Source organism: Balearica regulorum, chromosome 8 (assembly GCF_011004875.1).
Source record: "Balearica regulorum gibbericeps isolate bBalReg1 chromosome 8, bBalReg1.pri, whole genome shotgun sequence".
In the NCBI taxonomy this organism is placed as follows: domain Eukaryota; kingdom Metazoa; phylum Chordata; class Aves; order Gruiformes; family Gruidae; genus Balearica; species Balearica regulorum.
In genome coordinates this window covers 29,625,778-29,903,647 of record NC_046191.1, presented here as the reverse complement: position 1 = coordinate 29,903,647, position 277,870 = coordinate 29,625,778, and the positions used below count along the sequence as shown (strand labels likewise).

At 53.9% G+C, this 277,870-nt stretch overlaps 5 protein-coding genes across 6 annotated transcripts in view; 4 read left to right on the top strand and 1 right to left on the bottom strand.

Annotated features, from left to right (window-relative positions):
• The window catches only part of XPR1 (xenotropic and polytropic retrovirus receptor 1), a 110,651-nt gene extending 36,726 nt beyond the window's left edge, over window positions 1-73,925 (top strand). Inside the window, exons 3-16 of the mRNA XM_075760368.1 lie at window positions 33,105-33,206; window positions 38,305-38,528; window positions 42,352-42,501; window positions 42,914-42,997; window positions 43,505-43,586; window positions 46,503-46,690; window positions 46,923-47,102; window positions 50,952-51,117; window positions 52,864-53,055; window positions 65,066-65,232; window positions 65,512-65,651; window positions 66,455-66,676; window positions 68,314-71,713; window positions 71,745-73,925. Coding sequence (XP_075616483.1) covers window positions 33,105-33,206; window positions 38,305-38,528; window positions 42,352-42,501; window positions 42,914-42,997; window positions 43,505-43,586; window positions 46,503-46,690; window positions 46,923-47,102; window positions 50,952-51,117; window positions 52,864-53,055; window positions 65,066-65,232; window positions 65,512-65,651; window positions 66,455-66,676; window positions 68,314-68,374 — 1,958 coding nt within the window. The 3' untranslated portion in view covers window positions 68,375-71,713; window positions 71,745-73,925. The remainder of the gene's footprint in view (window positions 1-33,104; window positions 33,207-38,304; window positions 38,529-42,351; window positions 42,502-42,913; window positions 42,998-43,504; window positions 43,587-46,502; window positions 46,691-46,922; window positions 47,103-50,951; window positions 51,118-52,863; window positions 53,056-65,065; window positions 65,233-65,511; window positions 65,652-66,454; window positions 66,677-68,313; window positions 71,714-71,744) is intronic.
• Window positions 73,926-76,047: 2,122 nt separating this feature from the next.
• KIAA1614 (KIAA1614 ortholog) lies at window positions 76,048-84,742 on the top strand. Its single transcript, XM_075760366.1, has 10 exons — window positions 76,048-76,088; window positions 76,841-77,476; window positions 78,059-78,122; window positions 79,383-79,532; window positions 80,300-81,558; window positions 81,639-81,771; window positions 82,515-82,719; window positions 83,236-83,348; window positions 83,504-83,688; window positions 83,988-84,742. Exons 2-10 carry the CDS (start codon window positions 76,846-76,848, stop codon window positions 84,179-84,181), a joined length of 2,934 nt encoding a protein of 977 aa, XP_075616481.1. The 5' UTR covers window positions 76,048-76,088; window positions 76,841-76,845; the 3' UTR covers window positions 84,182-84,742.
• Window positions 84,743-85,651: 909 nt separating this feature from the next.
• STX6 (syntaxin 6) lies at window positions 85,652-100,225 on the bottom strand. 2 transcript variants are annotated; one of them, XM_075760392.1, is made up of 8 exons: window positions 100,121-100,225; window positions 97,616-97,796; window positions 96,948-97,031; window positions 95,118-95,180; window positions 92,727-92,849; window positions 91,294-91,400; window positions 89,593-89,687; window positions 85,652-87,972 (listed from the first exon to the last, which is right to left on the bottom strand). In XM_075760392.1, exons 1-8 carry the CDS (start codon window positions 100,156-100,158, stop codon window positions 87,896-87,898), a joined length of 768 nt encoding a protein of 255 aa, XP_075616507.1. In that variant the 5' UTR covers window positions 100,159-100,225; the 3' UTR covers window positions 85,652-87,895. The 2 variants fall into 2 exon arrangements, with proteins under 2 accessions (XP_075616507.1, XP_075616508.1); XM_075760393.1 differs by having other exon boundaries at window positions 96,948-97,042; window positions 97,627-97,796.
• An 8,765-nt stretch (window positions 100,226-108,990) lies between these two features.
• Window positions 108,991-110,022, top strand: IER5 (immediate early response 5). The gene is given in 2 exon segments (XM_075760365.1): window positions 108,991-109,618; window positions 109,620-110,022. Coding segments are annotated over 2 exon segments (768 nt in total). The 5' UTR covers window positions 108,991-109,102; the 3' UTR covers window positions 109,872-110,022.
• A 30,277-nt stretch (window positions 110,023-140,299) lies between these two features.
• On the top strand, window positions 140,300-277,418 carry CACNA1E (calcium voltage-gated channel subunit alpha1 E). Its single transcript, XM_075760364.1, has 49 exons — window positions 140,300-140,359; window positions 165,939-166,383; window positions 183,232-183,498; window positions 191,796-191,901; window positions 192,352-192,491; window positions 202,829-202,932; window positions 203,756-203,908; window positions 204,196-204,377; window positions 218,768-218,871; window positions 231,542-231,657; window positions 232,710-232,763; window positions 233,099-233,233; window positions 233,534-233,743; window positions 235,097-235,209; window positions 235,452-235,564; window positions 235,689-235,820; window positions 236,154-236,226; window positions 236,604-236,721; window positions 237,048-237,115; window positions 238,569-238,666; window positions 241,730-241,786; window positions 243,073-243,681; window positions 243,778-244,052; window positions 244,662-244,821; window positions 245,364-245,493; window positions 246,056-246,115; window positions 246,460-246,566; window positions 252,534-252,630; window positions 253,742-253,902; window positions 254,004-254,141; window positions 254,719-254,920; window positions 255,120-255,284; window positions 255,669-255,779; window positions 256,789-256,872; window positions 256,959-257,084; window positions 257,278-257,343; window positions 259,322-259,413; window positions 259,848-260,013; window positions 260,154-260,281; window positions 262,933-263,029; window positions 269,435-269,540; window positions 270,699-270,806; window positions 271,346-271,446; window positions 271,742-271,848; window positions 272,484-272,592; window positions 273,905-274,033; window positions 275,565-275,745; window positions 275,860-276,053; window positions 276,609-277,418. Exons 2-49 carry the CDS (start codon window positions 165,965-165,967, stop codon window positions 277,146-277,148), a joined length of 7,311 nt encoding a protein of 2,436 aa, XP_075616479.1. The 5' UTR covers window positions 140,300-140,359; window positions 165,939-165,964; the 3' UTR covers window positions 277,149-277,418.
• The last annotated feature ends 452 nt before the right edge of the window (window positions 277,419-277,870 follow it).

Genomic DNA, 277,870 nt, shown 5'->3' with positions numbered 1-277,870 from the left:
GGAGTTGGGCAGAGGTGCGAGTAGCTAACCGCGTTGCCCTTTGCAGCCACAAATGACAAACGCTGTTCAGAGGGGCTGTCTCTTCACCTGAACGCTTGCAGGAACGTGATCCGTTGGGACAGCAATCTTGTTGAGTTGACATTGGAGCAAAAATCTTTTTATCCTTAAAAAGCGTGCTAAGCGTTTGGATGTCCTCTTTTGCCGAGGAAGAATTGAGTTAATGCCTTGGCTTTCTCACTTCTGTTTTTTGCAAGTGAAATGTGAAAGTGTTCCTTATACTGTCCTTAGTATCAGTCCTTAAGGAAGAGGAGGTAGGAAATCTTTTAACAGCAGCTGGATTCCAGGCACAGGTAGATTGTGAGGATGACGTTTGTGTGGGTTGAAGTTGCAGTTTGTTTTTTTTTTTTGATGTGTCTTTTGTTATAGATCTGCTCTCATCTCCCTGGAAACTGAGGAATTAGCACAGCAGGCACAGAAGAGAGGAGCAGGTTTTAGGAAAAGCTTATTGGGGGCTGGGAGAGTTACCTGACTGTATAGCTAGTATACACCTGAAAAGGAATATACTGTATTTACCCTAACCATGCATTAAATACCGCACTTGCCGCTGCATATTTTTATCTCTGAGATGAAAAAAAAAACTTTTTACCTTAGGCTTTCCAGCTAGCTGTTTGCAGAGTTCTGCGTTGCCTCCCACCTGTGCGAGAGCCTGCCTCTGTCTGCCACGTCCTTGAATTCTCCTTGCAGTCTGAATGCACTAGCAACGCTTTACTGAAAGATCCAGGCCTATTGTACTTGAGATGCAAAAATGCGCGTTCGGTGGAGACATTTAATGTTGTGCCGTATTGGTTATTTGAATACATATTTTTTTATTAACAACTCGATGTTGTTCTTTTTGTATGCCAGATGAAGCTGTTTCGGAAAAGACAAGAACTCCACTTGGAAGTATAATGGCAGACCGGGGAGGATGCGACGGCTTTGTAGTGCATAAGCGCTGTTTATTGATGTGCTGAACGTTCAAGATGTGTGTGTATGCGGAGTCTGTGAATAATTAACAAAATCTGTGTGTTTCGTTTTCTTTTGATTGACTAAACATGAGGATTCAAAGTGAGTTCAGCATTCTGTCTGCTTGCTTTGTGTTGATTTATCGCTTTGACTATTAATCTTACTAAGCTGAATTTTATGCAAGTTGTCTCTCGCATCCCCCTGCAAGAACAAAATGTTGCTATAATAACTACCCAACTGTGGAAATTAAGATCATGAAACGATATCAACTTTCTTGCATATTACTTTCACAGTTTTGGCTGATGTTTTATCAAGGACAGCACGCTCAAATGATCGAACGAGACCCCTAGAAACTGATGGTACATGAGGAAGATGGATACCACATAAGTCCCTCTTGGTTTATCTACAGTCTTTTATTTTTTTTGGCTGACAGTATTTTGTATCGTGCTGCTGTGTGCTCCATCTTGAGTGTTTTGTGTTGCGTGTATGAAGGGTGTAGGGTTGCAGTGAAGCGTGGAAATGCTGTGGATGTATCCGAGCTCTGGTGAGGTGCTGGCCTTGAGGCACAAGCCTTTACTTCATACCTGAAGCAGATGGAGCTGGTGTAAAGGTTGGAAAAGTGAGTGTGGGAAGAACTTTATCACGTGCAAGCAAGGTTCCTGGGTAAAGATGCTGCAGCTCTGGTGTTGCTCTTCTTCCCCACCTGCGTATCTGGCTTCAAAAGGCTTATAGCAAAGCTGGAAAGGTGCAAAGGAGGGTGGTAAAGATGAATGAAGGCGTAGAATGGCTTCTGTGTGATTGTGTTCATTAGCACTATTCAGCCTTGAATAAGAGATCTGATAGAGGTCTCTGTGATTTAAAAGATGAAAGGTTTACTCTTTCTTCTGAAACAAGAACTCAGGGACATCAAATGGAAGTAGCAGATGCCAGATGCAAAGCAAAAGGAGGAATAATACCTTCTTGTTACAGGTCTAGAGGATGCTAGGAGTTCATGGGCTTGAAAAATGCAACAAATTCCGTAGGAGACAAATATATTTAAGTTTCAAACACAAAGTCAGAAAGCCCCTTAACAACAAATAGCTCCTTCTGGGAGGTTATTTAGAGGAAGCTTCATTTACGTAGCTGTCTTGTCTTTGCGTTCTTTCCTGGATAACCACTTTTGGATAGTGCTGGGGATGAGCTACCAGACTAATGCACCTTTTTGCCTAACTTGGTATGGCAGTTCTTGTCATACACCTGGCAAAATGGGCATAACTTTTATGGGCAAAGGTGCTTCACTGAAGTTCTTAGGACGTTATAATAGATCTTTAAGTATACCCACTCTGGATTTTTCAGTTAGACAAACTGTTGAACAGAATTGCCTGTGGTTATCCTTTGAGTTTCTCTCTGAAGCCAGCATTCTCCTGGCTTTCTCAAGTCAAAGCCTAATAGTTGTGTGAAAACTTTATTAATTATTGTAAAATGACTTGTAGCAATCTTTGCCGAGCATGTAGTATAATGTTTTGGTTGCTTTATTAGTGTTCCTGTTGCTGTATGAGGGCATGTATGAACAGTAAAATTTGCTTGTTATTAGTGTCCTGGCAATGCAAACCTCTGCAGATGTCCCTTTTTGCAAATTTTAATTCATGTGCAGTCTTTCCTTTACACCTCAAAAAGGGGTTTAGCTGCATTTGTTTGTTCAAAACAAAAAAAAAAGTGTAGTCTGAACTTTTAGAGTTACTGGAAGCTATTAATGAAAAAGGTGAGACTGTTACAACCCCTCTGCTTGCTTTAAATTAAAGAGGAGTATGGTGGGATACGTGTCGGTCCCTGCTGCTATGAATGGTGCATTAAATTTACTCTGTCTTTTGGAAAAGCAACCAAGTAACGTAAAGGCATAGGATCTGTCTGCAGACACAGTGCGGTTTACTATGGGCTAGCTTGTGGTCTGCGTTTAATGGGCCTTCTGAAATCCGAAACTAGAAATAACATCTTTTAAAAGGTATGTTAAATACTGTAGAAATGCTTTGATAAAGGTCACTTGACATGGCAAGCTTCCCTACCTTACGGACATGTGAAACTTGTCATTGTCAGGTGGTTTTGTTTGGGTTTTTTTTCTTCTTCTAGCCCAAGCTGAAATTTCTTTGATAAAATTTTATTTTACCAAGTAATCTTTTTGTACTGGCAATGACCACAGGCAAACAGGGTGCTCCTGTGTTAATAACAATCCATTTGTGTTTCACCTCTGAAGATGTGCTTCCAAACAGAGTTGTGAATTTGCAGGTGAAAATGACTGCTGGGCTGGAAACGTGATGCCGGGCCAAGGATGCTGGTTAGCTGTGAGAAGTGGCAGTGTGTGTGTAGCACCTTACTCCCTTGGTTTTGGATTGACCCAGATTGTGTGTGAAGAAGAAAAAAAAAATGAGGGCACTGTAATGAACCCTGATCCATGCTTTACGACAGCTATTTCTTAAGAAGATTGTATGTCTTTTGTGTCATCTGTAATGAAAAGGATATATCCAAGTGTGGTGGTGTTTCCTGATCTTCATAAATACTCTTCAGAAATCAAAACACACCCATTTCCTCAGGTAAATCCCCGTATTTTAGGAGTTGTTTAATAAGTGCTATCAGAAGTTCTTCGCTTCTGGAGAACGCTGAATTACTTTATTACATCATCTGGTAGGTGAGACGTTGTACATCACTTGAAGCAGCACAGTTGTCCCAGCTGGTTCTCCAGCTCCCTTCCATCCCCAGCGCAGGTCTCGCTAGCCAGCCGTTCCGCACGTCGTCTTAGGCAGACGTTAAACAGCCAAGGGCTGCTCATAGTCTTTGTCTGCTCTGATTACGTACCTCTGATAATACAAAAGCTCTCTCTTAATGCGTTGGGTGAAACCTAGGTGAGATGGCATGCCTGGCTTTAAATATGCAGAAGATGCCCAAGTTAGTCCCTAGCAGCTGTTAGGGCTCTTTATTTTAATGATGTAAGCCTGGGTGCTTCTGGCTTGTCTGATCAGCTGCTTGTTAAAAAGCTGACTGCAGTCAGGGTGGCGGCGGCGGCTGGCTTCGGGGAGCATCTTTCTTGATGCTGACTTGTATGAATTAGGTAGTTATAATTCAGCAGCACTCGCACAGAGAGATTAATGCGTGTTCATGTCTCCTGGCCGGCCCTTCGCAGCTGTTTGCCAGGTGGGAAGCTGCGCTGGGTGAGGATGGTCTCCAGGGCTGCTGTGCACCTGCATGTCGATTGGGATGTTGTCTTAACTGTTTAAAAGCTCATTAAAGTTGCATCTCCTGTTCTTCATTCTTTCCTTAACGCCCTCTGGCTAGCTGTCCAGGCTTTTGTGAACAAACCAGAATTGATCATACCAATTAGCTAAGCCCAAGGGAGATTTTGAAATGTTAACGTATATATTTTCTTTTGCTATTAGGTAGCTCTTTGCTAGTGCTAATGATTTTTGCTTCCTTGCTTTGATGCATTTGTTCTTCTTCCTTTAACAGTCCTCAGTAGACTGTTATTTAGGTAACACAGTAGACTTCCATGTTTGGTTAGCTTTAAATTTCTAACTCGGTATTAAACTGGTGATATTTCCAGCTGCTCTTAGATTCTGCTTGCCTTGTTCCCCCTGAATGGTATGCATCTACACAAAAGATGAATTAAATGTCACTTGCTATGTTCGTAAAAGTTGAATGGATCCAATAAAGACTATATACTTAAAAAAGAAAGAAGTCATTCAACCAAGTAAAACATCACAAACGCTGGAAGTCTGATGGTTGGTGGCTGCGTGAGTCTAGATACTGGGGAAAAAACCTGCAAACCTGAAAACTCCAAGCTGCTCCAAGCTTTTAAAGGAGTTGAGTAGTTTGAGCTGTTTCTTGGTTATAAGTTCCTTACTGTGAAAAAAATCCAATAAAAAAAGGAAAAATGTGTAAAGATTTGGTTAAGAGGCAGTGGGGAACTGTTCAGAGCCTTAAAGCTATGACTGCTATGTATGTCTTACCAAATGCAGTGCATGCTACAGCATGTAGCTTACCTCTTCCTGAAAGTTATTTGTCTTTTTCCTACAGAAGATGCGTTTTGTATCCTTTTCAGTGTTGTGTTTTGACTGATTGCCTCTTTCTTGGCCAAAGTTCAACAATAACCTTGGTCGTGAAGAAATGGAAACTCAACAGAAAGTTGTGGCTTGACAACTGAGAATCTAAACTGATGTGGGTCGTAGGATTGACTCACTTTGGCAGTTCTAATCAAAATAAATGCATCTGACCTTGTGAACTGGATGCTCGCCTTGGAAAGAGGATAGAAGAAATCAAAGCTTTGGTATTCTAGTGTTTAGGATGCAATTGTACAGCACCTAAACAGTGATGCGATTATGTATTCTAACAGTTTCCTCTCTTGAGTATCACGAGTGAGCACATCATCTTTTAGGCTAATCTGAATTTTTCCTCTCAGATTATTAAGTATTAAAGCTCGTACCCGTTGCTGGTGTTGGTAAAGTCCCTACATGCCGTGTATTTAAGCATGTACAAACATCTCGCACCAATATGCTTCTTAGATTATTTTTGTTGTTTTAGAAAAATACCAGTACTGGTATATTCCCAGTTCACACCTATACCATCACGGTGCTCTGTTAGCTACTGTGCTGAACTATTAGATGTGTTTGTAATGTAAGTTTGTGGGTATCCAGGATTTAATCCTTTTTACCTTGATAACTAGATCCTGTTTTACATTTTATGTTTTTATAGCAAAATGTGAAGTAAGGTGTTTCTGCTCTCTCTCAGTATAGAGCTAATTCTGGAATAACTTCTATACCTAGTTATTTGGTGCTCTTTTGGGGGGAGTTGCATCTTTTTGATGTGAGAGCGGATACTTTAACTGGTGAGCTCTTATCTTATTGCTTAGGTCATGGCTTAGGTAGTTGGCTTGCCTAACTTAAATTTTCAAGGCACCCTCAGTCTTGTACTCCTTGCTTCATCCAAACGCGCAAGTAGTGCGCACGGTGCAGCCGATGAGTTGGCCAGGAAAAGACCCTGCCCATGTTGCCCCATGATTCATTCCAAAGCGACGCTGGATTCTGGAGGAAAGGTCTCTCCATGCATGCACACTCATGCCTCCTGCTCCGTTCTCGCTATTAGGCAGACCTCCAGTGTGCCAGCCCTTCTTTAGAGGTTAAAAGAGCAGCAATGCTTAGTAAAACTATCACAGGTTTGTGTAAACTGTTAAAGGCCAAACTGATGGCAGGGGAGGAGGTGGTGGTGACCTTTACGTTCCTAGGAGGACCTAGCCCTTACTTTGCTCCTTGTATCTAAGTGGGGTTTTTTATCTTTTGCCTATCCCCTTCTCTTCACCCCAGATGAATTTTAATTCTTTCTTCTGTTGTGATTCTTAATCTGGTTCGTCCTACTGTTCCAACACGTACATGAATACCAAATTCTATGTTTGCCTATGGGGTGCAGTCTTTGGGAATACCACTTCCTGTGTTGTCACAGCATTAAGACCATAAAAAGGACTCTGAAAGCATCAGAAGCATTCTCCACAATGTATTTAATTAAACCCATAGTTTCCAGTATGTCTCAAACACACAGATAGTTCCAACTCATGACATTGTGATAATAAGATGACAGCTTTAAAATTGGCTAAGCCTTCTCCTTCCCATCTTCCTTTTTTGTTTTAGAGGTTCTTGATGTTACAGCCTTCATATGGCACAGGAATTCTTGGCAGAGTTTGCCATGCTTGCGGTCCAGACCTTTACTGCTGCTCCTCTCACACATTAAAATGTTGGGGAGGGGGTTATATTCAGCTTCTGTAGCCTTGTTGTCCCTTGTTAACCACAAGGGATAAAAGGTTCTTGTTTTACAAATTCTCAAGACTCTAACATAATTTTTGCATTAATACTGCTCGGTTGTGTATCTTTTCTCCTTCAGTGATCTCTGGAGAAGTCCTCTTCACCATGAGTGAGGCCCCCAACTCTGCATCTTCCTCCCCTTCCACATTGCCTTCATGCAGATGGATCCACCCCCCACCCCCCCCACCCCCCCCAAAAAAAAAGTAAAGGTCTCGGTGGTTGAAGGTGCAAAGATGAACTCCAGAAGAGCCTTAATTTTGCTAGCAGAAACACGGAGCTTTTTTTTTTCCTGCTGTAGGGTGCAGATAGAGGTCACAAGGTGGCCGTGAGATGAAAGGGCCCATCTTCTGTGTTAATTAATGAAATTGGCAGTCCACTCTTTGGTTGTGATATTGCAGGTACCAGATGAGTTCGGTGCACTTTCTTCTGCCCCCGAGGCCTCCAGCTCTCAGGATTGGCATTGCATGCCTTGCTGGCCCCGCGCGGTGGGTGCGTGGAGTCTGAACATACCTCCAGCAGAACAGCTCTTCATGGGGGTTAACAGATGCATACAAAATTGCGCAACGTAAGGATTACTTTGGGATTGGCAACTGTCAAGCAACTTGCAGAAGATTAATCAGGGTTGGGACCAATAAGCGTGGAAGTGATTACAGCTTTTTGTAAACTCTGAGGGCTTCTTGGTTTCACCTCCCTTCCATAAGCCACGGGATTAGTTTATCACCAAGCATGTTGCTACTCAAACTTGCTTTTTGCAAAAATGAAAACAAGAGCAGAGACTAAATTTCCTCCCTTTGCTTGTTTCCACCAATCATTTTGTAGCTTGCAAAAATTTTTATTGCCCTCGATGGTAGTTGAACGACCCCCGATGTAGAGTTGGCAGCGTCTTGCCAGTGAAATAGGGCTGCGCCATACATACCTGCCAAAAAGCTGATCTCTGCTTCAAAGCAGAGCTTTGTAAACCTGCAGAGGCGGCAGCTTTGCCTACTTCTACAATGTGAGGAATAGTTGAAGAATCTCTTTTTTTTTTCTCACCATAGGGTAGTGCCGGGCTAAGGGTGAGATGTACTCCTTGTTCCTCTTGGTGGGACCGGAGCTAGAATTTCAGTTAACAAAACAGATTATTCCTAATCAAACTAGTTTTGTAACAGAAAAATAACTTGGAGGAGGAGGTTTCAGATGGAGATGGGTGTGATGTGCTGAGCTGGATCAGAGCTCTTCTCTGCGGCGATGGGTTTATACGCACCCAGGGATTTGCTCTCATCTGTGTAGTGCAGGGACAGGGCTGTAATTTTAGGCTTTGAGAGATGGACATAGGCAGGATTGCCATAGTACTCAGTCTTAAAACAGTACCTATAAATGTAGGCTTAAGTATTATAATGTATTTAATGATCATTCATCTAGATAATTACTTTAAAATATATGGGGGGTTTATTTCTGTAAATTGAAGCAATTAGATTGTGACCTTCTGCTCAGCGTTGCAAATATGCTGGTGAAGCCTGTCCCGCTCCACACACGCTTATTTCAACACCACGTGTGTTATTTCAGTGCCGTGCCGAAGCTTTTCTGGCCTGGAGATCCACGGGTGGTGAGAACTCAGCCTCGCCAGGAGCACGGTGCACTACTCTGCCTTCAGCTCTGGCTGATGCTGCCCATGGATCAAGCGCCGCTAACACTCGTCCTTACGAGAAACTACACTTCCATACAAGGGGGTTTGTTTCAAGTGTTGTGCTGACTTTTTTCTTTATGCCATAGATAAACATTCTTAATCATTAGAGTGATTATGACTTAAACCCCTTGGCTTCGATTTTTGAGCTGCAAGTTTTGATCCTAAATGAACCTGTTTTTCTTCCCCTGTGGTATTCCCTTGTTTGGGTAAGACGCTTTGAAGTCGAGCAAATGCAATTTAACTTTGAAAACAACAATGACGTACTGTTCAGGACTACAGTGGCGCTCCAAATTTGTTTTTGATAAACAGAATGATGTTTATAAAGGTGGTTTGCAGCTTTTCTTTCTGCAGGTACTATGGTATGTAGAGAAGCTACCATGGAGGGGAGATTAGGGAAGAAGAGAAGTATATAGTTTTTCTTCCTGCTTTAAGACCCAAATGATACCTTTTCCTTCTGTTTCATCACACTGAGATAAGTTATAGAGCATGAGGCAGATCTCCTTTTTTTAAAACCTTCTCTGCAGAACAAAACTAGAGTATGAAGCCTATATTCACAGACCATTGCACCTATCAGGTTTCTCTGACGTAACAAAAAAGCCAATGAGCAATCTGTCCAACCTCCAGGAATGATTTGATTTATTTTTTTTAGTTTCATTTTGAGATTTTGCATGTGACATTTCCCATGATGAAAGGTACTCCTTGCAGCTTCATAGAATAATGTACATGAAGAGTCCTCGAGAGGTCTTTGGCCCAAGGTCATGCTCAAAGCGGGTCCAACTAGATCAGGTTGGCGAGGACCTTTTCTAATAGGGTTTTGAATATCTTCAAGAGTGAAGATGCCACTATCTCCCTGGACTCACACTCAGTGTTTGTTGTTGTGGTGAAAACATTTTCTCTAGTTGTGTTTTCCTGTGTTGCAACTGTCTGTTACCGCTTGTCCTTCTACTGTGCACCTCCAAGAAGAGTCTGGCTCGGTCTTCTCTGTACCCTCTGGTTACAAAGCTGCAGACAACAATTAAGACTTAGTCGTTCATCATCTTAATACTGAACAAATCCAATCTTCTTAGTCTTTCTCAGCTTGGTTGTCTTGGACCTTTTTCTAAGAGATGCAGATGATCTAGAGGACTTCTGACCTTTCGGCTGCTTTTCGAAGGGAAAGGAAATATTCACTGGAACAATACCAATTGGTGAAAGACTGCTGAGATTTTCTTGCTTATTCCAGATTACAAGTCTCAACAGCTTTCCTCTGCAGACATTGTATACCTTGTGTCAGACTTGCTTCGTTTGTAAACAAGTCCAACTCAAGAGGAACTCACTGACCTGCCAGGCAGGTAGTTTGTATCCAAATTATTGAATATTGCCAGTCTGTACAGCTGGAAACAGGGTTCTGCTCTAAGAAAAGGGTGTTCCTTGGAAGTTCAGACAGATTTTAAAGACTTTTTTTTAGACTTGTATGGTTTGGCTGTATACTAACATGTCTTTCAGAAGTAAAGGGGGAACGTCGAACAGCTTCTCCAGACAGCGAGGCATGCTTATTTATTTGTTAGGGAACCGCGCGGTCACTGAAGGTGACTCCCATTGCCAGTGTGTGGGTCACTCTTCATGGCAGCTTAAATCCAAGCTCTTGAAGATGCATCGTCCAGTCCGGTACGTTTGCCAAAAGAGAGCCCATTTTTATTGTAAGCACTGGCAGCTGGAGCTGTGGTTTCACGGTACAAAGCAATAGCAACACTGACTTCAGGAAAGCTTTTCCCCCTCTACTCTGCTCCAGTTAGGTTATTCCCACTACTGCTGTGCACTGGTGCAAAGGATTGGATCTGGCTTAAAACCTTAAAAAAGGAAAAAAAAAAAAGTAAAGAAAAAGGCAATAATTCTAGTTTTGAGTTTTTCTCAGCAGGAGCAGAGGAAGAGGAGAAGGAGGAGTGGAAGGGTGGGATGTGCTCACTTTCTTAAAGTTGGGTCAGTCCCCCAATTCAAAGCTCAGCCCTGCAAATTGGCTGAAAGAACAGCAGGGTGGGTGTCGGACTGCAAGGAGGAGGGACCGGGGCAAAGCAAAGACCTGGGATGTAGAGGCAGGAAGGTCAAACCCCTGGTTTTACCAGCTGCTTTGTAATGATTACGTTTTCAGAAATAACCAGTTCAGACTTCTGCCTGCCTAGAGCTCCTTGCCAATTGTCTCGTTAATTATATTTGCTTAAATACAAGTTTATTTGCAAACAAGGGGTGGGAGTTGTAGTATTTGCTCGTGGTATGTTTCCCAGCTCAGAGCACTGTGCCTTTTTTCTTTTTTTTTTTTTAGCTATTTTTTTTAACCTACGTAACATTTTTTGTTATAATACTGCTTTAAGAAAACAAAAACAAAACCCCAGGGCAAGTCTTGTTAAATTTCATAATTGAGTCAATTGGATACCAGTTCTTCATAATTTTTACATTGAGGTACAACACTGCCATGGAAAAGACCCGATCTAGCATAAATTCTTTCTGAAACAAGCATTTCTGTCCCTGTGTCCGTTTTCCTCCATTGTTTAGTATTAAAAAAACTGGCGTTGCTTCCTATGGGGTCCTGGTTTTGCTTCAGACTGTCTCGCGTGCTTTGTTGTTCTTCTTGCAAAAGCATAATAATTGGCTAATCTTCCCATTACGCTCCTATAAGTCGAATGTCCTGGTTTTCTACTGTTTAATGTGCTTAGTAACACCAACGTCGCTTTGAACCTATTAAAACATTGTGTTACTTTTTTTCTAACCTTTTTTTCCCCCTCACTGTGACATTAGTATATGCTCAGTATCCACAGTACTTTCTCATAGTCCTGGTATCTCTCATCTATTCCCCTCCTTGGAGGATTGGTCTAAACTATTCTCAGACTTTTTAGTTAAAAAAAAAAAAAAAGTGATATATGTCTGTACATGTATCTATCTATTTTTAGGAATTTACTCTAAGTGGTCTTTTACTCCCCGTACATTTTCTTGATTGGGATGCTGAAAGGACATTGAGTGGTATTGAAAAGATTATTTGGGTTATTTCGAAGTAAAACCTATTTAACTGAAGAAATGCCTGTTTCCTATGGGACCCTCACTCTTGCATCTATAATTTAAGAGCACAGATATCAAAGATAAAGACAACTGGCTTAAGTGCTTATCTTGAAACATGGATAAGAAGATTGCTGTAGGTTTTTTTTCCCCTCAGTTGTCTGGCAGAAAGAAGTCTGCACATAGTTACTATAGATAAACTGGGCTTTTTAGTCCTATCTGTAGATTTGGTTAGCCAATTTGGATGGCTGAACTAAATTGCAGTATCATCAGTCTGCTTCCTTCCCAGGTTTGAGAATGCATCAGATAAATGCTTCTGATAGCAGAGGAGGCTGTCGCTTCCGTTTTTGAGGTGGTCTGGTATCCCGTGATATGCAGCAAAACGGGATTAGGATGGCACAGGGGATTTTCACCTTTCCAGCCCTTTCCCGATCCCCACTTTCCTTTTCTCCTCTGTCGGTGCCGTGTTTCCAGCTCATGGTAAAACCTAACAGCTTCTCTTTCAGCTTCTGCAGGCGGCTTGAAATGTGAAATTCAGAATCAGATGAGGTCTCTAGACTTAGTACTGAATGTTGTTTCTTTTCTTATCCCTGTAGGTTTAAATTTTTGCCATTAAGTATTTTACAGAATAAACAAATGGTACTGGCCTCATCTGATGTCTTTGGTTTTGTAAAGCTTTGTAGAAGTGACTCTTTGAAGAAAGAACAATTCTGCAATTAGTAGGATTTTTGCTCAGTGTTAAAGGTTGAAAATCTTGCTGGCAAGGGAACTGGGTCTGTGCCAGAACATGCTTTTAAATATCCGTATTCTGATCCTGTTTCCAAAGGCAATACTAAGAAAGCCCAACCCCTTTACTTGGCTGCTGGGAAGAAAGCGTGTGCTGGAAGGAATCCATCTTATCAGCTTGTGCCGTCTTCCTTTGAAGAAGAGCTCTTTGTCCTTTGCCTTTGAGAGCCTCCTGCCTCTCGTAAGAGTGATTTTTCTCGCCTATTGTGTTCTTCTTTGAGCTGCCTTGTTAGCGCAGGGCAGAGACGGCCTTTTTGCAAGGGTGAGCTGCTCTAATAGCTCCCTCCTTCCTCTGGTACATGAAAGCATCCTACTCCTGCCCACTCCCTGTCCTCGTTCTTCACCTTCAGAGCCTTCTCATCCCCAAGGATGGATCATCTTTGCCAAATTGTGCACCAGCCATCGTCATAGGCTTGGAAACTACGTCCCTGGTTTTCCTTTGTCAATCCGGATTCTCCCCAATGATCGTATGTGGGATCACCAGATACAGAGCTGCATGAATTCGTAGCTTTCCCCCGTAGATGTGTATGGTACGTGTAAGTATGTCCAGCCATTGATAGTTTCTCAGAAACAGATGGACATCAAATGGCATCATGGGACTGGAATTTTATTAGTTATCGTTGTTCTTGTGCTTTGGAAAATACATTTAATTTGAGGTAACTAATGAGAAAATGGTAGGGGAGCCTTTCCAGTAGCTCTGCTGCCCGACTCCTGGCTGCGGCTGTGCCTCTGCAATTTGCTGGGCATGTTGGCCTTAATATATCCATTAACATGATCTCCTCTTGGATGGAGCAAGCTGCTGGCTGCCAGTCTGCTCTGTCTACTGCTGTTACTTTCTGGTTTTGAGGAGCACAAACCTGTGAGCCATCACGTCAGTAATAACCATCGTCCTCTTTTTGAATGCTTTTTCCTGGTGAGCAGCCAGTTTTTTCGGCAGACTTAGAGGACAGAAACAACATGGAGGGATTAGCTAGGCTGCTTGCACTTGCAGGAGGTATTTTTTCCTGCTTTGTAGGACAAACGCAAGAATGTGTAGTCTGTACATGTTTATTTTCAGCCATATAGTAGCAATCCTTGCCATGTTTTAAAAGCTGAGTCTGAGTTGATATATATTAAAATATTGATGTCTTTCAAAGAAAGCTTCCAACTTGATCAAAGTAGAGCAAAGAGAAAACATAAGCTTGGAGCATTTGAGTTTGCTGACCTCATTTCCTTCTCTCCAGCACTTAAAATTAAGCTCTGCAGACAACGAACTTCCATTTTACTGAGGCTGAGACCGGTTTTGATAGCACACTACCTTTGTAGTGTCTGCTACCTTCGGCCCTTAGGGCATAAATCATACTGGCATCTTTACCCAAGCCTTCATTAAACCTCCAGATAAGTTGGGGTTTAGTGATAGTTACGCATCCTGACCAGAAGAGCCTTACTTTCGTACCAGTATCGCTGTTTCCCCACGGATTTCTGAGCAGGGAGCAAACGGATCAGCTCATGTCCTTTCGTGTCTCTTTGCCATATGATTTTTTTTTTTTCCATTGTTACCAAGGCAACCCTTCCAACCCACCCACCCCCAGGCGAGGTCTCAATACAATGTAAGTTATTGTCTGGAGCAATTATTAGGCTATTATTAAAGCACCATTGAAATATGTCGGTATCCCGTAGGAATTTTAAACAAGTGGGAGCAAAGACAATAGCGAGCGTTAGAGGACTGCGAACGCATCGTGCTGCTGGTAGCTCGGGGAAGATGCCTGTAGCCCTCCTAAAAACATCTTGTAAAAAGTATGAGTGATGTTCCCAAATTGGCAGAAGACAGGGCTTCCCAGTGTGGAATAAGATTGAAAGGTCAAAGAGGGGAAATCGCTATATCAGTGCTCTTTAGCTGTGTGCTGCTCCTCACGTGGCCGCTGTGCATCCAGAACATCTTTGCCTGAGTGAAGTACAGCCCGCTGGGACATACCATAGCACCGAGAATGGAAATGGTAGTAAAATATTCCCATCCCACGTGGATGGGAGAGTGTTCTTTGTTGGCAAGTCTTCTGCACTCACAATCCTTATTTGCATGTCCCGAGTTTAGAAGGGAGTTATTCATTGTCAGTGAAAGGATGCGCAAGAACTGTGCAGCGAGCAGGTAAAATAAGAGAAGAAAGTGAACCTTAAAATGATATTTATTTCTAAGATCATAGCGTAGTTTTTCTTTTCCAAAAGAAAGCTCTTTTCCTATTTCCCAGCTGTGGGAATTCAGGAGATCTAGGAGCAGGGCTGGCCTTACAGCACGTGTTTCGTGCAGGTGCCACCGGCGTTGTGTTCCTGCAGCCACCGCCACTCCTGCAGCTGTGAGAGTCCAGCCTTTTCCATACCATCCCCTACCCTGGGACTGAATTTTCTGTCGCTTTTGTCTTGCTGGTGCAGCTCTTCTTTTGAGCGATAGCAAAACTGACAGGGTTTTATAGCACCGTATCGATTTCATCCAGGAATTTCCTTCCAAGAACCTGCAGTGTTGTCATGGGTCAAAGATGTCACCAGACTGATTTGGCATTTCATTTCTGAGAGTTGCCAGGAGAGGACTGCAGCTCACCGAGAACATCTTTGTTTAGGGCTGTGCAAATGTTAGGAGCAATTCGTATGCAGAATCATTAATGGATTGTCCATCTGCACTCGCAAGAGGAAAAAAAAAAACAAACCAGCAGTTTGCAAGAACCTTATTTCTTGCTGTTGGAAAGTGAAACTGTTGCTGGATCTTTAGAAACTAATTTTTTTGGAAAGATTAAACTCATGTAAGGATCCACCTCCATGATTTCCCCTTCCCACCTCTTGGGAAAGGTCTTTTCCTCCATCCCAGCCTCACCGCAGGAGTAGAGAGGTTTGCCTCGTTCCTCAGCGCTGTAATGTTTCACGATAGATATTTGGGGATGTGTTTGTAGGACTATTATTTGTTGTTTCTCTTAGACTAGAGCACAATAGCACAAGGCTGTAATGCTTAGCCTGATGTGTCACATATTTCTCAGTTCTCATTTATGGCTTTTCTGCCATTTACTTCTCACGTAGAGATTCTGTGTCCGTGGGTAGCAGCAGTGAGGGATTCCCAGCCTCAGAGACCTGAGAGCATCTGAGTTCTCGTGACCCTCAGGCAAAGCCTGCGGCGGGGTTCAGTTTTACAGCTCCTGAGCTCGCCTCAGCTCCGCTTGCTGTTTTCCTGACCTCTGGTGACACAAGTGACGCGAATTTTGTGAGCTCTGCGGTTACCTGTAGGTTTGTGAACAGCAGCAAAGAAAACGGACGCAAACGCTTCCACTACAGCTGCGTTTCAGTGTGTTTTTGTGGCGTTGGAGGCAGCTCACCGCCGTCTCCTTAATGAAGACTGCGGTGATGTAGAGGTTGTTTGACTGAGAATTTGTTAAAGATTTGGTAAAGGAAGTCAGACTTCAGAGCTGATGGCACCGGATTCTCTATCAGTGTATGTCTTTTGACAGCGTTACAACTTCAGGCTCTGAAAAGGGTATAACTATTTTACTATAATAAAAATAATGATGATTTTCAGGGTGGAATCTAGGGCAGTAGGCTATGGTTCATAAGAAACACTTGCTTTGACAAACATTTTACCACTCAAAAAGCAATTATTTGAAGTTATAAAATCTCTTTTTTACAATGTTACAAGCCTTTTTTTCAGCACCAGCAGCATTCCGTAAAGCTCACCTGAATCCACCATCACCTCTATGGAACATCGTTTAATTCTTGTCAGACTTGCCTACTTGAAACCTTATGTTGTGAATATTCAAAATACATACACGCAGGCTGTTGCTTTTAAGTCGTTGTTATTAGTGGTTGTAGAGGTGGCATGTATTTATACGACATTTGCAGGAAAAGAGTTTATTTTCCGTCCTTCAGGCCTAATGAATCCTTGTGTTTGCTTTTGCATTTTGAAATTAAAACGGTAAAATTCTTTAAAGAAGTTAGCTGCAAAGATACTTTCTCGTAAAATGTCACCTGCTATAAATTTCCTCGATTTGCTCTTGTACAGTAAACGCAAAAGCAAATATATCCATTAGTTCAGCAGCAGCTGCTCCCATTGGTCGTTTCAAGCTTGTTCTTAAAAAGCAAGATTGATTTAACCATCAGCGACTTTTTGTACAGCGGCTGCCTGTGCGTGGTTGTATTTTTGTGCCTTGTGGGTGTTCTCCTGTCCCTCAACCCAGTCCAACGTAACCGATACTGTCAGCTGAGCCGAGCGCTCCACGGCTGCCGCACCAGGGGGGCTGCCGCCAACGCGGGACTTGGCTTGTGGGCTATCTCAATTTAAGGACAGGTACCCATGCAGCCCTTAGAAGGGGAAGGCTATTCCCCCCCCCCCCCAATAAATTATTACAATTCCCTTTAAATGTATTTACATTTTAAGCGTACCTTTTGTCTTTGATACCTTAAATTCTTGTGTTCTCTTGTGGTCATGCGATACAAAGCCCATAGGTCTCCTGAATAACTTTGCTTCGTGGCTTTTGAGGATATTGGCACCAAACGGACCTTTCAGATGATGGAGTGATTGCAGCAAATGTTATTTGGACCCCTGGTCTGTATGAAGACTTGGATTCCATCCCACAGGGGGTTTTTCCAGAGTCGCTTCTGCTATGCCCAGTATTAGGTGTACGTGACAGCCTGTAAGTGCTGTCAGGTGAGCTCCAAATTTGGACTTTTTCCCCAAAATGAACTGTGTGGGCTGAGTGTCTCCGTTCGAGAAAATGCGCTATCTTTGCCTCCGGTGCAGGCTATCTCCTTTGTGTCAGCAGTTCCTCTTCCAACAGTCTCAAAATTCGTGGGGACTTCTTTCCGCATCAGAGAGGTTAAGACGGATACATCCACAGATACTTGGGTAAGTTTGCACCCAAGACCCAGGACACACCTTTGGTCTTAAATCCATTTCTCCTTTATCCAGCTGAATTCGAGATTACAAAGGTAGTAACGATTGTGGAAATCATCACCTCTGGAGAGCAAAGAAACGCCAAAGTTTTTCTTGCAGCAGGTATCAGTATATTTCTTGACAAAGAGTTGTTGGCATCGTTCTGGCAACCCCATCTTGTATTTCTGCTGAATTCTGACTGTTTTGTCATCTGCGTGCTACCTGCCATGTGGCACATTTCATATACTTCTTTGGCAAAAGAAAGGAAAATACATGCATGTTCCGCTTTAAAAATAGCGCAGCCGTCTGTAAGACCAGTTGTGTTGTGTTGTGGGATTGCCGTGATAACGCTGTCTCTTAAGGCAGATTGATAGCTACACAATTGCAGTTTCAGGGTGTGCGTGCGAATCAAGTGATAAAACAGCAAAGAAACCTGAAAATTAATTCATATGTTATATGTGAGTTTGCTTTAATCTTCTGGATTATTTTTTTGCTTAAAAGTTAGTGTTATTTCAGGGGTATGGCAAGAAGCTTCGTGGAAAGCGGAGTTCTAGTGGGTCAAAAGAGGTGGCTGAGAAATCCGGGCAGGTTTAGCAGGAATAGAGGCTGTGGTTCTAATTCAGGGTGATGGAAACCAAACCAGAAGCAAATAGATCTTGTCGGTGGTAGGAACAAATGCAGCATCAGCAGCTTCCCTTTGTATTGGCGCTGAGCGAACGTGGGCATACAAGTGGTATTACTAGCGTGCGTACGTTTTTCTGTATGTTCAAAGCCGTGGTGGTTTAGTGTTGGCAAACTTTAAGGTTTTTTAGTTTGAGAAATTTCTTTGAGGGTAGTTTTCCATATCTCTCCTTCAGGAAGCTCTACGTACATGGACGTGGACATTTTGCTTGTGTCTCCGGCTAAAATTTTTGCTTCATTCATTCCATCCTGTCCCTCCTAACCCATCCCTCTTTTCTTTCATGACTGTAATGAATTAGTGATTTTATGTAAATCTGGTATTTGATGGACTCGGGAGGTGTGCCTTGGGACTTGTTTAAGCTATCACATAGGAAATGCATCATCTGCTTCATGTTTTCTGCAACTGCAGTCAGTTCTATTTTTCCTTTATTCCTTTTCCCTATTTTCTAATTTTTTTTGCTTAAAGCAGTTCTTAAGCATGTTTAGACCATTCGCCTGGGTTAAAGGGTTTAATTCTTTTTTTCCATCCTATCTCCCTGCCCCACCCCCCCTTATTTTCCACCTTAAATAGGAAGAAAAAAAGCAACCATCCCTGCGTTACATACCTGATTGCTATTCAGTTCCCAAGGGAGAGGCACTGAGAGCTAAATGCAGGGGCTGGAGGTCTGGGCTCTCTGGTTAGATTCACTGAATGGCACTAATTAGAGTAGAGTAGCCACTTACATATTTATTCATGTTTCAGAACAGTTGGTGAATCAATTGAGTGAATGAACTAGGGCAGCTTCGATGCTTCTCGTGTGTGAATATGCTTAAAAGAACCCCCAAACCTACTGAAGTTGGTTCCTTGTGGCTTGCTGCTATAGACCAGCATGGCTGTAGCAAAACTTCGTTTCCATGTGACTTTTGGGTGATGCTTTTTCCACTCCCCTTGTCTCCTGCTGTTCAAGAGGAGCTGATTCCATCCTCCAAAAAATTTGCCAAAAAAATACTTCTCTTTTGGTCAGAAGAAAACAGTGTTACCTTTAAGGCCAATCTTCATTCTGTTTGTGGTTAATGGATTAATTTGCCTAAACCTTAAATTAAAATCCTTGTGGGAAATAAAAGCAGGACAACAACTTGTGCTGATGCATTGCTGACAGATACAACAGCACCGAATAACCTTACAGTACACGGTGGGTTGTTGGTTTTTTTTAAATAGAGCAGATTGATTTCCCCCTAAACACCTTGAAGTGTTGCCTTTCACCAAAATCCTGTCTGAATTTAGCTCCTAATTGATAATAGCTCATTTACGTTTTCGGAGCAGGATGGTGACAGCCTCCTGGTCTCCGCTTGCTGGGAGATTTGCATTCCATCTGCTCTGGCTGTTGATTAGCAGCATGCCGGCTACATGAGCAGTGTTTCTGGACGCTACGGTCATCTGTTGCGTTAATTTTTTTTTTTTTTTTTCCTGTGAGGACAAGACCACGAAGCTAAAAACATGGTTAGGGGAGGGAGAATAACTTTTTTTGGGTTTTTCTGTTGTTAGGAGAGTATCTTGTGGGCAGGGTGGCTTGAACTTGCATCCTTGGGTCCAGATTTCCTGGAACGTGGCAAAAGCTTTCAAATATTTGGTGGACAAAGCTCTGAATTCCTCCCTGCTCATGCTACTGCTGTTTTGAGTGCTTACCTCTCTATTCTAGTTCTATCACCCATATTTTAAATAAGGAGCAGTCTTTAATTTAGCAGGTTTTGCAAAGAACAAGGTTTCAAGTCAACCATAGCTTCAAGTGGGCAGTATCTTGTTAACTGCTACTTGGCAAAGTTGCTGTGTACAGCAGAGACAGAAAAAGGACTGGCAGGAGGTTTTTTACAGCGAAGCGTGCTTAATTTTATTTACCCTTAACAGAGAAAGTGCCGCTGTGTAAGGTGATGTATGTTTAGAGATCGGCAAATGTAAAGGTAGGAGGGCGAGGGAAATGGGTCCCTGATATCTGTAATGTATAACTCTCCTCTCTCCCCTGCGTTTTAATGCAAGTACAGTTTTTAATCTAGAACAGCAACACACTAAAATGTTCTAATTTAATTGGATTTTTTTGTTGTTGTTGTTGTGTGGGATACTACAGAGTAAAGCTGAGGTCGGTCACCCTAACCCTGAACTTCTGTGCTGTAACTTGGCTACTTTAGCTGGTTTATAACCTCCATTGCAGAATGTTTTAGTGTGGTGTGTCTCGTATCACTGGAGAGTGTGCCAGTTTGTAGGTAAAGTGGCTTTCTTAGGGGAGTTATCCATAGACAAGTTATTCAAGTTTATTGAAAATATTGTTGTTCTGTCCATTTGCACAGCTGATACTGCAACTGAGACGTGTAATTCAGGCTTTTTGCTACTGTCATGAACAGTAAAATAGAATAAATTGTGGTGGCTCTGTAATGTGTTCTTTGAAATGTAAATAAGAGGTGACTTAGGAAGTTGGGCCATTCAGTTTTTTACCCTCAGCATACTTAGAATTTGTGTTTGGATGCAAAACCTTTCTGTTGGCAGTTACTTCTGCAGTTTGTGTATTCCCTTCCCACCAGGTTTTGTTCTGTAAGCAATAGAAATTACTGAATGGTTCCTTTTGCCTCTTTATTTACCGAGTGCCAGCAGTGCTGTGCATTGAGCCTTGGGGAAATGTAGGGGGGAAATCACATGCCTCCCAATCTTTCTTCTCATTTGGGGTGTAAAAATCCTTTTGAAAAGGATTCCAGTTCCAGTCTGGCAGGGTTGCTCCGAGAGGAGATACCCAGCCCTCGTGGTTCCTGGCTGGGGACTTGCGCCATGCAAGAAGAAAGAGATTAGCTTGGAAGACAGACAAGCAAACGAGCGCAGTCCCGGTCTCTGTTGCATTTTCATCTTAAACTAAAATTACCCCTTGAACACAGTAGCTCTCTTGAAGAGTTGAAGCGGGCATAGACTTTCAAATCAATCCCTTTGAAAGACCATCGTCTCTCCCCATGAAGGAAGGACATTTGAACTAGAGCTTATTCCTTCCATGTACTTAAATCATAGCAAAGCTTCCGATGGCAAAGTGCCGTCGGAGGAATGCTACTTTTACTTGAATTGGATTTAAACAAGCCCTTTAAGCACAGGATTGAGAATAAGGGAAGGCAAGGGACGCTACAGAGAAGCGTTTGTCAATGAAAACAACTCCAAACTTGTGGAGACCTGCACCGGAGAACTTCTGCTTATCTTGAATTTACCGCAGTGTCTCCGGGCATGCTTCAATACTTATTTTTTAATGAGTAGCAGGGTGGGGCTCAGCTGGGTGGCTGTGCTCATGGGTGAGCCAGGAGGAATATAACCTTGGGTAGGCTTTGTAATGCTGTGAGGATCTTACAACATCTGTCGCTGTAATGCTGTCAGAATTAAAACAGAAGAATTACTGCCTTGAATAGATAAGCAGCTACCTTAAGGCTCGCTTACTGGGGTTCGAAGGAGACGGGCATCGTTTACAAAGAAAAACGTTGGTTTAAATTGTGTGAAACGTTTAGGAAGATGCTGATGTAAACACTGGTGAAAATTAAAAAGCTGTTAGGTTTCCTTCTTCCTGGGAAGTCAGAAAGAGCTGAACAAGGGCTGACTGTAAAGATCCCCTGGTAAAATCTCACACAGAGCCACTCTCCAGCTCGGTGTCATTTCTCTGAGATACCTCCGAAACATGTTTTTCTTCATCTGATAATTGCTTGCTTATTATCTTCTTGCTAACTGTTTGCTCTTAATAGCTGGTAAAATAAAAAAGGAAAAATGAATTTGAGTAGCGTTCACTCCCCGGGGGGAAATTAAGCCATCGATAGCACGTAAAGTAGACTTGTCTTTGTACTGCGCGTTCGCTGTCCTCCATATGGGGAGCCTGTAGCTGGTTCTGCACCATTTGTTTTGTCTTTCTGCTTGCTCTTAATATTAATTGAAGTCTTTCCCAAGACACAGTTTCGTTTAATCTTCCTTTTGTCATTTCCCTCCCCCTCCTCCCTGATATCCCCAACAAAAATGGTCTCGTGTGTATGAAAAGAGGTTTAAAAGTAGCATTTATTTTTTTAATGTTGGTGGTCCATTTATTCACCTGTTTGGTTTGGGTTTTTTTTACCATCAGTATTAGTGTTTCTGTTTCTTTGCGTAACTTCTGAATTTTAGATGTGCTGTAATTGTTATAAGGATGCAAATAGTTTCCTGGAGTGATGGGTATAGGTCTCTTATCAGCTCCAATTATGCAAAAATGTTTTCAATTAGCTGTAATTCCCTTTTCTGCTTCCCCCCCAGACAAAGCCAGCCAAGCAGGGCCCTCCTGGGACAGGGGTGTGCTGCACAGGGCCAGGCTCTCCCCGTCTAAATTGTGTCCTGTCCCAGGAGCGTTAGGATCAGAAAGCACGTTCTGCTACTCCTTGTATTTTTAAAAAGTTATAATGTGCTTAATTACACCATTTCCCTAAAGATTTTCACTATCACTGCTGGCAACCTACGGGAGGAGGCAGTAGCTCTGTCTTGAGATTCTCACAATTTTGTCAACAGCGATGGAAACAAATGACTGTCCTGGACTGCGAAGCTTTTTCTTCTTTACTGTGCAAAATCATAGCAGGGTAGTAAAGCGCTTTGTCCAATACCGCTGGCTACCAAAGTGAGATGCTTTCATAGATGGACTGACGGCTAAACGTGAAACGGCAATTTCTGAGGCGGAGAACAGATGCCAGCAACCGAGCAAAATGTCCCTGTAAGCTTTCAGGTGGTTCTGGCTCTGAGGTGACCACCTCCACGTGCAGCAGCAGAAAACAAGGAGAAAGCAGAGGAGTTTCCCGACAGAAATACTTGTCGTATGGAGGCTTTCTCGAAAAAGTTCGAAGCCCCGTGGATGTGGATGATGTTTGCTTAGATGTCGCAGAGAAGAGGTACGTGCCTTCCGCATCATATGGAGAAGATTCCCCTGTTCAAAACAGTGCTGACTCCGGTCTGACAATGTACATTCTGAATTATCTGCGGCAGGATGAAATAACTCTGGGTTTAAGTAGCTTGGTTCTTCAAAAGAAATACTCTGAGGCCCTCTAAACATTACTTCTGTAGCTGGAGCTTACCCTTCTCCCTGTGCTGCCTTAAACCAACCTTGCTGCTTGGTTTAGTCCTTATCTTGGCCCCTCATTCGTATTCCTGCTGCTGTGGCTTTTTTTTTATTTCACAGATGCCTGACAGTCCATCAGGGAACCGAGGAGGGTTGAGAATAAGCTTTATATAATGAATAACTGAGGAGGGTTGAGAATAAGCACATGGCTGTTTGTCTGCACATTGTACCAGAGCAGCCCAGATTGCTGGGCGCAAGGATTGACTCTTAAAAAAGTGCTTGAGTCCAAAGCGAGTTTTTTGTAAAAACTAATTTGGTGCCACTACTTCTGTGTTACTTACCAATCCAGAAGAATTGATGTGGGTCATCCCCAAATCCAACATCCCTTTCTTGGGGAGCGGGCTCTTGGACTGCTGGGCTTGCTGAACTGGGCACGGTTTCAATGCTGAAAGATGGTATTTCCTAAAAGTCCTGGGGTTTGTATGTAACCTCCTAGTGACCACTTGCAAATCCTGATGAAGAGCAGAACTGCTTCAGTTACATGAATCTCAGCTGGGCGAGTGTGGTAAGGGTGCACGGGCTGGCCGTGCAGCAGAGGCGACCTGCTCGTCCAGCTGCATTTGCAGCGATGGCTTTATCCCTGTGAAAATGTTGATAGTTTCTGGGCCTCTTACTTCAGCATAAATTAGCACTTCTCTTGTAGGACTTGCTCATGCACAACCTGATTTTTGCCAGCAATTTAAAAAGAAAAATAAAAAAAATATATATACACTGTAGAAACTGATATTTGGTGAAGGGAGGGAGAAGGTAAGTGGGGGAGAAAGCATTGAAAGAACAAGACTTAAATTACATTTCAAGATGATTCTGCCCTGCATTTATCTTGTTCTTCAGATGAGTGGGTGACAGGTTAAATCTGTCGCATGTATGAACTTTGTTCAACCTTTTCAGTTCTTTTCTGGGGGGAAGATTTTCTTCCCAGTTTGTACATCACCGTCATACCACGCGTCACCTGCACCGTGGCGGCTGTGGACAAAGAAAAATGTCCACGAGGGAACGGATGGATACTTGGACCCATTGCATCGCCAGTCATGTGCAGAGCACCCTCAGTACGGAGAAGACCTGTAAGCACATGGGACCCAGCAGAAGACATCCCTGTAAGGGGACAGGTGGAGGGGATAGTGGCCAGCCACCGTGCCCAAGAGTACTTTGATGAAGGCATTGCCTGTTTCGAAGCTCCCGATAAAGCTTGTGCAGCAAAATGTTGCTGGAGTCACTTGTGTAACACCATGTCGCAGCAAATTCTTACATTACTTTGTTTTCCAACTTCTTTTTAAAGCATTTTTTACACTAAAATAACTATTTTTATTCAGAATAGTTAAAAGTATACTAAAATATCACAAATTTTTTACCATTATTTATGTTGGAGCATGTTGAACTAGACAGTTTGTATGCAAGGTAGGGAAGGCTTTTCCCCATAAATGCATCGTTGCAGAGTTTGAGAAGAAGGGAAGGCTAGAGGCAGGCGTGCTGCTGGAGCGTTGGCAGGAGGTTAGGTGCTGCTGAGAAAAAAGACCAAAGCTTCAACACGTTCAAGTCTGTTTAACTAATAATCGAGACGTTCGCTGTGTTCATATCAAGGGTACGGGCACGTGATTCCAACTCGAGTGAGTTGTGTTGGCTTTCCCAACGTCTCCTTGTCGGCCAAGCCGTGGCGTAAAGCTTTTAGTCATCTCTCAGCACAAGATAGATGTGACCTGGAGGGGAGTGATTCGATATTCCAGTTAAATCAGTCTAACGGGTAGCTGCTGCCGGAGGGGTTATCTCCTTCTCGCTGCCTCCTCCCTACCTGCGAGGAGAGAACTAAGCCACAAGAAACTAGTTTATTGATCAATTAGCTTTTTAATGCTTTTTAGTTCACCGTGGGCTCAGATGAGCAGCAATATCAGGGCAAGGGAAGGGACGTCGGGTGTGTGTCTGGGAGAGGAATAAAGGACAGCCTGAACTGCTTCCAGAATTCCCCATTTGCTCCATCTGCACGTGATTTTCACGGGAAGAAAAAACTTATCTAATAATACAAACTTTAAAAGTGCACTTTTTATTTGCTGTTCCTTTAACTGGCTGTAGTTGCTGAGTTTTTTGTTTTAATTCCTGTCCTGTGTTTTTGGTTATGTCAGATGTTCTGAAGGTTTTTGTGCGGTTTTAATGAGAAGGTAATTGTTATTGCTTCATAAAATTCTGGAAATAAGACTATTAAAACTGGAGGCTCAATAAAAGGAGCATAAACAGTCATTTTATCATGAAGCTTTATGTCTTGACAGAAACCTTTTTTTGCTTGATTAAAATATTCACAAGGTTGAACTTATGTCTTTCTTGATAAATATGAATGCGCATTAAAAAAGACCGGAAAGTTTCCTTTTGCTTCATTGCGTGGAAAGAGAAGTATGACCTTTGCTCAGGAGGTGGGGCAGGGAAAGAGTAGTTGTGGGGTTTAAGGTGAGGGATCTCTTCCATATTCAGCGCTGGAGTATTTGAGTTCCCTTTGATTGCCCCTTGCTGCTGCGTTTCCAGTCCCCTGGTAATTTCTTTCATCACTGATTTGGGGACTGGTCCAAAGGCCCAAATCTATACAACTACGATGATCTTCCCTTTCCTGTTTTGGAGCCTACACATATATTTGTTTAAAAGTCACTTGGCTAAATGGTCAGGAGCTCTAGCACTTGTACTGATAGCGGCAGAGGATTTGCTGAATTCGTTGAGTTTCACGAGGCTGAAGGGAAACGTGGGGTAGGTGAATATTGCTGGTTACTTGTCTACACTGAGCACGCGTGACCATTATGTCTGGATGGGTTCTAGTATGCACCGACTGAGTAACTCAACCCTGGTATTCTCCATTCTTTGTCTTGGAGTCTGGTAGTGGTCAACGTGAAATTTCATTGGGAGTTTTAGCTCTTGTTGACCGTCTTTTCTTGACCCTTAAGCTTGTGGCAGTATTTGTGGTCTAGTTTGTTGGGAAGCCCTTGCAAAAGCCTATAGTGAATCTTTACTTACGTTCCTGAAAAGGTGAAGAATTTAAAGGTTGTTCTTAACCAAGGAAGACAGGTATCGAGAGTCCTGTCACTGTGTGATGTCTCCTGGCACCCAGGTCTGTCAGCCTGTATCAACAATATTTTTCTGGTAGGTTTTGAAATATTATTAGTCGTTTGTGCTGCTTCTCTTAATTATTCTTTCTTTTTTCTGTCACAAGTTTCTGCCTAGCTGTCCTTCAAATCTGAGGTACCACATAGCCTCAGTTTTGTTATTCTGCTGGGAATCTTGATTTTCCTGATGGTGCAGAAGTGAAGCATCATAGAAGTGTTGAAGCATCATGGTCACGTATAAGGACAGAGGACAGAATGGAGGTAGAATCCCAAAGCTGAGATGACGCTGGCAGTTTGCAAATTCAGACAACAGTCTAATAATGGTTGATTTTAACAGCAAAACTGGCATATGAGCTTACAGAGGCTTTGGGGTCTTCTCTGCTCCAAAGCTGTGCCAGCCTAGTTGGGTTTTTTGTACCCCTCTTGCCTCCCCCCAGCCCAGCTATTTGGAACGCAGTTATTTAGATCCTCCTTCAGACACACAGGGTTAAACTGCTCATGCTTTTTATGTGTCTGCTGAAGGGTTAGAATCTTTTTTTTCCTCTGAAATGAGAGAATTTGAAAAAAAAAGTTCAGCTTTGGAGCATCATTGCACAGATGGCTTTGCAGAGCCGTTGTCGCAGTAATGCTCACCTAGCGTTGCTTGTGCCGGGAGAATCCAGTGACAGCACCACCACGCTCTCGCCTTAGTGACTTCCCTGCAATAGCTGACGAAGACCGGTGCCGCCTTCTTTGTTTGCAAAACAAAGCGACGACTTCCGAGTGCTAGGTACTTTTTTAAAGAAGTATAGAACCTATAGAACAGCTGGGCAGCTACCCTGTAGACTGCCAGCCAGCTGGGCAACAGCTGTCTTCTCACATCTGGCTACGGCATTGCCTCTTTTTTCTGCGCCTGAAGTTTGTACCAGGACGCTGTCGTTGGTTTAGAATCTGTGTTTACGAAGTTGCGAATGTAAATAATTTATAGTAGACGCTTGGTTGGATATCTAGCTTCTAGGCGTGTTGTGGAGGTTGCTGCTTTTTTTCCAGCTAAATAAACCACTTGCAAGAACCTGGCTGGTTTCCTTGTAAGATTTCAGTGATACAATCTAAAATTAAGGAAGCAGAGTTTTTACCTACCTGAAAATCATAATTTCTAAAGGTATTTTGAAATAGATTCCATTCATTCTGGGTTACTTGTTAAAAACAACAAAATGGTGAACCAAAACCTGGGAGGACTTGTGTTGGTGACCTGCAGCAGTTCTTGCCTCCTCCTTCCCCTACCCGCACAGAAGCACTGTGTGTGCAGGCAATACCAACCTCATTTGCTACCTGAGTGGTCATTTTTTAAATTACTAGATTTAGGGAAATAATTTAATAACCAAATCTAATTTGGGCTAAAGCATTCATAAAGTGGAGAGCTGACCAGCTCATTCGTGATGGTTTAAAACAGTAGGTATAGCCTGCTATGAATTTTCTTAGGGTTGGTCGTTTTGCTTTTTGTTTGGGGTTTTTTTTTTTTTTAATATTAACTAGTGCATGAAGCTTCTTTCTTTCTGATTTTCTAGTATTTTAATTCGAGGCCCACTTTTTGGTTGATGAAATAAATACCAAGAGACATGCATACCATGGCGTGTGTACGTGCAATTTGCAGCTCAGAAGTTAAGGTGGAATAACGTGAATCCAAATGTTCCTCCTTTGTAAGCAGAGTTGGCTTCCTTCCTCTTCCTATAGCGAGAATACGCCCTAGGAAGAAATTTCTTTATCTGTACTTAAGCACTTAAAACTTTTCTCATATAGAATTTTATTTGCCACAAGATTGGACATGCAAATGCATGGTGAGTAATTAATTTATTGGAAGCTTTCAGTGAGTGATACAATTTGCAGCTGACCCAAGCAAAGCTTTCTGGTGTGAGGAAGGGAGTTGCCTTACGGAAGAACCTTTCCTTTGGAAAAATACCCCAATAAACATGAGGATGATGCATTAGAGGTGTAAAGGGAATCTTCGTCCTTGCATTTATAAGCTACGCAGCTTGATTTATTTGCCTTTTTTTTTTTAGCTGTAAAATTTGTCACTGTGTAAAAGATTGGGAAACTGCACAGAACTGTCAAGGGTATTAGGAAATTGTGATGGTTGAGTAGCCGGATGCAGCTGATGGGGGCTTTGGGAGCAGCTCCACGTTTTCATCATAGTGACCCACTTTTTTAGAATTCTGAGAGTGGTAATAAAAGTGGCCTCTTTTCTTCTTTTCCCTAATGTGCCACTGAGCCTAGAAGTATAAGCGGTTACTGTCTTCATAGACCTGGGAAGAAGAAAACTGTCTTTTAAATCTTGTTATTTTTTCAGAGCGCAGTTGTGGTGTTGTAAACCTCTTTGAGCCCTGTGTATGGGGCGTTTAGTTAGCAAGAGGCTAAGGCCAGGGTATGGAAAATGTTAAAAGTTTAGTGTATTCAAAATAGTGCTGACGTTAAACTTGTGATCACCTGTTTGGTCTGATTTGATGTGTTTGATGCCAATATTGAGTTTGACTTTTTTTTTTTATTTTACTAAAGAGATGGCTGAGTCCTTGTAATAAATAAAATTACCTTCTCTGTAGCTGAAGTGTTGAAACAACCTTAGATAAAACTGGTTTGTGGCAAACAGGAGGTGATTCAGAGAACTACACCTGTGCTGATCTCATAACAAAGCTAACTAATCTTTTTAAATTAAATGTCCCTTAAAATTCAGCATGATAAAGACTGAAGGATTTTATTAATTTTTTAATGATTATTTTTAGAGGGCACTGCTCTAAGCAAACTTTTACTGTCTGCTTTTTGGCACGGAAGCGAGTAAGCAGAGCTGCTCGGGATGCTGATCATTTGTTCATATACTACAGCTACAGAAAATGAGAAATTAAATGAAGAGTTGACAGATGCACTGAGAAATGAATGCTTGGGACAGCCCGGGAATGTAACTTGCATGTTATTTTTTCAACTTCAGGTTCTATTTTAGGTGTGCCAGCGTCTGAACTCTGTGCAATCTAGGAAGCGTGGCGAGAGGGGAGTACACCCAGATTGCTGCTGGTTTATCGCTTGGCTTTGCAAGTAAAAGCAAGAGCCTTTTGGGCTTACTGTGGGGTGGGTTTGGGTTTTTTATTCGCAGCAGGCAATTGCATAGGAAGATGAGGTCGGGAAGCTGCAATATTGATCAGACTATTCTTGGCAACCTTCTTCATGGCAACTTGGTGGAGCTTAGGGTAAATGGAATATTAGGGCTGTAGAATAAGAACAAAAGGAAGGTTAGTGCTGGCCCTTCTTGGCAGCAATAACTGGATGCCTTTTAAAAACAGCTTCTGTTGTCATGGAGCTTCTGAATCCAAGGCTGCTTTCTGGCACTGTGATTTTTCTCATGGCAAAACCCGTTGTCCTGTCCTAGCCTTGGGGTGGGAATAAATAAATAAAGGCAATAGCCTTGGCAGCACTTATCTATTATTGCAGCTAAGTGACTGAACTGCAGTGGGAACGGGACCCAAGGGAAACCTTTTCTTCACAGAGAACTCTGATTTTTAAAGCTGGCAGCCACCGTGGTCTGCAAAATATCTTTTATAAGAAGGTGTTTGACATTTGGAGAAGGATTTTGAATAGTTTATATAGAATTGCTTTCCTCTGAGTCAGCGATGTTTTGAGGTCGAGAAAGAGACCTGAATTCCTAATCTCAAGGTTTTTGGAAGGTCTTCCAGTAGTGGTTTGTTTATGTTTTAAAGCCCATTTTCTTCTTCTAAACTTCAGATGTAGGCAAACAGTTTAACGCACTTACTTATCGTTTCATGAAGTGGTCAGTAATGTACAAAGCAAGATATTTGTTAATTTGTTTGGCCTTGATCATGTTGGTTTAACGCTACGTTGCTTTGCTGAGCTTTGTCCTATCTTAAAAGGTGATCTTTTGATTGCATAGAAATATTCATGCTTGACTTTATGGACAAAAGGTATACTCCACTTCCTGATGAGTTTGGGGGTTTTTTGTTTTGGTTTGGTTTTTTAATTCTTGGATAGTTCCAGTGACTGAAGTTTAAAAACTTGCTCGGTTTTACTTTTGCTTTGTGGACATACTGAAACCCAGAAACAAGTGATGATAGAGGTCATTCGGTGTTTCTGAAGCAGGAAAGCAGTGAGCCTCTGTGTTTTTATTTCTATGTGACTTGTTTTTAAAGGCAGCAAAGGATGATTACCCCATGTCAGAAAGCATCTATAGGTAGGCTCTCCTGCTAGAGATGGGTAAACTCTTTGGGCTGAAGAATTTGCCCTTCAGGTCCTTCCTTTAGAGTCAGCTCTGTTTTGATACTGCCTGGTTACTGTTATTTGAAAAGTTTCGGGCAGCTAGTGAATCAAATCTCTGCATATTAAGTATTGCATAGTAATTTCTATTGCTTCACCCGCCTGTTTGTGTTTTGTCTGCTGTTGGGTCAAGGATTAGGGCTCTGGCAGGCAAGTTCAGATCGGCCTTACTGGTGTAGTGCCCCAGGGAAAGATGTGGCAACTGCTGTGACTCTGCTGTTAGAAATTACCAGCCCCAAAGCAGAGTTATTTTCTGTCCTTCTGGTGTTTTAGGCTGCCCGCAAAGAGGGATCTATGTGTGTCGAGGCACACGCAGTTCCGCAAAGCCCGCGTTGGGCGAGCGACCTCGAGCAGGGGGGGTAATAACACCTCGGGGCTGCTGCGGCTTTTCTTCAGCAAAAGGGAGTTGGAGCCCTGTGATTTTGGGGTTTCTTTGCACAAGGGAGGGAGCCCTCGTCCTTGGGAGTAGCTGCAGATCTGCCAAGTATAATCGTCGGATAAGAAAGGGACCCCAGGAGCCAAAACTTGGAGTTTGGAACAGCCTTCGGAGCCCTTGTGAATTCTTTTCTGCAAACCCTGGGATGGTGGAGTTGTAAACACCAGTCATCTGTACAGGACGGTTTTGGGTTTTGTTTTATTTTTCGCTGTTTTACTCTTTAAAGCATCGTCCAACTCCAAAAGACGACAGACTTCTTCCAACGTTGCCCCTGCAGGCTTGCGTTGTGTTATTTGCTCTTTCTATACGACCCCCCTAAACCATTAATAGAGTGTCTCTAGGTTTATGGTGTTTAATATCAGTGCCACAAACATAAAAATCAGGAAATTCTAAATGTTAAAAGTTTATATTAAATATATATTCAATATACTTTGAGGTTGTTTTCACCTAGAAATTAATGCTAAAAGAAACATTTTTTTATGACAGTCCGGCGTGTTTATCTGCTAGTGAGTGAAACTTTTCTGTAGACACTCGCCATCTCAATTTAATAACATGTATTTCAAAATCTATTTCTTGACCTTATCAAGACACTAATAAAATTTTTATTTTTCCTCTTTGTAGTAACACTAACCTTTTTTAAGTCTGTAAGACTGCGTGAGAACTCAGAAACTGTAACTATGGGGGGGTATGAAGAGTCTGCTTTATTTCAGCATTAGGAATGTTTGGGACAGATGATTGACAGTGCTAAAATTTGTAATTATAGTGTGGCTTCGTTAATTTTTACTCATTAAACTAATTTCTTACTTATTAGAAAATTCATTCTGCCTTTGAAATTCTGTACTTCTGGAGATGCTGTACTATATTCCTTATAACAGCAAATTGACTGAATTGCTGCTTTAATTGCAAAATTTGACTTGAGTTACAGAATTGTACTTCGCTCTTCCAAAAGAGTTAGCATAGTCCCAGAGCAGCAGGGAAGAAGTGTGGCTCTGATCACGATCACCGTAATTTAGGCTTCTTCCTTTAAACTTTGCTTCTGAGAGAGACATTTTATTTTCTGGGAAGGAAGAAGGTAGTTGCCACGCAGTTCCCCGTTCACTCGCTGGGCAGATTTTAGTTTGCTGTGGTGCTGCGTTTGTATTTGAAGGATTATAGGGATGAGAAGGTGGGAACGATGGCTGAAGCCAGCGACTCCTCCTGGAAGGTCAGATGAAGCCTTCAGTTAAAAGCTTGGCACTTTTCTTCTAAATACAACTGTTTGCTAAGCTGGCATGAACATTTTTCATGGTCAGCTTTGTTCTTCAAGAGCCAGACCAGTGCCTGTGGTAGGTTGAGAACGTGTATACCAGTCCCAGCAGAAAGCATGCTGCAGTGGTGGGAGCGCTGGAGAAGCTCTGGGGGAAACGACTGGCAGGAACGACTGGGCATGACATGAACATTCGGCACTGATGGTACTTGGCTTTCTGCCACCCTAAACCCCAGGAAGAAAACCCAAACCTCCATCATAAACCCCGATCTTTGTTAAAGAGGTTTGCTCTCACTGAAGTTTGTCTTGGAGAACTTGCCGGTGCCAGAGACTGGAGAGCGCAACAACTTCTGGGGGGATAAATACGAGAATTTCACCCTGACATAGAGCAATGGCAGCGTGTTGAGGGTGGTTATACTGCTACTTAATCTGCTTTTGTTTCGGTTGGAAGATCTTTCCTTGATGTGGCTCGCCGCCTGGTTGCAGAAGCGATGTGGGAGGGAGGAGGGAGCCATCCCTGCGGCGGCTCTCTGGCTTTGTGCTGGGTTGACGCGGCAGCGGGGAGATGGCTTCAGGCTGCTGGAGGCAGCAGGGTGGGCAGGTAGGGATTGGGTCTTGGGCTTCCCTTTCCACCGGTGTGCAGCTTTAGGGTGGGTGACTTTGTGATGAAAGGTGAGATGCCTTTTAAAAAAAGATTCCTGTAGGTATAAAGAGCAGTCTTGACCCAGGATGGCCCTGCGGGCACAGTCGCACAAGCTGGGTTGGGAAGTGGAAATGAAGCATGTGGGATCTGCAGTAGCACTTGAAGGATCAAAAAAGATGACGGGAACTTTGGTCGAGGTGCAGTTCTGCTTATGTGGGTTTTTCGCCTCTCTGTCTTGGTGCAATTCCTTTGACATCCAAATATGTGTTCCCTCAGAGCCCTTTGGACTTGCTTGTTCTTCTTTCTCTGCATGACAAAGAGGGTGGATTTACTCTGAAGAAGTATTTCCATGGCAGCCACTTAGGAAATTGTCCCTGTGTTCTTCCATTACAACTTTTCTTTTTCTATTTTGTTTTATAGACACAGATGAGGACACAGTGAAAAGGTGTTTTGCCACGTTTGAAGAGAAGTTCTTCCAGACCTGTGAGAAAGAACTTGCCAAAATCAACATTTTCTATTCAGGTAAAGTGCTTATTTGTATATATTTGTGGAAAATACAGCAACACAAAAAGAATCTGAAGCTTCCAAACTTTCAGAATAACCACAGTGGTCATGTAGGTCTACCGTCACGTAATTATAGAGCAGGTTTATACGGGGAAACTCCTCTGGTTTAATCACAGATGTGGAGCTAAACCATGGTATTTGAACGGAGGGAGAATGAAGGGCAGGTGATTTCATTGCTTTGCAGTAGCATCCTGCTGAACTTTTTGAAGATGTTCTTACTCTTAAGTGGTAGCTTACACATAGGGCACAGTTTCTCAGCTTATCCATGGTGACAGTCTCCTGTGTGTGTTTTTGGCATGCTAAGCTCCCCTAGCTGGTGTTTCCTGAGCTTGTGCAGGAATAGCTGTCACGGACTTGCCCGTGTACCGTAACTTGACCATCTTGATGTGTCCAACAAGTTTTTAAACACTCGACTCTTACTTAAACTCTTGCAACTTTCTGCGGTAGATCAGCCAGTAGCAATTTGTCATTGACCATGTATAAAATCCTTGTTTAGTAAATTGAGCAAAAAATGTAATGGTGGTAAGAGTAGGGATTCCTAGGGGTTGTATGTCAAAGTGCTATTGTTTGTTGTTTTCCCTGAGAAAGTTTGCTTTCCCACCCTGTGTTTTGAAAATAAACTTTAGAACGGGATAATCAGAAATTCACCCTATAATATTGCTACAAAAGGCTTAGTCACAGTGTGCTCCAGTTCCACCCACCATTACATTTCAGCTGGTTTTCAGCCTCTTTCGGTAAGGTTTAAAATGGCTTTTCAACTAGAAAAGCATTTAAATATGGATACAATGATGCATTGACTTCTGCTATACTTTCTCATAACATGCTGATTTATTAACGTGGTGCTATAAACAAGCAGCACAATACGGTAGCCTTTTCTATTTCTGATTTTAATCTGGTAACAAAAACAAAGCTGAACTGTGCAAAAAATATTTTAATAACTGTCAGGCGATGACTTTATTGCTAGCAGAATCCGGGTTGTGAACATGGGAAGAGCTGAAAGCATAATAGATGCAATAGCCGTGCACAGCAGCTTGCTTCTCTACAGCTTCCATCTAGGGAAGAAAACCTCTCCTGGGCTGGCTGTGCCTCCCTGGAGGAGCTGGGTTTTGCTCTAGCCAGGGTGGGTGTCAGGACAAGGGGCAATCCATAGGTAGAAGCGATATATTTTATTAAATCGGCTGAGGTTTACACTCTATAGGTGTTTTTCTACGTGCAATTCATATGTACCTAACTCAGAACGGTTGTTCTCAGTTTTGTTTCCCTGTGAGATCTCCTGTTTCTATCCCAGATCTGAGCTTTTTGCGCTCAGAAACTTGTCTTACTTTTCTAGTTATATCAGATCCTGTGTATTACGAGCTAGACTCTATGGAGGAAGCTCTGTCAATTTAGATGCACAATACAGATTATAATTTTCCCTAATGAGGACCTGCTAGCACACGTGCACCCACATAGACGCGCCCATTCCAGCATTGTTTAAAATGGCATTAATAATAGAGGGTAGGGGGGTTTTTTCAACTTGCTGTCATTTCAAAAAGTTATAGGAGAGAATACATGTAATTTGAAAATCTCTTGTGATAAGATTAAAGTCTTTTATTTGCAGAAGAGTGACGTGACTTTAATAGCATGGAAACCCTTTATTAGGGTTATTACTGTTAAACTGCATCAAGAAATGTTCCATCAGCGGTTCCTCTTCTCAATCATGTCAGAAATATGTCACATTGGACCCTATTGTAACTCCAGGCGTGTTTTGGCTTGGATTATGACCTGGTACATCCTGTTTAATATCGGCTTATTATATGACTTATGACACACTTGTCTTTACGACATTAAATATTGTCCACTTGCAAGAAAGCTCAGCTTTCTGTTGATCTCCGCTTAATTTCCTCGTTGCCTTTCCCTTCACTGAGGGATGCTCGGTGAGCGCTGCCGGAGCTTGCCGCAGCATGGACAACCCCATCTCCTGGGGATGGGCTGCTCCCGGACCCCGGAGAGCTCGGGGTTGGAATGCCTGCTGCAAAAAATGCCTTTGCCTTTCGCTGCATGCTCAGTTTGTCGGCTCTCATCAAACACGGCCTTAATTCCCTGGACCATTATCCCAGCTCGGTAGGGAAGGCAAACTGCCATTAACTAAATCTGATTTGATAAACAGTTTGTCATTATTTGGACTACACTTAAGAAAATCTATGCTCAATTGAAAGAAAAAAGAGCAGCAGTACGATTTTCAGATGCTTCCAGTAGAGGAATGCCTGTCCAAGTGCTAAAGTTTTATTTGTGGCCAGTTTTGGTTTATGTTTGAGATTTTCTAGAGAGGAGTTTTGTTATATTTTAAATTAGCATCATCAGCATCTGCTTGGGCTACTGTTTAGCTAGTAACGTTTTTGTGGTTATTATTTGTAGAAAGCCACGGCTTTAACTTGATAAGGGAAATATTGAACATAATACGTACGAGTAGGAAAAGGAAGGAGCGCTAAAAGAGCCTGCCTTAAATGCTCTGAGCCGGGTAGGTCCAGTCTGGTGAAACAGGTTTTAATCCCAACCATGACCATGCAAACTGGATCTTGGGGGGAAATTGTACTAGCTTCTTGGTGTGAGAGGTTGGTGAGGTTTTTTTCATCATCTTGACATGTGAATTTTTCTTTAAACTTGGAAAATATCAAAGCCAACTTGGAATTGCATAGTTGAGGTGATAACTTTAGAGTGTGGGTTTTAGTCAGGATCTAGATGGATTTTTTGGGCACAGCTGCTTCTTTCTTGCAAGCATTGCTGTTGAAGTCTACCTCTGGTCTTGGATTTCTCCTTCGTCTTTGCCATGAGATTTACACTCGAGCTGAGGCCTCAGTGGGCAGCAGGTCACGCAAAATGTTGCAATACAAGAGTGGTCCCAGTTTTGAAGTGCATGTTGATTTTTTTTTTTTTCTAACTCTTGAGTGGCATATGTTTTTAAAAAGTCAGTTTTTGGAGTGCTAAATTAGTGGTAGTGGTGAATGTCTTTTCAAATATTGCAAACAGACAGGAAAATTGCAGCAGCAGGTTTTATAACTATTTCAAAGCATTATCTTTAAATATTGTGGGTTTAGGCTGATGGGTTTTAAGATTTTTCTGGACATAGGGACAATGGAACAGCACTTTCAATTGAAAGATGTAAATTTAAATTCGTTCATATTTAATCATTTGCTCCAAAAGAAAGCTCAGTGTGATGGTTTCGCATAACGTTTTGAATATAGAGTGTGAACCTGGGAGTTTTATTTATATGAAGGCTTTTGATTCTGACAGCCACTCTAACAAGTATCTGTTACTTCTTCCCGTGAGAGTTCCCAAAGCGGGGAGAGATTATTGGTTTTGCAGTCTGACCTTGCGTGTGTTAAATATTACGTGGTTGTAGGCTGTGGGCAGATACTTCTCACTGCGGGCTGCCTTGCTCCTGTTCGGCAGAGTCCTTGCAGCTGTAGAAGTTGTCAGAGTTGTCCTTTCCTGTCTTTTTAAAACCTCTTCCGTTAATAAACTTTATAATTGAGAAAGTTATAGAAAGTTTCAGGGTCTTCTATACTTGATTTTTGTATATTGATTCCCATTATCTGTTCGGAAAGGCATTTTCCTTCTGGAAAAGAGCTCATGCAGAGCACTGTAAAAATATTTATAGAGGAGTTTTGTTCTTAGAATGAACCTGAATTGAGTAAGACTGAGGAAGAGTCATAAGAGTAAATCTTACTTCAGAGAAGTGGGGTGAGCAACTGAGAATTATCATCAAGTTGTTCTATAAGATACTAATGAAGATAATTAAATTGACAGCTAGGAGGCTGTCGGGCAGAGCTTTGGGTTGTGGTTTCTGGTGCGGTGGTCCCAGCCGTCTGCTCCGACACCACGAACCTGCTCGACGTCTTCCTGGCCAACGCCAGCGCCTGTGATCTGCGACTGAAGTTGTAGAGGGCGGAAAAAAAGCCTGGAAGGAACTAGTTGTACAGAACAAAGAGAAAGATAACGGTGTTGCTGATTTTAGCATTAAAAGATTGGTATTTAGCCAAAAAGATTATTTTTCTGAAAGTCCGTAAAGCACCATGTTTAAAGAAACACCTTTTTCATACTTGAGACGTGAGGAAGAGAGACTGACTCATTCCGAAAACACATCCAAATGATATTTAAATTCAAGTCGACTGTCTCTCTAATCAGTAAATAACGAGGCAATGCTTCTAACCCGTGTGAGCCTACGCTGAGGAGAAGAGGGATAAATTATTCCAGCGGATCATGTACAGCAGCGAGTAGTGTTGTAACTCCTGATCAAAGCAGAGGCTGTGTTTGTCTGTCACCGGGAGCTTGGCAGAGGGGTTGCGTTGCTCTCTGAGCTCCAAAATTCAGCGTCACATTTTGAAGTATGGGGTTGTTTTTCTTTGATTTCCTTACTGTCACGTAGAAAGATAGTAAACATGTAGTTGGTAGTGGGTGCGCAGATACGAAAGGTGCTTTGCTTACTAACTGTCAAGTTTCAGAATATTGTCTAACTGGGTTTCTGTAATGCTTTTTGTGCATTTGCTCTGTTTGAGAAAGGAGAGCAGCTTTCGTTTGCGCACAAACTAGATGTGTGGTCACTGCTTTGGTATTTGGATGAGACCCTATCTGCCTGGCTGCGTCCCCGTGCTGGTTTATAGCCCCTCGCTTCGCTGCTTCCATCCCTAACAGGTATTCGTACGGCCCTGGAATGAGCATCCTCTGGAAATCAGATCTGGGTGGAAGTCGAGAAGTCTGCGTTCGTGTTTAATGCTGCTGAAGGGACAGCCCCTTGATTTTGACTGTATTAATTAAGACCTATCTGACATGACGGGGGGTTTTTTTGGTGTTTTTTTTTTGAGAAAGTGTATGTTTTACATAGGAGTCATGAAAACCTTTAACGAGAAGGAGCTTCATAAAAGAGAAATATGCAGAGTTGTTGAATTTAATGCTTAGTGGGGGAACGCTTAGCGTGGTAGTTTATTCAAGGAATAAACTTTTTACAATGCTTTTTACAAGCTCGGTAGGCAAGTTACTATCCCCTCGCCTGACTTTTCCCTTTCCTTGCTAACAGAAAAGCTTGCAGAAGCTCAGCGCAGGTTTACTACTCTTCGGACTGAGTTACAGTCAACTTTGGATGCACAGAAAGAAGCCAGCGGGGCTTCCACGCTGCAGCGGCGCAGAAAGCCGGTCTTCCACCTGTCCCATGAAGAGCGTGTCCAGCATAGGAATATCAAAGATCTGAAATTGGCCTTCAGCGAGCTCTACCTCAGCCTCATCTTACTGCAGAACTATCAGGTACCCGCCAAAGGAGGTGGTTTTACAAAGCCCTGCGTGTAAATGTCTCTCTGCTTTGTGTATCCTTGAGTTGCCTCATTCAAGCCGGTTTTTGATTTCTTTCTTATTTTGGGCTCCCTAAACATTTTTAAAGAAAAGGCAGGTGCCTGGCAGCTGGCAGCGTACGTCTTGTTGCTTTTTGTTGAGCTAGAAGTGCTAAGCTGGCCTGCAGAAGGACCTTCCTCCTCCTCCTCTTCTGGGCTGGCATCCTTGGCCCGGGCATGGCCAGGACACGGAGGCGCTTTGGGGTCTCCTCCTTCTGTAGGGTGTTCTTCTGTGCAGGGCTGGAGCTGGCAAGTTGGGGAAGAAGCTCTTTTATCTAATATTTGTAGTGAAACTTGAAATGCTAATGTGCTGTTTTCTTTTGGCGTTACCATGGCAGTGACTGTGACCTTGCTATATCAGAATTTCTTGTTAAAACATCCATTAAAAAAAAAAAATGTTTTTAATTCTGTAGGATACAGGCTCGTTTGCCTTGAAGTATGAAAAAAACCAAATCTTTAGTTGTACTTGGATTTCAGGAGTGAAAGGGCATGGTAAATATTGCAGACGCTGATTTTGTTCCAAAAATCTTGAAACAAAAATCTGAAACTGTTAAGATCTCTTTTTTGCTGGGCTAGCTCTTTCAGTATTAAATACTCTGAAATACTTTTAAATGCCTTATTGTGGGGGGTTTTAGCTTGTTAAATAAGAAAGTTTGAACATAAATTCACTACATCTGTATTTAGATCTTTACTGACGTTTACTAAACAAAATTCACCATAAGAGTGAATTGAATACCACTCTGCTCTATGGACAAAACGTAATTCTTCCAAAATTCTGAGTGATTGTACCTCTCCAAAAACAATGTTCTGTCCTTGAGCGCATACGCTGCCAACACTTACTCGCTCCAGATGCCTCAAGTGGAATTTCCTTGCTTTAATACTGGGTTTCCGGGTTGGAAAATCTTGGTCCAACTTGTATTAGAACCAGCCCCAGACTGCCGTCAAGGGAAGCTCTCGGGGATGTGTTCAGATCGCCTCTTACGAATGTTATAACTACTTATTTTCACTGGTTGAACAGACACCTCTCTGGGAGTCCTGAACACAGGTTTTATGTTGCAGAAACTATTTCTGGGTTTCTCAATAAAGCCTTTTAACTACTAGAGATAGCTTCTAGTTCAAAATCCTGGGAAAGGTGGAGTATCCTTTACTTTTCAAGTATGGAGCGAAGCAGGATTACCCACTGTCGTTTCTTCACTCTTTTTAAGAAAAGAAAGCTTTTACTCTTGGTTACAAAAATCCCTTCTGAGGCTCGATGAAGAATTTAGAGGATGACATAGGTCATTGCTTTGAAAAATCTTCCTATGCTGCATCAGTGAAGAAAGGCATCTTGCACCCTTATATTTTTGCTTTTTGCTACCACGAGTCCAGGTCCATTGTAAGTATACTAAATATTGATATAAAACCCATCTGGACTTGATAGCTTTTGCAGTTTCCAAAAATTAGTTCAAACTGGTTTTGAAGGGGAGGACAAGGAGTACAAGTACTAGAACAAACATAAAACCAAATCCCAGAATACTACTGTTATTCACGTCTGAGCTTAGGATGTAAGAACTAGGAATATTCAAGTTCTTGCCGTTTGAGAGGGAAAACAGTAACCTGGTTCGAAGATGATCTAGCCAAGGCCTTCGTGTAGGAGATAACGTGAAGTCACCAGTGGCATTAGAAATATCAAACTACGGCTTTGGTGCAATGCTGGAGTCTTGAGTTGGGTTACGAAGAAAGGGAAATCCACGTGAAGCGAATTCCTCAGCCTGTTAGGACTGAAGCAAGAGCAAAAGTTGCATGTGTTCTTTGCTAAGGTGCGCAAACCAAACATCAAGTGAAACTGTAACTTGTCTCCTGGGCGACTGTAACTTGTTTAACTTACCAGTGATTAAACTTCTGATAAAATTAATTTGTTGTTAACGGTGATATATAACTCTAGAGTGTGTACATATATAAATAAATCTATTTATTTCAATTAGAAACAAACAAATCTTGACAAATTAAGTATATAGTACACTTAGAACAAACAAATCTTGATAAATGAAGTATATACTTACATGTACTATATATAATACAGTACACTGATGGGGCAAATAATGGAGGCCTGGAGAAAGCTCCTTGCCAAATAAAAGCATCGCAAATCGCAAGACTAGCGAAACGGCTGACTGCGTAGACGATGTTTGATTGTTTTGTTCCGCCGTTTCAGAAGTACCACCGTAACCCACAGTGGTTTTACCATGCGCTTTGCGCTTGCAGGATGTTAGTGGCCAGAGGGTGAAACACCGCCGGAGAGGTTTTGGGGTGTCTGGTGTAACCACGACTGCCCTCCACACCAGAGTTAGGCTGTGATTGCACACGTGGCAGATAAAGTGATGTTACTTCAGGCTACAGAAAAGTCTCTGACCAAAATGATCATTTCGCTGCATCTTTTTTTCATTTCAAATGTATGAAATAGCGATCTGCTCTCCCTGGGGTGGAATGCTGGCTTTTCTAATAGAAAGTAATTAAAGTCTCTTCTCTGCAATAATGCAGATCGTTAATGCATTGGCTTCCTGCTCCTGTCTCCCTAGCCTCATTTCCCCACCTGTATGGTAGGGGTCTGATATTAAATCACTCTAAGCATAATTAGATTGAAAATAATTTCAGTGAGTAGTTGGTGCCTCTCCCCAGGGCATTGGATTTTGCTGTTTACTCTGTTTTTCTTTCCAAGCTACTTTCTAAGCTTTTTTAGAAGTGAATCTTGCCACAGTCTGTCTGCCTTCCTGCTGTTGCTCGAATGAATCGTTGAGTCTTTCGAGCGGCGTTTTCTGCGTAATGAAATGCAGGATTTCAAATGCATCTCGTCAAGCAGTTGCGCGCGTGATGCAGCGTGGTGAGCTTTGCTTATCTTAGTTACTGTGCGTTAGAGGAGCGTTGGGTCAGGGCTCGCACAGAACTTGGAAATCAGCCATTATTTCTTGTTTTCATGCAGCGCCGTGTGCTCATCTCGACAGACTAGAGTTACATCTCCCACATCTGCAAGCCCAAACTAGTTTTGCAGTCATGGTACAATGTACTCCGTGGAAGAGGATGCTCTTATGGGGATGCACTTGTCTGGGTTTAATCTGCGGCATTTAAAACTTTCATACAAGGATTTCCCTTCTATAACGCTTTTGTCTGGAGAACTTAATTTGAAACCAATGTAAAGTTTAAAGAAGGTAGAAGTCGGTAGCGGTAATGACTGTGGGAGTTGGGACAAACCACAGTCTTTCTGCAGCTCTGTATGTTTAAGAGCTCGTTACAGCTACCGCTAATCCAGAGACCAGTTGCTGTGTTGCGGTACCTGGGACGTACACAGTAAGGTGTACCCAGACAGAAGGGAGCGTGTCTTGAAATAACTTCAGGCCGTACAAGTTTTGAATATGTCCAGAGGTTATTTGTCTTTGGTGAGGGTTCATCAGGAATGTCATCGCTTCCTGTATCGAGGAGGAAAGTGGCGGTGATTTGGCTTTTCAGGGATTATGAGGTTTAGGTAGTTTCCTGCAAATAAGTTACCTCTCTTTATGCCCTTGAGTCCCACGTTTTTTCTGTTATTCCCAAGGGAGAAGTATTACTTCTAATAAAGTAATAACTCAAAACCTCCCTGGCAATAGATGCAATAGTTTTGATTCTTCTTATTAACCACTCTTTTTTGCTAGCACTAGAAATACAACCATTCGACTTTCTTGGGGGCTGAGTGAGGTTAAACACCGGTAACTGTTTTCCTTCGTCTGCAGAACCTGAACTTCACCGGCTTCCGCAAGATCTTAAAGAAGCATGACAAGAACCTGGAGACGACGCGGGGGGCAGAATGGCGGGTGGCCGAGGTGGAGGTGGCACCCTTCTACACCTGCAAGAAGATCAACCAGCTTATCTCCGAAACAGAGGTAAAGATGCTACTCTGGCCACTGCTCCTCTTTTAACTAGAAAACAATGTTTTCTTGTTCGCTACTGATTCCTATAATGTTTTGCTCTTTGTATAGCTTGTATTCACCACCAAGACAATTATTAATTGATTTTTGACATGCCACGGATTTCTGGCACTGCATATATAAATTTGGGTATGTTCTTTTCAGCTGGTAACTTTTCACTCTGAGAAGCTCACGCAGGTTTAGCTTGTATTGTGTAATAACGTGATGCAGTGCGGTGAGCTTTTCGTATCTTTGTTACCGCGTATTAGGAGAATATTGGGCCAGGGCTCAAATGTAACTTGGAAATCATCTGCTTTTTTCTTTTAATGCCTTACCATGTGCTTATCATTTGAATGAACCTCTGTGATGTATATCTTTATCTCCTTAGGAAGTGGTGACCAATGAGTTAGAAGATGGAGACAGACAGAAGGCTATGAAACGTTTGCGTGTTCCACCCTTAGGAGCAGCTCAGGTGAGAGATTGAGTTATGTAGTGAAGCTGCTTCTCCAGCTTCTCAAGGTGCCAAATGAGATTCAACATTTGAACAAAGTAGTGAAAATAATTGATGTGAGCATGCTCCGCAAATTGTGAGGGGGACATGGTCACATAATCTGCTTTAGTTCCGGAAGACTTGGAAATAGCTTGCTTACTATTCCTAATGCATGCAGACAAGGTAATGAAGGGATGAGATAAATTGTAAAAGGAAATTTGTGCTAATAATAACATATGCTTAGTGTTTGTGTGGTCTGGAATATTTTTCAAAGGGCGTTGAGATGCCCAGGCTCTCTTTCAACACAGCAACAACATAGGCAAGAACATTATGCGGCATTTTCAGTTTAAAAAGCCTCCCTTGAAGAGCAAGAGTGCAATCAGAGATGAGAACATTGCACCCTTGATTTTAAGTTTACTCTCCAGATTAATCTGACTTTGCTGACAACCTGTTTACCCCACCTTAATGCCATCGTTGCTTTGTTCACAGCCTGTACCAGCCTGGACTACATTCAGGGTTGGATTGTTCTGTGGGTTGTTCATTGCACTGAACGTCACTGTCATACTTTCAGGTGGGTATCCTCGGCCAGACCCGGCTGCCATGCCTCGGTTTGGATACGTTCTCGTCGTTTGGCGAGGGCCTGGATCGGAATTGGGTCGGTCGGGATGTTCTGGGTTAAATCCGTCTGAGTCAGGTCACGCTGCCGTGAGTTATTAGTTCTGCTCAGTAACAGGCTGCGGGTTTTCTCATGTTATATACACAGACTTTGAACATATTATGGTTTGTTCTCCTGGTTTCCTCCTTACTCTTGGAGGGACATTCTGGTGCAACATCATGTATAAAGACAGATTTCTGTTACTGTTCTGTGAACGCACGGCCCTCGCCTGCCTTGAGAGAGGTGCTCCTAAAACTTTTGTGTGGTACTGGCTCCCTACAGAGAATGAGAGCAGATACCATGCCGCTCAGGACATTTTCACGTAGAAATTTGTAGGATTTCAATGCCTGGTGCCTATTAACAGAATTAATTGAATTTTTCTTGTTGGCAGATTTTGGCAAGGTTGTTGAAAAGCCGCAATAAATTATTGCGTATCTCAGGCCTTGGTTTTATTCTGCTTTGTACCTTCTGAGTTTGGACTCAGATTAGAGTAAAAGCCATGTTAGTACTGCAGATCCAGATACAGCGCTTAATCACAAGCGGCTTTACTAATTGTGTGTGTGATTTCAGCAGGGTTGTAACTTGCTTAAGGAGTACAAAGAAAAAGGCTTAACAAATCAACATACGAGCTCTTGCGTTAGGGAAAGCCCATGTCTGTGTTTTTCACTTAAAAGAATTTTTAATCAGATGTTTCTGTAATTGGATCCAATCATCTCTTGGGATAAAATTTCTCAGAGAAGCTGTTTGCACTGCTTCTCTTTTGGTCTTGCTGCGGTAGAGGCAGAAAGTTGACCTGTCTGTGTGAAGGGTCCATTTAATGTGTAGAAGCTGTTCTTTATTCCTTGTATCTTTTTTTTTTTTTTTTTCCCCTGTAACTTACACATTTGATCTCTGTGTGAGATGCAAATCCGATGGAAGCCAGTTGTGTTTGCATTATCTCTCAGTATTAAGAATGAAAAAGTGGCACGGTTGTGAGAATGAATTCATCAGAATGATTATATCTCTAAAGCAGATGTTACTAACTAGCGCGAGTAATAGGTGTGTTTGTATCAGCAGACATGATCCGATACCTGTGCGTTACTTCAGGTGTTGGGCAAAAACTGTATTCTAACTGCAAAGCGTTTGGGTTTGATTGGATGTTACTTTGCTAACCTCTCTGCTACTTCTGCCAAATTGTTTTTAGGATTTGATTGACTAAGCTAGGTTTTTAGCATTGTATATGCAGAATATGTGCAACAGCTTTAAAACATGACTTCCAGTAGTAAACCGCTTCTGTATCGCCTGACTTTAAAAGTAGAACGACAACATTTTTAGAGATGAGTTCACGATAACTTGGAGTCCGTTAAAGGCTGCTACAGGTGGGTCCCAGGAGAGTGTCACCCTAAGGAGTATGAATTTGGAGGCCGCACTGGTTCTCTGTCAGCTTTCCTAGGTGCCAAGCTGGTCTGTTACTGAGGTTAAACGTTCATGGAAACGGGCACGTGTTTTATTAAGCAGAAACCTGTAAGATTTCACGCAAGGGTTCCACACTGCAGTTATGGTCCTCGACCACCCTGAGAGTCCAGGAATAAGATTAATGGGCATTAGCTATGGAAGTCATATGCTATACTGTGATATTCAACTGCCTTCACCTCGGGATAAACCTTTGCCTGAGTATTCTGTCTTGAGTAGCACACAGCATGTCTGTCCTAGTCTGGTCATTTCTTATTCGATATTTTTGGGGCTACTCTGTCCTGTTTGGAAACACTTCCCTTGGTTTTGTCTGCAGGCATTTCAGATTAAAATTTGAAATGGGTGCTTTTGCAATTCCATATTTAAGATTAATTTCTTTCAGCTTCTTCAGGGTGTCCGTCATTTCTGTCTGAAATTTGACTCTCTTTTGCCTGAATCCCATATTCTCTTTAAGTTTTAAATTCAAAGCAACAGTTCTTGAGTCATTGTTCCTTGCACAATTTTCCTCCATAACTTCACATGATGCTGAACTCATGAAACTTCTTAGAGATATGCTTTCTTTGAATAAAAGTTTGAAAAACTCGGGGCTATAATTTAGACGTATAGCTATAGCATTAGCTGTGATCTGGGGTTTGTGAGAAGAAATTCTCAGCATTGATTCTGGAAAACTGCCTGTTCTTTTTCCCCCTCTTAAAAAGCATATTGGGTGAGCAACTGAAAGTGAGGATTCAAACAACTGTATTTTATTTGTGCTTTTCTCATCAAACCAGGGGATGGTATTTTGCAAAGGGACGTGTGTTAGAGAAAACTGCTTCTGCATAAAGCTGTTCATTGTTTGAAATGAAGCAAATCTGTTTCCAAAACCCTGAAAACCGAACAAAGGCAGCAACAGGCTTTCCAGCATTGCTGCCTTATGTTGGGTTTTCTGTTTGGGTGCGGCTGGAAATTATATTGCTAGTTATGAATATGTATTACATTACAGTTGTATTGAGTTCAGTGATTAGGCGCAGTTTAGCATTGTTTTAAATGCTGCAAATGGTGCCGCTTGGTTTTGCGGGGAGCTGAAGTATTTGTATCTATCTGTTGGGATTTCATCTCCATTAAACCAGAATATTTAAGTGCATGTAGTCACGATTTATGCTAGTGTTGTCCCTCGTGCCTGTTGTGTGAGACAGGGAACTTAAGATGCTGCTACTGACCTGACTAAACCAGCTGGAGAGAGATTTTTTTTTTCCCCAAAAACACTCCTAAATCTCCTGAAAAAAAGTCAGGTTAGGCAAAAAAAATCCCAGAGAGCCGGCATGAAGCAGCGGAGTGCAGCTTTGCTTCGTAACGTGACTTGTGCTATCACTAAGGTCGTTTCATTTTTGTCTTTTCCAGGTGTGGCTTTTATAGATGGACCAAATGTGTGGCCACTAGTGAGAATCTATCGAGGTGGCTTTCTCCTGATAGAATTCCTCTTTCTCTTGGGTATCAACACATACGGCTGGAGACAGGCTGGAGTGAATCACGTCCTCATCTTTGAACTCAATCCCCGCAGCAACTTGTCCCATCAACATCTCTTTGAGGTAAGGAGAAGAGATTGTAGGAGTGGTTGGGCTGTGTGGCGTATCAGGAGGATAAATCCTGCGCCGTTTCCTGGCAAGGAGCTCTAACACAATTAGAGGAGGAAGTTGCTGAAGTCTGATTAGATTACAGGATTGAGCACTGCTCTCCCTTTTCTTATAATGAGAATTCATTGTAGGTTTTGGAGCTATATTTTATTAAGGTATCCATGTGGTTTTTTCTACCTTTCTGTAGATTGCTGGTTTCCTGGGGGTTTTGTGGTGCCTGAGCCTGCTGGCGTGTATATATGGTCAATTCACCTACATCCCTATGCAGGTGAATCCACTCATCTTGTACGGCTTCATGTTGCTTTTTCTCATCAACCCTACCAAAACCTTATATTACAAGTCCCGTTTTTGGCTGCTCAAACTATTGGTAAGTCTCAAACCTGATTTAAATAAATAAAGAAATAAATTTTAAAATAAATGCTGTAGCTGAGCGGTAGCAGTTAAGTAGGCGCAAGAGGGATTCATACACCCCTGTGTATTCGTAGAGCAGACCTGGTAAGGTATTGACTGCAAACAGTTGTTGAGCATGGGTTTATAGAAGCAACTTCTGTTTGTACCAGTCTGTCGTTATCTTTGTATTGCAGGTAGCTACTGGTTAATCTTCCTATAGACAGCTGTATAAATACTTTTGTACGTATAGAAACACTTGGATATCGTTCCTTGTTTGTCCCTTGATGTAGGGAAGCAGTTTGGTTAGGGTTACAGTGCTCTGAGGCAAGGCTGCATGGATGCTCCTCAGCCCAAACCAGAGGAGTGCCAACATCGAGAGGGTTCACTGATGGAGAAGGAACTTTTGCAAAGGTTACTGCTTATGAAATTATGTTCATGGCTGGGTTTTCTTTTTTCCAGCAAATCTTTTTGTGGTCTTAAACAAACTGTTTATTTTAGACCCAGCTCCTGTTTTCCTGGTAAGATAAATCTGGTAAATTGAATGTAAATATGCAAGCTGTTTCAGTTATAGGTGGGATCTCCAAAAGAACAGTTTTCAGACTTGTTGGATGGCTCATAAGCTTCTTCCCAAATGCCTGTTTCACACACATCCCCACCCTGTGTGCCCTTTTCAATTGACTTAAGTTGGTTCCCTCAATACCTTATTCTTGCTGGAACTGCTCTGGGAGCATCAGGCAGAAGAGGGTTTGGCTGGCTGATGTTATTCATAGAATCATTTTAACGCCAATTAAAACAATTAACTTTATCTGGAACATGACAAAGATGAAACGTAGAATCATGCTTCGAGCGCGTCTGTGTGTGTGCAGGTATACACACAGCTAGTTAACCTCTGGTATTTGATTTTTCTAGCTTACTACTAGTTCAGTTTCTTCCTATTTTTGCCTTCCAGCATTCAGCCATCTCTCACAGATGTACCTTTAGTCCCAAGCCTCATTAGTCTTACCGCTGTCCCTTGGTGCTAGGGGAAGCACTGGAAGTGCTCTAACCACGCGAGCAATAGCTGTGCTGATTTATCTTCCTGTCTTAACAGGATAAGATGCTCAGTCTTCACAGAGCTTTTAGTTTCCGGTACCTGATCTATCCCAGCTATCTCCAGACTACGCTGTATCTGCGATACGGACGTATCTTTGAGCAGGCACAGGCCAATACATCCCGAGATCTCCTGGGGGGAAAAAAGCTTCATCAAAATGCAAAATCACCTTAATGGTGGAAAATGACACAGTACGTCTGACTGTGTTACGCGGAAGGGGAGAAAAAAAGGCCAGACAAACCACATAAAGAGTAGCTGTTAGGCTTTTCTAATTTTTATTGCATGTAATTAGCCGGCTGGGTGTATTTTATTTCTCCTCGCAGTCGCCAGCAGCTATCTGGGTGAAAGGAGGTTTAAACAGCACAATTCTTAAAACTGTGCTGTTCACACAAATTTTGGTTTGGTGAGCTTTTTTCTTCGCATACTTGATACGCTTCATTTCCAGCCAAAATTAAGTCTGATATATCGGGTGTAGCCGAGCATTACTGGCACCTTCAATTTTTCTAGAACCGAATCAGGAGCGTAACTTTAGTGTGTTTTAGCATTTCCCGATGGATCTAGGAGGCTTACTACATCCACTTGTGATCATCACCAACTCCTGCTTGGTACTCATGAGTGGGATCTCTCTTGATAATCACTGAGGAACTGCAAGTTGCCCCTGAATTGATCTTCCTTCAAGTGGAAAAAAAAGTTATTTAGCCTGTAGTAAGCTTAATTCCCATGCCTGGCTGCTCTTTCACGCCTGCGTACTTAGGTGAGTGTTCTTTGCCCCTTTGCTGCCGGATGGGAAGCCCACGAGTGCACTTGTGTAGGCTGAGGAGAGCGGCTTGCCGGGAGGAATCGGGTCGGAGCGCAGGGGATGGCACGGCGTCTGCGTGCCCACGCTCTCTGCACGGCACTGAAATGGCGAAACAACTGCAGGGAGCCCGCCTGCGAGAGGTGAAAAGCTAGGAAGCGTTTAGCTCCAGCTCAAATATCTGCGGTCTCAGCACTTAACTGCGGTACTCAGCACCAGGAGGCCTGCGCTTGCGTTGTGGAGCTGTTGATATATCTTTGCAACCGATTACTTGAATCTGAGGTTCAACTCCAGCTTTTGGGTTTTTATGACTTTATTCTTGCGGTCCGTCTTCACTGGAGGATGTTGCAGACGCTTCTCAGCTCTGGGAAGTGAGGAATTGCTGGTGGTACCTGCTGGTAGTAGTAGTTGAGCAGAGGGTAGTTGAGATGCCAGTGCCTTAGCTAGGGCCTGGACATGTCTGCTGACTCCTCATCTGCCGTGACCTTTGCGTGGAAGGCTTCTACTCTCTTAAAAGTTTGATGCTGTCATCTGGCAGTGCCTAAGTGTCTCTCCCTAAATTAAATAACAACATGGATTTTATTAATTTCTTCTTTTTTCAGGGAAATCTATCTGTAAAGCTGTTTTCGCATTTCATTTGTTTTACTTAATCTTTGTTTCTGGAAAAAGATAAAACGATTCGTGATGAAACAGGTAAAGATAGCATCAGGGAGTGTTGGTAGAACGGAGGAAGGACCTTTCGGAAAGGAAGGCTGGCTTCTCTGACCTCCGCAGAAGCTGTTCTGCAGCTGGACTGCTTTGAGGACAGACCTCCCTAATGGCTGGCCCTGCCCGAGCCTTTGTAGTAGGTACGTCCTGCGTGAGCAGAGTGCTTTCTGGGTCAAGATCCATATCTGCTTTATGCCGCTAAGTCTTAATCCCCTATTTGGCTTTGGAATTTAGGACCAGAGCTTTAAATTGGCATGACAGGCTGATGGGAATGTGTCGGTCCTTTCCCGGGTTTCCGTAGCTGTGTAGCCTTTAGGTTAATAAGGAGAGCAGTATAAAAGATCAGTGTTAGCCTGCGCTTTCATTAATTTAAAGGTTCATAAATCTCTGAACTACAGGATGGCGCTGGTGCTGTCTTTTTGAGAAATTGGCTGTTAGTAACCATAGCTAACTGGGCAGAGAGAGGGAGAGAGTTGTAATCAAAGGTAATGGACCATGAAAACTGTCTGGTTTGAAAGTAGCAAAACTTCTGTTAAGGCTTAGAGGGAAAGTGGACCAGGATTGAGGGGGAGTCGAATTGACAGTCAATAGGATTTCCTCTGCCCTTTTTTTAACTCTTTCCCTGCCCGAGGCTTGGGCAGATCCAGCAGTCACAATCGTCACTCTTACAACTTCTAACACCAAAGAACAAGTAATGTGTTAAGTAAACCGAGCCGGGGCCAGACTAATGGCCATGCTGAGGGTCTGTGATCTAACTGGTGTTAAGGGCGTGAGGGAGAAGGTGAGTGTGGAAGATGTCAATAGACAATGACACAAATGCCCGAAAGAAAGCGCTGATCAAAATGAGGAGCAACGGCAGAAACGGAGCTGTGCGGAGCTCTTCCATGGAGACTGGGAGTTTCTGGGAAAGAGCTTGGTTGGAGGAGGCTGGGATCCTCTGACAGTAAAAAAAAAAAACCCAAAAAGGTGGGGCAGGGGGCCACGACATGAGTAGTTGGATACAGGAGGAGGAAAGCAGGAATGTTATTTGTACTAAAAAAATGAGGAGACAGTTATCTCTTTTTTTTTTTGTCAGCAGGAGCAAAAAGTCAGCAATAAATCTTCAAGCATTTCTGTTATTTCCATATTTGTTCAATGCTGTGATGTCCTGCCACTGCTTTTAGATGTCTTTGAACACTATGTCATGAATTATTCTCTTTTTTTTTTTTTTCTTCTTTTTTTTACCCTGACAGTTCCGAGTGTTCACTGCTCCCTTCCACAAGGTAGGCTTCGCAGATTTCTGGCTGGCTGATCAGCTCAACAGCCTGGTCGTGATACTCATGGATCTGGAATACATGATCTGCTTCTACAGCTTTGAGGTTCAGTGGGAGGACAATGCTGGACTTCTGGCAAATACAGGTAACGCCGGCAACCCATGCGAACGTGGTCAAAATGACCTGAAAACCACTGAGCAAGGCAACTTTATAAGCACCTACACGTTTTGAAGAGGGCTGCCAATGAGATAGGAAATTAAATAATTGGTGTTTCTTGTAAACACAGTATTAGAGAGATTCTGCCCTTTCTTACTTCCAGAAATTCTGCCCTTTCTTACTTCCATCCAGAGAAATGGAATTTCACATCTGTGTTCATTTCCTACCCCAGTCATTTGGCCTGATCTATATATTCATCAAAGAATTTAGACACAGCACTTCTTGATTGGCAAGAGAAATCCATTTTCCTGGCATTGCTGTTTTATTTCATAGTGGTTTAACCAGGTATTTGCTTTTCGCCTCTTCCTGTCGCTTCAGCGTGAAAATGAGTTGCGTGAGCTTGTAAACCACAATTTTCCATGCTGTTGCCTGCTGCCTACAGGCTCCATCGCAGTACCCTGAAGCAAGAAAGGATGGAGAAACTTCCTCAGAGCTTGTTAGTGCCACCCCTTATTCAATTGGAGTTGATGGTTGTGCGTGCTCTGCCTCTCCTCTCTTTTCTAGCCAGAATTGCTGCAGAGTTGGCATATGAATTTTGACTTTGGCCTTCCCGGTGGCAAAATAATACCTGTCTCCTCCCGGATCGGGCTGTTGTCTTTCCATTTGAAGCAGCGACTGCTGGCAAATCGTGTTGTCTGATGGTTTTGACACTCGCTAAAAGAATTTGCAGTATGCTTCAATAAGCATCAGTGTTCACTTTGTTCTTCCAATCTGTCTGATCTTTCTCTTCCCTTTGAGACAGTGTTGGAAGTAATTAAATGTTTATTTATTAAAAATAAAATAAATAAAGCAACTGAGTGGATAACAACTTGTCCTCTTGCAATTGAAATAGTGGAATGATAGCACAGTGCTTTGGGATAAATATCGGCTAATAACTTGTCTCTGTGAGTCTGAATAAGAAACAAATGTTTGTTAGTCAGTGGGGTGTCTGTTTTAGATGTGCTGAGCGAGACAGCATAAAAATATGGCATGCTTGGAGAGTTCCAGGCAAAGCTGGGGTTTTCCTGGTTGTTTCCTCAATAAAAAGACAACTTTCAAACATCAGGGGTGTGACACAATGTTGTGTTGGTGTAGTTGTCTCACACCCCAGTGTTTTTGCTTTAAAACAAAACAAAAAACCCAAACAAAAAACCCCTAAACACATACTGAAATATATTTTTCCCTATAACAATATACAAGAAAAATGGGTCAAGGACATCTTAGGCAGAGTTGCTGTTTTGAGCTGTCCTGCAGAGTTTGGAAATGCTCTCCCATTTATGCACAAAAAATCAGTGTCGACGGCCTTTTGTAATTCCATCCTTAATTTGATTATTCACAGTACTGCCAACAGCACAAAATAAATTTAAAAATAGATTATTCCTAGTCTTCTTGCATGTTAATTATACTGGCAGCAGTGAAGGAGTTAGATGACGATCTGTCTGGATGTGTTATTGATGTCATGTCACCTGAATACCTCTGAGGTGGAATAAAGGGCTTCAGGATACTTTCTGGTGATGAGCTGCTCGCTGTTCTGGATGTGTGTGTGTGTGCATTCGTGTGTCCACCTAGGAACGAGACATTGATGGGGAATTGCTCTCATGTCAAGGGATATTACCCTTACAGAAAGGATGACGATAGGGGTTCTTAAACTTATTAACTCTTTGTCCCTGAAACTTTTTTTTTTTTCTTCTTGCAGATAATCAGATTTGTTACAGCTACTCCTACGGAGTGAGAGCGGTTGTCCAGTGCATCCCCGCTTGGTTGCGATTCATCCAGTGCCTGCGCCGTTACCGTGATAACAAACGGGCCTTTCATCTGGTTAATGCTGGAAAATATTCCACCACCTTCTTTGTGGTGACATTTGCAGCCCTCTACAGCACTCACAAAGGTATTGGTTATTTTGGAAAATTCTTTGCAGGTCACGGGATTTGCTTTTTATAAGGGGGAAGCTCAGAATTTGGCATCCCACTGAAGTATGAACTTTTGAAACAACTCAGTGGAAATGCATAGGTGTGCCTAGCTTGCAAAGAGTATTTTAAGATCATCTTTTAGGTATTTTTCACGTACCTGGTCTGCTTAGAACCGCACTTCTGGAGCATGAGAGGGAATTTTCAGGAGAAACTGTAATACCTGTCAGTTTTTGCTGTGAAGGGAGGCTGTATGGGAGATGTATAAGGAAAGGGATAACATAGGAAATACTTCTCCCTTGGCGTTCGCGGATAACTAACCTGGATCATCTAAATAAAGTCGGTCCATCGTTCCTGAATGTGGGCAGATGTGCACAGTGTGGGAAAATTCCCCCTCTGGATTTTCCTGTGTGTTTTTATCCATGTTTTTTCTGCAGCTGATAGGGAGTTGTTTCCAATCCATTTAACTGCAGATTGAGCTCGGATCCCTCAAGTTCCCCATCTCCCTGGAAACGACAATTACTTGATTCTGCTCTTGTTCTGAAGGAAAAAGCTTTTAGTTTCTGCACTTCAGGCAGTCGCCCTGCCTTTCATTGTTCTGACGTCCTAAAAGCTGTATTCTTTTATTTGAAAATATATGCCTTCTATATGTCCAGAAATTAGCAACCGCACACGCTTGTGAGCAATTACTTATCCTGAAATATGATTGTGGCGGGGCAGGGAGAAGTGTTCAAAGCATGCTTCTGGTTAACATGCTGGTTTTTCAGAGGGGTGACAGGGTTATTAAGAAACCTTCCTGTGGCCAAGAAATGGCTGTTTTGACGTCTCAGGGCCTGAAGTCACACCGATAATATTTGTCAAGCCTTGCGTTTTACTGGCGGAGAAGCGCACTGGCACTCCGATGGCTGGGAGTCGGGCGCTCTGTATCCGGAGGTAGATGCAAACCTGGCGTGGGAGCATCAGCGGTGGATGCAGCTCCCGGCCCCCCTGTACGTCTCCCCGCTGCTGTGGCCCCGCAGCTTGTTCCCATTTTTAACTTGTTTGCTTAGTGACATTCTGCAGCTCTTCAGTTCCAGCCCTGCAGTCCAGTTAGTCACCGCCGCTGAACCCTGAGATGAGACACATCCAGATTGCCTGGCTGTAGTCACCGCTTATATGCTTTTATATCCAGTGCCTGCTTCGGGGAGGCTGACTAATGCTTCTCCTTCCCGGGGAGGGGGGGTGCACTCTGGCAGAGCCTTCTGCAGGAAGGTCGGGGTAGGTTTGGAACCAAGAGGAAAATCAGCATCTGTCAAAATGTCCCGTTGAAGAATTTGACCTCTTCCTACTCCTCTTGAAGCTTGCATCGGTGCCAGTACCGCTGACCCTTGTTCTCCTTGCTGCCATACATAACTGTTGTCTGCTCATCGCGGCTGGCAGGAGTGGGTTGTAATGAGGTGTTTACGAGCTATGCATGGGGCTTGTTCCAACTGCTGAGAGATGTTCGTGACTCCCAGCTTTTGTCTGTCCGGTTTTGTTAGTGGGAGTCAATAGCACGTAGTTGTTAGTATCGTAAAAAAAAAAAAAAAAAATTTGGAAGCTTCGTGGCCTTTGGAAATTACACGTTAGCACAGACTTTGTAAATGTCACTGGGCCTGGGCTTGTAGCGATTTTTTCAGAGGGCTGCCTGAAGACCTTGCTGTCTTTTCTCAGCCCTGTAGGTCTATTCCCATCCTGCTGTAAATGCACTTTCTAATATGCTGTACCTGTAAAGAATCCAATTTTATCTATGTGCTTTACATAGATTCCCAGTTCTTTTTGAACTTGGACTCAGATGGTCTATCATCAAGTCGTTATGATGTTACTGTTGAAAATAGATGCACTGCTCGCCCACACCTTCTCTGCGTCTGCCGAAGGATAGCAGAGACGAACACAGATCTCTTACCTACAAAACATCTGTTGGGGGCTAGCTGCTTGCCATTGGGAAAGCAAGCGCTGCCCGAAACAAGTGTCAAATTGGTAAAGATCCTTGCTCCTTAGACCTGCTTTAAATTCCAGTCAGTAACGAACCTGTTAATTGCTGCAGTAACAAGAGTTTTATTTTAAACGGTCTTTCATGCCTGGGTTTGCAAGGCTGTGACTTACGCCTCTGGAATGACAGCTTTCGGCTGCCAGGACGAGAGGGTAATTGGGCGGCCTTTTCTTGGGAGGTCAGGTAATGTACACCAGTGCCCGTTCTCCACTTGGGAGTCCTGGGGATGTCACCACCCTCTGGAAAGGCTTGTCTTCCTCCCTCGGTTTGAGTATTGAATAATTTGTTAGTTGCTCTGTGGGGTTTTTAGCTTGTCTGCCAGCTGTGTGGGGACAGACTGTGGGGCTAGGAGGGTTTGCTGGTATCAAAAGCCAGTTAATTCATACACGTGCTGTGTTTGCCTGTGCTTGTTGGAAAACAACTCGAACTAAAGCAATGCTCAAATGCTACCTTGTTACGTTTAAGTGATGCATCCTGCTTCTGGTCATGTGTGGTACCCCCTTCTCCAAACCTGCTGTGGCGAAGCATCCCCCCAGTAACACAGTGTACTGCGGGCTCTTGTCTAGTATCTCAGTTTCCCCAAAATATCACTCTTTAATAATTCATATTGCTCGGGCAGTGCGTAACTCTGATTCTTTCTCCCCTCAGAGAAGCCATTTCTTTACTTTTCTTTTGATTTAGACGCCGAATGCAATTTTCTTTCCGAATTGCAGTTGGGATGTTAGACTGGGAAGATACCAGAGTAAATTCCGTTAGGTTTTCAATCCCAAACTCGCAATCCTGTTGTCCTGGGACTAGACCAGTGTTACAACATTAACCCCAAGCTATCATCTCCTGAATTAGTGAGAGTAGCTATGCCATAACCTAAGACGGGAGCAGGCAGCGGTTGCGTGGACGAGTTGCCGACTCAAGCTGCCCGCTTCCCTGCGGCTCGGAAACGCAGCCACCTTTCGGGGACGACAGCACCAACCCAAGGGCATCTGTTGCTGAGCTCCCAAAGGAAGAATTCTCAGTATTTTTATGTCGCTCAAAAGGAATGGGAAGCAAAGGCCGTGTTCTGTAAATATAGTCCTGCGGGGTATGTTTGCACAGGCAAATGAGGCATATCTGTAACTCTAAGCTACCTAGCAACTGGAGTGCGTGCCGCCGGTCCCTGCCCGCTCGCAGCGCGGCCGAGCAGAAGCCTCTGCCCCGGCTCCTTCCTACCCTCTCTTGGCACTAAGAAGTTCAGCGCTGGCACTGACTTCCCTGGCAGGGCTGAGTAGCTTTCCCCAGAGCTAGCCTTCTCAATATTATATTGCGTTATTTAATCCCAACGGAAACCTGCGTGGTGCTGGGGAAACAAAGGATTAAGCCTGACTCTGCAGTAGAATATTTATCCCAAGTACAGTGTTATTTTGACACACAACTACTTTTTTTGCAGTGTTTTTCACTCTGCCAAAAGCAGATATACTTTCCACGACAAATGCACCAGTATAGCTGCTTCCAGGTCAGTCCAGCTTGTCGTAGCATTCTGTGGGGATCCCCTCTTGCATGAAGCATACTTGCATTTGAGAGGGTACATTGACATCCCTAGAACAGCCAGCCTTGGTTTCATTCCTCACTCGGACCCGGTTCAGGCTTTATAAGATAGGATTGTTCAGCTCTTATGAGAAACAGTGCAACTGGAGTTGTGCTGTACTATTCTAAGAGTGCCGGTCGCTTTTTAAGCTTTATGCGTCATTTATGCTCCAACTTTATGCTTTGTGACATGAGATGCGTCTTGATTTTACTACTGTCTGTCAATTTTCTCTTACCTTGATGCCTTTTGCTCACAGGGTGTCATCGGAAATATCTGGCTCATATAGAACATAGATTGGTGCTTGAAGAACTGAGCTTCTTGAGTGCTTTGTACTCTTCCATCATTTTCTTGTTTTGTGGGATTTGCTGTTTCAGCGAGAGCATTTCTGTGTTTACTTTGTTTTTTTCAGGAATGTGTTACTGAGCTTAAGCACAAGTACTGGGTTAAAATAGGCTATAGAATCATAGAACCATAGAATGGTTTGGGTGGGATGCAACCTTAAAGCCCATCTAGTCCCACCCCCTGCCATGGGCAGGGACACCCTCCACTAGCCCAGGTTGCCCAAAGCCCCATCCAACCTGGCCTTGAACACTGCCAGGGAGCCAGGGGCAGCCACGGCTTCTCTGGGCAACCTGTTGCAGTGGTGACATGGGATTTTATCCTTTAACTGAAAGGAAAGATGGTTTATGCAAGCTTTCTTTGCCAGTTTGATTTACATACCTTATTCAATGAAATCCTTGTGGTCTGGGTAGTATCCAGCTATTTGTTAACATCTGAATTATTCCAAAGTTACTCCATGTGGCCTGGAAACTTGAGCAAGCGTCTTTTCTTCTGTACTGCTCCCATGCCCTTTCCAGGTACTCCAAATAAGACTGCTGAACGCGAGCCCTCCTCGGCTTGGCAGTGCCATGGAGAGCCTTAGGTCAGTCTAAGATAATGTAACTAACTGCCACACGCTTTCTCATTAAATTTCAGCCTGGAAAATTGCCAGTAATTAAAAATACGGAAGTTAACTAAATAGGGCTGTCTCTAAAGAGTAGTGCTTCCGTCTGCGTTCTCATCATCACTTCAGAAACAGGCTTCTCTGATGAAGAGATGTGCAATTTAGTTTGTTTTTCTTTTTTAAAGCCAGCGTAAGAACTGTGAAACTCCTTGCTTTGCCAAGCAATAGAGACGTGAACTGTCAGGGCAGGAGTCATCCTTCGATTAATGGGATTTTGCAGGAAGGTGTTGGACCATCCCTTACTAATAGAGAGGTTCCACCAGGTCTGACCAGATGAAGATGAATGGGAAATGTGCTGCTTTTTTGAAAATACAGTAGAAGATTCCCAGGTTTCCTAACTGCTGCCTGCTCCTCATTAATCACGATGGCTTCAGCCGTTACCAGCGGTGATACCGGCTGGCGTGGCCAACTTCACGCCGGAACGGATCGCTGGTTCTCCCACGGCCTGTCCCACCCCTGGGGAGGGGTATGACTTCCACGTGAAGGATGGCGATGCACAGCAGGAACGGGGAGAGGACGGTGGTAACGCCGAGCTGTTGCGCTGGGAGCTGTGGGAGGACGCCTGGCTGTACCTTAGCTCCGCCGGCTGAAGTACTGGATCGTGGGTTGTGTCGCTTAGCCCTTAGGGACTGCGGGGTGCAACCCCTGTGCGGTGCGTTTGGTGGCAGGCGGAACAAAATTAACCGCCGTCCTAAACGGTTACAGCAGGAGGGAGCAAGGGGATGTGAGAACTGGGACTAAAATGGCTTTTACAGAGATCAGACGTTGGTGCAGCAGCTTATAATACCTCAGCTGAGAAATGTCACTTTATTTCTGGGGCAAAGCAAAATAAATGGACTTATAGAATACAAGTACAACTGAAACAAGTAGCTTTGAGATCCCGTTCCCTGGTTTATCCCTGGTGTGTCGGCAGAAGATCTCCCACCTCTCCTTCTCTTTCTCAGCACGGGAAGAGCTGTCAGTGCTGCGGCAAGCCCGATCGTTTGATTTAGGTGTCACGAGAGCCTTACAGAGTGCTTGGATTGACCTCTTGAAGCAAAACAAACTTTGTAATGGGATTAACTGGCTTCTTTCTTAATACTTGCTGTTTTCATGGAGCTTGCCTTAGCGCAGTGTACTGGCAACTCCATCAGGATGATTATTCGGAGCCGAAACGTGCAATGTCTGTCACATTGCTGTGAGCTAGATGAATTTTTGTCTGAAACCCTGTCATCCCATGCCCAGGAGGCCTTCAGTAATGAGTTGTGTTCATTAGCCAGTCTTTCTGATCCTTTCCATCAGAGCAGCAGCCGTGTCATTAGCGAAGATTTGGAGGCATTGCCACGGGCAAACATTTCCATCCTGGCCTCTGACCTCCTCCCAGCTTTGACGTGGGTCTCTGTGGCACCCTGAGCGAGCCCGGCTTCTCTGTGCCGGCTTATTAGCTCCTCTAATTGCTCAGGCACCCGTCCCGGTGATGGTGCTTGGGGTCGAGCCGGGAAGGGTGAGGAGCAGCCTGGCAGGGCTGTGGCAGGACCACCCTGGCCGGGGTGGAGGTGCTGGCAGGAGATCGCTCGCCGGCAGCCCGCGGTAAGTGAGCGGGGATGGCGAGAGGAGACGGCGAGCTCGTTGGGGAACCTGGGAGGAGGAGGAGGTGTCGGGCAGAGTAATTTCGGGAACTGCCCCCCCGAACGTCAGCAGAAATGAGGCATAAAAATCCCACAGGGAAATCTTCCCATGCTTTGCCAGGTCTACAGATGTCAAGCGGGACATTCCCCGTGCCGGCAGCCGCGCTGCGGGGGAGAGGTGACCTCGGCACCCTGCTGCTGAATGCTTCATGCGTTCGCTTCTCAAGATTGCAGATGAGAGAGGGAGGGATTTTAATAGCTGGGATTTGGAAAGTGGACTAATAGTACCGTTTGTATCAGTTAATACACTGTAGTGTTAAAGGTGACTGGAGAAGTGGGAACGCTAATGAATAAGGTGTAAGTAAAAAGGATGGCCTACTGATAGCTCATTTCACGGGCACTTAAGAGGGGGAAGCCTGACCTTTTTTTAATGGAACATTTGAAGAAAAACAACTGACTATATCACAAGTGATTTTCCTGTCGAATGTATGCAGGTCTGGAGTTCTCTGGTGCTGCAGAAATCTAGGAGGTGCAATCATCAGACAATTTTTATTTTTTTTTTTTTAATTCTGATTGTTTTGGTTGCTATTATATTTTGAAGGAATCTGTTTTGGGATCTCAAAACACTATAGAGGTAGCAGATGACGTGTCCCAACCCCTGAATTGTCCAGCGAAGGCCTTGATTACCATGCTATTTATTTCTGATCGTGAATCCAGATATTCTTATTAGTGAGACTGCTGGCAAATGGCTAGACTGGAAACCCCATCCGTCTCGAGGTAGCAGTTAAACATCCCCCAAGAACACTTCTCAAATGCTAGAGAAGCCACCAGAAGAAGAATCAGATCAAATCTCAGTCGTGACTGATATGCTTCGTCCTGTTTACAATTAAACCACATTCTTCTGCTTGTGAGATACAAGCAACGAGATCGCTGCGATGTCTTGAAATCAGACACGGTCGTATCATCCTACAAACCCAATGCAAACCCACAGAGTATTTTTTGTAGTCAAAACACGATTTGGGGATTTCCCTACTCTACAAATGTAGCATCTAACTAGTTGAAGAAACGAGATGTTGCCTCCTGACAGTTCTTCACTGTGCTGTATTTTGCTGTTTTGCTTTAAATTGTGCCCGGAGGCTATAGCAGAGGTTTGCAGAATCTAATGGGAAGGTTGTTCGTATGAAGTGGTTGGTATTTGACAAAGCCCATCAGCGCACGATGACGAGCCCTCCGTGTGCTCCTCCGGGTTATTTGCCTTTTTACTGCATTAAGTCCACTGTCATGTCATGGTTCTGGCATCGATCGGTATTAAATAGCAGTACGTGCTAGCGGGGCAGAAAGGCAACGCTGGCGCTGTTCCCTCATTAAGATGTGGATGTATAATTACTGAGGGAGCGGTAATGCTGCACTTCAAGCAGTAAGGTGTTAGGCAAATGCTTTGGGATGCCGTTCTGATGGCAGTTCTTATAGATAAGTCACTCCTGGCTGTCACCCCGCTCGGGTTGTGTGCTGGGATGGAGTTAATGGGCACACATCCTCCCTGGGCTAACCGGGTGGTGGAGAGCGTGCGCTCAGTTCTCTAGGATCTGCCCTTGGCTAGCACGCTGTAAATATATACTTTTTTGTTTTGGTTCCGCTTAAATCTGTGATTGAAAGGCTGGCCGTTGAAGGAGACTGAATTTGGCGTGCCTTGATCAAGAGGGGTTTTGTTTCAATTGATGCTGGGGGCAGAACTGCTCGGGCTGGCTCGGTTTTGTCTCGTAGCGGGGCTTACCTGCCTGTGTTTCCTGATAACCTCGTGCCTCCTACAGCTTGTATCACAGCTTTCACCATCAGCAGAAACCGCAGGCAGCTACAGTGGCTGACACACCGCGAGTGCTTATCGAGGGCCATTGTGCTCTTATCCAGATCTTCAATAATACATGGCATTGATTTTTGCTGTATTGAATACTATAGTGTTTACATTCCCTGGAATAATTCAGCAGGGTAAACAGATAGTATTCTTGGGAAGTAAAGTCATTATTAACAGCGTTCGGATTACTATTTGCTGTCTACCTTTGATGGAAAGCAACCTTTCTCTTGCCTGTGTTTAGAAGGGGCTATAATTTCTGCAGAGTATTATTCTCTCGGAATGCCGGTCAGATACTGCGTCCCCTGGGGCTGGTCTGGGGATCCAAGATGTTGGCTGTCAGCAGTTTTTGCAGGCAGTAAATTGTGCTGCTGCAAGTGCCTTTGGCTGTTTTCTGGCACTGCGGCCGTGCACAGCTTCGGTTCAAAGGTGGAAGCCTTCCATTATTTATCTAGTTGACCTTCTGGAGCAATTTGTAGGCGTATTTGGGCTGTGTGTCTACTGGAATTGCCTTTTATAGGGTAAACTGAGGATGCTAATGGAAATTCTGTGGCGAAGGTTGCAAATGTACCCCTGTGGTACGTTGCTTCCCGTCGACTTTGCAGCAAGCGGAAACAGCAGGGCATTGTGAGCTCGAGTAGCCTCCGACGTAGCTGAACACCTCCAAGTTGCAGACATGCTAATGCGGACGTGTGTTGAAACCTGCCCATCGGCAGGGAGGGTAAAGCTACACCTGCAGATTTACACGCAGAGGTTTTGCGCCGGTGGTGTTTTGTCCTGCACGTGCTGTTTTGAATAACTGTAGCTTAGGAAGTTGCTACGTGGTGGTTCCTCTTTGGAGCATCGAGTAGAAAGGTCTTTCATCCGCCTCTTGCTGGGTGGAGTGGAAGTTGGGCTGCCTTGGGATGTTGAAGGCTTGGTCTTTTTCTTCCCTCTTGGACAGGTTGAGATCTACCAGGTATGCAGAGTGCTCCTCTCATCCTGAGACTATCCCTCTCTGATGGTTTTCTTAAACAAAGAAAAAACACAGGATGAAACAGTTCCTGCTTAAACAGACCGCGACATCCTCATACATATACGCAGTTATGTATTGCTCCTTGAAAAACTGGCGGGCCAGGAGTAGATGGAGCCTCTGGGCAGAATATGAATGCCTTGATTTTTCTAGCCCCCTGAGCAGCAGAGAAGAGGGCCACTAGGACCAGCCAGTGGAGATTGAGATATAATTGCTTGCCTAGAGCAGTAACACATTTCTGCACACCGGCTGAATACCAATGAGGACAGAAGGAAGGAAGGTATCCAACGGAATTGCAGGCAGGAGGAAAAGGAGGAGAAGTGATTAAAGGAAGGGACTCAAAGGCCAAGGCTGAAGACAATAGGCTAGTTCTGATTAGAGCATTTTACCAGGGAGTGATTTAGGGTTTTTAATGAATTTTTTTAGGAGCTGAATGCATTACAGAGCTGGTCGGTGCGAAAGCGAGCAGGGGCGAGCAGCGTGACCCAAGGTGCCACTGAAAAAACCGCTGCAGGGAAAGGGAGCTGAGGCCAGGATAACCTAGCTAGAAGCAAGCACATCCTTTGGAGGCTGATGAGGTTAATGCCACAAGATTTCTTACCTGGGCCTTTATCTTCTCGGTGTTCCTCCTTTTCATAATTGCACACAATACCCTTTCAGGCAATTTAGGTTTAAGCAGTATGAACCTTTGAAATCACCTTCCTATGTAATTGCCAACATAGGATACAGTTTTGTTAGCCCCTTATGGAGTTTGAGACGATAGTCTGGGGCCAGACTGTCCCCACCATGATCGGAGAACTCCAAAGGAGCACCCGGCAAAGCCGCTTCGCTGCCCTCCGCCTTCGCTGCTCATGCCAGGGATGTGGCGGAAGGCATGGCAATGGATGGCGCTGTCTGCGCTGCCTTCTCCACAGCTGCTCCATGAAGATGTTGGAGTAAGACTCTTTTTTTTTGTTTTTGTTGTTGTTGTTTGTTTTCTGTCCTTAAGGAAGGGGGAAAAAAAAAAAGCAGCATGACCTAACCTTCAAACCTGAGTTTGATAGGAAGCATGCAGCCTCACAGGGGAGTTTGGAGCATTTTAGATGCTTGGAAAGCACTTAACCCATTAACTACCTCCGAATTATCATTTAGGATCTGGTAGTGGGAACTAAACGTGAGGATCTAATGAGGTAAAAATAATGTTGGCGAGAACAGGCTTAGTGTCACTGAATGTCAGCATCTGCCTTTTCTTCCTGGAATAATGTAGTGGAGGCTTTGGAGGAGCAGATGGGGGCGAATGAAGTCTTGCAGTTGCAGTAGAGCCCTAATTGCCAAGCGCCAAAAACCTCACCTGTGTCCTCCTTTGTGGGCAGCTGCACTTCAGAAATAGATGGGAGAGGAGGTTTCACTAGATGGGAGAGGAGGTTTCAAAGCAGCAGCATTGAACGTACCTGGGCATCAGAGCCCGTATTCCGCAGGATTTCTCTGCCTGCTCCCGGGTGACGTCACGGCTGGCTGCAGCAACAGCGGCGGGTGATGCGATGCCAGACCTGTCCCTGGTTAAAGCCGAGCCTCGGGAGGATGCGGGGTACTGCTCAAAGGCTTCTAACCCTGCAGGGAAGCTAGTCAAACCTGGGATCTGCCGCAGAGATCTCGCGTCCGATGTGAAGCTTCGCTGCAGATAGGCTTTGCCGCGTACGTGGCTTTAATAGGTTTGGATTAGGGGGTGTGTTTTGAAAGGAGAATGAGTGTGTGTGTCTGACCTATATCCTGCACATCGCGTCCAGGAAGCCTGAAAGGCGAAATGGGAGGACCGTACTCTTACACGATGCCTCTCGTTTTCAGCTCCATTAATTTTGTCGGATTGCTGAGTTAGGTTTATGTAGTAATTCGAAACAAAAAGGGAAGGAGAGAACAAATTGCACTGTTGTTCCCTCTGTGATCAGCTTCGGGGATTCTGTTCTTTTAAAGCCACGTATATGGAAAACAGTGCTGTCACTTAGTGTGGCATCGGGCTCGGGCTGGAAACATTTGGGCTTTTTTGTACTAGAAGTGTTATTGGCTTTGTTAGAAAGAATCAGTGAATGAGCAATTAGAGAGGCTGCACAGAAAGGCAGAAAGACTCCCGACAGCAGGGCGATGCAAAGTGTCTCAGCCTTGCAAAGCATTATAACGTGTCTTATTTTTATTAACTCTATGACTCAGATTTGCTAATTAAAAACAAACAGAATTATCAGATCTGTTTGTTTTTACCCAGCTGACTGATACAGGAAAATTTAGCTGAATTGAGAGAGCAGCATAACTGTTTCAGGGGGGAATGGGAAACAACTTAGTTGCCAAAACATATGCACAAGTGAGCAGATTTAGGCCCTGGAGCTCTGTGCGGGCATTTAAAACTCCATACAGAGCCTTCTTCAGGATTTATACGTACATGTTCGTGTATCACCGCCGCCTTGCTTATTTTCCCCTGCCACCACAACCTCTGAAATGGCTCGTGGAAATTCCTGTAACTGCCCATCCTCTTTCAGGCTTTCGGTGCACTAATTCACAGTTGTTTATATTTAGGCAAACTAAAATATTCTCCTACAAAAGCCTCCTAAGTGAGCACTGCCTCATTGCTTTTTCCTTTGTACAAGCCTGTGTCCTTTGTGAAATATGGCCCTCAGCTTCCACCTGCTGTTCAGAGTTAGGATGACAAGTCTACCGCACGTTTCAAGAAAATAAAAGTGTTGGTGCAAATTGCAATCCCAAGCACAAAACGCTGAACGAGATGAAAGTGGAATTTCAGTGGCAATATAAAGCTGGTCCTGGTAAGGCTTTTGGTTTGGTTCAGATTACCTAGCCTGATTTTCCCAGAACTTGAATAAAAGGGCTGTTATTTCTGCTGATGAAGTCAGCCAATTTGTAGCTGTTTTAAGAAGCAATCTGCTTTAAGTTTTACGGAAGTATGCTGTTCTTCTCTTTTCCAGCTAAAAACCACAGTGACACCCAAGTGTTCTTCTACCTGTGGATTATCTTCTATTTCATCAGCTCTTGCTATACCCTTATTTGGGACCTGAAGATGGACTGGGGTCTCTTTGACAAAAATGCTGGTGAAAATACCTTTCTTCGAGAAGGAATTGTCTACCCACAGAAAGTGCGTATACAGCCTGCTTTTATATTAGAGAAGGCTTTTAATATTTTAACAAAACTTGTTGAGTGGAGACCGTGTTGCGGTTGGCCACTGGTGCTTCCTGAACGCTGCGGGCTGGGGTTTTCTGTCAGTAACGTTTATTTGTTTCAAAGAGATCATTTCATACTGTTCGCTTTTCTGGTGGTTGAGCAGCAAATTCTGTATTTTCCTGAAGGCCTGAAGAGGATCTGTCTTCTGTGTGGAGCATGTACGATGAGCTGTCCTCTTTGTCTTGTTTTTCAGGCATACTACTATTGTGCCATTGTAGAAGACGTGATCCTGCGTTTTGCATGGACCATCCAGATCTCCCTCACTTCCATGCAAATCTTTCCGTACGCTGGAGACATCATTTCTACTGTATTTGCCCCACTTGAGGTATTCCGGTAAGGCTCCGTGACTGAACACTTCATTTCTCTTTTCCACTTTTATTACTTGTGTAACATCAGCACGGTGGGAAGCGCCTCGCTCCATGGACATGGAAGGTACTGGTCCTTGAAACGGAAGACTAGGTCTAACAGGAACGTTTAATCCGTAACAGGGGCTGGGTGAAGGAAGCTGTAGAAAGCTCTGCAGCAATGTGGGGTGCGTCCTTCATGCCGCCTTTGCGGTTTCCTCTGAACCTAGGCCTAAGCTTGGGGGTTTGTTTTTATTAAATTTCTCCTTAAAATTACCTTGTTGCCATTCCCAGATGAAATTTCACTCAATTCTCAGATTTACAATTATTCTCAAATCTCTGTTGCTTTCTCAAACGCTAATTTGGATTCTGCATCGTCGCTTTGGATCCTGCAAGGTTTCAGAGCTCTTTACACACTTGTACTCTAGCTGGAGACCTACTCCCAGAGCTTCTCAGGACAAGTAAAAGCCCTTGAAGCTGAACCTCACTCATGTAGATGGCAGAGGTTGCGTTTCGCTTGTCATCCCTGCTGCCTGCCCGCTGTCCGGGCTAGGGCTGTCATCGTTAGGACAATGAATGAGCCTGACAGATCTGTTGGTCTCCAGAGAGTTGGGAAGATGTTGTAGCAGGTGCTGTTGTTAGTCATTGATGGTTTCTCCGTACTCCCAGAGGCACTTTGATCAGTGAGAACAGTCACTGGTATCCAGATGCACGTACCAGTGCTTCGCCAAATGCGGGCAATGCCTGTAAAAATGGAACTGAATTGGTCGTTTTTACTTTTTCTCCATCCAGGCGGTTTGTGTGGAACTTTTTCCGTCTGGAGAACGAGCACCTGAACAACTGCGGCGAGTTCCGTGCCGTGAGGGACATCTCCGTGGCACCGCTCAACGCCGATGACCTGACGCTCTTGGATCAGATGATGGACCAGGAAGATGGTGTACGAAACCGCCGCAAGAACAAACAGTGGAAGCGCAGCCAGAGCGTGTCCTTGCGCAGACCTCGACTTGCTTCACAGTATGTTTTTGCCTTTCCTCTAGCGCAACAAACCAAATCGCGTGTTAGAGCCGTTGTTAATGCTTGGCAGACATTCATGGACGGGGTAATCATGCGAAGATCTCGGCCAAAATAGTCATTCAAAGGGAGGACAGGTCCAATTAGTAAATGAATATTTCTCTGCTGGAGGGTTGATCCATCCTGTACTTCATCTTGGGGTTCTGGTAAACCACCGGAAAAGGGAGTTCCCTTTACAAAACTCCCCTCCTGCAGAAAATAGCCGGTAGCAGTTAGCAGAGATTGTAAATCCAAACCTGGAAGAGAGGTTCCTATCAACCGGCCATTTCTAGGCTTCAGACCACCCCAAGGTTTCAGTTACCGTTTGGTTGAGATTTCCCATGTGACATCTCAGACCCCTTTCTCTCCCAAACCTAAATCCATGCCATTTTTCTTTCCACCTCTCCTCCTTACAGCCTAGACGTTTCCCCACCTAGCACCCCAGCCCCTCACAACCTGTTGACTGCGTATCTTCGCCGCAGTGCCTGTGCTCCGAGCATCGCAGGGTGCTCCAGTATCCAGGCATCGCTTCTGCCCCGGCAGCCCTGCTGCGGAGCTCTGCCCTTCGGCCAGGAGATGAGCTTGGGCTCTCCGGGGATGCTGAAGCACAGTGTGTGCTTCAAGCTAGACAAGCCCTGAACTATTGGAGTCCTGCATGAGGTTCCCCAAGTCGTATGTGATTTACCCAACAAACTTGAAGACCCCTGTGGCTCCAGCACAGAATAGAATTTGCCATCTCATAAACAACACAAGGAGGGAAATTTAAAAAAAAAATGTTTTTTTACTCTGTCCAGTTCTGGGCTGTCCAGTTCAAGAAAGACAGGGAACTACTGGAGAGAGTCCAGTGAAGGGCTATGAGGATGGTGAGGGGACTGGAGCACCTCTCGTATGACAAAAGGCTGAGGGAGCTGGGTCTCTTTAGCCTGGAGAAGACTGAGAGGGGATCTCATCAATGCTTATCAATATCTAAAGGGCGAGCGTCAAGTGGAAGGGGCCAAACTCTTCTCTGTGGTGCCCAGTGACAGGACAAGGGGCAATGGGCACAAACTGGAACACAGGAAGTTCCATCTCAATATGAGGAAAAACATCGTCACTCTGAGAGTGACCGAGCCCTGGGACAGGCTGCCCAGAGAGGTTGTGGAGTCTCCTTCTCTGGAGAGATTGGGAACCCGCCTGGACATCGTCCTGTGTCACCTGCTCTGGGTGATCCTGCTCTAGCAGGGGGGTTGGACCAGATGATTTCCAGAGGTCCCTTCCAACCCTTCCCGTTCTGTGATGTCAGGAGTGTTGTGCAATCGCTGTAGCACATCCCCCTGCTCCTCCATCCCTGCACAGGAGACGCGGATGGGAGGAAAAGGAGGCCGTGGGTGTCGCACAAAGGGTGTGCTCGGCCCGAGCCGCAGCCCCCAGGCCCTTGTCTCACGTCCCTGTTGGCTCAGAGTACACGGGTGTGACCGACACCAACAGTCTTCGTGTGGCCGCCAGACAGATCGAGCAGGCATGCTCCTTTGGATTTGCACTGCGGTTTTATTGTCTGCACGTGGTAATGGGAATTTTTTCTCCTCAGTGAGTGTTTTCTGTTTGTTTTTTTTTTTTTCCAGGTCCAAGGCTTGTGACACTAAGGTTTTGATAGAGGACCTAGCGAACGAAGCGAACACATGAGATGGCCACGGTCTCTTATTCCGCATCCTTTGTTTTCTCGTTCTGTTTCCCTCCTCCCCAAGTAACCCAATCTCTGGTACAGTTCCAGCTGAAAACAGGAGAAGACACTGAACACGTTTTTCCGAGCTCTTCCAGACCAGATCCTATGGACTCCAACAAGCTCACTGTGTTTCGTTTCTTTTCTTCTGGGTTAATTTTAATGTTCTATTTTAAAAAAAACAAACAAACAAACAAATAAAATATTTTACTTTGTTTTGCCAATAAAGAGGACAGTTCAGGAAAGAAGGATTGTTTACAGTCTCAACAAGGACATACAAACCTATCTGGATAACGAAGCATCATAGGGACTCCCTCATGGGACAGTGCCGAGAGCACGCTCGGTTTCTGCTTGGCCCGGTTTTGACTGGTTGAAACCGGACTTAAGTTTTTAAATCTGATTTTTTTTGGGGGGGGTTTGGTTTGTTGTTTTTTTTTTTTTCTTCATATCCAGCGCTGAGGCACTGGCCGCACTTGCAGGGAAAGTGCACTTAGAGCAGTATCTTCATTCATGAAGCTACTTTTTAATTTGATGTAACTTTTCTTATAATTTTTTTGGAAATATGATGTATCTGTTGCATATAGTTTTCACATTATTTATGAAACTTAACAACCATATGAGAGTGATTTTTGAGTCCTGTGCAATGAAGGTTGTAACAGTAAAACAAAGCTGGGAATGTAGATCTCGATCTCCAGGGTTGTGGGTTTACGCCCTGCAAATACCCCTCTCGTGAGACAACTTGCACCTCTGTTTACCTTTTCTCTCTCTCTTTCTTTTCAATTTTATTTTAAACCAAAGTTTCTCTTTCTGAATTTTTTTTTTTTTTTAGTTGCTGCTACTGCTTCTGGGCATGTCTCTTGTGCCGGTTGAACCCCGACTTTCCGTGCAGCCGTGTGAAAGTAGTGCAGGTGATCTTAAGGCGAACAAAGGCTTCAGAACTTCATTCTCCAGATAAAAAAGTATTTTTCAAAGCCTTAATAATCCCTAGATGGTGTGAGGGCATCCCATACCAAGCAGGGAGCTTTTCTGGTGTTCTCCTGCAGCCCGGCGTGGCAGAAGTGAAGTGGGACGAGGCGAGGAGGTGATGGTTCCCGTGGGAGTTTAGCTGGGGGTCAGGAGCGGTTCTGCGTTGGGGAGCGCGGGAAGGACTGCGTTGTGCCCACCCGATGGGGAAGGTGAAATTGAAAACGAGTTTTCTCGTGGTTTTTTGGTGGTGGTGGGTTTTGGTTTTTTTTTCCTGGTTTGGCACAAAGTCTCTGTCGGGCGTTATCCTGGTATGCTGTCCTACGGCTTGGCTCTTGCGCGTGCCCCTTGCCCCATCTTGCCAACGCAGTTTGGGAAGCACGGACTTGGGTAAAGGGCAGCCGTATTGCCGAGCAAATTATGTCGGAAGAAGGATGCTAACTTGGTGGTCTCTCCTCCCGTAGGGAAGGGAACGGGGGGCCCGCAGAGTCCTGCTGTCCTGCCCCTGGCACGCCGCTGGGCGAGGGGGGCTGGAGCTCGTGGGCAGCCGTGGGGCACAGCTAGGGCTGCAAGGGAAGGACGAAACTCTTGAAGCGGGACCCTCGCGTGATGTCTGTCCGGTGACTCGCCTCTAGTTTGGGCGATGGAATTGTAGGATTCTCTGTTCGGTTGCTCTTTGGTGGTTATTTTTTGTTAATTAGCTACTAGCATGGTTTCTCACACAACCGGTACGTTGTATTTTCTGTTTGCTTGCTGTGCCTCTTGCCCAGAGGAACTGAAGAAGGAAACTTAGTTCTCTTTATTTAATTGGAAATAGATTAAAATTCAGTGGCGGTGAACCCGTGCCAGGCTAAGGGCAACACTGCAAACCTGTGACTGCCTACGCTTCTCTGATGGGCTCTCAGCTTGCAAAGAAACTCTGAGGGACCTGCTGGGAGACGCCTCTGGTCTGCGCGTGGTGGCGTAGCTGGTGTGTCTGTCGTGGTGCTGCTCCTCGCGTCTCCTGCCGCCGCGGTCTGCTCCGGCTGGACTAGCCGGGGTTGTGGTGGTCGTCCCTTTGGTGGCCGGGAGCCTCTTCTCCCATATTTAACTCCCTTAGGTCTGTTGTTCGTACTTAAACGGAGGGTTCCTGTTCGTATGGAAGCGGAGTCCGTGATAGAAAGCCCCTTGAAATATTTCAGTTTCCGAATTTGCATTGCAGCGGTTGTTGCCGTGTCCAAACCTTGCGTAGGTGTTGCCAACGAGAGCGGTGGGAGCCGCGTGAAGCCGTACCTACCCAGGGGTGTTTTGTGCCGGGGAAGGGGGCGGCGATCCAAAATAAACCAGTTGGTATTACTTAAGCAAGTGGTTCTTTATAAAAAGAAACAGAATTTACTGGTAATTCTTCCTTTCGGAGGGAAGGAAAAAGAGAGAGAGACGTTCTGAAGTGATGCTAACGCCCTGGGAGCGCTCTGCCTTCCTCAGCTGGGCTGGGGAGCGCGAGGCAATGCCGGGTGGATGCGTCCCGCTTGCTGCTGCGCCGTCCTGCCGGCCGCTTTCCAACCCGGCGGGGAGGGTCAGGTTGCAAGTAATAAAATTCTTATTCTGTAGTTTGCCCAAATCCATACGGGAAGCAAGAATTCAGTCTGTCCATCTGCTCTGCTCTTTCCCTTCCCTTTTTCTCTGTCTTTGCTGGCTTGGCAGGACAAATAAGAAAAAAAAAGGGGATGTGGCGTGCTACAGCTAGCAAACATTATCTCCTAAAATAAAACATCGTCTGTTTTGGCAGTGAAGCTGTTCTCTCGGGGGAAAATAGCCCGAATTCCCAGAGACGCAGCTTTTAAAGGCTCCCAGCTCCCCAGCGCTGTGTCTGCCTGTTCCCTCCTTCCCAGAGATTTTTGAGACCTCGGACATGCAGATTCCTCCCGAGAGCGAGCGCTAAAGCCGGGATGGCTCCGTGTCTACGAGAACATCTGGCCAATAAAGGCAGACCTAACGAAGCCGAGCAGATGGTGAGAGAAAATTGCCCCATGGCTCCTTCTCAGCAGCCCGCGCAACGGGAGCGGGGACGGTCCCGGGGCGGCTTAATTTCGTGAGCGAGCTTTGCTCTAACGGGTGCTTGGGCACGCTCCAGGGTGACAATCTAGAAGCACAGAGAGCAGAGATAAAAAGGAGATTTTTTTTTTTCTTTTTTTTTTTTTTTTTTAATTCGGTGCTTTAGGTGTTGGGATGTATCTGGATGGAAAGTGGAAGGTGAGACAGGTGTGGGCTCTGGCCGCCCTGAAGCGGCGCTGGGTTTTGAAAGTTGAGCTCTCCCTCTCCTTGCGATTCGGTGCACTGGAGGTTTGTCAGAGGCGGTGGTTGCGTGCGACTCCGAGGATGGCGTGGAAGGATGCGTGCGGCTCCGAGGATGGCTTTTTTGGCTGGAACCCTCGCGGATGGTCCCGTCTTGAGGGGAGGAGGTGCCACACTGTGGCCGGTGACTTTTGGAGATTCCATTTGAACTCGCTTCTCCATGTCGATTCCCTGCTGCTTTCCATCCTTCCTGCTCTTTCAGGGATTTTCGCGTTGCCGGGGGTTCGGATTCGCTGGAGTTCCCCGCTCGGCTTTGGGACCGTGTCCCCAGAAACGCCAGGTCGCCCTGCCTGGGGAAGGCGATGCCGCGTGCTGTGGGTGCGTGTTCCTGAAGGAGCGGCGGGGCAGGTTCGGGCTTTATGGGCTTGGCGAGCGGGAGCTGCTCCGTCAACGGGAACCCATGCTGTCCCGCCACGTTTTAAAAGAAATGCATTTGCAGCGCTCGTGGCTGCAGCCTGTATGTGTCAAATAAGCTCCTACCTCTCAAATCCAGGCGCGTTCCCAAAGTCAGCCACTGCCCATCCTGCGCCTTTCCGTGCTCTGCTCCCGGCCTTTCCCGTCCTGTCGGTGCCTTTGCCGTTTGTCCGAAGCCAAAGGCGCGGGGGGAATGAAAACCTTGGGAGGGGGAAAATCTCTCGTGGAGCAGCGTTAGACCCTGCTGCCCTCCCTTCCCTAAAAACTTCTTGTGCTGTCGCTTGTGCTTCCTTGCCAGCGCTCGGCCGCCGCAGCCGCGTGGGAGGCAGGGAGGGAAAGCACGGTCCCGGCTCAGGAGATAACAATCCCTGGGGATTTTACTGCGGATCCTCCAAGGAGCAAGGGAGCCGGCACAAAGCCTTCCAGCTTTGCCTGTGTTTTGAACAGCGGAGGGAATTCGGCCTTATCCTGCAAGGACGCCGCTGCACGTTGCTTGCGGTGACTCCGGCGTGCGCCCCAGGCTTTTGGGGGGTTTGTGACCCCGACGTCGGTCTGTCGCGCTGGATCGTGCCCAGGGACTGGGGCATGGCTCGGCTCCCCTCGGGAACACGAAAGCCGTTTTGCTCGCGCGCTGCGTCCCGGCCCCGTGTCCTCCCTCCTCTGTTCCACTTTGCCCTCGCAGGGGGAAGGTGATCTTCTGCCTTAAGCATTTTTTTTTTTTTTTTAAATTTACATTTTTATTCCAGAAAGCGATCAGATTGTTTTGTCGCCTTGGAAAAGAGGGGCTGGGGCTCCTCGGGGGGAAGCGTGGAAAATCCCTACGGTAACTCTGCGGCAGTCTCGGTCGGGCTCGGTGGCTGTCACCTCATCAAACCTCGCCTCCCTTACGCGATGCCATCCCAAATACCTCGCCTTGGGATGAGCTCTCGACCTGCCACCGCTGTGGGGTTAATCTGGCGTGTCGGCATCCCTCGGGGGCTTCGGTCCCTGCCGCAGCACCCTGGCTCCGAGAGAAATACAGGTTTTGCAGGGGGAGGAGAGGAAAGGGCCGGTGGGACTGGGTGTGCGTGGATGCTGATGTCCCAACCCTGTTCCCGGCGGGAACAGCGGTGCCGCCGTGGGCGAGAGTCGCCGACCCTGCCGGGGAAGATGCCCCTTGGCCTGACAGTCCCTCAAGCTCTAGAAACCAAATTGCAAACTCTTCGCTCCAGAGGAGAAATTGGGCAGCCTGGTAGAACTTGTGATGACCTCTCCGTCCCGTAGGTCCTCCTGGCGAAGGATCGGCGTTTCGGAAGGGGCCCGGGGTGGAAATGCCAAAGTTCCCCCCCCGGTCCCGCTGCCGCCTTCCTCTCCCCCTCCCCGCTGTGTTGGTCTAAATGATCTTTCTATGAAGCCCTGTAGATGTCAAAAGTAATTATGGAGTGTGATTAGTCCTCTGTGGGTGCTTTCTTTCTTTCCTCCTCCTTTCTCTTTTGCTATCCCCTTCTCCACTCTTCTTTTTTGGCTAAGTGGAAAAGGTGAGGACAAAGAATTGCCGCTTGCTTGGACTCATGATGTATCTGTGACTGCGCTATTAGCTGTCTCCTCTTTCCTCCCCAAATGGATATAATTTTTGAAGTGTGGAATACCCTTCTTGATAAGTAGGTTTAAAAAAAAAAAAAAATGCACAATGTGATACTGTTTCATAGTTTCTAGGTGGTTGTATAAAGCAAAGTTACTGTGATTGTGTTTTTCAAAGGAAAAAGTGATTGGTTACGAAATCTGTCCTTTTTTCATTATTACAAGCTCTTTGTTTTCCAATGATCTGATGGCTCTTTTGTCCCCGGTCTGTGTGTCTTTCTTTGTGTCCCACCCCTGGTGCTGCATCCACCCACCAAGCGTTTGCTTCTGCCACTCTGTAAAGATGCCGCTCTCGCACCCGTGGGAGCTGTGGGCTGTCACCGGTGGCCGGCGGTGGGGGACATCTGTGTCCCGGGAGGAGGTGGAGGTGCTTGGAGGAGGGAGATGTTGGAGGAGGGGTTGGAGGTGGGCAGGAGGGGTTCACGGGAAGGCGCCCAGGGCTCAAACCCAACGTGCCAGGGGGTGATGCTGGAGGAAACCACCTGCCCAGACAGCGCCGTACCGGCTAAAGGCTCTTGGTCCTTCTGGGAGCCTTTGGTTGCCTCTCTCCAGCTCGTCTCTGGTCCAACGTGTTGTCCTGCCTGCACGGCGGGTGACCGGGGGCTGAGCAGCCCAGCTCCGGGTTGTCTGGGGTCTGTGCTTTCATTTTGCTCTCTTAAATCTCTCCATCGTCTCTCGCAATCAATCTTCCTCCAGAAGAGAGCCGGCGCCTTGAAATCTCTCTGAGCCTGTTGCTGCTCACGCCAGCCGCTTCCCCGAGGTTTAATCCTGGCCGGAGCTCCCTGCCCGGACGGCGGCAGGAGCCCGGCTGCCCTCGCTTTGGCACCTCACCGGGCGATTTGTCCCCAGCCTGATGGGGACAGCATCTCCCCGGTGCATTTCACCTCCCCAGCCCGAGCAGAGGAGCCGGGATCCCTCTCCGGGATGGCGCGGAGGTAAGGATGGGTCCCGGCATCGCAGGGGAGGTCAGACCCCCCGGGGCTTGGGGTACGGCGCAAGGAGGGTCTCTGTACCCCGGGCTCTTCCAGCCAAACCTGCTGGCAGTCCCCTCCTGCCTGGGAGCAGCCGGGGGAGGATGCTCGGTCTGTCCCCTGTGGAGCAAGGAGTCAGCCCCGCTGCGAGCACGGCCGGTGCCCGCGGGGAAGGAAGCCCTGGGGCTCGGTTTTGGCCACGATGGGGGGGCCCCGGGGCCTCCGGGGTGGTGGGGGACGTTTTGAGAAGATCAAAGTGATCTCTTGCTGCTCGTGCTGGAGGGGGCCGGTGCGGCCGGAGCAGGGAGGATTAAAACAATTTTATAATCCTGGTGATTTCCTTTTGATCGGGATTATGAAACCAATCACGAATATCAAAAGCTGTGGCTTAAAGCGGCAGCCGGAGCGGGGCTGGGATGTCCATGGCCCCGGCGGCATCCCTCCTGCCCCCCGGGGACGGAAACCCCCGCGCGTCCAGGTAAGCGGTGCCCACCCGGGCCCTTCATCCCGCGCAATGAGTTTTGTGGGGTCTCGGGGGCAGGGGGAGCGGGTGGCTCCGCAGGGCACGTTGCACGCTGAGTTTAGGGGTGATGATGTGCGGATGCACCGAGGTCGGCTCCCACCATCCTCCTGCCTGAAGGAGCACCGTGGGCTCTGGGCAGGATTTGGCCTCTGGGAAAGCAGGAAAATTTAGCGTGTCTGCAAAGGCGTGATGCTCGCGGGAGGGTGCCTAAACCCGGCGGACTCTGCTGCCAGTCTGAAGGCTGTTGGAGAAAACACCCCCGCCCCGGCGGGACCACCCTCTCCAGCCTTTTTGGGCCTCCTGAAGCCCCAACCACTGGTGCGGGGTGACCCCCTCCGGCACCCCGGCGTGGGGTGCTCCCCCCGGCAGGCTGGGGCGGTGGGCTGGCTTCGCTCCCCGCTCGCCTCCCAAACCCGCAGCCCAGACAAAGGACATTCCTGAGAGCCGGCCAAGGCAGCCGGGCGTCCCTCCGTCCCGGCACGGGATGTTGGGTTCCCCCCTCCCGCGGGGTCCCCACCGTCCCCCCACGCGGTGCGTGGCCGCGGTGGTGTCGCCCTTGGGGGCCAGCCGGCTTTGGGGCTGGGGCAGGGTTTGGCCGGGTGCCCCGGCGTGGGGTGCGCGCTTCGGGGGCGCGCGGAGGAGGAGGAGGAGGAGGCCCAGGCGGGAGGCAGGGCTGGCCACGGCCCCACAGCCCAGCCAAGTGGCTGAGCTCGGGCTCGGCTGAAGGGGCTGGGATTTGCTGGTTTGTTCTTTTTTTTTTTTTTTTTAATTTTTTTTTTCCCTCCCCTGCTTCCTTCCCTTCTTCCGCCTTCTTCTCCTTCTTCCCAGCCCTCTCCCGATGCTGCTCCGGGGGTAAGGTCAGCCCTCGCCTCCCGCCCACGGCCTGGTCCTGCCACCCCGGGGTAGCGAGGGGCTGCGGTGAGCTGGGGGGGGCGATGGGGTCCGGGTGGGTGTCCCAGGGATGCTCCTGCAGCCCCGGCCACGGGGGAGGCTCCTCCAGGGGTACCAGTGGGGCCGGGATGCTCCCGGCAGGGTGCAGAGGTGCAGCGGTACCCGGGTGCCACCAGGACCACGAGGCCGGTGCAGGACGGGTGACACGTGTGACCGTGGGGGCCGGGGTGGAGCGGGGGGCCGGTGTCTGTCTGGTGGCACCTTCCGTGAGGGATTTCTGTTCTGGGGAGTTTTGGGGCACTGATTTGGCTCAGAAAGTGCTGATTCCCTCCGGGGCATCTTGCTGGGTGCCCTGGGGCACCCAAATCAGCACGGGCAGACACCCACGCTCCTGCTCAGCCCCTGGCCGCCCGTTTCGGGGAACTACGGCTCCCCGTTCCCCCTGCTCCAGAGCGGTGCCGGTACAGGGTGGGTGGGTGGCCTCATGCCATGCCACACCACGTCCCTGTCCCCGTCGCCGCCGGGCTGTGCGCCGCAGTGGCATCGCCTGCGTTTATTTGTCCCCCTGGGCACGGTATGTCTGCTGCCTGCAGAGCCTCGGGCAGGCAGGGGCCGTGCCGTTTGCAGGAGGCACCGAGGTGGGTGCCGAGGAGGAGGAGGGCGATGGCAGCGCGGGGGGCTCACCCACCCTCCCCCGGGTTTTCTCCCCGCAGGGCGCATGGAGGGGGGGTCTCCCGCTGAGACCTGGCGGGTGCCGCGGCCCCCCAAGCAGCACAGCCCCAGCAGAAGCCAAACCCCTGCCCCGCTGGAGCGCCCCGAGGCCGCCCGTGGCCCCCACGCCATCCTGGAGAGCAAGGTGAAGGCGCTGAAGGAGAAGCGGGGGGGCGGCCGGCCGGGGACCCCCGCAGCCACCCCCGAGCGCCTCTCGTCCAAGAAGCCCCGTTCCCGTCGGGGGAAGCCGGGGCCGGACGTGGCGGCGGCGGAGCCGCGGGCTCAGCTCCGCACCTACCTGACGGATGGGCTGCTGGATGGCGGGGAGCCTGTGGCCGGCGGCCCCCCAGCTCCGGCCCCCCACGCTGGCACCCCGGGGCTCTGGCGGGTGCCGGCACCCAAGGAAGGTGTTCCGGGAGGCACCGAGCTCCCCCGGGATGAGGGCAGCGGGTCCTGGGGCTCTGCCTCCCCCCATGAGACACCTCCCCTGGAAGAAGAGGCGCGAACCCCGCTGCGGGACCAGGGGGGTCCCTCTGTGTCCCCCACCGCGGCGGAGGGCTGGGAGAGGCTCTCGCTGGCCGAGCGGGTGGAGAGGAACCGGCGGCTGCTGCAGGAGGTGCTGGGCCTCGCCGCACCCGGTGCGTATTTCGGGCAGTTTCGGTAGAGCCGGGGGCGGCGGGAAGGAAAAGCTTTGGGGCGAAGGGGGGTCCTCGGTGCAGCGGGCGCAGCTCCGTGCTGGTTCACACCCCGGGGCTGTGCCCGGTCCCCCGTGGGGGCTGCACCCCCTTCCCCGGCAGCCGTATGGATGCCCACAAACAAAACGGGGTGCTGCTTCACGGGGATGCTCCGGGCGCTGCTGATCCCTGCCGGCGTCCTGGTGAGGAATTTCACCGCTAAGAGCAAGAGCAAGAGACTCGCTGTCGAGGTCTGCGGGCATCGTCTTCCCTTTGCAAGCTGCCACCAGAAAAGGGAATGAATTTCTCCTTCGAAAGCATCTGCCCTGATGACCCCACGGTCCCCGTCCCCGCGGGTGCGCCCCGTGCCAGGGGTGTTGCCCCCCGTGTCCCGCTCCTCTGGGGTCTCTCGGGAGCCGAGCAGCCGGGATGCCCTGTAGGGCATCAGCCCCGAAAAGGGTGTTTGTTAGGATGGGCTGAGCTGTGGGGCCGGGGGATACTGAGGGGGGCCCGTCGTGCTGACACCTCTCCCCTCCCGCATTTTAGAGGTGCCGGCGAGTGATGGGGACTGGGACTCGGGGGTCTCGCTGCAGGACACCGAGGGCTGCAGGTAGGTGGGTGCCAGCGTGGTCATGGGGGGGAACGTTTTCCTCCTCCCTCCTCCTGGGTCTTGTATTTTCAATGCACCCCGCAAATTAGTGCTGGGGCTCGGCAGGCTCCGGGGAAGGGCTGCGGGGCAGCCCCCCATCTGGTGATACTTCGGGGCGAGTCGGGCAGGAGGGTCGGGCTGAGCTGGGTGTCCGCGGGGTGTTTGGGCACTGGGCGGGGGGTGTCCTCGCTGGGACCCCGGGTGGGAAAGGAGCTGGGGAAGAAGACGGGACAGAAATTTACTCCAGGTGCTTAAGAGGATGGAGGCGGCAGGCGTGCGTAATCTCGTTGGCCTAATGATAAACCTCAGAGGTACAGACTAAAAACACGGAGGCGGGGTGGGCAGGTGAGCTGGGCGGCCGCGCACGGGCTGTGGAGCAGGGCTGGGGGCTGCGCGGGGGAAGCAAGTGAGTGGGGAAGACACACACACCCCCCCCCCCATATTGTGGTTACTGGTTCTGCTCCGCTCCAGCAGCTGGGGTTGGTCGGTGTCGGCCGGATCCAAGGCTGAGCACCCGGCACGCCACGGTCCCTGCGAGTGAGGGCAGCCGAAACCTGGGGGGGGCCTGGACCCCCCCGTGGCGCTGTACGGGGTCCCTTCCCAGGGGCCGGCGTGCGCCCACCCTCCTGCCACGAAGAGGTTAAGGCCAGGCTCCCCGAAGTGACTGCCCGAGCTGATTATTGTAATCAGGGGGATTAGGGCCACGGCCAACGGGGAAGGCAGCGCTGGAGCGGGGCTGTGCCCTCCCGCAGCCCACGGGTGCCCCCCCTCACAGCCGGGGGGTGCGGGGGAAGACCCCCTGCAAGGAAGGGAAGGCAGCTGGGCTCGGGGGGTCGTCCCAAACCTACCTGTGTTTACATCGCCGTAGGATTTACACCGGCAGGGATCGCAGGCAGTGCCTGCCTCAGTTTCCCCATCCACCTCTGGGTGCCCGTGGCACAAAGCGCTGCCTCGGCTGAGCCGGTCCCTGAGCTGCGCGGGTGCTGAGCCTCCCCCCAAAGCATCAACGGTGCGGGGTGCGACCCCCCCCTCCTCCTCCCACCTGGCAGGGGGGGTCCGGGGGCTCCCGCGCAGCCGTCCCCCGGCACAGCAGCCAGCCTGCCCGTGAACGGAGGCCGGGCCCCGCTTTCTCTGGGCAGAGCAGCCTCGTCGTCACTGTTAAACCGCGTCTAATCCCTGTGTTATTTTTTCCTAATCCCCCTCCCCGCTGCGGGGCCGCAGGGCCTTTGTCCCTGGGCAGGAGCTCGAGCTGAGCCCGCGGCACGAGCAGGCCAAGCAGCTGCTGCAGCGCGCCCGCATGAAGGCTCGGACGAACCCGCTGCGCGCCAGCCACGACATCCTCCTCCTCCCCGCCGCCGCCCCGCGCCCCAGGTCAGTGCCAGCCCCGCGGGCCCCATCCTGCCTCCCCCCCTCCCCGTTCCCCGCTGCTACGGCGATCTCGGGTGCGTGCAAAGCACGCGAGCGCGTGTGCGGAGCGTGCGTGTGTGTGTGCAAAAGCACGCAAGTGTGTGTGCGGAGCGTGCGTGTGCGTGCAGGCACGTGTACAGAGCGTGCACCCGTGTGTGCAGAGCCAGGGTCTGACCCGCAGCCTGCGCGCAGCCTCGTACCCTTGCGTGAGCAGCCCTCTGCCCGCAGGAGCATCCCCCCTGCCCGGGCACGCGTGAAGTCCTTGCACCCTAATATTTGGGGGGGGTTTAATTGTGTTTTATGGCAATGCGGAGGCATTAACGGGGTGCTCCCGGCTGGCTGGGAGGATTGTGTTTCCCAGCTGATGGGGAACGCTTCCCCGGGGGAGGCTCGGTGCCGGAAGGTGCTGTACCAAAGCCACGGCTCGCCGTGCGTGCCGGGTCATGTGCGATTCGGTGTTCCCGGACTGATTAACCAGGCGCTGCGGTGCAGGGGAAAGGCGATGGAGGTTGGGCTGTGGCAGCGGGGCATCGCCGCAGCCTCTCCCGAGTTCAGCTTCAGGCAGCCCGGGCGGAGGGCTGGAGGGGAGCGGGGCTGTGCGCTGCGGTGGAGCATTGGGTGGGCTTTCCTCCTGCCCCATCTCCTGCGCCGGGTTTTCCTGGAGGGAGCCAGGCAGCCCTTGCAGCTCGTCCGTGTCTGTCCGTCCGTCCGTCTGTCTGTCCCCACGGCAGGGAGCCCAGCGGGAGGCCGAGCGTCACCCCGCGGGACGGCGGGAGCCTGAGCGACTCGTCGAGCGGGGAGTCGAGCTGCGGGCAGCCGCGGCGGCCGCGAGGACCCTCCCCATCCCGCGTCCGCTTCGAGGACGAGTCGGCCCGCGACGCCGAGGTGCGGTACCTGGAGCGGCTGCAGCTGCGGCACCGACGGGCGCTGGGCTCGGTGCTGTCCTCGCTGGAGCCGGCCGGTGGCGGGCAGCCGTGGGACGGGTCCAGCCGGCCCAAAGCCCGGAGTGGTGACCTCGTGGCCGGGGGCAAGTGCAGTGCCTGCGGCTCCTTCCTCGGTGCTGCTGCCAGCCGGGGCATGGACATGCCAGCAGGCACCGACGTGGCCGAAAGCAGCCCTGTGGCACGAGGAAGCATCCCAGGGGATAGCGGGGGGCCAAGTGCTGCCCGACCGGAGCCCAAGACCAGGCCTCTGGGCCCCCGGGGGTCCCCGCTGTGGATCCTCCCCTCCCGGCAGCGCATCCACACCGAGAAGATCAAGGAGACCTACATCGGGGACGTCACCTACATCGATGAGGTGGACTCTGCCCTGGAGAGCACCGACACCTCCGATGGCTGCCGGACAGACAGCGAGGAGGCAGGACCCCGCAGCCCCCACCCACGGGGGCACCGGGACCCCCGGCCTCGCGGGCACAAGCCCCTCCGTGTCCCCACGCAGCCGGAGGCGAGGGCTGGGAAGGGGACGTGTGTGGCCAGCGGTGGCCCCCGCACTGGGGACGGGGGCTTGGTAGGCACCGCAAGCCAGCCAGGGGCCGTTTGCCCCCCGCCACCGGTGAGAGCCAGCAGCCGGGAGGAGGGGGACCCCCTCCAGCATCCAGGAGGGAGCGAAGGGGTGGGAAGCACCGCTCACCCCCCGCAGCAGCCTGGTGAGCCCCCGGATACCTCCTCGCAGCGCGGGGCTGGCACCCCAGTGCCGGGCACCCACCTCCCCGCTCCCCCCCCCACGAAGAAGGCCTGCTCCCAGGTGCCTTGCAGGAAAGCCCTCTTCTCTGGCGGCAGCCGCCGGGCGTCCGGCCAAGGAGCGCGGGGCCCGGAGCCCGATGGTGGGAGCTCTGTGCCCCCCCAGCCCGGGGGCACGGCAGGGCCGGGGGAACAGCGGGGTCCCTGCAGCCCCAGGTGGCTCCCGGGGAGCCCCCTCCGTGCCTTGTCCACCAACAACTGCAACAACACCCGCGGGCAGGACGGGCAGGACGCCCCAGGGACGGGCGGAGGTAAGAGACCCGTGTCCGGGGGTGCCGGGGCAGGGGGGGCCCAACGAGGCGGGGACGTGACTGTCTCACTGCGGTTACAGGGACACCGTCACAGCCTGCTGCCAGCACCATCGTCCCCACGTCCCAGGAGGCCGCTCATCCCCCTGAGGAGGCAGCCGGGATGCCCGGAGCGCAGCAGCAGCGGCGGCACCCGGCCGGGAGCGCGGCACACGGGTGAGCGAGGGGCCTCCGGCACCCTGCACTGCGTGGCGGGTGCTGCATCCCTGAGCATCCCTTCTCGGAGCAGCAGGATGCTGCTGGGCTGAGCCCCCCGAGGATTCCCAGTGGGATTCTCGTTTTCGGCACCAAAAACATCCCAGAAACCACAATATGGGCACGATAATTTTGCATGTGTGTTCAAGCGGGTTTCGGGGAGCTGCGTTTCACCCCCCATCTGGTTCCGCAGGGGGTGTCGCAGCAAACGCCATGGTGGGTGACTTTGGAGGTGCTTAGCTCAGTGTTGGGTTCTTCCCTTTTGGGGAAAAAAATCAGCTGCTAAATACTGCCGGGGGAGCCCTGGGGCTCACCAAAGGCCATCCTCCCGGACCTGTGCCCGGGCACAGCGTGTCTCAGCCTGGCAGGAGGGTTCGGAGGCAGCGCTGGGTCTTTGGAGGCCCTGGGTAGGATGCAATCCCTTCGGGCGGAGAGCAGGGGAGGTCTGAAAGGTCTCCAACGCCTGAAATTATGGGGAAAATGGGTAGGGAGCCCTTCAGGTCTCTGGCTCGTCAAGCCATGCCTTGTGTGTATGCTGGGTTACTGCTGCGGGGAGATGGCTGCACCCCGATTTCACTGTGCTGCAGCGCTCGAAGCTGCGAAGGCGGGTGCAGGATGCACCCCCAGCCCCCAGGCAGCTGCTGGTCCTGCTCCCCCCCCCCCCAGGCGCACGGTGGATGACCCTCGTCCCTCTCTCCATCCAGGGAGCCGGGGCGGGTGGCGAGCCGCAAGGGCAGCAGCGCTTCGGCACTGGGGCTGAAGAAGCTCCTGTGCAGCCTGAGCCAGAGCACCAAGCAGCGCCTGGGCCGCTTCCGCTGCTACAGCATGGAGCAGCTCCCGGCCCCCGGTGACACCCCCCGGGACGGCCCCGGCATGAAGAAGTCACCTTCCCTGCAGTCCCTGCGGCTGGTGAGCTGAAATGTACCCCCGGGGGCTGGGGGGGTCCTGCAGGAGGAGGGGTGCTGTGCCGGGATGAAGCTTTCCTGAGCATCGATTTATGGCCCCGGAGGTGCTGGGGTGGGGGGGGGCATGTGCCATCCCAAACCTGCTGGGTTTGAAAAGCCTGGAGCCAAAGGGGGGTGGGAAGGGGAAGGAGGGAGTGAGGAAGGGGGTGGCAGAGCAGATTTGGGGAGGGGAGATGGGGTAATTGGCTCTGGGGCCACGGCTTGTGTGTCCCAGCCAGCTGAGCAGCAAGATGTCTCCCCAAGAAACCCGGCTCCTGGGGGGGTGTCCTGGCCCAGAGGGGTGGGACAACACCCGACACCACCAGTTTATCCCTCTTCAGCACTGGTTTGGGGAGGGCTCTGGTGGGGGGACAGGGGGTGTGGGATGCTCCTCACTCCCTGCGCACATCAGTGGGTGAAGGGCTGCAGTGCTGCACGGTGTTCCTGGTTGTCCCCATCTCAACTGGATCCTTTTCCCCAGGTGTCACCCTTCTGCCAGCCCCAAAAAGCCACCTCTGTCCAGAGCCTGCACCCCCTCCTGGGTAAGGGACCCCGTGCCAGCGCCTACCTCCTGCCCCAGACCACGACCGACAGGTAGGACAGAGCCTGGCATGCCCCCACCGCGCCCGGGAAATCTGTTTTGGGGAGCTCAGCCACGTGTAGTGGCTTGGTGCAACTGGGGACCCCCATCACCTGGTCCCCAGCAGCTTCTGGGGTCCCCACTCGCCCCATCTCCCCTCTCCCCGCAGGAAAGGGGGCTCGGGGCCGCGGCGCTCGCTGAGCGTGGAGGACATCGGGGCACCCGGCCGGCTGCGTGCGGTGGGACGCGTGGTGGAGGTCTTCCCCGACGGCACCAGCCAGCTGGAGCTGCAGCGGCCCCCCCATGGCGCCTTCGGATTTTGTGTCACCTCCGGGCACGGCCGGCCTGACACAGGTACGGCGGGGTCGTCCCTAAGCGTCACACAAACCTCAGGGGAGGCACAGCCCGGGTGGAGGGCACTGCCGTCCCTGCTGAGCCCCAGAGGGGTGCCGGTGGATGGGGGGATGCTGCCGGGTGGCTTTGGCCACACACGGTCCCACGTGTCCATCAGCATTTGGCTTGGGACGCGCAGCCCGTCCCAAAGGCTGCTTACAGTGAATTTGTTAGCGCGTGCTGGGCCAGCGTGCAGCCCCGGGCACCCCGGCGTGCAGGATTGGGGGGGGGGGCTCACCCAGCCCTCTCCCTCTCCACAGGTGTCTACGTGCAGGAGATGGCGGACGCGGGCACGGCCAAGCTGTACGCGGGGCTCCTGGGCGTGGGGGACGAGATCCTGCAGGTCAACGGGGCGGCCGTCTCGGGGCTGGGGCTGGCCCGCATCCGCGAGCTGCTGCTCCAGTCGGACACCCTGTCCCTCCGCGTGCTCAGGCACCGCCCGGCACCCCGGTAGCCCTGGCACGGCTCCCGGGAAGTCTGGCGCGAGGAGGATGACATCCAGCCGACATCCCGGGATGCTGCCTGACGGCACGGCATGGACCAAGCTGCCCCGCGGCGACCTGCCCTGCTCGGGTGCCATACTTGGCTCCTTGCTGCGGTGGAGGCAGGTGCGTTTCCCGGCCCCCCCCGGGAGGCAGAGCGGGACCAAGGACCCCCTCCAGACAGTGTCCAGCATCTCCAGGAGCTGCCCCAGACGTGGGGACAGCCCAGCCCTGCCGTTGAGCCAAGGTGGGTCTGTCCTGCTGGGTGCTGGGGTGGCCAGCGTGGGGGACACCCCATCCCGGCATCCCCGGGAGCTGCAGGGTTCCCTGCCACCGCTGGAAAACCTGCACCTGCAGGCTGGTGGGGTTCTTTTAAATTATTTCAAACTGGGAAAAAAAAATATATCTATATATGTATGTATATGTAATCACAAAATGTGGTGCCCTTCGCTTGCGGGTGGCACAGAGGTGCTGAGGGGTGACACTGGGCCAGGGGGCTGGATGTGCCCCAGCACTGTGGGGCTGCTGGTGGGTGCAGGGGACAGCTCTGGGTGCTGGGGAGCGTGCGGGTGCCTTCACGTGAGGTGAGCCCCCCCCCCCCGCCCCCCCACCAGTGTAACCAGAGTTGGGGGGGGCCCTGTCCAGGGCACCAAATGCATGTCCTGGCTGTGGGGTGGCAGGGGGGGCACAGTGGGCAGCCCCAGGACAGGCAGAGCTGATGTCTAAGGGCAGGAGGAGCTTTTCAGGGCCCAAGGGGCCATTTGGTCTGTGGGGTGGGGGGTCCTGGGGGACAGTGCTCCCCAGAGCGCTGTGCTGGGGGAGTGGGGTTGCTCACCCCATTGCCACCCCCAAGCAGCCTGTTTGGGGGGTGGTGGTAGTGGTGGTGGTGTCTGTCTGTCTGGGCTGAGGCTCTCTGCTGCCTGCTTTCCCATGGCCCAGCCGCTCTAACAGCCACCTCCTGACGGTGCTGGGGGGGCCCTGCGCAGGCAGGCTGGGGGGGGACAGGGGGCTCAGCCACCTGCGGTACTCCTCTAAGAGCAGAACCCCTCTTCCCTGCTCCAGTAAGCAGCGCGGTGGGCTGGCGGGGGAGCGCAGGGTGACGGGGCTGCAAGTATCCGTCACTAATCACAGAGGGGTCTGCGCTCCTGCTGCTGGTTTGGGGGTTTTCTTTTTTCCAGCCCCGGAAGGGGAAGCTTGTGCCGTGGCACCGCAGCAAGCCTCTCCGGCAGGCGCAAGGGGAGGAGGCACAGCAGCCGCAGCTGCCCTCTGCCTGCAGCATCCCCTACGTCTGGGCAACAGCTGCTCGCAGCACAGAGGGGACCCCAGAAACTGCAGCTGCCCCCGATGCCTTAAAAGCCAGGAGCTCTTCCTGCCACCCAGCGTCGGGAGAAACCCCCCCCCGCCGCTTGTCCCCGAGCAAGGGTCACTGTGAGAATGACCGGTGATTTGTGCTGCGCCACGCTGGGCAGCAGCAATACATTTATTTAGTGTTAAAGGGAGGGGCATCACCAACAACAGAAAAAGCAAACATACACGGGAAAAGGGACCAAAGACAGTTTTGGTGGCTTGCGGTGATGCCAGCAGCTGGGCCGCCCGCCGGCAGTACGCCGGAATAACGAAGGAGCGATCCCGCACAGAGCGTCAGGGATCATTCCTGGAGGATGCACACAACCATGCCGAAAATAACGCGGGGATCGGAGGTGTGCAAATACCAGCCAAGGGCGAGCCCTGGTCGGACTCGCGCTCCCAGGAACCTGCTCCTGGAGAGGTATTAAGCCCAAGGAGCCGCGCAGACACCGCGATAGCCAGCCTCGGAAAGGAGACACCACGTATTTTTTTGTAGCATAACCAAAAGAAACAAGGCGCTCTGCAAGGATAAAGAACTACTGCTGAAATAATTAGTGCGGGTTGGCACTAAGGGCACGTGTGCGTTAACGACAAGAGCGCCTGTCCAAGTGTGGCAGGGCAGCTCAGCCTCCCCCCCCCCCCAAATCTGGCACCCGGCTGCAGAAGGCACGATGCCGCCGGCTGTCAGAGCCCGGCGCCTGTGGGGGGGAGGGATGGCGGGGGTCACACAGCTGCTTGAAGGGAGCCACAAACCCGGTGGGGAGGAGTGTTCAGTCTGGGCTAAGCATCCCGGAGGTAAAGTCGTCTGGTGGTGAGCTTCCCACTTGGGGAGGATGATTTTTGGGGGTGATTTGCCATTTCAGCAGAAGTCTTCACATCAGCACCAATTAACTTCCTCCCCCGGCCCCATCTGAGACCCAGATGGGAGGCGTAAGCCAGCCTGTCCCGACTCTTTTGGTGTTTGCAACTTAAAATACGGGAGCAGGCTTCAGCAAGAACTCGTTTCTGCTTTCCTGGAGAGTCACCCCGTATCCTGCAATCGGTGTTTGCGGCACGAACCCCCGCCGTCTGCGTTTTCTCCCCGGTGATACTGCCAGGGTGAGCTTTCTTCACCACGTTTTGGTATCGATCGCCTGGCTAACTCCTAATTCACTGTACGAGGGAGACAACTAGGCTATCCGACGCTGCTGAGACAAACTCGAGTGATGAACAACTCCAAGGTAACAAAAGGACTGAGAAGTAATACAGAAATGTGACTTAGCTTTGAATCTCCTGCCTTTTGGTTGCTTACAACGGAGGTGTCCAAAAAACAGCCGTTGGGAAAAAATTAAGACATCCTATTTACAAGTTCATATGCACTTAAAATACATAATTAGGCCCAATCCCTCTGATAATGCGTGTCGTGCACCTGCAGAGAGAATGTGGCCTGAATGGTCATCAAAAAAATCTTTAAAGTTTTTTTTTTTCCTTAAAAAAAATAAGTTATTTTAGACCTGACAAATCACTTGCCAATGGGAAGCAGCTGTTAAACAGAAGCAGTTACTCAGTTATACAAGGGCAAAGAAAGCGTCAGTCAATGAGCTTTAGAGGCTTGTATAACGAAGGAGGCGATTTTAAAAGCTTTAAGAAACTCACTCTCTGGCTAACGGTCATTTGCCAGCTTTCAGCGCCCATAAACCCGAGTTTAAAGCTCTGGGGTTCCTAACCGCGCCCGGCTGGCCGACGGCAGGGTGGTACGCCCAAGGGGTGGTGGGTGCGAACGCCCTGCCGCAGACTCGTGGCGGTGAGGCGGCGGCACGCAGCCGGCCAGCGGGAGGAAGGCAGCGTGGGGCAGGGGGAGTCAGACACCCCTCCCTCGCCATGAGTGTGCAGCGTTTCACACCGCTGCTCCTCCTGGTAATGCTTTTGGCTGGCGATGTGGTTTGTAATGCTCACTGAATTAATTAATTCCTCTCCTCCCACCCCCCAGTCCCATCCTCCCCAGGGCTCACTGCTCTGTGTCCACATCCCAACCGCAGGTGGCTCGGGACCGCTGCAACCGGCTCCTACCTGCACGGGGTGGAAGTGCGGGGCTCAAATCCCCCTCTGGCTGCCTAGTCCAGACCTGGAGCCCAGGTCTACCGGGGAAAGAGGCAGCTCCAGTCCTTCACACCCCCTCCCCAGGGCCAGGTGAGACGCCGGCAGAGCCAAACTGCGGTCCTCGGAAGAGAATGGTGAGAGCTGGGTGTGGGTTTTCTTGCTGGGGATCTCTGTGGGCGGACGGAAACGGCGAGAGTTTCGTTTCCCTGTGCTACAGGGGCGAGGGGGCGGGGAGGGGGCGTCCGAGGAAGTTCAGTCCATCACAGGACGAAAAACAGGATGAGCACCACCAGCAAGATGACGAAGAGGACAATAATTGCACACCACTGCCGTCGATCTGGAAGAAAAAGGAGGTGTCAGTCTTCCTGCTTTAACAGAGAAGGAAAATTGGAGAGAGCTTTTCTTCACTGCACTGCTAGGAGCCCAATTTAGGCTTAAAGAAGCCATAAAAAGCCAAAGCAGCAGCTCCTTTGGCAGCATGCCCCACTTCAGTCCACAAAGCAACAGCACTTCTCCTCCAGGATACATCTGTTTTTGGGGACAGCTGTGGGAATTTTGAGGCTTCTCCCCAGCCAAGTTCAAACAGATTAGATAAACTGGTTCAAAAGCAATCGGGAGGAACAAGCAGAAAGCTGTGTGCTGCCGTTCATTCGTGGAATAACCCGTTTGCTAGAGAAACGAGAAGGGGGCCTGGTGAAAGCTGCCCAAAAGAGCTCTACCAGGAAGAGCACGTGGCAGGAATGAGGTTTCCCCTGGATGTCTTTACCCCTTGCTGGCCCCGTGCATGCTCTGCAGAAGCTCAACGCTGCGCAGCTTCTGAGAGCTGCTATCTGTCTGTGGCCATGCTTGCGATGGCAGTGAGAAAGCCCCTGCGAGGCGATAGTGCAGCAGTGGGGACAGGGCTGCTGGCACCCCAAAACCTCTGGGCACAGCAGCTACCCCAGGAAGAGCCCTCCTGGTCGGCCCCAGCCCGGGTGATGCCAGGGACAGCAGAAATGCTCATTCATGACTATCAGAAGCACCCTGCAATGATCAAAGTGTTTTTCCCACAGGAAAGGGGAGATACGCAAGGTTTGCCGGTGGTCGTGCTGCCCGCTTGGTGACCCAAAAAGTGCACACTCAGCACTCCAAACGGCCATATTTCCATAACCTCATAAATCCCCTCGCCAGCATAATCCTGCAGAGCAGGAACACTTCTCCTGACTCAAGCTGCACGAGCACCCACGGGAGAGGGGTTAACGGAGGAGGAGACCGCTGGGCGCACCGCCAGCGCTCAGAGAGGCAAGCTGGCGGTGGGGGACTTCCCGGCAGGCATGCCGGGCTTCCTGTTTGCTCTGCCCGCGGCGCCCCGCCAGCCCACCGGCTTCAGGCACAGCCTTATAAGGACTTTTCTCATGGGCTCAGCCTCCCCCCCCCCGCCCCCGCCCAAAAATTGCCTCTTTCCTCCACCAGCTGAGAGATATATCTGACCGACAACAGGCCTGCGGACCGGCAGGCGCCAGCAACCCCAGGGCAGGTGGGATTTGAGAAGGGGCTTGCCACAGGCGAGTGTTTTGTGCGGGGGAATCCATGCACGGGTGGCGAGTGTTTTATGGCACCTTGAAAGCTTTTACTCCGCAGGCAACCTGGGGAACTGCAGCAGAGCCGGAGGCTGCAGAGCTTCGCCTCCTACCTACCATCTAGAGGGGGATTTTCCCACTGCAGCAGTAGCAGCATAAATAAAAAAGCATCCGTAACTAAAACAAAGGCAAAGGACAGGCTGCAGAGCAGTGTCTGGGCAGGAGCAGCTGCAGGGCTTGGAAGTCTTCCCCCTCTTTCAAGCAAGGAGAGCTGCTCCCTCCCCTCTGCTCAGGTCTGGGATGGCTGTCAGTGGGTGGGAGCACACAGCATCCCAGCCCCAAGATCCAAGGGCTTGTCTCTCCCTTTCCAGACCTGGATCCCACTTCCCAGGACCTACCGCTCGTCATGTGAGACACTTTGGCGAGCTTCTTCATGACGTTATCAAGCCGTGACTGAGTGCTGTCTAACTCGTGGGAGAAGTCGTCCAGCATCCTGGGGACAGAGAAGCAAGGCACTTGTCAGCAAGTGGCATGTCCCTTCGGGATTTCTCAGCACACTCATGCACGCTAATCAAAACAGTGATGTGATTGGTGTATCACACCTTGGCAGAGAAAATGAACATGGCCTGATCTCCTGAAAGCACCCACGGAGGGGAAGAAACCTGCTGAAGCAGCAGCTCTGCTTTAGTGGAAAGTGGGAAGTCATTTGGGACTCCTGTCAGACTGATCCCCCCCTACGTGTTCGTGGCTGAGCTCTACCTACCCTGCAAGGTGAGGAGTGGGGGTTTCCCTCCTTTTAAGAGGACATATCTAGGTGCCAGCTTGCACTTTAATCTCTTTTTTTTTTTGTTCAGGGCTTGCAGCTGAAGCTTAAATGTTGTTCCAGGCATGTATCAAGCAGGAATAAGATTTGCAATTGCTTTTAAGGTGCTTTTTAAGCTCTGCATGGAAGTTACCCCTCTACTTCCTCCACACAGCGACTGTAATGGATCTGAAAGCCTTCCTGAAGCCGTGCTTTGTCAGTGCCAAGAGCCCATTTGAAGAGAAACAAGTACATCCAGAATCAAGGTACCAATCCAATTGTCTCCAGCCAGTGGGACTTTGAAGCCTAACATGTTTCAAAGGACAGCTAGAGGTCTAGGGCACTTGTTAAACCTTCACTGAGTAGGGAAAGAGTTGTAAAAAAAAAAAAAAAACAAACCCAAAACAAAACCAACTCATTGCAGTAGTCATCTGCTACTGTCTAGCAAGCACTCATGGCTTCTTACATGATGATCTAGAAACGGACACACCACGCTAATCTCCTTCTGTGAGAGCAGAAGAATCTCACGCTGCAAGACTTTCATACAGGAGGCGGGTTTAAAGATCCTCCTTTCCATCAAAGAAGACATCACTTCACGAGGGACACAGCTCTCCAGCCTTTATCGGCCAAGGAGGGTTTTTAGGCATGAACCCTTCAAGTCTCTCTGGAAGTGTTAGCTGTTAGCCTGCATAACTGGAAACTTTAGGCACTTGTTTGCAAAGGACAAGCACTGGGAAGGAAATCTAATTTATATGTAAATGGGTGGATGCAAATTACTTTGTGAGCTACCCTTTAACCCTTTGCGTGGGTGAGGGATATTTTTAGCTTTAACTGTGAATAGTAGCTCTGTGTTGTGTGTTTCAGAGCAGCAAGGCAGAGCTGAGAGGTCTTGGGTCAAGCAGTTATCCAGGGGCAGCACAAAACCTCGTGGACGGGAAAGCACTCAGTATCCCCATTACACAGCACCTCCCTCCCACATCTGCTCAGTACTGCTGGCTGCCTGAAGCCAAGGAGCTAACTGTGTGCCTCGGGGGGAGCGCATAAAAAGGAGAGAGAAGGGAAGGTAAACTGGCAGCTAAGCTGCAGGCTTTCAAACAAATGAGAGTGCGGTTGGATACTCGCAGGCTGCAGTAAGAAATGCTTTCCACTGCCTAAAATCAAAGGCCGGCTAGCAGAGGCTGCCTGAGGGACTAGTAAATTCAAAGCCCTAACAGAGGAAGAGATATGTGTGCGAGGACCTCCAGCTGTGTTGCAGCCAGCCCCATACCGGGTTTTCGGCGCCACGTCTCACACTTACACTGCTTGCTCCTCCAGCTCCCCGCCAATGCGCTGGGACATGTTCTTCAGCACCCCGATGCTGCCAGAGACCAGCTCCAACTGCTCATCTTGCTGCTCCACAATCAACTGGGGCCAAAGAGAAGGGAAATGGGCAATTACGGGTCTGCTGCCTCCCGCAGCTGGGTCAGAGCCAGCCGATCCGGTGGACAGACACTTGCTGCTTGGTCAACATCACCTGCAGGGCCTGGGCACAGACCTAAGCCACCAGGAATGAGGACCGTGTTCCTAAAAAACGCTGGAGAAGTGACAGCCGCAGGAAAGCCTCCCTGGCATGGCATCCCTGGGGGACAGCAGGCTGCAGTCTCTCCCGTATTCCTTGCAAATCCAGCCTCAGCTCAGTCGTGCCCCCTCCCTTCCCTGCTGCGCCCATCGCTAAGGCAACTCTTGAAAGCCACAAGGGCCTGTCATCAAAACCTCCACAAGGCCCCCTGCCCGCAGCAGGTATGGCAGCGGGCACCAGGGTGCCACCCTGATGCTGTGCCTGGGAAATGCAACCTGGAACATGCTGCAGCTAACAAGGGGTTAAGGCAAGTAAAAGGCTGTTGCAGCTTCAACAGCTAAAAATAGCAAGCCTGGCTCTGAATGTGCCAAAGGAATAGGTCTGCTGATGTTTTAAGTCATTTTCAGGGCACAGTCACGCTAAGGATTAGATTTACCCTAGTTACCTACTTCTGAATCTATTTATCTTCCTAGAGTCACTAGGTAAAACTCATCTGAAAGCCAGGGCGATGTCACGGGTCAGGAGCTTTAGCAGTTTGCCACCTCCAAGAAGCTGCCTGTTTAAAGGCCCCTGTTTGGGTGGGCTGCTGCACGGGGGTCTGCGCGCTGCTCGGGAACTTCTCCAGACAGACTCCCCTGGCAGCGGGGAAGCACCTCGCCAGGGGTTCTCGCAAGAACCTTGTGCGGGCTTTCTCACGAGTCTCATGTTGACAAAGGCAGGAAAAGGAAGCGGGCACGTGCTCCTGCTCCTAGCCTGTTCTGATGAAGATGCACACAAACAACAGCAAACAACAGCTCATTTTTTAACCAGAGGAAGCTGTGTAAGAGAAATGGGCTCTCTTCTCTTTGCAACGTTTCTAGTCTTCCAAGGATTTCAGCAATCCTTATAGTATTAAAGCTTAGCATGCTAGAGCTTTCAGATCATGTTTGCCTTCTGTACAGAGCAGAAGACCCAAGCCTCAAGGGTTAAAATCTCAGCTCCAAGATGCATCCAAAGCTGTGCTGTACAGGGAACACATGCACAGATATATGCTGCAAGCGAAGAGAAGGGCTCCTGAATCCAGATAAGCAAAGGACTGGATTTTTTGGGGGCTTTCACAGCCCATACCTTATCTCCCCAGGACCCATTTAGCAAGCAAAGCTATTTAGTCGGCATGGCGCCAGCTGCCTTACCTGTTGTTGAGCTTGCTGCTCCTCAATGAAGTGTGAATTTGCTAATTGCAGCTCCCGGTCCAGGCGGCTGTATTTGTCAGGTCCAGAGCTCCAACTCTGACTCCCGCTTTCTCCCAGGAGCGCCTAAACAGATGCAGAGAGCCCTTAGCAACACCCTTGTGTCTGCTCACAGCTTGTCTACAGGGTGCAGTGGGAAGGTGGATGAGGCAATATTCCAGTACACATGCATACAGCATCCTTTTCCTCCTGCTCCACTGCTACTCAGAGCACTGCTATGAACTAAACCAACACAATGCCAAAATGCCAGCCTGGGAAGTCTCTGCAGCCTGAAATTGCAGATACACCTCTGGAGTATGACCAACAGACGGTGTAAGCAGGTGGTCTGCACAGCACAAAAGTCTGCTCAAGAGGCAGCACTGCATGCTAGGACATGTAGGCTGGGAAGTATCCGGATATATTGCATTAACAGATGTATAGCTCAAACTGAACACTGTGCTACTAACGACAGGGGCTTAAGAGGGTCTGGATAAGGCACTTAACCAGCTGAGCTGACAGTAAAATAGTGCAATATATAACTACAGGAGTGTTGTATGCTCGTGTTCTTTGATCCAGGCTACCTGTCCCTCTGGCATGCCATTCAGTTGCCAGCATCCAAGATTACATTTGCTACCTGCTCTACAACCTGGAGGGAGGAGCTTGTGCAAAGGCAGCAGAGAGGTGGCTTTCCAGCTGAGTAAATCTGGTCCCTGGAAGGGGTGTAAGATGAGGGACAGATGCTGGAGAATGAACATGGCCCACAGGTGAGGAGCTGCACCCTGCAGTGCTACGAATGGGTTAGGGAGCTCTGCCCACCAGCGTGGAGGAAAGACTGACTCCTAATAAGACCCTCTTGCAGCTTCTGGTCGTGGGCAGGAGGGGACGACTGAGTATTTGTGAGGAGCAGCAAGATAATGACCAGGCTGCTCTGGCAGGCTGAAAACAAGATGGTCTCTACGGCTCACCTACACTACAAGGTTCAAGGAGGGGTGAGGAAAGCCGACGGATCGACCGTGCAGGAAGCCCGCAGGACATCTGGCTTTGTCTGCCCCCAGACACTGAGCAAGCTCCTGGTTCTCTCCAGTTCATGGCAAGCGCAGCCACAGCTTATTTAATGTGGTGTGCTAGTTTTGCTGCAGATGCAATAGGAAGGCCTCTGCTTGCCAGCCTGAGCCTGTGAGGGTCAGGTCGCCACTAGCCAGCCTCTCCAACAGAGGCATGCTGGAAAAGCTGCTGCAGCCCAGCACGAGCCTCGTGGTCTGGAAGGAAGGCGAGAGGCTGGGGAAGGGAGAGGAAGACGGCAAGGGGAAGTCAGTTTTCCTGACCAGATGTCGCCGCGTGAGCTGGGCCATATGGTCTCCCGCAGCTAGCAGGAACTTTGTGCAAAAAAAAAAAAAAAAAGCAGCAGCAAAACGCAGAGACGGCTAGAGACTTGTTTGAGCAAGGGTGTAAGGGACTTTGCTTCTTCAAGTGTTTGCCAAGCACATCCATTAACTTCGTAACAAGCTCAGGAATGAGCTCTGTGCTTCTCAGTAGCCTGTTGCAGTTGGTCATTCTTGCCACAAGTGGTAAGACTGATGCAGCCAGATAAGTTAATTGCACAAAGTGCACACCAACTTTTACTGAGGCAGCTCTGGAAGTCAGCTTTGAGATCTCCTTACAGCATCCCCGTCAGCTGGGGAGAAGCACAAGCTTCTATTCAGTCTATTTCTATCCCTTAGATTACAAGCGCAGACAACCTGAGACTCCTTGAGCTTCTTCCATCTTCTTACATGGCTAACTATTACAAGAGGCAGCTCTGTGAAAGGATATTGCAGCATCTTGGCTCCTAAATACAGCAGAGCACAGGATTACATTCACTGACATGGATTCTGAGTCTGTTCCCCCTGAAGAGGAGGAGGGAGATTCCCCTTTCTGTGGGATGATGCAACACAGACAGTTGTACACAACCAGATCTGAAGAGACAGATGGCGAGTGCTGACTTACTGCTTTGAGAGAAAGGCTTGGAAGAGGGTGGCAGCAACGTGCCTGCGAGAACCAGCTCTTTCAGGTCAGCAAAACAGACAGAGTTCAAACAGACAGCTTCGCTGCAGTATGCAAGCTCCTTCCCAGAACAAAGGTTTTTAAGGGGATGAACTACAGACAGGATATATATTGTGATTACAACTCTTACACAGTTTTGATCAACGCTATACGCTCTACCTTATGATGTGGGGCTGCGGAATAAGTGAAAATGGAAGTTTCACCTAACACATACCTTAAGACAGCAGCTACTAGAGCTGATAAATCCTCCTTGCTCCTTAAAGTACCAAACAGCCACTGCATTCACTTAACTTGCCTGTTTCTGGTTCTCACCTGTCTGTTTTTTCTTTCAGCCAGTGCTTGCATGGAGGAGTTTGACATCTGATCCTTCATTTCCTGTTTGTTCAACAAAAGAAGAAGTATGTGAGCATTGGACTTGAGGTGACAGGCAGTTTCAGGGTGCTACAGGGCTGTCTATACCCAGCAAGGCTTTTTCAGGGGGAGTGAGGGAAGGGAGATTTTCTTTGAAAATGTGCAGTTTTGAAGAGTCTGAAAGGATGTTGTAGAAAGCTTCATTGCAGTTCATCCTTCTACTAATAACTAGAATCAATGGCAATGGGATATTTTAAAAATATCCCTTATTTACTACTCATTTTGCTCCACTACAGCCAGAAACACTTTGATTTGTATAATATTAAACTAACATTCCCATTGATAGACTGTAAGGAAGAGTCATGTCCTTCAAGGTCTTGGAAGCCTGTAACCCCCTGCACTTTATTCCCAGTTGCATCTGGTTTTATATTGCATAGGATGAGATAGATTTCCTGTCCTGTGGCCATCCTCTCTGACTGTGCCGACATTTGCTCTTTTATCAATTAAGTTTTGCTGTCGAGTTTCTGTAGAAGATTGCTAGCCATGGAGGGCTCCCCATCACAACACAATCTAGTTTTTATAGGGTAGATTAGCAAGCAGTCGATACAATCTAGCAGAGGCTGATGCACCAGCACGCTTCAGGTGTCACCAGAACATTTAGAGATGTGCAATACATCACCTAAGAGCACCAGATTCGACTCTTTTACTTCTCACTGGCTAACACACACACTGCTGTGCATCACAAATTCCTAGTCAGCTGCATAATGCCACTAACGAATTTCATTTAACGATAAGAGACGCTGCTCCAAAACCCATTAGCCAGCAGTTTTCAGCCAGGAAGAGAGGACCACAGAGCGGGCTTGTCTGATCCTGCCCGTTTGGGAGTGGACTATACCGAGGGCAAGGTGTAGTCCGTGCCTGTCACCCCGGGCGAGCGTGGTTTCAGCATCATTTTTTAGGCAGCAAGCCTTAGGAACTGCATCCAGACCACAGGACTGCAGGTAGGGTAACAAGCTTGCTGCCAGCCACAGCAATGCATTTCGTGAAGCAGGAACATCAGAGTCACGAGGGGCAGCAGAAATTAAGCTATGCTCAGTGAAGCTATTAATAGGGAGAAAACTTCCTAACTAGCAGCTTGTTACCAGGCAGTGAAGCTTTTGGGAAGATGTTTATTCTCTATTTATTACCACCAAGTTGTTAAAATTATCCTTTTGCTTCTTAAGTGTGAGCTTAAACTTAAAAAAAAAAAAAATCTTCCCTGCGTTAAAAATAAATCTAGTGGTTGTTTGGATTATTTTGTAGCGGTAGGAAGTTGAAGTCACCATGTCAATAATGCTGGGCTTTAACCATCTGTCAGTGTTCAAAGTGGTGTCTGTTTTTGAAATCTAGCGCTAGAAAAGCACAGGACAGTCGCGATTTCCTTCAACTCCGAAGGGAGGCTCTAGCCTCCCAAGCGTTGCAGTGGGGTCTTTTACTCTTCCTCCCCAGTTACTACAGGTTCCCAGGCTCGCTGTTGCAAAAGAGGTGAGAAGACATAAAGGGGCAGCAGCAGCAAACGAGGGTGTGCCACAGGCCACCTGCACCCCTGCAGCCCCAAACCCATCTGGGCAGCCCCAGGAGGGAGCACAGGGGGAAGAGGAGGAAGCAGGTAGCAGGTTTATTCTCTGCTCTCTAGTTCAGCACAGAAATGGTAGTTCAGCATGGAAATGGCCACAAGCTTCCCTTTTTTTTAACCACCTAATCGCTCCCCCTGCCTTCCCCACGCTCCCACCCCGAGCCCACGTTCCTTACCCTGACCACCTGCCGCGTGCTCGTGATGAAGGCTTTCCTGATACCCAGCTCCGTCGCATCGAGGTTGAATTTCCGTGGGTTTGCCTCAACAATGCGTAGGGAGCGAGTCAAGGAGTGGTTAGCGGTTTTGGGTACACACACAGACACACAAACCCCGAGAGTGCCTCAGCAGGGCTCTACCAAGTGGCCATTACGCTGTGACTTTTCCCAAAATTTGCTGAGTAAAGTACAAAACGCTGGAGGAAAAAAACAGTGCAGTACACACAACAGCGTGAGGATTCTCTCTTGCCTTTTTTTTTTTTTTTGTTCTCCGATGCTGCGCAGTACTTCCAGGAGTGTTCAGATAAACACAAGGGAAAAGGAGTATTTCTGGAAGCCAGCCTAAAGTAGGACTGACTACACAGAAATCCAAATTCATACAACACAATAGGCTTTGCAGAACAAAGCATCTTAGAATATACCTTGTCAAAAGGAAAACAAAGAGGCAAAAGGAAAATCCTTTTGCTGAACACATTTGCCTCAATTTCTCATTTGCAGTTTGAGAAAAGCCGATGTAAATGCAAAATTCAATCCCAAATAGTCCTGTTTTCTGCAAAAAGTAACAAGTACCAGTACTTGGCTATTTAGTACAGCTAAGGAACCGGATGCCCCTACCTCCAAAGAACTACAGAAAGGATATTAATCGTTTCATCCAAGTCTTCCAGGTCCCACTCGATGCTCCGTAGGTTATTCCTGAGCTCATTAGTGGTCCAGTCGATTTCTTCTCTTGTGGCGATGGAGGGATCTTGCAGGAGCTCTGTCCACCTCTGGAAGAGCCCCTGGGCGGTGTTCACAGCTTTCTGCACCTCCCTGCAGCCGGGGTGGTTAAAGAGGAGCAAAGGGATTACCATCAGTTGCTCTGCAGCAGTCACGGCAGGACAGCCCCATGTCCAGCTCAGCAGGGGAGCACAGCTTTCTCCCAAACATTTCTCCTTCAACAAATTTTTAGTTTATTTTGTAAAATAAGGATCTGCCCTACCTGCTGGACAATCCTGTCTCTTGTTGCAGCATGAAGTGCTGAGCGACAACAAGTTCCAAGTCAGCTGTTAACGAAGGGACCTATTTCTTTAGGGGAGGTTTCTGCTGAGTGTCACACAGGCAGGGCGGAGTGTCTGAACAAGGCTGCTCTCTGGCAATTAATGCTTTGCATTCCTCTCACCAGCTTTCCTCTAAAGACTCTTGACTACCTAGGTAAGATACCCCAAGGGCACACAGAAGTACAGGAACTGTCCCCACAATACAACCAGGCAGACTGTTGAGTCCAGCCTCTACTATGCTGGCTTAGGGAACATAAGTCTTTTCTGCTGCTCTAAGCTTTTTGGAGACGAGTGCATTCACAACACGGGAAGGCAGGCTTTGCTGACAGCACTGAATGCTGCTTTGATGGTTTGGGGCAAGCGGGTCTCCAAGTTTGGGCCACAGTCCATCAGTGTGGCTATGTATTTACAAACTCTGAGGTCCTGAGCTGTGAACCGCTCCCGCAAGTTCACGGGCAGCCAGGACGAGGGACGCAGACGAGACCGGATGTTGCTGGTGCGAAAGCATGAGCCCAAGAGCTTGCACACAGCATTCACGTAAGATGCAGGTGTTTATCCCCAGTGAAGGAAAGCAGGTTATCGGTGGGGGAAGCCCAGGACAGTTGAACTGAGCCCACACTCTGCAGGCGTGCCAAGACTGCAGCTCTTTTTTTCTTATATCACGGCCTGAAGTACTCAACTTTGCTAAGCTGCAGTCTCTCGGCACCCTGATGCATGTCCCTCCTTGCACGCCTACAACTCCGAGTCTGCCACATCTAGTGCCCTAGAGTCAGCAGCCCGTGCTGAGGATCTGGCAAGCTTTGTTCTCTGTGCTACTTGCTAGTAGAAGTTTTGGGTTGTTTTGTTGGTTTTTTTAATCTAAGCATACTTTGGGAAATACCCACAAGCAGGAATTTAAAGCAGAGCTGGATGTCCTCCGATGGGAGGAGTTAAAAACACCAGGAAAGCAAGCTAAATGCAACGCTGGTGGCTCCACCACTACCAGCCCCTTCCACCCTGACCTGCTGGGTAATAATTAACGCTGGGAGTGGCAGCACATCCCTTCTCCGCTCCCTGCATGGCACGGGAACCTCTCCGGAAAGTTTGACAGGACGTTTGGTTCCCCACCCACGGCAACCTGTATTTTTTTCCCCTTAGCACCAGTTCAGCCTGGCAGAGTGATTCCGTTTCCCTGGCTGCACCAGCATCCCCTCTCACAGGGCTTCCCCCACCGCTCCCCTACGAGCACCTCCGCTACTCCTGAGTGCTGTTTCACTGCCATGCGGGGAAGGCGACCGGCCTGCAGCTGATGCTGGTGGTTTTTAGAGACTAAGGTGCTTTCACTGTATTAATTACAATTTGCCTTTCTTCCTGCCTCGACCACCTTTGGCTTGTGTTCGCCTTTGTTCAGGCTCGTCTCCGCTTGCTTCCGCTCATGGCCACCGTCCGTGCTGCAGTTTCTTTCCCCGGCTCGGTCCCTGCTCCTCTCCATCCTTCCGCCTGCACGCCACGGCCCTGGCCTCTCGGGGAAGCCACCCACGACCCAGCCAGCCCTGCTACGCCTGCTGCAAGGCGACGCTTCCCAAGCCGCTGCCGCCTCGCTCCGACGGCGGGGACATCCGGGCAGGTTTGTCCCCAAGCTGGGCCAGCCTGCTGGGAGCCGCACCTGCGGCCGAGGCAGCGCTGCACCTCCCGCTTCCCGCCCGCCCCTCTACCCCGGGGATGCGACTAGGCAGCCGGCTCCGGGGGGGTTTCCTTGGCCCGGGAGCGCTTCGTGCGGGGAGGCCCGGCACCTGCCCGGCACAGCGCCTCGCCCCGGGGCCTTCCACGCCCGGCCTTCGACGCCGGGCACCCCAACGGGACCCGGGCTGGGCGCGGGGCCGCTCCAGTCCCGTCCCCCCCCCACCCCGCCATCCACAGGACGGGAAGATGGGGGCGCCATTTTCCCCCTCCCCGGTCGCTTCCAGAGACCCCCGACCGCCGCGCAGCCCCCGGGCCTCCCTCGCTGAGGAAGGCGGCCGTGTCCAGCCCCCGCCCAGCGCCCGAGGACGCCCCCCGGGTCCTTCCCCCCCCCCCCCCCCCCCATCCCCCGGGGTGCCTCCGAGGGGCGCCGCTCACCCCTTCACCACGAAGAAGGGGTCCTCCATCGACGACATGGCGCTGCCGCCGCGCGCGCCCAAGCCGCCGCGCCCCGCCCCCTCCCGTCGCCGCGCTCCGCCCCTTCGCCCCGCCCCTCGCCGTCACGCGCCGCGCGCCTGCGCACAGCGCCGGTTGCGGGGGTGGGGGGAGGCGGGGGGGTGGGGGGCTGGAGTGGCGCCGCACTCGCCGCCTGAGGCGCGAGCTGCCCTGGTGGCCGGCTGAGGGAGCGGGGTCTGCCCGGCTGGGGGGGTGGCGGCGGGTGATCCCCGGCCGCTGCAGGGTGGGGAGCGCCCCCCAGAAGGGAAGCGGGACCGTTTTCCAAGCCCGGGGAAGCTCCGGCTCGCTGGGCAGCCCGGCAGTGCTCGGAGGCACAACGTCTCTGTCGGCCTTTCGCCGCCGCGTTTTCCTGTCAGGGTGTGTGGCGGGAGCGGCTCGGCCAGGCTGCGTTCGCACCCGGTGCGGGAGGAAGGAGAGAGGGTCTGCTCCGCTCCCCGCCCCGAGAACGAACAGGCACCGCTTCTTTCCGCCTCCCTCTGCGGGGCGAGAACAGCCCTCGGCCTCTGGGCCATCCCGGCCTGAGGGCCCCCTGTGCCCTCACTCCCCTCTCCTAAATCTCGGGGCTCTGTAGTAGCTTCTGTCAGCTGCAAGCACAGATAGCCCCGGGCTTACCAAAGCTGGTAAGGAATGGTGCCGGTGCAGCCCTGGGGGGTGTTCCCATATACCCATGGCTGAACTCGCTCCGCGCAGCGCCCTGGCTTGCCCAGGAGTAATCCCCAAATCTTTGCCCTCTTGACTGCGTGTCCCTCCCTGCCCTTTCCGAAGGTGGCTGCAGTCCAGCATCCCTAAGCAAAGGCAGCGCTGGTTCGCAGAGGGAACGGCAGAGATGCTTCCTCAGCATGTGAACTGGGTACCTCGCTTTTGCAATCGCAGCAGCTTGACTCACGGAGTGTGGGGTGGGAAGGCTGTGGCACATGTAAAACCGGTTTCCACAGTTTGCGGGGTGAGAAAGCCTCCTCTCCTTCTGTCCGGCCCCCACGCCTGGGAAGCTGCAGCTTGCTTAGGTGTGGTGCAACAGGCAACAGCTTTAGGGCTTGTGTTTGTCGGCCATTCCTTGCTGGGCCTTGGATGGCTTGTTTCCCACACCGGCAGGTTTCGGGGGGGGGGGGTCCCTGCCAAATGCGCGGGGAATTCTCTCCGGGGAAAAAACAGTCCTGAGAAGACACCGGGCCGGTTACATCTGTCCCCGTCCCCCAAAGACCTTGTACTCCCCAAACCCCCACAATCCTCTTAGTTACTAGCTAGGGATTTCAGAAATCCTTTAATAAATTATATGAACGCTTTTATTCACTTAATTGAAAATGGGGTTTTTTTTACACGTTTGCAAAAAAGTGTAAAGCTTTGCAAGAGCTGATGAGGGCTGAAAATAAGGAGGCGCTACCAAAATGTAGGGAAGTTGCAAACTTTACAGGAGTAAATAAGACAGCTCTTTCTTTGATGCTGGAAATTAATTTACGTGCTGTAGTAAATGATTTTGATTTTCACATGAAAGCCACTCCAACTGCGCTGCTGTGTATTTTTTTTTTTAGAACAGGGTCATTTTTTTGCTGTTTCTTGTGGAAAGCTCTGGGGTTTGGTTTGGAAGCGGCGGGGAGCGTTTCGGTGGTTTTTCGGCATGCTCGGCTAACCGATTCCTCCCTGGGAGAGGAGTGCTCCGTGCGTGGCGCACAGCTGCAGAACTGGTCAGGAAAGATCTGATTAAACACTTCTGCACTGAAAAATGCCAACTCGTCAAAATCCCAACCATCTGCAGGAAAGAACTGGGTTCACTGAAACTTTTATCAGGAAAATTTTTGCGGCGTGTGTGTACACGCACCGGGGGGTGTGTGTGATCCCATACTAGCTTGGTGCAAAAAATGCGTATTCGGTGTGGAGGACATGGCTTTTCCTCTTGGGGGAAAAGCTGGGTTGGTTTGAATTTGGATTTGTAAAAGCACAGGGGATTTTTTTTCTCAAGGAAAGGTTTTACAGCTAAAGGAAGAAGTGATAAAGCGAATAGGTTTCAGATGCTTTGGTGTTTTTCCTTCTTGTTTGCATTTTTAGTGAAAGTTGTAGATTTTCAATGGTGGTTGTAAGAGGAGGATTAAGGCGGTGGTAACTTGATACGAAACACTGGTCTGTAGCTAAATATTCAGTGTTGCGGTGAGCAGCGAGGGTTTCCATCAAATCCCAAGGGTTTCCATCAAATCCTACCCACTCGTGGCCCCTCGGCATTTGTCACGAGGTTTCCTGAGCCTCATTTTTACAGATCTGCGGGGGCTTCGCTGCAAAGCGCAAAGGGGCCGGATGACCTCGACCGTGTGATGGTGTGGTCCCCCGACTTTGGCATTAAAAGAAAAAGGTGCCGAGAGGCAACTGCTCCTTACCAAGAAGGAGGTTTGGGTGTTGGATGCTCCTGGTCCCAGGTGATGGAGATGATGGAGCGGGTTTCCTTGGGCTTGCAGTTGTCTGGGAAGGAGTGAAGCCTGACCGAAGCTTCTCTGGTTGTGGCTTTCCTCCTGTTGCCGTCTCTTGTGGGCTCTGGTTGTCTTACCAGAGCTGGTTTCGTGCCGTAGCCGTACCCTTGCGTGGGTTCGTAACGGTGCAAGGCCTGTGTGCGGCAGAGACTGCAATCCCTGACTGGGCAACCGGACAAAAATGGTAAAAATGCCATCAAGTATGGAATAAATGAGCAAACGTGAGGTGGTAATTCATGGTAGGATGTGGGATGACTATTCAGAGTCAGGGTTATTTTGGAGAAAATTAATTTTCCTGTTTCTGCATGAGCAATCGGTTATTTAATGAAGATGTAAGTGGGAAAAGAAATGGAGCTAAGGCGGCATTACTTTCTGCAGGGTGAACCTCCGGGACTGCTGACCACAGGATGCCAGGGATGCTGAGAGCTTACCTGGATCCAAAAAGAGTTTAAATTACACGAGTAGCGAGGTGCTGGACTGCCAGAATCCTCATTACTTTTTTTAGTGGGTGAAATTAGAAGGAACTTTTCCCTGGCAGCCTTTCCCCGTAACCTTTCCTCGTTATCCTCGTGTCCACGGACAGCTTCGCCGGGGCTCTGGCACGTAGTCAGCCCCACAAACCAGGTGAGGGTCGAGGTGGCCGAAGGAAGGTCCTGAGGAGAGGGAAGGGGCACAGATCGGGGGAATCAGTGCCTGCTGGCATGCACAGATGGTTTATTTTGCCGTTTCCCTTGAAGGTGGGAGGAGGGATCCGGCACGGAGAGGTTCAGGAGCGGAACAGGTTGGCGGCTCCGTGAGTCGGGAGTGTTGTTGTACAACCTCCCTGTCACACCTAAGAGGGACGCGGTTGCACAGAGGACACATCTGCACTCTGGGATGTGCAGAGGGCTCCAGTCGTCGTTTGCCCACCAGCTAAAAGGAAGGTGACATTGAGATACAGGGAGAGGGGGGAAAAAAAAAATAATTAGGCTGAGACTCCTTTGGGCAGGTGATCTACCCTGTGGTTTGCTGAACTGTGACTTCGGTTGGTTCCGTGTGGAGTTTGCACAATTAATTTGAGATTTTACCATGTTTAACCCTGTGCTGGGCTGCAGGTGAATGCCACCGAGGCTGCCTTCTTTTTTAGCAAAGAATTTGCTGGGGAGCAAATCGCTCCAGAGAAAAACACGGGCTTTTTGCTGGGCAGCTGGATGGTCGTCTGCTGGGCTGCATCCCAGGGCTGTCCTGCTTTTCTCCCGGGACACAAGGCAGCCTCCGTCTTTGGAAATGGCACAGGACCCATTGCAGGCGTATCAGAGAGGGGAAAAAAACCCCAAACGTACAGGAAGGTGGACTACAATAGAAGGGTTGTCTGATAGGAAACCCCGGACAAATAAATGCTTTTTTTTTTCCCCAGGAAACCCAAACCAGTTCCATAAAACACTGAAAGATATGGGGCCACATTTTCCAAGGGAAATGGCTGCCTGAAGAAGCTGATAGCTGGGAGTGGGGTTTCCCCCCTGCACCTTTGTGTTTGGAGAGGCTGCTGGAGGAGTAGCAGGATTTCTGATGGGCAGGGGGTCTGGGTCACAGGTCTCCAGGGCTGGGAAGGGAAATCCCAAGCTTAGAGTAAGAGAAAGGAAATTTTAAATCATTTGTGCAGGGGGGAAAAGGGGGAATCTGAGGTCACCGGTGAAAAAGAAGACAGGTAGGAGGGAGTCCTGCCTGCCTGGGGTATCTACACTATCATCTCTGCCGATGGGAAGGGGGTTTTTAACCCTGGAAAACCCCTTTGCTTTCTAGTACACGGTTGTGCTGCATTCTCACACCCCGCTGTGGTTTGAGGGGCGGGTGTTCTCGGCGCTCTCAGAAGCCGAGGGAGTTGCTTCCTCTCCTTTGGGTTTAGGTTTGTATTGATTTGTTTGTATTTGTTTCGCTCGCCCCTGTTGTGTTTGGTTTTCATTCCGCGGCGATTAGCGGTTAGGGCTCTTGGCTGTGTTTTGGGATGTTTCCCAGTTCTTCTGACCTTATCTCCCAGCACAGACACACCAGGGCAGTTGGGAACCCTGGGGGATTAGTTACCGATATCCAATTGTGGCAGGTCCGGACCACATCCATGTGAATCATCGATTTTTCTTAAAAAAAAAAAAAAAAAAAAACCACCAACCAACAAAAAAAAACCCAAACAAACCCAACCTGCAAAAAAACCAACCAACAACCAACCCCAAACAAGCCTCCTCCTCCTCCTGAGCCCTGCGTGGGTCCCTCACAGTTCAGATGTGGGTTATTCCCATCTAGAAATGAACTCGGGCTGGGGCTGCAGATGAATCCGCATTTGGAAACGTTCCTCCCTGTCCTGTTTCTCTCCCGTCAGCAGTCCCGGGGGATGCGCCTGGATCTCCCCAGGGGTCTGGCTGTCCTGAAGCTCTGTTGTTGCTGCAGGCAGCTGTTGGGGTGAAGATTTTGCCCCAACCTCACTGGCGGTGAGGGAGGTCTGGCTGGTTTATTCCCATCTCCTTCCCAGGAAGGGTCTAACTCATGAATCCTGGTCCAAATCGGAGAGAGGGGACGATGCACCGCAGCGGTGCTGGGACAGCCAGGAGAAGTGATGGATGACTCCAGCCTGCGCTTTGCAAAGATCCTAATTTTACCGTCTGTCCCACCCGGAGGGTTTTCCGCCTCTTTGCCGCAGCTGGCTTCCCCCCGGGGCCTGGCGCCCAGGTTTGGTGACAGCGAGGGGCTGGCGGGGAGGTGGGGGTGGGGATGGGGACAGGCACCGCTGCTGAAACAGGATCTTGCAAACCACATCCTCAGCTCCGCTGCCGCGGGTTGGGGCGGCCACGCCGCGCGCCAGATGGCTGTGCCGGTACGGCTCCTCGCCACGCCGCCGCCACGTGGGCTGCAGCCAGGGGGGACGGGGAGGACCCCGGCCAGGGTTTTGGTGCCGTAGCCGGGGATGCAGGCAGCCGGCACGCAGCCCCCAGCAGCCCACGCCGCTCCCGGCCAAGATGCAGCGGTGCAAATCCCCGACGAGCTTCCCGGCGCCGACCTCCTCTACCCGCCGTCGAAGGCGGATTTAAACGCCTCCAAAAAACCCGGTGGTGTGCGCAGCCCTCTGCAATTATTATTTGTACCACAAGCTGCTTCCTGCCCCGAGCTGCTTTTATCTCGCATTGTTTTCTTTTCCAGGTGGGGCTGCGGGCTCCCCGCTGCTCGGCCTCCGGGGCTGCCTCCTCCGCCGGCTTGCCGGCCGTGCCGCCGGCTGCAGCTTGCTGGCGGAGAGGCCACCTTTGTCTGCCAGCCTGTCCGCCCTCCTCCTGCCAGAGCTATTTTGGGAAACGGCAGCTGAGCCGGAGGATTGTTAATTGTTCCTCAAACCCCTTCCAGCCTGGTTAGATCACATGCGAAGATTAGAGCCACCCGTCGTCGCACCCTTTCCTCCGCCTCCTTTTCCTATATCCCCCCCCCCCCGCCCCAACCCGCGGGGATGGGGGGCAATGCCCCTTCTGTGGGCATGTCCGACTGTCTGGGATGCCGTCCCCACCGAGGCGACAGCTCCCATGCCGAGCCGTGGGTATCCCGGAGATGCCCTGCTCGGAGGGCAATCCCAGCAGGGATGCCCACGGACCGGGATCAGCTCCGGGTGCAGGCAGGAGCCCAGGACAGGCAGGCAGGCAGGCAGACAGACAACAAAGCCACCCCAGGCGCTGACCTCAGAAGCTGCCATGTGACTCTGCCTCAAACTTACTAAAGCATGACATCAGCCTGGGAGGGAAAGGCAGGGCTGCCACCAAAATACTGCCTGGCTTAAACGGGCTGCCTGTGCGCTGCCGGGATGGCCTCTGCCTGCACTGCTGCCTGTCCTCTCCTCCTGCCTTCCTCTTGCACGCCCCCCCCGTCTGCCCCCCCCGCCCGGCAAAGCAAACCCCCACCCCATCTCTTTGCAAAGAGCACGCAGCGCGGGCAGGGGCAGGGCGGATGTCAGGGCAGGGCTTTGGCGCCCTGGGAATAACACGTGCCGACGGTTGTTGCCTGACACCAAGGCGCGGTGTTGGTGGGTGAAACCGGTGGTAGCGGGTAGTAGCTCCGGCACCGGACGGCATGCACCTCTGCTCCTCCTTGCCTGCTCTCCAAACCTCCTGTCTGAGCACTAGTAGGGACGAGGGACCGCTCGGTTCCCACCCCTGTGGCACGTATCCCTGGCCAGGGCAGGGGAGAGGCTGCTGGCCCAACCGCTCCTAGGCAGGGTAGGTGGCCAAAATGCAGCTGGAGAGAAATGGTGCCTCATGCCATCGGGGTGAGGCGGTGAGCGGCAGAACAGGTCGGTCCGCTCGGATCCAGGCATCTTTACCCAGCAGAGCTCTCACACTTTGCCTTCTCCACCCGCGTTCGGCTTTTTCCAGCCGGTGGGGTGGCTTTGCGCCGCTGCTCTTCATCCGCATCCAAGTTGGGAATATACCCAGCCGAGATGTATCAAACCTGGCTTTATCCTTCTAACCCGGGGTCATCTCTGCTGAGGATGCCGGTGCCTGGATCCTGCAAACAGCAGTCCCAGAAAAACACGCCTGGCGATGCACACCTTTCGCTGGGCCACAACCGACCGCCGTGCCGCGGCGGGGGCAGCCGTGGCGGGCAGACATGCCGGCTGCGGGCGAGGAGACGTGACTGCAGTCCCAAACATCCGAGCCTAGACCTGCCCTGGCTGGTTAGACTGACCCGAGGGCTTAGGCCAGGGTGTTGCCGGCCCTCCGAGGCACCGGGGAGCAGGTTCGGCGGGTCTGGAAACCCTCGGTTCCCACTGCTGGGACTCGCGTCCCTCCGGCCTCCCACGCCGGGTGTGGGGGGGGACAGCCCTGCTCTCTGCAGCCGGGTGAGGCAGGGGGAAAGCCGGGACCGGCTGTTTTGGCAGGTTTTTTTGGCTGCGTGGTTGAGCATGCTCCGGAGTCTGGTTGTTTAAGATGGAGTGTCATGGCAGGTTTTGCAAGAGGAGGTGGACATTTTGAGATGTCAGCCCCCAGGTTGATGTGCTGTTGTGTTCAACACCCAGAGGTTTTGGGCATTTGAGGTTTTCCAGCTGTGCTTGAGCAGGAGGGAAAAATGCATTTGGTCTGAGTGTGTGTGTGGGGGAAGGCTCCTGCTGTGTCAACTCGTCTCGATGTGGCTGAATCTTCACCTGGTTTTTGTTACCGCCGTGACCAGCCACCCCCTTGTCCTTCCAGCATACCAGGAGGTGGTGGCAGATCCTGCCCATAAAGCATCACGACAGGCTGCACCTCTCCTTTTGGGGAGGAAAAAAGGGGATGGAAGTGAGTTGTTGTGTGTCAGCTGGGAAGGAAAACTGATACTCCGGGGCAGGACGTTGAACTTCCTTAATTTTGGGCCCTTTCACTTCTTGCCTCTTTGCAGACTGTGGTTGCTCCTCGGTGGACGGGTCCTCGCTCTGCGCCCCGAAACACCCTCTGCCTTGCCCAGAATGGGACCTGCGTGGAGCTTTCTCGGAGGCTTCCCTGGTGCCTAGACCTGCTTCAGGAGGTGGTGGGCTGTACCCCGTGGCCACCAGCCCCCAGCCTGGCCCTGCCACCGGCTTTCACAGCTACAGCAGAGCGAGGTTTCACTTCTCACAGTGCTCCAGGCTGCTGTGGTCCCCATCACCGCTGGCGATGCTGCTGGCCTGTTGTCCTCCCCCATCCTCCCTTACAGCCCTTCCCGTTGTGCATCTTCCCCTTTTATCCTGGGCTTTCTGCGAGCTTCACCGCCGGACCCCTGGAGCAGATCTCCGCCGGGCAGGGATGCCTTGCTGCTCAACGCCAGGGCGGATTTTCCTTCAAGTACTCAAAGGTGTACTTCCCCCCCCCCCAGCCACCACCAGTTCTTTCTCTAACACTACCAGATGTCAGAGACAGATGCAGAAATTGGGGGAAGTGTTTCTAACCTGCACAAAACAGGGGTTGCTCTTGGTTTGGGGTTGGTTTTTTTATCCCCCAGAAATTATTCAATTGTTTTGACCAAAATTCCCACTGCTGTCTGTCGGTCTGATCAAGCCAACGTAGGGTGCAGTGAAGCTGGGGTGCAGCAAAACCTGGGGTGCTGCAGATCCTGGGGTGCTGCAGAGCCCCGGGTGCTGTCCCTCGGCTGTTGCCGGCGGGAGGGCCCCACCAGCACCCGTGTGCTGGAGTTGCCTTTTTAAGAGCCAACTCCGCGGGGCGAGCGTTCGAACCCGCTCCTCTGCTTCGCCATTGGCCGGCGCGGGCGCGCGGGGGCCAGCCGGCGGTTGGAGCGGCCGGCGGGGCGCCCTGATTGGCCGGGGCGGGGGCGGTATAAAAGGCGGCAGGGCGCGTGGGCTCACCTCAGTCGGCGGCGCGAAGGAGCGGTGTGCGGAGCTGGGTTGCTGGCGGCAGGCACGGCACGGCACGGCTCGGCTCGGCTCCCCCGCGGCCCGGCGCCCCCCCCCCCCTCGCCGCCGTCCCCCATGGAGTTCAAGCTGGAGGCGCACCGCATCGTCAGCATCTCCCTGGGCAAGATCTACAGCGCCCGGGGTCAGCGCGGCGGCCTCAAGCTCCACAAGAACCTCCTGGTGTCGCTGGTGCTGCGTAGCGCCCGGCAAGTCTACCTGAGCGAACCGGGCTGCCCACCCGAGCCGCCCCCCGCCGCCTGCGGCCCCCCCGAAGAGGAGTCACCGCCCTGCACCACCGCCTGGGCGGCCGGCGAGCCGCCGCCCCCGCAGGACGAGACGGCTAGAGGCGGCCCGCGGCTGCCCGGCGCGGACTGCGAGAGCCCCCGGTCGCGGCGCTGTTGCTGCGGTTGTAGCTGCTGCTGCGCGGCGGCGGGCGGCGAGGCGAACCGCGCGGACTGCGCCACCGCCGGGGCCGTGGCCCCCCCGCCGCCCCACTGTCCCCGGAAGCGAAGCGCCGGAGAGCGGGGCCAGGCGGGCTCCCCGGTGAAGAAGCCCCGCCGCGAGGAGGAGGAGGAGCCGCCGCCGCCGCCCCCCCCCGCCGCCGGGCGAGCAGGAGGACATGGAGACGGGCAACGTGGCCAGCCTCATCAGCATCTTCGGCTCCAGCTTCTCGGGACTGCTCAGCAAGGAGCCCAAGGGCCGGCGGCGGACGCCCCTTGACGGCAACGAGGCGGCGACGACGACGACGCCCGCCGAGGCGGCGACCGAGCCGGGACAGATCTGCTGCGACGAGCCGGTGCTGCGGACCCTCAACCCCTGGAGCACGGCCATCGTGGCCTTCTGACGAGCCGGCCGTGGGCCGCAGAGACTCACCCTCCGCCGCGGGGAGGGGGGGCCCGGCCGACGGACGGGCAGCCGGACCGAGAGGTGACACCCCCCGCTCCCCGCCCCCGCCCCTTCCGCACCCCCGGCCCGGCGGAGGAGGGCGCCCGCCGCGACGGACTGCGCGGGCAGCGCCGCGGGGATCTGGCGCCGGCGAGTCCCGGCACCCTGCCCCGCCGCACGGGAAGGACCGTAGGGCGGCAGCAGCACTTCCCCCTTCCCCGCCGGCACCCCGGGTCCCGTCTGCCGGCACCCGCCCTGGGAGCGTCCCCGGCCCGGCCCTCCCGGAATTCCCCTGCCCGGCCGGGCCGCCGCCCTCCCCGGCGCCTGGGGGAGGAGGCTTCTTTCTCGGCTGCCGCTGACCCCGCGGGCTCTCCCACTGGGTAATATTTTAAGCTTGGAAAGTATTAAGTTTATTAAATAAAGTCTCTATTTTGGAAAGGTTTAGGTCAGAACTACGACATGGTGCTTTTTAAAAGTGTTTATGGAGAGAAACGAAGTTTACAGACGCTCTGGTGGAAGGTCTTTGAGCCTGTTTGTTAGGCTTGGTAACTCCCGGTCTTTGTTGTATAAAGGCTTGGGGCTCCCGTAAGGTTTTTTGTACAGTAATCTCCTTCAGTGATGTATCTCGTTTTGTATAAAATGTAATTCTACGTGTACAACACGTATTAAATATTTTCAACTGTACAAGCCTAGTCCCTGTTTGTGCCCCCGCTTGGCTGGAGGGGGAGGAGGAGGGCTGCAGGCAGCAGCCGGGGTGTGGTTGCTGCGTGTCTGTGGCTGGATCCACCCTGCCTCGCCAGAGGCTTGGGGTGGGTTGGAGTCCAGCTCGGCTGGGAAGAAAGGGAACTTCTGTCAGGGCAGCTGGAGTCCCTCCCAGGATCTTCCAGGTACTCCTGCTGCTCCTCTGCCTGCAGCCTCTTCCCAGGGCCGGAGCTGCCGTGGCATTTGAGGTCTTAACTCGGAAAGTACCTAATGTGCAAAGTCACTCTGTGGGTGGAAAGCGGTTGCTAAATCCTGGGAGAGCAGCTGCGCCCAGTCCTGGCCTGGCAGAGAGCTCAAAGGTCCGGGCTGGGGGTGTGTGAGTGGGTCCTGCCTGCACGCAGGCTGTGCTCACGGCCAGCTGCTGCTCTGCCAGAGGTGTTTTTCGGTGCTGCCTCTTTGCTGTTATTTGCAGAATAGTTAAAATGATTAATATCAAGGCACTTTTTTTTTTCCTTTCATTATCAGTAAAACTGTAACTGGGTTAAAGTTCCTGCTCTTAGGGGTGGGGAGAGAAGTTTGGCCTCCGCTTCACAGCGACTGCAGTGCCCCGAGGCGTTGTAATTAGACTGAATTGTGGGGGAATTTTTTTTCCCTGCTTCTTGCTGGGAGATTCACTAGAGGCTTCTCTGCTCCTAATTAATGAACTCCTCAACTGAGAATTGCATCTCTGGCGAGTCAAGGAAGATGTTTGTGTGCTGCGAAACGCAGCCTGGGATATCTGGCCAAACCTCAGGGGCTCGGGTGGTAGAGCTGGGGAGCGGCGTGGGAGATGGGCGATGACCAACGTGAAGCTTTCTGTTTTCTCGTGTCGTGGTTGGAGCAGGCCCCGTGGCAGGAGGCAGTGCTGTTGCTTACAGGCTGGCGTTTTTTAGATCTTGTTTTTGTGAGAACAGGAGGTGTCGGGCTTGGTGCTCCTGAAGCACTAGGAAAGCAAGGAGGGGAGGACAGTGGCTTAGAGGGAGCTCTACTGGTTTTTGTACAAGTTAGTAGCTCCTTAGTCCCACATAAAAGCGAAAGTCCTCCCATCTTAATTTTCTTGCTAATTGCACTTAGTGGGGACATACAGTTTTAGTCTGGTAGACAACACCAAGGAAGTGGTGTGTGATGAGACATTTCTTTCCACGTGATGACCTTTGGGAGGTGACAGGGCCTGTCCCTTCTTCACTTGTACAAGTGCTCTCTGGGAGAACCCTACAGTCGGATGGTGTGGCTGTGGGATGGGAGGGGAAGTCACCTCGGGGCCTCTCCAGTAAGAGGAGAGCAGCGGGAGGAAGAGGATGGCTACGGAGGCCTTTCTCCCCAGCTCTCCTGCTCCCTTGCAGAAGAGTCACCCTGCTCTGAGGGCACAGGTGGCTCTCGCAGGTCAGAAGCTGGGCTGGGGGATGGAAACAACCTCCTGCTCCTGTACAAGCATGGCTTCCTTCCCACAGGGAAGTGGGTTTCATCCTGTTCCTTGGCTGCCAACGGCGCCTCGGTGGAAGTGGATGGTTTTGCCCAGGGCTTGCAGTCAGGTCCCGAGTGCTGAAATGGGATGGGGACCCTCCTGCTCTTGGCTGTCAGGGAGTTGATCAGGAGCAGCAGTGTGTCTAAAGGTTTCCTGGGCACCCAACAGCTGGAAGAACATCTGGTTTGGTTGGTTCGCGTGGTCCTGGTGTCCCTGTGCAGACGAGACCCAACCTCCCTTTGGCACAGATCACCAGCAGCACTTGTATCTATTCTGTCTTCCAGAGAGGAGTTGTGCAACAGCTTAATTGCTGCTGGCCTCTGAAAGTACAGCAAAGACTTCCCAGAGATGCCACCGCAGCTCCCTCTGGCTGGTGTGACCTCTCTGCAGAGCCATCTGAAGGGAGCAAGTTCTCACTTACCAGCTGAGGACCACGGTGCCGTGTCCCCAAAAGACCCGGGCTAGCTCCATCGACTGTCAGAGCTGTGCCAACGTGTACCTTCGCTTGTTCCCGTGGCTGTGTTTATATAAAAACCCACAGGTTTGCTCCCTGGGACGTGTGTGTCCCCGGGGAGCCACACGCTGCTGCTGAGGGGGCTGGAAAAAACCGAGACGAGGTAGCTGCCGGTGAGTTTTGGCTCGTTACAGAGGGGCCTGCACCGCCACTGGAAAATGAGTCTCAAATCAAAAACCACCCGTAATCACGATGCTGTGTTACTTTTGGAATCAACTTTTCTGCTCTTTGGGTTTTTTTTCCTCCACTAGTGTCTTTTTTTTTTTATTCCTATAATCACTTTTACTTAAATAGGGTCTGTTTTCCTTAATTCATCTGTTCCATCATGCTGCTTCGATCCGTGGACTTTTCTTCCTGCTGGTGGTGCAGAGGTGAGAGTGAGGGCATGGGACAGCTGAGCGAGGAAAGGCGACTAAGCTCGAGGAGAGGCTCAGGACCCAATGCCAACAGAGGGGAAAAGAAGCGCATAAGTAAGCTGGATAAAAATAAAAACTTCCATCGCTTGAAGAGAGTGTGACTCCTATGGAAACTACCTCATGGGGTCGAGGAGGATATGACTTAATGGCAAAATGGCAGGATCCTCACCTTCCTATAATAGCACCGAGCTGTGAGGAGCACTCACCCGGGCTGCTGTGACCCCCTCCCCAGCTCAGATGAGGTTCCCCTGGGAGAGGTGCTGGGAAAATCCCTTAGGGCAGCCTGAGGGTGGGATAGATGTCGTTGGAGGGAGCCGGGAATGTGGCGGTCGGGCTGCCCTGCCCGGGTGATGCTCGGGGAGGAGGGCGAGCAGCCGGCTTTCACTCTTCTCCTGCTATAATCAAGGAGCGATTGTCGGTTGCTTCACTGGGCAGATGAGTTGCGGCTCTCACGAGGGATACCTTCTGGAGAGAGGGAATTATGTATAAACCGGCTCTTGCCAGCAAGGGAGTGTTAATGGTGTGAATCATCTCAGCCTTTGAAGAGACGGACGGACGTCTGGCCTGGGACAGGCGCCAGCCGGAGGAAGCCTGCGGGGCTGGGAGGCGATGGGCAGCGGGGGGCCGGGGCTCGCAGGAGGCTCCCGGTTTCACTCCGGATGCTCTTGCTCCCTCCTGGCCTGATGCGACCCGGCTTTACCCGCCCGTCCCTCCTCTCCTGGGGCAGGGGAAGGGGAGGAAGGAGCTGCACACTCATTGCTGCAGCATCCTGTGTCAGCGCTCAGGAATCCGGTGAGCTGCTGGGAGGCAGGCAGGGCTGCGCGCCTGCTGGGGCCTCTCCCCGCCTGGGGAGCTGGGGGGTACCGGAGCAGCCCTGGAGGGAGGGGGGCTGCCTTGCTGAGGGTTAAACCCCAGGGCAGGGTTTTTGTGGGGAAGGGAGGGGTGGAGAAGCACTGTGGCACAGTGCTTCTTGCTTAAATGATGCCTCAAAAGGCTGCTTAGAGGCACATCTGGATCCCCCCCAGCCCTCGCGATGCTGCAGGGCTTGCATCTGTCTCCCACGTACTGTGTTTGCCGGCGATGCTCTGCCAATATATATTTAGGATGGGTGGAGGGAGCTTCCCCCCTGGTCCCCAGTGGGCTGGGCAAGGCGAGGGCCGTGTGGGGTGCTTGCAGGGAGCGGGGCTCGTCCTCGCCCCTCTCCCCAGGTGTTTGCTGGGGTTTCTGGGAGAGCTGTGCAGGGGGAGAGAGAAGGCAGCAAAGCTTGCTGGTAGGGCTGAGCCCGCTGGTGAGGCTCCCAGAAAACCCCGGGGCTTCTTCCAGGGAACATCCAAGTGGAGAGAGAAGGGTTGGCACTGAGAGGGGGTGGTTGGTGGTGGGGAGAAGCCGACTGGAAGGTGCCCGGAGCTGCCTTGGCATGGCAGGACCCCAACGGAGGAGAGCTGTTCCAGGCCAGCACGGGTCCCGGAGGCAGGGTCAGGGCCAGGCGAGTGCTGAGATGCGGTGACAAACACAAGCAACTCTGTTCTCCTGCTCTTCTGGTTGTGATTTCTGCTCCTGACATGCAAACCCTGCAGGGCCCCCCCCTCCCCTCCTTCTCCCCAGCTGGGCGAGGGCTGGCCTGGCCGTGGTAATGAAATGCAGAGCTGCTTGGGGGGGGGGAAGCTCTGTTTGAGGTTTTGTGCCTCTGGTTTCCTCTGGCCCTCTCTCCCAGCGGGGTGATTTATTGGTGATGGAGCCTGGGGAGAGGGGAAGGGAACGGCTTGGAGCTGCAGACAAATAGTCATCATGTATTTCCCAAGCACTCACGCGAGGTAGAGGAGAAAACAGGACGAGAGGAAGGTAAAGTGCCTGGGCAGGGGCTGTAGAGCATTATTTACTGAAGCTGAGCTCTCCTGAGCTTGTCCCAGTTGCTCCGAGGCGGCATTGAGTGCTTTGCACACCAAAGGACTGGCTTTGTGGTGGATGCGCCCTCCCTCCCTCCCGCTCTCCCTCCATCCCGGCTCTCTGCGGGACGGGCAGCGGGGTGCTGAGACCTGCCCGCAGGCAGCTGCTCCGGATCGGCTCCTCTGGCCCAGCCCAGCCCGCAGGGCTTGCTTCTGCAGTCCAGGCGAGGGGGACGGTTCATCTTTTTTCCCTTTCCTGCAGCCACAGCCGGTGGAAAAGCAGAGGTACTGGGTGCCGCTGACCTGTTTTCGGACGCAGCTGGAGGCACTGCCAGGCTGCAACCTGCCCGGCTGCAGATGCATTTGCTGCCTGCAGCTACCCCAGCTCAGCCCAGCCTTTCCCTTAAGCCAGGCTTTAGGCTCCGCTGTGTCGCTTCGGCACCACCAGCAGCGAGCTGTCCCGCGGGATGCTCCGGTGTGCTGCCGCGTTGCAGGGTGACCTCCTGCTCGGGCGAAGCAGGCAGGGCTGCCTGTTTTTCATGCTCGCTGCTCTGGTTGGGAACGTGTGTGGTTTCCTAGGGGGAAGGTCTCCTCCTTCTCCTCCTCCTCCTCCTCCTCCTCCTCGCCTCTGCTGACAGCGTCTGACCTCAGCTGTCGTCCCCGGTGGTGCAGGGGATTAATCTGAGCCTCGGGACAGGTTGAGGCATGTCCAAGGCGGAGGAGAGCTTCATGCGTACAGACACAGAGGAAGGAACAAAAACAATTCCCAGGGAAATATTTTCCTGCCGCTTTTCCTGGCAGCGAGCAGAGCGGGAGAAAAAAGACCTCGCTATAAATTGCTTGCAGGAGACTCGAGTCCTGGCTCTGCTTTCCCTTGGCCTCCAGCTCCCCGTGAAGCTCAGCACCCCGTGAAGCTCAGCTCCCCGCCCTCAGACCCACGCTGGGAAAACCACAAAGGGTTCTCGCTCCCCAGCCTGGTGCTCAGCGTCCCCGGGCTCCGCTCAGCCGAGGCATCGCCTCCGACACCCGCTGCCCGCCAAGCTCCGGGGTGCACGGAGCCAATTCGGAGCATTTTAAAAAACAAGGAGAACCTCCCCACCCCAGAGCAGCAAGGCAGGGTCTGCCAGTGGACTCTGCCCTTTGCCTGCTCCGGCCTCGGCCGCCCTCCTCCTCCTCCTCCTCCTCCTCCTCCTCCTCCTCCTGCTGTTTGCTTTGGCAAGCCCCGGGGTTCACCCTGCCAGCCCTGCGGCCCCGGCAGCGCGGGAGGGGAAGCCGGAGGCGCAGGGCAGGAAGGGTGCTGGCGGGAAAAGGAGAACAGGGAGGGAAATGGAGAAGTAGATGGCCGACCGGGTGGATGGGGCACACCGGCCCTGCCACCGAGGGCAGGAAGGACGTGGCTCGCTCGGAAATCTGGAGGGTGGGCTGGGAAAGGCAGGAAGGGGGAGCGAGGGCAGGAAGGAGGGAGTGTGTCCGGAGTGGGGAGCAGAGGTGGGAGCCCCAGTGCTGCACCAGGTTTGGTCTGTGGGAGTCCCACGGGTGCCTGCTTCCCTCGCCCCTGGGCTGGGGGGTCTGGCACGCCGTGGTGCCCTGCTCCCCTTCCCGAGCAAACAGAAGGATGCGGGCAGCATGGCACAGGCAGCCAGGCGGCAGCGGCTCCCCCCACGACATCCCTCGTGGAGCAGGGGTCCCAGCCAGAGCGTGGCTGGAGCATCACTAGAAAAGTGGAGGAAGCAGCAGCTGTTTCGGCAGCAGGAGGCAAAGAAATCCCCGCTGGCCGTGTCCTGCTCAGTTCCCCAGGTTTCCTCCTGCAAACCTGGGCACTGAGCACCACAGGCGGGTGGGCTTTGCCAGCGCACACGGTCCTCCATCCCAGCTCCCTCCATCCCGTGGTGTGCCAGGGGTGGTGGGAGCGTGAGGTGATGGAAGCGCCAAGCCCGGAGCCGGGGCAGGAGGCAGGTTTATCCCCGTGGCACAGCGATGGGGGGTACCAAGCATCTCTGCCTTGCCACGGCTGGGTGAAGGGGGGCTGCAGGAGCAGCGTGGTGTTATGTCTCCATGGCAATGGGGCTGCTGTTTTTCAAGGCGAGAGGAATTTATGTGTTTTTTCACCCAGCACCGGCCCAGGGCAGCGTTTTATGGGAGTCGGAATGCAACATCAACAAGCAGGGGATGGGGGACGAGGGACGTGTGAGGGGCAATGGGGCACCCTCTGGGGCGAGGGTGGAACCCCCAGACCCCAATCTCACCCCCGACCCAGGGCTGAGCACGTTGGCAGCCCCCAGGGCAAGAGCGCGGAGCGGGCGGGGGGGGCAGAGCCCACTCGGGCAGCTGGGTGCTGCCCGTTTGCAGCCCCGCTTGCTCTGGGGCGAATATTTGACCCCGGGGGCCCTTGGCACAGCGGAGACACTGGGAGGAGTCGCTTCCGGAGGAAGGCACGGCTCCCATGGGAAGGCAGAAGGGATGGGGCTGCGGCTTTTCTTCCCTCCTCTCCATCGCCGGGGAGAGTTGCAAAATGCTTGCTGGTGTTTTCAAGCTGGGATTTACCCTGGCGGGGCCGCGCTCCCCTTCCCGGCTCTGGCACTCGGCGAGGGCCGACGGCAGCACCCGTCAGCGAACGCCCCGTGCCACTGGCTTAATTGCCATGGGCGGCGAGTGGCCTTGCCCTGTGGCTTTTGTATTAATGGCAAGCAAATGTCGGAGAGATGTACGCACTGGCTGGAGGGCCGCGGGTGAAAGCCCCACTGGATAGTCACAGCATCGCTCTCCCATCCGTCTCCAAAGGGTAGTGCTGGACAGCCCGTTGCAGGGGCGAATTTCTCCCCACTTTATCCTTGCTGAGGTTTCCCAGGTCGAATTGATGCATTTCGTGCTAAAAAGCCGACTTGCGCGGAGGTGGCCGGGGCCGTGCGTGCCTCCCGCTCGACCTTGTCCCCCTTTGGCCTGGGCAGTGCCCTGTGTGCGCTGGGCTTGCTGAAATTCCCTCCCCGGAAAGGGCAACGGAGCGAGCGTTTGCCTTCAGCTCAGGAGAGCGTGACGTGATGTCCCTGGTGGGTGGCCAGGCGGGGAGGGACCGGCCGCCCGGGGTTGGGAGAGGTGACACGGGGCTGATCGGTGCAGGGAGAGCACCAGGACGCGCTTTCCTGGGGGAAGGCATATCTGAGCAGAAGGGAGGGCTGTTAAAAATAAACAGGGTGACAAGTGGCAGGAAGAAGGAGCCACCTCTCCTGTCCCCACAGCGCTCCCTGGGGAAGGGGCAGTGGCTGGAAGTCCCCGTGAGCTGAGCACGGAGCTGGGCTCTGATCCCAGCCCCGCTGTAGCGGTGAGCTCGGCTCCTGTCCCAGGGCACCCCAGCGCTCGCACCCCTGGTCGCAGCCTGCTCCTTCCCTCTCAGCTCGCGGTGGGAGCCCGGCGGCCCCGGTGATGGATGTGTGCTGGAAAAATATCGCCGTCAAAGGCTGGCAAAAACAAAGGAGGAAAACTGTTACTGTTTTCAAGGCACCTCCTGGCTTTTCCTGGCACAGAGGTGTGCTTGGGGAGTGCGGGCGATGCCACGGCAGAGCCTGGTGCCATCCCAGTGGCTGGGACCCCGCAGTCACACTTGCTGGATGGGGACGCTGCACTTTCCCACGCCCCACGTTGGGACACGGTGGTCACCTCCTGCCAGACGGCGTTGGTGAGGGGCACCAGGTTGGCTGCCGGCAGAGGGTGGGCAAATACGAGCCCAGTCCGCGCCGCAGAGCAGGCACACGCTGCCGGAGGTGAGGTGTCAGGCAGTGGGGCGGTTTGGGTCCCCCCATGCCACCGCCGCTGGCTTGGAGACTGGTGGCAGGGCAGCTCGACTCCCTGGGGGACCTGCTCCGGGAGCCAGCACTGTTCTGCACCCCGGGGCAGCGTGACCCCCCCCCATCTCTGGAGCTGCAGAGTCCTGGTGCCGCGGCCAGAGCTGGCCGTGTCCCGTCCCTGCTGAGCTTTCCGGGTGGGGAGAAGCTCCCGAGCGCCGGGAGGAGGTGGGGAGGGTGGCTGTGCGCTCAGCCGTGGCTCGCTCCGGCGCTCTTTTCGGAGCGCAGCCGGCAGGGAAAGCAGCCGGCGTGCAAAGGCAGCCACCGCGTCCCCCCGCGGCTCCCTGCCCGCCCGGCCGCGTGTCGCTTCGTGTTAGATCAGGGGCGTAGGAGGCTGGAAGTGACCTTGGGAGATCGTGTGCTGCTCCGGCCCTCAAGTCAGCCTGGAGATCGCCTGGCGAGGGACGGGCCAGGCTTCGCCCTCATGGGACTCAAACCCCAGGAGATTAAGGGGCTGCCCTAGCCCGAACCCCGCTGCGTTGGGGACGTGGTTGGCGTTCAGGGACCTGCTCCTGGGAGGTCTCCAGGTAAGGTGGTGCTACCCAAAACCAGCCGCATCGATGCGTCTGGTCAGCTAAGGGGTTTTGTGTCTGTTAGGGCTGGTGAGAGGACACGCTCGGGGCTGGCCAGGCGAGGTGCAACGTGCTGCTATCACCTGCCAGAGCTGATGGCCTCTGACTTGTCCCCACAAGTACCTACACCATGATTCACGTCTCCTCCTAAAGACCAGCATGAGCGTGCATGAAAATCGGGGTGAATTCCTTCAGTTGTGCCAGAGGCAGAAGATTCATCCCCGTCTCTCCGGCTCCTCCTCTGCCCTGCGAGTTCCCACGGTGGCAATGCCACAGGCACTTATCTCTGGGGACACGTGTGTGGGAACGAGGGCGCTGCCCCATCCTTCACCAGAGTGCTTGGATCTGATGGGAGGAATTGCGGGTGACAGCCCTGTGCCTCCCCAAATGCGGTAGCCGGCTCGTTTTGGAAGCGGGTGGGTTAATGCCCAAGGCTGCATCCGTGATTTGGGGCCGGGTTTGGTGCCAGAGTCCCCCGGGAAAGCTGTGCTCAGCCCCCTCCCACCCATGGCCAGCACCCTGCGATGCACCTCACCCGGGAAAATAAAAAACGTGAGTATTTCCAATGGTGTCACTAACACACGCGCATCATCAGAGCCTTTGGGTGTCATCCTTGGTGACTGTGGCCGGCTGCTGCCTGCTAAGCCCTGGGTGGGAAGATGTGGGGGAAAGACCCGGCCTAGCGAGCAGCAGGCTGTTAAGCGGAGCTCCTCTGACTTGGGTTCCTTGTGCAGCAAAGCCCTCTCGTGGAGGTCGGCAGTAGCTTGCCAGAGAAATGCTGGCTGCTGCCATACGCTGCTTCTTCCCAGGGACACCCCGCACTGTCCCCTGGGGTCCCGCGGGCAGTTATTGGGAGGGGTGCCCCACGGCCCCAGCCTGAGAGCACACGGGGACGGACCCAAACGTGCCATCGCACCCCTGAAGCGCCCATCTGCACGTCAGCTTGGCGCGGCCGTGTTTCATCTTGTGGGGAGTCTCGGGTTTTTCCAGGGAGCTGCTGGATGAACCTGCTCTCCTGGCTCCGTTAGGAGATGCTCAGCACCCGCTGGGGTGGCTCGGTCCCTCAATGTGTGCCTTAGAAAACGGGAATGGTTGCAACTTTGGCTTTCCTTATGGGCCACCGCTTTTAAGGACACCACAAGATACCCCCAGTCTGTAGCATCTGTCACTGGGATCTGTGACACTGGGTGGGACAACACTGTCCCCAGGGCTGGTGCCGCCTGGGTCTGCTCCAGAGCCCGTGCACATCACTACATCCTTGGCACAGATAATTCCCTGGGGCCAGCAGTGGATGGTGACAACCTGCTTTCCTTCTGGAGGTGCCAGGCTCCCTGAGAGAGCTGCCACAGCAGTGAGCAGCTTTGTGTTACTCTGCGTGCCCTGGCAGGGCCCCCATCCTGTCCTCCGGCCCTGGCCGCTGAGCCATCGCTAGCCCAAGGTGACACCTGAGCCATATCTTGCTTTGCCTGGGACCATCACGGTTACCAGTGGCTTGTGTCTGTCCCATGGGCATCTCCACTCCTTCCCCCAGCCCAGGTCACCTGCTTGCAAGGAAGCTATCTTCTTATACAGCCTGTTTGGCTCGTTAAATCCGGCAGAGACGAGCCTTTGCTTCACCTGCAGAGCTGGCTAGCTGATGGCCGGGTCCTAAATGGCCTCACCTGGGCTTTCCACCCCACCCCCTGTGCCAAAGGCTGTATTTAAGCTCAGCCCAGGGTTCTCACTTTTTAGCTGGGTATCTAGGTGCTCTTGGGTTGTCCTGCTCATCTGGGGGGGCTTCCTTGGCCCTATCTGCAGCCCAGCACTTGAAGGTGGGGAGCACAGTTGGACTGAAGCAGCATCTCCTGCCCTGCTTACAGCTGAGGATGAGGAATTCAGGTAAGGTTTGAACCTGCAGAGTGTAGGATATGGAGCTGGTGGGTTGTGTGCTGAGCTCTGGGGGTCTTTCCCATGTGCTGTGCTGCTGGAGCTGTGGTCCTGTAACTGCTGTAGCACGTGGCGCTGACTGCAGAGCAGTGTCCTTTGCCCAGCTATGTATAGTGTTTAAGTGTCTGGAACAGCAAACAGGTAGCTCTGAGGGATTATTTGCCTTTTATTTTCAGGCACCATTTGGTGGTCACCTTGCACGTATTGCTCCTTTGTGAGCCCCCAAGCCCTGGTTTAATTCCAGGCCGAGTAACTGCTGCTGTAACATTCCTCTCGCTGCCATAGCCCCCCCCCCTTGCTCCCCTGTGGCCCCCAGTAAAGGGGGTATTTTCCACCTGAGAACCCCCTTAGTGCTGCTGGCAGCAGCTGGGTGCCCTTCCACCCCGATCCTGCCTCCGTTATGGTGGTGGGCGAGGGGTGCCCTCCTGCTTCGGGGGCACTGATACCTTGTGACCGCTAAACCCCGTTGAATCCCCAGGAGCTGGGCTTTTTCTTTGCACTGCCCAAGCACTCGATTCCCTTTGTCCTGACTGAGTTTAATTCCAAACGTTGGGTATGTTTAAGTAATTTTCTCGCACTTTTAGTTACACAAAAATTGTTATGCCGGTTGCATTTAAATTGTACAGTTGCCACCTCCTCGCCTGGGGGCTGATGGCAGGCTGTGTAAATATTTAGTGTTTCTGCTCAACTGACATCAGCCCTTTGGTTCCTCCAGCCCACCTTCTCTGCTGGCGCTTTGCACGCCGTGGCCGCGAGCGGGGTGGCAGCAGGGGCTTGTTCCTCGATCTCTGGGGGGGCTGACTTACACCCCGTTGGGGGCGATGGGTAAAATATCGCTAGCGCATCTGGGTGAAGACGGGGCGCTTTTGTGCGAGGGGCAACGCAAGGCACGGTCTTGCTGCAATAGGGATCGAGAGCGGGTGATTTTTTTTTTTTTGCAGGTGGGTCGTTGGGTCAGAGTTTGGTGGTCTGGTGAGGCTGGTTTCTGGTGGGCTGCGGGCTTGTTTCCTCTGCAGCATCCCCTGGACCCCCTGCAGGCATTTTTTTTTTTTTTTTTTTTGCTGGGAGCCAGCGGGTCCCACAGCAGCGCTGGCCCCCGGTGCTGTGTGCCTGGCCGTGTCCCCTCACCCCGCGGAGCTGGCTGCGTGTCCTCCGTGGCCAAGCCGGCAGGTGGGGCTCCTGCCCACGGTGAGCTGCTCCGGAGGAGCCCGGAGAGCTGGGCATCCCTGGGCAGGCAGCGCTGGTGGTGACCCAGGGATGCTCGCTGGCCCCAGTCCCTCCTAAAGGATTTTTGGTCCGTTGCACAGGCTTTTTTTTTTTTTTTTTTTTTGCCTCCTAATTGTCTCACAACAGCTGAACTCCACGTTTCCTCGAGGCTTTCCTTGCAGTGCTGAGCCTGGTCATGCGTGGTCACTTGGGGTGAAGGGGTCCTCAACCTCTGCTCAATGTCACCTCCTGTTGCCTGGCCCAAACCCCACCTCTGAGCTGCTCCTAGCCAGGCAGCATCTGGGGTGAGGGGGTGTCGGGGGGTCCCTTCCCCTTTGAGGGGGTCCCTCATGGTGGAGTTGTGCTGTGTAGGATTTATGCAATGAGTTGTCAGGTCTCGGTGCCCCTGGGGGGATGTCTCCACCCTTGGCAGTGGTGTTGGCTGGGCTCTGGGGAGGACCAGGTTAGAGGAGAGGCACGCTGCTCCGTTGGCTCCCGGGCAGGCTCTGCTCTGCCAGCGCTGGAACATGGGTTTGCTATCTGGTTGGCATCTTCTCCTCAACCTTTTTCAAACTAAAACCAGTCTGCAGCCGGGTGCTTGTGGTGGACCAGTGTGAGGTTGCTCTGTTGAACACTTTAGGCCAGGACCCTGTGGCTGAAGGCTCGTGCCCCACGATGTCCCCTCTGCTCCTGCTGTGTGAGTACGCTCGTGCCTCTCTCCTGCCTGTGGCCGTATGGGATGTCCCACTGGCAGCAGCTACCCAGCTGCTTGCCTGCCACCGGTGTACCCAAAGCCATGTCCTGGCACTGTGCTCTCAGACCGGTCTCTTTGCAGTCCAGGAGCTCGTTTGCTCTGGGGTGTCCCTGCTCCTCTCCCCTGCCGGACCCTGTCACCCTCCCACCCCTCACCAGCTGTCCCTCTGCGAGCACCCAGATGCAGCGTTCATTTTAATTGTTCAGCAACATCTCCTTTGATGGATAAATTACCCTCTGCCATCTCCAAAGTAATAAAATAAAAACCTCATGGGCATAGAATGAGTTGATTGAAATTAATGACTTTCCCTTCGTCTTGCTTGAGCTGTAAAGCAGCCTCTTCCAGCCACTGTCACTCCTGGCTCCTCGCTGTTTTTGTCCTGCTCTGCAGCTCCCTGGGGACATCTCTGCTCCGAGGGACTTGGTGTCTTGAGGAACAGCCTGGGGCATTTGGGTTAGGGACCTGGGGCCACCAGACAGCTAGGACATGGTTGCTTGCATCATTAGCTGCTGTGCTGTCTGGAAAGAGCTGCTGAGCTCAGTTGTCCTCTTGGAGGGGGGGGGATCAGGGGTGCTATATGCCCCATCTTACACACCTCTTGGGGGGTGGAGGAGGCTAGGGGCAGGTCTCCTCACCAGGTCCTCTCCCCCCTGGGCCATGCTACTACAGATTCCTCCTGGGAATCCTGCTGGGCACTTTCTGGAGTGGGGGCAGAGGGAGGTCTGGGGGGTGGCTGAGGCTGATTTGCTATAAAATCACCAGTGACCCAGAGAGGGGTGTGGGAATTACTTGGGTTTGGACTCTGATGTGAGATCTATGAGACTTCAGCTGGAAGCAGCAGGGTGCAGATACACAAGCTGTGTGGAGTGGCGGTAAGTAGGGGGACTCCTTGCTGCAGGGTGCTGTGGATGCTTTAAAAAAAAAAAATTGAGCTTGAGGTGTGGTGAAAGAGTCTGGAAAGGAAAGACCATGGAAGGCAAATAAGAATGACCCCCTGCTGAACCTGGGAGAGCATTTTGGGGAAGCATCGCTGCATGCTTGCCCTGTTCTCTTCCACTTCTCTGAGCGTGCTGGCCGCAGCAGGAGGTGGGGTGGTGGGTTAGATTTGATCTGCACAGCCCAGATCCCTTCTGGGGCTGAGGATGTAGGGCTTTCTGGCCATGCTGCTGGCATTGGGTTTGGGCTGGGCAGGAGCTTGTCTGTGCTCTGCCACAACGTTTGCAGGCTCTGAGAGCTGGGGGGGGGTCATCGGAGGTGGTGGCGTCACCCTGCGTTGGGCTGAGGGCTGTCTGCTGATCCTGCAAGTAAGGAGCAGCTCATTGCTTTCATTAGCTAGACACAGGTTAAAGGCTCCTGGTGATGACACGGCGTGGGATTGGATATTAGAAGAGGCTTGTGCCTTTCTGTAGCACAGGGGTGGGATGCAGAGAGAGCTGGGTTCTGGGATGTGGTGGGTCACTAGCCCATCTGTGTTTTCATCCTGAGCGTTTCTCCTCGCTGGCAGCAGTTGCAGTGGATTTGAGCAGCCACTTTTCCCAGCTGCTGGGGATGACACACACTGTGTGACCCCCTCCAAAAATATCTGGGAAGGTCTGCCTTCCTCATCCCTGGCAGTGCTCAGGGTCTGAGCTGGGACACGCTGCTCACGGAGCTCCGCAGGGATGCCGAGTCGGGGCAGGTTTGGGGTTTGCCTGATGATCCCCCTGCAAACAAAGGGGAGCTGAGCGGATCCAACTCCCAAATGAGGGTCTGTGGGAAGGGGATCTGTGCAATGTATCTCCCTGCTCTCGAGCTCCTGTTAGTTATGCTCTGCGATGGCCGGTGCGGTGCGGCCAGGTATGTAAACCAGCAGCAGTAGGCCTTACCCAGGAAAGGCAGCCCCCAGCTCCTGATGCCAGCCCCACGAAGAAAGGCTGCATTTAGCAGTTTCCTTCCCTCCCTCTGGGCTCCCCAGCTGTAAGTGAGCAGAAGGCTGCTGGAGCAGGAACCAGGTTTCTCCATGAGGGCAGTTTTAGGTACTTTGTTCTGATGTTGCTTTTTTTTTTAAATGCGTGGCTATTCAGAGTTCCTGCCCAAGTACTTGCCAGGGTGGCATCCCAGCCCACCAGTCCTCTGGAGAGCAGCCCGGCACGAGGCACGGTCTCTGGCAGCGAGGGAAATGGCACGTGCATGCACTGGGAAGACTGGTTTTGGACTGGGAACCAGTGCGCTGAGAGCAGGCTGCTCATCTGGGAGGCACTGGCTGTTTTGGGATGCAGAGCTCCTGCTCGTAGGTATGATAAGGTCTGCTTGCACTGCAGGCTGGTGGAAGCGGTCTCCAAATGAGTGTAGGTGTAAAGAAAGGCTGAAGTAAAGAGCAAGGCTTGGTCTTTCCTTGTCCCAGAGCGACCCATGTGCTATAAGTGGACATCATTACGTGCCCTGGCTGGGAGGGACCTTGCTCCGAGGCTTGTCCCTGTGTGACACCTGGGCTGTGCCTGCTCACAGCCCTGCTCTCGGGGTGACTCATGACACCAGGTGCAGTTATTGGAGCACAGAAGAGTTGCCACATCTCCTGGGTTTCTGACAAAACAGCCCCCAGCCCGTGCCCTTGGCAAGGATACCCGAGTCCCTGGGCGGCAGCTCTCTGGTGGACACCCCTGTGGAAAGCCACCAGGGAGAACCACCCCGGGGGATGTCTTCCCACCCCTGGTCAGCATGGATGCTCTGCACTGTGCATGTCACTTGTTTTGTTTGCAGCTCCCTCGAGTCCTTGCTCTCAATTAGCTGTGTGGTGATGAGTCCCGCAGGTTAATTGCATATTGTATCTAAAAAACAAAAGAGAAGTTCTGCCTATTGTTCAAAACTCATTGTGCTTTGGTATGAATTCAGGGCTGTTGTTTTTGTTGGCTTTTGTTGCAATGGAGACAGCAGAACCACTCTGAGCTCCCTACCTCCTCTCATGCCAGTATTGCTCCCTCTGTGTCCTGCTCTCTTCAGTCTCACCACGGCTGGGAGCTCTGCAGTCACCTCTTGGCCTGGTGCCCTGGATCTGCTCCTCCCTGTCCCCCACGGAGCTGGGATGAGCGGTGTGCCAGTCCTACCTAAAGCTGAGGCTTCCCCAAGCACCAGTTGATCCCACGGCAGCATCTCCCACCCAGCAGCGTGCAGAGCCCAGCGCTGTGTTCTTGCTGCGTGCTGCTCCAGGGACCTCTGCAGCACTTCTGGTGATGACATTCAGGTCTCCATCATCTCTCCAAGCAGCTGCAATACATGTCGTGCCCGGCAACATGTGTGTGAATTGGTTACTGCCTTGCCAGAGGATGTTGTCCTCTGTCAACAAGAGATGTCATCTGCTCTTACACTGCTCACAGACCTGGTGTGGGCTCTGTGGTTCCCCTCCAGCCACACCTCTGGGCTCCTAATGCCACCAGGTGCTTGGGCTGGTCCCCAGTGCTGAATTTTGGGTGTGTTTGAATGTCTGGTCACTTCTTACTCTTATTTTTGTCCTAGACGTCCTTGTCGGTTTCTGATGGATGAATTCTGCTTATGGCTTAGGAGTTTGCTGATTTCATTTTCTTAACCTCTTGTTGAGGCAGTTTTGGGCTGAAGCACTTGAAAAATTCAGATAAATTGCAATATTCTGTCTCTTTCTTGGAATTCTTGCTGTAAACTACTTGCAGCTTGGAGAAACACTTCCAATGCAAAAGACCTTCTGGTATCTCTCTGTGGGTTCTTGTAAGGACTTGTCAACTCCTGCTTTTATGATTAAATCTGCTTTCATCACTGTAACAAAACTGTCCATTCTGCGGTTACTTAGACCTTTCTTAAAGGTAGAGGTGATGCCTGCTATGACATGATCTTCTGGTGCCATGGTGTGAACCCCAAGAAGTTGGACGTTGTTTTGATATAGCTGTCTATGGAGCAGGGCAGAAACTGTTTTGCTTGGTGCCTGCGGCATGGGAAGCCTGGAGACTGCCTCGTGATGGGCACGGGAGGAGCTGGGGGAGCACACGTTCAGGGGAGGTGGATGAAAATTCAGGTTGCATCAATTTAGTCTTCCTTGAGCTGACAAAACAGTTTTACCTATTAGAAAATTGCAGTGCTTCAGCACTCAGCTGTCTCCAATGGCAAATAAAAGGTGATTATTCAGTATAGAAATTTTGAGTTGTGTTTTTGGAGTGTTCCCAGGGTTGAAATCCTCGTACTCTCGGATGCATCGAGGTGACCTGAAACGCTGGATCTGAGCGAACGTGGCTCGGAGGTGCACCTCCCCCGGCAGCACCGTTGGTGTGAGGGAGGTTTGGCTGGTGGCTGGTCCCTGCTCTCTGCCTGGGTGATGCTGTGGCAGGGAAATGCGGCTTCGTTTGCTATTAAATGAACTTTGCTCCCCTCCTAGGTCTGTGCTAAAGACCTGCAGGCAGTAATTAAATATGGCCCTGGGGGGACCTGAGGCAGTATCTGCTGTTAAGAGCAGGAGGGGTCTGTCTGTCCTGGGCTCCTGTACCCTTGGAGGTGTTTTGGTCCCTAATAACCCAGAAGGGCTCTAACCTTGATGCTTCCTGTTGCCACCAGAGCCTGGCCTAGGGCTTTTGCAAGCTCTGGCTTGCTCTGTGTCCTTTCCCTTGGCAGGAGAGTGAGGAGGAACAGCCCAGGAGTCCCATAGCAGGAGAAAAAGCTGATGCCAAAGCCTTTCCCAGCGCTGCTACATCTCCAGTCTGTGGGCAGAGGCTTTTAATGGGATTTTGGGTGGTGATGGCTGCATCCATCTGCCTTTCAGCTGTAGCTTTTGCTGTCTGTGCCTGCCGGGCTTTCTGCTGCTTTGGGGTGTCCTGCTTGGCTCATTTCTCTGGCAGCATCTCCTCGCAGGGAGTAATTAGCTCTATGCTGGAGCAGTCGATGTTGCAGCTGAGGTAAATGGAGGGGAGCCAGGGGAGGGGACCGTGATGCTGCCATGTGCCATTGGGGACAGGGATGAGACTCCCCGGGGGCTGGCCAAGCTAATTCTCTCTGCTGGTCGTAATTACAGGCTGGCCTGGCAGGAGACCCTGTGGGCAGGATTGTTCCAAGGGTGGAGGAGATGGCAGGAGAGCCACGGCTTTCTCTGCACACAAACCACCTCAGGGCTCTGAAGATGATGTCCTTTGCTGTGCTGGTCCCAGGCTGGGGCGGGGGGGAGCTGGCCATTTTGGACTGGAAAGCTATTTTTCCCAAAGCAATGGGCTGTCTGATGCCCTTGGAGGCTCGTGGCAGCCGGAGTGGCTGTGCCCAGCCTCGTCCAGGGTGTGCTGAGAGGCCTTGGGGTGCCCGTGCACCCCCTCTCCAGGAGCACGGGGATGGAAGGCCGCGTGTAGAGCGTGAGCTACGCGTGACAGATGGGGAGAGCCCCAGGCGGCAGCGAGGGGCAGGGTGAGCGCTGGGTCTGGGCTGTACCTGCCTCGTGGGAGCTGGGGGGGGGCTCTGGCTCCTGCTCAAGCCACCCGAGGGGGTTCGCTTTGCCAGGTGATGGAGAAATGGTCTCGGGAGCATCGGCACAGCTCTGTTGCTGTCAGCTGAAAACGAGGAGAGAAAAAGTACCCCCCTCGGTGTTCATTGCAGAGCGGGGAGGGGAAAAGGATGAATGTTATCCCTGGGCTTTTTCTAAGGGGACAAGAGAAACAACAGGAGCAGGAAAAGCCAGGAGAGGAAGTGATTCATACGTTTAATTTGCCCTCCAGTTCCTATTATCACTTTTTATTTGTGCTGCACAGCAGTGTTCAGAGGCCCCAGCTGAGATCAGTGCCCCACATGTGCAGGCATTGTTTAGCCTGGAGTGGGAGGCACAGCGAGGAGGGTGGTGAGCATCCTTCATCTGCAGGGAAACCAAGTCATGGCGTGGGGAAACAGCTCTGCTGGCTGGGTAGGGGCTGCACGGAGATTTCCTCCCTGTTTCTTTCAGGAAATGGGCAGTGAAGAAGGGAGGGAAGGTGATTCCCTGGGGGACATGATATCAATTGCCTTGGTATAAATCGCTCTCCATCCCTGGACACTTCTGCTATATGTGGGGGCAAACCTTGGCTCTTTCCATCACATCTGTTGGGCCCATGACAAACACCTGGGTCACCTGCTGCCCTAAACCTCGAAGGTTTGTATTTCAGAGCTTGAGCAGCTGTAGCAAAGTTCCCCCCTGCCCCGGCTGGCTAGCTGGGAGCTTGCCTGGGACCCCAACTCTGTAACTGCAGGCTTCAGAAGAAGAGAAATGAATGATGTGCTCTTCATAACTCCAATATCTGGCACTGGGGAAAGGGATGGAGCTCAAAAAAAAACAAACCCAAACCCTCAAGGCAATGCCTTGTGGGGCAAATGTTCGTTTAACCATCTGCTGTCTGTGCTGAACTAGTTTCCACTGAGCAGAGCTGGCAAGAAATGAAAGGCAGTTGTCTCCTGTGGACAGCAAGCGATGGCCTTCTGTGGCGACAGCCTGGAGATGGGTTGTGCCGGGGTTTGGGGGCAGAACCCCCCCACGTGTGGGGCTGAAGCCCTGGGGATGTCCTCACGTGGGGTGGCTGTAATGCTTTGGAGCTGGTGGGGCTCCCCAGGCAGTTTTACAGTAGGAGGGGGTGTGCGTGCATATAATGAAATGGAAGTTTTGAGATTTATCTTATGCAAAACATGTATAATATAGTGTTTTCATCAAGACAGCACAAGGAGAGGTGTGTTTTTTAATGTAGGAAGCAGTATTTCCTTTTAAAGGAGCTTGTAACTGCCTCCCAGATACCTGTGTCGTGCTTAGCCCGGGTTGCTGTATGTCCCTCGGCAAGGCTGGGGCCAGCCAGCAGAATCCCCGAGGGCTGCGGTGCAGACAGGTATTGCGCTCTCACTCAGAGGAGTAAAACTTGTTACAGGCTCTAACGCCTTCCTAGGGGCAGGTAGGAGAAATGTGGGTGCTTACAAGGTAATGATTTTGTCTCTGGTCTGTAGAATAACAAAGAACGATGTTACAGAGGTTACTGGTGGCAATGAACCGTGCTGTCCCCAAGGACAGGGCTCATGGCTGAGCCCTGCATCCAGTGCATCCACCCTGGAGAACAGCTGGAAAGGAGAAGCTGGTCCAGGCTCCTGCAGCTCAAGGGGGGGTGCAAACACAACCCAGCACCAGAGCGGTTCCAGGGGAAGCCACCTCCGTGTGGGCCCAGCAAAACCTTTAGTGGGATCCAGTGGACTGTGATATCAATTCCTGTTTGCTTAGCAGCCGTGCTGTTCTGATTAGCATCAGCATTGTATAGTCCTTTCTAAACAAGGGTCTAATTTGCAGCTACCTAGGCTGGGATGAAGTGGATGATCTGCCCGAATAGGGGGACCGATGGGATCACCAAGTGGCTGATGCTCTTGGTGAGGTACCAGCCTGGGTACCGTCAGCCCTGTGTCTGGAGGTGCCTCCTCTAGCCAGGGTTTTGGAGCAGTTTCCCAGCAACAGTTTCCTCAGCTCCTTGCTGCCTTCAGCTGCAACTGCCCAAGCGAGAGCTGCAAGGAAGGTGTGGGGGGAGAAACAGGCAGTGGGAGCAAACTGGTTGAATCTTCTGAAATCCTGGGATTAAAAGCTGAAGCATCTCACTGCCTTCCTCAGAGCAAAGCCATCAGCTCTTTCCTTTTTTTTTTTGGTGACAGCTCTTCAAATCTGATGATTATTTTCTGCTGTTTCTTTGGCTACCAGCTTCTCCCTCTGCGTGCCCTCATTACCCATGGGAGTGCTGTGATACGAGGTGGTGCAGGTGGCCCTGGGCATCTCCTCTAAGGTGAGACCCAAGGGAAATACGGAGCAGCTTTCTGAAGTCCTGCCCAGGTGAGGTGGGTCAGGGTCTTGCAGCCCAGGTGGCTGAGGAAGGCAGAAAGGGAGGCGAGAGCAGAGAGAGACCCAGCTGGGCTCAGCTCTTGAGAGTAATTTCCTTTTCCTCTTGTTCCATTGCTCAATCCAGACCTGAATTTCTAGAATTTAAAAATAGTACAGCAGCTGGGTAACAAGCACTCTTCTGTGGCGTGCTTTCACCTAGCTCCCCTGTGCCCTGCCGATACCCTGCCGTTGGAAGTCGCGGTTGGCCCTGGGCTTGTCCCGATAGCACATCCCGGCATCCTGCTGGCCACCGGGAAATGCTCGGGACCTGGCCTGGTGTACCGGCCACCAGCTGAGGGATGTTGTGGTGCCTTTTCATGTGCCATTACAGGCTGATGGTTTTTCTCAGTGGTTACCAGCTTCCCCTGGACTTAGCTGAATGGTCTGGATACAAAGTTCCTCAAAGCCCCCTTGAAATATCATTTCTACCGATAGACACACTGGGAGAACTATATTAAACCCGATAAGAGCTGGCTCAGAGATCCCAGCTTTCATAAATACAGTAGCTGACAGCCGCTTCTGTAATGCTTTAACACCCGTTGTAAATAGCTCCAGCAAGCAGAAGGATAAGAGCGATGTATAATAGCTGTGGTTTAGGATACGTGCCGGTTTCATGCGAGCAGCTTGGGGATTAGATGGAAGTGCTGGGAACAACAGGCTCCGGCTCCGCAGGCAGCTCTGGGAGTGCTGCCTGCTTAGTGCTGCAGCCTCCTCGCCCATCCCTCCCCGCTCCTGTCCCCTGGGAGACCAAACCCCCCCTCTGCTCCAGCACCCTGGTCCCTGGGTGCTGCCTCATGCCTAGGACAGATGCGGCATGCAGGATTTGTGTGTTTGTGGAGCTTGTGTTTCATTTGCCTAAAGTTTGGGGTCCTTGGGGCTAAAATGTGAATTTTTCTCTGGGCAGGGGTGGGAATATAGTGGAGGCTTTGTGAGATACCTCTCTGAGGTAGTATGTGAACGTGCATCCACAAAAGCCCTGACTGTGGTACCAGGAGTGCAATGGGGAGACAAAAAGGTCTGTTGGGTGTAGAGGAGGGACTGCTCGGTGACTGGGATTGGGACGAGCCGCATCAGGAGGAGCGAGATGCCGAAAAGAGCTATTCAGCATCATAAGCTATTTCCCTCTTGCTCGTGTGTGTCTGGGTGCCTCCCGCAGCGAGAAGCCCTCCCTGCCTGCTGGCAGGAGGATCCCATTTGGATCTGTTTAGACATTATTTCACTAATATTGTTGTTTATCATGTGTTGGAGCTGTGCCTCAAAGCCTGAGCAGTGCTGGGGGGGGGTGTGCCGGCTGCCTGGCGCGGTGCGTATCTCGGTGCTCCCCGGGCAGGATCGGGACCCACCGCAGCATCGCTGGGGCTCCCTGGGTGGGGAGAGCCATCGCCTGCTCTCGGCTTTGCTCAGGGGGTCTTTAGCTTTCTCGGTGTCTTCACATAAAGCTGGGGCAGGCTGGCAGCGTGGGGGTTATCTAAGGATCTGGTGCCATGGGTGTGTAGTCACCCCCACTGCAGTGTTAAGGTCATTTTGGAGCCACATGGCTACAAAGACATGGGCAACGACGGGGGCTGGAGTCCGCTGGGTGAGCCAGTGTCTCTTGGCAAATCCCTTGGTGAAAGGCTTGGAAAATAAAATCCAGTTTGTTTCTGGACATCAAAGCGGGTGAAGAAGATGCTGTATGCTAAACGTGTCCTGATCAAAGCAGGTGAATTAGGCTTGAGCTGCCAAGCCCCGGGACGTCCCCAATGAGTGGATTGGGCACAGCCTGTGACAAATCCTGGGGCTGCTGAGCTTTGGGCGTTTGGGTGGATGTACTGGGGACAGGGGCATTGTGCGGCTTTTGAGCTGCTTGTGGTGCCCTGATCTGGAAGTTGGGGTGAGGATCAGACCGTGCCTGGCTGCTGCTTCTGCCCAGGCCAGGGCTGGATAAAACGGAGGGATGAAGGCAGATTGGGCAACCTGCAGCATCCACTGTCCTGCTCTTGCTATGGGCTGGGTGCTGCCATGGCCCCAAAATGCCCCATTCATCTTCTGCTACCCTACAAACTTAGTTCAGAGAAAGCAGAATTGTTAGATGTTGACATTTTGGAGATAAACCCAGACTCGGTTCATGACAGATTATGACAAACTTGCTGCTTACTGCAACTGAAGAAGATACGGAACCCCCCTTCATTTGCTGAAGGTAAATGGGTATTTCTGAGGGCAGATACACACAATGTTGAGTCAGGAATTTCAGCGGGATTGGCTGTGAGGGCTCCTGCTGTGGCTAACACCCCAAATTTTGGGGACAGTGAGGATTGCGATGCTTGCCGTGTACACCAGGTGACCGGGGCGTGTTGACCTCTCACCATCTGAACCTGGTTGAAGACACACTGACCGGCTGAGTCTCACCTTGCCCGTGCACTGAGGGAAGGTGTACCTGGCTTCAACAGGCCATAGCAAATGGGTCAGAACGAGCTAACTTGGTGTGGCTCATAACATAGCAAAGATAATGCTGAAAAGCGATGATTTGGGGGTTATCCTTGTCTCGAACAGGAATGATATTAGAGGAAGTTGAAGTGGGTAAAAAGTTTTCTGGTCCACTTTACTGTAGGTGGAGAAGCATTAAAAGGTGTTTGTTTCTGGAGGCATCTCACACCCAGCCCTAAGCTGTGCTCGTTAACACTATTTTCAGTAATGTGAAAGACAAGAAAGCTGTTGGTGGAGGTCTGCAGCTGATGGAGTAGCAGTATGTAACGATAGAGGACAGGAGACCAAAATGCTGCTGCTGAGTGTTTGGTAACCCAGAGCCCTTTCTGTGCGGCACTGGGGTGGGGAAGCAGTGGTCTGGAGAAGAATAGGGGCTGCTTTGGAAAAACCCACCAAATCCTGGCTGAAACCTCACCTGGGTGAGCCCTGGGGTTGGGGAGGAGCAGCCAGTGGGTGTTGAGGGACGTTGCTGTTGCTTTTATTTAGTGTCTTGGAATAACATGCCCTGTTCTGGTCTGCAATCAGGGGGATGCTGAGAAGTTAGCTTGGAGTGAATTCAAAAGCATGATTAAAGGTTTGTTGGGAAAAGTGCCGCACAGCCAGGGACCTGGTATATTTGGACTGCTACGGGGAGGTGACTTGATCTCTGCCTCTGAAATGCCTGCAGCAGCCCTAGGGTGAGGGCTTGCCCATCCCGCCCGAGCACGAGGAGGCTGGCATCCTTTTTGGAGGAGATGGGAAGATGCCATCCAAACGATGGACCCAGGGGCGGCGCTGCTGGGCTGCCCGCCCGGGGACTCTGGCCCTGTCGCGGTGTTCTCCAAACCCTCCTCATCAGCCGCGGCTTTTGGGGATGGAGCGGGGCTGGAACCGGGGAGGTACCTTGGCTGGGGTGCCGCTGTAGGCATGAGCGGTGGGAGCAGGCGAGGAGGTAACTGGGCAGTGCAGCAGGAGCATCCTTGGTTTGGTGCAGCAATGACACCCCGGGGTGCTTGTTCGGGTCGGCTTTTGCCCATGCGTGGACACCAAAGAGCTCTGCAAAACACCAGGCTGTCGCAAGGAGCTAATTGACTTTCCGTCGTATCCTCGGGTCTTTTTGTGAGTGAAATGACTAAAAACGCAGCCGCAGGCTTCCCAGTAAACAATGAGCAGTTGGTTTCACATGGCTCCCTGTCAAAAATCCCAAACTGGAAAGGCAGGAAAACAAACAATCAGATCAGAAAGAAATGGGTTTTTGGCACCAGTTCCCTCCGTGTTGACTGGGCTGTGAGACAGACCCTGAGAAATGGCTCAGATTTTAGTCAAACTGCTCAGACACGAGTAAGGAAGGGTGGGGGGGGGATGGATAAAAATGTTTGGGTGCTTAAATCCAGGTGCCTGCACTGGGAGAGGAGCAGAGCAAGGGTATGGGTCTCTGCGTGCTTTCCAGATGGCAGATACATTTTAAACACAAGAGGCGTAGTTATACCCTGGGTACTGAAGCAGAACAAGTGCTAGGAAAATATATGCTTCAGTTAAAAGATGGGAATTTGGAAATGGAGAGCAGCACTTGTTTTGTAACCAGAAAATAAACCGCGGGGCTGAGGTGGAGCAGCAGGCAGGGCATCTCTGCGGGCTCAGCTCTCCCAGGGACAGTTGGGTCTGCTGCCTCTCTGCTCGTTAACCTAATTGACAAAAACTGGCTAGAGCATCCTGGGGGGGAATTTGCTCATATTTTTTTTTTCCTTGCAGACTGCAATACTTGATGGGTGAATGAGACTCTTTACATTTGTCTTCTGATAAAAAAAAAAATGTTTCTTGATTATCCCATTCAGAGCGCAGCTTCCTTGTGATTCAGCTGGCCAGAAGCATGGTCCCGAAAGGAAGAGGTCCCTGCTTCTGTCTGCCTCACTGCACTCATTTTTCTTTTTCTTTTTTTTGCAGCACAGTCTCAGAAGTTTCTGTTACTGAAAAGTGTTTTGTTTAGGTTTTTCCCCCCCCAGTAAGGATTGTTTGGTTTGGAAAAGTTCCCATTTTGGGAAAGTTTAGTCTCCTTTTACATAAACACCCTAAGATTCAGGCCATTTTTTCCCTTTCAGTCCTTGTTACAGTGCTCATATTATTGTGAGAGAGTGAATATCATTAAAGATGTTTCAAGTTTTATGGGCTTCCCTGCTGTTAAACAGAAATGTGTATTTTGGCATATGTGGGCCCTGGGGAACAAACCTTAATGGAGACACTGGGAGGGGATAGCATTTGGCATTTGCTGGAAGGTGCCTTTTATTTTTCACCCCGAGGCAGTTTCACAGGTTTCTGGGAGTTTACCAGCCATGGAAGTCATGCAACAGCCCTTACCCAATTTCTCTTCCCGGTGGCAATTGCAATCTCCTCTTTCCAGCAGAGCACCGCTTGCTCACCACGGAGGTCCATGGCTTTCTGGTGGGGCTCTCCAGCTCTCACCACATGATGGGACCAGCAGACAACTTGGCAGCTCACATATGTGCAGCACCTGTCCTCTGCTGGGTTGGAGGTTTTGCTAAATATATGTGGCTCCTTTGTTTTGTTTTTTTTTTTTCAAAAGATCCTTTTAGCTGGCCTGTGCTTCATGTCCTCTTGGTTTTTTAGCTCTGTTTAAAATAGTCCCATGCCTATCTAGCAGGAGAATACACAGCTCAACTTGGAAGCGATTCTGAGCATCAAACTTGAGAAACGAGGCACGTGCCTAACAAAACAAGGAGCTGCACTTTCTGACCCAGGCTGGTCAACTTACCTGATGACCCCGAGGGAGCGTGGAGTTGTACCACACCGTTAATCCCTCCTGGGCAGTGGAGGGTGGGTGATGCTCGCCTGCGAGGGGAGGTGGTACCTGATGTGCTGTGGGCCCTAAGCGTGGGACAGACTGATGTGGGACAGAAGCTGGGTGTTCTCTTGCTCTGGCACAGCCCTGAGCCTGGGAACGCGGGCTGAGATGCTGTGTTACCTGCAACACCACAGACATTGTAGAAGGTGAAGGTGGAATAACGTCAGTGGGGGGCATGGTGGAGGGCTGGGCATGGTGGTGTCTGCATCACCCCCAAAAACGCTGCTGCTCCCCTCCTGCTTGGCAGAAACCAAAGCTAGTTTGAACCAGCCACTGAGTGCTAAAAACCCAGAGCAGGAGCGTACCTTGCAAGGGGGTCCCTTTCCCTGTCTCAAAATAGGAGCTGCCTTACCCACACCACCTTGTCAGTGTTTGTCTGACCCGCTCTCAAATCCCAGCAGCTCCCCAGCTATCTGTCCCGAAGCTTAAATAATCTTTTCTACTAAGTTGTGGGTATTTTTTTCCTAGTGTCTAATCTACAATTTACAGCCCATTACTTCTTGTCCTGTTCCCCGTGGGGATGCAGCTCAATTTATTCCCGCACCCTTTGTAGCAACCTTTTACATAATTGAAGACTGCTATCATGTCTCTTCTGCCTTCTGATTTCCAGACTAGACAAATCCAGTTCTTTGGGCTTTTTTTTTCCCCCAACAGGTTATGTTTTGCTGCCCTTTGTACGTTCTCTTTAGTGCCCTCCAAACTGTCTCCAATTAGTCCACATTTGAAGTGTTTGTGGCTGTACATGCGGGAAGGAGGAGAAGAAAAGCTAGTTAGGCTTTTGTGCTGCGTGGAAGGAAAGCAATATTAAAAAGCTAGAGGTCCTCAGGGTTACTCTACACGGGGCTGCTATAGGGGAATAAAAGGTGAGCGAGCAGTGAAAATAGATCATAAAGTCCAGGTAGTGTCTGTAACTGAAGTGGTGCTGGCTTTGGGCAACAGGCTCGGGTGTCTCCGGACGCTTCCACGAAGCTCAGGGTTGAGCAAAGTTGGATGCTCCTGGATGTACAAGATGCTCGTTTCTGTTTAGCTGGGCTTTGCAGGTCTGCATTTTTTTTGGCTCTTTTTCCAGCCAGCACCTGGAGCTGCTAACCTGCACACCTTGCCTTCGCAGGCTTGCGCGGCCGAGGGATGCTCCTGTGAGCGAGCTCGTGGGGAGAGCCGGCGGCGGGTGGGCGCCGCTGCCTCTGCTGCTCGCTCCCCCGAGACGACAACAGCTCGGTGCTGGGATGTCGGCGCTGCTCCTGACGCCGTCTCTCCATATTTCATTCTCTGTCTAGCTGGGTGGTGGGAGGAGATGCTTGGCTTCGTCTCCGCGCCGATCAGGATTGTCTTTTTCTTTCGGGATGGGGAAGCTGATCTGCATTCGTGTCTAATCATCCGCGGAGCTGACAAAATTACTCACATAACGAGTTCTCGGGGAGAGCCTCGCTTCTCCTCCCCCTCCTGCCGCACTAGCGGGGAGCAGCCTTGCCTTGGTGCTTGCCTGGGAGGGCAGGAGGGCTGCGTGGAGCCGTGGGGATGGGGAGAGGGAGACAGGCGATGAACAGTGAACCCCCAGAGTTCAATTACCCCCAGCTCCCACCATGAGCAGGTAACCATGGAGACATCTGAATCCAAGGCATCACCAGTCCCCAAGTAACAGCATGTATGTATTTATTTAAATAAAGACCCTGGGCTTGTCACCGTGAAAGCTGTCTCGGTGTGTTCGGGCTGGCTGCCGCGCTGGGGTCGCCTGAGTCGCAGGGAGGCTGCGCGGGGCAGGGTTTGGGGGCACTGCGTGCGCAGAGCTGGGTGTGAGAGGGTGTCAAAACCGCTCCTCTGGGGGGGGGGGGCAGAGGGATGCGCTCTTACAGGGTGCATTTGCATCCCTACCAGTGCCAGCTTGTAGCAACATGGGAGAAATGGTGAGAAATGGGGTTGCTGGTGTGCGTGGGCCCCCTGGCAGCACGTATTCTCTTCTGCACGTGCCAGGATGGCCTTGCTTGGGCTGGATTTGGGATTCTGGTGTGCAGTGTCCTGCCTGAGGGATTTCTGTGCATCCCAAAGAGGAGGGGTATTGGCAGGTTTCCTCTGTGCCTCCTCCCCGAGGTGCTGGCAGACGTGTGCTGGGGCAGGAGCGCAGTCACCGAGCATGTGAATGAACAGGAGCGCTGGAAGAGACGTTTAAATGAAGCACTCATCTCTAGGATTTTCTTCCTTTAGCTTCATTCAGATTTAGGGATGAAGGTTTTAAAGAGACAGCGCCCAGGCTGGTGGCACAAGCAGGCATCCCTGCAAGGGGGTGGCTGGGCACCTACCTCTGCTCATCCAGCCCCGGGGGTGCCAGCAAGGCTCTGAAGAGCTATGCGATAAAGCAAAAGTAACACAACCTGTCCCCAAACGGTCTGGTGCCCCAGCTCTCTGGGGTGATGCCACTCGTGGCCACCCCATGCGGGTGAGGTACGTGCCGGGGCAGGGGTTGTGCACCATGCAAGGGCTCAGTGCAAGCACGAGGATGGAGGCAGCTCTGGAATAGCGTTAGCAACGCTGCCAGCGTCTGGCCCTGGAAGCTTCTGAAGTCAGAGCGCTCCTGGGCACTGCCAAGCTGCACGGGTTTGCTGGGATGCTTTGTGGTGTGGTGGAGGGAAAGGGAGGAGCTGGAGGGGCTTTGGGGTGTGGAGGCATCTTGCCTACCCAAACAACCCCCTGGCTAAGGCTGCGGTGGGCTGTCTGGCAGAGAAGCCAGCAATGACAAGCTTTTGGGGACTCCTGTGCAAACCAGCTGGGCTCGTGCTGAGCCGTGCCGTGCTAGGACTTCTTCCTGCACGTGCGCAGGGGAATATAAGAAGAGCTGTGTGCTGTCTTAATCCAGCAGCCTCTTGGCAGCTGTGACAGTGCTGTGGGTCTCCTCAAACGAAATGCAGACAGCCTGTGTCACCTCTAGCTTGTCTGCCCTGCACCTTCAGGGCTGGTTCTCCAAAGGTGCTGCCCAGGGTGCCTGGGAAAACAAAATGGAGCCAAGGCAGAAGCTCTGGGGATGCAACTTTGCGAACTGGGCTGCAAACGTGATTTAAGAAGAGGCCTTGAATGCAACCCCTTCCCACTGGTAGCCCTCAGATGCTGTGGGGTAAATCTCTGGCTGATCTGGAGGGCCATATACCTCCATGTCCCTTGTCCCCACAGCTGCCTTTGCTTTGGCTGCTGGTTAAGGGGAGGCCTCGTAGGGGAGAAGAGCAGGGAGTGCAGGGTTACATTTTGCGTGGATGTGTGGTGGCTGGAAAACTCATGCTTGCTTTGTGTGGGAAGAGCTGTGGAGGTCCCTGTGCCCGGAGAGCAAGGTGTGTGCAGAAAGGGGGACACCCAGGCTGTAAAGGAGGGGTTGGGGAGCACCAACACCGGCTGGCGGGGCAACGTGGGGGTCCTTTGCCCCCAGCCCCAGCGTGGGACTGAGCTGATCCGAGGCTGCAGAAGCAGCTGGGGTGCACTGCTGGGTGGGCGGCTGACCCCGGGGTGGCAGGGATGTGGCTGTTCGCTGGGCTGTGCACCCCGTCCTTACCCCCGGGGTGTGTGTGCAAGGGGTGTGTGTGTGGGGGGGGGTGTGTGTGCACGGGGGGTGTGCCCGGACAGTTCCTGCTCCGTTTCGGCGGAGCTCGGCTCCTTCCCTCCTTTGTTATCCTCCGTCTGCCCCCTCTGGTATATGTGCGAGTTCCCTTTCTCCGATTGTCAGAAATTTCTTTTCCACTGTGTGGGCAGGAGACAGATTTTAACCGTCTCTATTTTCTCCCTTTTTTTTTTTGTATTTCGTTTTGTCCCCCCCTCCCCCTTTCCTCTCGCATTCCTTCCTTCCCTGCTCCTCTTGTCTCTCCCTCCCTCCTTCCCCTCCCCTCCCTCCCTCTCCCCGGTTCTTTTTCTCCCTTTCTATTACAAATAATGCCTCTGGAATAATATCCCGACCTCGCCCAGCTCTCCTGCAGGAGCCATGCCTCTCTCTCCAGGTAAGCGGTGGCTGGCTAGCTGCTGGCGGGGATGGTGGCCCTGCGGAGCTCCCGCTCGCTCTCCCAAAGTAGCCAGCGCTGTCGCCGTGGGGACATCACGTCCCTCCCGCTCGCTGCTACCTGTTGGGGACGGCCGGGAGACGGCAGTCCCTGCCAGCTGGGACTGTCTCCATCCTCCTTCTCCTCCTCTTTCTCTCCTCGAGCGATTTGGTTTCGGTGGGCATCTCCTCCCCTCCCTCCTCCGGCGGCTTTTGTCTCATCCTGGCCGCCGGGGATGCGCTGAGCTCCGGGCGCATGTCGCACCGTCGCTTCGGGGAAGGAGGACGGGGGAAGGAGCCGGTCTGCGGCCAGCGGAAAGAGGTGGGCTATAGCCCCGGGGGGAACTGTGTGTGTGGGGGGCTCTCCTCCCCGCACGGGAGGATGGAGCTGTGCTTTGGGAGGGCACCCCAAGTTTTGAAGCTCGACTCCCCGTTTTGCTCCTTCCCGAGGGTTTCTCAGCGGCTGGGGCTCGGCCGTGCCTGGGAAAGCAGCTCTGCTCTGACAAAGTTTTTATTAAGGTAGCCTAGGAGCGGGCGGGAGCCCCGGCGCTCCGCTTAAGGTGGCTCCCCGGCCGAGGGAGGGGGGCCGGGGGCGGCCGTCGGGGCCCCGGGCGGCAGCGGGCAGCGTGGCCGTGCTGAGGCTCCGGCACCGGGGGCGGCTGGTGGGGCTGGGGGTCCCGCTGCCCTCGGGAACCGGCTGTGCGTGGGGGTGTCTGTGCCTGGGGGCTGCCCGGCCTCCCGCCCCGGGTGGGTGAAGCCCGGTTGGGGGTGTAAGCCCCCTCTCGTGCCCTGCCTGGGGTACCCGGCAGCTCTGAGCGCCCTGGAGAGCCCTTGCTCGGGTGCAGGGGCTGTGGTGGGGTCCGGCGGTGGGCTGGTTCAGCTCCAGTCCTCTGCTAGCCCAAGGCCTCCCAAACGTGCAGGGTCTCCTCTCTTCCCCCGGAGCGCTCGGGCTGCACGGGTGCCCTCAGCAGCCTCCCCTGGGCACCCGGTGTCTCGTGTTGTCTCATGTTGTCTCCCTGCACCTAATCCCCACTTTCTGTGGGTCCGGGAGCCATTCCTAAGTTTGATCCCTGCCTGGGTGTCACTGATGGCAGTGATGGATGAGCGGTCCCCCAAATCAGGGTTTGTTCGTCTTGTTCCTGCAGCTCTCCCGGCTGCTCTCGCATTGCGGAGCGTGTGTTTCGGTGCTCGTGGCTCCTGCTGGCTCTCTGCACGGCTGGAGGGGGGCCAGGGATAACACCCCCCCATGATCCTGAACAGACAGGTGCTACTTGTACCCTGAACCACCCTGTCTTCCCCCATGGGCTGCATCCCCCCGGGTGGGTGATCTCATCCTGCTCTTGGTGCTGACGTGAGGCCGGACTTGGTCCGTGCTGCAGATGGGGAGGTCTGGGCTCAGGATGCTGTGGGATGTGGTGACACTTTGGGCTGGTCCAGATCCACGGCTGGGGTTGTTTGGCAGATGAGGCACAGCGTCACGGAAGGCGCTGTCAGTGAGATGAGACACGCGTTCACAGCCTCGGCTGGTGCCGCTGGCATCTTTGGCAAGACTGGGGCATCGCTTCTACCCCTTGAATAATTGGAAACTGAATGCCATCCGAATGGGAGTGTCTTTTAGTGGGGGTCCCCTCAGGTCCCTCTTCCCGAAATGTTTGTGCAGCGTTGCTGGTGCGTGGCAGCAGTGGGGTGCCAGGGAATCAAGGTCTGGGGTCCCTCCAGTCAGCTTTTGTGGGGGTCTCTCCAACGTGGCTCTCCAGCGGTGCGGCATGGCAGAGCCACAGGGCAGGTCTCGGCACTGGTGTGGCAGGAGGTCTGTGTCCCGCTGGATGTGGGAGGAGGAGATGGCTGTGGCTGCGGGCTGTCCCCTGGCACTGAGCTTGCCTCTGGTCTCTGCTTCTGCCTGGCTGGGTTTCCTCGCTCCTTGGTGATCCTGGAGTACTTGGAGTAGTTTGGGATGCATGTGCATCCCTCGAGTGCCTGGGGGTTTCCTCTTCCTCTGCTATCACACAGGGCAGTGTAAGCCTTTCCCGAGTGAGAGCGTGACCCATCCCTGTTGCGTGTTGGCACCTATTTTGGACAGGCTGAGGTGCAGGGTCTCCCTCGGGTTCGCCTGTGCTGCTGAGGGCACTGATGATCTGTGCGTGTGTGGGGATCTCCCGGCCAGTGGTCCCGAACAGGACCGTCCCCGTGGCCGTGCGAGGCTGCAGCCCTCCACACCCCGTCCCCGGCGTTGAGTCAATGCACCCACCCACTGCATCCAGTGCGTGAGTCACAGGCTTTTCATACACTGGTGTGAATCACTCACAGCCACACTGATGACTTTAGTGACAGCTGAAAAGAGAAAACAATCCCCTCCACCTCCCCCCCCATCCCCACTACTGCTGCCACTGGGCTCCTTGCCCACAGTGACCCCAGGAAACTTGAGTGGTACCGTGGTGACAGCAGCTGGAGTTCCTGCTAACTTTGTGTCCTGTGTTTGGGTTGATCCATGGATGCCACCAAGGATGCTCACGGCTGAAATGGATGGGTGGACACCGGGGTGACACAGACTGGAGGATGGAGCTTCTGCCATGGCGCTAAGCGGGCTCTGCTTGCTAGGTTGGGGTGAGTCTGGCGATGTGCTGAGCCATCCCCCAGCTCTTCCACCCCAGAGCGGGGGGTATTTTGGGCCGGCTCTGCCAAGGCTGTTCCACTTTCCACCTCTGTCTCTCTGGGGACCATCCAGGTGTCCTGCTCTTCCCTCTTCCCCCAGCGCCCTGGGGTGCAGCAGGACTGTCTCGGCCCCAGGACGAGCGGCTGGCGATGAGCAAGAGCTGTCAGGAAAAAACCCCAGATCTCCCCCCCATGGCTTCGGCTGCTCCTCTCCCCGGGGCTGCTGGCTGGCAGATGGTTGTGGCCGGCAGCTCGGCTGGTGGCTGGGATGCTCTTTGCTCCTCTGCCAGAGGCTGGGGCTGCATCTCCGTCTCGGCTGGCCCCCCTGGAGCCGGAGGTGACTGTTTTAACGCAGGGAAGATGCTCGTTAATTAACCTCCCCGGGGATCCCCGGCTGTTGCCTTCCTGGCTCTGCTGGAGAGAGCCCAAAGCTGGAGGGGGCTGGGGGCACTGCCTTCTGCCTGCCCAGGCAGGGGACCGGGGCAATCCTGCATCCCTCGCCACCGGGTAAATGCTTACTACGAATTAGTGGGGCATCCTGGTGTCCCCACTCAAGCATTGCAATTGGGGAGAGTGGGGGATATTAAATAAATCCGGCACCTTGCCCCTCTGCAGAGCTCCAGGGAAGGCGCAGGTGAGGAGCGGATCAGACAGGCTTCCTGGGCGCTCCCCCCCCCCCCCCCCCCCCCGGTCCCAAGCCGCCCCTCGGCCATCTCCTGCATCTTTTCCATGCTGCTTTGCTCTATCGCTGCCTGTTGCTTTTGCAAAAGCTCTTCCTGCCCCTCCCTCCTGGTGCCGGCTCCCCACCAGCATGTCCCCTCCTTCCTTCCTGCTCCCCGCGGCTGAAATGAAGTGCTGGAGTATTTCAGGGATGTCAAAACATACCATTAGTCACAGCCGTGAGGCCTTGTGCCCGGGGAGAGGCTGCCGAGCTCTCTGTCAGGCTGAGAAATGAGCAGGGCAGGCGGGAGCCGGGGGGATCGGGGGGCGAAGGCTTGGGGGTTTCTCCCTTTCCGATATCTCTGGCATCGCTGTGACTTAGCTTTGAGCAGCGGGGTGGATCAGAGGTTCCCCGGTGTGAATTATTCTGCAATTCCTCTGTGATGTTGAGGATGTGGCATCTGCAAAATGAGGGGTTAGGTTCCTCCTGCTTTGCTGGAGGGTTCTTCCCCAAAAATACCATGCCAAGGGGATCCTCCAACCATGTCCAGCTCCTGTGTTAGGTATTGGCGCAGAAGGAATGTTTTTCTCCTCTTCAGCACGGAGAGGTGTTATCTTCAGCGCTTTCCGTGCCTCCTGCCTCAGAGCCCACCCTGTGTGGATTTAAATCAAATATTGGGTTTCCCAGGCAGTTGTTTAAACAAGGCAGCGTGGGCACCGAAACACCCGCTCCCCTTGTGAGCACAGAGCCCTGCTGCCCTGCTCGCATTTGTGCGAGCATCGATGCTTCCCAGCCTGGGTTTGTTGTTCTTCTGTTTCTATTTGGTACCAAAATACTCTATTTCCTTTCATTTAACAAGCAGGGGATGGGAGATCCTGTTAAAAACATACTGAGCTCCTACTGTAAAGCCCCTGTCTGATGGCACGGATGAGATGCTAGAGATGCCGGAGCCCGATTTCTGCTCCCTCTGGTGCTGCTCCCCTCTCCCCTCTCCTAGCTAGGCTGCAGGAAGCTCAAACTTGTCAAGCTCCCTGTGGAAGGGGTTGAGCTTCATCTTTTCCTGCGATTCTCTGAGGACTGCTGCCTATAAATAAGCACCAAACCAGCCAGAAAGGTGCCTTACGGCACGGAGGTGTAGGCAGGCCTGGGTGATGACGAGCCTTACCCCTGCCATCCCCGGAGAGGACCAATTAAGCTGTGGCTAATATTTTTTACGAAGCTTTCTAGTTCAGCAAAGCATTTGCATTTCCCCTGCCTTGTTTTTCCAGGCTGCAGGCAGAAGGTGGGTTTTAACCCCTTGTTACCCTGGGTGCAGCGAGGGGTCCGTCTGCTTCGTGCCCTCCAACTGGGACCAGCGTAGGTGCTTCTAGGAAACTGGTTCACACTGGGCAGCTTGTTTGGTATTGACCCGTGCTCGACGGGTGCTGAAGGGTGAAGGGGTCCCTAAAGAGCCCTGCAGAGCTTGCCTCTTCCCGCGGGCAGAGCGAGCTTGCTCCCCAAAAGCAGGGCAGCGTGCAGGCAGGCTTGCCGGGAGCGGGGGTTCGTGCGGCGGTGGGAGCGCGCGGGCACAGCTCCAGAGAGAAACCCCAGCTCTGGTCTGCGCTCGGGGTATGGATCCAATCCCTGTGGCGGGTGGGGAAAATGCAAGCCTCTCCCCTACGGCATCTGTTCTTCAAAGCCGGCAAGGCATTTGCTGAGGCTTCCCAAGGAGGGCTGGGAAATAAGACCCCAGTTTAAAATTAATTAAACTGGGTCCTTCAAGGAAAGGAGCACCTCTTCTGCATGCTTCCGTGTCCTGGATGAGCCCTGTGGTGGGCCAGGGTGGCTGCTTCCAAGTTGGCCGTGTGGTGAGTTTTAATTGAAATCTCGTGCGCTGACTGTGCCTGAGAAAAATCAGGCTGTAACTAATGGGAGTCACTCAAGACGGTGGCTAATTACCATGATTAACTGAGCAACAGTTTGGGTGACTCTTCCTCCCGCCAATCATCCCAGCCCCCAGGGAGCGGCTGCAGCAGCGGGGGCAGGATGGCACCCCGCTTGCCCAGGGGTGCGGGGAGCAGGGTGGGAGATGCTGTGCAGCCCCCCCCCTCCGGCAGTGGGGTGATCTGCCTGGCCGTCCCTGCTGCTTCCTGTATAAACGGGGGTTTTGCTCTCTGGAGGCAGCTGGAGAGGGAGCATCAGTGTGGGTGGGCACGGCTGGAGCTGGGACCCTTCCTGGGGGGGGGGATACGGGGTGAGAAACTCCATTTTAAAAGCGTGAGTTGAGGCATGAGGGAAGTGCTGGGTAAACGGGGTCCAGCCCTTGAGTTTTCCCCATCCCATCTTCCTCCGTGGGATTTTTCCCTTTCGTTGGGTCCCCCCTTCATTTCTGCCGCATCAGACAACAGCTTTGGTTGTTTGATCAGCAGCTTACTAAGCAACCTTAAAAAAAACCTGTTTACAAAACACATCTCCGCTGATGCTAAGTGAGTCTGGTTCTGTGGGCTGCTGCTCGCCAGCTTTGCTCAAAATGTGTCGCTTGCACCGATGGATATTTTTAGAGCCGAGGTTTGCAAAACGCAAAGGCTGGGCAGGTTTTTCCAGGGTGCCAGATTCCTTGGGAGGGTGATCTCTCGCTCCGTGCCGGTGCGTGGCGGCTGTTGCTTTCACCGGCGTCCTCTGGCGAGACGATGCTCACGTGGCTTTTCCCGTCTGCATGGGGATTTATAAATCCTTTATGTGCCTTTCTCCTGATCCTCTTTGCTTTTGTGTTCAGTGATATTCCTGCCTCGCTGCTCCATCTTCGGTGTCTAGTGTTTCTCTGGAGGCTGCTCCAGGTCCCCGGTCTCTGCCAGGGCTTGCTGCCGCGCAGCCCTGCCTGTCCTGCCGACCCCTCTCCTTGCCTGTACCTCCCGTGTTTCTGCTCCAGGAGCTGAGGACCCTGCCTGCTGCTGCCTGTTCCGCTGGAGGTGCGAGCTCGGGCTGCGCCAGGGCAGACGTTTGGGCGCAAACAGCCTGGGAGGCAGCGGGAAGGGGTTGGAGGAGTTGGGGAACGCAGCCCCTCTGCTCCCTGTGGCGGCCGGGCTGTCTCCGAGTTCGGTGTCGGGATAGAAGGGCGGCAGGAACGGGCTGGGTGTTGGCCCTGCTCCCTCCCCAGCCGCTCTGGGGCCGGATGGGCGCAGTGACCATGTGCTTATGGAGCCTGGAAGCTGGTCCTGGCAGGGGAGCGTTGCTTTATCCGTGTTCACCTTCATACCTACCTGTGCATCTCCTCTACCCCCCTCCCACCTGCTGCTGCCCCAGGCTGGAAGGGCATGGGTCTTGCACCCTGTACCCTAACCCCAGCCTGCTGCCCAGCCTCTCCTAACCCTCTCCTGCTCGCTTTCTCGGCTCGTTGCAGCTGGGTGCTGAGCTCCAGTGGCTGCTTCCCCTTCTGACCTGGCCTGTGCCAGAGCTGTCACCCCCAGGACCATCCCCTCCGTGGCCCCTGGGGCGGGAGCCGGAGCAGGACTGGGCTGAGCACACCCCTGAGCCCCTCTCCAAAAACCCTACAGGGTCTTGGAGCGCTTTGCGATCAGAGAGCAGTGGCACGGGGGATGAGGGGTGCTCTCGAACGCCTTCTCGTGTGTTGGGGTGACGCTGAGCAAGGAAAGGAGGAAAACAGCTCCTCTTGGTGCAGTGTCGTGGCTTGGGGAGTCCACGGGCATCCCGCGTGTTGGACCAGAGCTTTGCAGTGCAGTCTGGTGGCCACGTACAGGAGTTCCCTGGCCTCGGAGACAGCAGTTTGGTTGAAGTTCAGATGCTTCTGTGGAGTGAAGCTGGTTTGCACCAGGGAAATTAATGAGGAGAGGGTAGAAGTTTTGAAAACACCTGAATTTGATGTTGCATGTTGGAATAGGAAGTTGAAGGTTTGAAGGCTTTAGGTTTGAAAGCCATTTTTCAAATCTGGTGGTGTTTTTCTTCTGATGGATGTGATATAAAAAGCAAAATTGAAACCAAGTGTGTCTGCCGTGTTGGAGTAGACGGTTTCTACCAGCTACAAATGACTTTCCCCCACTCCCTGTCTCTTGGCACTTTTTTTCCCCAGCAACTTCTGGAGCTGATGCTTTTTTTTGCTCAGCAGGTTTCTCCTGCCCGGTGCACAGCTTCCCCCCGCACCCTGGGCTGGCAGCACTCGTATGTGTTATTAAAGGCCCGGGAGGGAGAATTTCTCGCTCCGCTGCAGGATTTTACCCTTCTCCCAGTGATTTATAGCAATGCACAAATAATAGCCTTAGTCTTTGCTTTTGTGTAGGACCTTTGGAGAAGTTTTGCTCTTCTCCCAGCGCGGCACGGCCGGGTTACAGCTGGCCATGGAGCTGGGCAGCGGGGATGCTGCAGCTGGCTCTGCCTGCTTTGCTTTTCCAGTGCCTGTTTCCAGCCAACTGCCAAAACTTACTCAGTCGTTCTCATGTCTCACTCGACTTACTTGTGACTGTCGTGACTTTATTTTAGTCACTTTATCTGTTTTGCTCATGCAGAAAGCTGTTAGTGTTGCTGGGAGGGTTTATTAGCCTCAAAGCTGTCACCTGTTTCCTACTTGTTATTCCAGGTAGTTAATTTTCTTTCTGCTCCTTGAGAGCTGGAGCTTGTTTTTCTCCCTCTGATTCCCTCTGGAGGAAGGTGGTTTTCCAGCCTTTGTGCCCCAGAGAGGGCTGCTGGGGTGATGGAGAGGGCTTTGGTGTGCCTGGGGACGGGGCTGCGGCTTGGAGCTGGGCTCAGACCCACCGCTATCCGTCGCTGGGATTTTTGGGTGACTCGAGCTCGCTCAGAGCAAAAGCTGCAATCTGAATTAATGTTTTAATTATCTTGGCCTCTTCCCCAAAGGCTGTTCTCTTTGTTTTTAATTTTGGAAAGCTCTCATATGCTATTTCTCTCTTCTCCTGCTCCCATCATCTGTACGGCGCAGCTCGCCCCAGGAAGCGAGCTGAAGGCACGGATGCCTTCCCTGGCACGAAACCCAAACTGCTGCCGGGGGCTGCGGAGCGGATCCTGGAGAGCGGGCGGGTGGCTCGGACACGGATCCTGCCGGGGCTCCCGCTGCAGCCTCCGCACGCCAAAACAGGCGAGTTTCTTAACCCAGGCTTTCGGAAGAGGCGCTGGGTAGTGAGATGGGGAGCTCCTAAAGCGGCGTCTCCCAGGGGTGCAGGTGATGGAGAAGAGCGTGACGCTTTAACCTGAGCATCTTGAAGGTGTCGCCAGCTGCTTTTGTCAAGGTGGACCTTTGTGTGCATTCGATCTGTAACCACGAGGGGTGCGGGTGCTGCTGGGGGGCTCCGTGCCCTGGGAAATGGCATGCAGGGTGCAAGGGACGGGGGGCAATTCCCGGGGCTGAGGAGCACTGTCACTTCCGCACCAAAGCGAGGAGGGGAGGTCAGTTCTCAGCGGCGCTGTGCTGCTCCTGCCCGTGGGACACGTGGACCGGGGAGGGGGCTTCGTGCCTGGAAAAAGGGGTGTGCACGTGGACGTGTGATACTTGAGCCCTGTCCTCTTCAGAGGAGTATCCTACGCGCAGTGCCAGTGCGGGAGAACTGGGGCGAGGCCATCAGAGGAAAGGTTGCATCTGCTCTATTGGATCAAATATGTATTTTATTAATAAAAGGCTTATGCTGCGATTGGAGCGCTCTGCAGCAGGAGCAGCGTCGTGTCATAGTGAGGCCTTAAATGCTTTGAAATATCAAGTTGGACAGATATGAGAGAGCAACTTACGGCATTTTCATCTTGCTCAGTTATTCATCACTTCCCTTAACATTCAGGGTTTGATTTATTTTTTTTTTTTCCATATTAGAGGAGACCAGACGAGGCAAATAAGTGAAATGTGGCTCCTGGAGCTGCAGAGTAGGTACTGAGGCTTGACAGCTCTCCCTTCCAGGTGAGATTGGATTCTTGCTATTAGAAAACACGAGTACCCAGCACCAGGAACCGATCACCCCATCTTGTGCTCTTGTAGCACGTCAGTATTAACTTTGCTTTACAGGATTGCATTGGGAAATGCTTATATCTGATCAGGTGAAGCTGTTCTGCTGTGGTGGGCTAAATTAGACTGGGGTGGGAAGGACCCTTGGCTCAGAAGCAAGAGGTCCCATCTGGATGGTGATATTTGAGGGTGTAAAATGAGGATTGAAGGAGATCTTTGAGCGCTGACCTTCCCAACCCCTACCTCGACGTGGGGCTCCTCTAACTGAGGCTGGACCGAGTCAAGAGAAATAGGCGCTGCCTGCGTGATGCTGGTGGCTTCGCGCACGTCCTGCACCGCTGCCGTTAAATCACCCGGGCTGCCGGCGCCTGTTGCTGTGCATCACCGGGAGGAGAAGACAAATAACCTCCCTCGGGCCGTGTGCGGTTCCCAGCACAATATATAAAAGCTGTCTCAGAGTGTTTAATGTGTTTCCAAAGGGCTGGGGAGTATGGGTGGCTTGAAATGTCTCCTGGCATGTTGGTTGCATTAGATGTCTTTGGTTGGATTTTAACCCCCCTTTTCTCACCCTTTTTTTTTTTTTTGGGTGGATTCAAGGGTTGAAGGCTGCAGGCTGCTGTATCCTGCTGCTTCCTCCAGCCAAGGAGATGCAAACATTGCATTGGGATACAGAAACATGTGAAAATCGTGATTTTTTTCAGCTCATTTCTTTGGAGCACAAAGCATTAGCGCTGCTTGTATTCACGTTTTCAGGTCTGTCTCTGCCTTCTGAAGCTTTGGGGCCAAAGAGGGAGCGGAGGGAGGGCTGGAAGGGACTTGGGGTCTGGTCGTGTTCTGGCTGGGGAGCAGTTTATTCTGGTGGCCTCTCAGTGATGCTTGGTGTAGTTGAGGATGCTGTTGCCTCTGTTTCCTCTTGTTGATACCAAACCACTGCGCTTCTTCCTGCCGTTCCTCCAAACTCATGCTTTTCCAAATCGTGCTTGTTTTTCCGGACTCTTCAATAAATCAGCATCTTCCTTGGTGTGGGTTTTTTTTGCTTTTATATTTGTTTTTTCCCTGAGGCCTCAGTGGCTGGGGTTGCTTTGGGGTTTGTCAGACACCACTGGCTCATCTAGCGCTGAGCCAGGATTGCATCCCCGTAGTGGGATACGTGGGCTGGGCCAGCCCTTCCTCTTGAGTGAGCTGAGGTTTTTTCCCCCTAATTTCCTGCCTCCAGCTCCTCAGGGTTTTCAGAAATTACCAAAACCTCATTAGATTTGCAGGATGCCTCAGGCACACAGAGGTGGATTGGGGTGGCAGCCTGTCCCCAGCTCCGCAGGGGGACCTGGGGGCTGAGCTTCGGTTGGAGCATCCCTGCGGTGCTGTGCCCTGCACCGGGGCTGGACCGGCTTGGATCCCGCAGCCGGGTGACACCACCGCGACCTTCTCCCAGCCCGGGATGGTGCACGCCGGCGCGGTGGGCGAGACGCACGGAGAAACCCTGCGAGGAAGAGGAGGGAGAGCTCGCTCCAGCCGAAACGCTGCGGCTCGGCCGCCTACTCGTGCCTGCCTGTGCTGCCGGGGGCCGTCTCCCTCCCCGGCACGGGACGGGGTGTTAGTCACACGCCGCTGGCGTTAGTCACATCGGGAAGCGCGCTGGGGCCAAGGTGATGACGCCTGTGCGAGCTGGGAGAGTCATAGGTAGAGCCTGTTTTTACCGAGGATTAATTGGGATCCGGAGGGGATTAATTGGTGCTGGTGCAAGGTCCCAGGATGCCACGATGGTCGGGTGAGCCGTGGCAGGAGCTGCGGGAGACACGGGGGGCGTAGCCCGGGGTGAGCACCCACGGGCTTTCCCCTCCTGCACCCCGTGAGTGTGCCGGGGCCGTGCCACTGCCTGAGGATTTCCTGGATGGAAAACTTATGGCTGGGTCAGAGCTGGCCCTGGGGATGCTGAGGACCATCAGTAGGTCCATGCGGGCTTGGCTGGTGCCGAGCGCCTCTCCCTCGTCCGCTTGGCGTGGGAGCGGGTCTGAGCCCTGCGCGTCGCCCGGGGGAGTGTGGTGGTCCCCGGGGTAAAGCGCAGGATGGGTGAAAGCAGGCCAGGTCCTACGGGGTTTAGGATGAGCCCTTGTCCCTTCTGCCAGCCTTGGGTGAGTCCCTTTAGGTGACAGCAGGGCGGCAGCGCTCTCGCACGAGCAATGTGGGGCCAGCCCGTGCTCCCGTGCCCCGCTTCGGAGCCAAGGGCGGAGGTGTGGGGTTTACTGCTTAGGTAACAAGCTGCTGAAGTGGATGCTGAATATGAAAGCAGCAGCGAGGGACTGTGGTTAGTGTTGTCCTTTTGAGAGGAAACACAATACCAATCTGTTATGGATTTTTTTTTTTTTCCCCTTCTTCCTTTCGACTTAATAATTTGGCATTCGCAGCACAGGGAGTTTCTGGGAGATGGCATGAGGCTTCCACTATGTGGCTGGGTTGGTTTTTTTTTCCTTGCTACAGTAGCTTTAGAAATTTATCATTGCTGCTCTGGTTTTGGGCTCTTTTTTTTTTTTTCCCCCTCCCCAGCATATGGAAGTAGCAAGCTTGGAATAAATGCGATCCGTTAGCCGTTTCAAGCAGGCTGTACTTACACGGTGTTCCACGACTCGTGGCACACTGGGATTTTCAGAAACGCTCTGTGTTGGCCTCGTGTTAAAGCTCCTGTGCGCTGCAGAGAGCACCCGAGCCTCTTTAGAGGGCACGTTGCTTGGTGTGTAGCATCCTTGGCCAAAACCTGCTTGGGGGGAGGGTGTTAGGCTGTGCGGTGGGGTCCGTGCCCATAGCACTGCTTCGTGGCCTCCAGATGTGCTGGGCCACATCTGGACCGAGCAGCGCACTACAGCTGTGTGCTTAGTGCTGTGGCTCTCATTCAGATCCCTTGGTTTGATGTTCAAACGGGATGGGAAAGCCCGTAGGCGAAAGGATTTTGACCCAGAGACGTTGGCTCAGCTCCCGGCTGTTTGCTGGGGTGGCATGGGAGACCATCGCCTCGGCTGGAGACCCGAGGCGGCTGGAAAGAGCCTAAAACCACTGTGGGCTATCCTTGCCTCTGAGAAGTTTCTCCAGAGGGGTACCTTGGGTGCTGAGGCTGCGTCGAGCCCCGTGTCTGAAGTCCCTCGGTGGCTGCGCGCGATCCGCAGCCAGCCGTGCCTCCCCCACGCCGCGGGGATGCTGACTGCTTGGAAAGTTCTTCGCGGACGGCTTGACGACTTCTTTGTGTGCTTGCTGGTGTTAACGAGCTTCGCTGCTGAATTTTTGAGGCCAGGTTTTCTGTGCAAAGTAAAAACAAGCGTGGTGGAAGCGACCCACAAGTGTGAGCGGGTGCTCCGGCAGCCCGACCCGCGCTCGCTGTTGGGTGATACGGGGTGACTCGGGAGGCGCAGGAGGGGCGAACGCTGGGAGCGCTGCAGATGCATATCCCCAGCGAGCGGCTCGTCTCGCGCGGAGCGAGATGCCGTCTGCGTGTGCAACGCCAGCGGTGGATGGGGAGATGGCCCAAGGGGGTGCGGGAGGTGGCTGCGACGTGGGGTGTCTGCTCTGGTCTGTGCTTGGCTGACAAAGGGGGTGGCCGGTGTGTAGGAGTAGCTTTGGCTTGAAGGTGTTCAGCACTTTGGCTCAAGGGTGGTTTTTGGAGGAAAGATGGGACAGGTTTATGTTTTGGTGTTCGATGGGTGCTTCCTTGATGAGGGATTGTGTCTGAGAAAGGGAAGGGCAAGGGAAGAGGGCACAGCAAAAGGCTGGACACAAAGCCTTCTCCCCCCTCGTCGGGATGGAAAGCTGGAGAGGGACTGTTTGAAGGGCATGGAGTGATGGTTCTGGGAGGCCAGAAGCTTTGTCCCAGGAGCTGGTGCTTTAGGGCGAGCCTGGGTTTTGCCGGAGAGCCAGTCCCGGCTGCAGTGCCGACCCCACGGAGCCTGGGCTGGGTGCTCTCAGACTGACACCCCAGCTGGGTGCTTGCAGGCTTTAAGCATCTTCTGTTTTCAGCTGGGGACTGTAACAAATCGCTGACCTGTTTTTTTTGTAGGGGATGTCTGGCCCGTTGTGGGCAGAGGGAAGAGTATAAAACCCAAAGAAGGACCCGGTTGTATTCCCAGCCGGCGATTCTTCGCTCGTGTGTAGCGTGATGGGGTTTTAATGCAGCCCCAGACGGATTAATGGGCTGGAGGAAGGCTGGAGCCCTCACAACCGGCTCTGTTGGTAGCTAACACACAAGGCTTAAACCCAGAAGACGACCTGGTTTAAACCCTAAGCCTTGAATGGGAGTTGTGTGTCAGCTCCAGCCTGGGAAGGGTGGATGTCAGCGTGGTGCCCTCCTGGGAGGGACCGATTCTGGCCCTGCCGCTGGGAGGGATGGAGGTGGGGGGCTGGGGACCATTAAGGGTAATTTCTTGGATCACCCCAGCTTGCTCGAACATCTTGCTGGTGCTCTGAAGCCTGCTGGCAGGCGGTGGATGGCTGGCATGGGAAAAATCAATGGTGTTAAACTAGTTAGGAAGGAGCAAGCAGGCAAGAGGGGAGAGGGGGAGCGATACCGCCAGAAATAGCGTTGCCCGTTTCTGAGTTGCCGAGGCTCCGACAGCAAACGGTCTCTGCCGGTGTCCAGCACGAGCGGGCACGAGGGAGTGGTGGGAACGGGGGGGGGGAGGCAGAGCCGGGCGGCTGTGCCGTGCCGTGCCGGAGGAGAAACCCCCGGGCGACTGCAGGCTGAGTGACGTACGCCGGCAGTCTCGCGCTGCCGGTCCTCAGCCATCCTCGAGATGTCTAAAAATTACAGATGGCAGTTTCCTCGTGTAAAGAGCTGCGTGCTGCCCGTGGAAGTGCCTCGTCTGCCGCCTTGGAGACAGAGAAGGATGGATGGTGGAGGGCCAACAATTAGCAGCCGCTTCCACGCTCCGCAACATGATTACCGATGTTTGCAAATACGGGAAAGTCCAAGCTCCAAGCACACGGCGCTGCTGTAAAAGGGCCAATTTCGTGGTAGTGTTGTGAGCTAATTCAGCCGTCGGGCATCATTTCAGTAGTAGGGAGATGGGGCTGACGAGTGAAGCAGTCGGCTTGGGTCAGAGCAACGCTCCTCCTAGCTCCATACCTCGTCTGGCTGCTCAGCCAGGACTGCGGAGGACGCCGGGCTGGTTCGTGTCTTAAGAAATGTAAGGAATAGTGTAAGAAATAGGACGTACGTTGCTCTTTCCCTGCTGGGTCTTCCCAGGCGCTGGCTATCGGCAGCGCAGAGCTCGGCGATTGCGGCTAGGCTGTTATTCCTGGCTGCGCCTGCCCTCCTCTCCTCCAGGAATTACTCTCATCCTTATTTTTGAACTCATTTGCACCGCGCTTAAACGTCCCGCAAAGCAGCTATCTGGCAGCGAGGTTGCTTTGGTATAAATTATTCCGAGTAACGTGCTTCAGAGGGATGAAATAATGCCGCAAATAAAGAGGAGAAGGGAGGCAGCCGTGGTATTAACAGCTCGATGCCAGCAATTGTGGCAAACGGATGAATGAAGGGAAAGAGGAGCTGGATGAGCTTTTGCTGAAAGAAGAAATGTTTTGAGGAGGAGAGGGAGCCCGACGATAAGGCGGTGGCTTTGATCCCAAAGGGAGGTGCTGGAATTGCCGGCGCTAACGAAGCGAGGCAGGCAGCGGGCGATAAGCGCTCTTGGTTGCTGGGGTTTGGAAGGGGAATTAGCATCAGGGCTGGGGGCACCTAAAAATGCCGTGCTCTGTGCCCGTCCTCTGGCCCGGATGGTTTCCAGAAGCGCTGACCTTTCACTTGGCACCTCGGCGAAGCGGCTGGGCTCGTGTCCGGGCTGGCTTAGCTCACGGCTCCGCGTGGGGTCCGGGAGCGTGGCTGCCGTGAGGAGCCATTGGGAAGCAGCCAGGCTTTCCCGCGGGATTTGGTGGTGTTCCCCGGAGGAGGAGAAGGGGCCCTTGGGGTTTGCCGGGTGGGAGGTGAGCGCTGGGCGCTTGCCAAGCCAGGTTACTCGTCCTGGTGGAAAAAGCAGGAGGGCTGAAATGTTCTTTTTAGGTCCCCACAAATATTTATCAGTTTTCCTCCCGTAATGTAGGAGACTGGGCAGAAACTGGGCTCAGGGGATGAGCTCTGTGCGTGCGTGCGGCGGTTTGGAGCGGCTGAGGGTGGCGGGGATGGGCGGTGATGAGGATGGAGGAGGAAGGGCAGGGACTGGTCCAGGCTTTTTCTCCTGAGCAGCCAAGTGTCCTGGGACACGCTCTCCTACCGTGATGCAGTGCACGCTATCTCCTAGTCTTCAGCATGGCAGGACAGACTTATTCCCCATCCCCTTCCCTCCTTCACCGTGCAATTTGTGCGAGAGACTTTTTTTTTTTTGCACAAACAATAAGACCTTTTAGTGAGTCTTTGTACATAATGAGAACAAAAGTCAAAGAAGAATAAAGCCTGCCGTCGCTCACCTTTAAAGCATCCCTTTGTTTTAACATCTCAGGGGTGCTGTGACTCCTTGTGCCGGGAATCTGATGTTTGCATGATCGTGTAATTGCCTTTGCAGGTCTATTAAGTAATGACACACATTGTGGTTTGTGAGTCACCTCAGTAAAGGCACCGTTGGAAACGAGAACTTTTTATCCCTGGCTTTGCTAGGTTAAACAAGAATTTTGTTGTTATTTTCGTGAAGTTTCCCGGCCGCAGGGAAGAAGGGTCGTCTGAAAGAGCTGCCGCCGAGCCCGGTGGGGGTGAAATACAAGGCGGGAACCCCGAAGGCCGGCCTGGGAGGTGGCTGTGGGATGCTGTAGCCTGAGCCGTGCGTGCGGCCGTCCTGCCCCCTCCCAGCAGGCGGTTCCTGGCTGAGCCAGATGGCTTTGGAGAAGCCGTAAGCCGTAGTGTGAAGGCAGAACCAGGGCACGTGCTGGCAGTTCCTGGGACGCACAGGGTGCCATCCAGACCCACGACCACCCTCTGGGGAGCCCCGGCAGAGCAGCTCCCCACGCTCACCGTCCATCTTGGGACCGTGTGTGCTCAGCCTGCCTCGGCACGCCGGAACAAACTTTTCCTGGGGTGGTGCTCAAGAGGCCTGAATGCTTCATGGCTCCCGATTTATTTTTTTTTTCCTTCTTGATTTACTTCAAATCCTTTGCGTCCATGGTTTCCGGTTGGCCTGGGTTTCCGATCGCCTACGTTGAAGGCAATGCTGTGTCCTCAGCCCTTTTCCATGGGCTGCCTTGATTCAGGCGCTCCGGAGCGAGGGCTGAGCTGCCTTCTGCCAGCACTGTTTCCCAGAAACCCGTCTATTTATTTTTTTTAAAGCCTTTTCTTTCTCTGTTGCACAGCAACTTCTAACACACCCTGGCTCGCGCTGGCAGCTCCTGCTCCTCTCTGTACCTTGGCAATTCTTGCAGCTGCTTTTGGGCTGAGAGTGATGGGGACCGATGCTGAACCCTGATGACATTTGGGGTCGCTTGTCCTCTTTAAAATGAGCTGTCTGAGGCCGAGTTACCGGGCTCGGCGGCACTGCTTCCCACATCCCCGGGTGCAGGAGCAGCCGAGGTGCGATGTGCAGAGCCAGTTCTGCTGCTGTGTGCTAATTAAAGCATAAATTCAGGCTGTCCTCGGGGACGGCAGTGCTCTGTCCGTGATTTACCTGTGTGCACTGGCTCTGGGCTCACCAAATATCTCGGGAATGGTGGGCTGGGATGTGGAGATGGGATGGGCTGGGATGTGGAGATGCTGCTGTCCCCGTGCCTGGGCAAGGGGCAGGTTTTGGGGTCCACGAGCTCAGGGCTTTTTCCATACGCGCACTTGATAGCGGTGTTGGCTGCCTGCCCTGCGTTGCAGGAATGACGGGCAGCCTGGGAGGATCATTGCGCCTTTCCGAGGAAAACACCCTCGCTGTGGGAGCCGGAGGGAGGAGGGCAGCGTGGCCCCAGAGGGGTGACAGCCTGCACTCTCGTGCAGGAGCAGAGTTGTTATACTCCTGGAGGGTGGCCCAGTGATTACAGCTGGAAATTATCTTAAGTCGTCCTGGCTCTGCCCTTCTTTGGAAAGCAAACTCCTAAGGGCATGTTCTCTGGCTACATGTGCATATAGCTCTGAGCACCGCCGGTTTCTAGACGCTGCTGTTGCACAGATCGCCGCTTGCTTTCCCATCCCTGATTATTTCTGTCGCCAGGCTCGGTCCCGCGCTGTTTGCAGCGCAGCGGTGCTGTTAGGCGAGCCCAAGTCCAACACGTGCCTGCCGGAGCCATACCTGTCCCCTTGGCCCTGCTGGGGGCAAGAGCTTGTACAAGGAAGGGGAACACCGAGCTGTGCCGGGCGTCATCCCGTGTTCCGTCTCTGCCCGTGGCTGATGGCACGCGTGCTCTCAGGTTTGCCCGTGCGCGTTTCCTCTGCCTTCCTGGGGGGCTGGTGGGGGTGGTATTGGGGTGGTGGGTTGCAGGTGTGATGTGTGTGTGTGTGGGGGGGTACCTTGTCTTGAAGTGCAGAAACCTCTGCCTGTCTAGCACAGAGGGGCACGGGAAGAGGCGAAGAGGTGAGGTGGTCTCAAAGGTGATGCTGGAAGAAATTTGGGCGTGGGGTTGTTGGTCAGGATGGGCATTCTCAAGCGCTGGGATACCAGACTGGCCATGCCTGGTGCTACCTCATCGCTGAAATCCCTATGTCAGGCCAGCCAGAGGCCCGTCTCTCACTGCCGCCCCAGCAGCATCGTGCTTGCCCCTCGCTGTGCCCTGGAAGCATCCTTGGGGCTGGGGCTCGCTGCCTGCAGGGACTTCCACTCCCCTGGCAGTCTCCAGCGCTCTCTCCTCTCTGCGCTGGAGATGGAGAGCTGATTTCTTTGACGTACATTTGTATAAATAATAGCGGGGTTGTTTAACAGTTGCTCTTAAAGGAAAGATGAGATAATTTCATGTTTTGATGTTCTTAAAGCTGATTCCCCTGGGAGTGGTGCTCTGTGGGAGGGCTGTGCTACCTGGGGCTGTGCTACCCCACCACCGGTGTGGGCAGAGCCCTCGGACCTGCCATGGACTCGCTGGCCTCTGAGATGCCTCCTAACTGGGACGGGGTCTGAGCAGCAGCCTGGCCCCATCCAGGCTCGGTGCGGCTCTTCCCGGGAAGTGGAGCAGTGCTCAGCCCCAAGGAACAGGCTGTGCCGCTGGAGCATCACACCGGCTGTGAAAACCCTGGCACGGCAGAACAAAAGCCGTTTCCCAGACAAAAGGTTGTCTGACACGTGGTGCCTGAGCATCCCCTGGCCTGAAGCAGCCCCTGGCTGTTTGGAGCTGTGCTCTTTGCTCCATCTGATCTTTGCAGTTATTCCGGGGGTCTTTGTTGTAATCTCTCAGTGCTGTGAAGGCCCAAAAAAATAGTTTATTCTATGTGAATGGGTGATGAGAAATGACTGTTCCTTGAGAAACGAGCCAAGCGGCCCTGCTTTGATTGCACCGCGTGTGTCTGCCCCAAACACGCTGGCATGTGCCGTGCTGCCTTCCCCAGCTCTGCTGTACCGGGATGTTTGACCCAGCCTCTGCACCTTCTGCTGAGTGTAGGAATAGGTCTGTGCAAGGAGTCTTTGCCTGTAGATGTCTCATTTTCTGTTTGGTTTTTTTTCCCCCCTACCTTGCTTAAGTGTCTCTGGTACTGGCGTTGTACAAAGCTCCAAGCACGGGATGATGCAGCTCTGGGTACCAGGGATGCTGCGAGCAGCTCTTCCCAGCAGAGCTGCTGCAAACCTGCCGGTGGTGGGGGCTCCGGGGGGTGGATTTAATCCAACAAACCTTTCCCCACTTACAAATGACTTGACTAAAAATAGCTCACCCTCGCCAGCTGGCTCCCACAGCCACCGTGCCACGCGGACCCAGCCGCTGCATTCGGTGCAAGACGGAGGAACCCGGGGGGGACCGGGAAGGTCCAGAGCTGGCCCGAGCGGTGCTCACCCACCACGGCACCCGTGCCGCTGCGAGGGGAAGTGCACGTGGCGGGAAAGGAAAAGGCCACGAGGATGAATCAGTCGCTTTCACAGCCCATCTGTCTCTCTTCAGAGGGGCCCCGCACTGAATTTCTTCCTAGCGCTCTGAGGTTTAGTGCTCTGCTTAGCCGTGCTGCGTGAGCTCTCCTCCTCCCCTTGAGCAGGGACTAATCGTTAGCGGCTCTGGGTAAGCACGGCTCAGCGGAGAGAGGCGGATGGCCTTGGATTGTCCCGAAAACCAAGCGACCTGGGAGAGGCAGGTTAGCGAGCTGGAGAAAAGGGGCAGCCGGGGGTGGATTTGGAGCATTCCCTGCGCCCCAGGAAGGATGGAGCGGGGCACAGGAGGTCCCAGCGTGACTGGCCAAGCTTGGGGAAGAGACGTTCCCTGCGGGCTGGTGGAGTGGAGAAACCCTGTCTGGCCTGGATGCTTAGAGGCAGCATCCTAGATGCTCTCATATAGATAAATATAAGTATATATCTCTCTGTCTCCTGGTGGGGTTTGCTCTTGTCCCTGTTGTGCTCTCTCCTTGCTCGCTTGGGAGAGAGGAGGGACACTTGTTGACAAGGGGAAGCAGCAGCATCAGAGCAGCTTCTTGCTCTCAGCAGGTGTTGAAATCATTCCCCAAATCCCTGGGGAAGGCTGCTGGACCACGGTCGGAGCACTCCGGCAGCTTTTGCTTGTTGCGTACAACACAGCCGGGGTTTGTCCGGCCCGGGCTCGAGGCCACGTGTCCTCTCCAAGAAGGGGTGTCCGACCCCGCTCACCCAGGGCTCGGGGCAGCGCTGGAGCTCAGCGCTGCGGTGCTGGACCCTCGTGCTGCCGGGGGGACGCTCAGCCCCCGCGGGCCAGCGCAGCATCAGGCCTTTCTGCTTTAACTCGGGGGGTTTGGTGAAGGTTGTTTAGATAATGGAAGCAAAGAGCTCGCCCAGCGGCTTAAGTGCTGAGTGTAGTTATTATGGTAATACCTAGTTACTTGGCTAAAGACTTGATTGCTGCCATTGTAACACAAACACATACACAGAAAAAAACCCTAAAAGGAATTTCCTCTTTGTAGGTCAGCCCTGCTGCTGGGAACCTGCTTCTCACTGCACCTCTGCATTTTTTTTTTTCCTTTTAGCAGCTGATTAACTAATAAAGTGTGGTGGGAGAGGCCAGGGTCTCCTGCCTGCTGCGGGGGCTGTGTTCCTTGGCCGCGGCGTGCGGTGTGGGCTGATAGCTCGGGCAAGGGGGCCGAGGCCCCTGGCAGTGCCAGGACGCTGGAGAAGGACCCGTGTGTGTCGTCTTCCATCGCTTGTCCTCTGGTGCCGAGGTCTCGACAAGGCTGTCCTGGGTGGTTTCTGGGGTGGGATGCTGCCCTGGGTTGTGTCCCATTTCAGTCCATGTTTGATGTACAGACCAAGGGGCAGGAGATGCTTTGGGCAAGCTGGGCTAGTGGAGGGTGTCCCTGCCCATGGCACGAGGGTGGGACTGGATGGGCTTTAGGGTCCCTTCCCACCCAAACCACTCTGGGATTCTATGGTTCAATGCCGTCCCTCTTTGGCTGTGACAATCCCGGTGCGGGAGGGGCTGGCTGGCTGCTGGGTGCGATGTCTCTAACGAGATCCCTGTTAGACGGGGTGAGCTCTGGCTGCGCATCGTCACTGCCGGGTGGTCCGTGTCCTCAGGTGTCCCCTGGCTTGTGCTGGGAGCATCGTGCTGCTCCCCACCACCGTGCAGGTGAAAGCACAAGCGCCCGTGCTTTCACAGCTGAATATCCACTCTCTAATTCAGTTTGCTCCCAGTGCCCCGTGGCTGTGGTTTTATCTAGATGACTGCTCTGCTTCAGGAGCAAACAGTAAATTTCCTGACTCTCGTTACTTTTAGAAATTGGGAGATAGGAGACTCTAGAAACGTCATTTTCTGGCGTTGAAAGCCTGCTGTGTGTCACAACGGCCGCTGTTCCTCGGCTCTTGTGCATGAAACGCAGCGAAATGCCCTGTTTCTGTGCGGTGATGCCCTCTGCTTTCGGTGCAGTCGGGTGATCGGGGGGCAGGAGGGGCTGCCTGGAGCCACGCGCGGCTCTGCGCCACGTCCCAGCCGTGCAACCGGGGATACACGTGGGAAACCACACGTGGTACTGGGTGGGGGGTGTTGGATAGCTGGATACGCTCTTTTCTTTTGCCTTTTTAATTATTGTTATTAATGGAGCTGCAAACCCATCGTCCTCCCAGCAGGCCAGGCAGTTTTTTCCCACGCAAAGGCTGGTTTGCAGCTGGAAGGGTTTGGAGGCAGAGTTGTGTGCCCAAGTTCTAGGTAGTTAAGCGAACCCAACGTGGATGTAGGGCTGCTGCGTGGTCCCGGCACACACCGAGCCGTGGGTTTCCACCAACGGGATCAGAAGACAAATCCACATTTTCAAAACCAGCCACGTCTTGGCCTGCCAGAGGTTTCCCTTTTGGAAAAATCACCATACCAGGAGCAAACCAGGCAGGGCTGGCGTTTAAACAGCAGAAGCTGAATTACAGGAACAAATGTGGTGTTTTTCCCACTAATTCAGATTTTGTGTAAAAATAAAGTGGGTTTGTTTTTGATGTAAGGTGGGGGGGGGACCAAAGGCGAGAAGATGCCCCAGTGTCAGATGCTTCGTATGCGGCGCGTGGCAACCCATGAGCACCCTCGTTAGCGCGTAGCCTCATCAGCTTTCCTTAACAAAATGTTCTGGCATCCTCCCTTCTCTGCTTGTCACTTCACCGGAGGGAACGTGGCTTGTTCTGCTGGCAGCGTGAGCCCTGTTTGCTTGGGCGGAGGCAGAGCTAATTATTTCTATTTATTTCTTCAAACTTTCTCAGTGTTTCATTTGAGGGCTCTGCTTGAGTTTTTTCGCTTGTCTCCAAGCCTGGGAGTCACCAGCGTCCCTGGAGCAAGGCTGGTGGGAGACGCGTTGGTAGGCGTCGGGAGAGCCGGGGTCCGCGTGGGTGCTGGACCTGCCCTCTGGATGTGTCCTCCTTTGCTCTTAATTATCCTCGTGGCTCTGCTGCAGCCACGTCGGGGCTGAAACCTTGCTTGGTATGGGAAAGGCTCAGGGAAAGAAACAGGGCTGCAGAATCTTTATTTATTAATTTAAAAAAAAAAAAAAAACCACAAAACCCCCCCCCCCCCCCCCCCCCCCCAAAAAAACCCCAACCAAACAAAATAAACAAAACCCCACCACCCACAAAAAACAACACACAGAACACAAGTGCCCCAAAATCCCAAAGAAAACCTGGTGTGGCTGAGCGAGGAGTTAAACTTTAGCAGGGGAAGGGTGAAGATGAGCAAAGCAATAAGAAAAGGAAAGGCAGAAGTTAGGAAAAATGAGATACTATAAAGGTACTTGGAACTGACTTGGAAAAGTAATTGATGCCCTTAAAAAATTTTTTTAAAAAAAGTCACATGGGTAAGCAAAGTAGTGAAGTGAAGAATCTGTTTATAGCTTTCAGTGGGAGCAGCCAAACTCTTCGTATCGATGTGCTAATTAATTTGCTGAGGCTCTTACTGGCGGTTGCCTTTTTCTTTCTGGAGAGCTTGCCAAGGGGTGAGTATCCCTTGGGTCGGGCAGATTTAACACTGGGGGCAACTGTAGACGCTTCATATTCGCAGCGCGGCACCGCAGACCCGAGGGAGATGGGACCCTTCCCTGGCTGTGCGTGTACCCCTTCCCTGTGGAGTGGGGATGTCAGGCTTATTTTGGCTGGCATGTTTTGTCGTCTTAGGTGCTCTTGGGTTTTTTTCCTATATTTATTTTAATTTTGCTCCTGGTATGGTGATTTTTCCAGCCTTTCTCCTAAACACCGTGCTCAGCTGCTCCCGCCTCCCCCTTTGCTCTGGAGGACGAGTTTGAGTGTTGCCAACCAACACCCTGGGAAGGGCTTAAATGACTGATGTGCTCAATTTCATAGAATGGTTGGGCTTGGAAGGGACCCTAAAGCCCATCTAGTCCCACCCCCCTGTCATGGGCAGGGACACCCTCCACTAGCCCAGGTTGCCCAAAGCCCCATCCAACCTGGCCTTGAACACTGCCAGGGAGCCAGGGGCAGCCACGGCTTCTCTGGGCAACCTGTGCCAGGGCCTCAGCACCCTCACAGGGAAGGATTTCTGCCTCAGATCTAATCTCAAATCTCCCCTCCTGCAGCTTCAGGCCATTCCCCTTGGCCTGTCACTCCCTGCCCTTGTCACCAGTCCCTCTCCAGCTTTCCTGGAGCCCCTTTAGGGACTGGAAGGTGCTCTAAGGTCTCCCTGGAGCCTTCTCTTCCCCAGGTTGAACAACTCCACCTCTCTCAGCCTGTCTCCATAGGGGAGGTGCTCCAGCCCTCTGAGCATCTTCATGGCCTCCTCTGGACTCACTCCATGTCCTTCTAGTCCTGGGGACCCCAGAGCTGGACACAATACTGCAGGGGGGTCTCACCAGAGTGGAGCAGAGGGTCACCCCCCCCTTGACCTGCTGGTCATGCTGCTGGTGATGCAGCTGGTCATGCTCCTGGTGAGGCTTTCTGGGCTGCAAGCGCACATTGCTGGGTCACGTTGAGCTTCTCACCCACTAACACCCCCGAGTCCTTCTCCTCAGGACTGCTCTCCATCCATTCTCTGCCCAGCCTGGAGTTGTGCTTGGGATTGCCCTGACCCATGTGCAGAACCTTGCACTTGTTCCTGCTGAACTTCATGTGGTTCGCACGGGCCCACCTCTCCAGCCTGTGCAGGTCCCTCTGGACGGCATCCCTTCCCTCCAGCGTGTCAACTGCACCACACAGCTTGGTGTGGTCAGCAAACTTGCTGAGGGTGCACTCGATCCCACTGTCCGTGCCGCTGACAAAGATGTTAAACGGCGCCCTGAGGAACGCCACTTGTCACTGGTCTCCACTGAGACATTGAGCTGTTGCCCACAACTCTTTGAGTGTGACCATCCAGCCAATTCCTTATCCACCCGAGCGGTCCATCTGTCAAATCCACGTCTCTCCAATTTAGAGACAGGGATGTCACGTGGGACAGCGTCAAATGCTTTGCACAGGTCCAGGTCGATGATGTCAGTTGCTCTTCCTTTATCCACCAACGCTGTAGCCCTGTCGCAGAAGGCCATCACACTTTTCAGGCACGATTTGCCCCCGGTGAAGCCATGTTGGCTGTCACCGACCACCTCCTTATTTTCCTTGTGCCTTGGTATAGATTCCAGGAGGATCTTCTCCATGCTCTTGCTGGGCACAGAGGTGAGTTAACTTGCTGCGTTAACGCTACATTTGGGGTGTGTGTGTAATTCCTCCTTCAGTTGTTTCCCCCCTGTGTCGGGGATGTAGTTAGGAGGGGGGGTGAGAAGTGCGTGCTGCCTTGCTGCTCTTCTGTCCTCCTCTTTCACCTCCATCATGGGCAAGTGCTGGGGGGGTGCGTGTGGAATTTCAGGGGCTGCCAGAGCAAAGCCCCTCCTGCAGCAGGAACATGCTGAACAGAGGGTCCCCCCTTCTCCAGCGTGAGAATAAAACGTTTCCCCACGACAAGACTTTGGGCGCGTTAGACACGAGCATCTCCTGCCTATAGAGCATCGTCTATTTTGCTTAGCCAAGGAGGCGTTGCTCGGCTGAGTGTTTCTGGCCGCGTTCCCGTGCCTTTTGCTCCGATGTGCGGCTCCCGAGTCAAAGCCACGCTGATATTTCCCCATCCAGCCTCCTAAGCTGCTGCCTGCCTCTGCCAGGCTGCCTGGCCCTCGTCCTGCTTTGGACGTGGATGCTTTGGCCAGGGATGCTCCAGGGCCGTGCCCACCCGGGAGACGGCGTGCGAGGGCACTGCACCATCTGCCGGCACGCGTGTCGCTTGCACGGCCCCTGCCTGTGCGGGCAGCTGAACGCAGGCAGCGCTTGGCAGCGTCCGGGTTTTTGGCGAATGCAGGGCTGCCTGCTGGGCTGGATGGGGAGAGCTGTGCTGGGAGTTACTGGGTTGTGCTCCCAGCTGAGCTCTGCTGTGCCAGCAGCGCCTTTTCTTCCTCCCAAACCTCTCCTGAGTCTCTTCTTTTCCCATCCGTGAGACAGCACGAGGGCTCATCACGCCGTGGTCCGGCTGCGGGGAGCTGTGCTGCTGGCTGCGGGGTCAGAGAGCCGCGGGTTCGAGAGGTGCGGGGGTGCCCAGGTTGGGAAGGGGGACACAAGCGGCGAGGCAGGAGGCGTTAGCGCTTCCAGCCTTGGGGGTCCAGCGTTGTGAGCCCGGTGTCTGGGTTGAGAGCTCTGGCTCAGCACACCCAGGAGAAACGGGACCTCCAGTTGGTGCGGGAGGGAGGGAGGGAAGCGGGGGGCAAATGGAGCAAAGCCCTGAGCCTCCGCTCTCTGTCTTGTGCCCCTCCAGAGTGATGAGCTACAACAGCACCAAAGATGCTGGGATTCGGCACGTGCTCCGTCAGCGTCCCGGCGCCGGGCAGGGGGGCTGAGCTGGAGGCTGCCTCCCCCCGCTACGTCCTGGCCCTACCCGAGGAGGAGACGTGGCGCAAGCACCGGCTCGGCCTGATGCAAACCACCCAGTCCTGCAACCTGCTGGAGCCCGAGAGCCTGGCCGAGGCGCTGGTCTCTCGCGCCGCCAGCTTCGATGCCCTCTACGAGCCCCGGCCCCGGGATGCCGACGCCGGCACGGAGACGGGCAGCGCCTTGGACATGGGGCTTGGCCAGTACGTCCCGGTGAGCCCGGACGTTATCAAGCGCCGGCGGGGAGGGCTGATCGAGCAGAGGGATATTATCAAGGCGCACGAGGCACACAAGATGCAGAGCACGCCGCAGGCACGGAGGAAAGAGTGGGAGTAAGTACCGGCGAGTCCCCCAGCCCAGGTGGGCAGCCGGGGGGGAGCGGGAGCATTCCCAGTCCTCCATGGGGCTGGCAGGGGGGGTCTGGGGTGTCGTGTTGGTGTCACGTTGGCGTCGCCCTATGGAGCAGCCAACTCTGGGTGTGCTTGATCTCCTGGTATGACTGGGCTGGGCTGCTTTTCCCCATCGCCTTTGTGTTTCAGGGAGGATTTTTAAAGGCAAGGATCAACTTGTAACGGCATGAGATACTTTGGGGTGTTTTTCCTTACTCTGCTAAAGCTTTTCTGGATGCTTTCCCCTCCCTGCGCACTTAACACTGATGGGATGCGTGGTCCTGCCTCCAGCAGCTGGGATTTTGTGCAGCACCTGTCATGCCCTGCCCTGGGGCTCAGCACATCCCGCAGGTCCTGCAGCGCTTGCGCTGGTCTGAGCCAGCTGGACCACGGTATTTTTTTTTTGTGGGGTGCGTGCGAGAGATGGAGAGAGGTACCTGTGTGCCATGAATGGGGGGCTTGCATTTTGTCAGCCAAAGCGGTCGGAGATGCTCCTCGGCTCTGAGCTGGAGGGGTGGCATCTGATGGGAACGGTGCAAAGGGGCCTCGGGGGATGAGGGGGTTCCCCGAATCGTGGGGCGGTTGGTGGGATGGAAAGCCTGGTGAAAAGGAACTCGGAAGTTCTCAAGACAGTTTCCCTTGGCTGCGGCAGAGCTTTTGGATGCGTTTGGGGTCATCGCTTTCTGCTTTTACTGTGGTTTGAGCCCTGCTGTGAGGGAATTTGTATTTAATCCTAAGAAGTGGTGAAGCCCCCCTAAATCAGAGCAATCTGGAGATATTAACAAACCTGGGCGCATGGAAGAGAAGTGCTTGGCAGAGCTAGAACCCGCTTATTTTACTTATTATTTTCCCTCGATTAGTTTCTACCCATAGTTTGTCTTGGTGCTGCACAAGAAGCCCAGCTCCAGGTCCTGGATTATTCTCCCTCGCCCAGCATTCGCTGCACAAACTGCATTTCAATTATAAGGTTTCCCTTCCTTGCGTCTACTCAGCAAAATTGCCTGGGATAAGCTGCTGCAGAACATCCTGCTCCGGTATCGCCGATCCGGAGCAGCTCCCTGCCTTGGGCACTTTAATTGGAGAATAATCAATGTATTGCGAAACACCGGGGCGGTGAAGGACGTGGGAGCCTCTCTGTTAATTAGACGTGGCACGTTGTTTCGGTGAGATCCAGGGTCGGTGCTCTGCTCGTTTGAAGCAAGTGGGATTTCTTTGGGATGCTTTGCATGATAAAATTGATTGGGATAATACTGAGGCTGCTCCTGCCTCTTTTTTTTCTTTTTTTTTTTTATTTTTTTGGAGGGCAGCCCATCAGCGAGGCGGGCTCTCCCCGGCCCTTTCGGTTCTGTGCTCATCCCTTTGCGCCTGGGGAACCTCCTGGCCGGTGACTCAGGAAGCCCCGTGCAGGGGAAATAAATTGACATATGGACTCGGCAAGCGCTCGGTGCCTTGTTATCTTCTGTGACCCACCGGGGATGCCAGATGAATAAATCATGGCCGGGCAGGAAGCAGAGGGATGGCCTCGTTAATTGTCGGCTGGCGGAGTGAGTTCCTAGAACGGCTGCTCGCTAATTAACTGCCTGGATGACTACAGCTCTATTTTGTGGCAGGGAGATGAATCCGGAGCCCTTCCTGCTCGTACCGTGTGGGACGTGCCCCTTTTGCCACCCTCGGCTTCTCTGTCTAGCAGTAGCTCAAACACAAAGCCCAATATTTCTGTCTTTAACGCAATGGGAATGTGCAGGCGGCTGCCATCCCAACCTCTCCCTGTTTAACCGGGTGTTTTCCCAGGCTGGTGGGATCCAATCTTTGTGTTTCCCAGCTCTTGGATGCTTGGGTTTGGTGTTTCTTTACAATGGCTTTGTGGGTGATCATGGGAAGTCACGTCTAAGGCTGGCATCCTTGAGATTTGGGATGGGCTGTCCTCCCTTCACCAGCCCGGGCTCATTGCTGTCGGGGTCTGGCCATGGGATGTTCTCCTTGCAGATGCCCAAGCCCACAGGCTGGTACCACACCGTGGGAGGTGGAGATGCTGGCGCTCCACAGAAGCGCCCGGTGCTGGGGGGATGCTGGGCTCTGGCACTGTCAGCAGTCCTCGGGCTTCGTGGAGCTCGTGTCCCCCTGAGGACCGGAGATCCCCGCTGCCCGTCCTGGCCAGGAACCTTCCCAGGGAGCTGGTGATCTCGGTGCGGCAGGCTGAGCCCCAGAAGGCTGGATCTGTGCTTCTCCCGGAGTTAGGTGTCCTGATATCCCTTCCGCCTGCAAAAACCACGTGCCAGAGGCTCCTGCTCGAACATCAGACTCATAAACCTGTGATGTTTCCCCAGAAACTTCGCCAAAGTCCAGGCCGGTGTGCAGAGCCAGTAAGCCCGATGCCGTGGATGCTCTCTGGGACTAGACAGATAGCATGGGGCGGGGGGGAGCAAATTAAATTCCTTATCTATAATTTTATTAGTAACAATGCCATTTCCCTGTGATTTAATTTTCAGAAGGGTCCATCTTGCGGTCGGCCATGGGTTGACTCACCCTAGGGGCTGTTGCCTGGGGGCTCTGGTGCTAACGCTCCCGGTGAGCACCACCGAGCACAGAGCTCGGCTCTCACTGGGGGTGGTATTCTCCCGCAGCCCCAATGTGGTGGTGGGTATCAGACGGAACGTGGGCAACCAGGAAAATGGCTTCTCTGCTCGGCTTTGAGCTGTGGCGGACCCAGGGGGATGGCTGGCTTGCCCCTGGGGTGTCTCTGCTGCACAAGAGACCTCTGCTCCCCCGGGGTAGCTTTGTTTTTGGAGATGTGGCGTTCCCGGTGTGCAGCCAGATGTTGGTGTGCAGCCAGATGTTGGTGTGCAGCCGCTCTTGTGCTGGCTTGCAATGAGGGAAGAGAAGTGACGGCTTTCTCTTAGCGGCGTTAGCATCAGCAGGTCTGATCCCTTCCTTCTCTGTTGCCTTTTGCCAGTGAAAAACCCACAAGTGAAATGTCTCCCTTAAGATGGAATAAGAATAGGAGGGGAAAAATGCTCTTTTCCCTATTTTTTCATGGGAAAGCTGAGGCAGAGAGCAGAAGACAGTCTACCAGGTGCTGCTCAAGCCCGTGCGTGGCAATGGCTCTGTAGGAGGCTTAACTTTATGGTGATGGGTTCATGTACCAGCCCACCTTGTTCTTGTGTAGGGGACTTAAGCCCCAGGCAGACACTAAGCCCCGTATTCCAGCATCCCAGCCTGACGCCCTGCCCTCCATCCCCACGGAGCGGTGTGGTTGACCGGTGTCTCCGCTGTGTATGCGTGGCAGCATCGTTTGGACTGTGTCTGGCTGAGAGAGAGCTTAAAAGAAAAGCTCCTTGTCAAAATCAGTGAACCGGGAACCTCCTGTGGTTTCTCCAGGCTGAGCGGCTGCTTCCTTAGCTGATGGGAAGGACAGGCAGAGCCAGCCGGGGAACATCCCGGGAAAGCCTCAAGCTGAGTTTGCAGCGGACAGGACCCAAACCTGCCTTGCATGGCTTAAAACCACGTGTGCACGGGTATTTGTGGAGTTTAGCTTGTGCAATTTGGGGAATGCAAGCTGTGCCTTCATTTTGGCATGATATCTGCAGCAAGGATGCATGGAAAAGCCCGATTCCTAGGGGTCGGGAAGGAAGCGTGGGAGATGGGGAGAGCGGAGGGAAAGCAGCTGGGTCGTGATGCAGTTTGGAGGTGGTGGGATGCTGTAATTCAGTGTTAAGGTACCTGGGGCTCAGGGGTGGCGGGTGCAGGTTTCAGTCCTGTGGGAAGCGATGCACTCTGCCTGTGGTACAGGACGGTGCTCCCAAAGGATAAGGGTGTTAAAAGTGATCTCCTGTCTTGTAGCACCTTAGAGATAATGGCTTTGATGGTAGGTCTGCCTTGTGCGGTACGGTCCACAGTGAGATTCCCCGTAGCCCACGGGGGAGCCTGCGGTCCGCGGAGCGGCAGGGCGGGAAGAGCTTTCTGCTGCTCGCTCGGATCCTTCCCTGCAACGCAGCTCGTGGGGAGCCTGTTGGGCTGGAGCGTAACGTCGCTGCAGCTCTGCCTCCGTGCGTTTTTATTGGGAGAAGACAGAGAACAGAAGAAACTGTGAAAATGCACAGGGTGTTGCTAACAGATCTCAGGGGCTCTTTACGACTTGGCAGTCTCTGTCTGGTTACGTGCACGCTCTGCATCCCAGATTACAAATGAAGGCGACTTTTTTTTAATCCCCCTTTTTTTTTTTCCCCTCCTTGGTGCTGAACGAGACAAAGGGCCCCCTTGGCGTATGCTAGGCTGCCAGCTCCATCGCTGCTTCCCAGCATATTCCCCAGCGCGTCGCACCATCTGGGTTTAATTGGCTGCAGTGATGGAGAGGGCAGGAGCGCGCACGGGGCGGCACTGCCGCTTGCTCCTCCGTGCTGGCGAGGGAAATGCCCCGGGCTGGGGCTGCTTTGGCAGCAGCGTGGCCCTAGCTGGAGCAGCACCCATCATCCTGGCTCTCCTCGGATCTGCAGGGAAGGGACAAGCCCCAGGGTGGCTCCGAGTTGCCGTCACTGATGTTGGTAGCTCTGCGGCACGGTTTTGGGAGAGGTGTTGGATGCGTAGTGGGTGTTGCTGCCGTGCTGGAAGCAGCAGCCCCGCTCCCAACTCTCTGCAGTGGTTCCTGTCCACCCGTGCGGGCTCTGTGGGGGGCTGCTTGGTGCTGTCCTGCCGCGGTGAGGGGCTGGGGGTGAGGGGCTGGAGGAGGGCACTGGCTCTTGGCTGCAGCATCAACACTGGGAGGGACCCGTGAAAAGGCAGCCCTTGCTCCCCTGTGGGTGCTGCTGGGGAAGGGAGAAGGTGCCCCAGCATCCCCTCCTGGTCTTGGCTCTGCCACCAGTGTCCAGTGCCCATCACCCTTCCTCGTGCCTCCCTGCCCTGGGACGTAGATGACTTTCCTCCTCCAGCACCTCTGCAGCGGCGATTGCTGTCAGAGACAGCTCAGCCACGTCCTTTTCCACCGCGGGCTCCTCTTCAGGTGTCTGCTGCTGCGTGCCCGGGGGCTCGGGGAGCTGGGCAGGAAGGTCTTGGCAGGGCAGGCAGCTGGCAGGAGCTGTGGGGGCTCTGCGGGCGAAAGCCCCGAAATGTCGGTGTCTGGCAAAGCCAGGCTCCTGTACCTGGGAGCATCCTTCATGGAGATACGTGCGTGTCTCTTATGCAAGTCCCCTGCAACCCAGGGCAAAGCAATTAACCCCTCTGAGAGCCTAACGAGCATCTCTCGGTTAAGATGACCCTCCTTGCTTCTGGTTTGCCCTGCAAGAGGTGGTGGAAAGGGCCGTGGATGCGCTAAACCTGCGGGCAATGAAATATGGCTTTTATTATGGTAACTTGGCCTTGAGCAGCAGAGGAGCATCTCTCCCAGAGGTATCCACCCCAGACCTCCCTGTGGTCTCCTCGTTTTCCTTTAGTGCAGACCGAGGTTTTGATGCATGGAGAGGAGATTGTTTTCTGACCCAGGATGAACTCCAGTTCCGCTGAACGTCCTGGCAACAGCATAGAAACAGCAGCATCTTTCCCTGAGCTGCCTCCAAGTCTGGGTTTCTGGCACACCCTGGAGGAGGAAGAATTCTTTTTCTGAGTTAATTCAAGTGACTTGGCAAAAGGCTGCCGGGAGGGTGGGCAATTACGGTCTGTCCCAGCCTTTCTGCATGGCTGGGGCCACTCTGCCAGGGAGCTGGGCTAGTCAGGAGCCGGTTGCTGAACGCGGAGGACGAGGCGGCTACCGGCAGATGCCTCTGCTCAGGAGCTCCTGCCTCCCATCTTGTCACCGCATCCTGGCACGTCTCGTTCCTGCTTCCTTCGCTGGAGTCTCAGCAGCCGGTGTCGGAAAGCTTTGTTAGCACATCTCGGGGTCGCGTTGAAGCCGTGCACTGTGCTGGGGTTGGTTGTGCTTCCCAGGAGCCAGCCTTCAGAGAGAACTTCCCCCTTGGCCTGGGGCTGGCCAGGGCTCAGAAGTAAAGAATTGCTAGGAGGTGATGGGGGGGGAAGGGACCTCTGGATGTCACCTGGTCCGTCGCCCTGCTCAAGCAGGGTCACCTAGAGCAGGCTGCCCAGGACTGTGTCCAGGCAGGTTTTGAGTATCTCCAAGGATGAAGTCTCCGTAACCTCTCTGGGCAGCCTGGGCTAAATACTCAGTCCCTCTCACAGTCAAAAAGTTTATTCCTGGGTATAAATGGAGTTTCTTTTATCGCAGTTTGTGCCCATTTGCATCTTGTCTTGTCTGTGGGTCCCACAAAGAAGAGCCTGGCTCTGCCTTTACACCCCATATCAGGTATTCCTATGTGTTGATGAGACCTCCCCTGAGCCTCTTCCAACCAGGCTGAGCCACCCCAGCTCTCCCAGTCTCTCTTTGTAGGGCAGATGCTCCATTCCTTTGGTCACCTTTGCTGGAGTAGCTCCAGTAAGTCCATGTCTCTCCTGTGGTGGGGAGCCCAGCACTGGGCACAGCACTCTGGATGAGTCCCACCAGGGCTGAGCAGAGGGGAAGGGTCATCAGCTCGACCTCCTGGCCATGCTTTGCCTAATGCAGCCCGGGAAGCTGTTGGCCTTCTTTGCTGCAAGACTACACTGCTGGGTCATGGTCAACTTGGTGTCCACCAGGTCCATCGGGGCTTTCTCCACCAAGCTGCTTCCCAGCCGGCATGTACTGGGTTGTTCCTCCCCATCCCTCGGCTGAACTTCATGCTGTTCTTCTGCCTGTTTCTCCAGCCTGCCGAAGTCCCTCTGGATGGCAGCACAACCCTCTGCTTTATCAGTCCCGGTTTTATAGCATCTCCCTGCGCCGAGCTCTGCAGGCATGATTCAGTGCAGCACACACGCGATGAAACTTCTGGTATTTGATACCCTCGTCCTTTCCCTCCCCTGGAATAACCCAACCTGTTCCCCTCTCCCAGGCAGGTCCCCCCATCCCTAAGTGATTCTGATGGGGGTGTTGTCTGCTGGCCAGGAGACGTTTGTGGGAGAGGTGCTTTCCAGCCTCTCAGGTGCGTACGGTTCGCATTATTTTCTATTCACAGTTTCTAAGATGTAGTACATCCACCCTCCTCCCATGTATGTTTAAGAGATGACAGGGTAATAAGGTAATTTAGGGTGGAGGGGACCTCAGGAGATATCTAGTCCTGTCAGACAATAACTTTTAATTTAACTCTGTTTTACATTTTAAAATATGTCTTGAGCACGTTTTACATTTTAAAGCATAGATGACTTCTTGTTGCGCACTCCCAAAATGGCCTTTTCTTCACTTCAATCCAGACAGTTTTCAAACTTGGAAAAGATTTTTCAAAGTTTGGTGAAAACCCAGCTGGGAGCATTAGTTACTAGATGATCTCTAAGGTCCCTTCCGACCCAAACCGTTCTATGGTTTTATGATTCTATGATTAGCACAGAACCTGTCCCATGGAAATGGCACTTCCACCTAACCGTGCACGAACAAATGCCATGGATGGTGAAGTTTCCAGCCCGCGTGCGTGTGGGACACGATCTCAGTTCAGCTACCTCTGAGGGGGTTACGGCCTTTTCTTCTGCACTTGCCAGTCGGCCCTCTCTAGTTCAAAAGGCGTTGGCTGTGTTTGTGCATGACAAACATTAATCCCTGGCTTGGACCGCTTGTGCTACGTGAGAGCTGAAAAAAATCGATGTGAAGAGTCAGGAAGGTCCCTGAAGTTGTACTAGAGCAGCTTTCAAATGTGGCTTTTGATTTCCCAAGGTGGCCATCGAGAGATCTTTCTCAGAAAAGCAGACAGGAGAGATGCATTTCTTGTCTCCGCTTACCTTTTGCAATGCTCGACGGCAAAGCCGGCTGTGATCCTTCAGCGCAGGGTTACGGGTGCGTGGGTCGCCCAAAACGCGTTAACGTTTCTGTTCCTTGGCTGGTTTTGGGCTGGTGCTATGCATACCAGCAAGGCTCTCGCTCTCTCACTGGGAGAAACACGCTGGCGCTCGTCCCCAGCCATGGGGGGACCACGGTGCCGGAGGAGATCAGCGTGGCATCGTCCTTCCCGAAACACACCCGAAAGAGCCGGTGGTGTGGCTGATCTTCCATGGATGATGCTCACCAGCTGCGAGCTGGTTGCTTGATGGGACGCAGCTTTCCTGTGGGCTTTGGAGCACACCACCGTGGCGGATGATGCCGTAACGTGTCATCTTTGTGAGCTCTGATACAAACCGCGAGTCCTTTTTTTTTTTTGTCATCAGGGGGTCATCTTTTCCCCCCGCTGCAGCTCGTGAGATGGTAAGCCAGTAGCTAACATGCTGTAACTGTCCTCTCCATGTGTTTACTCGGGTGGAAATAAGCCTAAAAATTCTTCAATGAACTTTTTCCCATTGAGGAATCGCGCTCAGCTGCGCTTTCCCGAGGACGGGCGAGGGTGTTTGCCTTCGCAGAGGCTGTCGAGCTGACGACTGCCTGTCGCTGCGGCAAGGGGGACGTATTTTTCGCACCTCCCAGCACTGAGTAGCTTTCGGAGAGAGGTTTTGCTCTTTGGCCTTTTCTCTTTCACAGGTTTGGAAGATGGAAGCAGCATCTCCTTCCTGGCTGTGTGCCAGGGATGGGGCTCCTCTGACTGTCTTGAGCATCAGATGCTCAGCGTAAGTTCAGACTTGCTGGAAAAATTTTTCAACAGCTCCATCTTCTCCTGGCTCTTGTCCTGACAATGTAATTTTATTGAAGGCACCCTGTTTGCTGGCAGGTTGCTTCTGAGAAAGCTGAGCCTGTGAGTCTGGCTTCATTAGATTGGGGATGGAGATGGTGGGATTCTGGTCCAGCTTTCTTCTGATTGCCGGGGATATTTGCAGGAGGCTCCTCTGTCATCCCACTTGCTGGTCCCGTGGCTGCTGTGCTTGTCTGACTTGAGCCTTGCAGGGCAGGCAGAGGATCAGAGAAAGCACAGGATGGTCCTCGGGCATGGACCTGCCTCTTGTGGGGGCGAAGAGGAGATCTAAGGAGGAGAAAATCTTCCGCTGGCTTTGGCAGGAGATGATGCTGCTGCGCCAGAGGGGTCTCGAGGATGCTGATGGATTTCTTCTGCTTTGGGTAGTGCAGAGGTTGAAAAAATGCTTTTAAAAGTTCCCTCCCCAACCCTTTGGCGGGCTAGAAATAAGCTTTCTTCTGTTGACTGTCTATGGCTGGCCCCGGGGTTGTCTTTTTTGAGCTTGATCCCCTCGTTCCCACGCAGGCATAAAGCTTGGCGGCTCGGTGTTGTGGTGCTTGGCTGTGGCAGGATCTGCCCCCTCGAGCTTGACTGAGTTCAGGCAGCGTCTGGATAACGCTCTCAGTCACATGCCCTGATTCGGCTGGTCCCGTGTGGAGCCAGGAGTTGGACACGATGATCCTTATGGGTCCCTTCCAACACAGGACCTTCTAGGATTCTATGAGCCCTCTGCTTACAGGGCTTTGGTGGCAAGAAGGGAAATATCCCTCCCCAGGTCTGTGCTCCTTCCCTCCCTCCTCTCCTTGGTCTCCTCTTATCCATGCTGCCCAGCCCCATTTCTTCTGGCAGGGTCATTCTCCAAATATTCCTGGTTTTTTTCCCATTGGATCCTCTCGAATCAGCCTCTCTGGAAGTGCAATGCCCAAAACTGGACCCGTCAGAGACAAGGGAGGATGGAGAGGTTCTATCTCCCCTGCTGCCACCTCAGTTTGTGTGGGGCCGGGATGCTTAGCCGAGGGGAGAGGTTGTGCGGAGGGGTTGCGGGGATGGAAATTTGCTTTAATCCGATGGAAAAGCAGGGGCAAGCAGTTAGATGTTCTCCGAGAGTTGGGATTGCTGCGTGCCTGCCCGGAGCAGCCGGGATGCGGCTGTGCATGCTAATTAGAGCCCGACTCGCGAGGCTAAATAAAGCAGCAGGGCACTCCAGGCAATTTATTAATGGGTGATTATTTCAGGCCTCTTCAGCTGAGCTGCGAAGCCTCCCAGCCTAAGGCAGAGAGAGTTAGCCCAAGGAGGGCTGCGGTCCTTGGAAAGGCTCAGCGTGGGGTGTTTCAGTAGGAAATAGGAGAGCGGACGGCGGCAGGCCGGGGGATGCTTCCCTCCTGCCTGGCGTCGCTGCGGCCGGCACCGGGGCGAAGCGATGCTGCCCCTTGGCTGCGATGGTTTGGGGGTGACGGGGTCTCGCCCACCTCTGCTTGAGCTGTCAGCAAACCCCTTGTGCTTGTTCGGTGGTGTACGCGGCTGCAGAGGGGGCCCTCGGCTCTGGTTTGGGCTTTTTGGAGAGCGCCAAGACCTGCGCAGCCCGCGGGGAGGTGGGTGAGTGCAGGCACTGAGCTTCGCAGCGGCAGAGTGAGCCCAACACCAACTCCCGCGGGTTTTGCAGGGCTGGATGCACAGCCCAGCTGCGTCCCCGTAAACACACAGGACCGGAGATTTCTCGGCTGTCCTTTAAACCTCTCCGAGCTCTTTCAGCGCGCGATCGTTTGGCTGCTAAATCCCTCTTTGATTCAAGATGCAACATCCTTCTATTCTGTCAGTGGCTCAGATGTACGAGCCGCTCCAGTCCCTCAGCGCTGCAGTGTGGGGCAACACCCGGCTTCAAGGCTCTGAGGTGCATTTGGGCACTTTTGGTGGCTTCAGGAGGTACTTGAGGAGTTTAGCTTCGGGGTGCTTGTGACCTCAGGGTGCCGTGGGTGGTGGCGAGCCCCGGGACTCGGGCCACCCAAACAGGACCTGGTGCTGGGCCGCGGCGCCCGCATCTCGGCACGCCTGGCCCGCGCTGAAGAGCGCTTGGTGCACAAGCAGCAGGTTATACACAGCACCCGATCCCCGTTCTGACATCCTGCCTGACTTGCGGAGACACCTTTAGCGTGTCTCTCCTTTGCTCGCACAGGTGGATGGCACAACAGACCAGGCACTGGGAAGCATCTGCATGCACGCAGCGAGGGGAGGAGGAAGAGGGATGAAGGCTCATGGGTTTTCCTCCAGGCTCTGCCTGGAGCTCCCTGAAAAAACGTGGCTAATGCATGCAATCAGCTCTGGCATCTCACCCCGAGAGAAGCTGGGGACTGGTGGGCCCCGCTGGGGTGTGGTGGGACGTTGTAGGTTTGGGAACCTTGAGTGGGACCCGCTGGGAACTACACTCGTGTTTGTGTGGCATTTTGCTTCAGGTTTGTGTTGCATTTTGCTCGATAGCTGAGAACTGGCAGGGCTTTTAAAAAATGGGGCCAAAGATGCTCCGGGCTGGATTGTCTTAGGCAAACATATGCAGAGAGGTTGGGAAAAGGGATCTCTGGGGTGGGAACGCAAGGTGGGCTGCATCTCGTGTCTTGGGAGGGGGCTGCAGCGGGGAAGGTTGGGTGAGAGCTCCTACGGCACTGCTCCTTCTGCATCTCCATCACCTGTGCTCCTGCTGGTGAGAGATTGTTGGGAGATACAGCGACCAAAATCCTCGTTCCTGGAGGGGCTATTCCTCCATCCCAGGAAAGAGAGCTTTATAAGATTGACTGGATGTTGTACTCGTGGGTCTTGGTAGTTAAAACCGGCGGTATTTGTGAATACGGGTATGTTTGGCAGCGTACAGCAAAAATTACCCTTTCAGCTTAAAGCAGTTTCAAGTTTTTCTGCTGCCGCTGCTGCGTGACACCTGGTGTGGCTGCTGCAGCTGAATCACCAGGAGGGCTTTGGTGGAGTAGTGGCGGTTTCTTAAATCTGAATGCATCGTTTATAGCTCGGTGTGAAATTTGCTGGCTTTCACTAGTCTTCCAGCCATTTAATTTCTCAGTGAATAAATTACGGTGCTGACCCTGAGAAGTCAGCCCGTCAGGTCTGTGTTTGGGGATGTGTCCAGGCAGTTTTGGAAGAAGATGATGCTTCTCTCTGTATTTAGTGCTAAGGAAGGCATGTCCCGGTGAGGCAGGCAGCTTGGGGCGAGCAGGCACGGGAAGCACAGAGTTGGGCAAGGCTGCTACCAAGAAAAGTGAGCAGATGGCGGAGAGGAAACGCTTGCCCTGGCTTGAGTGAGAGTTGCCTTGCTGCAAGGCAGTGCAGAGTCTCTGCAGCGTGGCCGAGGCCGTCGTGCCTGGCCCGGAGCTTTGTTGGCAGGAGAGATGCCAAGGGGGCTGTCGTGGCCCGTGCCACAGCTGCTAACATCTGCACAGATGAACATCAGGCAGAGATGTGGTGGTACCCTCCTCTGGAGATGCCATCCTGGAGCGGCTTGGACCTTACCCACCCGCATCCCGGGTGTCCATGGGTGAGCTGTGCCAGACCGGGGGTTCTGCCTCCCTGCTCCGGAGGTGCTGGGCTTGGCAGGGCTTCCCCTTCGCAAACGGGGAAAACATCTCTTCCTGATCCGGCAGGTAATGAATTTGTTCCTGAAAAAAACCCCCTTCCATTCCTGCATGGTTATAAACATGTTTCTGAGTCACAGCTACCCAGTCCCAATCTGAAATTTGGCCAGAGCACTGTAGATGATTCTCATTTGATCTTTTTTTTTTTTGTAATTTCTTTTTTTCCTCTCAGCATGGCTAAAGCCTTATTTAAAAAGTAAAATCAAATCAGGCTGCCAAGAGCCACTTTCTAAGATGAGTGCGGCCCATCGGAGCTCCTGGGACTATCAGACACCGAAGCGGAGCCTGTCCCCCCTTTCCCGACCCTGCTTGGGCTGCGTCAGGGATCCGTCCCCTGCGGGATGCTGTCCCTGAGCATCCAGCTTTCTGAGCAACCCGGCGCTCGACAGAGGATGCTTTTAACAATAATTCCTGTACCCAGCGATGCGTAGGCGGGAGATTTTGGGTTGGCTGGGGTGAGCCGGACGCCGCTCCAGTGCCAGGAGAGCCGTGGGAAGGGATGCAATAGCCGGGCGAGGGGCTTTGTGCATCCCCTTCCAAGCACCCCGCGGGAAGGGCAGGCGAAGGGGCGGGGGGGGAAGAGGGGGGAGGAGAATCCGAGCCCCGTTGCCTGCTGCCGGAGGGTGGGATTGGGGGGGGGGGGGGGGGGGGGGGCTGCAGGGAGGGGGCGCTGGCCGCTAGATGGCAATGCCGGAGCGGCGGCGGCAGCCCCGGGGCACCGGCCCGCGTCCCTGCGGCGGGGGGGGGGGGGGATGATGGGGGGGGGCTTGGTCCTCCCCGGGGAAGGGGCAGCCCAGCGTCTCCGGTGATGCCCGGGGGGGTGGTGGCAAGGCTGGGGGTGAGGGGGGAAAAAAAAAAAGAAAAGCAAGCAAGGAGGAGGGTTGGATGGTAATGTCAGAGCGAGGAGGAGGGGAGTTAGCCGGTTTCTGTAAAACCCAGCGCATCCCAAGAGCCTTCCTGTCCCGGCACCTGCTGTTGCTCTGTCTTCTTGGATTTCCTTCATTCACAAAAAAATCCAAACCCCACAACCCCACATAGCTGGCTCTGAATCTCTATGCCATGTTGAATCATGCGGGCATCAGCCACGCTTCTCCCTGACTCACCGATCCCAGCGTGCTGGGGTGAGGGTCAAGACGAGAACGGCAATAAACATCCTGGGAAACCGAGCCTGCATCTCTTGGCATAGCCAGGGACTCTTTTTTTTTTTTTTTTTTTTCCCTCCTTGCTTTCAATCTTCTTTTAAGGAGCTGCTTTCTCATAAATATCCCATCCTTTAGCACCGTCTGAGCAGGAGAGAGGCTCCCAGCGGGGTCATCCTGCGCTCTGCTCTGCAGCAGCGAATATAGAGTAGAACCGAGAGCGAACCCCCCGGGCGCAGGGGCTAGCCTGCTGTCCCAGCAGAGGTGTCCAGGTAAGGTGTGCATCCCTGCTTCGAGGGGGGCAGGAGGAACGATGCCTTCCTCCTCCTCAGCCCCTTACACCGAGCGGTGAGGCAGGCACGGTACAGGGGGAGCGCTGGGTCCAGCCTTCCCCATCCTCCTTGGCCTCCGGGGACCAGCCAGAGCCTGAGGATTTAGGCTGGGTGGAGGCATTCCTGCAGGCTCAGGGGGATGGGAGAAGGCTGGGGGGGGGGGGGCCAGGGGGAGCCGAGGTGGGAGCTCTGCAGGGCTGAGGATCTGCTCCTGGCAATCGGCCCAGCCTCGGGCTTAATTAACAGCGGCTTAAGGGGTTCAAAGGTGGGAAGAGTGGCATCGCTCCTGATGCCGCGCTGGTGGTGGGGAGGAGGATGCAAAGGGGATGAGCCACAAATCCCAACTGATTCGTTTAGGGCAGCGTCTTGCCTGGAATGAATCGAAGGGGCTGTAATTAGTCGGTAGCCCGCGTGGCCTCCTTATCGCCTGGTCGTTAGTGGAACGAAAGCCCAGGGTCGCTCTGGTTTGCGCCAGGGCTGGCTGGTGGTCTGGGAAGCATTTTGGGGGAGGGATCTGCCCACTCCGGCTCCACTCCGTGCTGCAGTGTGGTGGGGATATAGCTGGGGGGCTTGCTGAAATCCCCCAATTACACCCACCTCTGTTATAAGGCTAATTGGAGGAGTAAAGTCGAGTAGGGATGCAGCAGATGGGCGTTGTGGTGAGCTGGTGGGCTCTCAGTGTCTGGCTGAGGTTGGGGGAATGCTCCCACAACCTTTTTTGCAAACACTCCTCTGTTATCTTGCTGAGGAGGGCCTGATCCTTCCTCTTCCTCATCCAGGCAGCCCAAGGGCTCCTGTCAACGCACCCGTGAGAACCTGGCCCAAAAAGCCAGTCCCAGGGCTGTTCCGTCACAGTAGTGCCTGCAAGGTGGGGAAGTCTGTGGTGAGGTGCTGCTCAGGCACGAGTTAACGATTTGTGTGATCAAGGGCTTGATTTTTTTTTTTTTAATTTCCTTTTTTTTTTTTTTTGGTTTTTGTTTTTGCTGAGCTGCCCCAAGGGTTCCTGCCTGCCCCACAGCAGATGTGGGGGACAGGGCAGCAGCCGCTGTGCTTGCAGAGCAGGTTGCTGGTGGTGGGGTTGCCGGGGGAAGAGCATCACGGGGATGCAGGATGTCTTGTGATGCCAGCTGGAGCTGCGGGTGGTCTCCCTGCGGAAAGGGCAGGTAGCTGGTGCTGAAGGCCCTGGGGAGCCCTTCAGACGCGGGGCTGAATGGGAGGGGTGGGGGATCCTGTGTGTGAGCAGCTTGCAGGGTGTGTGGGTGTGCTGAGCGGTGAGGCTGGTGCCCTGCCCGTTGGGTAGGGAGGACACTGGGGGGACATCCCTGGGGAGCCACGAGTCCCCTGTGTGTGCCAGGAGGGCAGGGTGGGTTCCCCAAAAGGTGGGTGGGCAGGCAGCCCCCCCACCAGGGCACAGCCCAGCCCAGGGCGCCCTGAGCATCCCTGGGTGACCTTGGCACCCACATGGCTGCAGAGGGTGCAGGATGGGATGGCCGGGGGGGAGCGGGGTCGGAGCCTGGACTCACCCCGGGGTCAGCCACCCGCCGTGGCAAGTGCTGCAGGGACACATCCAGACCGGGTTTACACCTCTCCAATGAGCTGCTGCATCTTCTGGCCAACATCGTGTCAAAAAGAAAATACCGAGGTGGGGGGGGGGGGGGATGTGGGGGTGCTAAGGAGGCTGATCTGTGTGCGAGTGAGCAGGAGGGCTCTCCCCGGGCAGCGGCTGGCATCGGGGCGGCTCTGGCGGGGAGCCGGGAGCCTCAAAGTTTCCCGGGGATGGGGGGGACGGTGCGTGTGGCCGCAGAGATGCTCGGTGGGGACTGAGATGGGGTGAGCCTCTCGCCTCCCCTGCAGGCAGGGGGGAGGCAGAGCCCCCCTTTGCCCCCCCTGCCCCCCAATTTAGCCACTCACCTAGGAGTACCCATGTGCTGGGAAGCCCTCTGCAGCCGGGGCGGTGGCGGCGGCGGGGCTTCTTGCAGGGTGGGGGCTCCCCCATTGCCTTTGTTCCCTTCAGACCCTCCCCTCGCCTCTGATTTTTCCTTTGCGGCAGCTCCCGTGCTTGCCAAAAGAATGCACTGGATGGAGCGAGGGAGCGAGCCGGGCGTGCGTGCGTGTGTGCGCGCTTGTGTGCGCGTGTGTTGCCACTGACTTCATTAAAGCAAGCTGTCCCCGAGCTGCAGAGGCGCGGCAGCCTTTAATTTCGTGGCCCGGTTCCTGCGGGGAAACCGGCGTCGCCTTTGCGCGCTCCTGCCCTGGCAGCGAAGGGCTGAGCATCCCTGCCGCCGCAGGTGCCTGCCCGGAGGGGGGGGCTCTGCCCGCTGCCCCGGGGAGCCAGCGGATGGGTGGCCGGGCTCCCGCAGGCTGCTGAAGATGGAGTCGGGAGGAGGGAGTTGGACACTTGGCTCCAACTAGGCTGGACCACGCTGCAACCTGTTTCCCCGGCCTCCCCTCCGCTGCGCTGGGTGCTGTACCAAATTGCGTCTTCCTTTGCGACGGGGCGGATGGAAGGACTTGGATCCCAGCCCTTTCCCTGCCTGATCTCTGCCGGCAGGCAGTCCCCGGGCTCGCCTTGCTGGTGGGGGGGGGAGGTTAAAAGGGGCAGGTTTGGACTTGCAGGCAGAGCGGTGGGAAGGATGCGGCTGGGTTTAACCCCTTGCTTCGTGGCGGAAGGTGCTTAGGGATCCAGCTGCTGCGGCCTCCGCCGAGCACGCAGGACGGCTCCCTGCCCTCCCCGCTGCCCGGGCTACCCGTGTGGCTGTCGGGGAGGGGGGGCCGGAGGCAGCCGGCTGCCCACCATGCCGTGCCGCTGAGCCGGTGCTGCGCGTTGCCGCCTCTCCTTCTTCCACGCGGGTCCCCGTTCCCCTGGAGGGACGGAGGAGAGACGGAGCTGAGCATCACCTGGCGAGGAGGAGGGGGCTGTGGTTGGGACTGCACCCCGCAACCCCCCCTCCCTCTTCTCCCCCCACCCCCCTCCCGCCGCCTCGGTGGTGCTGCTTCGGCTCACCTGTGTGTTTTCTTCCAGGATGGCTCGCTTTGGGGAGGCGGTGGCCGGCAGGCTGGGCTCTGGAGACGGGGGCTCCGACCAGAACCGGAGCCGGCAAGGACCTCCTGCCCCTGCGGGAGGGACCCCGGGAGCCTTCAAGCAAACCAAAGCCCAGAGAGCCCGGACTATGGCTCTGTACAACCCCATCCCTGTCCGGCAGAACTGCTTCACCGTCAACAGATCGCTCTTCCTCTTTGGGGAAGAGAACATAGTCAGGAAATACGCCAAGAAGCTCATTGACTGGCCATATCCTTTCTGCGCCCCCTGCGAGCCCCCCCCTTGCTCCCAGGATTTGCCTCGGTGGCCGCCCAGGACACGTGCGTGTGGCACTGGCTGCCAGGTAAGCACCTGCCTTCTGCTCTCCTTCGGCGTGCGGAGAGGGGTGCCCCGTCCCCCGGGGATGCTCTCTTCACCCTGTTGCTGCTTCCCCTCCCGTGCTCCGCTCGGCGCCTGGCAGGGAGCTGAACCCTTCTCCCCATGGGGAGCCCCCCCGGCCCCTCCTCAGGCTTGGATTTGGAAGCCCCCTAAGCTGGCGAGGAGGGGGGCTCTGATCCCGGTTTAACCCTGCGTGCTTTGGGGTGCTCTGTGCATGTGCGGGGGCGAGGGGGGGTCATGGCATTTCCTCTGTGCCTCGATGTCTCGCCTGAGTTTTGCCACCCCACCTAGAGCCACCCATCCCGCTGGGGACGGACCCCTGTGAGCCCATGAATCTCCAGTCCCTGCTGGGTGGTGGCTTTGTCCCTTCCCGCGCCTGCCTGCGTGTGCCCCCTTTGCTCACACCTGGCAGGGCACGGCCATCCTTGCCCTGCGGCCCCCGGCCCCCCCCCTCCTCCCCCGGCAGCCCTGGGAACTGGCTGCCCCTTCCCTGCGGCAGAGGGGAAGATGCTGAAAACCTCTGGCTGTGCCCCCCGGCCCCCTGGGAGGCTGGCGCAGGGGGCCGTGGTTTATCCCAGGGACCCACCTCCTAGGGCCGGGTGGAGGGTGCAGATCCCCCTGCTCCTCCATCCTTTCATACACCCCCACGCGCTTCTCTCCCCTCCCACCCTCCCTGCGGGTGCTCCCCGGGCGCCCTGGCCGGTGCCCAGCACCGCAGCACGCAGCTCCCCATCAGCCTGCGCTCGGTGCCCGGCTGCCCCCCCGAGAGCCCTCCTGGGCTGCGCCCCCACCGAGGACCCGAGGCTGAAAACTTCAGCGTGGCCACGCTTTGGTTTCAGGACCCTCCCTGTGCCGTTTTCTGCAGTGGTGATTACGTGCAGCTCTTGCTGCTGCTGCTTTTCTCTCCCTGCAACTTGTTGGTTAACTTGCCGGCTCCTCCGGCGGGCGCGGGAGAGCTTGCCCCGGTGCCAAGCAGCGATGCCTTGGTCCTGGTGCAACAGGTACCTCGGGGAAACCCTCTGGCGAGGCACGGGGACGCAGGACGGGTCGCCCACCCTGCTGACCGTCACCGGGGAAATAGTCCCTTTGCAGCTCCAATGCATCAGGTCGAGCCTCTGCCAGGCAGGAGCTGGGGAGCAGCAAAGCCCCCAGGCTTGGGGCGGGGGGGTGACCTAGGGGTGAAGGGGCAGCTCACGGCGGGGGCTGAATTCCCCGGGGCATCCCTAAATCTGCCCCTGCCAGCAGCGGTGGGTGGCCGTGGGAGCATCTGTGCGGGAACGGGGACGCAGCAGCTCAGCCTGGAGCCCCGCAGGGCAGCGGCCGGGCCGGCCCGCCTGCTTTTCCAGAATACGCCAAATTATTCACGTGCTTTTTCAGCGCGGTGTGGGAGGGCCCTCGCCCCTTCGGCTTTCATTTAAAGCAAGAAGGAGCCGGGGTGCTGCCGCTGGCCCAGCGCTCCCCGCGTGGGCTGGGGTCCCGTGCCAGTGCGGTGTGATGTCTCATCTCCAGGCAGCCGCTGTCTCCTAGAGACTAGAGCTTCACCACCGCGCAGTTAAAACCCCTCAGTGTTATTCTTTCCTGGAATTTGCAATGCATGAGGGAGATGGGCTCATTTTATATTTTTTTTTTTCCAGGAGTAAGTGACATATTCCCATGCGAGCGTTGGGCACGGGCGGGCTCCAGGCGCGGGAGCCGAGCATCCCCGGCCATCCCCCGCCTAGCTGCCATCTCTTTCCAAGAAACTCATCCACCCTAGAGCTCCTCCGCATCGCTTGAGCTCTCGAGGGCTTGGGGATGGACGAGGCTTTTTGGTGATGAGTTTGGTGAGGTTGGCCAGGCAAGTTGTTCTCATCCTCGTAGTTGTAGCCTGGCACCAAGCAGCTGGTGCCTTTTCGGTAGGACTAGGGACAACGTGTGAACATCTCAGCTGCCTGGCCCAGAGCCCATGGCATCGCTCCTGGGCAAGGGCGGTTTGGGGAGGTTGAGCGTTGGATCTTGGCCACAGTCAATGAGAGCTGCTGGCCTCGGCAGGGAGATGGGCCGGTCCTGGAGCTGCGGGTCGGAGCGGGCACGGCACCGAGGAAAGCCAAGGGGTCTGGGGTGGAGCGCGGGGAGGAGTGGAGGCTCTTCTTCATCCAGTTGACTAGGTAATAGGGCTAAAAATAACTGGTGATTCAGGCCTGTATATCTGCTGGGTAACTGTATAATTATAACCAGCAGCCTCTGCAGTTTGGCTTCCTAGTGTAAATAGGGATGATGCATGGAGGGGAAGGAGGAGAAATACGAGAAACTGGGATTGGGATGCAGCTCCATGGGGAGACGAGTCTTTGCCGAGTTCCTCGCTGGAAAGCCCAGTGCGTTACCTCTGCTGGAGCTGCTCTTTTTACTGGTCCTGCTCAAAATGTGAGGCAGCTGCTGTTTTGGCTGTAGGAACATCTACTCCTCTTCTCCTTTGGAAACAAAGCCTCGTCCTGCCTGCTCTCCTCCTGCTGATGGCCAGGCCTTTAGCCCTGATTTCATTTGTTTGGCTGCCTGGAGAGCTGCAATTCAGTTAGCACATGAGATGGGCTGCAGCTCATCTATATCTGCTCCGTTCTTCATCCGCTTAATCACATTTGACCTGGATAAGATCCCTCTCCCGCCCCAGAAAGGCTAGATGACATTGTGTGGCTCTGGCTATGTCCCCAAGGACAGCCTCTGGCTGCAGGCACGCGTCGGCCGCTGGTCCTGTCCCCTTGGTTTGGCAGGGGAGGGGGATGTCCATCAGTCCTCTGGGGACCTTGCTGTTCCCTGCAGCGAGGGCTTCCTCCCGTCTCAGCACCTTCGAGGACCAAATCTGGTGTCGGGCTGGCCAAGAGCAGCAGGGGTGTCTGCAGAACCCTGGTGCACATCCCTGGTGCAGCACTTGTGGGGATCTTGCTCCGTGGGATGCACACCCACGTGTGCCTGAACCATTTTGCTCCTGACGACTCCCATTTTGACCTGGGCATCTCTGATGCTGTGTGGGCACTGCCCTTCGGGGACCCCAGCAGTGTTATGCCACACCTGAACGAGCATCTTCTGCACCTTTGCTTTTGCCCAGCCGAGATTTCGGCAGGTCTCGCCTTCCGGCGGGAAGAGCTGCACCATGTCGTGCTGTCCTTGGGCAGCTCCCTCCTCGCGTTACCCAAGAACATCTCTCTCTTTTTTCTTTTTTTTTTTTTTTCTTTTCCTCCAAGGCTGTTTTCTGTGCCCTTCATTCATCAGATTTTTAAAATGTTTTTTTTTTGGGGAGGGGCGAGTAGGTGTAATGGCAGGTCCATCTTTTTGACAGCCGGGGAGAGCGAGGCTGCCTGTCAGATGGTGAATTTAAACAGAGGCAGCTGTTGTCATGGTGACGCCAAGTTGCATCCTGTTGCTGTGGCAACCAAAGTTAAAAAACTGATGTTAAGGCAGGAGAATCACATGATGTGGTTCTTTTTTGTTTAGGGGGAAAAAAAAAAAAGGAGGAGGAGAGAGATTTGATTTCCAGTTTTTAAGCGCAGGGTGAGGTGGGGGAGAAGGAGACACTTCTCCACGGAGCTGTTTGCACGTGGCAGGCAGGCGCCCCGTGCCCGCGTCCCTACGGGAGTGGCAGCAGCGGGGACAGCTCTGCCCCGACCAGCTCCTGGCTGGCACTGCCTTTGGTTTAGCCCCTGATGGAGACCAGACCACCACATTTTGGAGTCATAAGCAACAACATCTATGGCTGTAGATAGCGAGCAGAGTCTCCCCAGTTGAGGCATGTCCATCCAGGGAGGTTCAGGCAGGCTGAGCACCTTGCCTGGGTGCTCCCCGTGAGCTGTGCCAAGACACAAGCGGAGCCCCGAGCCCACGCTCCCTCTCCTGAGCCTGTTTTGCTGTGTGTAACGGGCACGTAGGAGCTGGCTCGCGTTCAGAGCTTGGCCGGAGGATTTGGGTTCTGTTGGCTCCTTGTCCCTCTGGACATCGCTTTCAGTCAACCCCAGCAAAGCAGGGATGAGCTGGGAGAGCTGCTTGGGGATGGGGACAGCTACGAGGGGCCGTGGCTCTACGGCTGTTTGAAGGGCACTGGGTAGGCTTATCTGCTGGGGGAAGATCACCCGTGTCCTTGGGGACAAGCCAGGCAGGTTGCCAGGGCTGGGGAAACCTGGAGTTGAATTAGGACTGCTCCCGGTCTTTGCTCCGCTTGGCATTTTGGGTTTCTCTTGGAAAACAGCCTTGGAGAGGAGGCGCTTGCTTTCCTGCCGTGTGATGCAGGCAGGGCGAGGGGTTAAATCATTCCTGCCCTTCTCGCTGGCCCTGAGGCGGGCTTCTCCAAGAGCCCTTTTGGAGATGCTTGCGTGGCCTCACTCCTCTGGTGGTTCTGCTCCTTCCCCACCTGCCTGCCCAGGAGCAGGGAGAAGGCACGGCCACTGAAGTAGGGAGGTGGAGGGGGGCTCTCCGCAGCCCTCAGCCCTAGCCTGCATCCAGGGAGGGATTTATCTTGCACGCAGCCTCTTGGGGAGGTTATATCGATGTGCCATCAGCACCATAAATCCATCTTCAGGATCTGGAGCTGGGCACACTCCCTGCGTTAGTAGTATAGATGTTCTGGGTGGGCTGGTTTTGGCACCTGCCTGGGGAGGGAGGTGAAGAGGAGGGTCAGAGGTAGAAGCAGGGATCCACTGGTGGCTGGACACCTCCATTCTGCTCCCTGCCAGCTCCCGCCAGACCCACCAAAGAGCTCCAGGCATGGGGGTAGCCCGCAGCGCCTGCTCCGAGTGGGCTGGAGCACGGGTCTGGGGGGGTCCACATGGCCTGAGGACACCTTCCCCACCTCAAAGGCATGGAGGTGCAGGTGTGGCGTGCGCTGGGATCGGCCAAGTTGCTAAGGAAACAAGTCAACGGTGCAGGGGAGAGACCGTTGGGTAAAGGAGATAAATCAATAAGAAAACCTATTTTTATCGGCTCCCTAATGATCCTCCAGGAGAAGCCAGACGAAGGAGGAGGAGAAGGCTGGAGGGAGGTGGGCTTTCATTATCGGGCTCGGAGGGAGGCAAGTGCTACTCTGCGTTTTGGGTGGCTCCAAGGTTGTGTAATTAGACACTTAATGAGAGAGGAAATGAAGGAGTGATAGAGCATCGTCCGGTGGGCTCCAGCCCTGATCTGGGAGGATGCTTGCTTGGCAGAGGTGGAGCGTGTGGATAAAGTTTCCCCCTGGTTTAGCCAGATGTTCCTGCCCTCCCTTGGGGAGGGTTTTCTTACCCTTGGACTCTCAAAACCTGGCACAGCTGGAGCTATAGGGGCTTATTTCTGCAGGGTCCCTGCCTTGCAGGTCTCGCCTAGCTCCAGGTGTGATAACCCAGGCTCGGGTCCTCGGAAAACTGAACCGGTGGGGTTTGGAGAGTCGCTTTTGACAGCGACCTCGTGCTCAGGTCGCTCTGTAGGGCAGCGATTGCCCTGTTTCCCTTACATTTGATATTTGCTGACCTGCCTGCCGGAGGTGGAGTGGGGATGCGGTCCTGTGCCGGGGCTGTGACAGATGTGTGCTGTCCTCGTGCTGTTGAGCCAGATGTTGGAGCCAGGAAGGAAAGTTAGGGGCGAGCTGAGCCATTAGAGGTTGTCCTGAGCCCCCCAGCCACTGCCGGGCAGGGCTTCCATGCAGCTGGCTTTGGAAAACTTGGGATTTTCCCACCTGGGTGTTTTCCCCATGGGACTTAGCGGCCGCAGGAGGGAGGAGGCGGTGGTAGATGCTCAGCGGGGTTAGCCGCGCTGGGACGGACAGACGGACTCGCCGTGCCGTTCCCACACTTCTCATCTAGGCAAATGTGCCTAGTGCCTGGGGAGCTGGCTGCGCCGCCCCGCTAACGCACTGTTTTCTTTTCAGCCCGTGCTAATTGCTCACAGACTTTCAGGAAAATGAAACAAAAGACCCCAAAGAGGCCGGTGGCTCGGGGCCAGGCGCTGCGGTCTGTCTGTTAGCTGAAGCGTGCGGCCAGAGGTGGGAAGCAGGGAAAGTACGTGGCTTTTGCAGGAGCCGTGCAATGAAATCCTCGCTTGTATGAAGTCTCGGAGGAAAACTTTTGGGGTCTGGCCTCCCCCCAAGCACGGGGAGCTGCTCGCGATTCGTGCCCGGCTGGCACCGAGGTCCGAGCCCGCAGCAGCGAGCGCTGCAGCGGTCTCTCTTTTGGTTTGTCTTTAACTTAGCAACCATTAATTTCGCTGAGTGGCCTTTTAAATGCCTTGGCTGAATCTTTCCTGGCTCTTCTCCCTCCCAGGCTAAATACATCCCCGCTCCTGCAGGCTCTCCTTGGCTGCCCCCCCGGCCGCCGGCTCTCCGGGGACCTGCTCCTACCTTGCCCGTGTGCCGCAGCGTGCACGGGGTCGCTGCTGCTGGGGTTAATTCCTGGTTTCCAGTTTCCCATGCTGGTGGCCAGCACTGCGATGTCTTCTTTTGCCCATGGGCTCAGGGCCAGTGGTTTAAAGCATCTCGCTGTAGTCAGAGGCTTTGGTGGCCAAAAGCCAAGGTTGCAAAAGAGAAAATCCCTTTTCCCGAGGGTGGTGGCACGGGTGTTTGGCACCTCCTGACCTGAGCGGAGCGAACCTGAAGCCGCCGGGTCTGGAGAAGCCTGGTGTGGTGGGGAAGGGCTCAGCTCCCGGCTTGGGATGGTAGGAGCATGGATGACTTCTTTATGGGCAAATCCATCCCAGGTGGGGTCACAGCCCCTTTCCACAGACACGAGCCTTGGGAGGGTGGCAGTCCCCTCCTGGAGCGGCCGCTGACGCCAGTGCGACAGTAATACAGCTGTGGGGTTTTTGGCATGGAGCGAGCGGAGGGAAAGGGGGGTGCTGCCGATGGATCTCGCCTTGTTTTCTTATTGAGGACAACAAGGCTTTTATTGGAAAGGTGGATGGGAAGTCAGAAAGATGTGGCCGTCCTGTCGCTTGGAAGTGCTTTTGTTATCGGGGCTTGGCGGTAGGCCAGGCAGGAGGAGGATGCTCCGTGCCCTCGCCTCGCTCCCGGAGGCCCCTGCAAATCAAAAAGCAGGAGGGAGCTGAGGTTGGGGTGCTTTCCTGGGCGTCAGCCTGCTCTTTCCTCCGCCTCCCCTCCCCGTTCCCTCAGGTCCTCAGATGCCAGCATCTGCTGCCGCTTGTCCTGGTGTGGGCTTGCTCCCAGAGAAGGGTGTGTAAGCCCTGGACATGGCTGTAGGATTTAGGACGCTTGTAAGGATCCAGCCAGATCCCGCTGATAAGGTGCCACTACCCCTTGGGGTCTCGCTGAAGCGTGGCTGAGCTGGGATGTCTCCATGGGGAGTTTCTGTCCTGCCTGAACTGGAGCTCAGACCTAGCTATCATCAGTGTCTTGAGTTGTAAATGCTCAGCCTGGTGCTCTGCAGCTCCCAGTGCTGCCTGGGCTCACCCTGCCACCCGCAGGGTGCTTGGCAGGGGACCCTCGGTTCCCAGGACATGTCCACCTTGCCATTGTGGGGCACAGGGTGGGCTGATCCAGGTTGGGTCCCCAGGACCTGCCAGGGAAGGCCTGTCCTCCTCCGCCCGTGCAGATAGTCCCTCCCACAGGGATGCTTTAGGAGTGGTGCTGCTGATAGCCTGTGACACCTCCCCTCACAAGTCTCCTCTCCTGCTGCTTCGTGATGGAAGAGAGAAGGCAAGCAGCAGGACCATGGCGGGCAGGGACGTGCCAGCCCTGGCCACTAGCATGTCATGCCAGGGAGACCCTCCCTGACGCTGCCTGGGACCATGCTAAGCCCCTTTCCAGATGAAGCCCAGCCTGGTCGGAGCCTGGTTCTCCACCTTCATGCTTGTGTCTGTCTTCTGGGCTCCCACCACAAGCAGCATCTCTCCCCCAAGAGACGCATAGGCCGTTGGTTAAACGAATGTCCCCTTGCCTTGGGAAGGAGGTGATGAGGCTCAGCAGGTCTCTGGTGAGGAAGGTCCTGGGGACTCTCGGTTCTCTTGTCACCCCTCTCATTTCCAAACAGCACTAAGGTGGCTTCGCCCTCCTGCTCGGGAGCAGCGGGAGGTGAAAGCTGGGCTGTGAGTGCACGTGTTCCTGCGGGGAAAGCAGTGGTGGCGGCTAACGAGCAGGTGAAACGAGGGGGGGGAGCAGGGGCAGGCTGGCGGGTTGGGGACAACATCCACCTCTTCTCTGCTCCTTAACTCCCCTCCACTCCCTTCGAGTACATGATCCTGGCGACCATCATTGCCAACTGCATTGTGCTGGCCCTTGAGCAGCACCTCCCCGAGGATGACAAGACGCCCATGTCACGGAGATTAGTAAGTAATCCGTGTCCATCCCTCTCCGCCCTGCGTTGGGGGGTCGGGTGGGCGAGCGGGGGTACCAGCTGAAGGGAACAACCCCATCTACCAGCCCATTCCTGATGGTTTCAGGGTGGTAGGGTAGAAGGTTTCCTCCAGGACTGGTCCCTCCAGCCTTCCTGTAGCTGCTGTCACGTACTGCTCCTCCATGAAAAGGGCTCAGGAAGGTTTAAGGCCCTTAAAAAGGGGGGTAGGGAAGGGGGACTGGGCAACTTGGGTGGGTTATAGCCACCCTCTTTTTTTATTTCCAGGGCTGATGCTGGCTGAGGAAGGGCTGGGAATGCTCCCAAAGGGGAGGATGGAGCTGGGGAAGGTGGGAGGGGACACGAGTTGGGTCAATGTGAAATGGCTGGTGCTGCGTTTGCCCCATCTTCCCCTCTTACCGTGTCACTGGTTCCCCTCTGGCAGGAGAAGACGGAGCCCTACTTCATCGGGATTTTCTGCTTCGAGGCTGGAATTAAGATCGTGGCTCTCGGGTTCGTTTTCCACAAGGGCTCGTACCTACGCAACGGCTGGAACGTCATGGACTTCATCGTGGTTCTCAGCGGGTGAGTTGGTGGTGCAGGGCCGTTGGCGGGTTTGGGCAGTTGGGCACAGGGGCTCATTCTGGTGGGAACATGAGCTCCAGGACATGGTTTGCTGCTGTTGTTGTTGGTCCTTCATCCCAATGAGAGAGGAGAGGATGGTTCCCCGTGCTGGAGGCTCCTGTGTTGGCTTTGTTGTGTGTAGCTGATGGAAGGACAAGGTTCCCCGTTGGGTAAGGAGGGCTGGTGCTGAGGGCATCACATTGAGCTTTCCTCAGCTGGTCCCTGTGTCTGTCACCCATCTGGAAATGGGGTGAGGTAGGGATGGGGTGAGAGTACAGACTGACGAGCAACAGGACATGGTTTGGAAGAGGTCTTGGTCTAAGCTCCCAAGGGGAGGGAAAAAAATCTCTTCTCCTCTTGCCTTTACAAGTGCTTTCCAGCCTTGGCCCAGTGCTGGGGGTTTGGGAAGGAGGTCTGGGAGGGCACGTGTTCCCAGGTGATGCTCGCTCAGCGTTCCAGCATGCAGCAGCGATGCTGGGGGTGGTAGCGCACAGAGCTTCACGGGTGCTGGTTGTCTCACTGGTGGTGTCACCTGCCGGGGACGTGGCCCAGATTTGCGTCCTGCTTGCGGTGCGATGGGCTGCGCTGGTGACATAGAAACGAACGGGGATATTTGGGCTTGTGCTAGCCAATGGTGGCAGTCAGCTGGAGCAAAAGCCTCCCCGGCCCCTCGCTGTGTGGAGGGCAGGTGGGTGCCTGCAGCCACCGAGGGGCCCTGGGAAGAAGGTGCTTGGATTGTGGCCGTTGCTTTTTGTGTGCCGACGGAAACACCATGTTCAGAGGAGCTGGTTTGATGCCTACAAACAGATGGTGGCTGTGGATCTCTGAGCGCTTCATGAGCTCTGTTGGGTGCAGAGCAGTTGTAGGGCTGGCTGGGAAACTGAGGCACAGGAGCCAGGCAAGATACCTGGGGTCTCTCCTGAGCTGCTTGCTGCACAGTCACGTCTCTTGGCTTGCAGCCTTCTCCTGGGTGGTGGCACCGTGTGGGACACGTCACCCATTGAGCGTTCAGAGGAGGAAGGGGGATGCTGAGCCTGGTGCTACCAGGGAGGTGGCGATGGGCACTGGTGAAGTGCAGGTTGGGACTGTGCTTGAGAGAGGGCTTGAGAACGGCACGACCGGGAACGTTTTGACTCCCTTGATCCAATGCGGACCTGCGCGGCCTCGCTGGGGAGTAGGACCATCGCTGCCTGTGAAGGCAGGATGTCTCAGCGTGCCTGGTGGTGGGGTGCTGCTTCTCGGTGGGCAGCAGACGTGCTGCCTGCGGACAGTGCAGCCATCGCACAGGATGCTGCTGGCTCTTCCGTATCCGCAAAGTGACTCTCGGGGGAGGGCTCCGTGGCCAGGCGGGCTCGGTGCTGCGGGGAGAGCAGCCGGGCGCAGCTCCTGGGCTGGGTAAAGGGCGTCACACCTCTGGGGACAGCGTGGGACGTGTGTCACCCCTGGCAGCTACACGAGGGGCTGTCTCAGCCTGGCTGCCGTGCAGGGCCGAGCGTGCAGATGGTGGCCGGGTGGCTGGGAAATGCCCATCGGCCGCCTCCTGGCCCGGGCATCCTTTGGGGCTTGGGCCAAGGGGAAGCACTGGGCTGGGAGGTGGCGGGGGGGGATTCTCCGCAGACCTCTCCCTGCCCTCCCCGCAGCTCCAGGCGAGCTGACTGTAACCGAGCCGGTGCTGAGTCAGCGCTCGGCAATTACTCACTCGCGAAAGCCGAAAGCCTCGCCAGCGCCGTGCTGCGCCGGGCCCCGTGCCAGGGAATCAATTGTCCGTGAAGGGCTGTTAGTGCCACGCCGGTCGCCCTGCCGGGAGGTGCCCAGGTCCCCCTGACACCGCCGGTTGCGGGGTACAGCCCTCTGGGGTCTGCTTCACCACCACCATCTCCCCCTTGCGTCCTGGCGTTTGCTCCAGCGGGACAAAAGCCTCTCCAAGAAATGCCCGGGCACCCGTCGGCTTTGCCCCAGCGATTCCGGCACCCACTGGCATGGGCTCACCAGGCTTTTTGGGGTGAATTCTGTTGTTTGATGGGTGGAGGAGACAACCTGCAAATTTTCATCCTGGACCAGTTTTGGGGAGGATGGGATCACTGGGGGATCAGCTGGACCAGGTCATGGGCTCCTCTGTGCCGTTCAGCTTTTTGCTTTTGCCGTGCGGTGCTGACAAAGCTGCTGTTCTTCGGCGCCGTGGTGGAGCCTCCCTAGCAAGGAACTCTTGCCTGTTCGATCTGCTGAATTATTGGCAAATTTCTTCAGCAAATAATCCTCGGCTGGCAAATGACTTGCAAGCAGCTTGCGGGAGAGGGTTTGCACTTGGTGGTTTGCGCTGTGTCGGTTGCACAAGGCGGGCGGTGAAGTCTGCACGGGGGATGTGTGCGGGCGACCTGCGGGTTCAGGATCGTCTTTGCGGACTAAAACTTTACACTTGATTAATACATGAGTGTGTGGATGGAGACAATCGACCTCAGGGGAATTAATGGTTGTTGGGATCTTTTTGTGAGTTAGCAAGAGACGGTGGCTGTGGTGGAGGGGATGTGGCGAGCATCGGAGGTGTAGGACAGCGCTTGCCTCGGGATGGGCTGGCTGGTTTGGGATGCTGATGCATCCATCCCATGGTGACGGACCAGAGGGGATACCCAGGATCCATCCCCCGCAGCATCACGCTCACTGGTCCCTGTCCCTCCAAGGGTGACACAGGGTATTGCTCTTCCTCTCTGGACTTATTTTTTGCCACGTGTCCGCTGGGAGAGGTGGCATCACGGCCCCAGACACCACCTTGGGGTTTTGGTGAGCAGCGGGATTTCCCGGGCGCGCTCTCCCTGGTGTAAATTAGCCTAACGAGGGGCTACTGCCGTGAGCGGCCTCCTGGGACCCTGTGCAGGAATGGATGGCACTGACTTGGGTTCAACTGGTGTTTGCTTCTTGTGTCAATAAATCCAGATATTTCATCTCAGTGGAAATCAACGCCCACCTAAAACTCCCTGATGCTAAAGCTTCCACTGGGGAACTAATAGTCACATTTGTAAACCTGCTCTGTTTATAACCTGTGGTTTCCAAATCATCATTTCTGCCTGAAAAAAACAGCCCATTCTTCCTCAGCTAAAAATATTTTTCTCCAAAAACATGCATAAAATACCTTCGCTCGTTGTGAGGCAGAGCCGAGGAGGGAGAACGTCTGTGTGTCCCCTGGGGCTTGGGGATGCTCGCCTTGCCCGTGCGTGACCCAGAGCTGGCTGGGTGCTGAAGCTGGGTTTGTGACCGGCTCGATGCAGCGTGTCCTGGACCAAAAAGTAGAAAATTGCTCAGAAATGATCAGAAAAGGGCGGTGGGAGCTTGGTGACTTCTTAATCGGTGGGCAGATAGGATGAGGTTGAAGGAGCCATCGGCAACTTCTTCCCGGGTGTCGTGAGTGTAACGAATAGAGAACGAGGACCCTACACCAGCCTGCCTTGTCCTACGCCGTATCGGAAGGCGCTCATGGATAAAGAAGGGTTAAACTCCCTCTGCAAATATCCAGGTGGGTGTGCGCTTCACACACTCCAATGCCTGAGCATCATAGCACCGCGCTGGCTTTTTTTATAGCGGTTGCAGCGGTAATACAATAACATGTTACGTGAGAGGTGAAGGGGTGGGGGAACACTTCTAACAACGGGGGGGGGGGAATCAAAATGGAAATCAAAAGGCCCTTGTGAAGTTGTGCTGCTCAGGAGCCGGGGAAGCAGCCGCTGTAAAAACCGGGATAAATACAGTGGCGTCACTAAAAGGAAGAGCTGGCGTCAGGGTTTTTCGGAGGGTTTAATAACAGCCGCTACACCTAGATGCCTTTTGTGAAGCCCTTGGGCACTGTGGTTTTCATTAAGTGATTTTGTGGGGCAGAGCGTGGCCGAGGGAAGGCAGGAATGAACGATTGCCTGCCGTGCCTGCCCTGCCGACCGGCCGGTCGCCAGCCCATGGCGGTGGAGGAAAGCCCGGCTCTCCGAGCCCTGACGGCTGGCCTGAGAACCAAAGTCCTCTCCCCGCAAAGGCGAGCGGCAGCCACGAGCCCTGCCTCTCCCTCTGACCTCCTGGTGAAATGCCGCGCACGCCCCTGCCCGGATTTTCAGCCATGGCTGGGGCGAAGGAGGGGAGAGCGGGTCCTGGGAGGCTGCATTCCTCTCCGCTGCGTGGCTGCAACGTGAGCACGAGGATGAGGAGGGCAGGTCGTCGCTCACTCTAGCGCTGCCTGGATTTTGGGATGACTGTCCTGGAGAGTGCCCGGTGCCCTTTTTGCCATTCCCCTGGGCTCCCCCATGGCAGAGACGAGGACGCTTTGCCCCCTGGTATTTAGTGCACCTTGTGCAATCCCAGCTCTGTGTGTCTTAGCTGGTCTTTCTGCTCTTGGAGGTCCAGAGATGAAGGGGGAAAGGAGGGAGCACAAGTGTAGCATCCTGACATGATTATTCTGCTGGAGCCTGTACTGTTGCAAGGAGTGTTGTATCCTATAGGATAAACCAGTAAGGAGACAACCCCGAGTCCAAAAGTGGAGCAATGCTTTGATCACACCAGACAAGGTGTTTTTTCCCTCTTCCCTTCTTTTCCTTTCATGAACGGCACTGGTCTCCAACCTGATGCCTGCCCCATCTCCCACCCCCTTCCCAGCTCTTTCCTTCCAGGACAATTAGTAAAGTGTTTGGTCTTTCGTTTGGATGAATAATTAATTCCCCAGCTTTGTGAATGATTCATGTGCCATATGCCACGGCGATGGGACGTGCCTGACATCGGCACCTTGTACAAAGGGCAGCGCCGTTTCTGCGGTGAGAGGATGGGATGGGTGAGGGAAAAGGCTCTGTGCTGCAGAGGACAGGTCGGGGGGGGGGCACACGGGGTGACCCCTGGGCAGGCAGACCCACGGCTCTGGTTGTGGGGAAGACGAGCATCCTGCCGTCCTCCGGCGCAGGATTCGGCCCACGTGCCGCTCGTGTGCTGCGTCCCGTCCCTCCCGGCTCCCGGAGTGAGTCAGTCCTTCCCACTCCCAGGCGGCTGCTGGTCCCCGGGAGCATCGCCTCCCCCCGACACCCTTGCAGAGCTCCGGGGCTGAGGGGAAGCCCTCGTCCTCCCGGGGGGTAAAAGCCTGGGGCCAAGCCGCAAAGTCCCCACGTGCCGTTTCTTTGCACTGCCCTGGACCTCGCTCCGGGAGAGGAGTTGCAGGGTAGAAGTCTGAGGGAGGGGGAAAGGTGCTATTTTCCTCCACATCCTCCCACGGGGGGAGATGGTATCACCCAGGCTTGGGTGGATATCCCTGGGGTCTCAGACCTCTCCTTTGGTATGAATATAGACAGTTCCTGTCATGGTACATGGTCACCTGTGCTGCTTTTGTCTGTGCGGGACCAGCTCTCCAACCTCCTGGCAATGACTTTAGGTTTCCACCAGGTCCAGCATCTCCTCCCCCTGACGGATCCCGCATCCGCTGAGAGGTGTCGCGGGGGCCGGAGGCAGGAGGGAGGCGCGGGGTTCGGTCAGCTCGCAGGGTGCAGAGGGGATGCTCCCTCAGGCACCAGATCCTGGGGGCTTCTCCAGGAGGAAATGGCCTGGGAGATCATTTTGTTCCCCCTAGATTGAAGGCTGGTGAAGGCAGGTTTTGTGTTCACCCTCATCACAGCTTGCAGGGAGTCACCAGTGCCAGTTCAGGGCTCTCAGAGCTGCCAGGAGAGATGGGATCAGCAGCTTTGCAGCAGAGCAATCCACTTGTGTCATGGCCCCGAAACCTAGAAAGACCAAGTGAAGATGATGGAGGCTTTGAGGTTGCTCTGAACTATGCCGAGGGTAGGACTTGGACCTGGTTTGTGTCCCTGTCCCTTGGCATCCCAAAAGCAGGAGCACTGCGCTCTGCTGGGGCATCCTTGGGGTGGGTGACCCGATCCCACTGGTCCTGCCTCGAGCGGGGTTTGGACCCAAGAGCCTACAGGACATCCTGCTCCTCGTGACATGTCTGCAGAGAGGGTAGGGATTCACCAGCAGAAAAGGGCAAGAATGGGGTAAATTCATCAGGTAACTTACTTTCCATGAGCCGTTTGACCAGTGTATTAATTATGAACTAGTCTCCCTCGTAGAGTCAGGTGGCAGTGCAGGCCCTCAGGGGCCTTTCCACTTAATTATAAATATTAATTTGCACGTCAGCCAGCCAGCCAGCACCCTCCCTGCCCCAGATTTTGAGCTGAGATTAGCCTGTCTCGGCCGATCCCTTCCTCCACCCAGAGCCCGGGAGCTGCCCTTTCCTGGGACGGCTTGTCTGCACGCGCCTCCGCAGCGGTCCCCGATGGAAATGGTGGAGGGGATGCTCACTTTGGGGTGGGGGCGATGAATTGAGGGTGACCCTTTGGGTGTTCAGCCTTTGCTTGGGGTCCCCAACGCGACGCCCGTTGCAGCACGTCCCGGGGCTGCGTGTGCTGTCCCCAAGAGCTGAGGCTTCGGGGCTGCGGGTGCCGCTCCCGATGGGGTGACAGGGACGGGAGCGACGCGCAGCCCCTGGCACGGGGCAGCGGAAGCACGCTGGGCGCTGTAGTGTGCGATAGTGCCTGAATTCGGTGCTGGCTCTGTGCTAGTGAAAGGGCTTTGTGTAGGCAGGGTCATCAAGCGTTGCTCATGCTTTATTCTGCCAAGTCCCAAAGAGCAGAGAGTCATTTTAAATGTGATTATTCTTTTTTTTTTCCTTTTTTTTTTTTTCTCCTCCCCCCCCCACACCCCTGGGAAAAGAAATCCATAGGTGCAGGTCTTCAACTGGAGGCGAGGGCGTGCGCTTTGCTCAGCTGCTGCGAGCTGGAGCGGTGCCCGAGGGCTGAGCATCGCTCTGCCGGCAGCCAGCCCCAGAGCCTGCAGGTGCGGCGGGCCCAGCAGGAGCTCGCCCTTCGCTCCGCAGCCTGTAAATAAATAAAATAAAATAATCATCCTGGTTGCAAACACAAAGCACTGGATTTTTTTTTTTTCCCCCCCCGAAAGCATGTTTTTGTCTGCCGGTGATTGCTCACTATTCAATTATACTTTGGGGATTAGCATATATTTCCCATCCTGCCTCCTCTCTCATTTGCATTCTTCCAATAGCTCCTCTCTGCTCTTTTCTTCACCTGAAGTCTCTTCCCCCTTTCCTCTGAAGAAGTAAAACTAACCCCTTTGCCTGGGTGACCTATAAAAACGCCTTCACTTTTTTTTTTCCCCTTCTTTTTTTTTTCTCCAGTACATATGATGAAAAGCATGAGATCATTGGGATTTTTATAGCCCAATCTGGCAGCTTTTTCAAATAACTTGGATGGTGAGATGTAATTTTAGTTTGGGTCCTTGCCTAAAAATAAAGAATAATTATTAGCACATCAGACGTGGATATTGTAAGGGTTCGAAAAGGGTTTAAATTGTTCTACAGATACCGGAGCTGCCGCCCCATGTTAGCACAAAGGTCTGTCACAGCCTGAGTCCCATCTCTGCGCCGTTCATCCCGAGGAGCTGTAAGAAACCTTAATGTGTGTCGATAAATAAATCAGAAATTGGTCGTGATGGGTGATGTGGGTGGCTCTCAGAAAAAAAAATAATAAAACGGCACGCGTAGAAGGTTAATAAGCAATTAACAGGTGAGATGCTGAAGTCCAAAGCAGGAGGGTGTGTTTTGAGTGTTGTATTTATTATTAGCAGTGAAGTGGTGGTGGTGTCTGTGCGTACCAGCGAAGCCCGGCTCTTGGGGAGAGGTGATGTCTCTTAATTTAGAGCCACTGAAGGGCTTGGGAAAGGCAGACAGGAGCCATCCTTGCACGCCTGGAAGCTTGCTTGGCTTTTTCCAGCCACCTCGATTGATCCTAAGGGTGGTCCGAGGCTGCTCAGACCCTGCTCAGGGGCTCTGGGCTGGATGGGTTTGCCAGGAGCAGCTCCAGCAGCGTGTGCTCCCGGTGCGTCCGCCCTCGCCGGGGGCCGCGGCTGTGCCCGCAGAAGGATGCGCAGGCGCCTGTTTCGTAGCGGTGGGTCATCATTCTATCACGGGTCGGGAGACACCTCGGCAGCGCAACCACCTCGCTCCGGTGATCTGTCCAAACCTCCTTCCAAAAGAGCTTGTGATGTCCCTCGTCCCCCAGCGAGGACAAGGAGCATGTCACCTTGCCACAGAGGAGTCCCATTCTTAGCAGCTAATTTAGAGCGCTGGGAAGTAGTGCCCTGAAATCGCCCAAACCTTGCCTGAAGGCTCGGCGCGACGGCTCCTGAGCCCTTCAAACAAATCTGGGTTAGCGGAGAATTTTGCAGCCGGGGAGCTCTGCTCCTCTCCGCTGCGACGGGCAGCCGGCGACGGTCCTGCCCCGGGGAGGAGATGTGCGGTGGGGCTGGGAGCAACGACGGCTCCACCTCCATCGCTCTGCCTGGCTCCCTAGGACCACGGCTCATGCTGCTCCGTGGTGGTAGGAGAGAGCTGTCGATGCCACTCTGCTGCCAGGACTCTGCCAAGTTGGGCTTTTCACAGCACGGGACGTGCGTCGGCGAGTCCTCAGGAGAAGGGCTGGAGCTTGCATCCAGCCCGGGAGCATCCCTGGTCTCCTGGAGATGCTCGACCCCAGCTGGAGTCAGCACAGGGACTGCAAATAAATGCCTTTCCCCTGTTGTCTTTGGGAGGCTGGTTGGACACCAGGCATTGGGATGTGAGGAGCAAAAGCTGAAGGAGGGTCTCGGGATCTCCAGCGCGACGTTGAGCACAGTGTGTCCTCTACGCCAGCGTTTTGGGGAGCGCTGGGTTACCCTGCTCTCGCTGGCAGGTTGCGTGAAAGAGATGAAAGCGCCCGTGCCCTTCTCTCTCCCACGTGCTGCCGAGCGGCTGTGCTTTATCACACTTATTGATTTTGATCTTACAACCAATTTAACAACGCAGCTCTGGGTGCTCCTGACTTAATTAAGTCCCTTTTCTGCTCTCCCGTCAGCCCCGTGGGTAGCAGGGGCTGGTCAAGGGCTGGGGCATGGGCACTGTGCCCAAGGGGGATGGGAGAAAGGGAAAGTGCCATCGCGGGTAAAAGACACCCGTATATATCGGGGATAAGCGGCCTGATATGCGGGGAGTTGTGGGTGACGCCGGGGCGACGCATCCCAACCGCGGCTGGGGCCAGGCTTTGCAGCTGACCCCCTGCGCCGAGGCAGGGAGGAAGAGGAGGCTAGGAAAAGGAGTCGAAACAACCTGGTTTGCTGACGCGAGAGCATTTCTGCTGCCGGGGTATCCTAGGAAACCCAGCCGCCTTTCTGGAGGGGCAGGTTGGTACCTGCGTACCTCGGGGAGAGGGGGAGAGAAAGAGTGCTAATTGCTCAGCGCACCAGAGAGCTGCTCTGGCCTGTAATTAGATGAATTAGTGGAACAATGACCCAATTTCCCTCGGTTTTTGGATTGCTGCAAACAGCCCTGAGGTTGCTGCCTCCCTCTGTCCCACTCTCCTCCCCGTCCCCTCCTCTCCCATCCCCTGCTCCTCTACTGCAGCCCTCCCTCCTTCTCTTCGCCCGGCACCTGGGGCCCGAGCCCGGACGGGAGAGGAGGCCACGAGCTCCGGCACCATCCTCCGGCTCTGCCGGCATCCCCGAGCCGTACCGTTCCCGTCCCCCCGGCGGGTTCTGAAGCCCTGAGTATTTCTACTGCTGGACTCCATGTGCACCAGCTCCCTTCTGCCCCAGTTTGTTTTCCAGAGATGAGCTTGAAAAAAAATCTTTGTGTTTTAAAAGAAAACCTCTGGAGTCCTTCCTGTGCCTGCTGGTTGCCTTCCAAGGTCATCAAACTTTTATTACTATAGATTTTTGAATGCATGTGAGGTTCTCGGCTCGTTCTCAGTGGTCCCAGAGGTGGGACTCTAAGGCAGCTTCACGCATGGAAAAAGCCAGAGCAGCTGATGGCATGAGGTGCTGCCAGGGGAGCCTGGGTGACCATCACGGGAGTGACCCCCAGCTCTGAGGCACCATCTCTGGTCCACGTGCCACCTGCCTGGGAGGGACTTTAAACCCACGCAGCTGTGACGAGCACTACCTCTGCAGCGTCGACTGCACGGCGTGGGTGATGACCAGCACTGCGGTGTGAGGCTGTCCCTAGCCGTCCTGGCGCGTGCAGGGCATTGATGGGGGGCTGCTAGGGTTTTGGTGGCCCCCGGGTGGCTTTGGCTGGCCAGAGCGGCCCATGATGTTCGATGCCAGCGTCAAACGGGGCTGGCTGGCACGTGAGTTTTGGGATGCGTGGAATCTCTGTACCTGCCCTCGTGGCTCCCCACGGCCTGGCGTGAGAACGTGGCTCCTGCCCGGGGTAACTCTGCTCTCTCCCTGTCTGCCCACAGCATCCTCGCCACTGCTGGGACGCACTTCAACACCCACGTGGACCTGCGGACGCTGCGGGCCGTGCGTGTGCTCAGACCTCTGAAGCTCGTCTCGGGCATTCCCAGTAAGTTGGATGAATGCTCCTGGTCCTCCTCCTGGGGCGTCTGCATCCGTCCCTGGTGTCCTTCAGAGTGAGAGAGGTCCTCGTGCCACCTCGGAGATGTAGGATGCAATCAGGGAAGAGAGGGATGAACCTCCCTATGTAGAGGGGATCGTACATGCCATCTTCCCACCCCCCCTTGGGTAGCCCGCAGGGGAGGGCACTGTAGGATGGCAGTGTTTGGTGTCCCCGGGTGGCATTTCCCCCCGTCCAGCCCGCTCTGTGCCAGCACCAGGCTGGGATCGCTGGCTCGCCAGGACCTGCCGGCAGCTCCGCTTCCCTGGCCAGAAGGCGGTGGGTGGATCCTTTCAGGACTGAGGTTTATTTGGGGGAGATTTTGGTTTTTTGCAAGATTTATCTGCCGGTACAGGGATAAATAAAGAAACTAGGCTGGTGCCAACACTGGTCCTCCCGTCCCTCCTGCCCTGGGCGCAGGCTGGGCTGGATCCGTGCCTTGGGGGACAGAGCTGTGTGGGCCATGTCCCACCAAGCCCAGGTGGGACAGGGACAGGCAGGACACCAGAGCGGGGACCAGTGCCAGAAATCAGCTCTCCTGGAGCCTTGCTCTGCAGCCTGGCCCTCCCTGCTCCCCCTGGGACCGTGCTTTCCTCCGTGGTCCTCACCTGCCTAAAGGGATGCTCCAGGCTGTGCTGGCCTCTTGAGTCTGTCTGGTGACTGTCCGTCCTCTCTGCTCACCGTCCTGCTCTTGCTAGGGGCGGGATGGATGTGCCCGGAGCAGGGGATTTGCATCCCCGTGCTGAGCTGTGCTCTCTCTTTCCCCTCCCAGGCCTGCAGATTGTGCTGAAATCCATCATGAAGGCCATGGTGCCTCTCCTCCAGATCGGCTTGCTGCTCTTTTTCGCTATCCTCATGTTTGCCATCATCGGCCTGGAGTTCTACAGCGGGAAGCTGCACCGAGCCTGCTACACAAACAATTCAGGTGGGGAGAAGGGCTCTGCACCCACGCTGTATCCCACGGGCAGAAAACAGCTGGGGCAAGTGCACGCTGCTATTGCGGGAAGCCCAGGGCTGGGAAGATCCTGCATTTTACTTCGTGCACGCCAGGCATCACCCGGCTGTGTTCGGGATGTCCCGATTTCTTACGGGCGTAGTTTGCGTGCAGCCAGGGCTAGTCTCAGTGGGGTCCCCTGCTTTGTCCCAAGCCCGTCTGCATTCAGGCTTTTGCCTGTCCCCTGCCTCTCTCTTACCTCTGCTCTCTGCTCGCAGGTGAACTAGAGGAGCTGGACCCCCCCCATCCCTGCGGGGTGCAGGGTTGCCCCTCAGGCTATGAGTGCCGGGAGTGGATCGGTCCCAACGATGGGATCACGCAGTTCGACAACATCCTCTTTGCTGTGTTGACCGTCTTCCAGTGCATCACCATGGAAGGGTGGACCACAGTCCTGTACAATGTGAGTAGCGCTGCTTTGGGGTCTCTCTGGGGAGCCGAGCATGGGGATAGGGAGCCAGAGAAGGTATTTCCGTGTCCTGGAAGCCTGTGAGATGCTGAATTTCCTTTGTGATGGGGATGGGATCAGTCCTTCCTATTTGGGCGGGAGACGGGGAATAGAGGCATGTGCTCCACGTCTCTGGGCAAAGGGGGGGCTCTAAGAGCTTGGCCCCCATCTCTGGGCTTGTTGTGCAACCAGAGAGCAAAACCTTGTGGGCATGGGCTGCAGCAAGCCTCCCGCTCGAGGGCTGTCCCTGGGGACGCATCCTTCCTTCCTTCCCTGCTCTGCCTCCTGCGCTCCCCGGGGCAGCTCCGTAAGAGGGGCCGTGGTTTCTGGGCACTGCTCGACTGCTCTCCCTGCGGACCAGGCGGTGGATGTGCCTGCATCCCTGCGGTGGCCTTGGGAAGCCCCGGAGCTGGGTTCGGACCCCCTCCCTGGGACAGGGGAAGCATTTTGGTGTCCGACAGGGAGCCGAGATCTTTGGTATTTGTGCTGCAAACGTCTGTTGGTGCTGAGGGAGCAGGGAATGGCCGGACTGGGTTCCTGTGGTTTGCAGCTGCTTGAAGCTGCCGATGCCCGAGCCCTTGGGGTATGCAGGGAGCGATTTGGGGGCAAAGCTGGAAGCAGGAAAATAAAAAAGCTACAGGCGATCACAAAGTGCGATGTTGTTGTGGGTGATTTGCTGTATATGTACATTTTAGTTTATGGGCTAGAAGCAACTATGCCAGTTCTGTTCCCAGCCTAATTTCAGCATCGATTTCGGCGTCATTGCACCGGGAATGTTTTTATACCCTGGTTCCCATAATGCCTGGAGATTTGCAGAGCGGCATTGCTCTGTGGGAGGCAAATTAGATGGCTTGTGATGGGGAAACATGCTTCGATAGCTATTTTGTCATGAGCAGAAAGGCTGGTTTTTAACCCCGGGGAAAGGCACTGCGCTGCCAGTGTTGGGGTCCTCCTCCTGCTCCATCCATCCCAGGGTCCTTCTGGGGGTGCAGGATGATGTTTGTGGGTAAACTGACCACGAAACCCAGACTGGGGTAGAAAGGAAAGAGTTCACGGCAAGGGCTTGGTTAGCCTCTTCCTAAAGGCGATGGCGGTGTCAGGATCTTGCTGCTTTGGTGGGACAATTAGGCAGGATTGAACCACCTGGGACTGAAAAAAAAGAACATTTCTTGGCTGTTTCTGGTGTATCAATGGGATTAGAGACTTAACTACAGCGCTTATTGCCCAGGCATAATTGAATATAGTGGGAAAGGTGATTTTTCCTGCCCGGCCGCGTGGTTCCCCTGCCTTTAACGTGGCTAGGCAGCTGCTGCCTGCGCACATCGCCGTGCGGCAGTCCGTGCGTGCCCAGCGCTGCCTGCGGCAGGCACCAGCGACCTGCCCTGCGCCTTTTTTCTTGTATTAATGACCGGCTTTCTGCAAAACCCAGGGGCTGCTTCCCTTCTCGCCGTCCTTCGGTGCCTGCAGCGATCAGCTGCGGCGGTCCCCGTGCTAGAGCTCCGGTTGTGGTGTGCGAGGAGCCAGGGTGCAATGTGGACGGGGAATTTATGGTCTGATCGACCTCAAGGGTTTGTGTCACTGGTTCCTGAGAAAGTCTGGTGTCCTGCTGTTTGGGATGTCTGTGCTGGGAAGGCTGGAGCTGATCCGTTCAGTGGCTGGGATTTGCTGATCTGCCGTCTGGATCTTACTGGGGAGATGGGGAATACTGCTGGGAGCGCAGAAAACCACGCTCCGCAGGACCCGCTCTGCGGGATCCCCTGTTTACCACTGCAGCTGCTAAACTGGGGACTCTCCAGGTCTCCTGGGGAGCCACAGCCCCGGTATCCGAATGCTCTTCCCAGCAGCGGTCGCAATGCCGGGCAGACGCGCTCTGTCACGGTGTCCCCAACGGCCGGGATCGTAAGGTGCCTCCCTTTCCCGCTCCTCCGCAAAGAACCAGCTATTACTTACTTATAATGGAAAGGATTAAGGACCTTCCTTGGCTTTTAATTGAATGAGGATCGGGGCCTCGGTAGTAAAATGCTGCTGATTCACTTTGGGAGGTGGGAAGGGATGGATGCTGTTCCCAGCACCGTCGGGCTGCGCCTCCCGCCCTCCCCAGGGACACCGGCAGTCTCACAGGGTGCCCCTAGGTTACAAATGTTATGGGTGCTCAGGCCGTTTGCTGCTTGGAGGCAGCAAAATGGGCTTGTACCTTTTCTTTTTTTTTTTTTTTTTGTTTTTTTGGGGGGTTTTTTGTGGTTTTTTTTTTTTTAAACAGAAAAATGAGGCGTGCAACATGGGGGATGTGGTCCCTGGGTGATGCTGGAGGAGAGTTGGGCAGGGGTGGAAAACCACTGGGATGCTCTTCCATCACCTTCACCACGTGGAGCAGCAAACCAGGCCAGGCTGCTCTCCAGCGTAGACCTTGCCCAGCGCATGGCCCAGGTTTGGGGGGATCAGTGGGGGACACTCTGTTTGCCCACCGGAGTAGAGCGATGGGAGGCTGCAGCCTTGCAGGTTAACACTGCAGCCTTGCAGAGGAGAGGGAGATCGCAGGAAAGCCACTTTAACGATCTCTCAAAGAAATTGCTTACTATGGTATTCCCCTGTGTAACTGTATCGTGATTTAAGAGCCATTTTTTTTCCACAATTTTGCCGGGACTAGAAGCGTGGCTCCTGGAATTTGTAGATGGCATCACAAAAAACTAATTGGCCCCATGGTACTTTCCACGTGTGTTATTGCAGTTGGATGTGTTTGCCTTTTGCATTGTTTTCATCAGCCTTGCCTGTGTGAAATGCTGTCTTGCTAGGTAGGGATCACAGTGTGGGTGAAAAAAAAAAGGGGGAAAAAAAAAAGGGGGGGGGGGAAAGGGGGGGTGTGAAGAAGAAAAGAAAAAAAAAAAAGACAAAGCCTTAAACTGTAGGATGTTATGGCTTTTCCAGCTCCCGTCCCTGGGAGTCTGAAGAACTTTAATTTCTTTCAGAGAGGAGTTTTGGCTTTGTGGTCCTCTGGCTGTCTCTGCAGTCCAAAACAGGGGCTAAGGAGAATTTAATTTTTCTTCTTACACTGGAGCAGATGCCCCGTCCCTGGGCTGGCTCGAGACCAAACCTGATTTCTGTAGAGACCAGAGGGAAAAATAACGCTGGCAAAGAGGCTCGCTGTCCTACTTCTCCACCTCTGCTGGCATGACTGCGCAGGGCAGGGGCCGGGTCGCGGTTTTGTCATTAAACAGCGATGCTGGGATGCGGGAAGGGGTGGCGGGGCTGGTGAGGGGCTGCCGGTGCGTGCCGCGGGGCTGGCCGGGCACGGCACGGGTGTTCGGCGGTGCCGGTGGCTTTGGGTGCTCGGCTCGGCTCCCCCGGTCCTGGAGAGCAAACAGGAGAGGAGTTTGAAATGGCGATTTCCTCCGAAACGCCGACTCGAGGGGCCGTATTTATTCACTGCGATTTGTTGGTGTGCTTTCCCGTTCGGAAGCGCTCGGCCGCTGTGCTTGCAGGTAGCGAGGAGGAGCCTGGCGTGTGGGGAGCTGCCACTCTCCTCTTCCCCCCCCCCCCCCCCAAAACGCTGCCGGGGCCTGAGATGGGAAGAAAACCACCCGTGGCAGGCACGTGGGGGGCTCTGCAGGGAGAGCGGTCAGTCCTGCCTGCTCTGGCCGGGTGCTTTGCCCGGAGCGGTGCTCTGGTGCGTGTCTCTCTCCTTCACGGGGCCGGAGGCTGCCGCGGTTGCTGAGGTTGCACGCGGTTGCAGAGGGCCACGGGTACGGGCGCGGGCAAATGCCCAGCCGTGGCCGCGGGCACCCTCTGCTCGTGCTGGGAGATGCTCCCTGCGCTTCACCAACGCAGCACAGCCGGTGCAGAGGAGCAGAGCCTGCTGGGCAGGGAAAGCCTGTTTCCCTGCGTGGATCCGGCCGTCAGGTTGAACTCCTGATCCTGTAAAGTCCCGAGAGTCGGAGCAACGTGCAGACAGGCGGGAGTGCCTGCGTGGCAGCGGTAACCGAGCTGCAGCTGGGTCACGCAAAGAGCCAACTTTGCACAGGACCGCGGCTGTTTGCAACGATGGGTAAAAATATTTTCCTGCTACGCACGTGCATTAAAGCAGCACTGGAAGAGCAGCCGCGCCGCTAATTAAAAATGCATGGCAAAGCCTAACGGGAGCTAGCCGGCCGCGGTTGCTTGCTATAAACCTAACAGGTCTCTCGTAGCACAAGCGATCGGGTCTGTAGGGAAGCAGGAGGGCGAAAAGGTACGGGGAGCCTTAGGAGATGCCAGGGCTGAGCCTGGGAGCCTTCTGGGTGCTTTTGCAGCAGGAGGAGAGCGTTTGCTGGGGAAAAGAGAATCGAGTTCTTGGCAGCTTCCGTAATACCTGCCAAAACGCAGGGGTTGTGGGCAGATCTGCGCGCCATAGCCTCGGGGGAGATGGGGCGCTCGGGTCTTGCATCCCTGTGCAAAGCTGAACGGCCGCCCGCAAACAGCCGGGCGGTTGCAGAAGCGCTCGCTGGGCGCGAAGCGTGAGCCGTGCGTGCAGAGCCCGGCTGCAGACACTCCGCAAAGAGCGGCTGTTAAAACACGAGCTGCTGCTGCAAGGAAGGGGGTTTGCAGCAAGCGTGACTCAACCACCACGTGCTTCCAGCACGCCCGAGGCGCCGCGGCCAGGAGGGTGTAAGGGGAGGACACCCTGCGGGAACGCTGGAGCCCGGCATCATCCCCGTGTTTTGGGATCTTCTCTAAACGTGGGCTGCAAAAGGATGAACCTCACCGCGCGCGCGGGTCGGGGGTTCGAGCTGCCGAGCGCGGGGCTGGGTTTTCAAAAGTTGCCTCGAGCTGGTTTTGATCGTGAAACGCCAAACCCGAGATCTTCTGCCTGAGCCTGGTTTTCAAACGTGGTGAAACATCCATCCTTTTTGAGATGGGGACTGTTCAGGCAGCCCTGATTTGGGGCGCTGGGAAAGGGAGGTGTGTTCGCTCACTGGCCGTGCTGGAGCATGCGGATTGGAGATGGGTGCGAGGTTCGGCTGTCCTGCTCCCTGCCAGGTCCCTGCTTGCACTAGTTGAGTGGCCTTGGAGGGGCTCACGGGAGGAATCTGTTGCAAAGCAGTTATTTTTCCGTGCGTGCCCGTGTGTGCAAAATTGCTCATTGCTTGTTGGCGTAAATTCCCGGGGCGTCACAGTCGTCCCTGGGGATGCTCAGCAGCTCTCCCTGAAGCACCTACGTGTGAACAGCGTGAGTGGGACCTGAGCATCGTGTCGGTCGGGGTGTGTTTCTCCTCTTGCCTTTTGGAAAACGAAGGCAGTGCCTGGCTTTACGTGGGGCAGCCAGGGGCCAGCAAAATTAATCACTTGACCAGAGAGGAGTTTCCTCCTGTTGGGGTTTGCATGGACCTGGAGCAAGGTCTCTGCGGTGAGGGCTGGAGGTGCAAAGGCCCCCGTTCAACAGCACCTGCCCTGACGCTGCGGTGATGGGCAGAGCACTGGAGGAGCTCAGTACAGCAGTGGTCCCATGGCCGGGGGCCGAACCTGCCCTGCTGCTCCTTTGGGCAGAAGCTGGGAGTGTGATGGGCGACGGTGGCTCCTGGCAAGGAGGTGATCTCTGGGGAGAGGAGGAGGGAGAGAGGCTGGAGAGCAAAGGAGATGGGGGAGACAGCGAAAGGGGGAAAACGACTTGTTTTTTTAGCTCTCTGTGCCCTGGGGACGCTGCCAGGGTCTCAAGCTGGAATGCTTGCAAAGGGAAAAGGAGTCCCTTCTTGTATGTTTTAAATTAAAACGCAACACAAAAAATATCATGTCAGGGAGGTATGAAAATTTAATCAACACCCAGTGCTCTTAGCAGCTCGGTAGCAAGCACAGATCTTAATGCCTCTGCAGCTATTCCTGGCGGCTCCCAGCCATGCGGGTGAAGCGGGGCGTGCTGGGTGCTGGGGGGGACGACACGGGGGCTGCCAAAAAGTCCCCGTCCCTCGTGGCACCGTGGGACAGAGCCCCTTCCTGCTTCTTCCTCCAAAACATTAAACGCTGAGTGTTTTAAATGCGGTTAAGTTAGCGGGGACTTCACCGAGGAGATTTCAAGTTCCACCCTGAAGGTGTAAAACCTTCCTAACTTTTAAGGAAATGAGCTGCTTTTCCCCACATGGCTCCTGTGGGTGCTCGAGCCGGCAGCTCGCACGCTGCCAGCCGTGGGTGCTGGAGCCCATTCCCGACGGGCACGTGTGCGGCAGCCGGCCTGCTTTACCCTCTTCTCCCTTTGGAAGAAACGACTTTTTCTCCGCACTCAGCAAAGCCAGACCCTCGCCAGCTTTTGCCAAATGTTCCTGCCTTCCCCCCCCCCCCCCTTTTTTTTTTTTCCTCCCGTTTCCCTCTGTGTGTGTCTGTGTGTGCTGAAATGACACAGCAAGAAACAAACTGTGTCTGCTGGATCCCCAGCTTTGCAGGCATGTTCTTGTCAAAAGCTCCCTGCCCACACCCTCCTCCCTGCCCGCGCGGGAAAGTCTCGCTCCTAGACCGTCTGCCGACAGGATCGGGGATGGTGAAGGCACCGATGCTCAGGCTTTGCCCAAAAAGTCCGGGCTTAAGAAGGAGAGGTGGCTGGGGGTCTCGGTGCTGCCTGGCTCCCGTCGCTCGTCTTTGTTAAGGCCAGGGTCTGTAATTTTGTGAGCAGGTTTGGTGGCGGAAACTGTGCCGACGAGGCTTTGCAAAGCTGTTTCCGCGCCTCTGCGTTGGTGCACGTGCTGCTGTGCGTGGGGGCTGGATTGTGGGAGGGGGTTTGGGCGAGTTGGGGTCCTCGAGCGAGGTCGCGTGTGGGTCTGTTGCCCCAGAGCATCACAGCTGGAGCTGGGGATGTTTCTGCATGTAGGAAACATCTCATGGGGCCTGAGCTGACTCTCTGGCCTTGCAGAGTGCTCGAAACAAAGCAGGGATCCAGCCTGGCAGTCACCAAGTCCCATTAGAAAATCAGCCTCAAGGCTGGTCCCACCAAAACCATACCCCGCTGCAGCACAGCGGCTCCGGGTCCAGCCACCAAGACAGCAGCGCTGGCACGTGTCCGAGCCCGATGCCGAGGATCTGCACCGGGAACGCCGGCGCTGCCTTAGCCAAGCGCTGGGTGTAACGAAGGCTGCGGAGCTTTGCAAATGCTCCATCAGGAAAAGTTCATCCTGCCTGCGGGGGCAGCTGGGGAGGTGCCCTCATCCAGGGCTGGGCAAGGCACGGGAGGGATCCGGGCACGGGGAAGGTGGGGGTTCGGGAGCAGAGGTGGGGGCAGCCGATGGGTCACAGCGAGGGGTGGCTAGGGGGAGAGGAGGAGGGGGCACGCGTGGGGACGGGGTCTGCGGATGGGTGCTGGGGCGCCTGGGTGCAATTTCTCGGTGGCTCAGAGAACAGAACAAAAATTGGTCTCCACGCCTATTGCAAATGTTTTGAAAACACTTGATTTTTAGTAACGCTTCTAGCAATGCATTTTTTGCATTCCATTTAGAGAACAGAAAAATGAAATATATTGAGTTTTTTCCCATCTCCTCACTCCTTCCCCTTCCCTGCACGGACGCAAGCGTGCCCACGCGCTGCGGCCTTCGCCAAGCTTCGTGCGCCTCTCTGCCGGGACTCCTGCCTCTGCCGCTTACCCCCGGCACCCCAGAGCACCCCAGGGCCAGGGAAAGGCAGCGCTGCAGGCAGGGAATCGGGCAGGAGGTGCCCATCCCGCCTGGATACCCCGACACGTTGCCGTGGCAGGATGCATCCTGCCGCGGGCCAGCCCTGGCCCTGCAAAGGAAATGTTCCAATTTCCTCATTAACCTGATTTGGAAAAGCAAAACATTTTCATTCAGATCTTGTCGAGCGCCGGGGTCACTGATGGATACCAGGCAGGGCTGGTGGGGAGTGAAGCATGGTCCTGCATGCGGGAGATCAAATTACTGCTATTAAAGGGAAGCAAGAGATCTGTTACTGCGCCGGGGAGAGCAGCAACGGGTGTCGAGGTCTTGAGGGAACTGGTTAGGCCAGGGAATCTGCTGTAAGGTTTTGGGTTTTTTTACTTTTTTCCCCCCTTTTTGCTGGGGTATGGAGGTTTGGAGGCTGTTCCTGCTGGCCTGGGTGTGTTTCTCGGCTGGATGCAGCTGTGGTTTGCAGGGAGGAGCAAGCGGGTCAGGGTTTTGCAGGAGGTGATGCTGGAGGGATGGCATCAGCCACGGTGGGGGCATGGTGCGTGTCACCACCAGACAAAGCCCATCGGGGGGTTCCAAGACAAGGATCTGGTGTACAAATCATGGGAACTGTGGAGTCTTCACACCCGCTGTCCCGGCAGGGCTGCTCTGCACCTGTGCTGGGCAGCAAGCCCCTGGGAAGTGCTGGGGAAGGCAGGCACCGTGTCCAGGGCAAAGCCTCCTGAGATCCTGGCTTTCCCCATCATTCCCAACCCCCTTGGCTAGGATTGCAGCCAGGGGACAGGCAGACCTCTCCTGCCTGGCTGCGGTGGTTGGAACTGTTTGGTCCCCTCCTCCCTGCCTGCTAAAGCCTGCCTGCGGTGCAGGCAAAGCCCTGGGTCCCTGCGGGACCTCTCCGTGGGGTGGGAGATCGCTGGCAGAGGACCACAGCGAGAGCAGGAGGGGGCCACCCGTGCTGCTGGAGGTCTCGTGAAGTGGGAGCCCAGCCCTGTTACTAGACACTGGAGAGTCAACAAGGGTCGATCGCTGTCTGAATGAAATCCAACTGCTCCCTGCGTCCTGCTGCTCCCCAAATGAGTTGAGTGCCCACAGCCCTGGTCCCCAGTCCCCCTCCCCAAGCTGGTGGGCAATGAGTGACCATTAAAGATGCCCTGCACAGGCAGAACATGCTCTCTGTTTATTTTTAGGTAGGACAGACAGAATTTCGGGGGTTTTTGGTTTGGTCCCCCCCCCCCCCTTCCCCTATAGCAAAGAAATCCTAAAGTTTCCCATGTGAGCGCAGCCCGAGGGAGGGTACGTGTGGGCTGCGAGCTTGTGCTTTGCATTCGACTCGGGTATATATTTAGATTTCTTTAGATTTCTGGCCCCCTGAGTGAGACCTGCTTTTGCAGCTCCCTGCGCCTTTTCCCGCCCTTTGGGGAAAAAAAAAAAAAAAAAAAAAGGGAAAAAACCCACAACACAATAGCTGCTGAAACAATAACCTCGTGCTGGGGGTTGAGAAGCAGGAGCCGGCGGGGGGCTCTTTTGCTGGGTGGGGACCCGCCGTGTTGGCTCCGTTACCCCACGGGGGTCCTGTTCCCACGCCTTGGTGGTGTCATTTATAGGCTCGATGGCTTCGCCAGCAGCGGGACGGGTTGTGTCCACGGCAGAGATGAGAGTCCGGTGGTTCAGCTCCTGCCAGGGTACGGCTGGGGCTCTCCACCGATGCCTTGGTGTGAGAAGCACCCTTGGGTGCGGAGTCCCTTGGGGAAGCTGTGGCTCCTTAGACTTCACCATCGAGCTCACACCGGTTGTGTTGGTGTCTCGGGTGTGCCTGGAGGCAGCAGCAAACACATTTCTTGGTCTGAAGGCCGTGGGAGAGCTTAGGTGGTGGTGGTTTAGGCTGGTGGGGGGTGCATGTCGAAAAGGTGGTTGTCTTAAAGGGAAGAAGCAGCACAGATCAGCTGTCAGGCAGCTCCTCCGTTTCTCAAAGGGCTTGGCTGAGCGATGGGACCTGGTCTGCTGCACAGGGAGCCGGGGCAGGAGCCAGGGATGTCTTCATTAACGAAGTTACAGTGTTTGTGTTATTTGGGGATTAAGCTCCCTGTGTCTACCCTGACCTCTGCACATGATGACCTGCTGGTACCTTCAGCAAAAGGGGGAAAAAAACCCAGTGGGAAGGCACAGTGGACCAAGGCGATGAACCACTGCCTATGGAGGGATATTAAGAACAAACAATCCCCCAAAGGGATGGGAAAAGGGGATGCTCAGTCAAGACAACTACATCCTGGCACCAAAGAAGTTGGGAAGTGCTACGGGAGCTGCTAAAAGTCACACCGACACGGACCTCGTGAAGGATGCTCAAAGGGGTTGCGAGCGGTTCCCCCACCTCTGCAGATCGAAGCAAGGCCTGGTGAAGCGACAGCTGGGGAGATTTGGGCACAGATGGATATTTCACCCTGGCTTTTGGTCAACACCATGACAGAGTCAACAAAAAGGGATGGATAGTGAGAATGAGAACATGGGCATGAGTACAGCCCATGTGGAAGCCAAGCGCCAAGATCATCGCACCCATCAGACCGGCACTCAGGATGGCTTCCCCCCCTCGCCGTGCTTGGAGGGAGCTGGCACATGAAATGGCAGGTCTGGTAACAAGTATTTTTAACAACTCCATCGAGTTGGGGGAGGCACCATCTGACTGGAGAATAGCGAATGCGATGCCTATATTTAAAAGCGGGGGGAGGAGGGGAAAAAAAGTAAGGCAGGCAGGAATAGGACTGTAAGCCTGACCTCGATCGCATGCCATTTCGGAACAGATTTGGAAGGCAAAAGAGGAAAATGAATCATGGGTTTGCCAAAGGTAGGTCACTCCAGGCTAACCTGGCATCGGAGACCTGGAAACGTGTAGAGCTGCTCTTTGTAGTAAAGCTCTTGCTATGGGGAAGTGTTAATGAAGTGGAGAAGAGGGGAAGGAGAAGAGGAGCTCTGCGAGGCTGGCAGGGAGGCGAGCAGCGTCGGGATGGCGCTGGGTGGTGTTGAGGGGACGTAGTGGCTGGTGGTGACCGGCGGGGCTCCTCGGGGATGAGTCATGGGCTTTCCTGCTTCCAGCTTAGGCTGGCTTCCCGGAGCCGGGGGGATGGAGGCTGCCACCCCGGGCTGAAGGAGTTTGGGGGCTGGAGGAAGAGATGTGGGATGCAGTGAGAAACGGAAAGCTGTGTGCTTGTTGAGGAAAGGTAAGGATATCTCCTAGGAACCCAAGTCTTGCTGATTGGGAAGCAACAGTGTGGAGGAGGATGGGATGAGCGAGTGAGCGCAGGGTGACCGCAGGCCAGCGGTGCACTGGAAGAGCAGGGAGGTTTGCACGCAGGATGGCAAAGTCTCAGTAGCATCATTCAGAGATGGAGTGGGACCCATCAGAATCGTTCCCTCAGGTCTCCTGCGTCCAGGGACCATGAGATGAGCCTGGACTGGAGCGGGGAAGGGGCTACTAGCTAAAGCAGGGAGGAAGAGCCTGTCACGCAAGAGAGAACTGGAGGAACCTTGCTTTGGCTAGCAAAGCAGAGGCTGGGGATGGCCGCGATCGCGATGTATAAATACATTGGGATGGGAAATGGGAAGAAGAGCTGGTTCAGCCAAAGGCCAGTGCTGACAAAAGAATGGCACGGTATATAAAATGACCACAAAGAAATTCAGGCTGAAAATTAGAGCAGCCGTTAAGAGTATCTGCTTGAGGAGCCTTCCAGCAGGAATAGTGAGATTTTAAGGTAGAGTTAACAAAATCTGGGGGAGATTGTGTGACACGAGGGGGTCTGTACTCAGCAACTCTGTGAGACCCTGGCAGTCCGTGTCCTCCCTCCAGGCAAACCCGCTGGCCTCCAGCTGGGGAGCACGGTGTGTGTCAGAGCATTGGGGTTGACAGGACACACGGCCAGGCATGGCGGTTCCTTCGGTTCCCTGGGCAGACGTGCTTCAGCTTTGGAAGTGGAGAGATGGGAATGTGTCCACTTCTCTGTGTGTGTGTGTGTGTGTATGCACACACGCTGTTCTGTGTGCTGGTGTCCTGCTGCACTGGACGCTTTGTGGTCATGTTCTCCACCTGTGGGCTAGAGAAGCAGTGGAAGATGCAGAACCTGTGAAAGGCCAAGCCCCCCTCGTGTTTCCCAAACAAGCCCCCTTGTCCCACCCAGCTGGGACCTCTGCAGTCTGGGTGCTGCAAAGGTACTGGAGCAACTCTAACAGCTCCTTGGGGAATAAGTGGGCAAATTTTGGCAGTTGGAGCGGCTGGGCAGGTACCAGATGACAGGCTGGAGCCACTGGCTCCTGGTTTTGTAGGGAGTGTTGGGATGTGGCCTGGGAAATTTTATCTTGGGGCTGTTTGATCCCAGCAAAGCTGGCACCAGCCGGGGGGACCCATGTGGCTGCTCAGGGCAGTACTGTTCCTGGGGCTGCTGGCATCGGCCTGGGTGGCTGGGACCGTTCCCTGGGTGCATGGGGTCCATCCTCTCTGCTGCCCCAGCAGTGCCCCTCATGGAGCTGCTGGCTGTCAGTGGTACTGGGCATTGTAACCCCCAAAACCCCCTAAAATCTCTCTAGTCCCCTTTACCTCCACCCCCATGGGATCTGGGTACCCAAATGCACGTGGAGGTTGGGATCGCAGATCCCATCCCATCGGGGTGCTGCCAAGCCCCTGCCTCAGCTTTCCTGGCTGCAGGTCCTCAGTGCCACTAGCTTTGCCATGCCCGGAAAATGGAGTGGGAAGAGGTGGTCTGGGCACTGCTGGTGGTAGCGCAGGCTGATAACCCTGGGGAAATTGCCCTCTGCTCCATCATCTCATCCCTGTATCCCCCTCCATCTCCTGCTCAGCGTTGCTGGAGAGGAGAAGGCCGAAGGAGGGGTGGCGATGGCCCAGCCCTGGGGAAAGGTGTCTCGTTCACCTGTAGGAAAGGAGCTCATCTGTTTTGCATCCCCTGTGCCAAGGACCTTGGGGAAAGCCCGTGGTTTTTGGGCAGGAGCCAGTTTCAAAGGCGAGCAATCCTGACACGGGTGGCGGGTACCCAATAGCATCTTGGCAGGGAGCTGAAGCCCAGCCAAGCTTGGGCTGAGAGGTGCGCGATGCCTTGAGGACTAATGTCGTGGCAAACGGTGCTGTGAGAGCAGAGCACGGTGGTCTGGGTGTCTCTGGAGGGCGGTGAGGAGCGTTGGCTGTGTGCGATTCCCATGCACCATTCCCAGCTCCCTGCGCTTGCTTCTCCCACGGCCCCGAGGAAAGGGGCTGGTGGTGGTCTGGGGCTCTTGAAAGGTGCAAGACCTTGAGAAGACGCGTGTCTTCTGGTTTCCCTGGTGCGGAAGGAGGAGGGTGATGAGTCTTTCCAGATGCTTTCCCCAACCTCAAAGTTGTGATTGCTGCTGTGTGCCAGGGGCTCCTCGGCGCTGGGGTCTCTGCCCACGGCATCCCCCTCCCGGTGCTGTGGTCAGTGCTTGCAGTGGGATGTGCTGGCATCACCCTTCCCGCCTTGGGCTCGGTGTCAGGGTGGTGGGGGACGCCTGGCTGAGGTTCCCGCCGGCTCCTCGGTCACCCGAGGAAGACTCCAGCGCGGTGGTTTTCTCTCCCCCTCGGAGATGTGCTTCTCCCCTTGCAGAGCCTTGTCTTGGCTCCTGCACTGGCTGACCGGGAGACGTGGTGCTAATGACTCAGACGAAGATGAGGGCTTAATTAGCATGGGGAGAGGGGGGAAGAGAGAGAAAAGAGAAAGAGTCTTTCATTGCAACAAGATTGATACCACCTCCCCCAGACAGTCACGTTCTGCCGCATCACCCTCCAGCCCGGCATCGTGTGTGCTGTGCCTGACACCGGAGGACAAATGGGGCTTAGGAAGCGGCTGTGAGGTACAGAGGGGCACTGCTTTATTAAAAGCCTCGGTGAATAAATGTCTGGAGGTATCGAGCAGGGCTTGCCGGCAGCCTTTTTAGCTGTCAGGCTTTGCCCTGCCGTTAGAGCTCCTCTCCGTTCTCAGCTCCTCGGGGTTGGGGTAACACACCCGGGGCGGGAGGCTGTCTGCAAGATATTAGCGATGATGCCGTCAGCAAAATGCCCATTTGAAGGTGTGGGGCTTGTCCACACCAGCCCCTTTCCCACCGTGCATGGAAGGACAAGCATTGGCTGCCTCTTCTTTATCGTCACCAGCTTCCCTGTCCCTAAGGCACCCTATAAATCTTTCCCCCTTCACCTGTGCTCGACAGGCACCGCTCCTGCGCGGCTGCTTTGCCCTGCCTCGGTGGGATGTGTAGGGGAGCACCGAATCAAGCTGCTGGGGGGCGCACGCTCGGGGTGGCCCTCGTGCCCTCAGCACCCCCATTTTGGGCGGCAGGGCCCCGCACCTCTGACTATACCACTGTCTTACAACCTCTGTGTCCATGCGGTGCTGGTAGGAGGAGGCAGAGGAGAGCGGTCCTGCCTGCTGAGGGCTGGAGACCACAGAGGAGAGCTTGGCTGGGGCAGGATGCCAAGGAGGGGCATCAGGGCACCGCGGGACGGGAGCTCCCCTGCAGGCATGCCTGCACAGGCAGCGCCCGGTGCCCACCAGGGTCTGGGCATGGCTACATCACCCTGAGGAGCCCGGTGTGGTCAGCCTGGAGAGACAATTGCCACCGCGCCGAAGCTACACATCCTCCCTCTGGCCCGGGTGCTGGTGTTGAAGATAACGTCACACGTGTTTTTTCTTTCCCCTCCAGACCAATGATGCCTTAGGAGCCACCTGGAACTGGCTGTACTTCATCCCCCTCATCATCATTGGATCCTTCTTTGTCCTCAACCTTGTCCTGGGAGTGCTGTCGGGGTAAGCGAGATGCCGTCCTTCCCCTCCAGGCCATGCCTGTCGCATGTCTCCAAGCCTTGAGGTTGGCCCCTGGTACTGCCGTGCCCCTGTCGTCGTCCCCCTCCAAACCCCATTAGCTGGTTCCCCCCATCCCCTCCACACCTGCCTGCCCCACAGCAAGGGATTGCTCCGTGGCTCTGCTTAGCTCCTTCCCTCCCTGGGGAGCCAGGAAAGGGGCAGCCTTGAAGATGCTTTCTTGTTGTTTCGCCTCGTTGAAGAGCTCATGGTTTTTGGTCACCTGCAAGAAATGGTCAGTGTTGATCTTCTGGCTGCTTGGGACCTGCTGGAGGGGAGAGCCATGGCGGGGGGGGGGGGGGTGTTATGAAATGTGATTGAGTGCGGGATGTGTTTGTAGTGGGGTGCGCGTTTGCTGGCTGATGGAGCGTGGTGGGCACGGGTTGGGATGGGTTCGGGGCACGCGTGGGAGTGGTGCGAGGAACCTCCGTGCTGGGGGGGCTGTGGCCGGGAGGACATGCCCGGCACCGCGGGGGATGCGCACTGGCGAGGGTAGGGGATGCACGTGGGCAAGGGGGAGATGTGGGGACAACGCAGCTGTCCCTGTTCTGCTCTGCCCAGGGGAAAGGAGGTTTTAATCCAAGCCATTAAGCTGGGTGTGTAGAGAAAAAGGCTTCTCGTCTCCATGACAATAAACCGCGGTTGCATCAGCCCATCCTCAACCGCTGGCAGGAGTTGGCGCATGGGGAGAGCATGCCCTCTCCTGCGCTGGGAGGGGGATGTGGGGTCCTCTGCCCTTGCCGCAGGTGGCAGCGGGGACCCTGTGCCCAGCAGCAGGTCGTTTTTTTTCCTAACTGCCCATCATGGGAACAACAACAAAAAAAAGCCACCATGCTGGAAAGCCCTTAGAAGCAGGGATCAATGTGGAGACTGGCCCTGGCCATCTCTGTCACTGACCAAAGTGTCCCGGTGTGTTCAGGTGTGACGGTGGTGGTTTCAGGAGCACTTCTGGACCGGCAGGCTGGGCTTCAGGGTCTGTTTGCGGGAAGAATTTCCCCAGCGCTCTCTCAGTCTGGGCTCAGGGCACAGGCTGCAGGAAGGGCTTCACGCCGCCTCGCAGGCAGGGAGCTCTTACCAAGGATGAAGATGTCCAAGCAGTGTTGGGTGGCTTTTTAATTTCTTATGCCCCATCTATTTTGGGGGTTTTGAACAAAGTCCAACTGGGTGTCAGTGTCAAGCAGAAACTTTCCTACAAAAGCCCGGAGAAGGAAAGTTAGGAAGCTTGGAGCTAGGCAGCTGGAAAAGCCCCTTACTGCAGTGCTGAATCGTGCTAACGTAGCGTGGTGTGCAGACATTGGGGCTTTTGGCGCTGGTGCGATGCTGAGAGCAGCCTGGGGACACAGCAAGGTAGCACTGCTCTGGCCCGCGAGCCAGCCACTGGCGAGAGGACCGCAGAGTGGCTGGTGGGACGCCCGGCCCGAGCCCTGGTCCGTGCTCGGTGCTTGCCTGCACCGGGACTGTGCGAGGAGAGCTGTTCCTGCGCCCGCCAAATTGGATGGAATTGTCTAGGGCTCTTCCCAGGCGCCGGCTGGCATTTCGACTGTTTGTTTATCGCTAATAGGGTTTGTATTGGGGAAGGATGCAAGTGGGTGGGTGGCCTAATTGGCAATGGAGATGCTCTCGTGGCGTGCCAGATACCTAGGGAAAAGCGTGACTGCTCAGCTCCCTGGAGGGCTGAGCGAGGTGAGTGGAGGCAGCGAGCTGGGCTCTGCCACCCGACGGCAAGGCCACCGCGCGTGCCCTCCTGCCCGGCCACGGCCGCAGGCGTCCTCTGTGGCTCGGTGGATGCAGTCCCTCGGCGGTGGTGAAGCATCCTCTTGCCCAACTGCTGTTGGGAGTCACAGAGTGGTGCGACGCGAGACAGGAGAAGGTCCTTCAGCGCTCAAACAATGCATGTCCTTGAGTGCGACGAGAAGGGTTTTGTTCCTCGCTTTGCTTGCTTAGTTTTTATTGTTTTTAACCGTTCTTGAAACCTTCTTGTGCCGGAAAAGAGCACTTGGCTCTGCTGTGGAAGGGGAAGGGTGACCCTTCCATCCCCCAGCCTCCGAGCTGGATGAGCGGGCAGGGTCTGGCTGGATCCCCCTGCACACCCTGCGCCTGGGCTGAGCTGGGAGGAGAAGGTCGCTTTGGGGATGAGCTCCACGGAAACACCTCCACGTGAAGGAAAGCTTTCCCCGGCGTTACAGCGGTGCTTTGTGGGAAGGCACGTGGCCGTTGCCGGCTAGCTGAAATCTCGGTTGCTCTGTTAAGTCAGGGCACAGTGGTGAGCAGCGATTCCCGGTAGCGCGCTTGTGGAAACCTGGACGCACGTTGCTTGCAAACTGCACCATCTGCACTGGCGAATAACGAGGTCCGCTCGGGATTTCCAGCCTTCTTCTCGAAGTTCAGGCTCACGAGCCGCCACAGAGCTGCCTCTCTGCTCTCATCTCGGCAGAGGTTTTCCTTGGGGAAACAATCCAACACCCAGGCCAGGTCCTGAATGCGAAGAGGCTGCAGAAGGACATTTGTTATGTTTAACTCGCCACCATTAGAAGTTTGCCAGAGCCCAGATTTAGCAATCTTCTGGTTGTGATGCGCATCTCTCCCAACAGTCGGTTCCCCAACTGTTAAGCTGAGGCATGACCTCCGTGATGTAAACAGCCTGGATCCATCTGCTCCTAAGCACAAAGTATGTGGGAGAGGAAAAGAAATTATTTCCATCATCCCTAGGCTCCTCGATTTTTCTCTCTAAATACTAACACGCACACACGCACTGGAATTGCATGCGACGCTATTAAGAGGAGATGGAGTCGCTCCAGGTAGGGGCTTTGGAGAGTCAGTTCTTCTGGGGCTTTGGCATTTATTACTGCGTCTATTAACTTTCCCCCTCTACGGGTGCAATTATGGATCAATTAATTCTAACTGAAAGCAGGAGAGGAAAAAAAAAAAAATTGGCCCTGTTCCTCTTTGAGAGCAGGTATGAAGCCCAAGGAGATGTGACTGCTCAGCTTTTAAAGCTACACAAGCTACTGAAATAATCCTGGCAGAAGAGAGTCAGTGGGAGCGAGCGAGGATGGAGCATCAGCTGAAACGCCCTGTTTTCTGCCGCGTGGCAGCCGGCGGATTTGGGAGCTCGGGAAGATGCCGAGACTCTTGCCAAGCATTGCCTGCTGCCGTCCCGTGGCCTGAGGTTGGTGTCACCCAGCCACCCTGCTGCGGTGGGGCAGGACGCACCTCCAGCTCTGCACCTCTTCCCAGGGAGAACCGCTGTAGCGCCGAGAGAGAACGGAGTGTTGCAGCCATCTCTGCCGTGGGATGGGCAGGAGGGGTGGAGGGGACCTGCTCCTGCCCTGCGGCCGTCGGCCCCTTGCAGGCAGTGCCCCACCGTCCGTCGGCTCTGCGTCGGGGGGGATGCAGAAGTTGCACGTGCCCCTGTGCTGGAGATTTGCAAAGGTCTGCTCTCCCTTCTTTGTGAGATGGTTTGATTGTTGATTTTTTTTTTAATTTTTTTTTGCTCAGCTGTTTCTCATGTAAAACAATATGGATGTGTGTGTTCGTGCTGCATCTCCAGAGCAGCAGACCCAGGAAGAGCCGTGCTGGCTGCTCCCTGTGGCACGTGCGGTGCTGCCGCAGCAGGAATGCCATCCCAGTAACGACGAGAGCTCACCACTGGCCCTTGTCTAAGCTACTGCAGAGGTCCTGCCTGTTTCGCCTCTCCTGACGACGAGATGTCTTATGTGTAGCTTATCACTGGGAGCAAGAAGATGAAAGAGTGAAGAGAAAAAAATAAGCCGTGCTTGGAGGAATAACGTTGAGGACTCTTGCAGAGTTTCCGAGACCAGACAGGCTGTGTTTTGAGTCTTTTCCATCTCCCTTTCCCCAGCCCCTGCAGAGAAAAATCTGGTTTGCAATCCCCCTCCTCCATTCATTGCAGCTGTTGAGGGCTGGTGGATTCCTTTCCCATACCCAGTCTCATACTTCCAGCCTCTTTCCAGGGTGACAAAGCTGCTACAATCACCGGTATTGGTGGTCCGCAGCACCAGCTGAATGGGTGCGGAGTGGGAGGGGATGCTGCCTGGCCTGGGAAGGCTGGGTCCTCGGGTCTGCCAAGGAGAAGACCTTGGTAGCTGATGGCGGAGCAAGAAGTTGAGCACGATGGCAAGAAAAATGAAATCCATCTGCCTTGTACCAAACAAGAGAGTAATTTAAATCCTCCTAATTGCTTCCACTCATCCTGGTGATGTTAAGTCTTTTCTCCCTTTAAGTCTTTTCTGCCCCCCACCCCCAGCTCTTGCACTAAGCCTTTGAAAGAAACGACTAATGTTATAATTAAAGGATCAATTTGGCAAGATTTCTTTGTCTTAAGATCTTCTTTCTTTCAGGTTGGGTTAGTGCTGCGTTCCCAGTCTCCGGAGAGTTTTCTTCAGCTCCTTCAGGAGCCTTCTGTACCATCTCTGAAATCTTTTCACTTCACTTAATTTGAATTTTTCTCCCATCCAATTTTGAGGCATAACAAACGATGAATAAAATTAAGTTTTATAGCAATTAATAATGAGGGCATTGAAGGAACAAGTGTACATTTTCAAAGGAGGCAGGGTTTTTTTTGCTGGCTCTACATAAAACCTGGGCCCTGTGCGTTTGAGCCAGATCGAGTGGTTTTAAGCCAAAAACGCTGGGAAGAGGATTAATGTCTCGGAGGTAGGCGGTTTGTGGAGGGGAAAGCGGGGAGACATGTCACCGCAATACAGGAAGGCTTGTGGGGAGATCTTGAGTTGATAGCAAGATGCCAACAAACATGCCTGAGAAATATTGCGTCAGAAGCAGGAAGGTTTGGAAGCATCGAGGTTTGGGGTTTTTTTTGCTATAATGGTTGTAGCATCTCAGGAAGTGGCTCGGATGAGATGTAAAATGTCTGTGTCTGTTGTGTGTTTGGGGATTCACTAGTTGGATCTGCTTTTGAATGGAAGCGTGGGTATAATGAGGAGGGGGGCTGTGATACCTCCCAGCAGGTCCCCCAGCACCATCATGGGATGCACGTTGGTCAGGCCACGTTTGGCAAGAAATGGCCACGCTTGTCACTTTGTTCTGAGGAAGCTCTTGTGTCATCAACGTGGCATTTGAACATGAGTGAAGCAAAGGAGCCTTTGAGATCTTCATCTATATTCAGCAGCCAGGTGGGCATCCATATTCAATGAGTGCCTCTCTGCCTTGCTCTGCCGTACCACCTTTCTGCGGAGGGCCTCCAAGCCCTGTGCAAACAAGCTGCCTGACAAGAGCCACGCGTGTCTGGCGTGCCGTATCCCCCGGTGTTACAGCGAATAATGACTCCTCTTACAGCCAGCCGGACAGGATTAAAAAAAAAATAAAAAAATCCACAACAAAGCGACAACTCGGTGACTTTCCCCTTTTGATTTCTCTTTGCAAATTATTTGCCAGCATGTCTCAGCTGCTTCAGATTTGCTCTTATTTCTGCCTCCTTGCAAATCTGCTCTGTGGACTGCCCGTTGTCTGAGGACTGTGGGTGAAGCGGTTCATTTTTGATCTCTCGACAAAGCATTCGGCAGATAGTTCTTGCTTAGAGATTGCTTTTGGAGTTGTTTGTTCCAGATCGTCATAATTTCCGTCATCCTGGTCAATGACAGCAATCGCGTGGCCGTGGCTGCAGCTCTTTGACTTGGCGGATGGCTTTGGAGATGCCCAGTTTCCTCCATGACAACCCCCATCCTTGCAAGGGGGTGCTGGGCACTCCTGTTGGGTGAAGCAGACAGGATGCCCCAAATGAATCACGTAGCGTTATCAGTTCTTCGTACACCGTAGGTGGATGTTTGTTTGTTTTGCAGTGGCGGAGTGACATATCTAGCAGTTGCATTGTGGGTTTCGCACTTGATGGTTGGTTCTGAATTCATTGTATTTGTGTCATTGAAGGCGTCAATTAGAGTGCTTGGAAGTTCCTGGGAAGTTAACGTGATGAAATGTTGAAAACTGGTGATTTTTTTTTTTCCCCCCACACTGTAACTCACCTGCAGTACTGGCCATACACCTTTCATCTGCAGATCGCTCTCACTTGCAAAGGGGGGACTGTAAAACTGTTCTCCGCTTACAGAGGATAAAAACTGGAGCATAGGAGGGAAGGGGAGGAGTGACATTTTCCCAGCGCTGCATGAGCCAGTGGGAGTGATTGCGAACAAAGCCCGGGGCTCTTGAAGCAGTGAAGCTGCGCTGCTCACACGAGCCCTGCCTGATAAGAGCAAAATAAAATCCCAGAGCTTCCATCTCTGCTTCTTGCTACCAGACCCTCCGCCGCCTTCCTGTAGCTCTCTTGCAGCATGGGTTGGCCATGCTGTCGCTGCCTTTGGTGCAACGTTGCAAACAACAGACCTCCCTGAGCAGTGGCGACCGAGATGCAAATCTCAGCGTTGTTACCCTTGGAAAAAATGTTGAAACTGAGACTCTACAACTGGAATGTCGGTGTGTCCCTTTTCCCAGTGATGTTTGTCCTCTTTGTCGTTTGTTTTTCTCTACTTCAAAACAATAAGCTCTCCAAACTGTTAGCTGCTCTGAGCCCAATCCAAGTGCTGTGGAAAACCTGGTTTGGTTTTTTTTTAAAGGTCACAGCAGGGTTGAGCTGAACACAAAGCAACCATCCACGTGTGCTTTTCTCGCTTTGATCATGGAGTACTACTTATTCTTGGAGAGCATGCATGAAGTGTGTGGAGAGGGGCTGATCCCACCCTGAAATGCAGAGGCTGGACTGGGCACCTGCTTCTCAGCTGGGATCCGTTGGTGAGGAACAGGCTTTGCAGCAAGGTACGGCTGATGCCCAACCATGTTCCCAAGCGATGGGTGAACTTGCTTTTGGGTGAATCAGAGCCTGTTGACTGAAGCTAACTGTAGACAAGAAACAGGGATTACTGGAGAGAAGGGAGGTGTTTAAAGTCCTTGCTGTTCAGTGGGCTGTGTTCCCCATCAGCAGATGCAAAGTCTGAGTTCTCTTGTGTTTCTCACTGCTTTGAGTCATTCAGTGTCTCCATCGCTGTTCTGGCTCTCCATCAAATACCAATCATTTGAACTCTTGAACTTCATCTTCAAAGCTGTCCAAAGCCTGCACCCAGGAGATCCCATTACACAGCCGGTCAACAGCAACCCTGTCCCTGCTGCTTTGGGACCTACATGGAGCTACGATGGCCCATATCTCTTTGAGGGACTGGCTTATAAAAGGAGCTCTTTAGTGCTGGGAGTCTTGACTTTGTTTCTGGTGGCTCCTCAGCTGGAGCCCCTCTGTCCTCTCCCCGTTTGTGGAGACAGTTTCCCATTCGGGCTGCCTTCTCCCTGTGTCTTCATGTTGTCATTGCCTTTCCCTTCTGCCTCTATTTTTGTTCACTTCTCTTAGCGTGGGGTGTCAACGCAAACTAGCGTGACGAGGTCTTTCTGAATTGTTCATTGCTTGGTAGAGATCCTGTCTAATTACAAGCCCCTTTAGGACCTGGTAGCGGTGAGAGACATCAGCGAGTACGTATAATAAAATCTGATTTAAATCACAAGCTTTCTCCAAGGTAGAAGGTAACCATCAGTATCTCCCCTTTCTTAAATGGGACAGTGATGTAATGGGTAATCTCAGGGCTGGTATCTCCCAGCTCCTTCCCATTTTACCATTCGATGTCGCCAACAGCTTGTCAGCTTTTCATTTCCCAACTCGTGTGTCTGCCGGCGCTCTAGAAATGTGCTCTCTTTAGCATCGTCAGCTGTGAGCTCCGTTTCTCGCTGCAGCTTTGTCACAACGCGGCGATCGTGTAACTCTCACCGAAGTACGCTGGGATGATCGAAAGCTAATGGCCACTGCTAAAAAGGGAATACAAGAAATAGGATGTTCCTGTTTTCCTTTTTTTTAAAAAAGTCTTTTCACCACTTAGTGTTTCATGGGAAGGCTTTCTCGAGGCAATCCAGCTTTGTTAAGGAATCATAGAACCATAGAATAGTTTGGGTTGGAAGGGACCATTAAAGGTCATCTACTCCAACCCCCCTGCAACGAACAGGGACATCTTCAACTAGATCGGGTTGCTCAGAGCCCCGTCCAACCTGACTTTGAGTCTTCTCTGACTTCTTCTGGCAGTTCAAGTGAACTTAAATCAAGCAATTACCCTTATCCAAAAAAAACCCCCTTGTTGCCTCCTTCAAAGCAGACCTATGAAGCGCATCTTCCCTCCGCTGAGATTTTTTGTACTTTTTGGACTCCCCGCCTTTGCTGTCGGTTCAGTGCAGTAATCCCGGTCTGCAACGCCAGTTCTGCTGTGCCTGCTTGCCACCGTCTGTTTAAGTTGAAGCACCAGGTTACAGACTGCACAGTTAGTTCAACACTCTTTCTTTAGTTCCTTTACACCTCCTGGGTAAATACCATCTGATCCCCCCTGGTTTGCAACTGTCTCATCCGTGTTTTCCAAACCGTCTGTTGTCAGTTCTGTCCCATAACCTTCCCTGACACCTTCCTGGAGTCAAAGGCGGTTTTTCTTCAAATTGTGGTGCTCAAAACTGGGTTGGAGCCATGAGCTCAGACCTCAGGAGTGCTGAGGAGAGCAGCAGTATTACCTGATGTCTTACAGATGGTGGTGTTATACATCCCCTTATATATGCTTTTTTCACAGCAGCATGGTACTGCTACCTCATCCTCAGCGTGTAATCTAGCATTTCTCCTCTTCCCACCCCATCCTTTCGGCTGCCTCATATTGCTTTAAGACCCATTTGGTAACTGGTTTGTTGGAGGCGTCTTTAACGGTGGCAAAAGGCGATGAATTGATGGGTTTGAAGGTGCTTGGCTTGTTGTTTCAAAGCGTGGAAGCCACAATATTAACATGACCAGTGCTATATACCCGCTCTGGACTCAAAGAAGCTCCAAAAAGGAGAAAAGTCGGTTGCAGTTTCTGTGATTTTTTTTTTTTTTTTCTTAACTGCTTTTTGGTTGTCGGTTTTCTTGTGGTTGGGGGGTTTGTGTGTTTGTGTGTGTGGGTTTTTTTCTCTTTGCTTGTTTTGTTTCAAAAAAAGGAGACCCGGGCTCTCCAATCCTTTTTGCAGAGCGCAATGGTGTAGTAGAAGCATCACTGCCCTGGTGCGAGTGAGGGTGCGGGACCCAGGGAGGAAGGTGGCCAAGCGCCGTGGTGTCCCCCAAGATCTCCTGCCAGGAGCAGAGATGCTCTCGGGCTGCGTGAAGGGAATGCCAAGGCTGTAGAGGAGAATTTGCCGGCAGAGGAGGAGCGAACCATCTGTGCTCCAATTGCCCCAGCAGGCTGGGCACGGCGTGCGGATGGACGGTGCCCTGGCGTGCAGAAGGACAGATGGCACGCTGCTCCCCAGCTCCCACCATGACCTTCAGCGCTCGCCTCCATTGCTTCCTGCGTGTCTTCGGCTTTACAAGGCTGGACGTGGAAGAGCTGCAACGACACAGGGTCGGCACGAGTGGAACTTGGCTGTTGTGGGTGGATGTTTTCATGCTGGAGGCATCGGAATTTGGGGCCAGGAGACCCAGGTGGACAAGCAGAGGTGTTGCCGGTGGGGACCGTGCTATGTGCTGGGGTCCTCTGAGCCCCCTTGCAGGGATCCCGTGGGGCAGCACAGCCCTGGGCTCTTTGCAAGGCAAAATTCGGCCATGCCTGGCGATATAACCCAAACGCCCCGGGGAGCAGAGCCCTTCGATGGGAGGCAGGTGCCCGGCTCGCTCGGCAATGCAATGCCGCCCTGCCTGCAACTTGGAGCCTTCCCAAGCGGCTGTCAGTCACCGTCGCTGGCCCTGTTCTCACTCACATACAGTATTATCTCTACCCGCTGCTGCAAATTGGCTCTGAGCAATCCTTGATCTGTCAGCATCGCCTACCCACTCTCAGATGTCACCAGCCCCCGCTGCTGCCCTGCTCGGTAACGTGTCTCTATGAAATGTAATAATTCATTAAGTTGAGCTTAATTTTTTTTTTTCCCCCTCTCGGCCACCCCTTCCTCCTTCTAATGGACAAAAGCAATTAAGCTCCATTAGGGATCAAGCGTGTGGGAAGTGTCTCCCTCGGAGACGCTGCCGCAGCTGCACAGACCTTGTCCCTGGATGCATGTGGCACCAGTTTCTTACAAATTGAGGCTCTGTGAACAAACCAGTTGGGTAGGGACAAATGGTGCTCAGTGGAGGGGGTGCTGGAAAAGATGCTCCCGTTCCCTCCTCTGGGAAAAGGTGATTCGAGGCTCAGCTGGTCCTTCTGGCTGGGTTTCATCGTGGACACATGATGATGGCTTCTCTTGCCATGCAGCAAAATGAGACGCTGACCTCAGCAGAGGAGGAGCTGGAAGACAGAGGGATGGGCAAGCAGGAGGTGGCAAAGAGGGGCCAGATTCCCAGCTGGTGTAAATCAGGTGAAGCTTTCCAGGTGCTCCCAGTTGCAGAATATATCTGCGAGGTCCAGCTGGTAAAACTTCTGCCAAGGAGCTGGCTGGCATGGGGTTATGGCCCGTGGGGCAGAGGTTCAGCACGTGGCAGGGCCAGTGGACCAAACCAGGGGGAGAGCGGCAACTTCCCCGGTAACTCCAGCTGCAAATGGCACCTCCTCATTTGTTGACATCCTTAATTTGCTAATGAGCAAAGGCCGGTGGGGGATGATGGCAGAGCCAAAATGGTCCTGCCTTTCCTCCAGCTAGGGCAAGGAGGGGTTTTGGCATGGCATGCCCAAAATTGAGAGTGCATTTCACTGTTGGCTGTGGGAGGTCCTTCCTTCTCCCCCGTCTCCTCCCGCCCTCCTTCCCTCCGCTTAGGCTGCTTTTCTCTTCCTTGCCTTTTGTTCTCTCCCCCTTCCCTGCCCTAGGAAGAAAGTCTCATTTCGGTCTGAAAGCCAGCGATGGAGCAGGAGAGTCATTTGATGCTTAATACCAGAGCGGCAGGAAACTTCACCTTCCTGGGGTGGAATTAAAAACACTTGAATTGTCTGGGGATCTTAAACAAGAGATGCAGGGAACATTCAGGGCTTTTCACACAAACACACACACACATGCGAAAGCCCACACAGCATTAAGGGTGTAATAGCTCAGCTGGGGTAATGCACTTGAACTCTCTCTGCAGTAGACAGACCAATTCTTTCAGTTCTTTTGAATATTATTTTTTTTTTGAAGCTAGAGATTGCTGCTAGTCTCTGGGGAGAGAGACATTCGTCTTGCAGAGAGAACGGTGCCATTTGTTCTTTGCAATTACGCTTCCCTCGGAGCAGCCTGGGACCGGGAGGGGGCTGAGGACACGGGCTGGGTTCCTCCGTGCAGCTGGGGCTTGGGGACGGGGAGCTGCAGCCAGCAGACTGCATCCCCCTGACGCTGTTGCAAGGAAGCAAGGGTGTGCCGGGGGGGGTGTCTGGTGTGAGGGATGCTCCTCGTGTGCAAATGTGGTCGTCAGTAGAGGTATAATGTGCGGGTCGAGATGCCCCAGGTATGCGGTGTGTGTGAGCACGGGGTGTGGGACCTCCTAGAAGTAGGTCTGGCGGTGTCGTCTCACGTCTAACCCGTGGCATGGGTGGCAGGTTGTCTACGTTGCCACCCCTGTGATTCCTGCCAAATATTTCCGTTTATGGATTTCTCTGTGTGTGTGTGTGATGGCCTTTGCATACATGCTTAGGGCTTTGGGTGCTTCTTCATGTATAGGGTGGGTGAAAACCCCTGCCCTCAGGAGGGCAGCCCCCGTGGGCCTTCTGCGTACGGCCACGAGTGCGTGCATACCAGAAAGCAGACTGCACTTACCAGCGTGGTCCTGTGTTTTAACCGCCCGTGAGAAGGTGTATATAGCCCTGGCTGTGTACGGGTGTCTTTGCACAGCTCCGGGCCAGGCTATCGGGGTACTGAGGAGCATGTTTATGATTGTGCCTAGGAGTGCGTGTGAGCACGTGGATGCTAGTGCATCCGTGCACCGTGTGTGTTACAGGCTGCATGAGCAGCGGGCACGGCGTTACCTCTGGCCAGTGTTGCTCAGCGTTTGACGTGCCCTTGCCTGCGCAGAGCCCGTGTAGCGCTGCCTGTCCTCCTCCCTGAGGGGGTGACAAGCTGTTGTCCTTCTCTGGACTGGTCATAGTGCCTGGACAGTTCACGTGAGGCACTGAAGTCCAGAGAAGGACAACAGGGATGTCTCAAGCCCTGGCAAAACCCTTCGAGGAGAGGCTGGGAAGAGAAAGATTCAGAGGAAGAGGTGGTGAAGGCAGGGGACAGGACCTGCCGTTCTCCATCCCCTTGCTGCCTCCTCACGGTGCCCAGTTTTTACTCCCTGTAGGGACACACGGAAGGAAGCTAGGCTGGTTCTGGAGTCGGGTGGCACTGGGAGCATCCTCCCCAAACAGCAGCAGCTCCCAGCCAGGGCATGTGAGGCTGAGCGACCGGGCAGGGTGTTTGCTCATGTGCATGTGTGCTTTTCCTCCTGCAAAGAAGCCTCTCCTCCTCTCCGATCGTTCACCCATCCCTTGGCCGTGCTTTGGCTGGGCATGGCCATGCATTGCCCCAAGATGCTCCAGCAGCACTTGGCTTGTGCTCGCCCTTGGTGCCTGCCTCCCCTCCCAGCCCTGAGGTGCCTCCAGCCCCATGTGCACCCCGCTGCCCCCCGGCCATGCTCTCACCGCACCCCTCTGTCCTTCCCCAGGGAGTTTGCCAAAGAGCGTGAGCGAGTGGAGAACCGACGAGCCTTCATGAAGCTGCGGCGCCAGCAGCAGATTGAGCGGGAGCTCAACGGCTACCGGGCCTGGATAGACAAAGCGGGTAAAGGCTGGTGGGCCGGGGGGACTTGGGGGGGGGGCAGCAGGCACGACAGGCTGCTGGTCATGCACAGTGGTGGGGATGGAAAGGAATCCCTGGGCATCGTCCAGGGCAACCCTAAAGTTGCCCAGAGTTTCCCAGGTGTTTGCATGGTGGCATTGGGTGCAGGGGTGAGCTTGGCCCCAGATGCTCCAGCAGCTCTCCAGCCAGGCTGAGAGCACGGACGTGGCCAACAGCTGATGAAACATCACATTCTGTGGCATGAAACTGTCATATTTTGGACACGAGGCACATTACTTTTCCAGGGGAGGCTGTGAGCATCACGGCTGTGAGCTTTGCTCGGAGATGGTTTCCTTTCTCTTGATGTTTGCTGGATTCTCCTGCAGTGGTGGGCAGGAGGAAAGTAAAGCAGTGAAGGGTGACTGGTTTTCCATCCAAACCTGTTCCTGGAGCAGTCTGGAGGAGATATGCTCGCTGGTTCCCAGCTCAGGGCTTCCACTTGGACCTGGGTGAGGGCTGGGAATGGTGGAGGGTTCCAGGCTTCCTGCTGACACCCAGCCAGGTGTGGCAGCCTGTGGGTGCTGGTCCCCAAACTGCCACAGCCCCTGTCCTTACTTGCTCCCCATGGGGATCAGTTCAGTGCATTCAGCTCTGGGAAAGGAAGACTTACACCTTCATCTAGTGTTCAGACTTGAAAAAAGATGGTAACTTGAAACAAGGCCTGAGCCCCAGCCCTCTGCTTTGGTCCTGGGTTGGGATGTTGAGCCCCAGACCTGTCTACAATGTTCAACTTCTTTGGTGGGGTTAATTACAGTGGAGGAAGAACGGTTGACCGGAAGTAATTTTTCTTTCTGATGCAAAGTGTGGTCGGTGCCACTTGCCACCCACTAGAATTTGCTTTTGGACACTTAACCAATACTTGACAAGAGTTTGCAACCTAGAGTGACCGCCTTGAGGCTGGGCAAAGTGCTTAGGTGCAAGGCAGTGAGGTCTGATGTGCTCAGCCAACGGTGTCTTGTCTCGTCTCCTGATGCTGAACTGTGTGTTTTGCGTAGAGGAAGTCATGCTGGCTGAAGAGAACAAAAATGCTGGGACCTCAGCCTTAGAAGGTAAGACAAGCAATGCCCTGCCTAAAAATCTGCCTGCAGCTGGAGGTCGAAACCCTCCAGCTGTGATGGGAGGTGGGAGGTCTGGGGATGCCCCAGTGGGGTCTGCAGCCCAAGAGAGGGATGTGGGGAGGTGGCTTGACAGCGTAACCCCTGAGAGAGCGTGGAGGCCAGATGTCTGGTCCTACACAAGAGCTAGCTCTGGACTAGGGTTAGCTGGGTGTCTCCGTCCTGTTACCAGACCCAGGTTAGCCAAGTACTGATCACCAGGTCCTGGTCCAATGAGCTGGCTACTGGCAGAGTTGGACCACCAACACCCATTCCTCTTCCCTTCCCAGTGCTCAGGCGAGCCACTATCAAAAGGAACCGGACAGATGCCATGAACCGTGACTCAAGCGACGAGCACTGCGTTGATATCTCCTCCGTGGGCGAGCGGAGGCTGGCACAGAGAAGACCTCTTCATCCAACCTTGGGTCAGTGCATTTTGGAGCTTGCTTCCCCAAAACCTCTGGAGTTACTGAGTTGCGAGGGTCACACCTATCACGTGGAGATTGTCACAGCTCAGCCATCTCTGCTAGTTTGGCACCAAAGGGGGCAAACCTCCTGCTGCCCCCTGTGCCACGTAAAAACTGTCTGGATAAGTTGTGCACCATAAGAGCGGTGTCTGTGAGCTGTCTGTCCTGTCTCATGTTGTAGGGAAGGGTGGAGCACCCAACTCCTTCTCTCACCCTGACTGGAGCACCCAACTCCTTCTCCCCCCTCTTTTCCCGTAGGTAACCCCTTGAGTCACTCTGGCCTCAAAGGTGCCAGAGTGGACGGTGCCTCCTACTTACGGCACAAGGAGCGACTCCTGCGCATCTCCGTTCGCCACATGGTGAAATCCCAGGTCTTCTACTGGATCGTCTTGAGCCTGGTGGCTCTCAACACTGCCTGCGTGGCCATCGTCCATCACAACCAGCCAGCCTGGCTCACCCACTTCCTCTGTGAGTCCCTGGGCTTTGTGTAGGTGTGAGAGCACTGCATGGGCAGGCAAAATCTCCTGCAACCTTCTTATCTCCAGCGGCCAGAGGTTGCAGCACGCCCTCGCTCCCTGCCCCAGGGCACGTGGGGATAAATCCCACCAGAGTCATGCTGATACGGAGCTGGGTGGGGGATAACTTGAATTACATTCACTGTTGATTAAAAAAGGGATCGTGTACAACCATTTAATTCAGCTTTGCCCTAGGACGTGTGGCCACTGGTGGCTGTCTCAGCCCTGTGGGCAAATGTGGAGGAGTTTTACTGGCCCCATGCATTTCAGTGCATGTGTTTGTCAAGAGGGAGAAACAGACTGCAGGTCTCAGTTGGGTTCATCCTAAAAATGTGAACAGTGATGATGGAAAGCTTTCTGGAGATCCATCTTTGAATGCCTACAAACAATTGCTGGAAAGGTGTGAGTTTGCAGGGATGAGACTGGTCGTGGGAGAACCCCCTGGTTAAAGTTTTGGTGCAGAGCATGGCATGGAGATCCCAAGTTTGAAACCAGTTACTGGAGCATCTCCCAGCCCACCATGGGCCATAGTACAAGGTCAGGTCTCGGAGACAGTGCACCCATGTCTGTTCTAGCATGGTGTTAATTGCAGAGCAGTGTGGTCAACCCCACGGCAGCTGTGTGTTGCTCCTCAGCTGCTGCAGTAGGGACAGAGCTGTTTTCTCAGCCGTGTTACTCTTACTCACCTTGAAAATGTCCCCGTTGAGCACTAGGTCTGCCCAAATTTGCGTTAGCATGCTCAGGCCTGCCGGGATGCCAGCACGCCACAGTGTGGTATGGCAGCTGGTCGTGGTGAGAAGCATCTTTTGGACAAGATGAAGAGCCAGACTCTTGCCTGCTAACGTTCGTGAAATAGCTGGAGAAGCTTTTCACTGGCTCTTGGCTGTTTGGCTCAGTTACCCTGGCCAAGTTCCAGCTGTGCAATGATTTAAATCCAGGTTGCTAATATTCCCCTACAGTGTCATGCGGTTAATGTCTTTGCAGACATCCCAACCACCATTGTATAATGCTAAAGAGCTGCTCTGCTCCGTGCCGGCCAACTCTGGTCTTCTCAAACCCCTGGGACACCAGTGCACCTACCCTGAGAGATGATCTTGAGTTGGTGCTCTGTTATGTACAATTGAGGTCTTCTCAGACAAGCTTCCCTCATCCCATACCCCATGGCCTGAGAGAGCTGGGGGAAGCAGCATGGTCCTCAACATGTCCACATCTCCGATGTGCTATGTGGGCTATGGATGGATGCACACAGGATGCTCCTCGCAGCTTGGGCCCCCCGAGGGTAACACGTCTGGGTTTTCTCTTTCAGACTATGCAGAGTTTCTGTTTCTTGGGCTCTTCCTCCTGGAGATGTCCTTAAAGATGTACGGGATGGGGCCACGCCTTTACTTCCATTCTTCCTTCAACTGCTTTGACTGTGGGGTAAGCGGCCCCAGAGATGCTGTGGGTGCTGGGGGGAGATGTTTGGCAGGTGTCTGCAGCACAAGGCACCCAGGGGGAGAAGAATGGGGTGGCCCTCACAGTGGGCAGGGTAGCCCTTTCTGCCGGGACGTGCCAGACCGAGACACCAGGTCTTGGGCAGGGTGGTGGGTCCCTTATCTTCAGGCACATGAAAGTTTCCTACAACAGCCTGTCTTTGACTCATAGCTGTGTCTGCTTCTCAGGTCACAGTGGGAAGCATCTTTGAAGTAGTTTGGGCTATCTTCAGACCAGGAACCTCTTTTGGGATCAGTGTCCTACGAGCCCTTCGTCTCCTGCGAATATTTAAAATAACCAAGTATGTACCAACCGTCCGTGCCTGTCACCCTTCATCTCGGACTGTGGCTGCAGCCCTGAGCCAGTTGCTCCTGCTCTCCTGTTAGCATCACTGCAAGTACTCCAGCACTGTCTCTGTTTTCTAGGTACTGGGCATCCCTGAGGAATTTGGTGGTCTCGTTGATGAGCTCCATGAAGTCTATTATCAGTCTGCTCTTCCTCCTCTTCCTCTTCATTGTAGTCTTTGCCCTGCTGGGAATGCAGTTGTTTGGAGGCAGGTAGGTTGTTTCGCATCTGGGGAAAAGGAACTTCTTGGTGTTAAAGCCAAGCGATGAGACCATTGTAGGTGCCTAGGAAGACCGTAGCCTTGCCCCTCAGCCTGCTGCTGAGGTACCTCAGCCATACAAAAGTCCCTGCTCGGGGAGTGCCTCTAGGCTGCGTGGGTCCTTCTGGCCAGGAGACCTTTTGGGTTCTGGCACCAAATGCTCAGGAGACCTTCCTTAGAGCAGAGAAAGATCCTCCTAAGCACAAGATGGCTGACAGCACAGCAGTCGGTGGTTTGATGACCTTGGTACTCCAGCCCGTTTATGTTCTCCCCGTTCCACTTCCAGGTTTAACTTCATTGATGGGACGCCATCGGCCAACTTTGACACTTTCCCCGCAGCCATCATGACGGTGTTCCAGGTAGGAGCTGGGCTGCAAGGGTACACAGCCAAAGAGATGTGGGACTCTCTGCTCACTCCCCACTGGCTGGAAGAGGCTCTTTAAACCAAACACGTTCCCCTCTGTCAGCTGTTAGGATATAACTTGCTTCCTCCCTCTCCTCCTGTATAATAAAGTGGATGGCAAGGGATAGAAACTCTTTCACCTCTGTTATGCAAGGTGGAAGAGTTTCAAAACTCTTCTGAGGAGGCCTAAATCCTCAGCAGTGTCCAACATCTTCTCCCTCACTGCACAGAGTCTCTGTACTCAGCTCCTGCGGGTTGGTGGGATAGATTGAGGAGGCTGTCCAGGTGACGAGAAGGTGTGGGTGACAGAGCTGCTGGCTTGTTTTCCTGCAGATCCTGACGGGTGAGGACTGGAACGAGGTGATGTACAACGGCATCCGCTCCCAGGGAGGTGTTCGCTCAGGCATGTGGTCCTCCATCTACTTCATCGTCCTCACCTTGTTCGGAAACTGTATCCACCTGGCTGCTGTGCTTTTAGCGGAGACAATCCCATCTCATCACCCTCTCTGGGGGCATCCCCCTCCCCACCCGCTGCTCCTCCTTCGTCTCCCAACTGAGGGAGACCCATCACACGTGCAGCAGCCCCAGATATCCCAAACGCAGAGAAGGAGCTGTCTGGAGGTGCACTGAGGGCTGTATATATGGGATGAGTGAGGACTTTGTCCCCTTGGCTGCTCCTCACTGAGCTGGTGAGGAGCCATCAGGACCACCCTGTCTTGGTGGCTGCAGACACACATGTCCTTAACACATGGCTTGTGCATCCTTAGCTGCTCGCAGATACTCTGCTGAATGTGTTCTTGGCCATTGCGGTGGACAACCTGGCCAACGCTCAGGAGCTCACTAAGGTACGTTCCTGTTTCTCCTTTTTCTTCTCTTGTGAAGAGAGAGCAAAGGAGGCGGCCAGCAGGAAAGGCACCGGGAGCAGTGCCTGTGACTGTTCTCACTCTAGAGCCGGGGCCACCAAGTCCCTTAGCTCAGCCTTGAAAAGAGGTTGGGTCAAACTGGAAGTGGAGGCTCTTCCCCCCGGGAAGGCACGCAGGGTGCTCCCCTGAAACACAAACCCATATCGCTGGGCAAAGCCATTTAGACTTTGATTTAGGAAAGTGCTTAAACCTGCTGGTCTCTCCAGGAACACCCACATTTCCCATCAAGCGTGGCTTAATTATTTTTCCATTTAAGCTCCCTAGTTTTGTTTGCCTCCGGTCACGTTGAGATAACCCTCATCCGCCTGGTGGGATCTGATGCAGGGACTCGGGTTATTTGCCCGAGCACTCTGGAGACGCACGGTGGGAAGTGCTTTCCAATGGCGTCAATATTTATTCCCCATCTGCGCGCAGGGCAGCTGATGTGATTTAGGATGCAATTTAGGATGGTGCTTGAGAAGGTTATTGGGCTTAGCTGTTTTTAAGACCATGCTGGGAAATATTTGGGGAATGCTGAAATGTTGGGGCACCATCTGGATAACGATGAGTAGGCGAGAGCTGCAAGGGTCGTTGCTGCTCTTTGGAGGGAACCAGCGATTCCACGGTGCCCCCCCCCCCCCCTTTTTTTTTTTTCTTTTTTTTGCAGAGCCCATGTCTGTTACTCAGGTCACTGTGGCTCACTGAGAGATTTCCACGCCGGTGTAAATCTGACCCCTTAGCAGCAAACGAAACGGGGCATGGTGCTTGTTTGCCTGAGGGGCGCGTGCAGGGGTCCCTGTCCTCCCGTGGCGGGTGCAGGTGGCACTTCCAGGGGCTGCTGGATGCTGCTGGGGTGAGAGGGGTGGGAGAGCCCCGCAGCGTACCAGCAGCAACAATTAAGGGAGCGCTGAGTTTTTGAAAAGGCTGAATGCGTGCTAATGACTTCTAATGACATTTTTTGCTCTGGAGACACAACCATACTCATTAAAGCGATACGGTCTCTGCCGGGGTCATTCATGGATGCCTTGCCTCCCACTCCATCGTGGAGTGGGGGGGATGCCCATCTCGCCCCTGTGGCTGTGAAGAAGGGAGGGCTGAGCTGGTCTACGCCGTCTGGGGCTGTTCTGGCGTGCACAGCCTGGCTCTTGCCTGGAGTGGGCTGGGTTCACTTATTTAAGTAGCGCTGACGCCTTCAGTAAGATCTGCCGTAGTGGGGAAGTTGAGTCCCCATCATAACATAAAGGCTGTCTCTGGAAATACAGGTGCCTGCTCCCCTTTCCTCCCACACACACTGGCATCTAAGGTAACCCCGTGCATCCCTCGCTGCCTCCCGTGGCTGCACCGTCCCTTGAAACCCCAGCATCCCACTAAGCAACCCCCCCTCTTTCCTCCGCAGGATGAGCAGGAGGAAGAGGAGGCCTTTAACCAGAAGCACGCTCTTCAGAAAGCCAAAGAAGTCAGCCCCATGTCTGCCCCAAACATGCCTGCTATCGAGTGAGTGACATCCCCCCTGCCCCAAAACTGCTACCCCGGTGCCCCCCCCTCCCCCGAACCCAGTGGGGCTTCTCAGCAGGGTGGAGAGCTGAAGCAGAGCCTGGCACGGCTGTCTGGGGGGGCTGCCACAAGAAAAAGGGGGTCCCCGCAAGGGGTGATTCCCTCTTCGGGTGTCTTCCTGAGGATGGATGGAGATCGAGCAGCAGTGCCTTCAGAGAGGTCTTGGAGAAGGGACCAGGTCACCTTGCAGGACCTGGGGTCGCCCACCCCTGCCCCAAGCAGCAGCCTCGGCACTCAGGCATGGCAGAAATCCGCTAAAAGAGGCTTTCTGCCCCAAATGTACAGCTCAAACAATCAGGGCTGCTGCTAGGGGTGGGGAAAAAGGCTGGGGAGGAGGAAGGTATCTCTGTTTTTTCCTGAGGAGGGGGGATGTTTGTTCCCAGGGAGCGTTTTTTTTTTGTGGCAGACCTGTGGGATTGCAGCCAGGGCTGGGGGAGAAGGGAGCGGTGGTGTCACAAATCTCCCCCGGGCTCCTTCCCTGGGTACCAAATGCAGTTATGAGAGATGGAGCAGGTATTTGAAACTGCGTTTGATTCTACAGAAATTTGATTTGGGCAAGAAAAAAAAGCCCCAAACCACATAAACCCCCAGCTTGGTGTTAGGGAGCCTCGTCTCTGTGTTTCAGCAGAAGAAAATTCTGTTTTTTCCTTTCTAGACGCCTTTTTTCCCTTTATTTTGCAGTGTCATATGGTCTAAATCACATAAAACTTTCAAAGTCAACATTGGAACGAGGCGTTTTGATTTGTTTCCCAAAACAGTACACTTCAGTACGGCTGAAAGGAATTTTTTTTCTTTTTTTTTTTTTTCCCCCCCTTTTTTTATAGAATCCCTTCCCAGGGAATTTTAGGTTTCGTTATGCTTTGAAACCCAGCCAAGCTCATACACGGCAGAATCTCTTGCAGATTTGCCGAGAGAAACCGCTGTCTTCAGGCAAACACTGATCTGGGGGGGTCGGAGGCAGTGTTGGGAACAGCCCTCTCCCTGGCTCAGCAGCGGTGGGATGTGATGGTCCCCCAGCCTGCATGCATCACCCGTGGTTTTGGGGGCAGAAGGAACCGGGGGGGTCCTCATAAGCCCTGCCTGGTCTCCCAGCACCCACAGATATCACCTTGATTTGAGGGTGATGGGATGTTCATAATAAATCTGTGCCTGGCTGAGTATTGCGGGGGGTTTACGGGAGAGATGGCAGAGTCCGTGTGTCATGACCGTCTCTGGCAACCGGTGGGAACATGTCGGAGAAAGCGAGGGAATAGAGAGATTCAGGCTGCAGAAGAGGCTGAAGAACGAACAGACAGGAGAGAGGAAGAGGGGGAGATGGAATATATTAGGGCACCAAAGGATTTGCCCACACCGCACATCCCTGCTGGAGTTTTCCAGCCGTTGTCAGATGTAGCTGGTTAGGAAAACTGATCTCTTTAACCTTTTGGTGTTGTCGTAGTGGCATTGAAATGGGAGGTACTGATATCGGCAGATCTTTTTTTCCAGCTCTTCCCCCTCATCAGGATGGATAGTGTCAGGGGCAGGGAAGGGAGTGGATGCCGTGGGGGCGACCGTCGCCAGCATCAGGTCTGATGTGCTTTTGGTGGTGCTACGCTGATGCCAGCAGCCGGGGAGGGACGGTGGGGACGTCACAGCAAGGGACAAGCCAGAGCAGAGCCGGTACCGAAGGGCTGTCGGGAAGTCAGAGCGGTGAAGCCGAGCCGGTCTCTGTGTTTGGGTGTGCGCAGACACAGATGGCTTCATTGCTACGTGGGTACCCAGCGCAGGCAGGTTCGGTACACGCGTTCCTGCCTGCAGAGAGGTCCGGTGGAGCTCGGGGATGAGTGCTCCCACGTGGCCAGGTTGGCGTGGGCGGCTGCGGTGCCGATCGGAGTATTGTATTTGTACATGGGCGCCGTTGGTGCAGATGGCTCGGGGCTGTTTGACGAGTGGGTGGCCAGATGGACGCATGCGGATGCTGTCATGTGTTGGTGCCTAACGCGGTGCGTGGATGAGTTTGAAGGCTCGGCCACTTGCTGCGGGGACGGTGGCGGGCGCCTGCGGCTCGCTCTCTGCCTTGAGCGCGGCACCGGGCTGATCCCGTGCGCGAGGCCGTAAGGAGGCAATCACCAGCGTGACTCACCCGGGGGCTGAGGGTATCGTTGCACTCGCAGGACGGCAGCGAGGTGCGCCCCGTCTCGCCCGCGTGAGCTCTGCGCGCACGCGGGTGCTTGGTCCCGTGTGGTTGGAGTATATTTGCTTGCATATCCTGCACACACACATGGCATTTGCAAAAAGCAAAAACCTATAAATCACTGCGTGAACATTTGCATACGCTCGTGGTTGGTTGCTTGGCGCTGCGCGTATCTGAATCTTTTCCGATACAAAGGATAAAGCCTTGAATTTCCCCAGCTGCCTGAAGTCAGTGGGGGTGAAGGGCGCTGACAGCCCTGGCTAAGCTTCTCTGTGTTGGGGCTGCCCAGGTGACAGGGGCTCTGTCTCAGCCCTGGGCTCGTGCCTTGCCTTCGCTGGGGAGCTTCATGTTCCCCGCCGCGGTCTCAGGGCACCATCGACCCACGGTGACGGCTCTGAGCAGCTCGGGGCTGGCCTGTGCGCAGCTCTTCCTCTCTCAAATTGCCACGTGTTGCTTGGGAGAAGTGAATTTGGAGCAGTTTGAAAGAGCTGTTAAATATCCAAGGACGTACCGGGGCATCTGAGGGGCCGCAGCCTGCACCGCTCTCCCTGCGCCGCTGCTGCATAGCTGGCCGGTGCGAGGAAGGCTCTGTGGCCCCCAGGAGATGGATCTCAGCGTGGCGGGGTGAGTGCAGGCAGGTCGCTGCAGGTGTGCAAATGCGTACGTGCAGGGGGTTCGCTGCTGGCTGCTGTGCTCCGGCATCCCAGCAGCCGATAGGCAAAGAGATGCCGGCTGTCCGGGGTGGGGGGGACGCCTCTCTGCGTTACCCCCATGAGTCGAAGGAGGGGTGAAACGGGGGGGGATTGAATCCGTTTGTTTTTCCTCCCCAGAAGAGACAGGCGAAGGAGACACCACATGTCGATGTGGGAGCCACGCAGCAGCCACCTGTATGTGGGCCGCGGGGGCGCGTGTCGTCTGTGGCTCCTGTGCTTTCTGTGCGTCCGTGGGGCCGGGGCACGCGCCGCTCCCCTCCGGCCTCCTCGGCGGCTGGGGGGCCGTGCGTGTGTGCGCCTGTGCCTGTATTCAGTGTACTCCTTCGCACCCCATCTGTGTGTGCGCGCGCGTGTGCATTTGTGGATGTGTGCGTGCGCTCGTGGTTTTGTGTGTGCCCAACCTCCCCGTGTGCGCGCCCCGTGCAGTACGTGTGTGTTGGTGTGCGTCGCTACCCGTGGATGTGCAGTCTTGCGTGCTCCGGGGGTGAGCAGCGTATGTACTTGTGTGCACTCGTGGGTGTTTCCGTGTGCCTCGGTGTGTTGGGGAGGGCACGTCTGTCTTCTCCAGGATGTTTGTGTGTGTGTTTATGGCATTGCAAAGGTTTCGTGGCGTAGCCCAGTCCTCCCTAGAGCACACCTGCGGGGACACAGAGAAGCCCAGTACAGCTCCTTCCCCTGCAGACAGCCAAAACCGCTGCTCCCCAAATCCTCGGGACGGGCTTCCTGCCCGGGATGTGCCGGGCGAGAGGCTGTCCCGGCAGAGCGTAGCCGAGCACGGGGAGGGAGGGGGCCTCCTGCGCCCCGTGACGTTCTCCGTTGCAAACGTCTCGGAGGGCCATCTCTCACTGCGAAAGGCAGGACTTGTACCTGGTGTCTTTCCCCCTCTTACCCACCGTCCCCACCCCATCAGGACTGCTGCCCTTGCTGGCAAGCTGGCTCTCGTGTCGGAGTCCCCCGCGCTGTCATTTGTACTGGTAGGGCAGTGCTGCTCCGAAAAGGAGCCCAGCTCCGAGGAGCTGGTGACGCAAAGACATCCCCAGTGCAAGGAGGGATCCCCGGCTGCAGGGAGGGGGCATTGCCCGTATTTAAGAAAGGTGTCCCCAGGCAGCCACGCAAGAGGAAGGTGGTCATCGCCTGGCTGGGATGGGGCGAGCTGGGGTGCTGGCTGCTCCCAGCAAGTTGGGCGTGCTGCCCAAAGCGTCAGGACAGCTGTGAGGCTGCTGGGGCTGGTCCTCCATCAGCCCGGTGCCTTCGGAAGGGGCAGAAACACACTCTCAGCCCCGTTTCCAGCCCTCGCCGGCACCAGAGGGTTGCTGGAGTTCTGGGGACGAAGCAGGAGCCTAGCCCATAGCCCTGGGGGTGGCGTTTCCTTGTCCCTGGGCTTCCCAAATTAAATCCAGGGTGGGTGCTTCACCAGGGGGGCAGCCGGGACGCTGACTCCTCGCTGACCCCCGTTGCAGGCGGGAGCGTCGCCGGCGGCACCACATGTCGGTGTGGGAGCAGCGCACCAGCCAGCTGCGCCGGCACATGCAGATGTCCAGCCAGGAGGGCATCAACAAGGACGAGCCGCCCCTCATCAACCCCCACGCCAGCATCTTCCGCAGGAAGAAACCAGGGGATGGCGTCACCCTGGAGAAATGCGCCGAGGAGCAGGGCGGCAAGGGCGAGCGGCCGCCGGCCGAGGGACCCGAGCAGCCGGCCCCGGGAGCCAACCCCGGCGGTGGTGAGGACAGGAGGAGCCCATCGCCCCGGGCCAAGCGAGACAAGGAGCCGTGGCACCAGAAATCGTGCCACGGGAACTGCGAGCCAGGCGAGCAGGACGGGGCAGGAGGCGTCACCGAAGATAGGGCCAGGATGAGGCAGAGCCAGCGGCGCAGCCGGCACCGCAGAGCCCGGATGGAGGGGAAGGAGCCGGCCGGCGCCCTTGGGAGCCGCTCGGCCAGCCAGGAGATGGGTCTGGAGGAGGCCAGCCCCACGGAGGGGGCACAGGATGGGGACCAGCGCGGGGACACGGCCGCAACAGAGGCGCTGATTCAGGGGCAGCTGGAGGCGAGCGGGGAGCCAGACAGGTTGGTACCCAGGGAGGGCACCTTGCAGTTCCCGCAGCATTTTGTCCTCTCCCCTTATCTACTCGCGCCTCTTTTTCTCCCACGTCCCTCCTGCAGGACAAATGGGGTCCCTGCCAGTGATGCCGAGCTGGTCGGGACCACCGAAGAGGGGAGCGCCCCGCAAGCGGCCCCCGAGCCCCCCCGGGGGAAGATAGGCAGCCTGACGGAGCAGGACTGCAGCAGCCTGGACACAAGTGAGCAAGCGCTGCTGGAGGCCAGCCGCACCGTCAGCCGGAGCGAGCCTGACCTCTCCTCCATCACCCCCAACACCGAGAAGGCGACGGAGAGCACCACCATCACGATCGATGTCCCCGACTCCGCTGTGGTACAGAGTGAGGACCCGTCTCTCTTTCCTGAGCCCTTCTCCCAGCCCTCAGGGACCCTGCGGGGATGGAAAGCTGCTTGTGCGGCTTTTCCTATCTGCATCCATCAACTGGCGGGGCGGGGGGGCTTTCCTTGCTGCTCCTTGCAGCACCCCAGTTTTGCAGGGGACTCTGGACATGATGCTGATGTGCCACCATCCCCTGGGGAGCTTCTCCTGTTCTCACCTGCTTCCCACTCGCTCCTTTGCCTGATCCCTCCTTCTCCCTTCCTCTCCCCTGGGCAAAACACTCGCATCCCCTGTTTTTCCTAACACATCTGCAGCCTCCGCCCAGCTCGCTGCCGCTCAAATCCCCTCGCAGCATCCTCGCTGTCAAGGTGAGCCGCTTTAAACGGTGTTATTAATTAAACAGCACCGCAAAAGCTGGCCTCGTTAAAACCCCTTTCGTCTGCTTTGTCCCAGCAGCTTGTGTCTTTTCTTCCCTTCTGGTCCCTCTCCTTGTGGTGGCACGGGGATGCAGAGCAGAAACTGGGGGGGGGTTACATGTGGCTGGGTGGCAGGGACACCCCAGGGTGCTGTCTGGGTGCAAGGCCAGGCAAAGGCTCTCACTTTTCTGCAGTTAGCAACAAGACAGACGGTGAAGCCAGCCCCTTAAAGGAGGCCGAGACCAAAGAGGACGAGGATGAGATGGAGAAGAAGAAGAGGAAGAAGGAGAAAAGCGAGACTGGCAAAGCAATGGTGCCGCACAGCTCCATGTTCATCTTCAGCACCACCAACCCGTGAGATGTTTTTTGGGCTGTAGGAGCCAGGGGCTGGGGAGGGCTGCAAGGGGAAGGACCCCTAGATGTCACTGAAAACAGGGGATCCCCTTGGGAAGGGGGCTGAGTATCTCCCAAAGAGCCTGGCTAAGCAGCCACAGCGTTCCCCAGCCCTGGGAGCGCTCTGCCTCTGAGCCAGCCATGTTCATGGCTTTCTCTCCTGACTGCTGATTGCTAGCTGTGATTTTTATTCAATGCTTGTTGCACACCTCTGCAGTTCTTTGCTCCCCTGGAGCTTGCCCAGCTCCAGCAGCCTGGAAGAATAAGCGCCCCAGTTTCTCAGGGACTCTCCCTGGCTGGCCATGGGGTGTCGAGGGGGCTGGGACAGCTGAGCAGAGGGGTCAGCAAGCCCAAACCACCCTTGGGCTCCCTCAGTTTGCTCCTCAGGCTTTGCTGCTCATCTTTCTGCTCTGGAGGCTGGTGATGTGGGGTGGGTTTTGCACATGGGCCATGCCTGGGGTGTACCGGGGGCTCAGGTTGGGGTGCGGTCTGTCTCCCTGCAGGGTGCGGAGGGCTTGTCACTACATCGTGAACCTGCGCTACTTTGAGATGTGCATCCTCCTCGTGATCGCTGCCAGCAGCATCGCCCTCGCGGCAGAGGATCCCGTCCTCACCAACTCTGACCGTAACAAAGTGATTGCAAACCTCCCCTCCTCCCCCCATCCCGGAGACAATGCAGGCAGAGGTCCTGTAGGATGTGAGCTTCCATGGTGGGGCACGTGCGGGACATGGATCAGGGCAGCCGGTGGCAGCACCTGTACCGCGCCGTGGGGTCTGACTTCTTCCCCCATCACCTATTTTTATAAACCCTGGAAATCCCTCTCAGCCTCCTACATGTGGAGTTTAGAACATGGGGAGCAGACCAGGACACCTTGTTGGTAGTAAAGTAGCTTAAACTGGGAGATGCCGATGTGTGCGGGGACCCATGTGGGGGAGCGTGATTCCGGCTCGCAGCGTGATTTCAGAGCCGCTTGCATCGTGCATGGGAGATGTTTTTCTCCTGCCTACGCAGCCTGAGTTTATGGCTGTCCTAAACTCTTAGGGAACAGGCTGGGTTTGGGACAAGCAAACCAACCCTCTGTCTGCACCTGAGCCAGGCCAGCCCCGGTGCAGGGTGGTAACGGGGTCTGGGTGAACACCGGCGAGCCCGTTTGCTTGGCAGCGGCTGCAGAGCGCCCGTGCCCTCTCTCTGCAGGTCCTGAGGTATTTCGACTATGTCTTCACTGGCGTCTTCACCTTCGAGATGGTTATCAAGGTAGGAGACCTTGCGAGCTGGCTGCGCTGGGGATGCTGTGTCCCGCAGCGTCCTTGCAGCGGGTGGGAAATAGCTCAGTTTTATGGTTCTGGTCCTAAGCTTGGATGATGGAGACTTTAAAGCCTGGTTCTTAGTGGTGGGAGTTGAGAATGCTCAGCACTGCTTTTATCAGTCTCCAGGCTCTCAAAATATGATTATCCTTTAAATATACCTGGGGCACAGGGACAGGTCCGCTGCTCCCTAGCAATGTCCCTGTCCCCAGCACATCCCGCCTGCGGCTGCTTCCACTTGATGGCCGAGCTGCTCATTCCCTGCCTGTTTTTCTCGCCGTTTCCCCTCTGCAGATGATCGATCAGGGCTTGATCCTGCAGGACGGTTCCTACTTCCGAGATCTCTGGAACATCCTGGATTTTATCGTAGTGGTGGGAGCGCTGGTGGCTTTCGCCTTGGCGTAAGTGGCCATCGTCTTTGTCAACTCTTTGTATTCCCTTGGTCAGGGTGGGAGGAGGGTGCAACTGTGTGTTATGGTCACTAGACCCTGATTTATTTATTTTTTATTTCTTTGCACCCTTCTGCTCTGCTTCTGGGATGGCTCCTGGCAGCGGTGTGCAGCTGCTCCAGAGATGTATTTCTCCTTGTTTGTCAAATGCTGGTGAGCAAGCAGGCAGAGGGCAAGGCAAGGCAAACTGGAGATGTTAGGAAGAGGCTGGTGGTGAAAGTAGACTTGCAAGATGGCAGGAGGGGCTGTTAGAGAGGGAAAAAGACCTAGGGATGGCACAACTGGAGTTATACACCTGCTATGCATCCTAGGGTGCACAGAGACAGCAAAAGCATCAGCGTGCCAGGTGGAGCTGCCCTCTGAACATGTTTGTGCTGGAAATGGTACCCCTGGCCAGTGGCTTTTCCTCTGCTCCACGGGGGAACGTTGCCCTGGAGCCCTGCAGGGATGGGGATGCTGCCAGTAGGGTTTGCACCGCATCCTCTGCGGCGACACGCCGAGGGCAGGGTGGTGCGTGTTCGCTCTGCAGCATGTTCCTGCTGAGCGTTGCCTTGCACTTGGGCTCTGGTATGGAGCTTGTGGCACCTGCAGGTGGGTCCTCCTCCGCAGAGCGGCTTGATATCTGTGCTGACCGTGCCATGGAGGGGAGAAGCATCTAGGGATGGCTTCTGTGCTGCTCTGTCCTCCTCCGTGCTGCCGTTTGGGGCAGGTGGTGCAGTGTGAATGTGGGGAGGGATGCGCTGGCACCCAAAGAGCGGGCAAGGGGCACCCCCTGGTCCCCGGGGCCGTGGTGACCTGTCAGTGCCCAAGGAGGGAGAAGAGAGGAGATGCTGTGGGTTTGTCATGCTGCTGTTCTCTCTTTGTGCCTTTGACACCGGCGGCAGTGGCGTTAGTGCTGGTGAGAGGGGAGGGCCTGCAGCCCCGCAGACTGAAGCCCTGTCCTTGTCCACAGCTCAGGTACCGTGCGAGGCTCTGGGGGTGGCTGGGTCCGAGCCCCGAGGTCACTCGATGGATTACAGGCTGTAATCCATCCCTCCCATCTCACCCCTGGCCGGGCGGCAGCTCCTTCCCCTCACTCTCACCTGCTTGCACGCTCCCTGGCTTGGTGCTTTTGTCTTCCTCACCCCCTTCCTCGCCCGGTGCTTTCATCTGCTGCTCTCTCCTCGGGAAGAGCCCGGGAGAATTCAGCTCGCTGGGCACAGGGGTGACCCAGCCCCTGGGCAGGGCAGGGGGCTGACCGCAGGTTTGGGCATGGGGAAGGGCCATGGGGTAGGTCTGCTGGCCGAGGACATTGCTCTGAGCCCCCGGGAGGCCACCCAGGCCGCCATGAGGATGGATCGAGCATCTCTGGAGTCTGGCTGATCCCCCCCCTCTGCCTGGGTAGCCCCTCAGAGCATGTCTAGAGGGGGATCTCAAGGGCAGCAGCAGCCTGAAGGTGCGCTGGGTTATTTAAGGGGCTTTAGGAGGATGAGAGAACCTTTTCCTTCTAAGTCATGTTTCATCAAGACTTTTTGATGGCTGAAGGGGGGTACGTTGATGGCTCAGCCTGCTTCTGGGTGGATGGATGTCCTCACCGCCACTAGCAGTACTGTAATCCATGTTTACTGTGCTTACTGTCCCCTTGCCCCCACCCCACAAAGGTGGTGTGGTTCCTGGGGTGGCTCTTGGAAATGGCGGGGTCCCCACGTGCCAGCTCCGAGCACGTGGAGAAGCTGCCGTGCCCTTTCCAACCCCGCTTGCCACCTGCCTGCCTCCACCCAGCCTCCCGAGGGAAGGACAGGTCCCTTTGGGCACAGGACAGCTGAATTCTTCAGGGTGAGCACCCCATCAGCTGCGGCACCGAACCCCGTCCCACGGAGAAGGCCTTTGCATCTCCATGCACGTTTGCAGCAAGCATCTGTGTCACCTGCCCGCTCTTGTAGCTGTGGCTGTGTAGATACTGAGTTGCTTGTGTCGTGGACAAGGGCTCTTTAGAATGTAAACCTGCAGGATCGGACCTCTCACCCACGTCCGACGGTGGCTTCTGCTGGAGTAGATGATCTCATGGCTTTGGGGGTGAGGGGAACAAAGGAACCGCAGTGATTTCTGATGGGTTTATACATTATAAAGCATTTAGAAGAACCCCTGCCTCTCTCATTGGCAGCCTGTCACCTCCGCGGCCCCCGGGAACCGCAGGATGTTTGCCAGCTATACGTGCCCCAACCTGCCATCCTCCCTCCCTCCTTCCTGGTCTCAAGAGGAAAACTCTGGCCGTGATGTTTAAATCCCTCTCCTTTTCTTCTCCCTCCATGAGCTCCTTGATGTGGGGCCGGGGGTTTGACGTGTCCTCTCTCTCCCCCTCCTTGCCTCCACGGTGCTGGGTGGGCAAAGCGATGCCTGCAGAGCGGCTGCAGCGATTATGTGGCTGAGAGCAGCTGGTGGCTGGGTCCAGCACTTCTCAGTTGAAGAAGTGCTGGGATATACCGTGCCATTCGGGTTTTCTGCCTTTTTTGCCTCCTCTCTGGATTTCGGTTTACCCACGGGTGTCCTGGGCAGCCGTGGGTGCAGCAGGAGGTCTCTGAGCTGGTCCAGTGGTGCTACCATCATCCGCCGGCCGTCAGTGCCACATTGAAATCGCCAATAAGCAAATGTCCACCCATAAAACCATCTCCATGTGTGCTGTCGTGGCTTGTCCACTGCCCCCTCAGAGCCCGAGCGAGAGGTCAGCTCGGCTCGTCCGTAGCTCTCCGCGTGGAAAGCTAATACGTCAATCCATACGCAGCCTAAATAAAAAGCCCAATATAAAACCGTAAATCTCCAAAGACTTCAAATTAAATTAGCTGAAATAACCAGAACCATAACTAAAGGCCCTGTTCGCTTTTCCCTCCCGTGGCACCCTCCGAGGAGGCATCGTGCAGAGGAGCAGCGCTCGCTTGCGGCTTTGCAGAGCTGCCGGGAGGCGATGATGCCTGCGCCTGCCTGCGGGCTTGTAGCAGCAGGAAGGGTTGAGTGGTCAGTGCATAGTCCTCGTCATCTTACCTGGTGAGCAAGGGCGGGAGTTTCTCCACCCAGAGGTACCGAGCAAAGCTGCCTCTGTCTTTGCAAGCAGCATCTCCTTGTGCCTGTCGGTACCCGAGTCTGGAGGGAGGGACCGCTGCGTGCTGCAAAATAACCTGGTGTGAGGCTGGTCGGGATGGAGGTCTGATAGCACGGAAGTGCTGCAGAGTAAAGCTCTCACCTTTCCAACACACCTTCCACCTGTTTTGCTAACATACAGCCAGGGTCTGGGGTTATTTTTATGGTTTTTTATGGTTTTTAAGAAATGTTTTACTTTGTAAGCTTGCCCCCAGTGCTGAGCCCTCTGTGGGCACGTGGCTGGGACTGAGCTGGATCGGGGATGGAGGTTTGGTTACAACTGTGCTGCAGCTCAGCCTCTTAATCAGTGGATTTCTTGATGGAGGTGATTTACTAAAGTTAGCCTGTCTGGATGGGAGCTGTGGCCTTGCAGGTAGGTTCCCTCAGAGGCACCTGCCTTTGGCTGGTTGGGGCTGAGCCTTGGGGTCCCTCCCCAACTCATGGCCAAGGAGGACCATGCACCCGCTCGGTGTCACCCACCGTCCCGCTCTCCGCAGGTTTCTGTTGCAGCAGGGGTTTCACTGCACATCCCCCTCCCAAAACCTCCAGTACGGAGGGCAGGGGCTCCCAGCTTGCTGGACGAGTGTCTCCCTGGAGATAAGCCCCATCCTGGAGGACATAACGCAGTCTACTCATCGTACCTTCCCACCCAGGCGCGGGGTGGTGGAGGGCTGCCACAGGGTCCCTGCTGCCCGAGAGGCTGCGGTCGTCCCCATGCAGCTCCCCCGCTGCTTTTCTTACCTTCTTCCTCTCTTCTCTCTTTTTCCCTCTCTCCGTTGGTGCTGTTTGGTGGCTGCTGGGCTGGACCGCCGACAGGAATGCTTTGGGGTAACTATGCCATTCGGGTTGCCGTGGGATGCCCCTCTGGGGAGTGCGGGGGGGACAGGCACAGGCGGGTGTCTGTCTGTCCGACACGTGTGCTGACCCTCAGCTGCATTTGCAGAGCCCAGAGTATGCCGCTCTGCGGGCACCCCGTATGGCCCCGGGATGCAGGAAAGGTGGTGTGCTCCAGGAACCTGCAGGCGGGATTGTCTTGGCAAGCAATGCAATTCCTTGCTTTTGCAAGAGAGCGCTTTCATCGTGGATCTCAGTGTCTGCACGATACCCCGAGATGGTGTGAAGCACGCCCAGGGGAGCAGGGCATGGGGAAAGCGGTGTCTGCTGCAGAGCTCGACGCTCTGCACCGGCGGGGGCTTTGCCTGCACTGAAGCGCTGCAGGGACTTCAGCCCTGATGTCCTCCAAGGGCATGGGATGTGGTTCATGCCAAGCTCAGGGGGCTGGGGAGAGCTCAGCCTCGGCCACAGACACAGCAAGGCCAGGCTTTCTCCAGCCATTATCCAGCCCTAGATCCACGTTGGATCCAAAGCAAATCCTCAGATCTGCAGAGGTCCCTCAGCAGATGTAAACCACTGCAGCTGAGTTGCCCTTGGTGGCTGCTTGTACCAGCTGAGCAGTGCCCTCAAATCCTCACCCCAGCCCCAAGTCGGATGCCCCAGCTGCTTACCCAGGCCCTGACACCGAGCAAAGCGGGAGACAGGAGGTTCTTAGTGAGTCCCAGGGCTGTTTGTACAATTTCTCCCTATGCATTTGTGGGGCTGTGCTCCTAGGGAGGACTATTAATTACTGGCTTTGTTTATGTCTCTCAATGATTAAGCCCATTATTGTGCTCCCTGTTGCATTAACCCTCGCAAAGGAGCTGTGCAATTTTGAGTGTCTGTTGTTGTAACTCATTTCCTTGATATTTTTCGAGGGTGCCCAGTGGATACAAACTGTGCCACCCTCACCAGGACCTCTCTGCTCCATCCTCGGGTCCAGCCCGTGGGCTTTAGTTAACAGACAAGAAAAAAACCCCTCATATTGTGGTTCAGATTAATCCCCATACTCAAGAAATGAGGGTCAAGAAGTGTCTTAGTGCTGCTTTTCTAAGTAATTCTAATAGTAAGCTCTGCCTCCCTCAGCTGACTTGGGGCGGAGGTAAGCGCAGCCCTGATCTGGAGAGGGAAGAGAGGGCTGAGATGTTGTGAGATGGAAGACTAGGCTGACCAAGTTGGGTAGCACTGATGGAATAAGGCAGAAAGCTGTAAGAGACAGCATTCATGCAAAGAAACCAAGCACGGAGCTAGGGCTTCCCTAGGTGAACGTAAAGACCAGGTATCTTCTGTTTAAACCAGGATGGAAACCCCTTGGTGAGACCTGCACATAGACCCCATTGAGTGCATCTCCCACGTTTTGTTGTGAATTCCTTGCAGTCAGTAGCAGTGGAAGAAAACAATTCGCAGTGGTGGGGGCCTTTTGCAAGCCCTGTCTGCAAGTGGCACATGCCTGCAGTGGGGATGCCAACCTGCTGGCCATGTCGAGCAGTGTGGCTTGGGGACACGGGGGAGGGCAGCATGCCACAGCGACCTTCGGGCAGCTCTCCTTGCTTGGCGAGAGCGTTGAGTCCCCTGCCCCAGCCCTGGCATCTCGTTGCTTCCCACAACGAAGGGATTTGTTAAGGTCGCTGCTCCCCAGCGAAGGGGAAAGGTGGGAATCCCGAGGAGGAGAGGATTCCTTTAGTTCTCATCTCCAGCTGTCAGCGTGTGTGTTGGAGGGGACTCGTTTAGGTGGGCTGAGCGCTCAGCAGTCACACGTTTGTGATCGCTGGCCCCCACGATGGCACGTGGCCCTTCCGTTCCCGTCCTCACGCGTGCTGGGGGGGTGGGTTGTCAGCCGTTGAAAAGCCCCTGAGCATCCAGCCCGGGTCTGCAAGGTTATTGTCTCTCTGTTTCAATTCTTGGTCTGCGTGCCTCTCTCCGATGCGGTAGGACCAACAAGGGCCGGGATATCAAGACCATCAAGTCTCTCCGTGTGCTACGGGTCTTGAGGCCCCTGAAAACCATCAAGCGACTGCCCAAGCTGAAGGTAAGGATTCCCATCTCCTGCCTTACTTCTGTCTTCTCCAGCATGGACCACTTGGTGCATGGACCACGTGCATCGATTTACTCACGAGCGACGAACAAGTAGTTTTCAAAGCATTTGTTGTGTTTCAGGAGCTCTGTTTTCAAACACAACGCCCTTCAGGCTGCTTCACATCTGGAGGTGCAATGAGTTATTAAAAGCAAACCTGTCAGGGTTAGGTACCAGAGAAACTGGGGCTGGAGTGGACACGAGGCAGCACAGCCCAGATGCTCTCCTGATAAAAGCCCCGGCTTTGGGAGAGCTCAGATCTCTTTCCAAAGTTCATGATCGTTCCCACCAGAGCAGCTTGTAAACAGCTCAGGATTTTGTGTGCTGTGCTGTCATGGTATTGCACCGGAGGGGGATTTCCCATCTCAATAGAGGGATTATTTGTGCAGCACAGGTAGGATTATGGATTTCCCTGCCATAGATGATGGGGTATAGAGCCAGAAAGGAGTAAGAGACCAAGGAAGCCCTGTTTTTTTCTTACAAGGGGTTATTTGGCTGATGGATAAGACCCAGGGTGGCACCCCAGACACACAGATTTTGACCCTAACTTTTCTTCCTGATCAGCGGATGGATTCAGCCCATGTCAGTTAATTTCTGGACACCTCTGTCTCCACTGTGCAGCAGAGAAAAGGACGTTTCTCTCTTTCTTAAAGTGCTGTGAGAACTAGGGCTGAGACCACAGCCTGGGGAGGTGCTTCTGTTGCAGGCAGAGGTATTTGCTATTCGGGGTGATGCGAAACAATGAAGTGTTTACTAATTGGTCTGGAGTGCTGCTAATTGCATCACTGGGGTGGTCCCCTGTCTGCTGCTCTGGCTGCAGAGAACATTGAGGGTATAGATATCCATCCACTGATTCAGGGGCCACTTGGTGTCTATGTGTGTGCTGGGGGCTACTCCAGGTGTTACACTTGTTCATAAAGTAGCTCTTTGCCTGGGAGAATGCCCAACTCTTTCCTCCCTTCCCCATCAGGAGTGGGAAATGTCTTTCCACATGGCAGTCTGGTTTTGGTCCTGCCCTTTGCCAAGGCTGTGGGTTCCCCAAGGTGAGCTATGCCCTCTCCTGCAGGCCGTCTTTGACTGCGTCGTGACTTCCCTCAAGAACGTCTTCAACATCCTCATAGTCTACAAGCTCTTCATGTTCATCTTTGCTGTCATTGCCGTCCAGCTCTTCAAGGGGAAGTTTTTCTACTGCACTGACAGCTCTAAGGACACGGAGAAGGACTGCATGTAGGTGCCCTGTTCAGTAGGTCTGATGCTGCTGACACCTCTGGCAAGGGCAGGGTGCTGGGTAACATCTTCAAGGTCACTGCTTTCTCCCAACCTTGCAGAGGGAACTACGTGGACCATGAGAAGAACAAGATGGAGGTGAAGTGCCGCGAGTGGAAACGCCATGAGTTTCACTATGACAATATCATCTGGGCTTTGCTGACCCTGTTCACAGTCTCCACTGGCGAGGGTTGGCCCCAGTGAGTATTCTGCTTCGTCCCCTCCCTTGAATGGGAGTGGGCATATCCCCATTGGGGTGGTCAGGTCAATAACTGGCTACACCCAGGCGGGACTGAGAGAGAAACTGCTGGACAGGGAGGAGGAGAAGGCGGCCAAGACATTGTGTCAGGACAAAAGAGCTTTTAGCCCCCATATGAGGCTGGAACCATGGCTGGGCTTAGCTTCTTCCTTAGGGAGTGAATGATGGATAACCCTTTCTCCTGCGTGGCCCTGAGGTATATCTTAGCTCAAGCTGAGAGATGACCACAGGACTAGCCCTTTCTTCATGCTCATGTGAGCTTGGGCAGTTTTTTTCTCTGTATGAGGGGCACTGGAAAATCTATTTTCCATCAGGGCCACAGGCAAAACACTGTACAACAGGCTGCAGCCACTTAGAAAGGTCGTCCTGTAAAGCAGGTTAAGACAGAGGTTTATCTTATCATTGTTACAAGCGTGGACAGAGCTGGCTGTACGAAGCGGGTCCCTTGAGAAGTGCCGCGTGGTGGCAGTCCTGATGGGCATATCTCTGGTTGCTTTTCTCCACCTGTCTGCCCACAGGGTGCTGCAGCATTCGGTGGACGTGACGGAGGAGGACCGTGGGCCCAGTCGGAGCAACCGCATGGAGATGTCCATTTTTTATGTCGTCTATTTTGTGGTCTTCCCTTTCTTCTTCGTCAACATTTTTGTGGCTCTCATCATCATTACGTTCCAAGAGCAAGGAGACAAAATGATGGAGGAGTGCAGTCTGGAGAAGAACGAGGTATGGTCTGGGGCAGGGGGAAAGAGGATTTTTCCACGGGTTTTCTGCAGTTTGGGAGCTTGGAGCTCCCTAGATGTTGAAAAGGTGTAAGAAACCTGTGAGCCACCTGCCTGCCCAGCTCATGAAGGAAAGAAGCGTGGCAGCCACTGTCCCCCATGTTACCATCAGCCAAGGTCTGATGCACGTTGTTTTATTCCAGAGAGCCTGTATTGACTTTGCCATCAGCGCCAAGCCCCTCACGCGGTACATGCCCCAGAACCGGCACACCTTCCAGTACCGGGTCTGGCACTTTGTGGTCTCCCCATCCTTCGAGTACACCATCATGGCCATGATAGCATTGAACACTGTGGTGCTGATGATGAAGGTGAGCCGGTCAGGGTGGGCCTGTCCTGTTTGGGTTGGTGGGGAGAAGGAGGATTGATCAGGATGGGACCAGAGGGTATTTTGGTTGTTTCTAGGAGGTGCTTTGAGACAGAGTCTGAACATGTATTCCCTTGGCATAGTCACTTGAGACACCCCATGCCCCAAACTGGAGGCAAGATCTTCCCTAAATCAAATGACCCAAATGATCTGGACCTCTTAACTACTGCAGAAACATCTGCATTTACTCTGTGCTTCCTCCTTAGAAGCAGCAGGAGCTGTCCTGGGAGAGGGGTGGAGAGGGGAAGGAGGCATGGGCCACTGCAGGACTTCCCTGGGACAGTCATCAGCCCCCTCCTGGCTAGAGATGTGTTTCTCTTTCCATCAGTACTACTCTGCTCCGTACACCTATGAGCTGGCCCTGAAGTACCTGAACATCGCGTTCACCATGGTGTTCTCCTTGGAGTGCGTCCTCAAGATCATCGCTTTCGGCTTCCTGGTGAGTGGCTGCTCCTGTTCTTGATGAGGGTGTTAATTTGGACTTTGGCAGCACACAGATTACAGAGGGAAGGTGTTAATAATGTGAGGTTGTTGCTATTTATTTTGAGTCCCAGTCTGAGAGCTGCTTTTTAGGTTGGAATTGCTCCTTTGGTTCTCATTAAACTTCCCACTGCTGGATGCTGGTGGGGGAAGCCACACCGTTGCTTCACTTTTTGCCTTGTTTCTGTGGTCCTTTGGTGCCTGCACCATGTATGCGCTGTGCAGCTGCTCTGCTAAAGCCAACTGCTGCTGCGATCGTGAAGGCAGCTCCAGTCCCTTGTCCCCGGGAGCCACAAGATGCTGGTGCGTTGCTGTCCTTGGCCTGTATCTGTTGGACCAGACCTGACCAGCAGTGAGACCTCCCTGCCTAATTCACAGTCCTCAAGTCCCCAGCCGCTCATTTCAGATTTGAAGCCATGGACTGCCTTTTCTTCAGCCACTCTTTGCTGCTTATCAGCAACTGTTGGATTTGGTCTTTTAGAGTTTTTCCTGTTTCTAACCCATACTGGGAGTTGAGGTCCACTAGCAGGAGGGTTCCTAGCCACCCTCCCTGCTCCCAGCGGTGCCAGCCGTGGTTAAGTCTGGTCTTGCACCAGCTGTTGCACAAACAGCAGGAGCTGAGGTGGGTCTGGGTGCCCACGAAGAGGAGGACAAAGCAGCCTCCTGGCTTTGAGGGTTGGTGTGATGAGCTGTTGCAGCCTGACCAGGACTGGCTGTGGCTGCTTGTCCCGCTCCCGTTCACCAGGGTGGCCTGTTGGATATGTGAGTTGTCTCCCGGGAGAAGCTGCTCCTTGCAGACACGCTCAGGTCTGCCACCATCTCAGACACAGGATGATGCTCTAGACCGTGGCTGCATACAAATGGGCAGCAAGGTCTCTGCTGCCACCGCCGTTGTCCGTGAGCATCCTTGGCCCACACCTGCCATCCCTGAGCTCAAATCCATGTTCCCTCTCTCCTTCCCTTTGCAGAATTATTTTCGGGACACCTGGAACATCTTTGACTTCATCACCGTCATCGGCAGCATTACGGAGATCATCCTGACAGATACCAAGGTGAAGCAGGGGCTGGGACTAGCGGGGTGAACTTGCTGCGGGGTGGGGGGCTCCCGCCTCCCTCTGACTCTCTCATCTCCTCCCAGCTGGTGAACACCAGCAGCTTCAACATGAGCTTCCTGAAGCTCTTCCGGGCTGCTCGGCTCATCAAGCTGCTGCGCCAGGGTTACACCATCCGCATCCTGCTCTGGACGTTCGTGCAGTCCTTCAAGGCAAGTCACATGTGCCCTGGTCTCCTCCCAGGCCACAGTGCTGGGGTGCTGCTCCCAAATGCAGGCTGTTCCCAAGGTCTTGTTGGCTTGTGGGAGAGACGGATCAGCAGAGCTTACCTGCTCGCTGTGCTTTTTGTACTCCTTTGGAGCTGGCCCTGTGCTAAATGAGATGACTCATCTGCTTCTCTTGCAGGCTCTCCCCTACGTCTGCCTCTTGATTGCCATGCTTTTCTTCATCTACGCGATCATTGGGATGCAGGTGAGCACAGACATCTCAGCGTGCATCCCTCTGGCCCGGACAGGCTGGACCAGCATGTCCTCAGCATTATGCGCAGCAGCCAGCCTTGTGCCTGCCTGTCATTGCTTCACTCGGTCACGGTGTCTGGGAAGGTCCCTGGGGTGGAAGAGCTTGTTTGGAAGCTGCAGAGCTGCATGCCCTGGGGGAGCTGCCACAAGCTTGTTCAGTCGAGCTCCACAGCTGCCTTCCCTACTTGTACCTGTGGAGATGTGACCTTGGGGACTCAGCTGGGCATCCCATGCTGTGGCTGCTTTCAAATCACCACCCCTTCATTTCATAGGCACTTCAATTTTAGAAATGACACCCCATCTCCAACTCCCTAGCAGCCCCCAGAGATTGATTTCATGCCTGAGGGACCTGGTGAGCAGCCTTCTGCCTTTCCCACCTGAACGGCTGGATCACGGTGGTGATCCCCACAGCTTGCCATCCACCTTGTCCCTCTGTGGAGGGATGGTCTGCTTGGGCTCTCGCACTTAGGGACCTGTGACCACCTACCAGATGGTGGGAAGTCTGTAGAGCATGAGAAGACGTGAGCTTTCCAGGCTCCAGCTGGTAAATAAGAAGCATGCGAGCTAAAACCCTCAGCTCCACACGTGCCGTGGGGCTGGCTCAGTTCTGCAGTCACTAAATCCCACACCGAGAATTTGACGAAGCATCTTCGACGATGAACACTCGGGATCCGGAGCCTCACGATGAGCGAGCCGCCGCAGTACCCAACGCCGTCGCCCGACGTGTGCTGCCAGGACGGGCAGATTTTAGGGAGGCAGTGGGCAGCGCGGTGGCCCCCGGCTCGGGCTGCTTGGCAGCGCTGGTGTTTAGTCTCTTCCACCCCCTCTCTCCCGCCTCGAGAGTCGCGTGGCTGCTTTTGGCTGCTCTGTCCTACACATCTCTGCACCGGCTCCAGGTGTTCTCCGCACTAAACAACCGCCATCTGACTCAGCCCCCCTCCCTGCCGTGTGGTAGTATTTGATTTTTTTTTTTTTTTTTTTTTTAACACCATTGTGAACAAATCCCCAAGCAGTAAAGTCTGTGGGCGTTATTTGAGCAAAATAGCTGGAGGCAGAAAATATTCTACAATTACACATTCCAAAAAACCTGTACAGGGAAAAAAATACTCTGCAGTTAGTGTATTTTTAGGTTCACGGAAAGTGGAATAAATATTTAACGGTAATAACAGCACATTTTTCCTATTTGAGGAACGTTACGAACATTCGTTATGTCCTACCGCAGCCTTGGCTGTGAGTCGTTATTGGGATATTGTCCATGTTTGGGGCTTCATTGCTTCTTTTGACCCTGGGGATGGTAGTCCCAGGTGTCTGGTTGTCCGTGGTGGGTCAGCGGTCAGTCTATCCCTCCCTCACTGAGCTTCTCCCCACCCTGTTTGCATCGCTGTGCCCAACCCCAGCATCACAGACCGTTTCCCCACTAAGGGAAAAGCTTCTGGGAGTTTCCAGGACCAGGACCCAGCACCCACCCAGGGTGGTATGATTTGTCCCCGTGCTTCCAGCACGCTCAGGACCTCCGGCTGCTGTGCGGTGCTCGGATGCCGCCCGTAGCGCAGCAGAGGGATGGATGTGGAGCGGTTGGACTTGGATGATCCCAGGTCCTCTGTGCTCCTGTTTCCATGGCAGCTCGGCCTCTCGCAGCCTCTGCCACCCACCACACATCCCTGCCGAGGAGAGGAGAGTCTCCTTCCCTGATGGATGCTCGGTGCCAGCTCCTCAGCGTGCTGGCTGTGCACCGGCGTGCATTTGCTGGAGTGCTTCTTCATGGGGGGTTGCACAGAGAGGGTGGATGTCCGCTGCTTTGAGGGCTGGCTGCACCGAGGGTGATGGACCTGGGGCAGGATTGGTCCCCGCAGCCAAGGTGAACATGCAGCCGCTTCCCCAGCCACCAAGCTCTTGCCTGAATAATTCAGACCTTTTTCTCCCTCCTGTAGGTTTTTGGCAATATCAAACTAGATGAGGAAAGCCACATTAACCGGCACAACAACTTCCGCAGCTTCCTGGGCTCCCTCATGCTTCTCTTCAGGTGAGCAACCACAGAAAATGCCTTTGGCAGCATTTTTGGGTGCAGGCTGGGCAGGTTCTTGCCGCAGGCTGCTTGGTGGAGGTCAGCTTTTGGTGCTAGAGATCAGCTGGGCAGCACGTGGCCACAGGAGCTCAGGAACCCCTTTTTCCCCCCACCCTGCCCCAAAAAGGATGTCTGTCTCTCAGCTCTTTGAACCAGCTGGCTGGGGTCAGTTGGCCCCATGTGCCAGGAGCTACACCCTGGCACGGCTGCACTTGTGTGGGTCCAGCTTGGTTGCTGCTGACCCAGTGCCTTGCTTCTCTGCGTGCCAGAGATGTGCATAATTTGGGGAGGGGGTTGCACAGCTTCTTGTGAGGCTTCTCCTTGTGGGGCATCCCGCCCCGGCTCCATCCTGTGCCACCACGAGCTGCTGAGCATGGCTGTGTTGGGTGCAGGAGTGCCACGGGAGAGGCATGGCAGGAGATCATGCTGTCCTGCCTGGAGGGCAAAGGCTGCGAGCCAGACACGACGGCGACGTCCGGGCAGAATGAGAACGAGCGTTGTGGCACCGACCTGGCCTATGTCTACTTTGTCTCCTTCATCTTTTTCTGCTCTTTCCTGGTGAGTTCCTCCTCCCTGAAAGCCCTTGGGGCGGGGGGGTCCATCTCATCAGCCCCCCAACCTGCACCCCTGCCACAGGGTCATCTCTGCTCCCTCTCCCCCTACTTTCCTTTCTCCCTGCCTTTTTCCCTTTCACTTAGATGCTCAACCTGTTCGTGGCGGTCATCATGGACAATTTTGAATACCTGACTCGGGATTCCTCCATCCTGGGACCTCACCATCTAGATGAGTTTGTCCGGATCTGGGCAGAGTATGACAGAGCAGCGTGGTATGTAGCCAGCTCCTTCTCTCCTGAGCAACCTCTCAGAGCTGATTTTAAACAGGCGTCTCTACGTTCTGCTATTGGAAACTGGCTGCGATGCCTGGGACGGTCAGGGAAGGGCTGCTCTCCCTCGCAGTCGTTACAAGGGCAGCAGCTGGTTCCTACAACGCCTGGTAGCACAGGCATCTTGGGTGACATTCATGGTTTGCCATGGTCTTTATCCTGAGTGCTTGGAGGTTCCTGCTTTTTCTCTCCTCCCTGGCCAGCGGGCAGGTCTCTCTCAGCCTCCTTCCCTGTCCCCATGCACCAGCTGGGTGCCTCTGCCCTGAGACCGGCTCCACCGCCTGGTCCCCAGCACCCACAGCTCCCTGTCAGAGTGCGGCTTGTTACCAGCAATAGGGAGATGCTGGGGGTCTGCTGGGCTCCTGCCAAGTCACCTGTGGAGGACCTTGTTGGGAGTGTGTTTGATGGGTTTGGGGAATTGTGTTTTTCTTCTGCTGGCCAGCCTGCTCACCTCTCTAGAGACCGGAGGACTTTGTTTCCTGCACTCATGCCTCTGCTGATGAGGACCCCAGCAAAGAGGGCTCCTGTTTGCAGGCAGCAGCCTGTTCCCGGCGGTGGGATGGGTTCACAGCGGCCGTATGTACCCTGGGTGGCTGGGCCTTGACTCCGCTCCTGCTGCTCCTGCAGATGAGCTGCCCTCTGATGCTCCTCCCAGGATGGTCTGGAGCATCCCTAGGGCAGTGTGGAGCCCTCAGCAGCTCTGGGAGCGCATTTGTCCTCCACTCAGCCCCAGCACTGCGAGGGTGCCTGTGTGGCCCCTTCCTCCCTCCCACAGCCCAGGGACAACCTCTTTGGAGCCATGACACAGTACCGCGTGGGTGATCTTAGCTTGAGAGCCCATGGCAGCTGCCTTTGGAGACTTTTCACCTCCACTACTAATATCCTGCCCCTCGAGAAACCAGCTCCAGCCAGGATATTTTTTTTTTATGCCTAATATCATCAGCTCCTTGTCCACGGTTTCTGTCCAACCCTGTGCAGCTCAGCGCTGGCCAGGTTCCTCCCCGCACGGCCTCCTCCAGCACTCTTGTTGCTGTGCAAGGCTCCCGTGGGCAGGTGGGTTTGCTTGTTAGCGGGTGAATATGCCTTGTGCAAGGAGGAGAGGTCAGCATGGGTGACTAGAAGTCCTGATGGACAACTAGAGAAGGGAGAGGAGGTGAGAGCGGTGAAACATCCAGCTGCTCAGTGTGGGGTGTCTCACAGGATTTCTTCACATCAGGCACTTCATTCACTCTCACCCCCCACGTTGGTGGCCTGGGTCTCCAGGACAGTGTAACAGCATGCCCGAGCTGTCCTATTGATGCCATGCAGCCCTCTGATTTCTGAGCAAGCCACGCTCTTTCGTCATGATATGTAGCTAGTGGTTAGGGGACGTGCACAGGAGCCGGTGGTGCTGGGCCCGTGGGGGGCAGCCCTGGCCCCCGTTGCTGTGTGAGGAACGGGTGAGTACATCTGAACGGGTCCCACCAACTGAGTGGGGCAGCCGTTCTGCATCCTGACACCGGGACCATGACGTGAAAGTCTCGTGAGGAGATTGCCCAGCACCGGGGGGGCTCAGATATGGGTTTTGCCCAGATGGTTGGGTTAGCTCTGGCCAGCAATGGAGAAGGGATGGGAGAAGAGCAAGGAGAAACCAGAGGCAAAGGTGCCAGGTTGGACGGTAACGCTAATCTTTGCCTCCTTGTGCGGTTTCCATCCAAGCTTGTCTAAGGATGCCCAGGAGGCTGCAGCACACTGCACCTCAGCGCTTCCACCCCACACGGTCCTGCTTCCCTAAGGGCTCTGCTCTGGAGCGGAGTGGGGACCTCCGCATCCGACGGCCCCTGCACCCTCTCCTGCCAGCTCTCCATCTCGACTGCTTTGTTATTTCAGCCGGTGCAGGAGGGATACGGGCTGTATCCTGCGATGACTGCACCCGGGTCTGGGGAGATGTGCTTCTGTGGGCGAGAAGGGGTGTGTGTACGGGAGGGTTTGCTTCTAATAATGTGTACCCTTGGCAGAGCGTGGTCTGGTGGTCGGAGCACAGGACTGGACCACGAGAGACCTAGGTGCTAGTGCCACAGCCACCAGCTGGTCACATTATGTCTCCCCGTCTCAGGTTCCCCAGATATTGGAGATACAAATGACTCAGCTGCCAACCTCCCTGGGACCTTGTGAGGACCAGAGAGTTGGCTGTGCGAGGGCAGGCTCTCCTGTGGTGTGATGGGACACAACTCCATCAAAAGGCCTCGTGGTGGCTAGAATCCAACCAAGCTGTAGGCTCACCCCGTCTAAAACCCCAGCCCTCTCCCACCAGGCGTAAGGCAGCCAGGGGCACGATGAGAAGAAAGGTGATGGGGTGGTGTTCACTGCCAAAACTGTCCTTCTCCGGGTCAAGATGGGTCAGCGTGAGGAGGTATGAGCTGACTCATGGTGGAGAAGGCAGTAGCTGATGCTCACAGCTTTCCCCTCTCTGGGTCTGACAGAGCCAGAAGGAGAAGAGCCATGCACCCCGGGGGTCTTGCCCCACAGATGGCCCCAGCCTCCCCCAGTTAAGCTCTCCATCCTCCCCTCCACCCTCTCAGTGTCCTATTAACCCACCTGTGCTTCCTTTGCAGCGGCAGGATCTCGTATAAGGATATGTACAAATTAGTACGGGTGATCTCGCCTCCTCTGGGCCTAGGAGAGAACTGCCCCTACAGGGTGGCGTGCAAGGTTTGCCTCCCAGTCCTCCGCCACAACCTGGCCACGGGACGCACCATCCACCCCTCCTTCCCCCCCGCTCCACCGCCACCGCGCCTCCCGAGGGAACCCTGACGTTGCTTTCCTTCGAGTTTAAAGAGGTCCGCGGCCTCCCAGAGCCAGCAGCTGTCCCCCTCGAGGGGAGGCATGAGTGGGGCCAGGCGGGGCTCAGAGCCTCCTGGGGTGGGTTTCGACAAATTGCGTCCACCAGCCAGCCCCCCGCCCCGGCTCCATCGGCGCAGAGAGCTCCCGAAGGGTGCCAGGCCAAATGCCACTGTCCCTGCTGGGCTTTTCAAAGTGTCCTCAAGTGGGAGCAGGACTTTTTTGGGGGGCTCAGATGTGGTTTTCTCCTGGGGTGGGAAGGGAAGGGAGCGAAGGCAGGAGGACTTCGGGGACTTTGCCGTTGTTTTGCAGAGTGAGGTCTAGAGAGAAGACGGGGAGGCCAGGGTGAGGTGACCCCTATCCTTAGAGGATGCCGTGCTGTACACAACAGGCTCTTCCTTAAGTGTGGCACTTGGAGGACACACAACCACGTCTCTGGGGAGCAAGACTTGCTCCTTCATGGACCTGCTTGGGAGGTGGTGGCATCTGGGCACAGCTCTGGAGCTCAACAGCTCCTCTCCCTCTGCTTGACCCAAGCTCCTGGCTGCTGGACATGAGTCCATGGCAGCGATTTGGCCTCCTTGTGTCTCTCTGACTTGTATGGGGCTTTTTAAATTTTATTTTTGGGTGACAGTTGAGCAAAATCCTGTGCCTCCCACCTTCTCCAAAGTGCCACGATGCCTATGTTTGCATCCGTGGCATGAAAGGATGAACTGCAGAGCTTGATCTTCCCTCTGTGCTCCTGAGGAGATGAACAAGGGAAGCTCAGATGCCCCCAGCCCTTGATCTTGGCCCTGCAGAGAAAGAGGGTTCCTTGGTGTGGCATGGTGTAGCCACCACGTCCTTCTCACCGCATCAGTAATGCTTCTTCCAGTCAGCATCCCTGGAATGGGTCTGTCACCCTCCACAGCTGGTCATGGAGATGATGCACACATTTGAAATCTTGAAGTAGACCACCAGAAGTAAAGCAGAGCAAGCAAGACAAGGTCTGAATGCTCAGTCATCTCATTTATGAAGAGGTATTTAGGGACAGGAGATTTCTTGCAAGAATCTCAGATGGCTCGTCTGTTCAAGGAGGGGTTCCTTGTAGTCTTTCCACTCTTCTCTGTTTCATCCCTGGCAAAGGATGTTGGCTTTGCTGAGGACACTTGCTCAGGTCCCTGCAGACAGAAGACACCTTCAGGAGGAATTTCTAGTCTTTCTCAATTGACATCAGGGCTTCACTGGCAAACACTGCTCTCCTAAGCTGGATCACCTGGTGCTCAGAAGGGTTCCTGTAATGCTTCCTGGGAAGAGGGAGGTCTGCAGCAGTCTGGGCTTTCTGCTGGCTCTGTGGGACGGACAGAGCAGTGAAGGTGGATAAACTCAAGGGGAGGTGGAGGCAGAGAGAGTGAGACCAGATTCTGCTGTCATGTGAGGGAGACCATCCCCATCTCTTCCCTGTGTTACCTTGGTCTCCTCCTCTCTGTGCATGGCGTATTTCAAGGACATGAGAGATTTTCAGGGATTCCTACTCCCCTGGAACAATTCCCAGAAGGCAATTGATGAAGAAAGAAAATCACGTGGTTGTGGCATCTTGGTCCAGATCCCAAAATGCCAACCTGACTTGCTCACCTTTCAGTTTGGTGAGCCTGCCCTGCACATCACAGTGTACGGGTTCACCTTCCTGGAGCCCACACCTCTATTCTGCCAGGCAACATGGCAACGATGACTTGCAGAAACAAACACCAAAGTGTTTATGGAGTGGTAGACAGCCTGCTCTAGAAGAGATGGTGCTTGGGCAAGTTCAGGATGCTGCATAGGGGTGCAGAATGGTATGGAAGCATACCCACTAGGCCATCTGCAGGTGGGCTAACAAAGGGACATTGATGCAGGAAGATTTCTGAGAAGTCCAGCAAGCTCTGTCTTATGCTGGGGAGAGCAGGTCTTGTAATCATATCTTGCTGGGACTGCATCCTGGCAGCCAGCTCTGCTCCTTGGGGCAATCTCTGGCTTTCTTCAACACATCCACTCCTAGCAGTCATGCAAAAGTGAGCCAAGGAGGTGGGCATCACCTTTGCCCCCTAAAAGTAGCCCTTGAGATGGTCATGGGCCAGGCAAATGCTCCACAGACATTCATGTCCCTGTGGACATCTCCTGTTCCTGAATCTACTCTCACATCACTTGCTATTCTGGTACTCTGTTCCTAATAGCCTGGCACGGCACAGTACTTATTTCCAAACCACAGGAGGACAGATGTCCCCCAGATGTCCTTCTCCATCACTCACAGAGTTCTCTCGGAGCACCAGGACCAAGCCATTACTGCCTGGCGGTTTTACAGGCCACCCTGCGCCATAGCCACAGGGCACATCTCCTTTCCAGACACAGGACAGATGGCCAGCTCTCCCATCAAGGATGCACCCGTGCTGGGACCAGCTCCTGGGAGCAATCCTGTTCAGATGCGTGACATTGCATGTGCCTTCCTGTGCTTCGCTCCATGGGGATGTGGTTTCTGGGCACTGCTGTGCTGCTCAAAACGCTTTAAGATCTCTGCTCTGAGAAGCAGCAAAGTGTGCAGCCTGTCTGTGAGAACAGCACAGTTCTCCTGCGGTCCTTCTTGGTTACTGCTGCGAACTCTTCCTTTCGTGGGAATCCATTCCTCCTTCATTGTGCGGAGAATCTCAGTACATAAGACAGTGTCTGATGTGTGCCGGGTGTGCTAAAATGCCCCCTGCCAGGACGGGTGGGTGGAAGATCACTGTCTTGCTTCCTTTTTGCACAAAGTTCTTGAGCATGAAAATTTTCAAGTCATCTTCTCTTCAGATACCTAGAGCCAGTGCACATCCAGCTCTGCCAAGATGCTGCTTACGGACTCCTGGACCTGGATATTTCCTCTTGATCATCTCACTTAATGGTCTCCAGTGTTGTTATCAATCCTCTTTTGTTCAGGTGTGTCAGGTCTCAAAGGGGATGGCTTGCCCAGCCTGTTCTATGCCTGCACCCCAAAGAGCTCCCATTGCAGGTCATCACCATCTCTAGTTCACATTCTAAACGTCAGGACTTACCTTGGTGACGGCCTCTTTGGCCAGGGTACCGCTTCCAAACCAGTGATACCCCCTGAGAGGAGGAGATATCTTCTTCTCCACTTTCCACACTGCTCAGAGCACATGGGTAGGGAAGAGGCCAAGATCCCGCAGGGAATGCTCAATTTTTTGACGGTGCCCTCTCTCCCAGGCCACTCTGGTTGAGATGGGTTCCTCTCCAGCAGCATCCTCCCAGTCCAGCTGTAAGGGTTGATGCCTTTGCTGTTGCAAGGTTGTCCTTGCCCATTGATCATCCTGAATGTTGTGGTGCAGGTCAGAAGCCTGGCATGAGGGGAAGAAGAGGTGGTCAAGCCCAGGATCCCTGGGAGATGTACTTGAGTGTCCTCCTGGATGCGCAGAGAGAGAGACACACACACAGGCCAAATATGTCAGTCTGGCAGAGGGTTCAAAGCATCACTGGGTGGCCCATTTTTGGTAGCGTTCCTCACTGCAGTAATCCTAGGCAGGTCCTTCCAGAGCAGAGGAGTGCGAGGTGGGGGTCCATCCTAGCTGCCTCCCTTGGGAAACCCAAACGAACCCCGATGTTGGAAGACCCAAACAGCTGCCTCTGCTGAGACTCTTTAAACTCCAACCTGGTGGAACTTGCAGCCGCATGTGGGAGAGAGCCAGGGCGGGAGCATGGCATGTACAACTTTTCCTCCCAGTTTTGTTTTTTCAGCCAATTCAGCATGCCTTTTGCACTGGTGCATGGTGGGAAAGTGGTCCATCCGCAGAGCCAGACGGAAGCAACTGGGCATCTTCCTTTGACAAGTGACCCTGGCCCACTGCCTTCTATGCAAGATGCTGCCTCCCAATTGCATAGACCTTATGAGCTGGGGATACACAGCCTTCCGGCTATGGGTTAGGTGGCGATGCAAAGAAATACCCAGGTTCCCCCCGGGAGGGAAGACGCTACGGAGGCCACAGAGCACTGTGGTGCAAACCACCGTTATCTCAAATAACCCATGGCTTGAGTGCCGTGTATCTGATTTATACCACTCGCACACAGCCCTGGAACCTGTGGGACAAGTTGGGGGCTGCTGGAGGGCTTTAGGAAAGGGGTTGAGAGCAGAGGAGGACTCCCAGACTGCTAGAGAGACAGACAGGCGCTTGAGGCCAGCAGCAGAGAGGAGAGGGGTGAGTTGCTTTCTGCCAGCATTCCTGGGTCTGTGTGAGCAGTGCTATAAATCCACATCAGGACAGTCTCTCATGTATGATTTGCCTTGATTAACGGGTTTCCTGTTCTTTTCCTGTTTGTCCGTTTGTTTTTTCTCTCCTGTTTTCCTGTACTATTTTTGTTTGTACGTTTTTCTGCTCTCTGGGAATGCCTCCTCTCTCTCTGCATCTCCCTCCCTCCCCTTCCCCCTTCATGAGCAGTGGCCGAATCCATTACACTGAGATGTATGAAATGCTGACTCTTATGTCACCACCGCTAGGCCTCGGCAAGAGATGTCCTTCCAAAGTGGCCTATAAGGTAGATCAACCCTTCCTTCTACGGGGGTCAGAGCCGAGCAGGAGCCGGGGCTCAAGGGAGCTGCGGGAGGTGGGGCTGGTGGGAAGCCGGGGAGGTGTTGGGGGTATCCAACACGTGTTTAGCTCGCTCCTGCGGAGCCTGGTGTGCTCAGAAGAGCCCTGGCCACGTTGGCTGGTCTCCACTGCCCACACATGTGAGGCTGACGTGGTCACTCGCAAGCCCAGGGAGCTCTGGGGTGGAAGACCCCAGCGGAAGAGAAGGGGCAGGATCAGCAATAGCGTGGAAGTGGGAGGGCTGGAGAAGATGAGGTGAGGAGCAACCCCGTAGCACAGTCCGGAGAGTGCGATGTCCTTAGGAGCTCACTGACCCAAGCTCATCCCCCGGGCTTGGAACCATCCTTGTCCCGGCCAGCGCAGAAACAGGGCTGAAGCCCGTGGAGAAGGGAAGCAGGTGGGCGGCAAGGACATATCCTGTAGGAGCAGCTCTGCAGCGCCTGAGGAGCCAGGTGCATTGGCACGAGCTATCCCAGGGATAGCTCGTGCAAGGCAAAGCCAGGTGCCTTCAAAAGGTGTTTCACCCCCTTGTTCCTCCTGGGGCAGTGGCTGGCTCATGACACAGGCACAGCATGCTCCCGGCATGGGAAGCCTTGAAGGACACGGGGTGGGAGCTGTGTGGCTTTGCTGAGGACAGCAGTTGCTAGGACAAGACCCAGAACTACAGAGCAATGTGTTGCCCAGGTCTGGAGCAAACTGAAGCTTTTCTTGGCCAAGGGCGGCTGCTGCCCGCAGCCCTTTCAGCAGCATTCAGGGCTAGCGAAGGGGGGATTTCTGCACACTTGCAAACGCGCTGCCACCCTCTCCAGCTCTCACGTGTTTGTTCACGCATGCGTACATCCACCATCACACTTTTCCAGGGACAAAAGGGAGGCTTGAAGGCAAGGAAAGGACATGAGAAGCCAGGGGAAAAGGAACGGGCAGGGAAGGGATGACCCAAGGTATTCACAAAGCAAAATATACTCTCTGGAAAGTGGATCTGGTCACTTCGGTTTGCATCCCGCCTGCCCAGGGTGGGGAAGGAGCATGGCGTGTCTAACCTGCCTTGGTTGCCCTTCTCTCTTTCCTTCTGCACTTTTTCTACCCCTCCTTCCCTTCCCCACCCTTGGATAATTTGGACCCTGTGCATGTGCTGGCAAACTTCATCTCTAAAAGACGCAAAAAGGGAGCGCCAGGATGTAGCATGCTAGAGGAATCCAGCCGCTCTGAAGTCCCTGAAGGTTAGGGACCCTCCTCTCCCCTGCCCCAGGTGGGAAGGGTTGAGAGCTGAAAGCCAAACCACCTCGGGAACGGAAACCTGAGCCCCCTCTCCCCTTCCCGAGCATTCCCCACGCCCGCATCCCTGATGGATGGGTCAGGCGTGTCTTCCCAAAAGTGCCGGGAGGTGCCGGCGCAGCCCCGGTGCCGTGGGGCGGGGGGCTCAGGGGCCGTTCCTGGGGCGCAGGAGGAGCCCTGGAAGGCAGTGAGCCGGTGTCCTGGGGTGGAAGGAGCCGGGGCGGGGGTGGCGGGGTGATCCTTGCCCTTCTTTTTTGGCTGTGCTGTTCTGACACTCTTTGTTGCTTTTTATTTTTTAATTTTAATTTTTTTTTTCCCTTTTGTTTAATGTTTAATTTCTTTTCCTCCAGCCTGGTCGATGTGTTTTTCGATATTGTTTTCCGTCCGCTGTTTTCTTCTCTCTCTTGCGCAGAGACTGGTGCTGATGAACATGCCCGTGGCCGAGGACATGACGGTCCATTTTACCTCCACCTTGATGGCGCTGATACGCACGGCCTTGGACATCAAAATTGCCAAAGGTATGGTCGATGGGGTAGAGCGGGGACAGAGCCAGGAGGGTTTCAGAGCGACCAGCACTGGTCCTTTGGGAAGGCTGAGGACATCACAGCCGAATTAGGGTTGGTCACCCAGAGCCCAGCACGTGGATGGAAGTGATTACCTTGAACATGCAAATTTCTGCCTCTTTATATAAAAAAATCTATTTCTTTAGCAAAGAGGCGGCCAGTTTTCCCACTGGAAGCTGCTTCTGGAGAGCAGGAACAGCTTGGTGTCCACTGTGTCATGGAGCAGGGAGAGAATTCCCCTTCCTCCCCACGTACAAAACCAAACCAAGGAGGGAAAAGATCGCGTGTGTTTGGCTTCCTAAGGCTGTGGGGAACAGAAGTCTCTCTCTCTCTCAGGGAAGATAAAATGTTCAGAGCAGGAAAACCTGCTTTGTTGTTGTTGCTGGAAATGCTCTGATTCATCAGATCAAAAGCTTTCTGCAAAAACATGCCATTTTCAGTAAAACATCCCCTGGGAACAGCTCAGCTGTTGGGAAAAAACCCAACCCAGGGCAAGATATCAGCAAAAGCCCAGTGCTGAGACAAGTCCTTGGGTTCAGACCCCTCTAGATAAAGCAGAGATTTGAACCTGGGTCTCCTGTAGCTCAGCAGAGCTGCCTTCAGGCTGGGGTGTCTCCGGTTGGCGTGCGTTGAGAGCTCCCTTTGAGCCTGGGTCTTCCTCAGCTCAGCAAATCCCTTCACCGCTGGCCAGAGAGCTCTGCTCTCCTCCTTACGCAGCATTGCCGAGTATTTAAGGATTTCAACCAAGCGGAGCTGCTCTTTCACCAGCACATGATCCGCTCACCAGAAAAGAGAAAGTGGGGCAGCAGCAGGTGTGTGTGGGTTGGAGTAGGATTGGAGCCGCAGAGACGGACCCAAGGCGAGCTTGAAGATGGCAGCTTTGAGTGGGAGGGCAGGGGATGGGGAGATGGAGGCACATATGGAAGGGATGGTAGGAGAGTTTCCGTGCGAGAGCAGGAGACCAGGCTCGCTGGTGCAAGATGGCCCTCCCAGCCCAGAGAGCTGGCTGCTGCTCGTGAACCTCACTTCAGGATGGGAAAGGGGTGGTTTTAGTTGGACCCTGGTGCCAGGTCTTGAGGTACATGGGCCACTTTTTGCCCCTCGCTGTTCAAGGTGGTGCAGATTGGCAGCAGTTAGACTCCGAGCTTCAAAAGGAGATCCTGACCATTTGGCCTCACCTGTCCCAGAAGATGCTTGACCTGTTGGTACCCATGCCAAAAAGTGAGTCTCTGCGGGTGCTGTCACCGCTGTCAAATTTCCATCATACCTGTAGCAGCTTTTTCCCAAAGGGAGGTGGGGACCAGTCAGACCCATCCCCAGCTGGGGGAGAAGTGGGAAAAGGGTTTGTGTTCTACAGGCTGACTTCTGCCTTGCTTGGCCTGGCTGCTTGAGAACCCTCTTGAAAACTGCCCAGTTTGCAGGGATCTACTCCTGCCAAACCCCGAGTCTCCTGTAAATCATCTCTGGAGCATACAAGGGCAGGAGGCTGAGCATCATTTGCCCCATAATATGTGATGGTGTGATGAAGCTGTGCATCTTGGTGGTTTATGACGATGCTTTCAAGCCACCTCCATCCATTTTCTCTCTGTGTGGGGTGTCTGGGTGTTCATCTCTCTTTTGGAGCGGTAAGCAGACTTCGAGGGTCACCAGGGTATCCCACAGCAGGGCTCTTCCTGAGATCCGTGTTGGTGCCTTCAGACCTGCTGTTTCTGTTACGACAAAAGTGTCACCCCCGCTCCCTTCCCCTCTTATGCTCTCAGCTTCTGACCTGACTGTTGGCAAAATATATGCAGCCATGATGATCATGGATTACTACAAGCAGAGCAAAGCGAAGAAGCAGCGGCAGCAGCTGGAGGAGCAGGTGGGGCTCAGCGAGGGCGCGCGGTGGGCAGGACGGGGGGGGGGAGTTCAGGGCACCCTCGCTGCTTCCTACCACGTCACGTGCAGCCAAGCTGCACGGGATACAGCTGAGGGATGAGGATGGTGGTAGAGGTTGGGCTTTGGTGACTACAAGGTGTGCATACGTGCGTCCTCAGCCCCCAACGGCGATCATGAGCACGCTGTTGCCTGCTCAAGCTGGGGGGACTTGGTTGGTGAAGCACTGGATGTTCATCTGCATTTCCTACAGGCTCAGCTTCTTCCTTTCCTCAATACAGAAAAACGCCCCCATGTTCCAGCGCATGGAGCCGTCCTCCTTGCCGCAGGAAATCATCTCGAACGCGAAGGCTCTGCCTTACCTCCAGCAGGACACCCTCTCGGGCCTGTGAGTATTGCCCTGAGAAGAAGGGAGGTATTCCTGTTGCTTTTGTCTTCCTGCAGCCTTTGTTTTGTTCTCTGGAGATGGCACTGGGATGCACAGAGGGTTGAAGCGCTGCTGGGAGCAGGGGAAACTCAGTCCGGGGCAAAAAGCTCCCAGCACGAAGGTTTTGCGGGATCCTGGGTCGCTGGTGTGCGTCAGCATCACCGACAGCAGCAGAGGTGGCTGAGGGGGATGGCCAGGTGTCTGCACGGATGCTCTTCTTGCAGGACCATCCCAACACTAGGTGTAAGCTCTCTTACCGAGGAGGGCTCTGAGATGGACCTGAACCTCGGGAGCAGTTGAGCAGCAGGTTCCTGGGTGGTGCAGGGTCGGCGGGGGATCCCAGCACCCTGGCTGGCGGGAGTTGCTGGCACTGCACTCGGGATGTCCCCGCTGCTGCCGCGGCACCTGAGGCACTGGTGTCCTCTCCTGCCTGGGCACCACTTCAGCTCTCCAAAGATGATGTTTGTCCTGGGGGTCTTGACAGCCTGGGGGGGGGCAAGCACAGTTGCTCCCCAGCTCTGAGCTACCAGAGAGGCGATGCCCAGCGATGGCAGCAGCCAGCTTGTGGCCTTCCTGAAGCCGGGCTGTCTTTGCAGGAGCAGCCGAAGTGGGTTCCCCTCGCTGAGCCCGCTTTCGCCCCAGGAGATCTTCCAGCTGGCGTGCATGGATCCGGCCCACGGGCAGTTCCAGGAGCACCAGTCTCTGGTAAAGTCACGCACTGCCTGGCGGGCACTCGCCTGCGGTCCCAGCGAGGATGCTGGTGGGCACGGGGAGGTGTGGGGCTGCCAGCACGGCGGTGAAACGCTGCTCCCAGCCCCTGTGGCAGCGAGCTCAGCGGAGGGGTGGCAGCTGCTGGGTCACACATGGATCCAAAGCAGGGGATAAACATCCCCGGGTGTCCCTCAGCTGGGGCACTGGCCCCTCATCTCTGGGCGCTGGGGACGTGGCCAGCCCTGGACCAGCCCTGGCCCGCGGGGCCGGGCAGCAGCAAGTGCTTTTGGGTGAGAGCTGCGACCGGGGTGCGATGTCCTGCAGTAAAACATCCTTCTCTTCACAGGCTGCTCTTTTTTCCACTGAGCGCTCATTTCAGTGGGTTACCCTGTGCTGAGTGATGGTATCTGATGTTTTCGGATTCATGTTCATTTTGTTGTCAGTGCTGGTGTCCCCAGTCCCAAACCGAGCTGTCAGACTGTCTCCAACGGGAGCACACCCCTCCGGCCTCACACACACGCCGGCCGGCAGCAGCACTGTCTGTCTGTCTGTCTGTGTGTATATATATATACATATCTCTCTATACCTCCCTCCATGTCTGTGCGTGTGCATTTGTGCACCACCCCGACACTTGTCGGATGCAGTGTTGTACCACTGTGCATCTCCAGCCCGGTCCGTGTCCCCGGGGTCCGTAGTACTCTGTGTGAGCTGTGTACCGCACGGGTGGGCGTCCCCTGCCCCGGCCACCCCGGCCGTGCCACCGTCCTGCCAGCCTGGAGGTGGCAGATGAGACTCCCTCCTCCCCAGAAAGTCACCTGCTAGCGGATCTCCAGGGTCACTCCCTGCCCATCTCCTTGGCACCACGTCCTCTACAAAAGAGTCCCCTAAATTGGGAATTGACCAAAGCGCCAAGGTGCCATGAATGATGTGCTTTCCTTTAACGAGGATGTGGCCAGAAAAAGCAAGGTCAGAGAGAAAATCCCATGCGTGTGTCCCCTTCTGGCAAAGGGAGGAGGAGTCAAAGCCCAGCAGTCAGGCTGTCCCCAGGGTCCAGGTCCACCTGAGGAGGTGCGAGATGAATTGGCCATCAGGCGAGCCTGAAGCGCCGCATCTGGGCTCACCTGCCACGGACTGCGAATCGCAGGTTGTTTTTCAGGGGTGACGCGGTGGATGATACGACTTAAACTCCCTTTTTGGCCCACTTGAAACCGCCCCCGGTTGAGCTGTCCCCTGCGAACGGGGCAGAAGCAGCGTGCTGCCCTGCTCCAACCCCATCCCAAGAGCTCGGCTGTGTGTTTGTTTCCAGGAGCCAGAGGTTAGGGAGTTTCAAAGAGTGCAGCCCTCTAACCGTGGCAGCTACCTTCCCGTGGACACTCAGGACCACGCTGTCTCTGGGAGGGCCTCCTCCATGCCTCGTCTCACTGTGGATCCCCAGGTAAAACCAAGCAAAGCCCCCACGGGTGCCGGGTCCAAGCAAAGCCTACCAGGTAACGCTGGGGCTTCTCTCCACGCTGAGCAAGTCCCGTGAGCCCCACGGCTTCCCCAGTGCCCCGACATCGGAGCATCTCCCCATCTTTGGGGTGCTGCACAAGTAGGAACGCTGCTGCCCCCCTACACGGGAGAGACTGGCAGCAGAGAGCAGCCAGGGGAATCCATCTCCTGGCTCATGCGGGAGGTCCACGGCGGAGCAGGGCCACGCCGGGAGGTTGCGGGGTCCCCCCGCAGTGGGACACCCCTCCTTTCCTCCAGTCCTGGGTGCTGGCTGAGGTTTGAGGAGTCCCAGCCCAGCTGTCAGATGATCTCCCAGGTGACGAAACACCTTTTCCTTCCTTTCCCGTTGTCCTAATGCACACGCTTCTCCATCTGTCCAGGGGAACCCAGGCCACATCTCACCTCCTCGTTTGTCTGCCTGGTTTCTCTGTTGTTCTGTCTTGTACTCAGCCTCCTCCGAGACACAGACGCTTTTATGGGGTTCGGTTTTGCTGTGGAGTCTCTGGGTCTGCTTTCTCACAGAGGTTATGGCGCAAGCACCAGGTCCTGGCGTCAGTGCTGGTGTGACACGTCACGGCACTTTGGGGGAGGCGTGAAGAGGAAGGGAGGCTTTGCCTCATGGGCTTTATTGACCATTCGGCAGCGAGGGAGATGATCAGAAGGAGGGGATGGGAGCAAGAAAGGGTACGGTGCGAGGAGAGGAGACAGGGAGAATGGCCCGAGGCTGCGGAGGCAAAAAGCTGCTAGAATAAAGCAAAGGAAAATGTAGAAGGAGGTGATGTTTACCATAAAACACGTGAGAACACAAGCTAGAAGGAGGGGAGAAGGTAGAAAGGAGAAGCATGGGGGAGAGAAAGAAAAGGAGAGGGAAGATAAAACAACAGCGTGAGCGGGGAGAGAGGGAATGAGTGCAGGGGAATGGGATGGGGATGCGGGAATAAAGGAGGACCTGGGAGGGGTCTGGAAAAGTGGCAGCAGCTGGGAAAATAAACACGGAGCGAGGGGCACTGGAGGATCCCCTCTCTGTCAATCATTTCTTCTTCAGTGTCTCTGTTTGCTCCACTTGACCCTGTTTTCAGGGCGGGGAGGGATGCTGAGGCAGCCTGAGGGGCGATGGTCTGGCACCCTCCATGTCCCCGGGCCGGGGGCGGGATGCTGCTGCTCTTCCCCCGACACGCAGCACCTTGGCCTGAATCGCGGTCGCTGGCTTTGCCTGTGGAGCGTGGATCCCCACCGGCTGGGGAAGGGGACCCCGCGAGCACGAAGGCTAAACCCCACTCTCCTCCCGCCCCTGATTTGTGCAGAAATTATATGGGGGGGCTGTGCTCAGGCTGGCTGCCCCCCACCCCAAATCTCCCCATCCCAGTGACTGGTGTGACAGTGATAATGGGTGAACCGGTAATTGCTTGACCGCTGTCCCCCCCCACCCCTGCCCTGCACTAACCCCCTCCCCGGCCGGCCGGGGTTGCTTGCAGGTGGTGACGGACACCAGCTCGATGCGGCGATCGTTTTCCACCATCCGGGACAAGCGCACCAACAGCTCCTGGCTGGATGAGTTCTCCATGGAGCGCAGCAGCGACAACACCTACAAGTCCCGCCGGCGCAGCTACCACTCCTCGCTCCAGCTCTCCGCCCGGCGCCTCAACGCCGACTCGGGTGAGCAAGGATGGGCGACCCCCATCCCCATCCCGAAAAAAAAACCCCCAACCCAGCCGAGCATCTCCCACTCCTGGGGAGGGGATGGAGGGGACTGACGGGGGTGTCCTGCAGGCCACCGGTCCGACGGGCATCGCTCGGGTGGCAGGGAGCGGGGGCGATCCAAAGAGCGCAAGCACTTGCTGTCCCCCGACATCTCCCGCTGCAACTCGGAGGAGAGGAGTCCCCAGGCGCACGACGAGTCGCCGGAGCGGCGGCGCGAGTCCCGGTCACCCAGCGAGGGCAGGTCGCAGACACCCAACAGGCAGGTGGGTGACAAAAACCCTTTCCTAAGCACAAAGGGAGGAGTAGAAAAAACCTCCTTGCCAGGACCAGGAAGATAAGCCCCAACTCCGGGAGCTCCGCGCAGTCTCTCTTCCCTACGGTGGCATCTCCGTGTCACCCATGGGCTGAGAGGTTGGGGCGAGGGGTGGATATCCGTGCTGACCCTCTCTCCGCCGTGGCATCTGCTCCCCGCCAAAGTAGCAGCGTCCCGGCCCCAGAAGCCTGGAGATGCCAGGGCTTGAGTGTGCTTGAAATCCACGGAGATGGTGCCTGCAGAGAGACCAGCAGCGGGCGAGACGTTAGCTGTTCCCACAGTGGGCTTGTGGGTACCCTGCTCTTGCTGGCCATCAAAAGCTTTTTTTTGCTTTTGCCCACCAAGAGCAGACACATCCTTGTCCCCGGTGCGGACACCGAGGCAGCGATGGGATGGGAGAGGGCGCAACGGGGCCTCCTCCGGGCAGGAGGATGCTCTGGGGAAAGCGGGTGCCCGGTGCTGCCAGTCGCCCCTGTATTCCCCAGCATGTCTTGCTGCTTTGCAGGGAACGGGATCCCTGAGCGAAAGCTCCATCCCCTCCATCTCGGACACCAGCACCCCCCGGCGAGGCCGCCGCCAGCTCCCGCCAGTGCCCCCCAAGCCTCGTCCCCTCCTCTCCTACGCCTCCATGCTGCGGCACGCCGGAGACGCCTCGCCGCCCCCCGAGGAGAGCGAGGGGGGATCCCCGCTCCTCTCCTCCACCTTGGAGCCCAATGCCGCCGGCCTGACCGAGTCTTCCAGCTCCCCGGCGGGGAAGCAGAGCCGACAGTCCACCCCGCAACGCTACATCTCGGAGCCCTACCTGGCCCTGCACGACGACTCGCACGCCTCAGACTGCGGTGAGGAGGAGACGCTCACGTTCGAGGCGGCCGTCGCCACCAGCCTCGGCCGCTCCAACACCATCGGCTCGGCCCCGCCGCTGCGGCACAGCTGGCAGATGCCCAACGGGCACTACCGGCGGCGGAGGCGAGGGGCAGGGCAGGGAGTGATGTGCGGGGCCAGCATCGACGTGCTCAGCGACACCGAGGAAGATGACAAGTGCTAGAAGCTGCCCCCCCGCCCCGTCTCAGCTCCTATGCCCCCCCCGCCTCGCCTCCTCCGCCCCCAAAAACCCCGCGCCCCGCCGCCGCCCTGCCCCTCTCCAATGCATGCTCTTCGCCACGCCTGGGAATGAAACAAAACCAAAACCAAATGCAGGGGAAAAGGAGAAAACCAAACCGACCGGAACAGAGGGGGAAAAAAAAAAAAAGAAAGAAAGAAAGAAAAAAAAAAAAAGTCTTTGTGCAAAAAAAAAATTAAAATCTGTCGACTTTCATTTATTACTATCACTTTTTTTTTCTGCACAGAGAAGCATTTGATGGGCGGCGGAGCGGCTCGGCCGGGCGCGCGTGCTGGGGGGCGAGTGAGAGCCCCCCGGCCGCAGCCCTGCTCCCTGCCCCGAGCGGGACCCCCGGGAAGGCTCATCCCGATGGTTTTCCACTCCCCGAGGCCGGAGAGTCCCAGCGAGGGGGTACCAGGGGCCCCCTTTGCTCTGTCGCTTGGGCTCCTGCTGCTGTGGCTTTGAATTTCCCTCCCCGAGGGTCTCATCCAGCCCAGAAAAGGGGCGAGGTGTGATGGCGGGGTGCGGGGCGCCGAGGGGTCGGGGTGCACCAGGCAGATCGGAGTGGCTCTGCCTGCCGGGGGGGACAAAACCGAAGCTGACTGGTTTGTACTGGGGCAGACGGGAGCAGGGCGGGGGGCTCAGTGCTGCCGAATGTATCCCGTCTC

Coding starts and splice junctions, on each gene's coding strand:
- STX6 (XM_075760392.1), bottom strand. CDS start 100,158: ATGTCGTCGATGGAGGACCCCTTCTTCGTGGTGAAGGG. Junction 92,850..95,117: donor CTGAAAGAAAAAACAGACAG/GTGAGAACCAGA, acceptor GCATCTGTTTAG/GCGCTCCTGGGAGAAAGCGG. Junction 87,973..89,592: donor AGTGTCTCACATGACGAGCG/GTAGGTCCTGGG, acceptor TTTTTCTTCCAG/ATCGACGGCAGTGGTGTGCA.
- CACNA1E (XM_075760364.1), top strand. CDS start 165,965: ATGCTGGGATTCGGCACGTGCTCCGTCAGCGTCCCGGCGCCGGGCAGG. Junction 166,384..183,231: donor GCACGGAGGAAAGAGTGGGA/GTAAGTACCGGC, acceptor GTTTTCTTCCAG/GATGGCTCGCTTTGGGGAGG. Junction 269,541..270,698: donor GGACATCAAAATTGCCAAAG/GTATGGTCGATG, acceptor TCGCTGTTCAAG/GTGGTGCAGATTGGCAGCAG.
- KIAA1614 (XM_075760366.1), top strand. CDS start 76,846: ATGGAGGGGGGGTCTCCCGCTGAGACCTGGCGGGTGCCGCGGCCCCCC. Junction 77,477..78,058: donor GCTGGGCCTCGCCGCACCCG/GTGCGTATTTCG, acceptor CCCGCATTTTAG/AGGTGCCGGCGAGTGATGGG. Junction 82,720..83,235: donor CCCTGCAGTCCCTGCGGCTG/GTGAGCTGAAAT, acceptor CCTTTTCCCCAG/GTGTCACCCTTCTGCCAGCC.